Source organism: Paramormyrops kingsleyae, chromosome 7 (assembly GCF_048594095.1).
Source record: "Paramormyrops kingsleyae isolate MSU_618 chromosome 7, PKINGS_0.4, whole genome shotgun sequence".
In the NCBI taxonomy this organism is placed as follows: Eukaryota; Metazoa; Chordata; class Actinopteri; order Osteoglossiformes; family Mormyridae; genus Paramormyrops; species Paramormyrops kingsleyae.
The window spans coordinates 21,993,451-22,281,808 of NC_132803.1; the positions used below are offsets into that span (position 1 = coordinate 21,993,451).

The 288,358-nt window shown below is 41.2% G+C and overlaps 3 protein-coding genes across 6 annotated transcripts; 1 reads left to right on the top strand and 2 right to left on the bottom strand.

Annotated features, from left to right (window-relative positions):
- Nucleotides 1-93,768: 93,768 nt before the first annotated feature.
- Nucleotides 93,769-220,042, top strand: fibcd1b (fibrinogen C domain containing 1b). Of its 3 annotated transcripts, none has more exons than XM_023807853.2 (9): nt 93,769-93,897; nt 102,382-102,479; nt 132,584-132,667; nt 140,312-140,788; nt 150,992-151,151; nt 153,974-154,110; nt 181,810-181,906; nt 203,360-203,539; nt 216,165-220,042. In XM_023807853.2, exons 2-9 carry the CDS (start codon nt 102,408-102,410, stop codon nt 216,425-216,427), a joined length of 1,470 nt encoding a protein of 489 aa, XP_023663621.1. In that variant the 5' UTR covers nt 93,769-93,897; nt 102,382-102,407; the 3' UTR covers nt 216,428-220,042. The 3 variants fall into 3 exon arrangements, with proteins under 3 accessions (XP_023663621.1, XP_072570602.1, XP_023663622.1); XM_072714501.1 differs by lacking the exon at nt 93,769-93,897 and adding an exon at nt 101,485-101,901; XM_023807854.2 differs by lacking the exons at nt 93,769-93,897; nt 132,584-132,667 and having other exon boundaries at nt 101,485-102,479.
- Nucleotides 220,043-230,039: 9,997 nt separating this feature from the next.
- On the bottom strand, nt 230,040-243,153 carry LOC140592043 (uncharacterized). Its single transcript, XM_072713873.1, has 5 exons — nt 242,816-243,153; nt 239,405-239,507; nt 230,828-230,902; nt 230,613-230,754; nt 230,040-230,192 (listed from the first exon to the last, which is right to left on the bottom strand). Exons 1-5 carry the CDS (start codon nt 243,151-243,153, stop codon nt 230,095-230,097), a joined length of 756 nt encoding a protein of 251 aa, XP_072569974.1. The 3' UTR covers nt 230,040-230,094.
- Nucleotides 243,154-278,230: 35,077 nt separating this feature from the next.
- LOC111841872 (protein CutA homolog) lies at nt 278,231-285,250 on the bottom strand. 2 transcript variants are annotated; one of them, XM_072714502.1, is made up of 6 exons: nt 285,179-285,250; nt 284,260-284,408; nt 280,032-280,091; nt 279,791-279,836; nt 279,654-279,703; nt 278,231-279,445 (listed from the first exon to the last, which is right to left on the bottom strand). In XM_072714502.1, the coding sequence occupies exons 2-6, from the start codon at nt 284,391-284,393 to the stop codon at nt 279,343-279,345; spliced, it is 393 nt and encodes a 130-aa protein (XP_072570603.1). In that variant the 5' UTR covers nt 284,394-284,408; nt 285,179-285,250; the 3' UTR covers nt 278,231-279,342. The 2 variants fall into 2 exon arrangements, with proteins under 2 accessions (XP_072570603.1, XP_023663763.1); XM_023807995.2 differs by having other exon boundaries at nt 284,978-285,240.
- Between the last annotated feature and the right edge of the window lie 3,108 nt (nt 285,251-288,358).

A 288,358-nucleotide genomic window follows, 5' to 3' on the forward strand; every position in this document is an offset into this window, starting at 1 on the left:
TGCTTGTAATACTCACCTGCTACTAAATGGGCATTTAGCTTAACGGCATGTTAATATTTTTGACTGTTTTCTCCCACTGGCTGCATTTCAATACTGATTTTATCTATGTAAATATTATAGTTGACTTTGAGCATTTCAACCGTTTAATTTGATACTTGACCAGTAGAATTTACTTTTGAATTGGACATTCTACCAATTAAATTTTGTATCTGGATTCTCAGAGATATTAATGATACATTAAATAACATTAGTTTTATTGGAATGTCATTTCTTCATAAATAAAATCATTTTAAACAATTTATTAATATTAAAAAAGATGTATTTTTTCCGAAATCTCTTACATATCCCAAATTTGTAATTTTACAGTATATAGGAAATGACCAGTGTCCTTTGGCAATTTGGGTGAATGTATAAGAGAAATATTTGTGTATAAAAGCATCAGTTCAGAAAATGATTTAATATTATCCTCAAAGTCTGAGAAGCAACTTATATTCCAATTTAGATTTTTCATTCCTTCTGGTAAAAAAGAATCCATAACATTTAAAATTCTTAAAATTCTCCAGTTTTCTATGAAGATGGTATGTGAGAGATTAATTTTTAAATTTAAGATTTAATTTAAATACTTTTATGTCCATTGATGAATCCACCATTACAAAAAAGATTTTGAACTGCAAGAAATAATGTAAGAAATGCAAAACTTCACTGCATACATAAATCAAAGAATATCCTTGCATTTTCAAGTATGCTAACACTGCAAGAGAAACTTTGCTATTTTATGCGCCATATGCATTCAGAAATCTGTTTCCTGGCTCTGTGTCTGTCTGGTTGATGTATTTCTGTAGGATTTTCTGCCGTCGTTTTCAGTCAGCACATATAACATCCCCTGAAGTGTACCTGTCAGCTGATCCTTAATTACAGCGCAAACGGATAAATATTACAATATGGAGTATGTTTCCCAAATTGCATGGATTAATTGATATGAATGATATTTAAACAAGTGCAAACAATTTGGATAAATCTGGCATAACATTTGTTATAAAAATGCACAATAGAGTTAACAAGCTACATTGCTACATTCTGGTGTTATCAAGATATTACTGGGCTGTTCCATATTTGTTGTCCTAGTGGACTCTGCTGCACCTTCACTTATTACCTACTGCATAAGAGGAAGGAAACTTGGCAGTTATTGGTATATGCTTGCCTTGAAAATGTATATTTTGCTGCATCAACCCATTTTCAGTGCTCCAGTCACTTTACATGTATACAAAAACGTCTAACGCAGTTGATTTACAGGGCATCTTTCTTGACGACTAACAGTTTGTAAGGGTTTCCCTGCTGAATTTTGCCCTTCCTGCTAGTTATAAGAATTCTCATTAAAGCTTATAATGTATATTCAAATAACAACAATGGCGACATGGTCATCATATCTATATCATTATGCTAATAAAAAAAAATGTCAACTATTCTAATAAGAGAAAATACATGATGCATCTTGGAAGCCTGTCATTGGTCTGATCCTGGGAGTGACCACAACAGAGAGGGTTAAAAGACACCATAACATAATAAAGTGCTCACTGAGCACTTTATTAGGAACCCTTTACATCTGCGTATTCATCCAATTATCCAACCAACCAATCACTTGGCAGTGGCGCAATGCATAACGTCATGCAGATACAGGTCAGAAGCTTCAGTTAATGTTTGCATCGAACACCAGAATGGGGAAAGAAATGTGATCTCAGTCATTTTCACCATGACATGATAGTTGGTGCCAGACTGGCTGGTTTGAGTATTTCTGTAACTGCATTTTGGTGTGTATTTTCACACACAACAGTCTTTAGAGTCACTCAGAATGGTGCAAAAAACAGAAAATTGTCCAGGGAGCAGTAGTTATGCGGGTGGTATGGTTTGGTGATGAGAGTGCTTAGATGAGAATAGTCAGACTGGTTTGCGCTGACAGAAAGGCTACAGTAACTCAGAGAACCACTTTATACAACTGTAGTGAGTGGAAGAGCATCTCTGTGTGCAGAACATGGTGAACCTTGAAGCAGATGGGCTCCAGCAGCAGAAGATCACTCACAGCAGATTCCAGTCATATCCTCATGGCCAGAATTTACCCATCTTCTAATAACTACTTCCAGCATGATAGTGAACAATGTCACATAGCAACCATAGTCTCAAACTGGTTTTGTGACCATGACAGTGAGTTCAGTGATCTTCAGTGGCCTTCCCAGTCAATGGATCTGAATCCAATAGAACGCCTTTGTGATGTGGTAGAACAGGAGATTCACAGCATGAATGAGCAGCTGACTAATCAGCAGAAATTGCATGAAGCAATCATGTCAGCATGGACCGGAATCTTAAAGGAACATTCCTGGCATCTTGTGGAATCCAAACCACAAAGAACTGAGGTCATTTTGCGAAGGGAGGCCCTACCCACTATTAGGACATTTTTCCTAGTGAGCAATCAGTGAGGGTACATTCCTGTTTCCATATATATATATATATATATATATATATATATATATATATATATATATATATATATATATATATATATATATATATATATATATATATATATTAAGGGCACCTTCAGTGATGTACTAATTTCTTCAACAGCATTCCGAGCAGTTGCATCAGAATCTGCAGGAAAAATTAAAAAGGAGGATTATTATAGAGTGGTTGAGTGAGACTACTGGGGAATCCTGTGGTATTGTTCCGCTGTTCTTTAATCTACAACTCTAATCAGCTAGAGTACTTGCAGCTGAGGTTGATCAAGACACTTTATACTGCCAGCAACTCCGCTGTACTTTGTACTTTTTATAGCCTTTGTAATTTTGTCCTATCGTGCTTTATTTTCAATATATATGTTATTTCCTTTAAGATACTTTTACATTTATAAATGATATTTGTTTATTATAACTAATAAGCCTTTGAAAGCTGTTTCTAAAAAAATCATATGAGATCTCAACTGCATTTGACAATAGTAATACAGTCACATAACTGAAACCATGACACATCAGATCCTTAAGAAATTTTCCATGTGTTTGTGGAATGGACAGCTGGAATTGAGAATGATTTTTTGTGAAATCTATTTCATATTGCAGCAGTATTAACATGCTGGTCCATTCACAGGTAAGATGGACTTTAATCCTCAATTTAAAAAGTAGCAATTATGAATAATCTCCGGGCCATTTTAAACCAATAGTTCACTTTGAAGTTCTTGAATAAATAACACAATTTAAGTCTGATCAGAAAGTACCCATCTTTAATATATATTTTACCTTTAATGATACTTTTGATCTCTTTCTTGCAGATCGGACAAGCTGCTTGTCACAACCTGATCGTCTGATCCTCTTGTGTGCCACACCTCCTCATTAACCTCGTGTGAAATCCTTATGTTTCCAGCTGTTTTCAATCATGTGTAATTGAATATCTGTATTTAAGTCTGCGTTCCAGTATGTATCCCCAGTCCTGTCATTGAAGTCTCTTATGTTAGCGTCTGTGAGAAGTATTTGAGATGCTCTGTATTCCTCTCCGTTACCCATTAAAATCCCATCCCCTGAGCCTATGTCTCCTGCTCTTGCTTCCTGCGTTCCACACCCGACCTACCCGACATGACACTGCTGAGATTTTATCATTATTGGGGTTTTTTTTGTAAAGCTTTCTGGGACATGTTTCTCCACAGGACCTCGGGACATCAGCAGGCATGTTGATCTACCAATCTATGCAGGATGTCTCCATGCAAGAGGCTTATCTTGGTGTATCCACAGGCCCTGTGGGCAGCATGAGCCCCAAAAAGGAAAAAGGAATGCAAAAAAAAAAGACACGATAAAGAAAGATGTCTGATGTGAGCTGTGATCCTGTGTGTGTGTGTGTGTGTGTGTTTCCCTTCCTTTCATTTGATTGTGAGGAAAGATGTTGAAAACACAGGACTGAGTTCATGACTGAGACAAGCATAGCGATGAATCCAGCGGCAGAGACTTTAAGTTTTATTACTTTGTATTGATGGGTATAGTAAAGTATAAATTTTACAAATTGACTGATGAAAGGATGTAAGTGTTCAAGGCACAGTGATTGGTTTGTTGCTTTAACAATGGCACTGGGTGGTATGTGAATGGGGGTCCATGAAAACTGACTGTTCAGGCAAACACTATGAACTGATATAACTCCATTAATTTTCAATATAGCTTGGATAGAGTATTATCCTGAGTTAAGCATGAGCAATTCAAGATAGTGATATTATTGGACATGAGTATTTCTAAGAACCGTATAATGGAGATTATATGGAACCTCACTTCCCCCCAACAGCATAGCCAAGGAAGCAACCAAACAACCCAGTACAATGCATTCAAAACAAAAATATTAACAACAGAAAAGTATTTGTCATGTTCTAAATGGATACATATATGGCGCTTGAAAAAAATGGATCATGTTTTCAATTAATTTTTTTCCTCAATCTTAATTAAATCCCAGTTAAATTTCAATAATGCAGAGTTTTAAAATGATGTTTGTGATAGTTACATAGACTCTCTGCTTTTAATATGATCTTGTTTTTAGGATATTATCAGGCAAAGGTGGAAAATTTAGGTCCAGAAAATAAAAATCCAGACAACGATTTTGTTTCAACCAACCGGTTGAATATAAAGAATCACAGTCACGGTACAACTAGTTGGTTGAAACAAAATCTTGATCCGGATTTTTACTTTCTGGACCTGGAATATACACCTCTGTTACTAGGCAGATAGTGAATTTCTTATCTGTTTTAAACCTTTCCCCATTTGGGCCAAGAGAGCTACTCTTTGGGTTTTGTTCCTTACTTTCTTCCACTGAGCTTTTGGTGACAATGGTGTTCCAGAGTGTTTCTCTATATGTTTGATAGAGAAATGCCTGAGCAAACTGTGGAAAGATCAGGCTGTTGTCAAATATCTCTAGGGAGCCTGGCTGCAAATATTATAATTTTATGTGAGTGTTACTGATCGGTAAAGCCATCCATCGGGGTGAACTTTTTTCAGACATCACTTCATTCAGTATGTGAATTCACATATTATTAAGCTCCTGCATTAAAGGTACGGTATTGAAGGGGACAGAACAGCTCTGTAATTAGTGACTGTTGTATTTAGCAATAGTGAATTCAGTTTATTACAGAATCTAATGTATTCAATACAGCCATAAGTTATCCATAACAACTTATCCGGTACAGGAATATGTCGAGCCTAGAGCCAGTTCTGGAAAGCAAAGGACAGGCAGTGGATACCGTGAACAGGATGACAATCCATCACTGGCTACACTTACATACTTGAGCAATTTAGAGGCAATTTGCTTAAACCTAGGAAGCCAAAAAGTCACCCAATCATCTTTTTTCTTTTGTTCTCTCTTTAACTGTAACCTTCTGCCAACCGTATAGTACATGTCTAAAAACCATAATGAACCATTGTTGTAAAGGTATGAATGTGTAACATTCAATTTTCCCTAGTTTCAACTAAGAAAATCAAGTCTGGTGAGACATGAGGAGAACCTGAGATGGTGAACCATGTCCTAAAATTAGGTCTGCACCTACAGAAGTAAACCTTGAAGACTAGGATGTTTAATGTTCTTAGCAAAGTCCCTCAGATCACCCTGTAGAGGACAACAAAGGAAGGTTGACTGTCCACTCCTCATGGATCTTTGTACAGGGTCTTGGTGCTGCCACCTTGTGAGCACAGCTGGCATGTCACAGAGACCCACCAGAAAGACAGAATGTACTGTAGTTGTTCCCAACTACTCTATGACTAGCATGATAATGGACCAGAAGGAGAGGTCCTACAAATCAGATTTTGTGAATCAGACTCAAACTTAGGAACAATGATTTTGGGCTACTTTGTTTCCTGACACTGAACAAACCACAGCTTCAACCAAAGGCATTTAGGGCAAGCAAGTACAAGTTCTGGATGTATACATGAAGTGCTGCAGATCAGTCTGGCATGAGCAATGCTACACTGACCAGGTTGTGTAGGATATGATTAAGCCAGTCCCAGTAGCCTAATAGGGAATACAGTTTTGCACATTAACATCTATCTGTGGTAACTGCTGTGAGTAGACCCCATGAAGCCCAGCAACAGAACTGACTTCCCAGGTCATGACGGCACCTCAGGGCACTTGGAGTAGAAATTGTAGAATATAAGGATGTAAAAAAGTGATGAACTTCAGCCCTCTGCAAATACTAAACAGCAGATGCTCCCGTGCAGGTTCAGGCTGACTAGGCAAGGCGTTGAAGGAGCTTGGGCAAGGAAAACCCATCTTCTCTCATAAAAATAATGTCACACCATATCCCACCAGGGATTTGATGTTTTTTTTCAGTCCTTCATCAGCATTTCTTGACCTCAACAATGCCCGAGTGTCCGTCATATGCCATGCTAGATGTGTGCCTGGATACTCTTAAAATCACCGTGCAAAGCCCATTAGCAATACTCATTCTAGCAGGTGAACTCTACTCTGACATGCTAGCAGGGAGCTCATTAGGAGTCTTAGCAGGGCAACTATTTTGAGTATAGGTACAACGTTCGGAGAGCCTAGGGCCCTGTGCTTCTCTGGCCCTAGCTGGAGCTCCTTCAGGGAGGTGGCCATTCACAATGAGGGCAGTATCTTGAGGATTTCAGGTTACTGGAGCACTGGTGAAACTGTCCATCTGAAGAGAAAACACAAAATCTTATTGACAGCAACAAAAATAGGCTTCTAATACCTATTTAACACAGTTGCTACATACAGAAATTTGTAAATCAGAAGGTGCCAGAACATGAAGGGCATAAGAGAGCAGAAGGGTCACGAGGCAGGCACAGGTCACAGAAAGCGAAGGGCACATGAGAGTGGAGGGGTAACGGTGCACGTGCAGGTCCCAGAACACGAAGGGCATATGAGAGTGGAGAGGAAATGATATGGGCACAGGTCCCGTAACGCGAAGGGCACATGACAGTGGAGGGGTAACAATGCAGGAGCAGGTCCCGGAACATGAAGGGTACATGAGAGTGGAGGGGTAACGATGCGGGTGCAGGTCCTGGAACGCGAAGGGCACATGACAGTGGAGGGGTAACAATGCAGGAGCAGGTCCCGGAACATGAAGGGCACATGAGAGAAGAGGGGTAACGATGCAGGCGCAGGTCCCGGAACACGAAGGGCACATGAGAGCGGAGGGGTGCAGGTTCCGGAACGCGAAGGGCATATGAGAGCGGATGGGTAACAAGGCGGGCACAGGTCCCGGAACGCGAAGGGTATATCAGAGCATGTGGTAACGATGCGGGCACAGGTACCGGGAACACGAAGGACACTTGATAGCGGAGGGGTAACGATGCGGGCACAGGTCCCAGAACTCAAAGGGCACATGAGAGCGGAGGGGTAACAATGCAGGCGCAGGTCCCGGAACACGAAGGGCACATGAGAGCGAAGGGGTAACGATGCGGGTGCAGGTCCCGGAACGCGAAGGGCACTTGAGAGCGATGGGGGTGCAGGTTCCGGAACGTGAAGGGTATATCAGAGCAGGGGGTAACGATGCAGGCACAAGTCCCGGAACGCGAAGGGCACATGAGAGCGGAGGGGTAACGATGCGGGTGCAGGTCCCGGAACGCGAAGGGTATATGAGAGCGGAGGGGTAACAAGGCGGGCACAGGTCTGAGAACGCGAGGGGCATATGAGAGCGGAGGGGTAACAACGCAGGCGCAGGTCCCGGAACACGAAGGGTATATCAGAGCATGTGGTAACGATGCGGGCACAGGTACCGGGAACACGAAGGGCACTTGAGAGCAGAGGGGTAACGATGCAGGCGCAGGTCCCGGAACACGAAGGGCCCATGAGAGCGGAGGGGTAACGATGCGGCCGCAGAAAGTGAATGTATATGAGAGTGAAGGTATATGAGAGTGGAGGTGTAACGATGCAGGCGCAGGTCCCGAAACACGAAGGGTATTTCAGAGCAGGGGGTAATAATTCAGTCGCAGGTCCCAGAACGCGAAGGCCATATGAGAGCGGAGGGGAATGCGAATGGCACATGAAAGTGGAGGGGTAACAATGCTGGCACAGGTCCAGGAACACAAAGGGTATATCAGAACAGGGGGTACCAATGCGGGCACAGGTCCCTGAATGCAGACAAAACGCGGAGCAGAAAATGTGCCATGTATTTTTCAAAATAAATCTAGACTGATAAAGGACATTAAATTGCGTGGAAATTGGTCTAAAATTAAAATACATCCTTTTTTTATTTTATGCTGTTGTTTCTGTTTTTTTAACTGGAGAGCTGCTGGATACGCACAAATAGGTGCCAGAACGCAGACATTCAAAAACAGCGAGGTCCCAGAATGTGTTTCAGCAGGATCCAGCACAAATTAAGTACTGGCTATATATAACAAATAGGTACCAGAATGCAGACACTCAAAAACAGAGAGGTCCCAGAACATGTTCCAGCAGGATCCGGCACAAATGAGGTACTGGTTATCTATGACAAGTATAGCTGAATCAATACTACCAGATAATATTAGCAGTAATCAATATACTAGCTTAACAAAATTTGCAACATCAGACAGCCCACAGACAAACAGCCCACGCATAAGTCTGATGCAAGCACAGTATGTGTATTTCTTCAGTGTCTTTGAATTAGTCAACAAACAACTAAAGAAAACTAATAATTAAAAGAAAATCTCCCATCTGTCCATTAGATCCAATCGGTATTCAATTGCTTAAATAATCCGTGGGAGTAATTAGTATGGTAAACACATCCCCATCTTCAGGCAGTCGCACCTGAGTAGTCTCCAGGTAATATAAGAAAACATAATGTTAACTTTCACTCCTCCGCCAATGACACATACATATATATTTCAGTTATACCTAATGACAACTCCTCTATTGTCACTTTAGCTCACTGCTTTAATGAAGTCAAGACTGGAAAGGGTGAAGATTTTCTGTCACTCAGCAGGAAGACGAGGGCCCAGAGAGGGGTGCTGTAATCTTGGCATCATTTTAGAAATAAGCCTCCCATTCAAATCTCATGTTGGTGAAATATTTAATGTCTGCTCACTATACTTACAAAACATTGCCAAGTTAAAGTGTGTCTCACTCTTCAAGATACTGGGAAAATAATAAATGTTTTTGTACACAGCAGGTCTGATTACTGTAAGCCTCTACTGTCGAGGACCATTCAGGGGCCGCATGAAACACCTTTCAGGGTATTCAGAATGCAGCAGCTGGTTGTTACTACAAGCAAAAAGCATGAGCATACAACCCCTGTTCTTCAACCCCTTCGTTGACTTACTGGTAGCTACAGGAAGGACTTTGAAGCCCTATTACTTACATATGAGGTGTCAAAGGTCAAGAACATGCCTGCTTATCTGAACTAATTAATGTTTACAGTCCTAATTGTGCACTTAGGTTGCAGAACATTGGTGTCAGTGCTATTGCAAAAATACAGGAAAGAGCTGTTGCTGGTAAAGCCTTTAGCTAGAGGGCCTCTAAATTACGCAATAATCTGCCAGTTTATGTATGAGATGCCAAGTCAGATTTAGTTTTTAAATGTCAACTGAAGACCTGCTGTTATTTTAGTCTAGCTCAGCACCCTAAAACATTTTATAATGTTAGAGGATTTTTACCTCCTTACCTCGGAGTTTTCCAGTTCCTCTTCTTTGTTGTCTTTAACTTTATTTTATTTTCCTGTATCATGAAGAATTTAGTATCCAGGCATATTGCCATACTGTACCCTCCTCTTAAGTACCTTGATGCAACTGTGTTGTAAAAGTCACTATATAGTATAAACAGAATTCAATTAAATGTCCCGTAATAAAAAAAACGGTGCCATTGTTTGCAGGCCTGGGTGCAGGGTAGAGCCTTAACTTGGTTTACGAAATATTTCTATACTAAGAGGCAAAGACTATGAGCTGTTCCATGGATAGCACAGATCCTGCCATTGCAGCTTAAGTGTCAGAAGGCAAGATGGTGAGGCAATAGCACAGGACAGGGAATGTGCGACTTCCACACGGCATGGCCTAGTAACCTGGACTGAGATGCCTCAATGTTCATCTGGAGCCGACTGAGGCCATCAGACATGAGGAAACCCCACAGGATATCTTGGACATTCTGTGCCCAAATACAATGAGGTCGAGTTAGACGCACGTCCCAGTGATGCCAGTGAAACGAAGACATAGCTGTCTGGAAGTAGCTAGGGGTAGAACTAAGTCCAAAAGGTATTCATGTATACTAGAACACTCCAGCATGGGTAAGAAAAGTTTCACGGTCCTTGCTGTCAGAGCAGAGAGGGACCTGCAAGAATTCCTGACTGAGGTCTAAGACGTTGCAGTTATAGAACTGAGAGCTAAGGTGGGAGTATCATGACAGGGACTCAGAGAGCTCAGTTAAAAAATACATTTATTGGCTTTCACAAGTAGAGTCTTAAAGAGAACACTCCAAACTGGGGCATCCATCCACAAGGCCAGACTTTCTGCCCGCTGGCTCCTGAGATCATCAGACAGAGCAATACAGGAAAGAGGTAAGCAATGAGATTAGAGTGTGCAGGGTAGATGGGAAACTTTGAAGGAGGCGCACAGAAAGCTGACTGAAGCACAGAGGACTGGAGAAGCAGACACTGCCAACAGGAGCCAAGAAGTAGGGCTGAAAGACAAAACACAGAATAACCACAACAAAGCTAAAAGCAAGGCGCCAGACAAACAGAACCATCCAGAACCATGGGTAGCAGTATAGTTCACAGGAGGGCAGAGGGAGGCACTGACACTGCAGAGGCTGAGTGACAGACATTGGTAAAATAGTACCCAAGTCCTAGTTGCATGAGAATGTGTGCCAGTTCCCACAACACTTTCACAGGGGTTTGCATGATGGGCGAGTAGGATGGACATCTGCACTGGCATTGAGGGCAACTGTTTTGTAACCAGTGAAGAAAGACAGTGGGGCAGCTTGTTTAGAAGGAAATTCTACCATGGATTTAGTGTGAAATGCTATTTACATAGTAGCAGAGATATCCCCTCTGTCACTAAATGGATCCCTGATGAAATTTACCTACAAAGCCTAAAATTTCTAAAAGCCTGAGCTGCAAATTATCCATGAATGGTTGTTTTCACTGACCTGATTGCTGAAAATTCAGCAGAGGATGACACTCTGGAGGGTGTGAAATGTAAGCCCAAAAGAGCAATAGTGTCAGCTTACTGTTCTGTGGCTCCAAGCGTTTGAAAAATATGCTTCTCTTCCATCCCCAGGCAATGAACAAGCTCAGCCTTTTGGATGCATCACTCACAGCTTCTAATCCTCAAGCAGCCGGGTCATTTCTGTGGATCTGAGTCAGGGAGTCCAGGGAGGACAAGAGAAGGTGGCCCTGGCGGCAATGAAAGTGCTATCCATGTCACCGAAGTGCCATAGTAAAATACATAAGACAGAGAATCACACTATAAACTTCTTTTTATTCCACTTTGCACCTTAACACATTTCCAGTTTCCCTATAAAAATGAATACCCTGACACTGATGTAAGAGATGGTAGGCATATGTCACACTTGGATATTGATAGTAATAGTATATAAAAAAAAAAAACTGAAAGCATATCAAACATATTCACCAGGAATAAACCAAGTGACAAAAGATAATTTAAGTATCAGTTGGTTGTAACAAACATTTAAGCTCAAAAGATTTTCAATCATAGGTTGTGGCGTGGGGGTAGGGGGGTTATATCAGTCCACTGTAAAAGAAGCAAAGGGGAAATATTCTGCTAATATTATTTTGGCAAATTGTCATAAACCTCACATACTGTTTAAGTCAATTGAGACTATTCTAAAAGCCCCTCGTGCTCCCTGTTTTGAGCCCTCTTTTGAAATATGTGAAAAGTTTTTGCATTTTTTCATAAACAAGGGAGCCTGGACTAGGGCACAGATTATTCTGCCCACATCTGACCCCTCTGCTCCTCCAATTTGCTCGGCTGTTTTCCAACAGTTTGAGAATGTTACCATTGCTCAGCTACAGGAGGTGGTGGGTCACCTAAAGCCTTCAGGTTCACCTTATGACACTGTTCCCCCTCGCTTTTTGAAAGAAGTTCTTTCTACTGTAGGCTCAACAATTTTAACCATTATAAATGGCAGTCTTACCGGGGTGGTTCCTAAAAATTTCAAACATGCAGTTGTGTAGCCACTTCTTAAAAAACCTGGGTTAGATGCAGAATCCCCTGCAAACTTTAGACCAATATCCAAGTTGCCTTTCTTATCTAAAGTTCTGGAAAAAATAATATACAATCAGATAATTTCACACCTGAATGCAAACAACGTCCAGGAGATTTTTCAATCTGGTTTTAAAGCAATGCACAATACTGAATCAGCACTTTTAAGAGTTTTTAATGATATTGTTTTATCATGTGACTCCGGTGACAGTGTGGTTCTTATTTTATTCGATTTAACTGCTGCATTTGATACTGTCGACCATGAGATTTTAATCTCGCGTTTGGAACATTGTGTTGGCATAACAGGTGTGGCTTTGGAATAGTTTAGGTCTTACTTAAAAGATTGAACCTTATCGGTTCATCTAGGTAATTGTGAGTCCTCCTGCGCTCCACTGTCTCATGGAGTCCCACAGGGCTCCATCTTGGGCCCAATTTTGTTCTCTCTTTATCTGCTCCCCCTGGGCTCAATTCTCAGGAGACATGGTGTCTCCTTTCACTGTTACGCAGATGACTGCCAGATCTATGTTCCCCTTAAAAGGAAGGATGGGCTGTCTGTGAACTCTCTGCAAACATGTTTGGAGGACATCAAATCTTGGATGGCGTAAAATTTTCTTTGTTTTAATGATTCGAAAACTGAGGTGATGGTGTTTGGACTTGGTTCTTCTGGTGATACCTCTGTTGATTTGAAAACTCTGAAATCATTCTGCAAACTCTAGATTGTACATTTGGGTTCTAAAATGGATCCTGAATTAAAGCTTGAAAGCCAGATTCGGTCAGTTGTCAGATCTAGCTTCTTTCACCTGAGGCAGCTGGCCAAAATTAAGCACTTTCTTGCAGAACAGCACTTTGAAACAGTAATCCATGCCTTTGTAACCACTCGGCTGGATTACTGCAATGCACTTTATTCTGGGGTGAGTCAGTCCTCTATTTCTTGACTGCAGCTTGTTCAAAATGCTGCTGCACGTCGTTTAACTGGCACTCGCAAATATGAGCATGTCACCCCGGTTCTAATTTCTCTTCACTGGCTCCCTGTGGATTTTAGGATCCATTTTGAATTGCTTTTATTTGTTTATAAGTGTCTGCCTGGTGTTGCCCCTCTGTACCTCTCTGAGCTCCTCCATCCATATACACCTTCTCGGTTCCTCAGGTTGGCTGACCAGCTCCTTCTGAGTGTGCCCAGGACTAGTCGGAAGCTCAGAGGGGATCGGGCTTTTGCGGTGGTAGCACCTAAATTGTGGAATGAGCTGCCTTTATACGTCAGACAAGCATCCTCTATATCTGTCTTTAAATCACTTCTCAAAACACATTTGTTTACTTTCCCCTTTGGTACAGCATGACATGTTGACATTTTTAATTAGTTTTTTTATTTTTTAGTTTATTCTATTTATTTTAATTCTAATGTATTTTAAATTTTAGTTTATTTTTGGCTTTTATTCTTATTCTGATATACTTGTTGCACTTTGGTCAACTTCGTTGTGTGTAAAGTGCGTTATAAATAAAGTTGCCATTGCCATAACTAAAATGGGGCATCTCTAGTTCTGCAAGAAAAGCAGGATGGTCACAAAACATTGCTAAGGCACCATTCACAGATACACAGCCAGAATAACAGTAACTTATGATAGAAAGCCAATTTAAGCGACTTATAGAAGGCTGTGTTGCTATTATGTATCAGAATGTGCGGTATGTCACTAGATTCTCTCAACTTTCTACTGACATATGGATGAGCATTTATTTTGAACTCAATAGGTGTATATGAATTTGTGATATAATTATCTTCTGGTAACAATATATGAACAGAATTCGGTATCCTTTACCCATCCATTTTTTCATTATTTATAAAAATAACTGATAGCTTAGGGGAATATGCATGTATTTCTTCTGATTACCAAATTTGAAGTAATTTTTTATTTATTTTTTTAATAAAGGTCCTGCACTCAATTTTTATGGAAAAGTGAATAGTGAATATATAACATTTTGAAGTTAATAACAATTGAAAAGTTTATAATGTTTAAAACTACCATATTCAAATTAAAAGAGACAGACAGAAATTGAAGAGAGCCCGATTTTGAATCCTTTTTCATTCCCATACTAGACAAAGAGTAACTCCCCAACTTATTAAGTTAGTAAAATGAAATAATATCCAAGACACTGTTGCACTGGCTTCCCCTGTGGCCACAGCACAGTGACAGCTTTCCTCTAACTTATGAATATCTTCTGGCTGCAATTTTATACCTTATTCCTCGTCTAAGCTGTACATGTCGTCATGTGCAATGAATCAGACATGAACTGTCAAATCTGTTGTCTTGTAAATACCTGCTCCTGGGTTTCTTCTATTCACTGCTGGCATGACACGTCATTTCATTTACAATCGAAAACTCTGACTGTAATATCTTTAAAGCATATATTAAGATACCCATAAATAGATAATGGATGCTTTAAAATTAATGAAAGATATCAGAAGCTACATAATTCGTAACATTTACAATAGTTTACTGCTGTACTCTGTTTACAAGTTATCTCTTGGTTTATACAGCATGTAGAATGCAGAGAATTCTAAAGCAGTGCTTCTCAATCCGGCCCTCGAGGACCCCAAGACGGTCCATGGTTTTCCTCCAACTCAGCTCCCAGCCAGATAGTCCAAGTATAGGTCTCTACAGTAGTGGGAGTATTAAGAACATAAGAACTATACAAACGAGAGGAGGCCATTCGGCCCATCGAGCTCGCTTGGGGAGAACTTAACTAATAGCTCAGAGTTGTTAAAATCTTATCTAGCTCTGATTTAAAGGAACCCAAGGATTCAGCTTGCATTACGTTATCAGGAAGACTATTCCATACTCTGACTACACGCTGTGTAAAGAAGTGCTTCCTTAAATCCAGTTTGAAATGTTCTCCCGCTAATTTCCACCTATGGCCACGAGTTCTTGTATTTGAACTAATGCTGAAGTAACTATTTGGTTGAACAGCATCCAAACCTGTTAGAATCTTATAGACCTGGATCATGTCCCCCCTCAGTGTCCTTTGTTTGAGGCTGAACAAATTTAGCTCAACTAACCTTTCCTCGTATGACATTCCTCTAAGACCAGGAATCATTCTTGTGGCCCTATGCTGCACCTTTTCTAAGGCCGCAATGTCCTTTTTAAGATATGGTGACCAAACCTGCACACAATATTCTAGGAGAGATCTCACCAAGGAATTGTATAATCTTAGCATTACCTCCCTTAACTTAAACTCCACACACCTGGAGATATACCCCAACATCCTATTGGCCTTTTTTATTGCTTCCCCGCACTGGCGAGAGTGAGACATGGAAGCATCAACATACACACCAAGGTCTTTCTCATAATCAGCTACCTTTATTTCAGTAGGTCCCATAAAATACCTGTACTTTTTATTTCTGCTCCCTACATGGATTACCTTACATTTGTCTATGTTAAATTTCATCTGCCAGGTATCGGCCCAGTCACTAATTAAATCAAGATCCCGCTGTAACTGCTGAGCCGCTATCTGCTATACCACCCACCTTGGTGTCATCTGCAAATTTCACCAGTTTACTGTATATGTTGGTGTCTATATCATTTATGTAAATTATTGAAATGTTAGTGGGTGTGTTGAATGGTTTGTAGGCGGGTCATACAGTTAGAGTGTATGTGTGTGTCAGAAGGTGGGCGTGTCAACAGAAATAGGGTGTGGCAAAGAGGGTGGAACCACGCACATAACTTCCTTGGCACTTTCTGGAAGTATGGCAGTAAGTTTTAACAAGCATAGGAAATGTCTTAAGCTCTATGAACAAATACGAAGCGGGCATTTAATTATAGATTTCTGTTAGTCATAGCCATTGCCTGACCTACATGTCTGGTAAATGTTTTGTCTCTTTCTGAAATAACATTTCAGAAATGGCAGGCCCACTCTATCACACACGTCACCTTTCAGCACCCGCGCCTTCTGAGCTGGGGGGACATCGAAAACATGGACTGCCTGGGGGTCCCTGGGGGGTCCCTGAGGACCAGGATGGAACACATCACCCTGCCATTAACCATTATAGACATTATTACAGTACTATATACTAATATTAATATACAATTTTTTTTCAGTACATTTAATTAAGAGTAAATTTATGACAAATGGAATGGTAGGAAGAAGGAGCCCCATCACATGTATCACATTCACATTCATGTTCAGATGATAAATGAAATCATCTCAGATCATCTGAACAGCAGTGTGACAAACAGCGAGACCCTCTCTCTTTTATTAGATAGCCCTAGTGAATGACTTCCATTTACCTTTCACAACATCATTTTGGTCTTTCCAAATTATTTTGCCATATGCTGTAACCACTTTGACTGCAATTGAAAATATAGCCAGAAATAATGCAGCAGCAATTCATGAATTGTAGTAATTATTGTATTTATAATTACAAGTAGTATTGCAAGTAAAGCTCTCCTCTCAGTAAAACACAAGTATTACTATGTATGTATTATTTAACGTATTTTTATAGCTTGTCTATTGATTTACCTGTAACCAGGTCTGTTCTTTCTTTAATGTTCATGAGCTGGAACCAGACAGCAATATTTCAGTTTCTGTCTCTATTCCAGCAACCACTATGTGTCTTTGTGTCTTGAGCTAAAACAATGCCTGTGATGTATTCCCCTGTTTCACATTGTGAACACACACTCTCTCTAAGAATTCAGTACTCTTCATGTTACATGTAGACATGTAGAGTTTGTGGGCTGACAATCTAATGACAATATATATATATATATATATATACACACACATACACACATACAATACATATACACTCACACACACACACACATACTATATATAAATTAGATGTAAAAAATACTTGCATTCCTCACCCTCAGGTGAAACCAATGAAATTCTGCAGGTTTCAAAGATTTCAGCCTAGTTTATTGCTGCCTGATGGAGCATCACCCTTCAATTCTGACATTAGGAGCTAGTTCAATAACCAATAGATTCATTGAATCAAGGGTCAGTGGTCTTGGTTAAAATTCCATCTGATATGCTGATCCATTTCTTCTTGGCCTTTTTCTTTTTCAAAATTTCATTTTCTGCAACTCTTGATTTCATTACAGTAAAAAGGATATCAGATTCAGAGATTTACCCACTGGTACCATACACATCAGCACTTATACCCTTAAAGCTTAATGTTTCAGTGTATCTCTTGGATAGATGTCATTTGAAATTGAGTCTGTTTATTAAGGCTATGAAGGTCTTAGCTAATGAAAATAATTGTATTTGGATTTTTTTTTTATCAGAAATGTCAAACCTCTTGATTATATATTATTGATTATATACCCATATAATAATTATTAATCTAACAATTAAACCAGAGAACAAAATCCTTGAGTCATTATGTGTGAGTTGAAGGACTCGAAGGCAGGTGTTTGCCGAATAAAGGGGGATTATTTGGGTTGAAACAGGGACAGTAAAGTACGAAGGACCAAGACGGGTCAAAATGGGAAGACGAGTATTGGGAAGTACACAGGCAACAAGGGAACTGGCTTCGATGGCCGGACTGGGGCTGATGAGACAAACAGGTACTTAAATACAAAGACCTACCAGGGCCAACAATCAACAGGCTGGTCTCCCACGTCAGGGAGGAGACAGGAGGGTCAGGAGGACATGACGGGCAAGACGTACAGTAACACCTTGTAGCATGTAATTTACATACATCAGATCTATTAACAAATCTTGCAGAATTAAAATGGTTTATGTAGAATGTGCAACACCAGAAGGTGAGAAATGACTAGGATTTAAATTGTAATCTGTAGACTTCTTTGAGGTGACATACAAACCCCTCCCTGGAAGATCCGTCGGCTGCCACCTTACATAATGAATGTGACCACAATGGTGACAGATATATCAGCAGTTCAGCCTGTAGGATTGCTGCAAAGCAATAATGAGCACTGTCGCATCCGTCAAGGTCGATGGTTAGAGTCAGCCCGATACTCCATTTCTCAAGAAGAACTATGCTAATTGGTGTTACTTCCGACTGTCAATTTGTATTTGAAATGTAATGTATATGTTTATTTAGGGATTAAAAATTAATTATAAAACTCTTTGTCTTAAATTTACTTACTTTTATCAATTAATGATAAGCTGTTTTACACTAAGAACTATCACCTGGTAACACTTTACTTAAGGGGGCACAAATAACACAGCAGTAAACTCTTACTTAATGTATATGTGTTAATTAACCAGAAACTATGTGTTATGTACTAACCACATGTTTGTTCATCAGTAATGAATCATAGCCTTTCATGTATTTCATACATTTGCTGTATTTGTTCATGATTTGTTCTTGAGTAGTAATTAAGTAACTAGGTTACTTGTGCTACCATATCACGCCTCTTTGCCTTTCAGTAAGGAGAACAGCACATACTAAGTGTTTGTACCTTGTGAAACCCACACACCTTACTGTCATATTAATGACCTTTAGTGGTTCCAGACAATGTAAATGCTTTTGCTAAAGCTCACCTTCGATACAAACACAAGCCTTTGTGAGCCGCTTTCCTTCCCACGGGAAGAATACGATATATAAGGTCTATAGATTTATCCATTCAATTTGCTGCATATTATGCACAGAAAACTGCCGCAAAGATACTTGTTTGTCAAAGGTGCTACTCTCAGTTTTAATACATTGAATTCCCCAGCAAACAGACTTTTGCAAGCAAATCCTATACCATGGTCTCTCTTCATTTTAAAAATTAGCATCGTTATGCATATACATGAATTATGAAAAAGACATATCAACTGTATGAACCAAAGCACACACACGGTAATCAAGAGGTACCTGTATACCTCGCTCAGTCATAACATTAAAAACACTAACATCCATCCATCCATTTTCTGAATCCACCTAATCCCAACTGGGGTTACAGGAACCTATCCCAGGAACAATGGACACAGGCAGGAACCAACCCTGGGCAGTCACCAACACATTGCAGGGCCAATTTAGACTCACCAATCAACCTATCCTGCACGCATTTGGACCGTAGGAGGAAACCAGAGCCCCCGGCGAAAACCCACGTGAACATGGGGAGAGCAAGCAACCTTCACACAGAAAGGAACCAGGACCAAACCCAGGACCCTAGCAGCAGCGCTAACCACTGCGCCACCGCGTCACCCCAACCACAAACATATGAAAGGAAATAATTACAACAGCACCTGTCAAGGGTGTCATTATATATTAGGCAAGTGAACAATTAGATATTGATGTGTTGGAAAAATGGGAAATAGGATCTGAGTAACTCTGTGATGACAGATGACTGAGTCATAACATCTCCAAAATGGCAGGTCTTGTGGGGTGTTCCCAGTATGCAGTGGTCAGTCCCTACCAAAAGTGGTCCAAGGAAGTCCAACCAGTGAACTGGCAACGGGGTCATTGATGCACGTCCGGAGCAAAGGTAGCTTGTCTGGTTTTAATGCTATGGCTGATTGTTGTAAATGATAAAGGTCTGACAACAAATTAAACCAATTACTTTGAAGTTCTCTTCACACCATATGATGTACATCAGTTGTCTCCAACCATTTTTTGGTTTTTATATGTGCTGATCTACCGAATCACAATGGTCCTCCTCGGTGTATTTTGCTGACCAATTTGGGGGGTTGGGGTGTCATCTTGATAATTAGTAATTTCATTGTTTCTGTTCAACCTGCCTCATCTGAAATTGAAACTACATGGCAAGTTTTTGTTTACTGGGCTCAGTTGTATCCAAACCACTGAACAGAATAATCACCCTGTGAAAAGTTAAGTCACTGAACAGCTGTTCATGGAGAGAGTACATGTTAATTTGGGTAGAGAAGAAGGCATAATTTGAACTGTTAAAGGTGATGAGGCAAAACCTATGAAGAAAGTGATCTGAAGGACACAAGTTCTACAATCAAATTGTTGTCTTACTAAACAATTGTTACTAAAAGGCAGAGTTTATTTGTAGGAGGTATAGAAAGATTGAGTCATTAGTAAAGAGCTGAAAGTCCTGGATGTGATTCTCCCTGCTGTGAGCACTTTCCATTTACACGCCACACAATCACAAACAGAGTCAGCAGCGGTGTGTGATTTGGAAAGGTGGCATTTGGCTATCATAGGTACTGAAGGATGCCCCCAAAAACATGAAGGAGGGGGTGGAGTTTAGAAATGGGATCTTCCAGGGGAGGGGGTGTGTTGGAAGAGTGTGGGACAGAAAAAAATCTTGAAGTTGATTGATATCCAGCTGCTTTTAAAGAAATGGCTGTTCCGGAAAGTGTTACTTTTTTACCTGCATTGATCGGGGTCATAGTTAAAGGTCATTAACTTACTTGAGGAAATGAATTACAACTGCTAATGAGATATAAATGAGATAAGTGGAATATGTAAAATGCATCATTTGCCATTATATTTGTAACATTTGATTAAGCCTCTTTTTGGATCAAATCTCTCTTTGATTAGGACTGACCTGATGATACTTATTAAATATTTTAAATTTTGACTTACTCTGTAAGACCGGCTTTCAGTTCTGTTAATACAAAGATGTATAATGTCTAAAGAATAGATTATTATGGTTTCATACAGGTTTCCTCTAACTTTTTATTAGTACTGTATATCAGAAATTGGGCAGTTTACAATACATCCATCCATCCATCCATTTTCTCCCGCTTATCCGAGGTCGGGTCGCGGGGGCAGCAGTCTCAGCAGGGAAACCCAGACTTCCCTCTCCCCGGCCACTTCATCCAGCTCCTCTGGGGGAATCCCGAGGCGTTCCCAGGCCAGTCGAGAGACATAGTCCCTCCAGCGTTTACAATACAGTCATGGGCAAAAGTTTTGAGAATGACACAAGTATTGGTTTTCACAAAGTTTGCTGTTTCAGTGTTTATAGATCTTTTTGTAGATGTATCTATGGTATACTGAAGTATAATAACAAGCATTTCATAAGTGTCAAAGGTTTTTTTTGACAATTACATTAAGTTTATGCAAAGAGTCAATATTTGCAGTGTTGGCCCTTCTTTTTGAAGACTTGCGCAATTCGTTCTGGCATGCTCTCAATCACCTTATGGGCCAAATCCTGACTGATTGCCATCCATTCTTGCATAATTACTGCTTGGAGTTTGTCAGACTTTGTGGGTTTTTATTTGTCCAACATCCACTTGAGTATTGACCACAAGGATTAAGTTCTGGGGAGTTTCCTGGCCATGGACCCAAAATGTTGATGTTTTGTTCCCCAAGCCACTTAGTTATCACTTTTGCCTTATGGCATGGTGCTCCATCATGCTGGAAAAGGAATTTTGTCACCAAACTTCTTGGATGGTTGGTAAAAGTTGCTCTTGGGGGATGTTTTGGTACCATTCATTATTCATGGCTGTGTTCTAAGGCAAAATTGTGAGTGAGCCCACTCCCTTGGCTGAGAAGCAACCCCACACATGAATGGTCTCAGGACGCTTTACTGTTGGCATGACACAGGACTTATGGTAGCGCTCACCTTTTCATCTCCAGACAATCATTTGTCTGGGTGCCCCAAACAATCGAAAAGGGGATTAATCAGGGAAAATGACTTTACCCCAGTCCTCAGCAGTCCAATCCCTGCACCTTTTTCAGAATATCAGTCTGTCCCTGATGTTTCTCTTGAGAGCAAAGTGGCTTCTTTGCTGCACTTGAGCAGGCCACCCGCCAAACGTCTTCACCTCACTGTGCGTGCAGATGCACTCACACCTGCGTGCTGCCATTCCTGAGCAAGCTCTGCACTGGTGGTACTCCAATCCCACAGCTGAATCAACTTTTGGAGATGGTCCTGATGCTTGCTGGACTTTCTGGGGTGCCCTGAAGCCTTCTTCACGACAATTGAACCTCTCTCCTTGAAGTTCTTGATGATCCGATAAATGGTTGATTTAGGTGCAATCTTACTAGCAGCAATATCCTTGCCTGTGAAGCCCTTTTTGTGCAAGGCAGTGATGACTGTACATGTTTCCTTTCAGGTAACCATGGTTAACAGAGGAACAACAATGATTTGAAGCACCACCCTCATTTTAAAGCATTCAGTCTGCTATTCTAACTCAATCAGCATGACAGAGTGATCTCCAGCCTTGTCATCGTCAACACTCTCACCTGTGTTAATGAGAGAATCACTGAAATGATGTCAGTCGGCATCATTTCAGTGATTCTTTTATGGCAGGGCTGGAATGCAATGGAAATGGGTTTTTTGGGATTAAGTTCATTTTCATGGCAAAGAGGGAATTAATTGCAATTCATCTGATCACTCTTCGTAGCATTCTGGAGTCTATGCAAATTGCCATCATAGAAACTGAGGCAGCACACTTTGTGAAAACCAATACTTGTGTCATTCTCAAAACTTTTGGCCACGACTGTATATAACTGCTTTTGCTATAGTGTTCATTGTTGTTTAACTTCTCTTCTAGCCTTCTGGCAAAGAGCAAAAGATATTGTTTTTCAAGTTCAAATTGAATGTATTATATTCTATGTGACAGATAAAAAATACCACATACCTTTCCAAATACCTGAAGATTATTCAATTATGAACTGACTTACATCAGGCTGCTTGTACAGACACATAATACAGAAATGAAAAGCAACAGGTATGCAAGTGTAAATGAACAATATGAGTCATTTACACAGACACACATGCATGTATATATCCATCCATCCATCCTCCCATCCACTTTCTATACCTGTTTGTTGTGATGGTCCAGAAACTGGAGAAACTAGAGAACCAGGAGAACACACACACACACACACACACACACACACAGGTTTGTAATAATATCTTTGTTGGGACTCTCCATTAATTTCTGGGGGAAGACTCTAATCACTACTTGATGACCTTAACCCCTACCCAGCCCTAACCTTATCCATAAGTAAACAAACAAAATATAAGACTTTTGTCATATTTCTTGTAATTGAAATAATAGGTTGGCAGCATAATGGAGTACAAAAGCTCGCAATCTAACCACTTTGGACAGTTAAAATACATTTTTTTATAAATCTGTTAGAGCCCAAAGCACAAGAGTTATTTAGTGGATGTGACATTCTTACCACATTCCATCTTGTTCTCATTCAGCATTTTCTAGATAAACACCCCAAAACCATAAAACATCTGAAAATATTTTAGCAACAGTTGTAAATGAGGTCAGAATCTAAAATACCAAGAGGTCACAAATACCTGTTCACAGGCAAATTCTCTCAAGGATATATTTTATTTTCTCCTCAGTCCTGAGCCGTCCTCTGCACTTTTACTCAAAGTCAGTTTTGATAATGGGTTTGGAAGCAGTGCCTTATAAGTTGAGTCGCTAAAGGGTAAAGCAATATAATATGGAGTGCGCATCTATGTTTAAAAATAGGGAAATAGGAAATAGTTGAATAGGAAAAAAATGTTATAGCATATTTTCACAATTCTTCTGTGTAACAAGCTACCTATTCGGATAAATATGTATTTACGCCATCTTAAAACCATTAAAAATATGTTTTTTTTGTTCATCAGTGAAGGGCAGAATAGTGCCTGCATGTTTTCTCAGAATAATAAGAGATGCATCACAGTAATGTGTACTGCTAAACCTTAATTTAAAGCAACTTGCTATTTTCGCCCATTAAATCAGCGTGCATCATGGGAAGAGGACACTGATGGCTTTTTTGTTTGTTGCTATAATACTGGAAAATGCTGGCAAATTGGTTCTGTTTTCCTCATGACTGTCGTGTGGATGTGCTTGTGTGTTTTGGGGCTCATACATGCAAAGTAACTTTAAAAATCCCACCAAAACTTAGATTAGATGCTATATTGACTTATTTACAAACACTCCCCCGCCTGCCGTATTTATTAAAATAAAATATTTCATGTATAGAACCCATGAAAAATAGAGGCTTCCATCTGAATGGGGCCTTACAGCATCCCAAACCCTGCTGACTTAGACATGCACACGCAGGCATGGAGACACAGAGCACAGTGATACATCCTTTGCTTGCTTCCTTTCCCCGTCCTTCCTTAGGCTGTGCTGCTTCTGGGCAAAGTGACAAGTCTTTGAGTGTGTGAAGTGTTCACGCTGTATGTGATAATCTCTGCCTGCCAGGCCTGGGTGTCTGGAGGAGGACCGTGTTTCATCGTGTGTGAGTGTGTAATATTTTTTATCTATATTTACCTACATTTCCTCCTGCTTGTTCCTTTGTCCAGGAGCCTAAACGCAGGTAAGGACCTGGGTGAAGAAGCACCTCCTGCTGCTTGCTTTACAGGATAATTGATTGGCATTTTAATCACAGTTCATGTTTCTAGAATCCTGGGGGTAGTTTGGCATTGTTTGATGGCTGATAAATTTCTGCTGTTTTTTTTTTTTTTAAATTTCCCTATAATTTATTTCAGTTTTCCTTCATTTCTTTATTAAATATACTTTAAACATTGTTAAGATTAGATGATCCACCCCTGTTATAACTGCTTATCCTGGTCAGGATCGCAGTGGGTTATGTGATGAAATGTTAGACAATGTTGCACCATTTTGGTATCTACTGTAAGTCATACGGTAAAGGAGAAAAAAGATACTTAGTGTTGTCCTAGAACTTACCGGGAAAGCTTATGGTATAGAAGCCAAGCCAATCATGAACCATCAATGCATGATGTCACTGAGTCGAGCGTCCATTTGCAGGGCCTTTACGGGTGGCATAACAATAACCGTGAAGATGGGGATTATTTGAATAAGCAGGGTTTGTTTCCTTACACCCCCGCGTGGAGTCTCACCTCGTGCCCTAAGCGGCGTGGGAACAGCAGATCAAAGATGGATGTTGCAGCACTGCATGTCCTTAGCAATCTCACTGGCCGAAGGTTGGCAAAGGTTTCTCACTGTTTTCTTGTTGCCGTATATACTGTACATAGTATGATGAAATTCATTCCCATGTAAGTCTCACAGACTGTGGGACCTAAATCAAAATAAGTATAGCAGCTGATGATAAATACAGTAAGCAATAAATGGCAGAAAATAACACTATGGGAGACAGACAAACACTTAGCGTTTATACATGCAAGAGGTGATAAAATTTCAATGTTGTGAGTAAAAGTCCACAAAAAAATATGCTAAAAATCAATATCTGGAGTATTTCCACACACCATTCCACCACTCAGAGTGCAAGAAGAGAACGGAAGGGCTTTTCTGTATCGCATGAAACAATGCATTTGAGCTTATTAACAATGAATGAATTTACATCAGCTTGTACCATGGGATATACTTCAAATACAACACTGTAAATGCAGAAATACTTTCTATTTTCCAGGTGGCCCCTTACATTCAGAGAAGAGCTGAACCAAGAACGCAGGGTGCTCCTGATGCGTTGTAAGCTATAAATACTTAACATGCAGTTAGATCGCTTGTCTATAGCCATGCAAGGCAACTGAAGGCTACCATATTCATCAGAGTTACTGAAAAGAAACAGACCTTTTTCGGCTGTGATGATTTGGCTCTGCTCTGCATTTTCCAGACTCACGACAGACAGAACATTGGTTTTCTGTCCAGCTAAATGCTAAATTAATTAGGTTTCACTGAGCTGTTGATTGCATGAATCACATAAAAAGTAAAAATAAATACAACCATGCGAAACCAAATGTGCAAGCGGAAGACCCGCTGTGACTTTGCAGTTGTGCCAAAGTAAATTTTTGCCAAGAATAAGTGTCATGGTGATCTAGACCTGCACAGTGTTAATATCGACATGGTACGTTATGCACATGCATGTCACATCGCAAGCAATGTGATAGTCAGCTGGGTTGATATTAGGCTTGGGCAGTATCTCATTTTCATATTGTCATATCATCCAGACATTATCCACCAGTGTGCGATATTTTGACAGTATTTTCAAAAGCAACACCATTCCCGTATTTTGAAATGGTGATAAAATTTTGCCAAATGGCACATTCTCGAGCACAACGTGCAGAAACACCACCAACTTATTTGACAGGCTTCATTGGTAGCTCACTTTTACTTAATAAATGCTGCAAAATATATCAGAGAAAATTTCTAATATAGTGCTGGTCCATTACTGACCACATCTGGAACCATATTATTGACACAGCAAAATGCCATAGGGGCATTCATTCTCTTCCCTTACTTTCTCCCTTATTATATTTTTTTTAATGCAAAATGGTTGAAAACATTTTTTTTAATAATCAACATACTTTCAAACAAATGATTATTCAATGGCATACGCGTTTGTGAGGACACTTCATTTTTGTTTACGGACCATCTAACGACTGAGTCTGATGTCATACGCATCAGCAAATGAAATCATTGCTGTGAATGCTCTTTTCTGCGCGAGCGATGCATTAGCTGAAAATGATTAAATAACTGATTTGAAGAAGATCCTGCTTTATTGCAAAATTATAAAATTCATTTACAAATCACAATGATTGTTTCCTAATTACAATCCAAACTGCTCCAAAAAGAAAATACTTGGAGCTGCTTCAAAGCTGCTTTAAACTGCAGCTGGCAGAAAAGCAGAGTCAGATTCTAATTCAGTTGTGGATGCCGTTTGGATTCACACCAAATGTTACAATGTATCAATGACTAATAGCAGCACTAAAACTCTACATGCATCCATCCTCCAAGTACTTACCCTGAGCAGGGTCACGGGGCGGCCTGGAGCCCATATAAGGATGCAGAGGGTGTGGCGCTGGGGATGCACCGGATGGATGCCGGTATGTCATGGGGCATGCATTCAGTCACACTATGGTCAATTTACAATTTACAAATTCACTTAACCTGCATGTTTTTGGACTGAGAAACCAGACCAGCCAGAATGAGCCCATGTAAATACTGGGAAAACATCTTTACACACAGGGCTGGTGGCATGAGCTGAATCCCAAATGTGGAGATGTGAGCTTACAGTAGTAGCCACTTAAGTAGCATGTGGCAAGAGAACTGCTACACCTCTGTTCAAAATAACCATAGTTAAATAACACCCATTCATTTTTGTTATAACACAATAAATGAGTTTTATTTTCACTTCAGAGCAAAGGAAAGAAAAGTGTACTGAGCATTTATGATGTAACATCCTGTAATGGCTGAGATTTCGGCAGACTGTTACCTTCAGGACTTACATGCAAAAGACCTGTCAGTGACAAGGAGTAGGAGACAATCAAAAATGTGAACCAGGGAGGGATAACTAGGCTAAGGAACCGCACGATGAATGCGGGAGAGCAGGACAGATATCCAGCCATATTAACAGGAGCTAAGGCAGAGGCTGCATTAATCAGGTCGATCCAGACATTCATAGTCGATTGCAAAAATCAGACCCCCCCCACCCGATTGGTCGGCAAAAACTACCGATTGCTGATCCATAAAATGTGTGGCTCCCCCGATTATTTTTTTTGTAAAAGAAATTTACACTATTAATTTAGTTAGAGTGCACAGCGCTGAGGTATTTAAGGAAGAGGCCGTTGTCAGAGTTGCAGGCTGCAGCTAGGGGCTGCGTCTGTTCCGGGCGTCGGAACGGCCGCAACGGCTAACTGGGAGAATTGTTTGATTCGTGGTAATTAATGTTTTGGCTTGTTGCTTTTTCTTTTCACCTTCCCAACTTCAACACCTTCCAGTTCCCCAGGCATAATACATAAACTGCAAGGAAATTTGGGGAACCTGAGAATAAGGAACACTTTTATTACAGACACAGCACAAGGTCCCCTGGCTGCTTAAATATAGCTTAAAGCTTATAAAACTGCCTCACCTGAAAACTGTTGAACAGGAGTAGCCTTGAGTTTTACTGGCGAACACCATCTCACCGGTTCTTAGCATACCTAGCGTGTAGCAGTCAGCTTGCTGAAACACAGAGCTGCATAAAATCTGGAGGAGTTACATCTGGGGGCAGCATTCTGCTGAAGTAGCTTCTAACTGGAAGAGCCTAACTTTGGAGCATCTTTAATTTAAAGCATGCAGGATTGACAACACATTAATATTTGAGTAAATTCAAGTCAAACCAGACGTCCTAGGAAAAAAAAGATATTTCCATGTTTCGCCATACAGTTTGAGGATTTTTTTTTTCTTTTTCCATTAAACCTGTACAATTCACTTAAGGGGAAGCAGGGCATGTGATGCATTGAGGGAGCCTTGGATTGAATGAGGTACAGGGAGGAAAACCTAGTAAGTGGGACAAAAACTCACAGCTCAGAATGAGAAATTATGCTCATCCCCATTCAGTAGAACATTATTTACAGTGGCCTGTAGAAACAGATTTACTGCATTTCACTTTTCCTCTCTACACGCATTGCACGGAGCAGGGATATGATGGTGACTCTCTCACACATTAGGTATTCTGTTTTCAGGCCTATCATAACACCACCAAACCTGATGTAATAGTGCCATTGGGTGTCCAATACTACTATGTTATGGGAAGCTAAAAGGAATTACATGAAGCCTTATGGCACCGCTACCGCTACCAATACATGGAAGCATGGATCTGATTTTTAACCAATGAGATTATGGGTTACAACTTACTCAGCTTCGCAAAGTTGAGATTGGGCCTCACAGAGGGTGAATACACACACAGAGACACACACAGGCATGAACCCACACTAACCCATTTACACTCTGTTGCTGCAGTTTCTTCCACCCAAACAGCTAGAAATGCATAACCACATGTAGTTCATTCAGTTACTCAGTTCCGAATCAGTTTCGATTATAATAATGATTTTGTGATGGAAGTACTGTGAAATCACTTTACAACAATGAGGCTCCTTGTATGTGAAACAGAAAATTGCATGCTTTTAAGTTAAAATATTGCTCTGTCCTTCCATCCAATAATATCACAACCCATTAGATACAGCTGTCACATCTGGTCCAGAATCACAAGTGTCACATGTTCCCTTCCATGGGCGTGGCCACACCCATCTCCAGATGCTTTAAATCTATAATTACTCATACCTGCAGAAAATCTATTAATCAACCTATGTGATTAATTCTTCTTGCTTAGTCTTTCCCTTTATATACTCAATCTGTTTTCCTGGTCTGGCCTATTTTTGAATCCGTTTTTGATCTCCCCGCTCTCTGTTCTCCATTTTCTGCCTTGGATTTTTTTTCTGTTTCTGGTCTTGCTTAAGGTTATGTTTTCTGGTCACCTGATGTTGCTTAGTTTGTTGCCTATACCTACTTTGACTTGAGGCCCTTGCAGCCTCCTTCACTGCTTAAAGCTGAGGAGGACAGGGATAAAGCCTGTCCGTGCAGATCGATGTATGCAGATATTCTTCAGAACATAGTTATCTGAGAAAGATGTACTTGGTGGGGAATTTAACATGGATTACAGTACGTTGCATGTTTAAAATATCATGCATATTAATGTATTAAATTCTTCCTTTTAATAACAGTTCAATGCTAGTTCTGAGTTCACATTGCTAGAGTTTCATTAATGCTTCACGGATTGCCAGTTTCAAAAGTCAAGGACTGTTCTTTCATTCCAGTCTTTGTTTTTCCGAACCATGTGCATAAATTACAGTAGGACTGTAATAACACGGCTCTTTCTACTGGGAGATTTAGAGCTGCGCATTAAATGTACTCTAGCAATTCAAGTGGATAAATACTATAAAAATTATACTACATGTACTGTATGCCAAAACATCACCTTGAGTGAAGACGGTGAGTTCTATTTTAATTTGACGCTCTTCTATACTTCTTAAGATGTTTCTTTACGTACTGCATGTACTTCCTGTCCTTATAGAGTCACTCGTCCCAGAAATCTCTGTGTGGTTGTGTATCCATTCCTCCCCACCCTGTAATCTCCAGACCTCTGAACCTCCCTCAGTCCTGCCAAATTACTCAGGACTGTACTTTAAATAAAGGTCTTCCACAGGAAAATTGAAAAAGTACCTGAGAAAAAGTTGTGACCTTCCACACTTTGCTTGGTTTCAATATATAAAATATTTGGTTACCTCTTGTAAAATCCAGGGGAGGTATATTTTATACATAGAAAATTAGTTTACAATAACTGAAATATTATGAAAACAATGATCACCTATTATAAAATCCAGGGGAGTATATTTTATACACAGAATATTAGTTTACAATAACTGAAAAATTATAATACAATGGTCACTTATTATAAAATGCAAGGGGGTACATTTTATACCTAGAATATTAGTTTATAATAACTGAAATAGTACAGTGACTTACAGTTTGTGTACTAGATGATTGTTTTCCCAATAGTGAGTACCTATCAGCATTAGGGCGAAGTATTAACTAACTGCATGTCTTTGGACTGCCGAAGGAAACTCAGTCAACAAGAGAGAGCATGCAAACTCCACACACATTGAATAAAAGCCCCCACCAAGTCCCCATGCTATTCAGTGAAATTAATTACTTCCGTGTGTCTGTCTGTATACATTGATTGTATGTAACTTCCTATTGACGCATGACTCCCTGAGCAGTATTCCCCTCTTTCATACAGTAGCAGTCCCCCGGACTGTCCACCTTTTTGCTCCCTCCCAGCTCCTGGTAGGAAAAATGTGGATTGTCTGGAGCTCCCTGACGACCGGGTTTGGAAACACTGGTCTATAGGGTGCACAGTTAAACTCTCCGGGTAAATCCAAATATTATATTAGTGAGCTAAAGTAGCTGGAGGAAATTGTGAGTGATGCAAACTGCAGAGACAGAGACGCTGGGTGTGGAATTGAACCCACAGCCCTGGAAGTGTGAGGCTATAATGATGCCCAGTGAATCACCTAAATCCAAATCTGTTAGCTGTTAAAGTTAAGTAAAATGTGTAATCAGATAGTTTAATGAAGTCTATTTAGCCCTTCTCAGTGAGGAATGGTATGACCTGGCTAGGATTGTAAGAATCCATTATTACGCATTAAAATGGAGTGGGAGCAGGGTCGCCAAAACACTAAGCAGCTGGAAAAATAGTTAGTTAAATGAGTTACCCTTCATCCTGTTCTCAGATATTGTGGCAGGTGCCTGAAATGCATAGGGGCTAGAGTGCAGGGACTCTGGGGTTTCTCCTGTGGTGTGGGGAGCACTGGCACACAGTGTAGATGATCTAAGTGATAATTAAGTGGAACACATGGAGTTTCTCTGTCTCGCCTTCAGTTTGTGCTCCGTATCTCCTGCAGACCCTTAGTTCTGGCTGGCAGAGTTTATTCTGCAGTGTAGTTCCCATCTCCACAGCTGTCAAAAAGCTGACAGATACCAGTGGGCTGAGAAGGAGGATCTTTTCGGTTCCATATTCATGTACTCATATCCAAATCATCAGTTCATTTACTTATTCTGCAACTGTAGGGAGCCCCAGCATATATTCTGTTTTTACATATTACTCACATAAACACATAAACAAAATAGTGCCCAGAGTTCCCATATGGCATCTATACAAAGCCTTTAATTATTTAATTGCTTTAAATAGTTATTTCCTAATTCTCTGATGACCTACAGGATTTACCATTTATAAGCATGTGTTAACACTGTCAGAGCTTTTATAGAAATTAGATTTAGGACAATATCAATATGATTGAAAGCAACAAAACAACCTGGGTTTATTTGCCCGAACGATTGATAGGCACAGAAAAGGCAAGTTAACTTGCTAATAATAAATGTCTTATAGTGTAATGGCAGGCTGGTATGGAATAGCCCAAACTGCAATCATACTCACCCAGCTGAGCCTAAGGATAGCCCAAACTGCAATCATACTCACCCAGCCGAGCCTAAGGATAGCCCAAACTGCAATCATACTCACCCAGCTGAGCCTCAGGATAGCCCAAACTGCAATCATACTCACCCAGCTGAGCCTCAGGATAGCCCAAACTGCAATCATACTCACCCAGCTGAGCCTCAGTAGACAGGATGGCCAACAAGACCGGTCTATTTAACACAGAGTGACAGAAAACCAGGGTGGTGGAACTTGAAGGTGTGACACTTAACAACTGAATCATTCATCATCTCGTCATTCTTTACATAGCCAGTAGGTCTAAATAATCAGGATGAATCACTGTGTCTCAATTGTCAGATGAGCATTGGAGTGTGGGCGAACTATAGACCTGGACCAAGCTTTTCTACAATGTACTATAAGCAAAAGATATTATAAGATCAGTGATATATCACACAATATGAACGAAATATTATGGCCTTGCCAGGTCATTCAACAATTAAACAGAATAAACTTTCACTACACATAAGATTTCCATGACAATGACCGATGATGATAATCCTACTGAGTAATCAGATGGAAAGATAAACAAAGACGTACAGTATCATATGGAACATAAACAGAGGGCATTCATCAAGACATCATGCATACTATTGTTTTAATTGTTAAGATTTTTGTACATTTTGAATCATAGACACAATCTGTTTTTGAGGCGTGCTTTTTGAGAACACCTTCGATATAAACTCAATGTCCAGAAGTTTCAGGAACTCTCTCCTCACATCTCCATCCATTCCCTAACTCCAAACTCTGCCCATTCCCTGTGATCCTTCATTGTAACTAAAATGGGCTATTATGTCAACAAGGCACTGAAGTATGAATTTCAGTATGTAATTTCCTGAGGATAAACAATGTATGACCACTTTTTACTTCTTTGACCATCTAAATGAGATCTACACAGAACCTGTTCTCTGTAGCTTGATTCCATAATTGCCCATCTTGAACATGAATTCATTCTTGCATTTTTCACAATCTATTCTTGATTCTGTCTTTGCTAAGCAGGGGTATCACTTGCTTCTACTGCCTTGTTGCTTGGGTGGGCATTAAACCCAAAATGGCTCCAATGTATTCCCCATAATAGAGTTCTTTTGGCCCTCGGGAAAGAGGGCAGGTCTCACCCGATGAGCAGATATAATGATGCCCTGGAGTGTGGTCCTGTCCTGTATGGTGCTGGACCTGAACAAGGCAGTCAGTGATGATGTGAGGATGATGATGGCTGTGTAGAACTGTACCATCACATTCTGCGGAAGGTTGAATTTCTTCAGTTGCTACACAAAGTACACATTGCATTGTGAGACAATGTTGTTCTTCCATTAAAGGTCTTGAGAGATTATGGTTCCCAGGAATCGGAAGGTATTAACTGCATTAACTTTTACACTGTAGATGGCGGGGTGTGCTTTTCCTAAAGTCAAGGCTTCAGAGAATTAAGCTACAGATTGGTTTAAGTGTCTGGACTCATTATCATCATGTGAGCCCGATTAGCATTGTGTCGTCTGCAAATTTCAGGAGTTTAACGGTTGGGTCGTTGGAGATCATTTGTAAAGAGAGAGTCGAACAGTGGAGAGAATACACAGCCGCTTGGGACTCCAGTGCAAAACAGAGTATCTGATGTATGTTTTCACAGCTTCACATGCTGTCTCCTGCCTGTCAGGAAGTCAGTGATCCATCGACAGATGGAGTCAGGCACAGTAAGCTGAGAGAGCTTTGATTGAAAAAGTTTCGGAATTACTGTATCAAATGCAGGGCTGAAGTCTACAAACAGTAACCATATGTAAGATCATCTAGGTGTGGAAGGATGTAGAGAAGGCTCACATTGATTGCATTGTCTGCTGACCTATTGGCCCTATGTGCAATTGAAGAGGGATCAGCTAGTAGTCTGTTATTGTTTGGAGGCAGGAGAGTACATGATTCTTGAAGATCTTCCTGACCACAGAGGTCAGGGCAACTTGTCTGTAATTATTTAGAACTTTTATTTGTGATTTTGAAGACGATAGTAGTGCAGAATGCAGGCAGGACAGTGCAGAGGTCCAGAGATTGATTAAAATTGTCTGCCTGTCAGTGGTGCCTGTTTATTTGCACAGTGTATCACGGAGGCAACAGAGTCAGAATCAGGACTCAAGATTTCCTTGGGTTTTGTCTTCTGGAGAGTCTATTGACATTCTGTTGGCAGATCATTAGTTCTGGTGGGGGGAGAGGAAGCATGCAGGGTGAAGTGTGAATCATAGGAGGAAGAGGGTCCCAGGTTAACTTTGTCGGTACAGTATAATTTGTTTAGATGGTTAGCCAAAAGATGATCATCCATAGAGTGGGTGGTGCTCTTCTTATTGTATTCTACAGCCTTCCTGCATGCCTTTTCACACTAAAGATGAAGTTTTCAAAGTATGTATGTTTGACAGTTCTGATACTCTTATGCAACCTGTACTTGGCAGTCTTGAAGAGTTTATTATCCCCACTCCTACAGGTTTCTTCCTTTGCCCTATAAAGCTGTCTAGGTTCTGCTGTTAGTGATAGTTTTGCATTGTTGTAAATAACCCCGAACCTTGTAGGGATACATCTGTCCTCACAAACACTGATGTACGATGTCATAGTCATTTGCCGAGGTTCCTGATTGCTACCCTGAAAACATCCCAGTCCATAGAATCAAAACAGCTCTGTAGCTTTTGTTGGTTCACTGGTCCATATTTTCACCTTGGGTACATTGGGCTTGGCTCAGTTTTGTCTTGCCTGTATTTCGCTATAAGGTGGACAATGGTGTAGCTGGAATGCCCCAGAGCCACATGAGGGGATGCCTGGATGCATCTTTGACTGTGCTGTAGGTCAAAAGTTAAGTTCTCTGTCCTTCCCTGATGGCACCTGTCATGTGCTGTCTTTATTTACAGAGATCCTTACTTGGATATGCCCTTTTAAAGTCCCCTATGATGAAAAGCAGGGAATCCGGATTGTTCCGTTCCACCCCAGTTATCTGCTCAGCTTGTGTCTGTTGTTCTTTACATACGCAGGACTGTGATGGAATACATATGCCAACCAGAATAAAAGAGATATATTCCTGGGGAGCAAAACCACCACTTGCTGTGCATTTCAGGTCAGAAGAACCTATTTTCAAAAGCGCTGTAACGTTGTTACTCCAGCCTTCATTAACAAAGAAGCAAATTCCTCTTTCACTTGTATTTCTGGAAAGGAGCAGCTCACAATCTGTTCCGAACAGCTGAGAGCCAAGAAGCTATGGTGCACTTTCCAGATTTGACATGTTTCTGTGAAGCATAGGGCAGATGAGATGGACACATTCTCGTTTGTCCTGGTCAGTAGTTTCGGTTAGTTCAGTTTGTTATAATTACAAAGTGGTCGGATCTGTCTCCTTCTCTGCTTCACACAGGGACAGGACTGCAGCTCCATTGACTGACACATCCAAAAATCAAGTAACAACAATAAATCAATTTACTCAGTGTGACAACCCAAACTAGAAATGATACGTGGGGTGTGTGGCTATGTATTCTTCTGTCTAATATTGCTCATTTTCCCCAGTTATAGCTCTCATCTGTTCCACAATGTGATGGAATTTGCCTAAAACTCTGTATCATCATTATAATTATGATAACTACAATCCTACGCATTTATCAGATGTTCTTCATGTAGTGCAGGGGTGGGCAATCTTGTCCACAAAGGGCCAGTGTGTATGCCGACTTGTGGGATAACCTGTAGGTCAGCTGTTCAAACCCCGGTGTGGGGACTCTTCAGCCAATCAGTCCTCTAATTGGGGAGCTGCAGCAAATACCTGCATACCCAAGGGTCTTTGCTGGGTAAGATTTCCCACCCCCGATTTGGCGTAATAATCCTTAAATCTTATTTCTAGGAATCTGAGAGAAACTCGAGTGGAAAAAAACATACACTGTAATATAGCAAATATGCATATCACATTGTATTTATACACTGTAGTATTTATGCAAGTTGGATAAGCAGTTGTGTAACGCAGTTAATCATTTTTAGAGAATGATAATATAATGAGGGCCACACAGTGACTTGGTGGGTGGTCTCACACCTCTGTGATTGGAGGTTTGAATCGCACCTCCAGTTCTGTGCATACAGAGGCTACATGCTGTCACCATGTTGTTCCGGCTTCCAGAGGGTATTCCAGTGTCTAGCCACAGTTCAAAAAACATAGAAGAGAATCAACCAAACTTAACTGAATAGAGTCAATATCAATATCGACATTAAAATATTATTATGTAATCATTTTAGTCTGCTGTCTTCCTGTTGTGGCAAATATACAATTTATTTGAAGTTAGTAACTTACAAAAACAAACTGGATGTTTGGTCGCTAGTTGTAAATCAAATATATAATAAGTTACTATATCATATCATGTCTGATACAAATATAGCGGAGAAGTTCTGCTACAGAGCTTTGAAAGCTGTCGTATCACAGTCACTGTGCAATACAAACACAAACAGAGTTTCCCTCAGGATCAATAATACATCTTACTTTACCCTATCTGCACTACATTTAACTTGCTTTACATTTGACAAAAGTACAAACATAACATACACTTTACAAAATGTGCATACATTTACTCCAGTGCAAAGCCAGGGCAATTTTTTGTGCATTATATAATATTTTTTTATAAAAATCAAAGTCAAGGTTTTAATTAATTATAATTATAATCCCCTTAACACTGATGTCTGCAGGTTCACTGATAAAAAAAATAGCAAGAGAGAAGCAGAAAATCTGTCATTACGAGTTAAACTTGGGGAATCCGATCTCATCAGTCCAGCACTCCATCTTATTCTGTTGATGCAGGTAGAGAAAGCTTCTTGGTAACTGTCCTTACAAAGCTTGCATATTCAGTGTGCCCTTACCCCGTTTCAGCGCAGCTGTTCACAGCCACTGTCTGACGCGCTGAAAGCCAGCAGGGCATCATTTTGCAGTAAATCACTTTTCTCTTGCCAGCACTGCAGCATCCCTGGACATGAGTAAATAATTTTCTCCCTAGGGAGGTAAGTGCTCAGCTTGGTTAATCACCATTTCCATCTGTCTAGTTGAATTTCTTAGCCACTCCTGTCTGCTCTAAACACATACATTTCAAGTCACAGGTAGGCGTGCTACTGGATAATCCCCATCAGCCTCCAAAATCAATAAGTCCAAAGGTTCTGTGAAGGGGGATTATGAAATAAGGGGAAAGAGTATCTTTTGATGGAACAGAGGACAAAGTATTCATCCTGTATGATGTACATAGGGTCTCCATGGAATTTCATATCAGTCACCATAATTGGCTTTACTGTTGAGTGATTTAAGCCGCATATGTAGCTATATATATAAAGTGAAGCTAGGTGAGCAGTTCACTTTCTTGGCTTAGTTTTTGGAAGGTTGTCTGTTAATAGACAGAGATGTAAGTTGCCAGTCTGTGAAACATTGTAACCTGCTTCCCAATTGCTTCTGCCTTTTCTTACATAGCTTCTCCTTTTCATATAACCTTCTTGCAATCATGAAAGGACAGACAGCTGTGTGATGAGCTCCGTGCCTTCAGCCTTCTCCCCGGCTGTCAGTATTGGGCTGCTCATGCGTAGGCTGGCACCACTGTTTCTTTCCCTTTCTCCTTCTTCTTAGAGGAGCTGGCCTGTGATTGGCTGGCCACCTGACTACTTCGTCACAGAAGGGATCTACCTGAAACTCAAAAGTGTTCTCTAATGTTAGGGAGGCGTTATGAGATACAACAAAACTTGTGTCCGACAGCTACGTGAAATATGATTAAAAAATGATTTCCACCTAGAAAAACTTTTTAATTAACAATATTTTCCAGCCTTCATTCATTACAAATTGCAACATTTATACATTAGACATATTAAATTGCATAATGTTTTTATTATTCTCATTTTATTACAAAAGTTTCTTTTTCAGGACCAGTCCCTGTCCTGCCCTGTCTATCACCAGCAGGTGTGACTGGACCAGCCCATTCTGGTATGATAATGACCCACGCCAGGGTCTTCTTATTCTCAGGCCCAGTGTTTCCTGCCCTTCATGTAGCCCTTATTACAGAATATTATTTTCCATCAGACCTCGTAACTATGACAAATCTGGGAGATTTTAAATGAGAGACACTATAATATATACACTATAATGCCAAAAGTATTAGGACACCCCTCCAAATCATTGAATTCAGGTGATCCAATCACTTCCATAGCCTAGTGCTGTAGTTTTTTGTGGTCTCGGTCTTGTCTTGGTCTCGACTCTAGTCTTGGTCTCGGACATAGCGGTCTCGATGGGATGGGGAAAAAAAGAGAAAACAGCACATCCTCACAGAACAGTATCATTATTTATTACTCGCCTCAATTCAAATGCAACCAGTCAGATACATCTATTTTAAAAACGTTACATTTTATACATTTTCTCAACGGACATTGCCAGTGCTTCACAGTCCACACACATCATACACATCGCATCATGGCGAAGTCGGCAAAGAAATGTCCGAAAATGTCCGCGAAGTCTATAGCATAGTTATAATTCAAATAAATTAGGTATTTTACATTGATTAGAAAGCACGGTCTTGGAGGTGCAAGTCAATCTGGAGGCTCATTCTCTTCTTTTCAAAGCAAAGGATCATTACATAGCTGTATTCATACAGTAGCTTACCTGAGGCCTCTGTCCCTGGTATAAGAGACTTAATATGAACATCTTTCTGGTACATCCCATCTCTTTCCCTTGACGAGGTCTGATAAAATGGTTATAGGAGAGGATTGCTGAGAATATTATTTTCCATCAGACCTCGTAACTATGACAAATCTGGGAGATTTTAAATGAGAGACATATGGACAATATAATTGAAAAGATAACATGAATTTGATTTAACGAGTAATAACACTTTACAGCAATACCTTTTTTCTCTACAGTTGATCTGGGTAATGTGATGTCGATTCTAGCCCTAGTCTGTTTTCGTTCTTGGTCTTGGTCTCGCCTTAGTGTGTCTTGGTCTTGATCTTGGACTTGGTCTTGGTACCCTCAAGTCTCGGCAGTGTCTTGGTCATGATACCCTCCGGTCTCTGCAATGTCTTGGTCTCAGTTTAGGTGGTCTTGACTACAACACCACCATAGCCACAGGTGTATAAATTCAAGCACCCAGGCATGCAGACTGCTTCTAGAAACATTTACGAAAGAATGGGTCGCTCTCAGGAGCTCAGTGAATTCAAACGTGGTACCATGATAGGATGCCACCTGTACAATAAGTCCATTTGTGAAATTTCCTCGCTCCTAAATATTCCATGGTCAACTGCTAGTGGTTGTATAACAAAGTGGAAGCAAATTGGGAACAACAGCAACTCAGCCACGAAGTGGTAGGATGCGTAAAATCTCAGAGTGGGGACAATGCATGCTGAGGCGCAGAGTGTGCAGAAGTTGCCAACTGTCTGTGGAGTCAATAGCTACAAACCTCAAAACTTCATGTGGCCTTCAGATTAGCTCAAGAACAGGGCATACACCACTTCATGGAATGGGTTTCCATGGCCAAGCAGCTGTATCCAGGCCATACATCACCAAGCGCAATGCAAAGCGTCGGATGCAGTGGTGTAAAGCACACCGCCACTGGACTCTAGAGCAGTGGAGGCGTGTTCTCTGGAGTGACGAACCGCGATGGCAATCCGATGGATGGGTTTTGCGGTTGCCAGGAGAACAGTACTTGCCTGACTGCACTGTGCCAAGTTTGGTGGAGGGGAGATTATGGTGTGGGGTTGTTTTTCAGGGGTTGGGCCTGGCCCCTTAGTTCCAGTGAAAGGAACTCTTCATGCTGCAGAATTCAAAGCCATTTTGGACAATTTCAAGCTCCCAACTTTGTGGGAACTGTTTTGGGGATGGCCCCTTCCTGTTCCAACATGACTGCGCACCAGTGCATAAAGCAAGGTCCATAAGGACATGGATGAGTGAGTCTGGTGTGGAGAGACTTGACTGGCCTGCACAGAGCCCTGACCTAAACCTAACAGAACACCTTTGGGATGAATTAGAGCAGAGGCTTCAAGCCCGGCCTTCTCATCCAACATCAGTGCCTGACCTGTAATATACAGTAGCAAATGCTCTCCTGCAAGCTCACCTCAAATATTCCCATAAACACACTCCTAAACCTTGTGGACAGCCTTCCCAGAAGAGCTGAAGCTACAGTATTATAGCTGGACAGGGTTGGCCAACTCCATATTAAAGCCTATGTATTAAGAATGGGATGCCATTAAAGTTCATGTGTGTGTAAAGGCAGGTGTCCCAATACTTTTGGTAATATAGTGTATGTGCTTGCCTTTGCCCTACTCCTTTGTCACCATTGTAGATGTTGGTATTATGTGCTTTTGCTCATGTTCCAGCAGTGTTTCTCCTCACTAGTCTTAGCCCTTGTTAAACCTTGTTTCTCTGCCTGGCTTCGGTTCTGATCTCTCGTTTTTTTCTAGTTGCTTGTGCGATTGAATAAAGTCTCTCTCATTTCATCAAAGCGTCACTGGATCTTCCTTCACGACAATTAAACATTATATAGAATTTAAAAATAATAAATATCAGGATATTCTTCCATTAAAAATCTTGCGATCAACAGTAGACATAGTAAGATAGTGTATTGGGGTAACTCTCCAACCTCATCGCTCTGTGTGGATTTTTAATCTTCTCCTAGTGCTGACATGGGTTTTCTGCAAGTGCTTTCCTACCACAATGTAAAGAAATACTGCTCACATGAACAGCCTTTTAAATTACTTACACATTGGGTAGGTAACAATGCCACTGTTCTAGTTAGTCTACTTTCAAACCTAGCCAACCACCTACCCATAGTATATTTTCATTTGAAGTTTTGTATGAGTTTTCAACAGCTAAATTGTTCAAAACAGTCTAGCGAAGTTTCAAATTATGGAAAAGTTGTGTCGGCTATTCTTTTTAATCACCGTGTGCTGAATATGTTTGATTCTAGCCTTTCTTGGCAGCGTCGGAGTACCTCGCCTTTCCTCCATCAATCACATTTACAGATCCCATTTGTTGTAATGGGCCCTCAAAAACACGCCTGGTCAAATGCTGCTCCACTTGAGTGAGCAGACGCTATCGCTCTGCACTGAGACTGGTAGGCCCTCATTTCAGACAGCAACAGACTGATTGCACAATAAAAATGCAGTGACGTTTATTGGACTTTGGAAGAAAATCAATTTATTTCTGCAAAGTTGAAATCTGAACAAAAAAAGGGAGATGCCTGGCACTATATCAAACTCTCATAGATGAGTAACGTGTGCCCTCATTTGCTAACACCAGTGGCACCCTGGCAGTGTTTTCACCACTCAGAGTATGGGGTAAATTTATTTTTTCTTTTGATAAAATTTCCCTAGATAATTTCCCCCCCCCCCGATATGTATGTATGTGTGTGGGTGAGAATGAAGCAGTAATTACATTTGTGACAAAGTGAAAAAAACAGAAGCACATATGTCACCAGGGAATATGATCAGTTACTGTTCATTTAGGAATTGATAGCCCATACTAATGACTTGAATTAATTAATTTGAGACATTATGTAAAAAGGTCAGTAATTTCAATTCTGGCCGTGATTATTAATTTTCTGTTATTAATGTTTTTTGTGAGATTCTTCGGGAAAAATGATAAATGTTTAGTTCAAAAGTCTCGATTTCTAGCCTTTTTCATCATTTGTAATCAAACACAGAATGAACTCATTACTGCTCAAGTTTTGGTTCCCTGGGAGGTAGATTCAGGATTAGTGTTCTGAAAGCTACAATAAAGCAATGACCATCTGCTTTGATTGCACCATGCAGTAATTTGAGTTGGAGAAGTCGGTCATGGAAGGTTGAGTAGTTCCTTCAAACCGAATCAGACCCTGCATTTACGGGAAAGAAATAGGCTCCAGTTCTGATAAGACCACTAACTCATTTGCTAATAAAATTTGCAGAAAACTTGGCCGGAACATGAAAGCCTGGCAGCACCAAAGCATTTAATGAGTATGATATGCTGGCTGCCATTGCCAAATTATAATCTCATTTTATGCAGTTTAATAAAAATTGCATATTCTTATCAGAAGAAAACAGCGTACACTTTTCGAATTCACTCGGAATTACCAGCAGTCTGACTCACTACATGTATTCCCGTCTGTCCACCACGGACTGATGACGCTTTGCAGTTTCTCACAGATGGCGGCCTTTGTTGCTGCTCTAATTTTTTTGCTGTGCTTGAGCATAGAGAAGCACAGAGAGGTGCAGCTCTCAACCACAGGTGGCAACATACATTATATTGCCATAATTATTCTGGCAAAATTCATGTTCATATGTATCTAGAGAGCCCTCTACCACTTAGGGCATGTAAACACTAGTAGGGCAGAAAATGAAATAATGACTATGGGCTTAATGAAATCACAATTATAGGAACAAGGCATATTGGGGCATAGTTTCATAATAGAACAAAGAATCAAACCACTTCCCTTCTGCTGCTAAAACTCACGCCAAAGAATGCTAACAAACAACCTCAAGGGTTAAGCTGACGGCAGCATATAAAACTTTTCTGACTATGCTGGCAGTTGGCAGATAAATTAAAACCCTTCTGGATAGATAACATATCTGTCATGGCACTTCTTCTTTGCCTTGGTCCTATCATGTTTTATCTTGATTTAACGCTATGCCTTTCAGCCCAGTCACACAAAGTGTTCTGTGCATACAGTTATGTGTCACATACACTTGATAGGTTTACTCTCTGTTGCACCATCTTTGACTCCATCGAATTATGATGCTTAGACACCATAACTTTGGAGGTGTCATCTTACAGCAGTTTTTTGCTGCCTATCGTTACTGTGAACAAACCACATCCATTTCAATGTATATGATCCATCCACCCATTGTCCTGCTGCTTATCCAGGTCAGGGTGCATGTGAGGTGTTCCTATGAAATGATTAAACTTTTCTCTCATGTTTGCATCCATAAATGATCAGTCCGAAAATGGCATGACATCCATATCGCAGTGCCTTCTAGTGGCCTAGCTGTGTTACACAGAACACTGCCTGCACTGTATGGAGAGGTGTCTAGTCAGATCTGCTTCTAAGGAAGGGTGGGCCCAGGGCGAGCCACTGATTTGGGGCCCCAGCTGAGGCCAACATAGACCATGTAATGAGTATCACTGTGTCTGCTATTGCTTGGTCACTGTAATACAGATGCAACTGTAATGAAGACTAACAACTCACCGATCGCTGGAAGTCTACAGTGTGTCCTTTCTGGACTAGCGAGCGCCAAACGGTAGCTTGGCCACACAGGTTACCTTAGCCTAGGCTATGTGATCAGATGGCCACAGTAGGATTTACATTAAGTATATTTCCAGTGTATTTGTAGTAGGGGTGTAATGGTTCATAAAACAAATGGTTCAGTACAGACCTCAGTTTTGGGTTCACAGCTAGTCGGTACAGCATGGAAAAACAAAACTTGCTTCGAAAATATTTATTATTAAAACTGCAAACACACAACACAATTAGAAACAGTTGTAATTCAAAGGCGTTGCGTCTGTTGGCGTACCTGAATGACAAAAACTAAAAGATGCTTATTTGCACATTGTAAAAACAATTATGTGAAATAAACAAATAACATAAAAATATAATATAACAGCAATCATAATAAAATAAATCACCTGCTCTCTGCTATCGAGTATGGCCACATATCTGTAGCAAAATACACCCCTATAGCCTATAGTCTGAAATTCCTGGCAAAAGTGCGACATACTAACTCACAGAGAATGTATTCTGCATTGTGCTGGTCATACACACACTCGGATGTTGTCGTAGCACATGGGGTGTATTTCCAGCAATATATCCAAGGATGACAGAACTAACAGGTGGTCTTGGTCTTATCAGCTATTCTCTCTCTCTGGTGTTGCTTTGCTTTATTGGGAAAATGTTCCCAAACTGGTGATTATGACTGACTTTAACCAGCATTAGCCATAATCACATACTCACAGTCACAATTAGCATGCTTTCCATGTTGAATATCTACTCATGAACTGTAGAATTGTCCATGTCAAAATGATGTATTCAAACTAAATGTGAGTGCATATACTGAAAAAATTTATTGATTGATTGGTTGCTTAATTCATTAATTAATTGATTGATTGATTGATTAATTGACGTATTATTAGTGGTATTATTACCCTCATTAGCCTCTGGGTCCAATGATGTCCTCATAGGATAGGATACACTGAGTCACATAGATAAGAATTGAAAATGTATGGATAAAAGGATTAAAGGATTCCATGTTGAATATCTACTCATGGACTTAGGCTCTGCCCATGTCAAAATGATGTATTCAAACTAAATGTGGGTGCATATACTGAAAAAATTTATTGATTGATTGGTTGCTTAATTCATTGATTAATTGATGTATTATTAGTGGTATTATTACCCTCATTAGCCTCTGGGTCCAATGATGTCCTCATAGGATAGGATACACTGAGTCACATAGATGAGAATAGAAAATGTATGGATAAAAGGAAATTATCACCACAGATGGGAAAACATCAGAATATGCAACATAACCAAAGTGTACCACTTGACTGGGCAGGATGAACATGTGAACAGTGTGACACAGGAATAGGAAGAATTTGGGTTTGGGGAAGGGCTAGTGCAGGCTGTGGGCAGTAACCAGAGCCTAACCTCGATGTTACATGGGGACGGGCTAGTGCAGGCTGTGGGCAGTAACAAGAGCCTAACCTCGATGTTACATGGGGACGTGCTAATGCAGGCTGTGGGCAGTAACAAGAGCCTAACCTCGATGTTACATGGGGAAGGGCTAATGCAGGCTGTGGGCAGTAACCAGAGCCTAACCTCGATGTTACATGGGGAAGGGCTAATGCAGGCTGTGGGCAGTAACAAGGGCCTAACCTCGATGTTACATGGGGAAGGGCTAGTGCAGGCTGTGGGCAGTAACAAGAGCCTAACCTCGATGTTACATGGGGAAGGGCTAATGCAGGCTGTGGGCAGTAACAAGGGCCTAACCTCGATGTTACATGGGGAAGGGCTAATGCAGGCTGTGGGCAGTAACCAGAGCCTAACCTCGATGTTACATGGGGAAGGGCTAGTGCAGGCTGTGGGCAGTAACAAGAGCCTAACCTCGATGTTACATGGGGAAGGGCTAATGCAGGCTGTGGGCAGTAACAAGGGCCTAACCTCGATGTTACATGGGGAAGGGCTAGTGCAGGCTGTGGGCAGTAACAAGGGCCTAACCTCGATGTTACATGGGGAAGGGCTAGTGCAGGCTGTGGGCAGTAACAAGGGCCTAACCTCGATGTTACATGGGGAAGGGCTAGTGCAGGCTGTGGGCAGTAACAAGCGCCTAACCTCGATGTTACATGGGGAAGGGCTAATGCAGGCTGTGGGCAGTAACAAGGGCCTAACCTCGATGTTACATGGGGAAGGGCTAGTGCAGGCTGTGGGCAGTAACAAGGGCCTAACCTCGATGTTACATGGGGAAGGGCTAGTGCAGGCTGTGGGCAGTAACAAGGGCCTAACCTCGATGTTACATGGGGAAGGGCTAGTGCAGGCTGTGGGCAGTAACAAGAGCCTAACCTCGATGTTACATGAGGACGGGCTAATGCAGCCTGTGGGCAGTAACCAGAGCCTAACCTCGATGTTACATGGGGAAGGGCTAGTGCAGGCTGTGGGCAGTAACAAGAGCCTAACCTCGATGTTACATGAGGACGGGCTAATGCAGCCTGTGGGCAGTAACAAGAGCCTAACCTCGATGTTACATGGGGAAGGGCTAGTGCAGGCTGTGGGCAGTAACCAGAGCCTAACCTCGATGTTACATGGGGAAGGGCTAGTGCAGGCTGTGGGCAGTAACCAGAGCCTAACCTCGATGTCACATGGGGACGGGCTAATGCAGGCAGTGTGTCAGGGTCGGCCTTCCGCTGTGGTCCTTCCGTGCCCCTTCCCCGTTTGACCAGCAGGTGGTGCTGGTCATCCCGTCCATACGTCAGTCCTTGTCATCCCGTCCATACGTCAGTCCTTGTTTCTCCCCTGTCTCTTGTCTGGTCTTGTGGCTCAATGTATTAAGCATGTGCTGTCTGTTTGCCCCTCGGTCCTGTGTTCCCTCTTGTTGTGAGTTCGAATCCCGCCTCCTCTGTTTTTGTATTTAGCTCCCTGGTGTTTTCCTTTATGCTTAATTATTCCTGGTGTTTGCTTTGTAATTGGTTTTGGTTTTGTTTCTTGTTCCCCTGCTTATGTTATTGCCTATGTACCTTCCACGTGTTGATATATGCTTCCTTGGTTAGTGTTTAGTTTCCCTGATTGTTAGTGTCTTTGAGTTAATTGGTTTCACCTGTGTCCTGTTTCCCTTGTCTTTGTTAATCAGCCTCACCTGCCCTGTGTTAGTCATTACCCCCGTAGTATATTAGTTCCTGCCTTTGTTCTGTTCCCCGCTGGTTCATCGCGTCGTGTCTCGTGTCTAAACTATTGTCTCTGAGGTCTACGCTCGTCTATGCCCTTGTCTACGCTCGTCTATGCCCTTGTCTACGCTCGTCTATGCCCTTGTCTACGCTCGTCTATGCCCTTGTCAAGGCTTGTGTCTGGTTTTTCCCTTGATTGTAGTTTACCTTAGTGTCGTGCTAGTTAGTTTTCCTTGTGTGTTATTTAGTCTAGTTAATTACTACCTGTTTTAGTTTTGACCGCTCGCGGTCTCTTTGGTTTTCTTGTGTTTTGTTGTCTTTGTTAATAAACCACTATATTGTTCCTGGAGCCGCAAGTGTTTCATCCGCCCCTTATTCGTGCACCATGCCCCGTTCCCGTGCCCGAGATGCCCGCAACCTTGACACAGTGGGCAGTAACCAGAGCCTAACCTCGATGTTACATGGGGAAGGGCTAGTGCAGGCTGTGGGCAGCAACCAGAGCCTAACCTCGATGTTACACGGGGACGGGCTAGTGCAGGCTGTGGGCAGTAACCAGAGCCTAACCACGATGTTACATGGGGAAGGGCTAATGCAGGCTGTGGGCAGTAACCATAGCCTAACCTCGATGCTACATGGGGAAGGGCTAATGCAGGCTGTGGACAGTAACAAGAGCCTAACCTCGATGCTACATGGGGAAGGGCTAATGCAGGCTGTGGACAGTAACAAGAGCCTAACCTCGATGTTGCATGGGGAAGGGCTAATGCAGGCTGTGGGCAGTAACAAGAGCCTAACCTCGATGTTACATGGGGAAGGGCTAGTGCAGCCTGTGGGCAGTAACAAGGGCCTAACCTCAATATTACGTAGCTGGTAATAAGAGAAAATGAAAGTATGCACTTTTCACCTGACATTGTCTTACGCGCCTTATCTTATTAACAATATTTTAGAAGTTTTTAAATTTTATTTTTAATCCGTGCCATTTTGTAAGCCAGCATAATCCATTTCAAACAGATGAGAACAATATATAAGACATATTTACTCAGAAAACACAGAAAAGTTACTGATGTGATACAAAACTGAAAGACGTGCCCACATTATCTGACAGCTTGCCAAACCCCCCCCCCCCCCCCCTTTGTTTTAAACATATTAAATTTTGATTAAATCATTTCAAGCCACCCTTTTTTAACTTCAGAGGATCGATTTTCCCAAAGTATGCATGCATGGAAAACCATAACATAAATATAAATGGGAAAATCCAGGGCTTCAGACAATTTTGTGGTGCAGGGCATGTTATAGGTATGTTTCCGGCGTGGAGTCGGAGCCACATGCATCCAAGCGAACAATAGCGCTACATTGGCGAAGGTGTACATGACTGAGATTACAGACGTCACCCATTTGCCAAGCTCCGTGTCCCACAGGCCTTAGTGAAGCAGAAGTTGAATAGCTGTGCCTTGCCCTAGAGCACTGATTATATAAAGCACTGTCAAGTGGGAACAAATGTGTGTGGAATGCTGCATTTATAGCGCTTCTTAGGAGTTAGAACTGAGAACACCACGTAGACCATATGTAATGTGTGAGAAGACTATGGCTTTTTATTCAATTGTTTATATTATTTTAAATGCATCCATGTGACCTGGCATAAGCACTAAGACCTTAGAATATGGCAGCTCCAGGCATTCTCTCTGCGCCTCTGTAACGCAGCTATCACAGACGCTTAGTGCTTGGAAGGGGGCAGTAGTGCTAGGAAAATATATGGCCCATTTGGGGCAGAAGGAGAAATGCTAAGTACTGTAAGTACCACATGTACAGTCTTTCGAGCGTTTATGTCTGAGTGTTCATGTCTACTCACGCTCATCTATGGCTATTTCACAGAAATAACAAATGCACGAGAAGGTAACATAGCCTTCAGTCAGCAAAAAAATGTCAAACCGACTGCAGATATCGCTTGTGAGCCCTAATGACGCGACGTGAAGCAACACAGCAAACATGTTGTGGACAGTGCCTACAGTAAATAGTATAATTAAATAATTTAAGGACATCCTGCATTTCTTCAGTCATAGCTGTAGCTTTGCCTGTTGCATTTTGACTTTCCATATGGTGTAAAATACAGGCTGTAAGTAACTCCTTCTCTTCCCTTCACTCAATGAAGACTAAGGACCTCTTACTAAATAACTGAAATTTCCTCTGGTGTTTCTTATCTGTAATTATGTAGCTCAAGATAAATACAGGTGTGCAAAACAGAATTCCTTGTAAAAGCCTTGGGGACGGAGGCAGAATTAACCCCATTTGATTGATGGAAGTATGAAATTGTTAATGGAGGCAAACTGGGTAAGAACACAACAAAATGTTACAATCATGACAGGCAACTTATTCAAATTGAAGTGTTATATATTTACCCAAAACATAAAAATGTAAACCAACATGCTCATGTCAGAACAGCAGGGAGGTAAAAAAGCTAAAATGAGTTAGTCATAGAGCAAAAACCGGATTAATGAAGGGCAGGTGGAGTAGGGAAGTTTGAAGTACTGAATGCTTTTGTGTGGTATACAATTCTGAAAGTACTAATGAATATATTCTGTTGAACATACGCCCACTACAGGACCCTTTAATGATAATACTCCACATAGTTCCCCTGACAAGCTCATTAGATATCTTTGTTGAATCACCTGGATAGCTGATACTCAACACTGACATTAACTGAAGCAGCTAAATCCTTTATCGGGTACTTTGCTGGCCTAATGGCCAGGACGGGAATTCCTTTGATCAAGCTGGAGTGGCAGAGGAACAGCAGCCCCTGCACTTGTGCACAGCTCATCCAGTTTCTGATGCATTTTCATCTCACATGACTGAGTGACCCTTTTCTCTTTTAAGGCTATTTTGCACATGGCTTTGCCCATATAGCGGGGTTTCCATAAATTTTTTTAATGCTGTAGGTGATTTCGGGCTCCACTGATACCGTTTAATTGATTTTGCCTTGTAACTTTAACAGACAGCTAAGTTAATCATTCAGTTAAACTGTAAACCTCAGGACTGATATATATGCAAAGTGCAGGGGAACCCCATTTAAATGTCATTGAGTCTTCCACTTTGCTAAAATTATGAGTCACAAGCGAAACTATTTTCATACAAACGATAGTAAATACAACTTATTTAAATTTACATAAACAAGTGAGGCAGTTGTCAAGGACCTAACTTAGGCAGATATGCTGCTGGGCTAAACTTCCAATAATTGATCAGCAACAAAAGTAAGTTAGGAGTGTGTTTATGGGAATTTTTGACCATTCTTCCAGGAGAGCATTTCTGAGATCATGCACTGATGTTAGACAAGAAGGCATGGAAGTAGGGATCATCCTGTGCGAACCTACACTACATGACAAATATTCAATTCAATTTTATTTATATAGCGCATTATCACAACATTACATTGTCTCAATGCGCTTTACATTTCTGCCTCGTAAGGACCCCCCATTGAGTAAGCCAAAGGCAACGGTGGCAAGGAAAAACTCCCTAAGAGGAAGAAACCTTGGGAGGAACCAGACCCAAAGGGGCAACTACCCTCCAACCTGCCTGCCCTTAGCTCAACGCAATGCCTTGCCATCCTTCCCTGCGGCTGTGCCTCTATTAATCCTGCCATCGTGCATCAAGCACCCCGTGCCTGCACCGGTCGGCCGCTGCATTGAGACTGATATTTCAACCCCTGTATTAGCTTAGTCATATCATCTTGTTTGTTTGACTCAACTGCCGGCCCCTGGAGGATGGGCTCCCCCTTTGGGTCTGGTGTCCCGTTACACTGCTCTGGGGAGTAGGGATCATCCTGTGCAAAACTACACTACACAACAAACATATGCCCCATTACACTGCTACCCAGGAAGTAGGGATCATCCAGTGCAAACCTGCACTACATGACAAATATGTGTCCTGTTACAACCCTACCCAGGAAGTAGGGATTATCCTGTACGGACCTGCATTACATGCTGAATATGTGTCCCATTACAACCCTACCCAGGAAGTAGAGATCATCCTGTGCGAACCTACACTACACAACGAAGAGGTGTCACATTACATCCTTACGCGGGAAGTAGGGATCATCCTGTGTGAACCTGCACTGCATGACGAATGCATGTCCCGTGACAGACCTAACTGGGAAGTAGGGATCATCCTGTGTTAACCTGTTCTGCAAAACAAATACGTGTCACGTTACAACCCTACCTGGGAAGTAGTGATCATCCTGTACGGACCTGCATTACACGCTGAATATGAGTCCCATTACAGCCCTATCCAGGGGGTAAGCATCATCCTGTGTGAACCTGTACTGCATGATGAATGCACGTCCCATGACAGACCTAACTGGGAAGTAGAAATACTTCTGTGTGACCCTACACTACACTAGGAATATCTGTTTCATTGCAGCCCAATTTGAAAAGTAGTGATCATCCCGTATGAACCTGCACTACAGAACAAATACATGTCCTGTTACAGCCCAATCCAGGAAGTAGGAATTATCCTGTGTAAATCTGCACAACGCGAGGAATATGTGTTCCATTACAGCCCTATGAGGGAAGTAGGGATCAGCCTGTGTGAACCTGCACTACACAACAAATGTCCCGTTACAGCCCTACTCGGAAAAAAACGATCGTCCTGTGTAAACCTGCACGACAAGATGAATATGTGTGTGAGGGTTTAGGTAGGGAACAAAGAGGACACTGTCGCGGAATCAGGTGCAATGGACTTTAATTAATAAAGAGAAAAAACTGTCCGAAGACCAGAAGGTTTACTGGCGAACGTATCGCTCAGAAAAAACAAAAGGAGCAGGCTGGATCGTAGTCGTGGGACAGGCTGGGGTCGGGCGATGTACGGAGTCGGTCTTGGGGGCTGGGCTGGTTTCATGGTTTGATGCCCGATTCATGTCGGGCATCAAAGGGGCTGGACAGAAACTCGGAGTCAAAACGGCAGAACAAACGGTCAGAAAACACGGAGAGGCAAAAACAGGAAAACGCTCGAACTCAGAAATAATTCTTGAAGATCTCGCATCAGGGCAGGATCAAGGAATCCCCAGCGGCATGATCCTCGTGACGCCAGTCGGGGGATCCCCGGGGTTGATCCGTGACAGTACCCCCCGACGACCCCCACCCGGCGGACGACCAAGCCCCCCTCCGGGATGGTCCCGCCGGAAATCAGCAATGAGGGAGGGGTCCAGTATATGCCGAGCCGGCACCCAAGACCGCTCTTCAGGCCCGTAACCCTCCCAATCCACCAGGTACTGCAGGCCACAGCCTCGGCAACGAGCAGCCAGCGGGCGACGCACCGTAAAAGTCTCCCCCCCACCTATCAGCCTCGGCGGTGGAGGAGGAAGAGCAGGAGAGGCCAGGGGACTGACAGCGTATGGTATCAGCAGGGAGACGTGGAAAGTGGGGTGTATCCTACGCATAGCAGCTGGGAGCCGAAGGCGTATGGCAGAGGGATTAACGATCTTCGCAATAGGAAAAGCTCCCACAAAACGAGGAGCCAACTTCCGTGAAACCACGTGTAAGGGAAGGTCCCTGGCGTTCAACCAGACCCATTGCCCATCCCGCAACGGGGGTGCCCGGGACCGACGTTGGTTAGCGTACCTCTTTATCCGGGCTCTGGAGCGCAGCAAGGAAGTCCTGGCGATCCTCCAGGTGCGATGGCAACGGCGTAAAAACTGGTGCGCGGAAGGGACCGTGACCTCTGTCTCCAAGGATGGGAACAGAGGGGGTTGGTACCCCAGGCAGGAGTGGAAGGGAGAAAGACCCGTAGATGAAACCGGCAACGAGTTATGGGCGTATTCTGCCCAGGTCAGGTAGGAACTCCATGTAGCAGGCGAGTGGGAGGCCAGACAATGTAGCATCCGCTCCAGGTCCTGGTTGAGCCGTTCCGTCTGACCATTAGACTGGGGGTGGAAACCAGAGGACAGACTCACTGTGGCCCCAAGCAGCCTGCAAAACTCCCTCCAAAAACGAGAAACAAATTGTGGGCCTCTGTCGGACACAATATCCACAGGTAACCCATGGAGCCTAAACACGTGCTCGATCAACAGATGCGCTGTCTCCTTAGCAGACGGCAATCTAGGAATGGGTATAAAATGGGCTGCCTTCGAGAACCGGTCCACAACTGTAAGGACCCCAGTATATCCCCGGGAAGGGGGAAGACCGGTCACAAAATCCACCGCCACATGAGAGCAGGGACGTCTAGGGATGGGAAGAGGCAGCAATAACCCAGTTGGAGCTCGTGAGGGGTTCTTATTTCGGGCACAGGTTTCACACGCAGCCACAAAGCTACGAATATCCCGGAGCATGGAAGGCCACCAAAACCTCTGCCCAAGTATAGCCCGAGTGCAGTGAACCCCTAGATGGCAGGCCAGGAGAGAGGAATGTCCCCACTGAAGGACCCGGGAGCGCAAAAAATTTGGTACGAATAAACACTTAGAAGGGCACCCCTCTGGTGATCTGATGAGAGGTTGGACCGCCCGGACAGCCTCCTCAATGCCCCACGTGACAGCTCCAACAAAACATGTGGTTGGTAGAACAAGACTGGTCGTCTCCTCCACCTCACCTGCTTCGTGTTGACGGGACAGGGCGTCTGGCTTGCCGTTTTTGGAGCCGGGCCTGTAGGTGATCATAAAATTGAAACGGTTGAAAAACATGGAAACATTGAAAAAAAAGCACAGGGATGCTGTTTGTTGTCCATCAAGGAGCATTGGGATAGCACTGCCCCAACCCCGGTTCCTGAAGCATCAACCTCCACTAAGAACTGCTGTGATGGGTCGGGCACCTGTAGTACTGGAGCAGAGGTGAAACGGTCAGGAAGGTCAGCAAAAGCCCTCTGGGCCACATCAGTCCACTGAAACAAGACCTTAGAAGAGGTCAAAGCCGTAAGAGGTGCGGCTACAGAGCTATAACCACGGATAAAATGGCGGTAAAAAAAAAAAGAAAATGTTGTAAATTCTTCCGAGACTTTGGCTGTGGCCACTCTGCCACAGTTCTGACCTTCTTTGGATCAATCCGGATGGAACCTTCAGCAAGGATGAATCCCAGGAAAGAAATAGTACGTCTATGGAACTCGCATTTCTCGGCCTTGAGAAATAACCTATGGGACAGCAGGCGCTGAAAAACAGCCCGAACATGCTGAACGTGCTCCTGCTCATTCTGCGAGAATATCAAGATGTCGTCTAGATATACGAAGACAAACTTATTAACTCTCTGGGGTCAAGTATGTCGTCGGCGACATCGCGTACTTTTCGCGTCTATTTCAGTTTATATCTTGCTGAAATCTTAATGTAGAATCATGAAAAAAAACGCTGGATAAATCCGTAATCTGTCTTCTTTTCAAAACGTCCATTGTCGGAAGTATTAAAGTTTTTTTAATTAGGTTAAATCGGCAAAAAAGTAAACCTTGTCATCTTACTTTGTTTTACCTGCATCGGGGGCGTGTATACCGCTCTCACCTGAAGATCGCTATTCACATTCTAAATAGCCGCATTAGCGCGTATTCAAATCGCATTCGCATGGTAATTTAATTAACAGCGCAACGGTGAAACGCGATCCAGATACATCCCCTTCAGCGCCATAAAAGGGGGTTGGGGATGTGGCCAGGTGACAATGGCTCATTCATACACATGAAAGTTGCTACATATTCAATGAAAGGAGCCAGAAATAGTTACATGAGTTAGGTTTTTCTTATTTATTTATCCAAATGAATGTTGCAACTACACCATTTAGTCATCTTCATGTAGCCAAGACTTTGGTGATCAGATATCTGGGATCAAAACAAACTGCCAGCATTGCTTACGATGTACAGTACTTTTATAATGTTTCTGCAAATGTTCCAAACTGCATTTTGCAATGTCTATATTTTGATGTCAAATTTCAAACTTAACAAAAATCTGACATATTTACAATATATATTAAAATAAAGATGAGTGTGATGGCAAAACAAATATATAAGAAATAATTTATTTGTCATGAATTAAGTTTATGATATTTGAAGAAATGTGTGATCATGCCCCAGTCAGTGAGAGTGTGTTTCCTACCCCTAGGCTCCAGAGGGTTAAGCATATCCCGAAGGACATCGTTAATCAAGGCCTGGAACACTGCCGGAGCATTAGTTAGCCCAAAAGGCATCACGAGATACTCGTAGTGACCAGTAGGGGTGTTGAAGGCCGTCTTCCATTCATCTCCCTCCCGGATCCTCACCAAGTGGTACTGTAGGCATTACGGAGATCCAATTTAGTAAAGACCTTGGTTCCCTGGAGAAGGTCTAGGACCGAGGACAGCAAAGGCAGGGGGTAACGATTCCTAATGGTGATCTCATTTAGACCCCTATAATCAATGCATGGACGAAGAGAGCAGTCCTTCTTCCCAACAAAAAAGAAACCAGCCTCAGCCAGGGAGGAAGAAGGACGGATAATGCCTGTAGCCAAAGCACCGTTAATATACTCCTCCGTAGCCCTTCTTTCGGGGCCTGAAAGAGAATAGAGATGGCCCCAGGGGGGGGAGGTTCCAGGTAACAGATCTATCGCACAATCATAAGGCCGATGCAGCGGAAGAGAAGCGGCCTGGGACTTACTGAAAGCATGCTTCAGGTCGTGGTACTCTGCCGGAACACCAGACAAATCCGGGAACTCCTCATCCTGTGTGGGGACCTCTAGAGGTTGACTAGCATGCAGACACTGGGAAAAACAAAACGAACTCCAGGCAATTATTGTGCCCCTCTCCCAGTTGATGTGAGGGTTATGTCGGCCAAGCCACGGATGCCCCAACACCAGGGGTGCCTGGGGTGAGTCGATCAGATAAAAAGAAACGGTTTCAACATGAGCTCCCCCTATCAACAGACTCACCGGAACAGTAACCTGGGAGATAGTTGCCATTCTCCTTCCATCCAGAGCGTAAGCAGTCCGTGTCGCCAGGACGCGGGTGGTGGGAATTCCCCACTGTTGAGCCAGTGTGGAATCGATGAAGCTCTCATCTCCCCCGGAATCAATTAGGACGGCCAGAGACTGCTGGGAGGACCCCCATGTTAATACTGCTGGGAGAAACATCCGCTGCACAGAAGAGGAATTGACCGGAACCACACCCACCAGTACCCTCTTCCCTACTGGTGGGTGTGCCCTTTTACTGGGCACCGGGCAATAAAATGACCAGCCTGTCCACAGTACAAACAAACCCTGGCAGAAAGGCGTTAACAGGGGTTAACAGTGCTGGATAACGAAGTGCGAGGTACCTCCTCCGGTTGGCGTTGCTCTCTGTGACGCTGGCGAATCCGCATGTCTACCCTTAGGGCTACATCAGTCAGTGCAGACAGAGATTCAGGAAGTTCCCGTGCGGTGAGTTCGTCCTTAAATTCCTCTGCCAGCCCGTTATAATAGGCATCAAATAAAGCTTGCGAATCCCAGCCGTAGGACATCGCAAGCGTCTGGAACTGAATAGTATAATCGGACACCATGCGATGACCCTGGCGAAGCTGCATAATTTCGCTTGCTGCCTCTCGTCCATGCTTCGAACGGTCGAAGACGCGCTTCATCTCCTCCTGAAACCGGGCATGAGAGTGACAAAACGAAGCGCCGGCGTCCCAGGGAGCCGTTGCCCACTCTCTCGTAGAGCCGGTCAGAGCCATGATTATGTAAGCCACTTTAGAGCGGTCCAAAGGGAACGTGGAGGGCTGCAACTCGAAGGCGAGGGAGCACTGCGATAAAAATGCTCTACATGAACCCGGTTCCCCATTATAATGACCAGGGGGCTGAATACGGGGCTCGCTAGAAGCGATCGGCGGAGCGATGGGTCGTGTCTCCTGCATGCGCTGTACCTCCGTTGCCAGCGCTGTCAAGCCCGCATGGAGGGAATCCAAGGAGTCCCCCACAGCACCGACCTCTGTCTGCTGACGACTCAAAAGGGACAGCCCTACTGTCCTGCATGCTCGGGCACGGAGTGGGGAAGCAGCACAGGAGCTGGGGGAATCGGATGAATGAGGGATTTTAATTAGAAAACAAGGAACACTACACACTTTAAAAAGGATGGACGACAATGACTGGACTGGGGAAACAAACTTAACGTGGACTTAAACACACATAAATGTATTTTTACTGTCTAAATATATGTATTCAGTTAGTATAAACATGCACGATGCTATCACAGCGAATGCGAGGTTAAGACTGAAGCTTTACCCTTTGTGTCCGCTGAGAGACGTGCTGCGTGACTCATTTCCCCACGCGTACAAGTTATCTTAGGTGGGCGTTAACGGTTTGACTTCTGAGATTCAGATCGAACTCTAGGTAATTTTTTTCCGAACTGGTTGGTTCGACTTCTAAGAAATTAGAGTTCTAATGAGTTCGAGAACCGAGGTACCACTGTATATAGTGGTTCATCAGCCAAGAGAATGCATTTAATTTAAAAAGAGAATTTTTAAGATAAATGATTACCACAAAGTTCTCATTTCTAAGTGTTATTTACATACAATAAAGAATTCAAAGTTTGGGTGATACCGTTATTAACTAAATTAACTACTTTAATTTATGGTTTTTAATATGGCCCTTTCGGTGACTGAGTTTGACACCTCTGCTCTATATGTAAAGTAAGAATCCCTACTAAATTCTATTTGCCCATTTCACTGAAATATGGACACAATGTTACAGTTCTGATGAAAGGGCCCACACATTACTTAATTATGGATGAAGTTTCTCATTTAGTATGTCGATGTCATTTGTGCATCTTGCCAAAGGAGGTAATGAAATAATTAAAAAACTTAGCCCAATAGAAAACTAGACACATTAATTCAGAATCAGAACAAAGAGAAGGACAATAATAAAAAATGTCTATCTTTCTGACCTTTCATACATCTGAAAGCTGGGGATAAATCCTGTCCATACATTAAGAGCCAAGTCTGAAGCCCAGGGGAGGCTTACAGATAATTACAAACCATTCAGGAAATATGAGCAGCCAGCAAATAAAGCGGCTAGTAAGAAAGATGACAATAGTGCCTTCTGCAGCCCTATGTGCGCGTGCCAGCAGGCAGAATACAATAAAAGTGATAATACATAGACAAAAAAAGGAAATCATCATTACTGTGATGTTAATATAATAGCCATATTGTAAAGGAGACTTTGTTACATTACTAATGTAACATCTGGTATGACGTTTACATAAAGTGTATTTCTTTGTCTCAGGGAAGGAGGTAATGCAGTATGTATTGTGAGCGCCATGTAGGTAGAGGGAAGCTTCTTGAAAACATTCATCTGTAATTGTTATAGCCCGCTGGGGGCAGCTGGTGACAATGGGAGGCACAGGTGCCAGTGATAAGCAGGAAATGTGAAAATACAAGGTTTTATTACTGGAATTTGACAGGAGCTCTTCAGAGCTTTTTTATGATGGAAACTGGCAAGATATTTCGTTAAGTTGCTTTCCTTGTCCCATCGGGCTTCTTTATCTGCCATTACTTTGGTCCAGTTGGTTAAATACCCAGCTTGTTAGTCAAGCAAACATAAACCAGCTGGGCCTCATTAAGCAGGATTTCACAAGCTTGGAATCACTCTGTCTAACCACACGCACATTGCAAAGGCCTAAGTAAATATGTATATATACTTTTTGAACTTTATTTATTTATTTACCTGTTTGTTTGTTTGTTTGTTTTGTTTGTTGGTTTGTTTAGCACAGAATGGCACATATTAAAAGTCTGTGGTACCCCAAATATTTACACATTGCAGTCCAGGCCGGTTCTTTCTTTATTAATACGTACGTCACTCACCGTGTGACAGTACTGATGGTTCTGCAATTTTAGAAGACCTATGAGTTCCTATGAGTTATACATATAAAGAAAGACTTTTCCACTGATAACAACGCTAATAATGTTCTAGTGATAATTACCGACGATTCTGTATTTGCTCTTCACACACATTGTGTTAAAATTCCCTGTTTGCTCAGGTATTGTTATACTCCAAGACCCCTTCCCCATTGGTTGAGAACCCTACTTTGTGAGAGTCCAGTAATCATTCAAAATAGTTACAAATCAGACCATATTAAAGATTTGCATTTGATGAAATGAATAATTCAGGCCGAGGTGCAAAAAAATAATGGGTAACACTTTACTTGAGGGGGCACCCTCATGTAAAGTGAAGTGCTCCCAAAAACTCACAGAACATCCAAAGTCACAGAACATTTAAAGTCACAGAACATCCAAGTATCCAGATAATACCAGGTACAGCCAAGAGTGTATAGTTTCATGGATTTGTCACTATATAGGAAGCAAGGTATTTCCTCCCATTTGTCATTTTTCAAGTTGTCCCAAGGAACATTTTCCCAAAATGGGGTTGCAACAGAGAACAGAAGCATGTGACACTGGGATTGGACAGGGAAGAACAGGTTTACTGGAATGCGATTCCCTTTGATACGGAGATTGGGCAGGGTGAAATGGCTTTACTGGGGACACTGTTTCCAGTTCAGGGCTAATGGGATCGTGACTGATGAATGGAATCAAGTCACAGGCAGTACCCACAAAAATGAAAGGGGTCACATTGGCAGGCAAGAACAGCAAAGGGAACAAACTGAAACATATGCATCAGGGATGAAGGAAAGCAAAACAGGACAGCTACAGACTGTACCATTAGTCAAGGTAGGCATCTGCCTACCCCCCCCCCCCCCGAAAACAAGGGGGGTGTGAAGAATTTACAGAAGATGCATTTAAGGGTATAACATAACATGATCTTTTAAAGTTTAACAGCATGTGTGGTATTTGCATTTTTAACTACAGTTTTCAGGATATAAAAAGTTGCCCTCTGTCCCAGCTAAAATGGACTGTTCCACTTTGATACTTTGCTAAAACTGGATTCTACCGCTCATTTCACTGCCCAGCAAACCAGCACGAAGTAACCTAGCAGACGAAGAAATCAGTGCAAAGATGCAAGACTAACATTACATCCCCCATGTCTTTGATACTATCCAGCAAGAGTGCTGGACAATTTGAGAACAGATGTGAAGAGAACACAATTAAAGGAGCGTATGCAAAATAAGGAATGGATCAGCTTCTTAAATTTGCCCGATCGATCCTCCAGCATGATACCCCTCACCCTCCCATTGGCTAATTTTACCGACCACATTCCCGCACCCACCCTGATTGGTAAGTTTTCCCGTTGGCATCCCGACTGAAATATTATTGATGTTCAGTCGGTCTTGGTTCCCTCTTCTTTCGGCTCCAAAGATCAGCTCAAAAGGCCCATTTAGGGGGCCCCTACCCATGTCAGCCTTGGGCCCCTGGAGAAGTGTTCTGCCCCTGGCTATAGATCTTGGCACTGACATCAACACTGAGATCCTGGTTACTGGGTCTGAAACAGAACAGAACTTAGAAAGTTATACGTAATGTTTGGAATAAGGGACAGGTGAAACTCAGCAGAATGCAAAACTCCGATCACTTGTGTCATGCCCCGAGACTGTATATTTTGCCCCACTGTCAAATTTGTAAAAAAAAAAAAAAAAAAAAAATTCAATTAGGAAAATAATTCTTTGACTTTTTAAAAGAAGACAATCAATGTTTTTTGTGGAAATTTACATGTAGAATACATATAAATCACAAATCATAAACAGGACGTGGGAAACGAAAAGAGTAGCTATATGTTTTTTTTACTCTCGTCTGACAGACACTTGAGGCTGGTGATGATGATTTGCTGATTATGTGATCTGGCAGCTGGGAACAGACTGCAAAAATATGGCAGATGCAAATTTTCTATGTCAGTAGACTCTCTAGACACTACTGCACGCATGATGTCCAGGTCCTAATATAGGAACCTAAGAAATGCTCAGAATCCACGTTTATTTCAGTACAGTTCTTTCGCCTTACTACTTACTACTTACATGATAACTCCTTTGCTGTTTCCTCTGGTCACTTACGGGTGAGAGAATCTAGAGATCATTTACAGTATATAGTGTTCTTAATCAGCTCAGTGAACACGGTCTTCTCAATTAAATCCACATTTATTAAACAACAGTAAATACCAATTAATTGACTGGTAGATTACTTCACCTTAACATCAAGCTTTGCAAACGTGAAATAGATTTTCTATGTGTAGTATCTACTGCCTGCTGAAGCTACACCACACTGTTCTTCAGTTTGCAACACTCTTCTTTATTATCACATTCAAACAGATTTTTTTTTTCATTAGCACCTGATAAAATGTAAATAAGGGAGCTTGCATACTATCCAGCTAATATTTTATTAATTATTCCAAGCTCAGGAAAAATGAAAATGTCCACATACGAAATTATCATGATTTGCTAAAAGAGGCACACTCTACTGTCCTCCTGCAAATGAAATTACAGCCCAGACTGGGATTATAGCTTTTGTCTTTTTGCCCAAATCTACAACCCATTCAGGTTTGCACACATTCAGTCGTCTGTCCAAGCAGCTGTACTTTCTACACACTCATCATAAACTTGAGGCGCAGGATGGTTACACAGAGATAACTCAAAGCACTAGCAGCTAGGAGATGTGCATATTTCGCACAGAAGTCACGTGTGCTTGGCAGCATCACATTTCACAAACCTGTTGTGTGGCCTATGTAACCTGGTGTCTCCATTTTTCTGTTTGGATCTTTCCCAAGGCATTCAAATAAAAGAGTTTCCACTGGCAGAAGTACACACTGAGAAAACACAATAAGGAGTCATTTATTCAGATTAAAAAAGCAGGACTAACAGAAGAACAATGGTACTATGTCCATGAGAAACCCAAGGAAAAGTGTGAAGGGTGTATTGTATGTTAGGTGTGGATTACCGTAATTTCCAGGCTATTACATAAATACGCCGCACGTCTATAAGCCACAGGTGCCTACATTGAAACAAATGAACTTTACACAGGCTTTAATGAAAGACAGTGTCTGTAACACGGCTTGTAACAAAACAGTAGCCTACCAAGAAAGTCATTGGTCATTGTCTTCCTCCTCCTGCGCACTGAAACCACTGAAGTCATCTCCTTCGGTGTCGGAGTTGAACAGCTTTATGCCTTGTCCACATGTACACAGATATTTTTTAAAACGGTATTTTTTCTCCTCTGTTTAAAAAAAAAATCCCCGTCCACACGAACATTGTCTTCTAAAAAATTTCTGTCCACATGAAACTGCTAAAATGCACTGTCAAAAGCATGCCAAACCAACAGGCGGCATTATAACTCTAACCGTACTGCCATGTTAGCCAATCAGAAGCCTAATTGCCAGTCCTGTTAAATTGAAAACCATGGCGCACATTCCGATGCCTGTGTTGATCAATATAATGCGAGAGTGACTCAACATTTATCTCTACACATGTAAGAAGTCCTGTCAGCAAGGTTAGCACAAGCACCAAGTCCGCCATTGTTCAAACTCGCCTAATGTACACAGCAAACAGCGCACGCTCTGACGTTAAACACAGTGGAAAACAGCACACAATCTGACGTTTCGAGCCAAAAATTCTATTTTCCCTGTCTACATGTCGACGCTGAAAACGGAATTTCTTAAAATCTTCACCCTGGATGGAGTTTTGCAAAAGCTCCATTTTCAGTGACCTGAGACGCCGTTTACGTGTGGACAAAAGCCCAAGATGTATAGAAAAAGATACATTATAAAATATACCCGTGTACGCGTGGACAAGGCATCAGAATTGCTTCATCCGATGTTTTCTCAGAATCGTTTTCATTGTCGCTCTCGTCATTTTCAGCTGGAGGCAAGTTCCCCGCTGAGCTCGTGCTGCCCTCTTCAACACGCAGCAGTCCAGCCTTTCGAAACCCGTTGATTATAGTGGATTTTTTGACAGTGCTCCACGCTGTCAGGATCCACTGGCAGACTTAACCATAAGAATTTCCGTACCATAAGAATGATTTAGTGGGAGCACGCTTGATTTAATGTAAAGAGATTCATTGGTTCACCTTAACCCGTTCGGCAATTTCATTAGTCTAATGTTACGGGGCTCAGTTTTTTGGCGGCATGAAGCTTTTTGGGAAAAGCGTGGGAAAAAAGTAGCGGCTTATAGTCTGGAAATTACGGTACTAGAAAAAATATGACATTAAACTGAAAAAAATATATAATTAGATATTATAAAAACAGACTATCATTATCAGGAAAAGATGATGACCATTATTATAACAACCAATATTAATTTGGCATTATCTAAGTAAAACAGGAGACTCAAGCAAATAGCTCATTACATTGATTTTTAATGACACTACAGGCTATAACGAAAAGAATGTAAACAGCAGCAAAACAGAACACTACACACAGGGATAAAACAGAGGGAACATACAACATTACACTATAGCCAGCTCCCCTACACTACGATAACGCCACCAACACAACAGAACACCACGCACAGGGATAAAACAGAGGGAACATACAACATTACACTATAGCCAGCTCCCCTACACTACGATAACGCCACCAACACAACAGAACACCACGCACAGGGATAAAACAGAGGGAACATACAACATTACACTATAGCCAGCTCCCCTACACTACGATAACGCCACCAACACAACAGAACACCACGCACAGGGATAAAACAGAGGGAACATACAACATTACACTATAGCCAGCTCCCCTACACTACGATAACGCCACCAACACAACAGAACACCACGCACAGGGATAAAACAGAGGGAACATACATTACACTATAGCCAGCTCCCTTACACTACGATAACTCCACCACCAGCACCACCAAAAAGAACAACACAATGGGTTACTAGATATCCTCATACATCCAGATTTGATTCCCAGCGTTATCTCTGTGAGCATTGAGGTTGCATGTTCTCCCCACATTCCTCTCTCAGCCCAAAGACTTGTGTATTTCTGTCTTTTTGCTTAAGGTGTGTGAAGTGTGTGCTCTGCAATGGGCCAGCATCACAATCCGCTTCCTGAGATCCAAGCTGCAGACTCTGTGAGGCCATGTACTGGGCAGGCACTTACAGTATGGAAGATGGACCCTGTTAGGTTTCATAACTTTTAACTTGCCACGATATTGGTCCAGCTACACAGTATTTTTGGCTTTGTCCCTTCTGCTAAGAAGGTCATAATCTTCTGGAACTGTGGTAAGGAAATCCCCTAACAAGACAGCACATTACTTTGTAAATTTTGTTGAAAGAAAGTACTTTCTGTGTTTTCAAAGAACTTAACCAACTCTGACACATCTTCAATTGAAAGCGTAATATTTGAAAAGCAACTGGCATGTTCAATTGAACTAAAAAGTGAAATATTTGAAAAGTACCTGGCCTGTTGAAATGAAAAAATCTCTGCTAAATTGATTTTCTTCCACTTATCTCTTACTGTTATTTTCTTAAAATGTATATGGTTGAGAGAAGGAGGGTATCAATAGTTTAGAAAATTGAGACAGGGGCACCGGCTCTTGTTTACAATCACTCCAAAGAGTTAACGTCCAAAGTTCCGCTCTGCAGTTCCTTCCTCACCATCTTGTCTGCATATTTAAGACTGTTTGTTTTTTTTAACAGATGCACATCCTGGGAACATCTCCTAATCTACCGGGACAGCCTATTCAATGCAGAGCCTCCTAGGCACAATTCATGTTCACCATCTTACACTCATGCTGTCGTTTGGGTCCGTTATCTGGCTTAGAGAACAAATTCACCTTCCCTCAGGTCTCACGTAAACACATACAGATAAAAAGCTAACGGCAGAATTCTGCACGTTGCTCAAAATGTTCCCGAATACATGTGACATTGTTTTCACTGATTATTACATGATAAAAAGTGTAATGCAATTTTGATGCAAGTCCGATAATGAAGATGTTTATTCATATTTTTAATAATAAAAACACATTTTCTGAGCAGACTATTTAAGTTTACTTTTGAAGGTTTTGGCATGATAATCTAGATTGTTTTATGCAGTTTTGTGTAATTAAACAATGGAGTTTTCCACATTTTCATGTCTGCATATGCTTAACAAATACAGTTCACACATGAGATCATATGTCTCAGTTTGCCATTGTAAGTGAGAATTTTACATCCCAAAGTACTGTCTCACACTATTCTTGTTTGCAATTTTTATCAAAAGATGAATTATAAAGCAAGAAAACTGCTTAACAATACTCACTTTCTTCACACTTCCTCGTACTAATTTCACATAGAATATTCAATGGTCCCACAACGGCTTACATTTTGATTCACAGTATTTGTAAGGTGCAGGAGGTTGTAATTACATTGTGTTTTAAAAATTTTCTTAAACCAAGTGAAAGTAGGCCCCCCTCCCTCTGAGTAATTAAGAAATCAGGACAGCTCTGAACTGTTCCCCTATCTTATATACTGTAATCCATAAACTGGGTGACAGTACTGGAAGGGCACATACCCCAGTATAAAAAGCCCGCTTTAACTATAAAAAAAATCACTGACCCATATTCAGTGGCTGAAACAAACATAACACATAAATAAATCTTTTTGAGACAGGGGGAACAAATGATCCAAAAAAACCCAGTCACCTGACTCTCCGTCCCAAGTCACACCGTTAAATTATGAACACTGTAAACTTAATCTCAGCATATTTATATGCTGTTATACATCTAAAGTGTGGAGTTTAGTCTACAGAATGATGGAGCTGTTTTAGTCTAAATCCACTATGAAGAATTCTGAATTTTAAATTATTTGTCAAGGTTGGTTGGCCTTTTTTTAATTGGGAAAGAAGTTGGACGTTTATTTTCTGAGTTTATTTCTATGCTGAAATGCAGTATCACACTGTAGCCATCATACTACGTAACACTGAATATAAATTGCCAAGTGAATTTTCCTTAAACTCCATACCTTAAGAACCCTGCTGTTTCATCAGTCAGAAAAATGCTTTCTTAGTGCTGGAGCGGCCCTGGTCACAACTGTACACATGTTAAATGCAAATTTTCAATTATGCATATGCAGCTCTAAGGCTCTCCAGATCAGTGAATTCCTCACCCTACAGCTGAAAGTCAAGGAGACAGTCTTGCAGAGAGATGCTGTTTTACTTGCTTCTAAGTGGTACCTTGCCCTTTGTGCCACTACCCAAACCTCCTAATTATAAGTCAGGGGGTATCTTCTATGGGTAGGACCTAAAGTCCTCTTTCACAGAATTCAGTCGCCATCATTCTTAGGAATTCTCCGTTACTGTTTTCAGTGTCCCGGGTCTGTGTAGCCATTTTCCTATCAGACTTACCACCAGATGGAGTTCAGGGACTGGACTTTAGCAATGGAAGCTCTTTCTTTAACATACCTTTGTAATGCATTTATTGTAATCCAGATGATCTGCATATCAGGTATCCCATTTTTTGCAAAGGACTACAAATGCAACAGGTGCATCACCAGCAGCATTAGGCTAATTAATTTGGGAACAGAGCAAGATTTTTTGTGCAGAGTTCGGACAATGTGATGCCAAATTAAAATAGCACTTAGCATTTCTGAATTTTCTGTGATAACAAGAATGTTGATTTGTTATGCAATCAGTGAATATGCTATTGCATTTCAAACAATTATTTTTCAATATAGGCGGTGTCAGCTTCGGAGGTGAACGCGAGCACGGAAGCAGGCGAACGAAGCCAAAAGGTCCGGTGAAGGGTTTATTGAAGGCAAAAGGACAGGTGCAGACAACGACGGACCATACAACGATGACAGATCTGGGGAATACAGACTGAGACTCGGACTATATACACAAGACTAGGTAACAGAGAACGAGCTACAGGTGGGAACAATTAGGGCGAAACAGGAGGTAATGAGGTGGGCGTGGCACACATCGGGAGCGGACGGAGCGGGGCGTGACATAACCCCCCCCCAAAGGCGCGCCCACCGGGAGGAGGCGACGGACGGGACCAAACCGGGGAACAGGACCTGAAAGACAAAACAGAACGTCAACCAAACCCAGGGAACAGGACGGAGACGCAAAACACGAACAGGGACGAAAAGAAGGACAGGACCTGACAGAGAACAGGGAAGGCGGAGAGACAGACCCAGAAGGGAGACACAGGGGGAACACCCACAGGCGACACGAAAGGGCCAGGAGTGCCAAAAGGAGGGACAAAGGGACCAGAGGGAGAGACAGGCGGGACGAACGGAAAGGGAGGAGGAACAAGGGGAGCACGAAAAGGCCCAGGCGGGCGACGGGCAGCGGCCGGAGGGGCCGCAGGGGAGAGGGAGAAGGGAGCAGGAGGGGACCACCCAGGGACCAAGGGGACGGGACGAGGGAGTGACGGAGGGGACCAGGAGGGAGCCGGAGGGAACACCAGGGAAGGCAGGCAGGAGGGGGAAGCCGCGGCAGGCGGAGGCGCAGCCGAAGCCGGCGAAGGCGCCGTCCGACGCCAAGCCGGAGCAGGGGGGCCCGGAGGCGGCCGACCGGGAGCCGGAGGCGGGACCGAGGACCGGCACCCAGGGACCAGGGGGGGACCCGGCGGCGACCGCCGACCCCGAGGCGCAGGACCCGCAGGCAGCCACCGAGCCACAGCTAGGGGCCGAACGGGCGAGCCAGGGGGCATGGCGGGCGGGACCCAGGCCCGACGCCTGTGTCCCCGTCCCTTACGGGACACTGACAGGCGGGGTCCTGGGCGGTGTCGGTCTGGCCGGGGTAAGGGCGAGGGAGTCTCAAGGGAGGTCAGGTCTGGGCAAACAAGTGTTTTGGCCTCCAAAGAGGCAACAGGCGGGGCAGCCGGAGCCTCAGGTGTGGCCGCAGGCAGAGCGGCGGCCTCAGGCGGGGCCGCGGGCAGAGCGGCGGCCTCAGGCGGGGCCACGGGCAGGACTGGAACGGCGGCCTCAGGCGGGGCCGCGGGCAGGACTGGAACGGTGGTCGGCTGGACAGGTGAGCAGGGCTGGGCCGGCTGGACAGGCGAGACGGGCCGGTCAGGTGAGACGGGCTCGGGCGTGCGGCCCGCAGGGGGCGCCTCATTGAGCGCCACCAGCACGCGGGCAGCAGGGGGCGTAACCGTGGCAACCTTAGGCAGTTCAGGTGCCGGTAGGACAGGTAGTTCAGGTGCCGGCAGGACAGGCAGTTCAGGTGCCGGCAGGGCAGGCAGTTCCGGTGCCGGCAGGACAGGCAGCTCAGGTGCCGGCAGGACAAACAGTTCAGGTGCCGGCAGGACAAGCAGTTCAGGTGCCGGCAGGATAGGCGCTGCCATCCCACGGCCAGCAGGGGGCGCCGTCGCGGGGCAGAACCCCCCCCCAAAGGCGCGCACTCCGGGCGCGCCAGAGAGGGACACCCCGGCGGGCGCCGTCTCCACGCGGCCAACAGGGGGCGTCTCGGCGGGCGCAGCCTCCACGCGGCCAGCAGGGGGCGCCTCGGCGGGCGCCACCAGCACGCGGCCAGCAGGGGGCGCCTCGGCGGGCGCAGCCTCCATGCGGCCAGCCACCGGGACTGCAGGCAAGCCAGGCAGGACAGGCGGGTCAGGCAAGACAGGAGGTGCCGCTGACAAGGCGGCGGAAGCTGCAGCAGGCGGTGCCGCAGGCAGAGCAGCGGCAGCTGCAGCAGGGAAGACAGGCAGGACGGGCAGGTCGAGCGGTGCTGCGGGCATCGCGGCGGCTGCAGCAGGCGGGGCTGCAGGCAGCACAGCCGCGGGCAGATCGGCGGCGGCAGCAGGCAGCGCAGCCGCGGGCGGATCGGCGGCGGCAGCAGGCAGCGCAGCCGCGGGCGGATCGGCGGCGGCAGCAGGCAGCGCAGCCGCGGGCGGATCGGCGGAGGCAGCAGGCAGAGCAGCCGCGGGCGGATCGGCGGAGGCAGCAGGCAGCGCAGCCGCAGGCGGATCGGCGGAGGCAGCAGGCCGGAGAGGTTGTGCTGCTGGCCGATCGGCGGAAGCTGCAGCCGGCGGTGCCGCAGGCAGAGCGGCGGCAGCTGCAGCAGGCGACGTCGCTGACAGAGCGGCGACATCAGCAGCCGGCGGTGCCGCGGGCAGAGCGGCGGCATCAACAGCCGGCAGGTCCGGATCGAACCGGTCCGGTGCAGGAAGGAGGGGTGCTGAGCGCGTATGCGCCCTTCCTTTTCGCGCTTTAGGGACCCGGGGACTGGCGTCTCTGACAGCGCTGTTCCATCTCCCAGGACAGCGCTCTGGCCAGGCATCTCCAGTCTCCAAAGGAGGCAGGTCCTCCGCGTCTTGGGGCCCACCTTTCACCCAGGCGTCCTCCAAGGCGGGGAGAAGGGAGCACGCTCCCAAGAAGAGAGTTGGGGCGGTGTCTTCCGCCTTTCCCCTTCGCTTCTTCTTTCTCCCTCCGGATCCGGTAGGCAGCAGCGGGGTCGCATCAGCGGGTGGCGAGCGGTACATCAGCCCGCAGTCAAGTTCCACCTGCCTTTGCATGGCTGCCGCCGCTACCTCCCGAAGCTGTTGGAGGTTTTCACGCACCACGTCCGCTTGGTGCGTGTCGCCGGGTACAGGCATCCCCTCCAGGATATCCCGGCTTTGGTGAGCTAACCGGCGAGCTGCGGGATCCTCCCGGATCTCGGGTTGGGTCAGCCAGTGTAGGACCTCGTCGACCAAGCCGAGGTACTCTTCCTCGGCTAGGGGGGATCCTTTCTTCCGGAGATCTGTCATTCTGTCAGCTTCGGAGGTGAACGCGAGCACGGAAGCAGGCGAACGAAGCCAAAAGGTCCGGTGAAGGGTTTATTGAAGGCAAAAGGACAGGTGCAGACAACGACGGACCATACAACGATGACAGATCTGGGGAATACAGACTGAGACTCGGACTATATACACAAGACTAGGTAACAGAGAACGAGCTACAGGTGGGAACAATTAGGGCGAAACAGGAGGTAATGAGGTGGGCGTGGCACACATCGGGAGCGGACGGAGCGGGGCGTGACAGGCGGTGCTTTCAAAGAAACAAGAAGAACTTCAACACAAAGTGAGCTTCCATCAGAGAGTCCAAGAGCCTATTTCTGCTACAAATTACACACTAGGCCTCAGGTATATATTGGTGAAAATCCAACAGGAGTATGTCATCAGTCAGAGCTGTCAAGTGAAGGCGGTAAATGCTGCAATGTACACACATTGCTGCTACTAAGGAAAAACAACATGTTTTTGAAATTCTGGGAGTTCATCTAAAAGCCAAAATGTAGAAAGTGGATATAAAGGCAGAAATGGTGCTTGAGGAGAAAGAGGTCTGATAATGTCTGATCAAAAGATTACGAAATTATGGTATGACAAAAAGATGGATCCTCACATTGTTGAACATTGGAGTGGTCGTCTGAGACTAAACAGATTTAGGCCATACAAGTCAAATGACTTTTGATGTCACACAGATAAAAAATGTGAAACATTTCTGAAATACTTGGTAGATACTGTACCAATGACTCTCATTACTTCTTGTCAGAGAAAGTACAGTGTTTGATGGTAACCCACTTCATTATGGTTCTTTTATTAGAACATATGAACATGACACTGAGCACCAGAGAGTGATCTTAACAAGTTTTACTTTTCAGAGCACTATACCACCAGCTAGCCCACTAAACTTTTTAAAACTCACAACATATGGACCAGACTGAAGAGTTACAGGCAAGAGGCCTTTGAAATATACTGTGTTGATATTCTCCTGCTATTCTAGTTCTGTTTATATATGTAGTACTGTATATGACAGGGCCGGGTGTGTCCACAAAGGTGAGAGTCCAATCTCCTCTTCAGGCTGAGAAAAATGCAGTAATGCAGTGGATTACATAAAAAAAAATGGATTTGGTCTCAACCCAGTCTTGGCAATAGTTTTGGACTCAGAACCTAGAACCAAAGCCAAAATTCAGGTCAACCAAGACATAGTGTATTTTGCGACCACTATTCAAATTTCTGACTATGTGACTAAAGAACAAGTTGTCTCGAAAAGACTGGTGTTATATTTGCCCACAAAAAGCTCTGTAATTCCTATGTAGGATATGCTAGCAACTGAAAGTAAAGTTTCACCATTCATGCTATTTAAGACTTGGGTTCTGGCGTCCACCCAGGAGGTCACATGATTAAAGATTGCAATAGGCATATTCCTTATTGGCCCTTTAAGCTCAAGCACCTAATATCCTGCACATTGAAACAAAGAATGCAGATAAGGGAATGGAAAGTTCATCCAAGTAAACCTCCGCTAGCAGCACACTGGTTTCCTTATCTTCGGCTTGCTGATGGGTCCTGGCAATGAAGATTGCATACTTACTATTCTGCCCATGCAGGTAAAGTTAACAAAAAGAAGTGAGATCATAAATACATAAAAGCCTTTTTGTGTTCAGACACTCTGTCACCTTTTGTACCTAGAAGCTAATGGAAAAAACATAAATAACACAGCTAAGGTTATCAAACCCAGGAGGGTTATCACCAACCAGTGTAATGTACCCAACCAGTGAAGACTGTCCTTGGATAAGTGATGAATGATGCATTTGGTGGCAGGTGCCTGCAACGTCTCCGATAAGCTTGGTAGGCCTCGACTAACTGCGAACAAAATTTACCAAAGCCGGAACTGAAGTTCTGTTGTTCGGGTAATTCAACCAGGATTTCTCAGAGGATAGCTACGGAGACGTGGTGTGGCATGCAGCAGTTGTGCGAATATTTAGTATGTTTCTATTGGAGGACCAATATTACTGTATGTGCTACTTCCTTGTTGAACACAGAAAATGTCCAATAATTGTCAAGTAGCATGAGAGTTTGCTTAGGACGTTTTGAGACGGTGTAAACAGGATCCTGTATTCCATGACAACAGAATATCAATAAAAGCTATATATACATAAAAGGCTAATAAAATCAACTATAAAAGCTTCTGGAGAAAGGTGATTCAGTTACACTGAAATAATGGTAGAGTCTGGTATATTTAAAACCACGCAGTTTCCTGTAAAAGAAGCCGTATGGACAGTTTTACCACCTATCAGGTTACTTCTTTCAACGATGAATTGTTATAGGGGTCACATCTCACAAATGCATTCATGGATGTTGTGCTGGCGTTGTGACAGGAGCCCAGAATGATTGCAGATACAGAAGAAATGTTCCATGAAGTATGAGTTACTCTTAAAGATGTGGATTTCCTTACATTTCTCTTGTGGCTGTAAGAAGACATCAAAACCGAATGCAGAAATACATGATTACATTTACTCTTTTTGAGCTCTCTTATCTGTGCAAGTTTTGCAATATAAGAGACTTCTGATGACAATGCATGTTTAAAAACATGATTTCTTCAAATAACTTTCTATAGACTCATATTGTAACTTGATGATGTAAGAGACTGCTCCTTTTTTTGCGAAACTCTCAGGCTTATAATCTCTAGTACCTAGTTAATGATATGAGAATATTGCATTCCTTTGTAGCTAACAGGATCTTCACAACAAGGGAAATTACTCAACCTCAGCAGTAGAAATGCAGTCTTCTGCTGGCTTCTCACCCTTTTCTATTCTTTGACCGCAGGCACCTGTAATCAACAATTCTGGAGGATCTCACCTTTCTTCTGCTTTATCACAAAGCCCTCTGGTCTGGAGTTGCTGCTAGACAGCATGATTGCATAATGTCTCAAAGCCCAACCCATCATAGCCCAAGAAAGAGCCACCAGCCCTCCAATAAGAGTCCATGTTCCAGGTGGCCTCAGATGTTCAGATCTATCAATATCCACGTTTATGCACACAATGGGTTTGTACTGGAAGAAGGGCTGCTGTAGGGTCACCATGCTCTCTCAGTCAAACATAGTGTAGACGTCATTTCTCCGAGCAGTACTGTCAGGCCCACCACGTGGCTTTCATCGTGCCTGGGGGCAAGATGGTCTCCAAGCCCCCCCCCCCCCCCGCAGCCATTTTGTTGGTCAAAAATTGACAAATGGCAATAGTAAGACAACTGCAATTGATGATGTTTCCTTTATCTAGTCTTTTAGATACCTTAGAAGTCTGAAGTAGTACCAGAAATGCAACATAAATCCAACAGGGCCGTTATACACAAGCCATACTCGTTACTGAGTCATCTTTTCATACTTCTGCAGCGTGGCAGCGTGGGCAACATCCCCATCCTGAAGTATTATGACAACATCAACTCTAGTTCACACCACACTTGATACAAGTGAGCAATGTAAAACTTATAAGTTTGGATGCATAGAAGTATTTTCTGTCTGGTCACGTACACGGGACTGGTGTATGGGGAATTCTTGGAGAAGATCACGTCCTAAATGTATTGAAGGTGAAAGTTTTATCCTTATCTTATTAATGCTGTGATGTCTAATAACAGACCGCAAAACAATTGTGTGTAAAGCAATTTGGAAATCAGCCTTGGGCTGGGTGATACGGTAAAATATTTAATCTTTTTTTTTCATATCAAATGATATTAAGTATCACGATATAATTTAAGTCATTATTTCTTTACTTCAATGCTCCATTTTTACTTAAAATTCCTTTGGACTTGTCCGTAAACAAGCCCAGAACATGAAAAAAGGCCACAAACTGAAGTGACTGCTAACAGGAATCTAACTTGAATAAATAAATCATGCAAAGAAACCACACATACTGTAAATTATACACATAAATAAAACATAGTGGCGGATATCAGTGGGTTGCCGATTCTCCCTTCTGATCACTGCAATCCACTCACTGCATCTTTCTGGGTCTGCTGGAAATCATTGAAATGTTAAACCAGGTTTATTACCTTTTGGTCTCAGGCATAATTTAAAAAAAATATGCTGGAAAACTAAACATGTTGCTAGTAATTTTTCTATGTTTTATGGCACTACTTTTGGAAAGGCCACTAGTTTGTTTGACCAGCACTAACAGAGCAGACCAAACCATTCTTTATATTATAGGGGGGGAATAAAATTGTTTTCAACCACATCAATGAAAGTTAAGAAGATAGAAAATAAGCTTTTATGTGGTTCACAAATAAAACTATACTATCACTATAAAGTTTGGATCAAAAACTGGTTAACTGACAGGAAGCAGCGAGTAGTTATTATAGGCACAATGTTACAGTGGGCCTGAGTTCATAGTGGGGTACCACAGGGTTCAATTTTAGGACCACTATTGTTCCTAATTTACATTAATGTTATTGACACCAATACATACAGTAAACTGGTTAAATTTGCAGACGACACCAAGGTGGGTGGTGTAGCAGATACTAATCTAGTAGCACAGAGGCTACAACGGGATCTTGATTTAATTAGCGACTGGGCTGATACCTGGCAGAAGAAATTTAACATAGATAAATGTAAGGTAATCCATGCAGGGAGCAGAAATATAAAGTACAGATATTTTATGGGTTCCACTGAAATAAAGGTAGCTGATTATGAGAAAGATCTCAGTGTGTATGTCGATGCTTCCATGTCCTACTCTCGCCAGTGTGGGGAAGCAATAAAAAAGGCCAATTGGATGTTGGGTTATATCTCTAGGTGTGTGAAGTTTAAGTCAAGGGAGGTGATGCTACGATTATATAATTCCTTGGTAAGACCCCACCTAGAATATTGTGTTCAGGTTTGGTCACCATAACTTAAAAAGGACATTGCTGCCTTGGAAAGGGTGCAATGGAGGGCTACGAGAATGATTCCTGGTCTTAGAGGAATGTCTTATGAGGAGAGGTTAGCTGAGCTGAACCTGTTTAGTCTCGAGCAAAGGAGACTAAGCGGTAACATGATCCAGGATTCTAACAGGTCTGGATGCTGTTCAGCCAAATGGATATTTCAATATTAGTTTAAATACTAGAACTCATGGCCATAAGTAGAAATTAGCGGGACAACTGACCCAGTTTCCCTGCCTGTTGGCAGCCCTTGGTACTGTCACATCAAATCTCTTTTCCATCCAAATCCCTTTTCCCTGTAACGTATCGCTCATCTGTTTGGCCGATGGCACTATGGTGTTAATGGATACCCCATTCCCCAATTCACCCTCACCCCTGCAGTAAGCATTCTCATTAATAATTAATGTTTTTTTAAAAGCGTGTTTTTATTAATTATTTTTAAAAACCAAAATGTTTCATTATGGTTTATCTAACATGTTTTATTGGATTATTCATTTCTATTCAGCTTGATAGCGATATGTTTTTTCAGCTAGATTACAACCATGTATTAAGCTGGTTAGGAATTGTTAAACTGACATTCAATTAGATTAATAATGTATATTTAACTGGAAAGCAGTGTGTTTCATTGATTATAACTGCATATTTAGCTCCACAGCAACATGTTTGCTTGAGCAGCGTGATTTTAATAATTATTACCTTGATAAATCAATAATACTACGGATTTTGGATATACCGTTATGCATTTAATTGCAGGTAAGGTGGTAACCAATAAAACATGTCACTATCAAGCAAAATGTACAATATTAATATAATAAAACATGTTAGTGAAACAATTCTTATCAAGCTAAATATACAGTTATAATCGATAAAACATTACAGTTGAGCTGAATATACATTAATAATTTAACAAAATGTCAGTTATATTATCAAGCTAAACAAAAAGAATTATTTAAAATAATTAATAAAAACATTTGTCAACTTATTTTATTGATGGGAACGCTTGCTGCAGTGGTATGAGTGAACTTGAAACTTAACAGGTAACTTGAAACTGCATCAACACAATTGCATCATCGGCCAAACAGCTCGGCGATACATTACAGGGGAACGAATTTGGATGGGGAAAGAGATTTGGCGTGACAGATCCATCATGGTGCGTCCCACCCCCCTCCAGCCAGGTCTTTAGAGCCAAAAAAGCTCCAGAGCAGGTCAGCGGGTGCTGATCCAGTGGGAGCAGGGGAGGTCCCCGGGCACACATGGGTCTTCCCTCCTTGGCTGGTCAAACCCCTGTCATCGACCCCAGGCCTTACCCTTGTGCCTAAGTGCCAGACTGGCAATGATATGCTTGTTGGACTTGGCTGTTCTGTTGCTGCAGCAGGAGAGTAGCTGAACCCCAGCAAGGATCTCAACACTGAGAGCCTCATACTCCTCTCCCACCAACCGGAGAAGGGAGGGGGCTGTGATGCAAGACCAGCATCCATATCATCCATAGGCGTCCATATCATCTTGGTTACCACCAGCTGCAGGGGTGTCTAAGTGTGGCAGAATGGAAATGTGTTGTGTTTTTAGCTGGTCTATTCAGGTGTGTATCTTCAGATCATGTGGTAATCACCAGACAATCAGAAATGCGGCATTCCACATACAGGCCGGTAGCGGATGCCTAGTGGTCCTTTTCCACTGCCATAAAGAACCGAGCAGTACCCTTACCCAATCCGTACCCACGTTCACATGTCCTGATTCCTAGCGGGGCGAAAAGCATGACCAAACTGAGCTGGTTGCATCAACAGCATCTGATTGGTCAAAATGCAGGGAAACAATTCCATGCTTCCAATTTTGTGGGTACAGTTTGGGGATGGTCTTTGTCTTTATATAAGTATTTCTAGCCATTTCTATAATGCTTATGAATGTGCTCATAGATTTTTATTGACATTGCATTGACAGAAAGTTACCATACCTATTAGTCTGAGTGTTTTGGTTGTGTGTAAAAGTGTTATAAGTGGGGGTTATTTTGATGTATTCAGTTTCTACTTTGTAAATTACGTGGTTGACTATTTCACATAATTGATATTGTTTTGTGTACTACCTCTTTTGTTTCTGTCATTTCTTTTCCTTTCCCTGATTTTTTACGCCTCTGCCAGGGAGCGCCGGTTTCCCATAGCTGCTGAAAACCACTGTTTAGTGTTTTAGCATTCAGTCAGTCAGCTGCAGTTAAGGTGTTCTCTCTGTTTGTTGGAGTGTGTGGCCCTTTCCCACTAATTGTGTGTATTCCTTTTCAACCTTTTCCAGAAGCGGAGAACCCAAATCGGGGTGGGAGGGTGGAGGGGCTGATTCCTTCAGGTGGTGGTATTCCCTCTCCTTTGAGCCATCTTCATCCATACATCATTGGTCTGGGCTCTTTGCTGTCGCGTGTGTGAGGATGTGTATGCACATGTGGGTCTGGGCTCTTTGCTGTCGTGTGTGTGAGGATGTGTATGCACGTGTGGGTCTGGGCTCTTTGCTGTCGTGTGTGTGAGGATGTGTACAGGTATGCACGTGTGGGTCTGGGCTCTTTGCTGTCGTGTGTGTGAGGATGTGTATGCACGTGTGGGTCTGGGCTCTTTGCTGTCGTGTGTGTGAGGATGTGTATGCACGTGTGGGTCTGGGCTCTTTGCTGTCGTGTGTGTGAGGATGTGTCTGCACGTGTGGGTCTGGGCTCTTTGCTGTCGTGTGTGTGAGGATGTGTATGCACGTGTGGGTCTGGGCTCTTTGCTGTCGTGTGTGTGAGGATGTGTATGCACGTGTGGGTCTGGGCTCTTTGCTGTCGTGTGTGTGAGGATGTGTATGCACGTGTGGGTCTGGGCTCTTTGCTGTCGTGTGTGTGAGGATGTGTATGCACGTGTGGGTCTGGGCTCTTTGCTGTCGTGTGTGTGAGGATGTGTATGCACGTGTGGGTCTGGGCTCTTTGCTGTCGTGTGTGTGAGGATGTGTATGCACGTGTGGGTCTGGGTTCTTTGCTGTCGTGTGTGTGAGGATGTGTATGCACGTGTGGGTCTGGGCTCTTTGCTGTCGTGTGTGTGAGGATGTGTATGCACGTGTGGGTCTGGGCTCTTTGCTGTCGTGTGTGTGAGGATGTGTATGCACGTGTGGGTCTGGGTTCTTTGCTGTCGTGTGTGTGAGGATGTGTATGCACGTGTGGGTCTGGGCTCTTTGCTGTCGTGTGTGTGAGGATGTGTATGCACGTGTGGGTCTGGGTTCTTTGCTGTCGTGTGTTTGAGGATGTGTATGCACGTGTGGGTCTGGGCTCTTTGCTGTCGTGTGTGTGAGGATGTGTATGCACGTGTGGGTCTGGGCTCTTTGCTGTCGTGTGTGTGAGGATGTGTATGCATGTGTAGGTCTGGGCTCTTTGCTGTCCTGTGTGTGAGGATGTGTATGCACGTGTGATTTCAGGTGCCTCTTTCTTGGGAACAGCTCCATTTTCCTAGCTAGGCCACCTCTACACCAGTAGGCCTCAGCTCTGAACACTTCCCCTGTCCCTCCCGGATTATGTGTATATTGTGTGATTGACATTTCCTTCATTTTATTCTTTGGCTTTTGGCTTTCAATACTAAAAGATTATCAGCAGATGGATCCACATTTCCTGTTTTTCAGTATAACAAACCCAAATGCCATTTGGGTTATTGGCACTGGTCTGGGGTTAATATTTCCTTTGGTGAGGAATAAGTCCCAGGGTGGCACAACTGCTTGTTACACAAGGACGAGGGCTGAGTACAGGGTAGATGCGGGTACCCAGATTCCCCATGTCCAGCCTCTTGGTCCCTAAGGACTTCTTGACCTCAGAGTTACATTGTGGAAAGGGCTCTGTTCCACAATTGGAAAATAACTAATGATTTCAAAATTAAGCAGGAGTATCTAAGTCTACAGGTAGAGTTAAAAAATAATATTAGACTGTCCAAGAGGGATGTAGAAAGAAAAATTGCATTGGAAGCTAAGGATGACAGTAAAAGTTTCTTCCAATATTTTAAGTCCAAAAGACCTCTAAAAGCTGAAATCACTAATTTGCAGGATAGTAAGGGCCTTATAATTGAAAATGAAATTGATATAGTAAATGAGTTTAATGATTATTTTTCACGGGTGTTCACAGTAGAGAACACGAGTAACTTACCACCAACTAGTACGAATACAGCATCGTCTATGACCAATATATGTATAACTGAGGCTGATGTGGTACTAAGCCTAGCTAAACTCAAAATAAATAAATCACAGGGCCCTGATAGCATCTTACCTAAGGTTTTAGAAGAGATGAGGGATATTATTAGCCAACCTTTAATTTTAATATTCCAGAAATCGTTATCTGTGGGTGTGGTACCTTCAGATTGGAAGCATGCTAATATAACACCTATATTCAAAAAAGGGGATAGAAGTAATCCAGCAAAATATAGGCCAATCAGTTTAACTAGCATTACTGGAAAAATAATGGAAGCTATAATCCAAGTGAAAATGGTAGATTACCTGGATGCAAATAACATTCTGAGGGATAGCCAACATGGATTTAGGAGAGGTAGATCCTGTTTAACGAATCTACTTGAGTTCTTTGAGGAAGCTACAAGTGAAATTGATCACAAAAAAAGGCCTTTTAGGAACTGTGGCAGCTTGGATTGAAAACTGGTTAACTGACAGGAAGCAGCGAGTAGTTATTAGAGGCACAATGTCACAGTGGGCCTGCATTCATAGTGGGGTACCGCAGGGTTCAATTTTAGGACCACTATTGTTCCTAATTTATATTAATGATATTGACACAAATACATACAGTAAACTAGTTAAATTTGAAGACGACACCAAGGTGGGTGGTGTAGCAGATACTGATCTAGCAGCAGAGAGGCTACAACGTGATCTGGATTTAATTAGTGACTGGGCTGATACTTGGCAGATGAAATTTAACACAGAGAAATGTAAGGTAATCCATTCAGGGAGCAGAAATATAAAGTATCTAGAATATTGTGTGCAGGTTTGGTCACCATACCTTAAGGAGGACATTGCTGCCTTAGAAAAGGTGCAACGGAGGGCTATGAGAATGATTCCTGGTCTTAGAGGAATGTCTTATGAGGAGAGGTTAGCTGAGCTGAATCTGTTTAGCCTTGAGCAAAGGAGACTAAGGGGGGACATGATCCAGGTCTATAAGATTCTAACGGGTCTGGATGCTGTTCAGCCAAATGGCTATTTCAATATTAGTTTAGAAACAGGAACTCGTGACCATAAGTGGAAATTAGCGGGAGAACATTTTAAAACAAATTTGAGGAAGCACTTCTTTACACAGCGTGTAGTTAGAGTATGGAATAGTCTTCCTGCTAGTGTAGCGGAAGCTAAAACCCTGGGTTCCTTTAAATCAGAGCTAGATAAGATTTTAACAACTCTGAGCTATTAAAGTTCTCCCCAAACGAGCTTGATGGGCCGAATGGCCCTCTCTCGTTTGTAAATTTCTTATGTTCTTATTACTTGGCACAGGTGCTGGATTACCTCCATTAGGCGTCACACCTGAAACATTCCTACAACCTACAGTATTAGATGTAGGTTATGGGGCAGTGTGCATGTTCTCCATGGTGTACTGGTATGCTATGCAAAGGATTCCTGGCCTTGTGCTCTGTGCTTCGAGAAATGTGCTCTAAGCTTAAGATGACACTGCTTGGATAAGTGGAGGTTTCCTGGGATACAACTCAAAACCAGTGATGAAAACTCATTTGACACATTTACACCTATATTATGAAGTCCTGGATTGTTCCTAAAGTGTTGCTCGTCAATAGGATACAACATTTACACATTATTTAAAGCAAAAATTCATTATAACATGCAGAATACAGGTCTTTTTGTCTTAAAAGAAGTTCATGCAATATATTGTATTTTTATTAATTAAACAACCATGTTAGTACTTTCTCTACTTAACTCATTTCCTCAACAGTTTACTTGTAGTGATAAGTCAACATGTACATTTTTTTCTTGAAAATCAGTAGGGGAAAAAAACAGCGCTCTTCCTTCTCTGGTGATTGATACCATTGGTTTATTGACAATGCAATACAATCTGTGCGTGTGATGATAAAGGCTGAAACATTTTTGTTATTCCCATGTGGATCTAAAATATAATAAAACAAATGCAAGCTATCTGAGTTTGGCCCCTGTCGTGGATGGCTGAAGGGCAAAGTAAAAACAGAGACATCCAAGGTTCTGGTGATGCTATAATGAAGATTTATTTCCCCAAAAAATCCAGTGCCAGGTGTAAAAGAGGCAAAGGAAAAATAAAAGAAATTTGCCAAATAGAAAAAAAGAATCAAACAACAAAATATAAACAAATGCAACAACATACAGTTCTCCAACAAAATAAAGTGTTAATAAAGTAAAACAAAATAAAGACCACTTATTGAAAGCAGAGCACAGTCAAGATTACCACACTCTTTTACTGCCAGCCTTCTCCCAAATAACCGATGGCTGTCCAATGCAAAGTGCACAAGCACACACACAGTATGTTGGATTGTGTGTGTATGTGTATGTATATATATATATATATATATATTATTTATATATATTTTTTTTTCTTCAGCTGTTCCAGGCATCCAGCCCCAATATACAAAACATGTTATACTAAAATATAACAGCCTTACTCAGGTCCTGTAGTAGGTCAGCCAGTACCTTTAATTGAGGGAACATGAATAATGTAGTAGTACATGCTTATTTAATGCATTAATTAGCCAGTAATTAAGCGTTTGTTAAGTACTGATCCCATGTTCATTCATCATTAATCAATCACAACAGTTCATATTTAATGAGGAAATCTTTATTATGCCATGATTTGTTCTGGAATAGTAAATAAGTTATTTTTGCCCCCTCAAGTGAAATCTTACCTTTATTAACTAATTAGTTAACTGTTAACTAATGTAGTGCCTGAATATATGATTGAATAATTATGAACAAGCATGGGATCAGTATATAACTAACACTTAGTTACTGGTGGTGCTTTAAGTAAGCATATACTACTACATTATTCATGTCCCCTTGAATAAAGTGTGACCAGTCAGCCATCTTGAGCAGATGGAACGCCAGGTACATTGACTTCCCTGCCACCACAAATGTTTCACATTTAATTATTGCCATTGTTGCTTTAACCCTCAATGGTTCCTTGGGGTGCGATCTGCACCCCCTGCCCATTTCTATGGCTACTACCATGTTGTTATTAAAATTACAGCAGTTATCCTCTAGGATATTGTAAGTGCACCAGTTTTACATACGGTCATGCAGAAAATGATAGAAAAAGTGTTGACGTCAATTATCGCTGGCATACTTTCTTCGGGGGTGCAAAATGCACCCCAAAAAAAACTTAATTTATGACAGATGTCTGTGGAAATTCTCAGCTTTCCAGGTCATGGTTATCCTAAAAAAGGGTTATGCAATAGCAACTGGACTTTGTTTTTCATAGAAGAAGTGTTGCACTCCATCCAGAGTGCTTTCTCAATTCTGACTGACTGGTTGGCATAGCAGGTTGATGAACCCTGTAGAATCCTCAAGTCGTTAGCACTAGATGGTCACCTGTGGGTTGTTGTTGTTCCCCCTGGCTTTCATGTGTTTCACTGATACCACCTGAGGCTGAGCGTGAACGACTGTGGAAGCGTCTGGGCAAAGTTGAAAGAACTGCATTGTAGGTAGGTGATAGACGTCTTAGGCCACCTCCTCTGTTCAATGACGGTCGTTCATTTGAAGCAGTTGTCCTCCCGGTCCACCTACAATGCAGTTCTTTCAACTTTGCCAAGACGCTTCCAAAGTCGTTCACGCTCGGCCTCAGGTGGTATCAGTGAAACACATGAAAGCCAGGAGGAACAACAAAAACCCACAGGTGACCATCTAGTGCTAACAACTTGAGGATTCCACAGGGTTCATCAACCTGCTATGCCAGTCAGTCAGAATTGAGAAAGCACTCTGGATGGAGTGCAAAACGTCTTCTATGAAAAACAAAGTCCAGTTGCTATTACATAACCCTTTTTAGGGTTGATTTATGACATTGATATGATCGACAAATTCAGTTAATTAGTGATAATTGCTACTATAATTTTTTATGTTATTATATTCTAGAACATTTTCGGATATTAAAAAAAGTCAGCCATTTTGTTTTGTTTACATTTCAACTGTTAGAAAAGATATAACACCATGGCTAGGTATTCCACAGCTGAAGCTCTTCGACACATTCTGCAAGAGGATACAGTCGGAATGTGCATTATATGACCAGTCCCCTCTGCTGCCCCCCCCCCACTGCCGCAACCCCTTTAACTGCACTATCTCACTGCGTAAGCTGTGCAAGCATCATTCAGTTAACTAATAAATGTATCTTAACTTTAGTTAATTGAATTTGAGCTTGGTACCATTGAATTATATATGCCAATGGATAGGGGTGCAACTTGAACCCCAAGGACCTGGAACGTAACTTTCTGACAAGGACCCATTGAGGGTTAAATCGGTAATGTTCATTTAAACATCATCTCCACATTCGGTTGACCACCCTGTATGGTACACAATGTTTTATGGCTGTTTTTTGGAGTTTGCAGAGTGCCAAGTACTGAAGCATCCACACCAGTGGCTTATAAAAGGCCATAGCAATCGGGAACAACAAAATGTGTGTGTGTGTTTGTGAGTTCTTAATCCCCTTTAAAAGGTCAATGAAACAGACCCAGTCCTTAGTATCTTTATTAAAATGCATATACCTCACTACTCTGAGAAAGTATTTTGCAGCTATGTATCGGCTTAATTTATGGTATCAAGAGTGTTACTTTTATTATTTATATCCCTTAAACAGATAGGGAACCTGCCTCATCTACTGTAAATTATGCTTGAAGATCCAAACACTATTCTTAGAGATTTAAACACATAACTCTCTGAAATTACAACTAGCATATCACGTTTCAGCCTTTTTGTATTTCAGCACGAATTGTATGTTAAGCCATTACTTAATAATTAGGATTTGCCTGTGTCTTTGTTTCAGATAAAAAATCCAGAACGGAAATATGAGACAAGTGGTAATGTGGTTAGAAACTTGGACAAACTCAACGTACTGTACATTACATTATAAAGTGATTTATTTTCAGCAGTCCGGCCATTATACACATGCAACTCACAAAATAAAGGGAACAGTTGAATAACAGAGGAATACAAAGTACTTTGAAAGCCAGTGTGTTTCCTCAATTACTGAGGCAATTAGCATACTATTGCGATTTGAGTCTCATATAAAAATTGCCCATTATTTTTGGTTACCATCAATAGAATAAGACCTTTCACTGACTCTGACAGTGTAGCTATTGAAGTTGGCTTGGCAGGAACTTTAGTAAGCAAGACTGTTCACTTTGAAGACACCTAAGATGATTTTGGCAGGAAAGTATGAAGGAAAGACATCATCAGCTAAACGCAACCACTGATGAAACGATATTCTTTTCGACCATCAAGTCCATGTATTAATTTTAGATGCAAGGGAAAACAGACAACTCTTAGCAGCATGACTGCAAAGCCTAAGTATATTTTCTCCATATTGTCAAGTTGCAGTGCAGAAACTCTTCATTTCACTTAAAAATATCCTTCTACAAGAATTTTGGTGCAAAAAAGCATGAGCTGATGTCAGTCACATGGTCAGGTGAGTTACCCTACCCCCGAGTCTCACTAAGGCATGCGTGTGGAGTAAACATCAATGTAAAACTGACGCACAAATATAGTAACCTAACCAACTTTTATTTTTGAGGGAGACACTGAGTGAATAGAGCTATACATAGCTATATAGGGAGATGAGGAAGACATAGGGTTGACTACAGCCAAATGTTGCTTTGCTTCTGGCATTTCTCTTGGTTTAGTGTCTTTGTGTTTTCCCTGACATAGGGCTCCAATGGTCCTGTCTGGGTTAGTTAAGGCTTGGGGCTTATTTCTGTAGCTCACAGTATCTCACACATTCTGTTTCTTTTAAACAAAGATGATAAATCTAAATGTAAAAGTTATACAATGTCAGTGTAGGAGCAGCACAAAATGCATGGCACAAAGATTATGAAATCATATCAGGCAGCACCAGACTACAACTAGTAACCAGTAAATAAACAACCCCCAAAATAGCGCTTATAAATAAACAAAAGACTGTTTCCTCAAATGCCACAGGTAAGATAAAAATCCCTCTGCAATTCTACCTTCTGGAAGAACATAACTAGTATTCATCTGAGCTGCCTTTGCCTATGTTTGCTATAACAATAACACACCACTCTATAACTTGGCATTAATTTCTTTTGTGCTTTACAGCCCTGCCCATAATTAGTGAAAAAAGCAACTATGTATCCCTAGGTCAGCTCTTAATCCTGACCTTCTAGGATGATGTTGTGTTAAACACAACAGGCCCGTGGTTTATGTGCCCATATCTTTCTAACTCAACACACATGCTGGATTCCCTGCAATAAAGGTTTACATTGGTTGACCAATTTATGCAGTTCTTAGTATCTTTCATTTTCTCTTGAGCAGTATACAGTCTTTGCCAGCAGTCTAATAATTGTTTTTGTAATGCACTTGCCAGTAATAATGGCTTATCTCCCTGCCTGTAATTACTTTAGGAGAGTCGCAGGATCCTTTGCAGCTCTGTTGCTGTGTTTCTTAGGTTTGTTGCAAATGTTTCCATACAAACGACATCATGCTTCACCAGTTTGGGCTGGGAGGGGGGGAGTCGTTGGTTCACCCTTATTTAGTTCTGGAACCTCAAAGACTTTTTGTGTCCGATAGCAGCATGCCTTCTTAGCAGATCCATGTCACTGTCAGAGCTCACATGCTCCACCAGCTCATTCACAGCTAGGAAGAGTTTTGGGCAAAAAAATTTAGCAATCCACGATCCATTTTTGGCCCATAGCCAAAACTGAATTTTGTGTGGGGGTTCCTCTGGGAGAAGGGTCCGCCTTGGTGGATTTCGCAAGAGGGTGGAAACAAATTTCATTATTAACTGCCTACACACCTGATCAGTACCAAACAAATCTGGGTGGGGTTCCAACCCAACATTTCACCACATGCTGCATATCTGATCCATCCATCCATCCATCCATTTTCTAAAACCGCTTGTCCTATGCAGGGTCGCGGGGGGTCCAGAGCCTATCCTGGAGGCTACAGGCAAAAAGGCAGGGAACAGCCCAGGATGGGGCGCCAACCCAGCACAAGTGCCTGATCCAATTAAACATATATGTCAGACTGTGGGTCTGCACGTTTATAATGTGTACAAAAAGTTTTAGAAGGCTGGTCTAATTTTGGAAGGAACTAGGAGTGTTCAGCATGTTTCATTCTTGAAGAATAAACCTACCTGCTTAGAGATACTTTACTGAAGGAGATGGTCATGAAGGTGAAATACAGGACAAAGCTCTGGTCACTTATTTACACGGTGTGCAAAAAAATCATAAAGTAAGATAAGAAAAAAAAAACTTGGATCCTGGCTGTTCTACTCAACTTGTTGAGGAAGAAAACCCAAGTGCTGCCCTGGTCAATCATCAGGAAGAGTGAGTGTGACTCACCTTCTTGTTACACTTCCTGCCTTTTCTTCTGCTATTTCCCTGCCTATAAAATTATTCAGCAATGCTTTTTCAGAATAAGAACAGGTGCTGAAGGCTGTCCCTGGAGTCAGATGCTGGACTCACATCTGCTATAACAGCCCCTGAATTTGTGTCATATTTTTGCAGGCAAGAAAATATTGATTTCAGTCATTATTCTAATCAGCAATGATTAAGGTGTTCTTTTTACATAGTTGTCAGTTACATAGCTCCCTAAAATGTGTACCTTTGATTTGTATTTATACTATTTATGAAAGATCTTTAAAAATTGTAATCTGAAGAACAGCATAAAATGTTATACCTCATCTTTCATTTTACAACATTTTTATGGTTATCATTTTTAAGAAATTGCCATACTGTATAGCTAGCTACAACGTTAGTAAGCAATTACTAAATGTGTTCCAGTGACTTCAGGTTATATAATTTCTGAGTACAATATTAGTTTTGGATTGCCAAGAAGTGTTATCAGCGCAAAATTACAATCATAGAAGTGACTCTAGCTATTGGTTAATCTGATTCATCAAGCTTTACAACAAAAGCAGAGACAGTAGCAATGCAGTTGTGGAAAAAAGTGCAATGCTGTTCATGCTACAAAACACTTCAAAGTTGAGTCAATGACCCACAACAGCATTTTCAACAGAGGCTGGATGACACAAAATATGAACTCCAATATGGAGTAGAACATGCTGAATTAATAATAATCTTTATCTGTACGGCACTTTTTGCACAACAAGGTAAACAAAGCACTTTACAGGAAATAAAACATTTACAAGTAAAATAAACAAAACAATTGAACAAAAGTATAAGTACAATAACGAAAACAACATCAATTAGAAACTAAGAAAAATTATGTGAACCATTTAAAATTTCTTTTTAAAAGTGGACTGTGAATATATAGCTCTTAAATAGTCTGGGAAGGAGTTTCACAGTGTGGGCCCATACAGTCTGAATCCCCAGATCTTAATCAGTTTACAGGAATGACATGAAGGTGTTATGGACAGGTATGATAAAGGACAGACAATCCAGGTTGTGGCTTGAAAACAGGTCTCAAACTCAAAATGAACACAAGAAACCACAAACACAGGTAAATAACAAAAACTATAGCAGAGAGCAACACAGGAACAACAACAGCAGAACAGCAGTGAACATGGGACAACAAGAGCTACGAACACAGAATGATCAACTGAGAAACAAGGGCAAGGGCGGGCACATATATAAATGTACAGCAAGGGTAAGAACAGGGAAAGCTGTGGGCCAATACAATTACTAGGAACACGCACAGGTGAGGATAAGCAACAGATGGATAAAACACCAGGGGAGACAAGATTACAAGGGTAACTGAACAAAACTACAACCAGCAATCAGGGAGCAGAACCAAGGAACTGTAACAGAAATACGTAACAACATAATTAATCAAGAAAACGCAATGTATCAAATGTTAAATTATAACAAGTTATTACCTAGTTATTAACTACCTTGATGACATAGCCACCTGTCCATTAAGCCATGCGGAGGCCTGGGGAACAGGAGAAACATGAGGAGCTAAGAAATGTCATGGCCAGCAACACCTGCTGGCCAAACGGGGAACTGACATGCAGAAGTGGGCAGGACAGGGACTGATCCTGATAAAAGGTTTTTGTGCAATGACCTTAGCGATCTACATGGGGCATTTCTAATGAATATTCCTAATCTCAACAGAGGAAAGGCACTGAAGACCTTTAAAGACTAACATAAGGATCTTAAAAGCAAATCTGAATGAGACCAGTCCCCAGAACTACAGGCTTTGGGTTGACCTACAGCTGATACAGCTGAAAATGCAAGTTGTCTTGAAGTGATGCGAGAGACAGCTTCACCAAACCCCAGTGACTAGCTCAAATTATTAAATCCCGCTTCCTACAACATTTCACAAGGCAAGGTGAATCCGCCAGTGTTCCTTGAAAATTCCAAGGTTACCTGACTATGCAGCCTCTGTCAGGTTGTGAGATTCTCCCCCAGTGTCAATAACATGCTGAATGACATAGGAAATGCTTGACTGATCATGGCGTGATGGCATTTGATGGCGCATGATCGTGGCAGCTTTTAGAGCGGGTCTTTTCACAGGCTTTTGTGGTGTTCTGGGAAGTCAGGTCCTAATCCCCTGCAGTCCATTGTGTTACCTTTTCACTATGGTTAAGCATAACCACTGACCCCTATAAGGTTACACCTCAAACCCTACCAGGACCATCCCTGCACTTATTCATGGACATTGATCTTTTCCTCAATGATGGCTCAGGACCAATGAGCTAATTAACCAGCTGGCTCTCAAATCATCCACCATCCATTTTCTATACCTGCTTCTCCTACAGAGGGTCACAGGAATCCGGACCTTATCCCAGCAGCTATGTGTGCAAGGCCGGGAATAACTCTGGATGGGTTGCCAGCCCATCGATGGCTCTCAAAACAAAAATCCCTTATTTTTGATTCCAAAAATCTCTGCACTGGCTAAATGAATGGTCATATGTCTGCTTCATCTGCTGTGTGCAGTCTTCCTTCAGCCATATTGGCAAGTAATCGAGGAGGAAATTTTAAATCATTGCCTTTTAATTATTGAATAATCGAGTTCAATCAGGTAACTGTGACACCTCTAGTGTTATGTTTAAAAAAATTAAAATACTATTTAAGCATGGGTTATGTACTAAAAAAAATATTTTTTTAAGTATTATTTTGTATTCCTTTAATGTGATAACATAACATGCCAACAAACACACTGCATCTTTAAGATTGTGATCAGAAATACACATTGTGACTAATAAACTAATACACAGAGCTGCTTCTTCAGGACCACCCCCCCTTTGTCCCTAGCAGGGCTCCCCCCCCTCTCCTGTAGACTCCTTACAGGCAGCTTGATGACCTGTCAGTGGTTATATTCTGTCTATTCAATACTGGCTTGACCCTCAGCTAAGAGAAACATAATATACAGCAGAGTACTCTCTGTTTCCTGGGACGTTTCATTAGTCCTGACAGGATCTATACAGACTCAGAAAAGACAGTGATTCCTGTGCATGGCTGAACAACACGAAAATAGATAAAATGTTTTCAAATCTTTCAACTTTATCGTATGATAAGTTGTATATTTTATGCTAAATATTTTTGTTGGTTTTGTCCTTTTTTTCCCCACCTCTGTGGATTTGATGAAATACTTTATTAAAGAAAGAACGGTAATATAATAAAACTGATTAACTCCCGCAGATAGTAATAGATATTATCAGTAACCGACGATATCATAAAAGTAACCCAGTCAATATCTTACAGTCACTAAACAGCAGCTATCGCAGTTGTCAGGGACATAGGCTTAAGCACACACACAGCAAAAATTTATTTGCTGTTCAGTCTATGTTTCCGAAGCACACACGTCAGTATTACTCCTCGTATGGTACACAAAGTTACCAGTACAGACGCTCCTCTACTTACAAACTTTGAACTTACGAACGTTCAGATATATGAACAGAGAGGACTGTAAGTCCAAATTGTGTTAATTGGGCTCCCGTTTCCTGTTCGCAATATCAATTTATTTTTTCTGCGTGCCAATTCTGTCTAGTACAACTTCTGGCCGCTACTCCCGCCGCGCAGCAGCGTAGCGTGCGTACTCCCAGCATCCTAGTTCTTTGTACTTGCGTATACCCTTTAAATTATGTTGAATAACAACTTACGAACATTTCAAGTTACGAATAGCCGTTCGAAACGTATCTCGTTCGTAAATAGAGGAGCCTCTGGATATGTAAACGTTGCCTATAATGGTGCTACACAGCTAAGGCTTACTGTAAGTTTGTGAACCACTGCTTCAGATATTTTGAGTCAGTCCATTACATGAATTATAATAAAACAGGCCCACCCATCATTTGTTTTCCATAGAGACTAAAAAATTATGATCAGCACCGCTGATCACTCCCCTGATTGGCACATATTAGCACCCGCTATACAGCACATTATCGGTATATGTTTCTTTTTTTATCTGTTTTGACATTTTTGGTCACCTAAAAGAAATTAAGTGCCTCACTTGGTGTGTGTGTGTGTGTGTTTGTTGTCACACACCCCTGCCCAAATACCGACAATTTGAATCAGTTGCCTCCAAATACTGCCCATTAATCACGCTGAATTTAAGTACAACACTAACCGCAGTCCGACGTGAGGTATTGTTTCATGCCTAGGCGATATACTGAGCGTTATTATCCCTGTCTCCTGTACAGCTCTGTTCCTCCCTGCTTGCCCTGTCCAACTCTCCAGCCAGCCATCTCCACTACCCACTTGCCCATCCTCCCCTTGCTCTTCCTCTTCGTGAATTTCTTGTGTTCCCTGTCTACATGCCCGGACGGATTCCTTGATTACCAAACTCCAAGCCTGAAAACCCCGACCTCGAATCCGGATCTCGTTTCGATTCCTTGCTGTGGCTTTCTGACCTCCCGGACTTCAACCCTGCCTGCACGACCTTGTCCCTGTCTGACCCCTATTGCTTACCTCGCATAGCTTAGCCAATAAAGGCTCTGTGATCAGTCCATCTTTGTGTCCGAGAGTGTTTGTTACAGTGTGTTTGTGGTGGGGGGGGGGGGGGGGTTGTTGGATGACTCCATTATTGTTTACCATGATATTTTATAATTAAAATGATGCACTTTTGTAACCCAGCCATAGTGTCTTTAGCTTTTCCTCTCCTCTGGCTTATCCATTCAGTTTGCCCATGATAATCCATGGGAAGCCTCATGAGGGCAATGAAAACCTCACTGATACTGTTGAACAGTGTGTACTGATGCTGATTTGGACACAGGAGTTACACCACCTGTCAGCAATGCAATCTAAAACTTTCCAAACTTTCCAGTTAGCTAAAGTGTACCTCCATAAACAAATGCTGGGAAATGATATGATTGGATCACTCCACAAATCATGGCTATCCTGGTTAGTCTCCCTGTACTTGGTTAGAAATCTTTTTGTTAGTGTTGTTTTCCACATCGCTCAGCGGATGTATCTCATCATATCGAAAGATCGAAAAACAAAGCAGTGCTGAAATGTATGAAGAGAGCTGAAGATCACTTCACCGAAGAAAGTAAGAACATGAGACATGCAGTGAAAACAAAGTATCTTTGTTCTTTGCGTGCACTACATGTCTCGTGTCCTTACAATGTGTATTTTTATTTTTATGCAGCAACAAACCATAAAAAGTCCTTGCAGAAGCAATGCGCTTGGTGAGTGAAGCTGATTCTGGCTTTCAAATTCACTATGCAACTTTATATAAGGTGTGTATATATGTTTATTCCTATACTTTTGATGTAGCCAATTCTAGGTTAATAATGGAATGATATAGATCTGCCGTATGATTTCTTGCATAGTCAATGCATAATCCATATCCAATATTTTGTAATATTGTCATTATAATTTTTTCTAGAAAATAGTATCTTTGGGTAGGTGTGTCAAAACTTTTGACTAGTACTGCCTTGTCATCAGTCAGGATTACAAAAACACCCATATGTTGGCAGACCTAATAGTAGGCGACAGGGTGACAATGCCTAATAACACAAACTAAAACAAATCTTGTATTACCTGGTATCTGGGTTAATGAGAAAACATATACATAAAGGAGAAGTGAGAAGTGAAAATAAAAGTGTTAAAGCCTTTCTCCTCGCTCTCCTTTTCAGGACAGCCAAGGCCCACACCCCAGCTCAATTTTTAATAAGCTATTCCACAATGTGTACGTTCATTTAAAACCTTCTAATGCAATTATTTAGGATTGCAATACAAACTGGTCCTGAAAATACAGTTCAAAAGACTGTGATGCCAGCGGAATTTAAAGAATCATGACACACTTGCTTGATATCATCTATAAAGTCAAAGACGCCTTATATATCGACAGTTGTTTTGCACGTGTCACCCTTAAAACTACACAAAAAATACCCATCCATCAATTTTTGAGTTTATAAAATTTATATTTATACTCAGTAAAGTGTGCTGCTCATAATCAGACGCAAATTCATTCGACGGCAACAATTTTGCATATTCGCAAAAATCACTATTATGGCTATATCCAATGCAGAATGAGAATACAGTACATGTTCTTTCTCTTTAAAAATACAGGCACTTTATTGGCACCATTCATATCTTAGGATTCCTTTACTCTTTTCTGTACTGTAGAATCAATGCAGTCAAGCATGCCAAGTGAAGGTGAATGGAAAAATCTATATCTTCTATATATTGTTTTAAGCATCACCACAAAAGGACTCGCCATTATAATAAAAGGGCTAAAAAGTTTTTTGCATTCCATTTCTGCTTACGGTTTCACACAGTCATTAATTCCTAGAACATAGGCTACTTCACAATGAGATGATAAAGCTGGTTATGCTTAGGGATACTGAACTGAGGTGGAGATAAACTTCATTCTCATAAAGATCATCTCCAAAAATGTATCCAGTGAATTGGATATGGAACAGGCAGGGGCCAGATCAGGGACCAAAAGGACAGCAGGAAAGAACGAAACCGAACAGAACCACACTGACAAAACAGACCAAACATGGGACAAAACCAAGCACCGAAAACACACCAAAGATTGGAAGGCCGAGCATTAAACATCAACAGGGACTAGGGAGCAGAAGAGACAGAGACAGACAGAACATGCCACACCAGAACAGGGCAGATAAACAGGGGAACAACAGAGACAGAAACACTGAATAAGGGACACAGGCCAGAGTAAAACATAAGAACATAAGAAATTTACAAATTAGATAAGGCCCTTTGGCCCATCAAGCTCATTTGGGAGAACTCAATTAATAGCTCAGAAATGTTCAAATCTTATCTAGCTCTGATTTAAAGGAACCCAGGGTTTTAGCTTGCACTACACTAAGGAGAAGACTATTCCATACTCTAACTACACGCTGTGTAAAGAAGTGCTTTCTCAAATCTAGTTTAAAATGTTCTCCCGCTAATTTCCACCTATAGCCACATGTTATTGTATTTGAACTAATATTAACAAGCAAAGGGCACTGGGACAGGGACTGAGGCACGATGAACGAAAATAGGGGGTGTCCAGGGAGTCGTTCAGACCCCAGGGCGCTGGATGATGACCCTTGGATATGAATCCTCCAGGATCCATTCACCAGTGAGGTGGAGCCCATCCGGACCACAGGACCTAAGGGCCTTGGAGGCCCACTGGGGCTAGAGGGTACCAAGGGGCCAGCAGGGCTGAAGGGCGCTGAGGAGACAGCAGGGTCAGAGTAGGAAGATGCCTAGGGGACAACAGGGCCAGAGGAGACAGCGTGGTGGCACTGCACAGGCTCCGGAGAAGTGGTGTGCAGCAGGAGGGCAGTGGGCTCTAGAGAAGCAAGCATGTGGCGGCACTGCAGCAGGCTCTGGAGATCTGCCATGCGGCGGCAGTGCAATAGGCTCTGGCGGACCGGGAATCTTGGGCTGCACAAGATCTGACGGAGTGGGCTCTGGCTGCATGGGATCCGACAAGATTCTACAAATTATTCTATATTATACAACAGTTAGTTCTGACTAAGAAATATGATTGGACAAGAGGCATTCTATGAGTGCGGTGGGACATTTCATGTCAGCTTTATCACTCCACTTTACAGGTGTATCTGAATACTGAAAGATAAGCCCCATTTCCACCAACCCGGAGCCGGTGCTGGGCTGATTCTTGCTCGGTGCCTTTTGAAAACCTCCCTGCGTTTCCACCGGTTTCAAAAATGAACCTAGGTGGAAGTGAGAGTAAAGTAAAGGCTCATACGAATTCTGTTTAGTTGGATTAATTTTGATCTATTTCGGATTTTGTTTTAATAATCTGCCGAACCGAAAAAAAGTTTTCAGAGTATGCCTTGTTGTGAAATGTCTCTACTGCAAAGTTATTCCACTAATAAGCTGGTTAGCTGTCTCACTGCTGGCACTGGCGATATTAGACGAAACTATGTTGGTTATAGACTGAATTTTCCAGGTATGTGGAAGGTTTGGACGTGATAGCCCATCCCACTTTCGCTGACGCATTTTTTTGTTTGTTGAAGAGGTCCGTAAATGTTTAAATAAATAAACGAAATATGCTGTACTTGTAAGCCCAAATATGTTTCTTCTGCAGTTGGCCTGTGGTCTCTTGCCCTCGACCAAATCACAACTGTGATATATTAGAGTACAACTGCACCCCTTCTCGTATGTTATTGCATAAACAGAGGTGCACGTATATCGAGGAGTGTCTTGTGATTCCTGCAGCAAGTTTAAAATTCTAGAATACTTGAACTGGATAATAACAAATAAAAACATAATAGAATAACAGAGTAAAGAGTATATGTATGTGCAACTTTATATGATACAATATTTCAGCAAATATGTAGCTAAGGAGGTCAGTACAGTGTAGAAAGTGCAGTGTGACATCAGGAGACAAGTTAGGAATAGGGAAATTGGTGAGCGCGTTCACAGAAATCAGGAGGTCTGGGCTCTGAGACACCAGAGTCTTGTCGCTGAAGGCAGGGGTACAAAAATCCATTACAGGGGTGTGAGGAGTCTTTGTAGATTCAGTGTCCCCTTTTCAAGCTGCATTTGTAGTCGATGTCCCGCATTACAGGTAGCTGAGTGCTGATGTGCTGAGCAGCCTTGACTTCTCGCTGGAGGGCTTCCCTGTCTGAAACTGCACAGTTGCCACACCACCATGCAGTAATACTGCATGTGAGAATGCACCAATGGTGCTCTGGTAGAAGTTGACCAGAATCTTCTTAGAGAGGTAAGCTTTCTTCATCTTCCTTCTTCACAATGGAAGTTGTGTTGAGTGTTCATTAGAGATCCTCATGTGGACCTCCAGGAACCTGAAGTTAGTAACAGCTATGCAATAGTAGAACAATCTGGTGTAATAGTAAGAGAATAATGAGACTAAAGAAATGTGTTATTGTAGCACAATGTTCGTGTACAAGCATCTATGAACAAAAGGTATAGTAAGGGGCTATGTTGAAAAAGGATTCTGACCTGGGTTTGGGGGGGTGACTCCCCCAACCATAAATTTTGTCAAAATCGTTCGTACGGTTTGGATTAATGTTTTGATCTGGGGTTCGCCAGTTACTGACTACAGGTCAAACCTTAAGTCCTAGTCAAGTACAACATGGAGGAAAATCACCAAATCCAAAACACAATACAAAGATTATGCTTTTATTGTACATCTTATTGCACATTTTGATCATATAAAGTGTCCAGACCATATTACTGCATCACTCTTTCTCTATCTCCTTCTGTATTAGTTCTACTGTATCTCTCCAGAAAAAGTGCTTTCAGAATTATGGTAAAAATTCTATTTTTGTTCAAGGAATAAAAGATAAAATGAATTCCTCTGAATCTGACTTGTAATTTATAGTCACATATTTATAGAATTTAACATTTAACATATTTTTTCTGGGTGGACAATTTGTATAGCTTTGAAAAGGAGGTATCAACTCAGTTTTCTATTTTTAATATAAAGTCAATGAAAATAAGTATAATTAGGGGTTTAATACCATAAAACTTCACATGAATTATACACTAGATAATCGTAAAATACAGCTCTACAATAAAATGCAGAAAGTAAGATTTTAGCAGACCATTAGGGGAGAGGATGGTAGACTAACATTAATTACTTTTTAACTACAGTGAGCTATACACGTTACTAAGAGTGCAAACAAAATATCAAGGAGGAGTTTAAGAATTAAGAAAGAATTAACTGAGTCAAAAGCAATTACACAAATCTGTTCAGCGTATAATTTAGATTCACTTCTCTTAAATGAATTTTAATATTGTATTCCATTCACCCAACATAGTGGCCTCAAAACCAAGGTAGGAAATCTTAAGGTGGGAGAATAGAAAATAGTATTTTGCCGGACATAATTTAGCATTTCTGGCACAGCAAATGTAAATTCTGCACAGTTCCTGCATTATTTGCACAATACGAATGATTTCTTCTTTGATGGCCAGAGTCTGTGTCTCTGTGTCAAACATACCTAAGAAGAGGTATCATTTTATGTCAGGTGCCCTGATATTGTGCCTCACGTTACACCCTGAGGAACTAAGGGCTGATGGCTGACATGTTTCTTCAGCTCCATAGGTTTGTCTCCAGATCCATCGTCGGCCACATGCTAGATTAACAGGCTATGGCTCCAAATATCTGTATAAATGATACATTGTCATAAATGCTAAATCATATTCCTGCCAAAAGCAGACACTGACATTACTCATGTTCTGTAGGCTCCCTACTAATTACCCTTTAAGCTGTGACTTGCCATTGAATGACCAAAATAAAAAACATTAAAACAGATTGTCCTTTGTGTTTTGGCAGTGTGATCTACCCAGATTGAAACTTCCCTTAAATCTGTGTGACTGGTTACGCTCCCCCCCGCTGCCAGTTTATTGCAACTGAGGAAATATCATTATTATTTTTTCCTTCTTGGATTTAACTGTATTTTATCCTTTCGGGGAATTACAGTATTCTAGTCGGTTGCCTACCAGCCTTTCCAAACACAATTACCTTCAATCAAAGGAATAATTTTCTGATTTTTCCGGTGTTGGCCTGGGATTTCAATTCCCTCTGGGAAAAGTGCAAAAAAACTATGTAGAAAAATTGAGCTTTACCAAATACAATTTTAAACTGGCCCCCATAGGTTTTCATAAATATTTTATTTCTTCATTCAGTTAGTCCCCATGCCAATTTCCAATATTAGTAAAGGACATCCAAGCTGTACATAATTGTGCCATACCTGATACATTTAAAAATAAAAGTCTCTCCATACAGGACAGAGTTGGCTCCATTTTTTCTGAACAAGAGCCTAGTTGTAGGGCTGTGAGGAGAGTCAGGGAATAGTCTGCAATGCATTTCTTCTGTCATTATATATTCTTTGACATCATTTGACGTCTCCCGTAGCATACGCTGCCAAAGACCTATAGCTTGTTAGTACCTGATGATCAGTTGTTAGTGCCGTTACAAAGTTACACCAAATGACAAATGAGCACCCTCATGCTGTTCACATTCCTTTAAAACGCCTTCCTCAGCATACCCACTTTGACTGGGCTCTACCATCTGACCACCAGTTACAGGCCAGCCTTCTTATCACTCTGGGCTGTTTTTTTTTTCCTTTGTTCCTAGGTAGTGCAGAATAAAACTTACCTCTCTAGGGTCAAAGCTAGTGAAGCCAGCAGTGCTTGTGTATGCCCACACCATGCCATACTCCCTTAGGTTAGTCAAGGAACGAGGAACAGGTAAGTCTTCAAATCAGGTGAAGAGGAGTGTAATTTAGCTTGGTGTGGCTGCAGGGATTGCTGACTAGAGGCAAACTTTCCACTAGGCACCCTAGAATGACGTCCATGTGGGTGACCATGGGGGCTCTGAGCAGTGTGGTCTGCAAGGAAGCAGTGGAACTCTGCTCTCAGGGAAGAACCCTGGAGGTCACACACTAGAGCCATGTGGAGTTCTAGGTGGTGGGTAGAATAATGTCAGACATTGAAACCAAGTTAGATGGTTCAAGTTACCAGAAACACATTTTTGACTTTGACATTCTTTCGTCAAGAATACAGACCTGTGCAGAATTGAGCTATGTAGCATCAAATTATACTCCAAATTTTGATAGTGAGGACCACAAAAGGGTGAACCGCTCCCTCCAATCAGTACCCTACTAGTATCCTAATAGTACTAATGTTATGGAGGCATTTTGTGTCTTTGGGAAGGGACTGCTGCTACTTCCAACTCAGAGGTACAGTATCCACCACCATGATAAAAGGCCAAGATGGATATTGTGGAACAGAACGGGTTTTTTAAAAGCTGAAAACTAGCATAGACAGGGTCATCCTCCAACAACATATAAATGGTCATATAAATCTGGGCAGTCAGTGGGGAAGCTTAACGTGCCTATAGAAATTAGCGAAGCACAGAAAACACTGCAAACATGCTTGGCACCATCAGTACAATTTATAAGTCATCTATATACACGATTAAAAACTGGTTTACCATGTCCTAAAAAATCACGAATAACTGAAAAACTGAAGGTGTAAGACCATAGGGCATAATCAAATATTCACAATACCCTGAAAGGTAAGGCTACAATCCACTTGTCTCTTTCAGATATATGAAAACGATTAGTTGTACTGCGCAAAGGTCAAATGTAATGAAGACAGTCGCCCGGTAAACTACAGCCAATGAAAGTCAATGAGAGTAGGTATCCTGAATTTGACAGTGATTTTGTTCAAAATTCAAGTCTAGAAGAAACAGATTATTTATTTGTAGTCAGCATTAGATTTACATTTACCTTCACATTCTATTTATGTACCAGATGCTTTTATCCAAAGCAACATTATTTTTTGCGAAAGCAGGGTGAGATGGTCTTGGGAGGAATTGGGGGTTCAGAGCCTTGGTCTGACACCCAATAGTCAAACCACTCTGCCGACCGGGGATCTTACCTGGCGACCCGCTGATCACAGGCACAACATCCTAAGCCATGCACTTGGTGGACTCAGAACCCACCTTCTGACATTTGGTACACATCAACATTGTCATCTGGCCCATCATCTGTTGGAATATGTTTCGGTCCGGTGGGAGCCAGATTGGCAGGTTTGGCTATGGGCTATCTCCATCATTTATGGAGAACATCATAGCAATAACACACGAGACATTCAAACAGCACAATCATGAGATCCAAACCCAGGTGAGATACAACTTCAGTGCACCCTGCATACTTCCACCTGCACTTCAACATTTTCCCTGGCACATGCTTTGAAATTTTATGTGGATTCATTATAGTGGGTTTTTGGGTCAGACTGTGACTTTTGGGTAATTAAAGCAAAGATTTGTACAATGGGCATTCAGATAGTGAGGGATACCAGTAAATTAGTTTCCTCAGTGTTTCACTGAACTGTAGTTTGTCTTATTACATTTACCAGAACTATTTTTCACAAAAATCTGTCTTCTCAAATATGCTTCTTAAATAACATCACATTGATATTCATTTGCTTAGCCAATGCGTTTCTCTAAAGGATCTTGTAATATTTTTACCTAGTTATACAGAAAGATATTTTTACTGAAGTAATACAGGTTATGTACCTTGCTTGAGGATATTAAACATGCTACTTTGCTGTGAGCTGGCAGCCTACATGTTAGCATGTATCTGATCAACTAAATGAAAAAATCGTCTAAAAAAATATCAGGCATTCAGCTCAAACTTGCTTCGTGTCAGTAGCTGTGCAGGAAATATATAACCGTCAAGGTATTTTTGTTGCACATAATGTACAGTTTAGAATTTCAGAAGAGATTCATGAAGCAATGTGCATCTGTGCTACTCTTTCTTTGACTTCATCAGTTTTAAGCATGCCTGAGGGTCATCAGTCATTCAGCTGCCGCAACTGTCGTAATATATCATTTTAGGAAATTGAATTAAAGTTATGCATAATATGTTAGGAGCACGAGAACATTGAAACTGATGTCTGCTGTCACTGCTCCTGTATTTGTACATAAACACGCTATATAATGTAGTAATGAAATATAATTTCCATACGAGAAATTATGCTAAATGTCTATTTTTGAAATCTGCTTAACTCAAACTGCATTTTAAGTGCTGTCTTGTAACATACTATAAGTTTTTCTGCTATCACTCCAAATGCTTTACTTTATTGATGATAGATCGCGCTGCCAGTGCTATAGACCTACTGTGCAAATGCTTAATACTTATCCAAGAGCTGCTAGAGTTTGCTATAATTTTCATGGAGTCTGTCTTGCCAGCACTTACTGCTAAAACATGGTTCACCATACTCTGGTTTTGCTCTCTTAACATATTTCATGTTTGAATGTTGTTTCAGGGCACTCCAGTTCTGTATTGCAGTGGTGTTCAGAGCAATGTCAACCCTACAAACTGTTGTCTTTTAGACAGCACTCTTAGTAGAGTACCAGAATCCCCATTGAGTTTTGTTAGGCTCAGGGGGCTGCATGAAGGGGTCCCCCAGTGTCTGTCTCAGAAGTTTGGATTATCTGGCTTCCTCCCGGAACAATGCTTGGAAACTTACCTTGTGTTTGTAACAAGGTTGTCAATCCACAGGAAAATTATATTCCCATACATTTTGCTATGGCCATTATGAATGCATTACTTACTTCACTGAAAGCTTTGATGAAATATATTTTATTGCTTAAAACAAAGCCAGTAACATTGCTAAAAGTCACTTAAATATGTCACCAAGGAGCTATTGTCAGAGTGTGTATGTGCTGCTCAGATAATCCATAAGTGATGCTCCTTGCAAAACAAGAGTTTTGTTTTGCCCCCTTGCGTTTGTCCATGACATTCATGTTTGGTTATTTTGATTTTGTTTTAATTCAAGTTAACTGACAGGCAAAGTTGACCTGACGTAAGATAACACTTTTATTTCTAACGTATTTGTTATCACTTTTATTTAAAGTGTGTTGGTACTCATCAGTGTCTCAGCTTATTGTAAATGAACTGAACCTGAATTCCATTCTGGTTTCTTCCCCCTGAAAGCTCTTGGCATTTGCCCTGATGTTTTCAGATATTTTCCACCCTTTTCATGCCCTTCTCTATTTCAATATATAGTTTGTCAAATCCATTAATCTTTTATGTTTTAAGATCTTTTTAAACACTTTATTATATAAACATGCTAATATTCTAATAAAATGTTGCCATCAGAGGAATTGTACAGAAATGTCATTATGTTTGTTTACTTTTAATAGCAAGATTTGGTTACTTTGTTATTTGTTTACTTGCTTTTGTGGTGACCTTTGGCTGTGACTGTATATATTTCACTTAAGCCTGTATCCTCTCACATCTAGACAATATCCATTTGCTTCTCACCAGCGTTGCTTCAAATGCCTTGACCCAAAGTATATTCAGTGTGTTGGATCTTACTATCCTCATTTTTCTAACATAACAGCAGACCTCTGTCTATCACTGCACTTTATCCATATATTTATATAGCACATTATTCTATAAAATCAGATTTTAAGCATACCTGCTGGCCTACAGAAATACCAGATGCTTGCCATCTGAAACATTTATGTCACCTCTACATTCCTGTACATAACCTCCAGTCCAGGAATCCTGGCTGTCTGTCTACCCATCATAGCAACCACTCCTCTTTGTGGTTAACCATTTACACCAATTATACCACTGAGGTAGAATAAACATCTGGGCAACATATGAACCTAGGAATAAAAGTTGAATAAAAGGGTTGTGATTCAAACTTTCTAAAACAAAAACGATTTCTGCAGTACCATCATACTCTTTATGGGTTGTTGGACACACTGTGAAAATGAAGTGGCATACTGGTTGGAAATAGTGTTCATAAATCTTGCGAATTATAATAAAAAAAGCATGCAAGAAATGGGAGATTAATAGCATATTTTCTATCCTTCCATCCATCCATGGAAAGTTAGGAGCATACTGCAGGAAGCATAAAGCCTTTCCATCCCATTGAAATATTACAGCCTTACAGTTTTTTACATTTACAAGTTTTATGTATTTCTATTAAGGTTTCTTAATAATCTTTACCCATCTATCTGTCTGACTAACTTTCTGTGTGTCTGTTTGTCATACATGCATACCATACATACTATTTATGAGCAGTTTCCTATTTCCATAATTGCCTGTTCTAAACATCACGACATTGTTTACATTGTGTGTTAATGTTTTTAATGTTAACATGTTTTTCCTTTTTTCTAAGAGCATGTCCTGTCTATCACTGCACTTTATGCATATATAGCACATGCTTCTGTGCCACTATATGCTCTGTACTGAGCATGGTTGGTATGAGAGTAAAGCACCTGACTTGTCTCACTCTGTCTCCACATGTGTCTGTGAGTCAGTGTGCATATGTGGCAGTGCTTCAGTGCTTTGGGATAAGAGTGTCCTCTTCAAGTTCTAACTGTCTTATAATCTGTCACAGGTGTCCCAGCTGGACCAAGACATATGAAACAGATTAGTGTGGCATTAAACAATGATATCGTGGTGCATTTGCCAGAGTTAAAAGGCTTTGGGGACCCTTGCTTTGGTTGTTCAGAATTAAGTCCCACCTATTGCCATTGTTTTCAGTTCTCTGTGGCCATGATGAGTTGTGAATTTATGGTGACATAATTTTGGTCTGATAATATATATATATATATATATAATTTCCCCCCCCCCCCAAAATACGTAAGGAGACGGAGATGCAATAACAGTACCTTAAACTCTAAATCTGCCATGATCCATGTTTAGAATAGGTAATCAGTACAGTTCTTCCAGATCTTAAACTGTAATTATTATCTTCTGAACTCCAGCAAAATTCATTTAGTGGTGGAAGATGAGGGATTTGGGGGAGCTCGTGCTCTAGAACAAAATTGGTATCCCAAGCAATCAGAAGCTGTCTGGCTCGGATCCTCATGCGTTTCCTGGCTACGGCCGCAATGACTGGAAACGAGAAAACGCGATGAAAAAAAAGAAAAGCGGAATCGCTCTGGGACAAAGATTGACAGCTTGGCAGACACTAGGCGAAGTTTGGGACGCGACTGGAGACTGCTAATCTGCTACCGCACTGCTCATGCAAAAGACATAGGCGTGAAAGAAAAGCGCGTATTGCAGATGCCCCTTGCAAAGTAGGACAGCATCCACGGCGTGTCTCTCCCTTCGCCACGTTATTGGATCATTTCAGTCAGTACCTAGAAAAGAAGGACGCTATACTGAAACGAGCTTCGTCCATTTAGTTAGGTTTTTTTAAACAGTTTTTTTTACCTTCTGTAATACAGGTACCGTGCACGTTTACCTTGCCTACCTTAAGGTTTTTTCATGCTTTTATCTTTTTTTTAAAAAAAATTCCAGATGAACCAGATCGTTGGCATTATCTTTAAAAACCGTATGTGCTACGCTGAATTTAGCGTCTTTTAACAGTTTTTTTAATGTGGGTTATTTTCAGTCTTGTATATACAACACAGATGCGTGAATAGAAAATGCCCTTTTAATGAAGTTATGCCCTCCACGGGAAACAAACGACGGGAAATAATGACAGAAAACTGAAATTGAAGTGGCATAAGTGCGTTTCATCGGTGTACTGTGCTGTCTGCCTTTCTGCCGGACCTGCTACATACGGCAGACAGTTATGTGTACAAATAATTTCTGTCTGTGAGATATTTAGCCTGGTATGCAGACGTAAGGAATTATCAAGGAGGGGAAGTTAAAAATAAAAAAAAAAACCGAGAGAGAAGAGACGCTTTCTCCTTCGCCCACAGCAGCGTCGGGCAGATGTTTCTGGAGAATGGTAAATGACCGATGGGGAATCATGAACAGTGTTTCTGAACTCGAAGATGGACAGCGAAATAAAAGCCAGGTAAGCGTTCAGAAGACGGTAAGATCATTAAAAGCTCCAGTGTGGCATTCTGCTAGCCAGCTGCCATCGTTAGTTTATTCTGTGGTCTGTATAACTCCTTGGAAGACTGTAAATACATTTTAATGGTAATATGGATGGTAATATCAACGTGGTAAAGAGTCATTTGGTAAACTTGCTTTGTCAGAGGTGATATATGCATGTGTTCTTAGGTCCGGGTAAATGTTACTTTGTAAAAAAAAAACTGTTAAGTTGCATGTGAACTCTATACAGCGTGTATTTTACTTCTGTGTGTGTGTCTTGTATATATAAATCTCTAAGAGGGCATGTACAGTATATGTATGCAAAGATTGTGAGGCGGTCACACACTGAATGCATTTATTTGTTTAGGTCAGAGGGTAAAGCAAGCTGGCAAATATAGATAGCCTACATTAAAACACACACACACACACACACATAATACAGCATATTTATCAAATGGTAAAACCATATCAAATTAAATAGTAATAATGACTGAGAATTATTCAGCAACAGATAGTCTGTTGTGTTGCTGATAGCCCTTCAGCAAACTGTTTTGCAGCTTCACTTCTTTCCCTTTACCCAGACACACAATCAAAGCACAAAAACACATCACCTCACACATTCCCTTTGTATGAAAAACACTGTGTGGTTTATGCTGTTCAATTAAGTGCAATTCAGAAATGGAAATGAAGGTGAGGTAAAATATTTCTTTGGACGTTACATGACTTGTTTCCATGGACCTGGTGGGCATGAGAGGATCAGAGCTTCCTCGGCCTGTCAGTTGCCTTTACGATGCTTCTTATAAAATAGTATATTTTATTGCTTCCTTCCTTGTTTCAATCTGTTACCCTGAAATCACCTACATATTTTCATTGGCTCGTGAATCCTGCAGAAAAAATGAATCATAAAATGATTAAAAGGTTAATTAGACAGTTTTATAGTTGTTTATTGATGTAATTGTCAGAAGGTTGTGCTATTATGCTTTTGTCTGCATTTTAGAGAATTAGCTGCATATTGTGTGCTCCTCTTGGTAAAATCGGATATGTTTTCTGTCTTTGCTTTTGCATCATTAAATTCCAGTGTGCTGGCGTTACTGTTTGCACTCCCAGTCATTAGTACTGTATGTCTGATTCCTGGTGTTTTCAAACACCAGAGATTGGCACCCATGTCTGTCCTTAAGTGACAGCACTGCAGAACGACACTCCTCCAGAAACTGATCTGATGCCTTTAAACAGATGGTATGAGTTTCAGTCTCACTGATCAGCATCTTCAAGGAGATATTTTAAAAAAAAAATACGTAGCACATGACTGCATTTTAGGAGTTTTTTTTTTTTTTCAATGACAAGATATTCAGAGGGACCTCCCAGAATTACATTTCCTTTTAGTCTGATGTTAATCGATGAAATATTCCCTGACAGAACAGGGAAGACTGTGGATTGCTCAGAAAGCATCCATAACTCATCTGCTGAGATTGCAATAAACATATTATGCACAGGTTCAAAACCCTTTCTTGAGAGTTTGAATTATAAATACCTAATTTATGTCATGTCAGATTATTCTAAAGTGTTCTAGTGTATCAGTTTGAATACTTTTTCAACCATGTTTATGCAAATGAAGGCAACAATGATGTTAATAAAGTAATATGTTTGTGAGAGTGACCCAAGCATTCAGAAATAAGCTTGCTGGAGAAGCACTGCTCACTCACTCACACGGAAGTGATTAATTTTGTCTTTTAAATACTGTATATTTTGTGTGTATTGCATGACATGAAGGTTAAATACGAAGCAAACCAAGTATTGACATTTGACAAATCCTCAGATGCAGAAAGCGTTATAAAGAAACTCCTGCTTTCTCCAAAACAGCTATAGTATGCTGGTTGTGCGCATGGGCGTGTGCACACACACACACGCACGCACATACACACGCATACACACACACACGATCGGCATGACTTCTTATCTACTTTGCTTCCATTCTTGCTGAAATTTTCTAGCAGTGCACTAAAATGACTTCAGCAAAGAGCAGGCAATCAAAGTAAAGGTGATTATATCTTATTATGGTCCAGATGGCCGGCTTGGATTTGTCATATCTCCTGTCATATGTTTGTAGGGACTAAATAGAATCCTTCCTATCATTAGCATCCGGCGTGAGTGGCGCTGCACCAGGGCTCGGCAGGATGCAAACATGCCCCATCACAGCACCCTCCATGTTCCACAATGCTTTGCTGTTTAAGTCCCACTAGCACGCAAATTCCCAAAGGCCCAGTGAAATGTTGTGCTGAGATTACCCAAGATCAGACAGACAAAACAGAAAAGCTGCAGACTAATGTTCCTCCATGATTTGTACTTCTTAAAGAAATTTGGAATTTCTCCTGAAGCCCTTTGAGTGTCTGTGTAAGTGTTTGGGAGTGGCGTTCTGCAGCTCAAAACAGGCATAGTGTGACTCAGTCAAGGGATGATTAATCTCTCGGGAGCTCTACCACTGTCCATCACTAGAGGGCTCACCTATTCTTTTGGCAGACGGAATTCAAGATTAGAGCATTCAGTACTACTGTTGAATCGAGCTGTATTAAAGACTCTGTCACTCTGCCTTTTTCTCTATTAGTCAAACATGCAGTACATACAAAAACACACTAGCTAAATATGGAAATGTGACAAAAATGAACATACATGCAAATTTATGCATAACTATGCATGCTAATAGCTAATGAATGCAGATAAGGAAAAATTTATTATTGCATTGATGAAACTCTCTGTATCTGGTTAGGTCATTAGATATGGTTACGTTATCCCAGGCACAATTAAATGCTAACCATATTACCAAAATTCAGGCTGATACATATTGTCTTTACCACCACAGCAAGAGCATTATGATGACTTTGTGCTGTGATCACAAAATAAAATGCATACCCTATTATAACACCTGTTATACTGATGCTCTTTTTTTATTGTATTAACAAAAGTTCAAAGATGAACTATCACCTAGGTTAGATTAGTAGCATTGCTAGTATTTGGTGGTACACAAGCAAAAGCTGGTTTTAAATATGCAGCTTTTGATTATTGTTAACTTGATTCTTAGTTTATAGAGATACTGAGTACTCTTGAAGATATTTTTCTTGGCCCTACCAATCTACAATGTATTTCTTGACTGCTGGATCCTTTATTGTTGATGTTTCTTCCTTAACTTTTATGTCTTCACCCGGCGGAACTTCATGTATGGGTGGAACATCAGCACATTGAATCAATTGTTCAGTGGGTATTTACATTACAATTACATTTTTGAATGTGTTGCTTGCTATAGCAAGAATATCCAGGGTATCTGTATTACCTTGAGATGTCCTTCCTGCCATGATCTTAATAGGCGGCCCTAAGGAAAACAGGAAATATAGTTCCCTTTAAGTGAAAATGTTAGGATTTATTCCCAGTGTTGCCTGTAGTTTATTCCCATAGAAATGGAAACTTCATGTAACTGAGTACCTTTAGGCTGCCTCTATGGTGCAAGATGAACTGTAATATCCCATCCAATCACGTGTATACATTAGCTGTAATATCCCATCCAATCACGTGTATACATTAGCTGTAATATCCCTTCCAATCATGTGTATACATTAGCTGTAATATCTCGTCCAATCACGTGTATACATTAACTGTAATAACCCATCCAATCACGTGTATACATTAGCTGTAATATCTCGTCCAATTACGTGTATACATTAACTGAAACATCCCTTCCAATCATGTGTATATATTCGCTGTAATATCTTGTCCAATCACGTGATACATTAACTGTAATAACCCGTCCAATCACGTGTACACATTAGCTGTAATATCTCGTCCAATCATGTGTATACATTAACTGTAATAACCCGTCCAATCACGTGTATACATTAGCTGTAATATCCCATCCAATCATGTGTATACATTAACTGTAATATTTCGTCCAATCACGTGTATACATTAACTGTAATAACCCGTCCAATCACATGTATACATTAACTGTAATATCCCGTCCAATCACATGTATACATTGTATTTGTTTAGCGGACATTTTATTTGTTTGAAGCGGTATACTGTATCAGTGAGGGCAGCTAGGGGTCAGAGAGCAGAGCTGACGGCCGTATGATAGAGGTTTGGACTGACAACCTTGCAGAGACAGGCCGAGATCCATAATCCGCTCAGGCACAGCTCATGGCTGATGTTTGGAGGGACATGATTTCAGTCTTTTACATAATGAAAACAGAAGTTCACAAAAAGTATCTGTGCTTCAGACAGATAGAATGATAGATGAGCAGTTACAAAATGGATGGATGGATGGATGGTTTGGGTTTCGGTTGATGATGAATACTGGTTTCCAGTTTTATATATCTATTTACTCTGAATATGGTGTTTGCATGTACAGTATTGTGTTTGTGTCTGACGCAGGTTCATTTTCAGACAATGACTTGTTCTCTTTGAAGTGCTCTTTCTGCGGCACTCTTTGTCCCTTGTTTATACACTCTAACAAAATGATGTCTTTATAGGTGGAATGCAAAAGCATTGCTGTCTGGTACTGTGAGAGCCATTAGTCACATCTCTAAAAACAGTCATATGGCAGTATTTTCGCCTTAGGGTTGTGTGGCATGTTTTTTTCCTTTAAGTTGAACTATTCCATCTCTTTGTGGTCTGCTTTGCTGCTTTGTGTTCTTAAATGCATCTTGAGTTGGTTCTCAAACTGTAGAATGTGTGCGCTGGTTGTATTCAGACTAGCAGCCTGCATTCTGGTAAACTTTGCATAAGTAATGGCTCCGTGCTTCCTCCAAGGCCCACGGCGCAGCGCCGGTGCTGGAGTGTGGGAGCGAGTGCAGTCGCTGCATATTGCGGCATTTGCATAGCGATGCCGACTGAAGCCAATCCACTGCCGGGCGCTCAAGGTTATGACGGCTCTTATTGTCAGCCATCTCATGCAGTGTTTATGTCAGCCAGTGATTCAGCCTAGCTCACGGTCAGCTCTCGGCAATTCCTGAACTGCAGTTAGCCAAAATGCAGCTTACAGGTAAATACCTTTCAAGTGCCTGCCTCTCTGCTGCGTGTCAGCCATATTCCTCCTTGGCACATGACCTCGCTGGAGCCTTTTAGCATGGATAGCATGGACCATTTGTATGGGTGATGTATCTTAAGCAGAGTTCCAAGATCGAAAATAACCAGGGGTGAGAGTGATTTATCGACGCTACACTTTGATCTATGGAATTTAGCTTGTAATTAGTTTGCGGCCGCACTCACTATCCTCTGCCCTTAGGGGTGTTTGGTTTTGTACGACAACAAGAGAACAAGAAACATAAAGTATATGGTTCATTTCTTTGCCCAAGCAAATACAACACATTGATCTTACAACACTGTAACTAGTAAAATGCAAACATACATTATAAAACTGCTCTTTTCTTGTTCCATGATAAGAAAAATACATTTCAAATGATAATACAAAAGAGAGTGTTTTCTATTCTTTAGAAGATATTATTCTATTTTTATTAAATTCACAAGCTCGCTTTAATCGGTGTGTAGGAAGTGAGGTCCAGCTTCTGTTCCCTCCAGTTCCCTCCATTTCGCTCCATTTCGTATTTCGCTCCAAGTTCAATCTCCATCACATTTACTGCACTTCTTACCTCAGTAATATCTCATAGATACTTTGACGAAGACAGAATTTTCATACATACGGTGAATTCTTTTCCTTTACTGTTTCAATGCATAAAATGTTGTTCCAGCAGAGGAAAGTGATACTTCAGTATTCATACTATATTTCAGGATTCCAATGTCAGTTTGTCACAAATCAAATTTTCTCAAATTAAAACACGTAACTAATTCATCCACTGTGTTCACTCTCAGCCGGCAGCGTCTTTTGGACTCTGTGGGCTGTAAGTTTCACCGACAAACATGAAGTAGCGGAGGAGAGCCGCGTTCGTTCTGTTCCTCCCTGCAGCTGTACAGGCGTGCAGTCAGCAGCCATCTCCTGTGCGCAGCTGGGGAAGGATCCCTGGCGTCTCTCTCGCAGGCTGATTTATCATTCTGTTGGCTTGCTCAGCACATACAGCTAATTCTGCACAGTTTGTGTATTAATGACATAATTGCACTTGTTTGTGGCCAGCTGCTGTTCATAAAATGAAACCAATTAAAGCAAAAATTCATATTAACATAACCAATTACAGAAACACACGGTTTATTTACTTTTGTTTTAAGTTTTATTTTCTTTTTTTTGGAACAGTAACCCCATCTTGGCATTATCTTTAATTTAAGTTTTAGTATGGTAACTCAGGAACGTTAAAAAACTACCTGTGTTTAACTCACAGAGCCAGGATAAATTAACTAAAATTTAACAAGTTTATCTACTACTACATCTAAGTAAAAACCATGCCATGCAGCGTTCTTCCTTTACATAAAATATTTAATACAAAACCACGCATGTTGTCTGTTTTGATAATCCATTTAAATTTTTCTGTTGATACTGATGGCAGAGTCAACAAGTGACCCTCTGTCCATTGGCATTCTCTTTTAAAAGCCATATTAAGCTTTATTTGCATTTCTTCCATATTTATTTTGATTAGTAAAGAAAATAGGATAATAATCTCATTATTAAGTGCATGCATCCAGGTGTTTCATGGTTAATTACTCTGTACATTTTAACTTGATGACTTTTATTAATGGCATTAAAGGGCTTCTTTATTCTGAGTTGTAGCATCATGTGTGGAAAACAATTAGTAGCTTCACACAAATAAATTCATGGAAAAACAAATGCACACACAATTTATCAGCAACCTCATTTGCATGAGCATTCCATTAAAAATAGCAAGCAGTATCAAATAATCTGCACCAGCGTATGCATTAATGGAAGACCCCCAATGACACGCTTTTAACTTCGCTCCCGAGTAAGCCTTGCTCTTTAGGGAAGCGAGTTTGTTGGAGCAAGGTGACTTCATGTTGTGAATCCACTGAAAGGCAAAGTTTGCTCCATTTAACAGACATTGTTTTCAAGGAGACTGCCTCTTAGAAACATTTGCATCTGACATGATTTTTCCCCCCTAGTATTTGTTTGTGGTTCTGATTTGCTGTGTGACAGGTAGTCTCATGAAATGATACTTTTCTAGCAGGATTGGCCACGTTAAAAGACTTGTGGTTAAATGAATGACCAAGAAGTGATTGTTGTAGCTGCAATGGGGTGTGGAATCACATTCCTGTGTTAAACGTGGACGAATGACCTTGTGCTTATTCTCTGACTTCACGTGAATAGATGATAGCAAAAGACTGCATGGTGCTTTGAGGATCTGACATCCCAACAGACAGACTAGGCAGTGGGAAGAGATAGATTATACTCATAGGTGAACAGTTATACATGGATCTGCCATAACATTAAAATCACTGACAGGTGACGTGAATAGCATTTATTATCTTGTTACAATGGCACCTGTCAAGGGTACCATTATATATTAGGCAAGTGAACAGTCAGTGCTTGAAGTTGACATGTTGGAAACTGGAAAAATGGGCAAGTGTAAGGATCTGAGTGACTTTGACAAGAGCCAAATTGTGATGGCTAGATGACTGGGTCAGAGCATCTACTAAACGGCAGGTCTTGTGGGGTGTTCCTGGTATGCAGTGATCAGTACCTACCGAAAGTGGTCCAAGGAAGCCCAACCGGTGAACTGGAGACAGGGTCATGGGCATCTAAGGCTCATCGATGCTTGTGGGGAGTGAAGGGAAGCCTGTCTGGTCTGGTCCGACAGTAGCTACAGAGCATAAATTGCTGAAAATGTTAATACTGGCTGTGATAGAAAGGTGTCAGAACACACAGTGCATCACAGTTTGCTGCGCATGGGGCTGCGTAGCCACAGACCAGTCAGGGTGCCCATGCTGACCCCTGTCCACCACAGAAAGTGCCTACAATGGGCACGTGAGCATCAGAACTGGAGCATGGATCAATGGAAGAAGGTGGCCTGGTGATTCACTTGTTATGTTACATTAGGTGGAAGGCTAGGTGCGAGCACCTCAGTTACTTGGGTAGAGATGGCGCCAGGATGCATTATGGGAAAAAGGCAAGCCGATGGAGGCAGTGTGATGCTCTGGGCAATGTTCTGCCTGGAAACCTTGGGTCCTGGCATTCATGCAGATGTTACTTTGACACGTACCATCTACTTAAACATTTTTGGAGACCAAGTATACCCCTCCCTGGCAATGGTATTTCCTGATGCTAGTGGCCTCTTTCAGCAGGGAAATACGCCCTGTCACACTGCAGAAATTGTTCCGGAATGGTTTGAAGAACATGAAAAAGTGTTCAAGGAATTGACTTGACCTCTAGATTCCCCAGATCTCAATCTGATCGAGCATCTGTGAGTGAACAAAAAGTCTGATCCATGGAGGCTTCACCTCGCAACGTACAGGATGTCTTGGTGTCAGATACCACAAGACACCTTCAGAGGTTTTGTGGAGTCTGTATCTTGACGGGTCAGCGCTGTTTTGGTGGCACGAGGGGGACCTACACAATATTAGACAGGTGATTTTAATGTTGTGGCTGAATGATGTATGCTATGCATGGTAAGATGGGAGTATGTGAACGTCTCCTAAACTTCTTCATGGAAGAAGCAGTAAACTTAACATAAGTGGGTTCATGTATAAAACAGAGATCCAGGGGAGCCACTAGTGCTTTTGGGCCCCATGAGAGCATATCTGCCAGATCATATCTGGCTCTCAACCCAGACCAACCCAGTTATGTTCCAAATTGTTTAAGGCCATTTGGAATTATCCTAACCCCCCCTCCCCCCCTCCCTTTACTTTAATGGCACCCCTGCAGAGATACTGTATACTGCGATGCAAAATGAATTAATAAACTGGGAGTTCACAATAGCTGTCATAGGTTGGTTATTGCAGACAGTAATAACACTACATTGAAAGGTGTTTTATTTCCAAACTGTGTTGTAATTGGTTCCTCACTTTTAAAATTAACGGGGGGGAATTCTCCCAAAGTGAAGGCTTCCTTTCTGCTATTTATTTGTCAATGAGGAGAGCAACAGGCCATTAACCAGCAGACAATAACCTTGCCCACAAATAACGAAGGAGACATGTTACGGATGTGGAGAATGAAACATACTCATTGATGCATCTTCTCAGACAAATGCCCCTCTCAGGCAGCCGGACTCGATTACTGGGCAGAACAAGTGCACCACTATCCCCATACATCAGCGCTGCCTGAGCTCGTGTTGGTGTGCTTTGTCCTTTGTTACCCTGTGTAGGAATGAGCCCGAATATAAATGGCGCGTGGAAAGACGACGGCCTCAGCCTCCTTATCGGTCACTGTGCCTCGTGTGACACCAAGGTAATTGTGTGTCAGGAGAACTGGTCAGTTTCCTAAGCCAAACCCCTCTTGGTGGAACAGGAATTGGTTAGATGTTCAGTAAATATTGCCGGCGGAGATAAAAAAAAAATTATTAAATATATATATGGATCTGCATTTAGTCTTATCTTTCCTGGTTTTGTTGTGCTGTTGCCTATTCCTTTGAATTTCAGTACACTTAGAAAGTAAGGAAGAGAATAATACATGTGATCGTAAATGACATACAGCTGCCTTTTTATGCTTTGTAACATGTTAAATTCCTCGTAAGTGATTGGTTTGGCAGTCTTGTCAGCAGTTGATCCCAGTTTTTGCTCCATCCACAGGCTGTACTGCTTTTTCTTCTGTTTGCCAGTAGCATATTGGGTATTGCAAGTGAAAAGGCATCATCAGCCTTTGATTCGAAGCAGGAAAAGCATTAAGCACGCTTTCTGTTACCTTTGCAAGCTTCATGTTACCTTTGCACACTTACTGTTACCTTTGCACGCTTCCTGTTACCGTCACACACTTACTGTTACCTTTGCAAGCTTAATGTTACACCTCAGCATAGACCTCGAATGCATAAACCGGCGATGTATAATCACTCCTCCAGAATAATCACTTTGAATGCTTAATTAAATCTTAGGTTTAAATTCATTGTTATTAGCATTTCTCTTCCTAGTGTCCTACATGTTTGACTAGTTTTTACAATTGCAAGCCTTTATCTAAATTTGCATTAAAGTGTAGTATAATGGTATGACACTGTAAACGGCATGGAATGGCTACATTTTCAAACACACCATAGCATGTGAATGAATATGAAGAACACAGAATTTAAAATGCCTGGGTAAATCCATCTGCATATGGAAAAAAAGCAGAACCAACCATACAAATGCTGGTGGACCCGCAGATGTTAAGCTAGTGGAAGTCGATCTGTCTTAGTCACAGGGGGTCTGGAGCCGATCTTAGGCAGCAATGGGCATAAGATGGGGATGGGATGCCAGTCAATTACAGGGCACATGCACACACAATGGTTAATTTAGATATGGTAATTCACCTTACTGCACACCTCTGGTCTGTGTGAGGTCCCCGGAGAACTTGAAGGAGACCCACACAGCACAGCACAGCGCATGCAGACACCACACATCCAGAGGAGGTGGGATCTGAACCCCATCCATGGACATGTGAAACAACAGCACTATCATGCTACCGCTGCTAATGGAAATCTTGTTAAAAGCAGTTATATAAGCCTGTCACCGTGCTTCTTAATAACAAGGTGCTGTAGGAGTTTTGCTGCCATGCCAGAAATCTCCAGGTGCTTAATGAGAACATTTATAAAACACGAAAGCTCTCTCTTTCCAGATGGAGAATGTGTCTTGATGAGAGGGTAGCAGAGATCTCCACTGTGATCCTCCTCATTTACAGCAGTGGCTCCTTGGCCTCTCTTGTTTGGAAAGAAATATGCATTCAGTGATTTTAATGACATTGTTGTAAAGTTTTAATGTCCCAAACTGCTCTCAGTATTCATTTTATGACTGTATAATTTACTTGACACACATTCTTATATAAAACGACATGCAAAGCCAGAAAGGTGAAATGAAATGCATCCAATGCCAGCTGGATCACGCTCGTCTAGCCAACTCAAGAATGTAATATGTTTGTAGTTAATAATTTTTTTTTAGCATCCTCAAAGAAAATATTTAAAGCTATTTATCTGGGTAGTGTGTGACACCGGGAGAGCAAACAAGAGGCAGACCCCATAGTGTAGGAGACAGGTAATTTACTTCTATAACCAGGTACAACCAATGCCTATTCCACAAGCCAAAATCGTAGTTGGGTCAGATGCAGGGAGGCGAAAGTTGGAAGGGTCAGTCCCACGAGCCGGCACAGGACAAGACGACAAGAGGGGAGGACGAGCAGTGGAGACGGATAGGGATTGCAGGAGAAGGCAGGCTGGCAGGGCAGGCGGGAGCAGGCAGGCAGGTAAGGCAGACAGGGCAGGCAGAACGCAGGAGGTAGGGATAACGGGGAAGACAATGAACAAAGAAACACTCAGTAAGGCACATAACTATGGCAACAATACGTCAATTGCTTGTGATCCACTTAAGTAGCGGAGGCAATCAGAGGTGATTCCTGTTGTTGGTATGTCTCGCCCCTGTGGGCGTGACAGAACCCCCCCCCCCCGACGGTCACCTCCTGGGGGCCGAACCAGATGGCGCGGACGACCTCGAGGCCATGGAGCGGGTTTGGAAGGGTGAGCACGGTGGAACTCAGCAATCATTGTAGGATCCAGGACGTCTTTTCCTGGAACCCAGGAGCGCTGCTCTGGACCGAACCCCTCCCAGTCCACCAAGTATTGCCGCGTCCCTTCTCGGTGGCGGGAGTCCAGGATGGCACTGATTTGAAAAACCTCTGAGCCATCTAGCAAGGTCCGAGGGGGTGGAACAGCGCCGTTGGTCGACGGGTGAACCGGGTGGTACCGCACGGGTGTCAATAGGGACACATGAAATGTAGGACAGATATGGTAGATTGCAGGGAGCTGTAGACAAAAAGAGGTTGGTCCCACCTGCCAGATTTTAAAGGGTCTGATGAAGTGGGCTGACACCTTCCAACAGGATGGGAGTTTGAGGTTACAGGTAGACAGCCATACTCGTTGGCCCATTCAGAAAGGAGGAGCCGAACATCGATGGCGGTCTGCATGGGATTTTTGTCTTTGACCTTGATGAATTTGGGCGAGCTGAGCCCGATGCCAGACCTCCTTACAAGACTTGTACCAGTTGTCCATTTGCGGCACTGGTGGGAGCAGCCCATGGGAAGAGAGGGTGCTGATACCCTAGGACACACTGATAAGGATAGAGATTTGTGGCGGGGTTAAGACGGGTGTTAAGGGAGTGAGTGGACCAGTCGGATGCCTTGTCCCGACACAGCAGTCGTAACGCCTTAGATACCTCCTGATTAGTTCGCTCTGCCATCCCATTAGCCTGGGGGTGTTATGCAGATGTTAAAAAACGGTGTTATCTTGGGATATGGGGAGGTCCGTGAGGAAGTCCAGTGCTAGGGGCAAGATGGGACAGGTAAGGGTTGAAGCAGTCCAGCGGGCGGATGATGGGAGGATTTAAGCTGGGCACATTTGGGACAAGAAGCTACATACTGTTCCACCTCCCTCCTCCATCCGGGTCACCAGTAGCATCGGGCTACTAATTGTAACGTTGCGGAGACCCCCGGATGTCCTGAACTCCAGGAGGTGTGGACCCAACGCATTACGGCAGAGCGGTGCGGGTTGGGTGCATACAACCATCCGGGGGGGGGGGGGGGGGGGGGGGGGCATCCGGCCAGAGGAGAATGGTGCTTATTGGCCGCCCAGAGGGTTCTCTCGAGAGACCAGGTGATTGTGGCAGTGAAACAAGTAGGGGCCAGGATAGGTGCAGTTCTGTCCTCGGCCTTGGGGGAATCAAACTGGCGTAAATACATGACCTTGAAGTTGAACCGCATGAAAAACAAGGACCAGCAGGCTTGGCGGGGGTTCAACCTCTTCCTGCAGGTATTCCAGGTTGCGATGGTCGGTAAAGACTTGGAACGGGAAGCCTGCCCCCTCTAGCCAGTGTCTCCACTCATCCAGGGCTAACTTCATGGCCAGGAATTCTCAATCTCCCACATTGTAATTGCGCTCAGTTGGGGTGAGTTTTCTAGAAAAATAAGCACATGGATTACGGCGAGCGGTAACCGGGTGCCTTTGGATCAGAACTGCTCCCACTCCAGCCTCCGAAGCATTGACCTCCACCTCATAGGGGAGATGGGGACGTGGTTGTTGGAGGACAGGAGCGGAGCAGGAGGCGCGTTTCAAATTATTGAAGGCAGTGGTTGCCTTTGAAGTCCACTGTAGACGGGTTGCGGCACCTCACGTCAGAGAGGTGAGTGGAGCTGCCACCTGACTGAAATTTCTAATGAACCGGCGGTAGAAGTTTGCAAATCCCAGGAACCATTGGAGTTCTTTATTGGTTCAGGGCTGCTGCCACTCCTTTATGGTGGTGATCTTCCTCTCATCCATCGCAACTGCACCTGGTTAGATGAGATAGCCCAAAAATTTTACCTGGTTCTGGTGGAACTTGCACTTCCCTCCCTTCACGAACTGGTGATGTTCCCTTAGCCATTGCAAAACTTGATGAACGTGTTGGACGTGCTGCAAAAAGGTAGGTGAATAGATCAGGATGTCATCAATATAGACAATTACATACCGGTTGACTATGTCTTTGAAGACAGTATTCATGGAAGCTTGGAAAATGGAGGGGTATTAGCTAGACCATAAGGCATCACGAGATATTCGTACTGTCTTCCACTCATCCCCTCTGCGAATGCGGATCAAGTTATATGCGCTATGCAGGTCTAATTTGGTGAACACAGTAGCCCCTCGGAGTTCAGCGCAGTGGGTATGAGTGGCAAGGGTTCTCGGCGTTTCACAATGATTGCGTCGATCGATGCAAGGGCAAAGATCTCCATCTTTCTTCTTAACGAAGAAGAAGCCAACTGTAACGGGGGAAGTAGATGGACGGATGATACCTTGTTTAAGGCACTCTTGGATATACGCGCCCATAGCCTCCTCTTCATGCAAGGACAGACGGTAGAGGCGCCCCTTTGGGAGTGGCACCCCCTCCAGGAGATCTATGGCGCAATCGCATTCCCTGTGAGGGGGTAACTGAGAAGAGAGTGATTTACTGAAAACATTGGTGAAGTCCTTGTAATGCTCTGAGATGATGGACAGGTCCTCCAGATCCGGGCTCTCCACCAAGGGTCATTGCAAGAGAGAGAGAGACACCGAGAGAAACAAGTGGGAGACTAAGCCGCAAGCTCACTTGTGTTCCAATCAATATGTAGATTATGCTCCTGTAACCAGGGATAGCCAAGGATTAAAGGGTCCCTAGTCCCTAGTAGGTACGGTGAACTGACTTTGGGACATGCCCACGAAAGCCAATAAGCTTAACTTGATGGCGTCTTCCGGGTGCAGGGGTCGCATGGGGCAAGCCCACAGGAGGTGTCCTGGTTCCTCGTAATACAGGCAGAGACCATTCGATAAGCGCCTGCGTCGCTCCGCGGTGGTAAGCGGGGAATGTCCCAGCTGCATGGGCTCCGGGTGATTGGACGCGGCAGCACGGGCGGCGGACACAACCTCCGTACAGGTGCGTCGTCGAAGGCGCTCCCTCACCGCGTTATCCAAAGTTACAGACAACCACACATAATCTTCAAAGGATAGTGTCCCTCCGCGGGAGGCCAGTTCATCCTGGATCTTGGGGTTTAATGCGCGGCGATACATGATTCAGAGACAATCTTCCGGCCAGCGTAGCCCAGCAGCAATCATACGGAATTCAAAGGAAAATTCCGCCACTGATTGGGAGCCTTGTTTTAAGTCAAACAACCACTCACCCAGACTACGTCCCACTGCCGGATGATTGAAGATTTCCGTGAAGGCGTTTTGGAACTCCCATGCTGTGTTTAGGAGAGGGCATTCATCGGTCCGTGAAGCCGTGACCCAATCGCGTGCTCTCCCATTTAGCAGCGAGATGACAAAGCGCACACAAGTGGGATCATCAACAAAGCGCTCTGGATGTTCATAAATATACAGCCCGCACTGCATAAGAAACGCCTGGCATTGGTCAGGATTTCCATCATACTTTTCGGGCATCACTACTGGTACCAGTACAGAAGACCGTGGAAGCAAAGCAGGCAGCTTGACCCGGGAAGCTTGAGTCTCCATCATCTGGGTAACCAGGGCAGTGAGTTGCTCTACCTGTTGCTGGAGCTGGTGAGTCTCCGCGGGGTCCATCTTTACTCGGCGAAGTATTCTGTGACGCTGGGAGAGCAAACAAGAGGCAGACCCCATAGTGCAGGAGACAGGTAGTTTACTTCTATAACCAGGTACAACTAATGCCAAGTCCACAAGCCAAAATCGTAGTCGGGTCGGATGCAGGGAGTCGAAAGTTGGAAGGGTCAGTCCCATGAGCAGGCACAGGACAAGACGACAAGAGGGGAGGACGAGCAGTGGAGACGGGTCGGGATGGCAGGAGAATGCAGGCAGGCGGGAGCAGGCAGGCAGGCAGGAAAGGCAGGCAGGGCAGACAGAACAAGCAGGCAGGAGGTAGAGATAACAGGGAAGACAATGAACAAAGAAACGCTCAGTAAGGCACATAACTATGGCAACAATACTTCACAACGTCAGTTGCTTGTGATCCACTTAAGTAGCGGAGGCAATCAGAGGTGATCCTTGCTGTTGGTACGTCCCGCCCCTGTGGGCGTGACATAGTGAGTATATATTTGCTCAGTAAAAAAACACAATTTAATATTAGAATTTATGCAAATGATGAGTAAGAAAATAAAACAGTAATAAGAATTTCTCCTTCTCTTCAAAACCTTAATGATACCTTGTTGGATGGGTAGATGAACACCACTTCAGTTCCCAAACCACAGACATTCCATGTATCTCTTAAATTTAATCAAATGAATTAGATAATGTAAAGCGCTATCAATTATTTAAGTGCACCTTCATAATGCATTCGTTATGCATTCATAGAACATTCAGTGCACCTTCATAATGCATTCATGAACATTCATAAGCAGCATGCAAGTACACCTTAACATTCTAAAATCCCTTAACAGTTTTATTACACATTAATAATAAACATTACATGATTATACAATGATAATGTTTGTTATTATTATATAATGTTTGTTATTAATGTATATTATAGCTGTTAAGGGATGAGATTAATTAGCCAAACATGGTATGCTAGCAGTCGAGTCAACAGATACGTGGGTATATTAGATGGCTTCTGCAAATGCTGGAGTGACTTTTGGACAGATGTTGAAATGGCTAAGATACCTCACATTGATTAACTTAATACAATAGTTTTACACCAACATAAGATCATTAAACTTAATTTTTTGAGTGCCCAAGGCTTTTACACGATGCTGTACATATTGTTGGCATCTTCTCAGAAGCTTGATCACACATTGTTCTCCATCACATAATAATAATAATAATACATTTTATTTATAGTGCCCTTTACATCACAGCATCTCATAGGGCTACTGTACAAGTTAAAAAGAGACAAAGCAAACAATTTAAAAGAACACAAATTTAAAACCTCTAAGTGGGGGAACCAAAGGTTTTGTTAAAAAGAAATGTCTTAGGACGCTTTTTAAAACAGTCAGTGGGTTGTGGTGCCCTCAGGAAGTCAGGGAGGGCATTCCACAGGCGTGGAGCAGCAACACAGAAAACCCCATCTCCCATAGTCTTCAGATTGGTTCTGGGTATGTGGAGGAGGTTTGAATGCATAGAACGGAGGGAACGTGATGTGCAATGTGGGTTGATAAGTTCTTTGGGGTGGGGGGGAGGCATGGCCATGGATGCATCGATGTGTAAGAAGGGAAACCTTATATTCAATCCTGGCGGAGACAGGAAGCCAGTGAAGTGAGTGGAGGATGGGAGTGATGTGCTCATGTTTTCGCACTCTCATCAGGATCCTAGCTGCAGAGTTTTGTATGTATTGGAGCCTCTGCAGGCTCTTGCCCAAAGAGAAATGCATTACAGTAGTTCAGTCTAGAGGAGATAAAGGCATGGACCAGCTTTCCAGCATCTGATAGGGAAAGAATGGGGCGGAGTTTGGAAATGTTCCGGAGGTGGTAGAAGGAGGTCTTACAGAGGTGGTTGATATGGGATTCAAAGGTGAGTTGGGGATCCATGTTCACACTCACACACCAGTCACTCACACATGCAAGGCAATGAACATCCCAGGATGGGCCACCAACCCATCACAGGGCACACTCACACACTATTCAGTCACACCTATGGGCAATCTGGCAACTCCAATTAACCTCAGCATATTTTTGGACTGTGGAGGGAAACCGGAGTACCTGGAGGAAACCCCACGATGACACGGAAAGAACATGCAGACTTCATACACATGGAGCCAAAGCAGACTCGAACCCAGGTCCCAGAGGGGTAAAGCAACAGTGCTAACCACCACATCACTGTGCTGCCCTTTTTGATAACAGCACATTATATAAAAATATATAATATACTCACAGTAGGTACACAATAAATGGCTGTACTGCCTTCATAATAGAATATGATACTGGTATATTTGTATAAGAAGGTTACTTCACTCTGAAGTCACTCACACACCTTGATTTTAGCATCATTGTACCCTTTAGCCTCATTTCACACAAATATAAAATTAAAGAAAATATAGTAATTTACAACTGTTGTTGCTTAAGAAAATGGAAATGTATTATAAAAACAACACAAGACTACAAGATTCTATGCAATTTAATGTAAAATAATAGTGTAGCAAAGCATTGTTACACTATGTTCTGTCAAGCCTTTCCTGAGTCCCAAAAACTCTTTTAACTCTTCTTTTAATTGAGTTATTACTATTTCTCAGTGTCCATAATTCTGTGGTGAGTTGCCACCCCGCCCTGGGCTATTCCCTGCCTTCCGGGACAGGCTCCGGACCCCTGCTACCCCACATAGGACACATGGGCATGGAACCGGGTTGGATGGAAGCTATGCTGTCATCTGCAATTTCAAGCTAAACATTAAACATTAATCTCTTGATTTTACAATAAGTAATAACATTTAACCCCACAAAGGTTAAAATATCCCAAAAAAGCAAACATCCAACTGTCATCTACTGAGCAAAGTTTTCAGCTGTCTTTCAGAATGGTAGCCAGTGAATGTGAACACGGCTGTACCTTAACATCTGATTAGCTTGAGATTGCAGATGACATGTAATAAGCCATTAATGTATTGGTTTATATATCAAATAACAAACAAGGTGTTTTTATTTTCTTTATGCTATTTGAGAACAAAGATGTCAGCGTACAGAAAAGGTTTGTGAGCTCGATGGATACGCTATATTGGGACACCCCTCCATATCATTGAATTCAGGTGTTCCAATCACTTCCATAGCCACAGGTGTATAAAATCAAGCACCTAGGCATGCAGACTGCTTCTACAAACATTTGTGAAAGAATGGGTCACTCTCAGGAGCTCAGTGAATTCAAGTGTGGTACCGTGATAGGATGCCACCTGTGTAATAAGTCCATTCGTGAAATTTCCTCGTTACTAAATATTCCATGGTCAACTGTTAGTGGTATTATAATAAAGTGGAAGCAATTGGGAACAACAGCAATTCAGCCACCTAAGTGGTAGCACATGTAAAACATCACATCAAATCACAGAGTGGGGACAACGCATGCTGAGGTGCACAGTGCGCAGAAGTTGCTAACTGTCTGTAGAGTCAATAGCTACAGACCTCCAAACTTCATGTGGCCTTGAGATTAGCTCAAGAACAGAGAACTTCATGGAATGGGTTTCCATGGCCGAGCAGCTGGATCCAAGCCTTACATCACCAAGTGCAGTGCAAAGAGTCAGATGCAGTGGTGTAAAGCACGCTGCCACTGGACTCTAGAGCAGTGGAGGCGTGTTCTCTGGAGTGATGAATCACATTTCTCTGTCTGACAATCTGATGGGCGATTGTGGACAGCCTTCTCAGAAGAGCTGAAGCTGTTATAGCTGCAAAGGGTGGGGCAACTCCATATTAAAGCCTATGTATTAAGAATGGGATGCCATTAAAGTTCATGTGTGTGTAAGGGCAGGTGTCCCAATACGTTTGGCAATATAGTGTGTTTACCCCAGAAAATGGAAATTACTGTGCAGCAACAGGAAATAGTTTTAGTGAAAAAATACTTGTCATTTTTTTTTCAGACAGCTTTGTTAATTTAAGTATGTTTATATTGTAAACAAGAATGGAACAGCTTGATGAGTCATAATTTACATTGATGTGAAATACATTGTAGCAAGTTTCGCCCAGCACCTATGAGCGGTAAACTCACAGAAAGTCATGCAGTTCAAGGAAATGTGAAACGTGCAGTGTAAGTAAAAGAGAGAAATTGTTGGAGGAGAATGGCGAAGTGCGGCAAGTGTATAAATTTTAAAGAAAGTACACTACAGAGTGAAATAAGTTACAGTACAGATGGGGTTAAAGCAGGAACCATAAAGGCCAAACACAGGGAAGTATGCTGAGAGCATTCTAAGGAGGAGGGGGAAACTGTCCTGATAAGGGGCATAAAAATCATCAGGAAAGATTATTATCACTGACAAAAGGATGCCACACATTTGTATTCCATATTATATACATACTATATATAATTAGGGAGTTTACAAATAAGGGAGTGAACTACACTGACAGGTTTCTAAAAACTCAATACTGATACATCAACAAAATATACCCAAGTGTTTTCTGGGGTGGGGTTTATAAAGCCGAATTCAAATCTTTAGGCAGCACATAGGAACAGAGGGAATGAAAGCATCATATTTTACTGCATTGATCCAGGAGAACACAAACCAGTTTAATTTAACATCGCATGTATCACATAACAACATGTATTAATGTCTATCTTGACAAATTTGAAAATAATACTCTAGGACTGCTTAATACTGATATTGTTTTATGAGATCTGTGGTCATTTTTGAAGAAGGTGCTTGAAAAGTCGATTGCTAATTTTGTGCAAACCTATTAAAATAGATTTAATAGTTTGGTTAAGGAGGACCAAACTGGTGACTGTGAGGATGAAAACAAATTGTATATAATTGTAACACTCAACTACTATAACCTAAAAAATGTTAGTATTTTGTAGGACCAGAAATACTATAAGACTGTAGCCGGAAGAGTGAATAGGGCATGTCTTTGTGTAGCATGGAGTATCATGCTTTAACAAATTGGGGTAAGATGAAAGTTACAACATCTGCACTGCAGTTCTGTGCTGTTCATCTCAAGGAAGATATGTAATCCACAGAAGAAATCTATCAAAACATATTAACTGCTGAATGTCAAATCACATGATTGCTTTCACTTTGGAATAAGAGGTTTTTTTATTTGTCGAGTTTTCTGAATTTACCAAGGATCAATAAAAGATCAGAAAGAAACATTAGATTCTGAAAAGAACAATTGGGCGCTAGTGATATAGATGTGGTAAGGAAAGGATAAAGTATCAGTTAGCTTCCACAAAAATTTTCATAATGCATGTATTTCTCCTATTTACTGATCCAGTCAGGGTGAAAAAGATGACTGCTACTGATGTTGCATAATAACTGTGAGTGAAGGTCTGTTATGCAGAGGTGTGACGGCCCAGGAATTATCAAAAGCCAAAGTTATTGGTGCACTGAAAATGGGAATTTTAACCAGTACTAATAACCAGTATATACTTGTCTAATATCGCCAATGCCAGTAACCTCTGAATCACTAGCTGGCCGAGAGGGGATCCTGGTGAAAACTTGTCAAGGTTGCCGAGGCTGAGTAGCGAAATGATGTTACACTGTTTCATGTTCAGTGGAAACAAGAGATCGATCTGCAGGCCAGATTTAATAATGAATTATAAACATTTCCAGGATACTTTGGGGTCCTTTGTAAGTGGTATATGAGTGACGAAATCTCTGTGGAAAATGGCTGATTGTTCAAAGCGATCATCTCCATTATTTTAGTAGTTATGTTTATAGCTTTGGTGCTACTGAGTTTGTAAAAGTTTAAATATTGGCGAGCAATATCGACCAAACCTGACACATCAGACCATAAGATGTCTTGATTTTAATATCAGCTGATATCAATATGATAAGCAATACCCATACATCTCTAACCAAAGTACAACTCAACCTTGAAAACCTATCTTGAATAGGTATGAACCTTACAACAGTGTGGCTGTAAGGTTATAGACGTCAGCTGTCAGATTTCTAATAGCTGAAATAAACTGATTATGGAGGTACATTTCTAGTTAAATATATTAATTTTTAAAAATATGACAACTGAAAATGTAAAAAACTGGGTGCCACTTTACAATAAGGCTACCCATATAAAGGGTTTATGAATGGTTTATAATCTGGTTATTAATTAGGTTGTAACACTTTGTAAATTATTAATAGACAATTAAGAAAGTTGTAACACAGTTTTCTTTTTATTAATGAGTTACTACCATTTACAAGTGGCAAAGGGAGCCTTATTTTAAAGTGGTACCAAAAACTGTTCTCAATATTTTTGATATCAAAATAAGTTTGCTGTCATTCTGCTGAGTAAACATATCAGAATTGTACTGTATTCACTTATACTGCTTAGCACTGCTTGTGATGAATTTGAGGCAAATGTATCATCTGCCGGCTACTCATGGAAAACAATTAAGAGACGAGTTAAACTGTATGTGAAATACTTTGAATGCATGTTCTTATTTTTATGAAGGTCTGTTAAATTGAATTCAACTAATTTAGGCCAATCTTAATATGTGGTTATCAGAAGTATATGTATAATTTAAAAATGTAGAGTTTAATTTGAGTGTAGACTTTCAGGCAAAGCTAAACAAGGATGCTTGCCTTGTGTCCTGATTTCACTGCAGTTCTTGTCGCAGCTCCTTTAAGGTAGTTGGTTACATTGTTAGATACATAAAAATACACATTTAACAATATATAAACTTAATTCAGTGTTAATAAGTGGGTTTTGCATTATTAATGGAAATAAATGTATTATAAATCTCAAGTAAATGCACCAATTAATCTCTGTAATGTAATGTGTGTTGTATATTCTATTAGGATATGACTGGTAATGGAAGAATGATGTAATTACATATGTTTTTAATATAATTTTGCAATGTAATACAACAGCAGCCAACATGTAAATATAGATGGCACTGAATTTCACTCTAGGTGGTGTGTTGGCGTGGAGGGTGCTGCTGTTGTGTCCCAAGTTGTGGGTTTGAATCCTGGCCCCGTGTGTGGACTTTGCCTGGTTCATGCCGTCTGTCTTTCCTCTTGCCGCTCCAGTTTCCCTTTGCGGCTGGCCTGATTGGTGGCTCTGAACTGAGTGAATGTGTTCATGTGCTCTGTCATGAGCTAGTGTCACGTTTGGGGTGCGTCACAGCGAGGAATAGGCTCCAGGCCTACACTCCGGCAGTGGGATTAGATGGTGAATGCATGTGTGAAAACACCCCACTAAAACCTATTCTTGACAGTACTGGCAAACAGACAATGTGATAACCAGTTTTGAACTGGCAGAAAACAGAATCTGTCACATACTGCCACGTTACTAGATTTTCCAGCCAGATTAGGTGAATAAACTGCTAAATAAACTAAACTGAAATTTCAACTCATGCTTATCTATACAATATTTCGATTAATCTATAAAAGCAAAACATGCAGTCCATAGGAACAGAGCAGCAGCCCATAGGAACAGAGCAGCAGCCCATAGGAACAGAGCAGCAGCCCATTGGTACAGAGCAGCAGTCCATAGGTACAGAGCAGCAGTCCATAGGCACAGAGCAGCAGCCCATAGGTACAGAGCAGCAGCCCATAGGCACAGAGCAGCAGCCCATTGGTACAGAGCAGCAGTCCATAGGTACAGAGCAGCAGTCCATAGGCACAGAGCAGCAGCCCATAGGCACAGAGCAGCAGTCCATAGGAACTAAGCAGCAGCCCATAGGAACAGAGCAGCAGCCCATAGGAACAGAGCAGCAGCCCATAGGTACAGAGCAGCAGTCCATAGGCACAGAGCAGCAGTCCATAGGAACTAAGCAGCAGCCCATAGGAACAGAGCAGCAGTCCATAGGCACAGAGCAACAGCCCATAGGAACAGAGCAGCAGTCCATAGGCACAGAGCAGCAGCCCATAGGAACAGAGCAGCAGCCCATAGGCACAGAGCAGCAGCCCATAGGCACAGAGCAGCATTCCTGACAGCTCACTCAGTTTTGATTTTTGTATAGTTTTTGTGTTGCTGCCTTTTCGTTTACTTTTTCGTGGGTTATATTATTAAAAATCTCTCATCTTTTATCTCAGAACAAGGAATTCCTGCTGGGACTTTGATTGTTTTTTTGACCTTGTTCACACGGGCCACACGTAAAACCTCTTTGGAAAGGTGTAAAGAGTTCTGACCCAGTTTGAGAGACGGATCAATCTAGGTCAAAGTGCTGAGATCCATCTTCTTTATTGTTTTTGCTAGACTTGCACAGGATAAACCAGAAAAAAAGGTATTTTTGTTGTGGTGCAGTTTTATTTTTATATATTTCTGTTGATGCCATGAGCCAGTAATAGGAACTTAATCTTATTAATGTTGCAAAGTTTCCTTTGAATTTTAGGATGGATGGATTAAAGAGATAAAACTGCACTATAATACAAGATGTCACCCCCTCCCAAACTATCGCGACAGACAAGCCGTTGATGAATTTTTTTCTATGCAGTGCAATTGTAAGATGGCACATTTTTAGACGATAAACGTTCAGAATATGCAATCAGTCTAATTTGGCTTTGGACACTGACACACCGATATTCATTATAGCCAGCGACTGGAATGCCTGGCTTCACTTTGAAAGAACACGGCTCTTGTGGCATTTGAACATGATAATTATACAATTGCTCATTTACAAAGCTCCAATCAATAGCTTCTCCCTTCACTCAAACTTCTGAGCTCCTGTGCATTTAAAATGAAGCAGTACAAGGAATTACACTGAAAATAAATCTCTTGGGGGAAAAAGTTGTTTAAAAAATATCTCTCTGAATGAATCATATCATAACAGCAATCTACAATTGACAAAATATGCAATATAGCATAATGTAGCATTAAAAGTCTCCTGTCTTTTTTCCATTGCAAGAATTCTACATTATGTAGGGTAAACACTTGCTGATTAGTCATGTTTAGCTATCTAAATATCCTTCTACATGCAGGTATAGCTACACATAAAAGCAAAGAAGCTGCAAAACAGACATTTACAAATTGTAAAATAATAGTAATTTAATTTCATTTTAAATCACCCAAATATAGTAACTTGTTTGAAGAAAAGTTATAGGAATTAATGCGGAAACAACTTTAAAGAAAAAAAAATTTGGTTGCTTGTTTTGCTTCATTGGATGCTGAGAAACATGATTAGATCAAATTCTTGTAATGAACAAGGCTTTTATCTGAACAACTTTCACAGAATGTATATACCCTTAACGCTTCACATTGTTTTTATGCTTTTTCCAATTTTTAAAATGTTAAATTAATTTATATTATTTTTTTCGACCATTGCTCATTATTAAATATTCAATGTTATCATTTCTCTTATGAAAAAATAGTTCTAACAATAGTCTTAACTACTGAATACAAATTGTATTATTTTTTATTTTTTTAGCTTTTGGTGATTTGCATTCAGTTCTTTACACCCATACAGTCTAACATGTCATTTTGCTATGCATAATATTAAAAAAATAATTCTACATATTACCAAAGTGTTTATCAAGAGTCAATGACCAAAGATTTTTTTGTATATTTATTTGATGCAGTTTTGCAGTTTGTTGTGCACAGAACAATGAGCCATTTCCATAATATACTCTTTTACAAATTGCATTGTCTGAGCCATTAAATTATCTAGTGCCCATCTAATGGGATTAAACATTAAGAATGCTGATCCTTAATAGTCTTAAGCTGGAAAGCAGTAGGAATCTTCTCCAACTCGTTTCTAATTCAAAATACAGAGACCTACTCTGAAGTAGAACCCTATTGCTTGTGATACATGACCTTCCCTACCGCCTCTCTGACACTGCTTGAAGAACCGCACAAGCTGAGGGCAACTAGACGTAAGTGGAACAAAAGAATTTTCTTTTTTTTCTTTTCTATTTTTGCATGTTCTTCATTTTACAGTTTTAGTTCTAGGATAATTAAATCCTGCCAGTGTTATAGTTTGCCTAAAAAGAGGATTGAATTTAGAGCTTAGAATAAGTACTAGAATTTATTTAATTTTAGTAGAAATACCATGCAGGACTTATCCCTGCATAGTAGGCAAAAACTAGGCAAAGGTTAGAAATAGCTCACAGCTGGAGCCTTATCCCTCCAGGTGTCCAATGACAACCCCGCAATGATGGATGGTCTGCATGATTATGCCACATTTGACCCTCTGTAAACCTGAAAGACCATGGGCGCAGTTTCTCCTACAACAGATCACTCTACACTTTGTTCCATTGTTCTAAAGCACTTAACACTCAATACCTGTTTCCATGCCAGTGTATTCATGTCACGGCTTGAACCTGTCCAAGGAAGTGCTTGGACACTGTAACACACTGTAACTCAAATGCCATTTAAACAGATTATAAGCTCAGTTCAGGTGTCAGTGCGCACAAACACTGTCAACCTCAACCATCTGAAATAGTGTTTAACTCTCACTATTACAAAGGTTTTGCAGCCTCTATAAACATCATTAATCAAGACAAGACTCAAAGATAAAATGCAAAGCTTTACTTTTTCAAATCATGAATTTTAATATTATTTATATTTACTTAAATGTACGACTTTTACTATCAATTACATTAACAATTGAGTAATCAACTGATTAATTTGAATTAAGTAACTGTGTGTGTGTGTGTGTGTCAATTGATCACCTACTTACACATACTGTCCATGTAGGCACTACAGTTCACTTAAGTTACATGTTTTATTTTGGACAGTGGGAGGAAACCAGATGTTCAACCATAAGCCTATGCACACACAGGGAGAACATGCAAACTTTCGCACAGAAAGTGGTTCTGTGCAGTGATAGTGCCACTCTGCTGCTCTCAGTGCTATACCTCCATGCTGAGTGACTTCACATCACAAGGACTGCAATAGTTAGCTAGGTTGATACCGTAAGTTACACTAAAACACTTTTGCTCAGCATAGCATAAGACAAATATTAATCAAAGCTTTTTTTAAATCAAGTTAATTGAGTTTAATCAAGTATTCGTGGCAGCTCTACTTGAATGCTACTGAATGACGGTATCAACCCCATACCTGAATATATATGGCTTGTGGACTGGTCCACTGCCGCAGATACTTTCTCATTAACGCTGCAACTCAAAAGTACTTGACAGATATCTTTCAAACTTTGCAGATACATTGTCTGGGTGATGAACTGGAACTGATTGAATTTGCTCCAGTACTGATCCAGCACCCCATAGTGGTGGCAACGAAAAGGGCGGTTTCCAACACATGATGCTGTTAATGTGATAACTCAAAATGTATTTCACGGATCTTTCAAAAACTTTATAGAAACTTTGTAGTTTTCATGTTTTGTAAGAGTTTGAAGTAAATAAATTATTTTATAGACCTAATCTTAATGTATGAAAACTGGCGTCTTCACAAAATTTGATTATTAGTCAGGGTGATATATTACAAGAACCTTTTTTAACTTTTGAAAACCTCTTCAATATGTATGAGTTGAACCTCCTCAAGCATGTCTCCTCCTACCATAACCCCACGTACTGTGGTGTAGTGAGATGCAGATGATTTGAATCATATGGTGAGCTTTCCTTCCTTTCATAGTGCCATGCTGTGATTTAATTAAAATTGTATTCATTTAATTTAATGTAATTAGAATATTAATTAATCTATGTTCTTGTTTAGGAGGTTTATATATTGTTTATTGCTCGGTGAAAATTATTCTTAATCGGAATGAAACCAGTCAGGATCAGATGTTTGTTTGTTTTGATGTTCTTTTCAAATAGCATGCACAATACTGTGGTTTAATCAGGAATGCATTGTGCATCATCGCAGAATGTCCCTTGAAAAGTCCAAGATTGCAGTGAATGTGGAATTACGGTTTAAACATAGCCTTGTAGTCTCCAATTGCATGTGTGGATGTGGTGTGCATTGTGCAGACTGGGACAAGAACTGTTTCCATCTCTTTTGAAGAGCCCTCAAGGAAAAAAATACAATTTTATTGCTGAAGGACTGCAGCTATTTGCCTTTTATTGCAGCACTTAATTTGACAGTGCCATAATATAACATGGGGGTGGTATTTACCAAGCACAGCTCCACTGTTATTCTTGATGTTTTTTTCCCCCAGTTCAGATACAGGAAGGGAATATTTTATTCAGGCACTCGATCACTGAAGTATATTGACAGTTTTCTTATTTCTGTGAACAGGAGATGGGGAAGCTTGTTGCCGTCACAAACACATAAGAATGTGTAAAAAGAGAAACACAGTTATATTCCATTAACCAATTCATTCCCAGTGTTGTACCCTTTTAATTACAAATTTTCACATTTTTGGTTTTGACTTTTGTCATATATTACTGAGTGCATATTCATTTGCAGTTATTTAAAATATATATTATTTCTGCCATATTTACAGTAGTAATCCAAACAAAGATTTTGAGTTCCACTTTAATGACATATTGAACTGAACTACTTCCAGTAATTATTAATAAATACACCTGTGATTCATATTTTTCCGTCCTTTTAGTTAGTTTCAGGGAAGATTTTCACATGATTTCATTTAGGAAACTGAAAAATAGGTCAGCACTGAAACAGAACCGAAACTGAAATCTCTCCCTCACCCTCGGCACCACGAGGAACTGAAGCGGCCATCTGAACTTCCTGATGATGTGAAAAATCATGCAGTTTAATTCTTTGTATGTTTATGCAAACATCAACTGAATATGGACATAGAGAGGTAAGCTTAATCACAAACCTCTCCAGAACTCAAAGATTTACTTTGGATTGGCATCTCTCATGTTCACTGTTTTTATCATCATCTATTCAGTTCCTCGCTGCACTTACTTCATCCAGCAGGTCCATGTGTGCAGGTGCCTGTCTATTACTTTTGAAAGGTCAGACTGACAGTTAATGTACATGTGCATTGCTGGCCTCAGTTTGCATGAAAAGAATGAATAGCAGTAACAGTCCCCGCCACCATCAACTCGCAGTCATGATGCGAAAAGGGCAGCAATGTGTGTCTCAGGCTGGGTCTCAGCTCTAAGATCATTTAGATAAATTTAATATAGTTCAACCAGCCCTGTCAGACTTTAGTCAAACCCAGCAAGACGAATATGTTTGAACACCTGGTTCACACAAGGAACCCCCTGGTGTCAGACAGATTCTTCTGCACACACTAATAGCCTCTTACATAAGTCTTAGTTGGCTTCACAGATTTATCATCTGCTTTTTGTAAGAACAACAGAAGTATGAAGAAGAATTGGTCATTATGGAGGAGTTATTTACAGTCTACAGCACCGTGCAGCTGACACATTTGTCTTTGTTATTTATTTACGTATTTAGTTCCGAGGATATAGTGTCTTTGTGCCATTTATACTTATTTACTAAAGGGAACAGATTCTTACAGTACATGTTAATAATCGTAATTTACTAAAATGCATCAAAGAGAAAATGAACTGAATTATGGGATCAAAAATATTAACCCATCCTTATAGATCGCCTGTGTGTGTGCGTCTGTGCATGTGCGTGTGTCTGTGCGCGTGTGTGTGTGTGCACGTGTGCGTGCGTGTGTCTGTGCGCATGTGTGTGAGATAAAAACCTGTCATTTTAACGCTGATCCCCACAAAGATCTGTGAATGCAATAAAAAAAAACGAAATATGCCAAAAGTCTCGTATTTTTTTTGGTTACTTACGGTTAAGGTTAGGGCTGGGTGGGGGTTAAGGTCGTCATGTTGGGATTAGAGTTTTCCCCATAGAAATGGAGAGTCCCCACAAAGATATAATTACAAATAAGTATATTATATTGAACAGTTTATTTAGCCTGTGTGTTATAGGAGTTTTACTGGAATCCACAGATGGACTTACATTTACATTTGCTGTGTCTAGCTGTGATTGGAGGGGCGGGAGGAAGGCATGGGGAGAAGCCTGATTGGCCTGCCAGTGATGACAGGCAGCATTCTCAGCCACCAAATGTTTAAGTTGTACAAAGGGCACTACTTGACTCCTCTCTCCTCCTGCGACTTCTTAATGGGGGGGCAGGGAGCATGTTAATTAAAAACAGGCAAAGTTGAAAGTATTTTATGTTTTTACAGAACATTGTACAGTCATGTGCTGCACAGTGACATTTTGGTCAACAAAGGACCACACATACAACGTGCATATGAGATTATAATGGAGCTGAAAAATTCCTGGTGATGCTGGTGTAAACAAACCTACTATACTGCTAGTCATATAAAAGTACAGCACACACAATTATGTGCGGCACATAATACTTGATAGCGATAATAGACACCAATGTTACTGGTTTATGTATTTACTGTACTTGTTATCATTATTTTAGAGTGTACTCTTTCTATTTATAAAAGGAAACAGGCTATACCACATAGGTTTGTGTACACTCTATGATGTTTGCTCAGCCACAAAATCATCTAATGATGCATTTCTCAGAGGGTAACCCCGTCTTTAAGCAATGCATGACTGCATATGAATAAAAAATAATAATAAAATGCACAAATCCCTGAAAAATTATGTTAATGCATGTAAAGTGATGTATTTTTAAGTTGATGTGCTGCCATCGTGTCCAGGCGATACCTGAACGTGAACCATATGCCTTACAAAAACAATGCAGAAAAACATCACTGTAATGGCAAGTGGATAAGCAACTGAGGAAAACTGATAAATGGCTGAATGTAATTGTACATTCATGCAGTTCAAATAGTAATATGCTGGTAGTGAGTTTCAACCAACTTAACACTGTTCCTGGCAGTAGCTCATGTTCCTGCCCCCTCATATCACTGTCCCCAAATATTCCAGCTAATGCGTTTCTGTCTTCTAGGATTAAACTTTAATGTTCTCTTTGGCATCACTAATACGAATATTTCAAACTTTGTGATGGATGGATGTCAAGAATTCAACCTAAATTGAGCCATTTGGCACTCCTGACACTGTCCAGCACTTCGTTCTGCTCACTGAAGAATGACAACCTTTTTCAACCTCCCCATGCAGAAATTCGGGGATTGCGTGCCTAACTCTGGCAGGCTGAAGCACCGCTGGTCAGAGTCTGACACAGTCAAGCAGACGGCTCCGGAGGTAAGGCTTACGCAGTACCTCCTGATTCCTTGGTGGCTCTGTATTCACAGCTCTACGGCAAGCAACTATTTTACAGTGGGGGACTCATGTTGTGGTGAGAGCAGAATAAAAGCGTCGATGATATCCATTTTAACCATGTTGCTTTAAATTACCTGAAGGGTTTAATTCAAACTAATCCCTGGGTGATAAAACATAATACTGATGGATCTATTAATGATTACATCTCTCACTGTAATTGATATCACTTCATCTACATTGCAGAGAAAAGCAATTAAGAATAGACCAATTTCATTCTAAAGTTCTGTAAATGGTCATATGGGGTATGAAAAATATTAATTTTTCAGTGAAACTGAGTGTAAATGGAATAGGGAAAATGAATTTCTTATGCAGTCCAGTTAAATTGTACAGATATTTAATTTCTTTTTTTTCTTTACTGTTCAGTGGAGGTCAATATGTAATAAACAAACCATTAATAATATCTTTGACAATACTGAACTAAAAAGAAAGTAAATAATTATAGTAACCGTTTTAATTGGAAAAAGTTTTAATTTTAATTTCATTTAAAAAATATCTCCAGCTCAGCAATATTTTATTTTTGTTTCGTTTTGGAGTAGGGGATGGATATTTGGGATGTACTGCATTTGTGAATATGCTTCGGTAATTGATTAATAAGGAATTGCCCAACAGGAACTGTGGGGAAAAAATGGTAAAAACCAACTTGTACTGGTAGCGGGTTTTAGCGGGTCTAAGATGGTCTTAGATAGTCTTCGGTGGTCATATTCCAGCTCTTGCTGCTCTTTGATAGTTCAGCTGGGTGGGACACCAGCCGGTCATGCTGGTGTGACTAGATAAAGCAGCTAGAATGACCATCTGGTTTGACCAGCTAATCCATCAAACCATCATGCGAAAACATACCTTAAGCTGGTCAACTGTCATAAGTTGGCCATCCAACTTAACCGGCTTAAGTTGATCAGGCTGGCTTTTTCATGTACAACAAATCTGATAAGGACGTGTGAGACTAAAGCACCATTTAGTCTTGTAGACATCTTACACCAGACGCATATAAGCTGGTTATGTGTTAAATTAAAACTTACCTTTTATCTCCTTATCTAGGTCAGGGTGAAAGGGGGCATGGAGACTATCCCAGGCAGCGTAGGGCCTGGATGCCAGTCCAGGGGTGTCACTGGGGTTGTCACTGGGGGTGTGGCGGGGGGGTTCCCCACCCTCTAGGAGGCCTCATGCAAAAGGGAAATTATAGGCTGAATCATAATAAGTTATACATTTTTTTCAATGTCAGCGATCACATTTCATCTGAATATGTAATTTTGCTTATAAATCAGGGCTGTGATGGCAGCTGTATTACTCGTGTACATTTGATGCATCATTTTCGGTCCTGTACGCACAATGAAACCAATGCATACATTTATTGACAAGACAGGACCTAAATTCACAGGTAGATGTGCACCATGGGAAGCATATTATAGTGGCTGTGAGTTGGTTACGGCTAATGCTGCTTAGAGTCAGTCATAATCAGCAGATTGGGAACATTTTCCCGATAAAGTACAGCAACACCGGAGAGAGAATAGCTGGTAAGGCTAAGATTGTCGGCTGTGTTACACCGAACTCGAATCTGCTACTGGAAACACATCCAAGGTGCTAACTCACTCGAGATGACATCATCCAAATGCGTGTACGGCCGGAAGAAGGCAGGAACAGCCTCTGCAAGTTTCCCCATGGCATTTAAGGTGCTTTTGCCAGGAAATTCAGACTGGTAACCAAAGGCTATCACTATATATAAGCGGCAATACTCAGTAGTAGGGAACATACAATTTGTGATGTGTTTGAACTGCGAAGTCAGAATATTCGAGTTCCTAATCAGAAATTTCAACTGGAATTAAGTTGGAGTTCCGACTCAGAAAGCTGAAGGAACCTCTGCAGCCCCATCTCAGAATTCAAGATGGCTGCACCATGTATTAACAGAAGAGAAAACTATAGTAATTTACTGTTTATTAGTACCGATTAGTACTAAGTAAATATGTCGTACTCACCATACTGTCCAATCTCTATCTTTGGACATGTTGCTTTGGTGTTTGTATGTGAAAAATATCACGTAATGTGTTACATGGTATTGCTAACATTAGCTAACAATGAATCTGGCTATAACTGGTATTGCTAACTTTAGCTAACAATGAATCTGGCTATAACTGGTATTGCTAACTTTAGCTAACAATGAATCTGGCTATAACTGGTATTGCTAACTTTAGCTAACAATGAATCTGGCTATAACTGGTATTGCTAACTTTAGCTAACAATGAATCTGGCTATAACTGGTATTGCTAACTTTAGCTAACAATGAATCTGGCTATAACTGGTATTGCTAACTTTAGCTAACAATGAATCTGGCTATACCTGGTATTGCTACATTAGCTAACAATGAATCTGGCTATAACTGGTATTGCTAACTTTAGCTAACAATGAATCTGGCTATAACTGGTATTGCTAACTTTAGCTAACAATGAATCTGGCTATACCTGGTATTGCTACATTAGCTAACAATGAATCTGGCTATAACTGGTATTGCTAACTTTAGCTAACAATGAATCTGGCTATACCTGGTATTGCTACATTAGCTAACAATGAATCTGGCTATAACTGGTATTGCTAACTTTAGCTAACAATGAATCTGGCTATACCTGGTATTGCTAAATTGCTTTGCGACTTACTGTACTGGAATGCAGTTAACTCAGGTGTGACATCATTACCAGCCCAGACTTCCGAGGTAAATGGAACACAGCATTATTTTATTATGATTGTTATGATATTTATGAGGAGAAAAGATAATGATAGTATAGGAAATTTTCTGTGTCCTACATCTTTGTATAATGGCCAAATGATAGCTTTAATTACAGTTTTATTATAGGTATTTTAAATTTGACACTTACAATTTTATTTTACTTTAATAAGTAGATCCAATTTATACTGACTTTTAATGCCATGATTCAATAATGTCAGGAATCAATAAAATGTTATTTTATACGACTTGCCAAAAAATCAGTGAAGCAAAATAAAAACTATTATAAATGATTTCATTATCATGAGAAATGAGACAATTATCTTGTTATCTCGGGATAACAAGAAAAAAATAACTGCAAGCACCGCCATTCCGTAGATATATTTTTTCTTTTTTAATTTATTTTATGTAATTGCTTTTACAATGTGCAAATAAGTGTCTCTTAGGTTTTGTAATTCAGATATGTCAACAGACACATTGCCTTCGGATTGGAACTGTCCCTAATCGTGTTTTGTGTTTTAATAATCAATAATATCAAAACAAATTCTGTTTGTTGCCGTATGGTAGTTGCACTGAAACGTGAACCAAAATCGGACTGATGTTTGTACCTCATGAGTTTTGCGTACTGTTACTCCCCTACTAAATATACACTGGAAATACACTTAATGTAAATCCTACTGTGGCCATCTGATCACATAGCCTAGGCTAAGTTAACCTGTGTGGCCAAGCTACCGTTTGGCGCTCGCTAGTCCAGAAAGGACACACTGTAGACTGCCAGCGATCGGTGAGTTGTTAGTCTTCATTATCTGTATTACAGTAACAAAGCAAGAGCAGGCATAGTGATACTCATTACATGGTCTATGTTGGCCTCACCTGTGGCCGGAGTATGTTGGCCCGCCCTGGGCCCTGCTCCTCCTCAGAGACAAGCCTGTGCCAGTTCATCACAGGGCAGATACTCACTCTCTGCAAGCAACTCAGACACCAATTAGCTTAACCACATGTGTTTGGACTATGGGAGGAAACCTGTGTGACACAAAACAGGCAAAACAGATAAACTTCACACATACAACGGAAGTGGGATTCAAGGGTCCAACACTGAAGATGTGAAGCAACAGTGCTACCCACCGACCTACTGTGCTATTCTCTATGAATCAGCAAAACCCAAATTCTTTGAAAAGGTATAAAAGTTTATTACAGTTATATGTTACTTTTATCAGTTGGGGAAATGAAAATATAAGCTATTGTAGCGATGGTTCTGGTTGGGATGAAGGAGTAGCACATGTACTCTCAATGTTTTTTTATTTTATTTTTGCTTTTGATACGTAGAAAGTGCTTGAAATTCCTGTTAGTTCAGCTGGATTACTTTCAGCTGTGGTCTGGATTACTGTCAGCTATGGTCTGGATTACTTTCAGCTGTGGTCTGCACCTGAGCCCAATCTGCACCTTAAATATGTCAGATCAGGAGAGGAAGAACTGGAGGGGGATGTGAACCCCCCAATTTGACTTAATACCCCCCCCCCCAAACAGACCTCTTCATTTAAATTATGAAGCTGTGTCCCCCAATATCTTAATTCCTACACACTTGTATCAGATATTACACCTCAAATCTGGGGGCTACCTAAATACTAGCCACTTAATCACGTTTCACTCTCCATATATATTCTCAAGCCGAGGGCATAAATATTCAGCATGCAAGTTTACTTATTTATTATTATTCCTCCCGTCCATTTTCTGTACCTGTGTGTCCAATTCAAGTCACAGGGGGCCTGGAGTCAATGGGCACAAGGCAGGGAACAAGAAAGGATGCGGGGACGGGCCATCACAGGGCACACTGTCACACACCATTGGGCAATGTGATGACTCCAAATTGTGGGCTGTAGGGGGGCACCGGAGTACCCAGAGGAATTGTTTTTATTATTTAATATCCATATAACAACAGGATTCATTTGTCTCACTGTCTAGAATGTATGTGTTTTGCACTCCAGACTTACCAGAGTGAACTCAGTGTAAGTTTTAATACAGCAAAGTTCTGCAGGATGTGATTCTGAAGGTGGTCATTACTGTGCGTCTCTGTGCGATTCACCACTGTCCTATGAGCTTCTGTTTGGTCTCCATCCCCTTATCGTACTCCTGTGTCTCAGCCAAGTGCTGCCCTCGTGGATTGCAGTCAGGACAAAGCCAGATCACTGCGAATCAATACTTTGTTTAATTTTCAAATGTCATGAGGAGGAAACTCGAGGAGGGAGAAATGAGATCCATTCCCTGTATGTCGGTGAGCACAGCATGCGAGCGTCGGTCGTCCTGGTATTCAGTCAGAAGTGAAATAGACCCTATTAATTCTACTGTGCTGGAGATGTAGCCGTTTTATTGTAACAAATTGGTATTGGGCTGCTTCTGCTTGGCTGGCTTTTAAACATAATCTGGAGTCGTTGTGTATATTAATTATTTTTTAATAAATGTGAGAGTGGCTGCAGAGCCACCCAGAGGAACAGTGAGAAGTGTGTTCTAGACGTGTGTCATGGTGGCGGAGGGGCTCGATCACAGGTTAAATGACAGACGTACACTCCCCACCAATGTTTGTTCCCCACGGTGCCCTGTTTACTGTACCCTTTTCTTCCTTGAACAGACTTGTCACAATGGCTCGAGAACATTAAAAAGCAACCGCACACTCGCAAAATGCCTGAGGCAGTGAAGCACATTTGAAAGGCGGCTTGTGTGTTTGTGTCTGTCTGTGGGATTTCTTATTCAGAAAATTCAGCTGGATTATACACTGATGCATGTAATTGAGAATGACGAAGCTTCAGAGCATTGCGCAGGGGCGGGAGTGTGGAAAGTGGCAATCAGATTTCCCCCCACGGTTACCTGGAGGCAGTTGGCACTTTGTAAACAGGAGTGAGGAACACTGGTAGATAAACAGCCACTCAAATCTGTCACTCCACTCCGAGCAACTTCAGAATGCATCAAACCACGCCTGCAATATTCAGTGTAAGGCAGTTCTATACAGGACAATGGCAAGCTCATAGTTACTGAATGTCAAGGTTAATCCTCAGAGGTTTCTTTTTAATGTGAGCATTTGCACGTATCTGGAGGTTAATATCTTACTCTATCACAAAATCGTTTTGCATGTCTTTCGTCTGTTAAATTAGGGACAGATGGAGCTAGAATTCCTCACTCACACGCTAGCTGACATTTAAATAAATGTAAATCCTGTCAACAAATGATTCGCCCTCCGTATTCTCTCCTATAAATAATTAAGGAGGATTATTTGTGAACATTTGCAGTGATATTTGATGCAGCTTTGATAACAATGATTAGCCTCTGTGTGTCTGATGCAGTTTGTTATATTACTGATGATTAACGTGATACATGGTACTTGTACTGGCTGAACCGAAAAAAATATATATTGTAGGAAAACATACTGACTCCTGCATGACGACTCCTTTATCTTGCTGAGCCATTTTCCTCTGGAGTACTGAAGCTCTAATTAATTCTGTGTTTATTTGTTAGCTGCTACCCTGTCTGGCATGGAGGGGAGTTTTGGCTGGAACATGCTCCTTGTTCCCATGTTGAGCTGTAAATCACACGCTGCAGGGCTGGGCAGCTCTTCACCTGCCTATCTATGGGCGGCTGCTAATTTTAGTTGTTATAGTGGCTCTCGAACAAAGCAGTGAATTCGATGTGTAAATCTGAACTGTAACCTTCAGTGTAGGACTGACTCTCTGCACTCAGTCAGAGGGAACATGATCCCCTCAAACAAAACTAAAAGCAGATAACAGGCAACCAGCTGTGTGATTCTAATACAATACCACTAATTCCTCATAAGGTGAGAATAATTGGGGTTCACATCCATTTGAATTAGCATTTATGGTACAGCTGTCACATAGTTATTTAAAAAGCGTTTGTCTGTGCTCATCAGCAACCAAGGGGTTTCCCATAAATTCTGAATGGGTACATCTACCCATCACTGTTATTTTAGTGTAAGCACTTTTTACAGGTTTCTATATATAAAATAAATGTAAGGAATTTTATGCATTGTCCATTATGATCGGGTGTTCACTTTGTTACTTATGTCTCCACAAGTGGCATCCTGTTTTATGTGATCTGCACATGCTCTGCAGGAGGTCTGTTCTTTGGAGAACTGTACTGATGCATAAAATGATTTTCCCTGTGCAGCACGTATCAAGTCATGTGTTTGAAAATCATATAGAATAAAAGAGCTTTCACAATGGAAAACAATAATAAATGAGGAATCTAGATGCAATCAATTGATATTATATTATCTACCTGTCCATCGTTGCACCAATGTCTTGTCCACTGCAGGGTAATAGGATAAAGCATTAATAACGTATCTTTAAACATTTATGATGAGAAAAGGACGTCTATGCTTCCTGCATTATAATTTGTCCTGGATTATTAGCAAGCTTGGCCAAAGAGATGTTAATGGTCGACAGTGAGTGGAAAAATTGTATTATAAATTTGTTATTATCTGAGAGTTGAACATTGTGATATGATATTTATTCATTTTAATGTTTGGTTATAAGGTGGCATGTTTTATATTTATATAAATTTGACTGTGAGTTTTTACTGCTTATTTGAGTTTCAGGGATTCAAATAATCATATAAGACAGTAAAGCACGGTTTAACTGATAAATTTTTGATCATATTAATATTGCTTATTCTAATTTTCCATTCCTTAAAATCTGTAAAAAGTATGACTAGTTCTTCATAGTACTATGAAAACTGAGTTGACTAGTAATAGTGTTGTGATTGTTTTGGCCTAATCATGCATCTCCCAGTGGCAAATCTGCATTTCCTCTGAAATACTCTCTTTTTTTCCCTCCTGCTCATTCCAGCGGTCAGGTTGCAGTTACCTCTTGTGCACCATCTTGCTCTTTGTGGCCGTGCTCCTGGCAGTCACAGTCACCGGCACCATCCTCCTCATGAACCATTACCACAACCCGCCTGCAGCTGACAGCCCCCATGTCAGCACCAATCAGAACGAAGGCAACGCCCTGGTGACGGTTGACCGAGGCGACGGTTCGCGCATCAACATCTTCATAGACCCAAACTGCCCGGACTACAACAGTAATTTCTTGCGCCTGGAAGGTGTGCAGACCTCACTGTTGCATTCGCTCACTGACCACGACTCGGACCTCAAGTCGGTCAAGGGTCAGGACCATGCCCTGCTGGTTAATCTGGCTGAGGAGGTGGCCAAACTCTCTGCCCATGCAGGCCAGTTAAAGATGGACTATGAGTCACTGCGGCGTGGCCAGGGAAACCTGGGACAGGAGCTTAATACCCTGCAGACAGAGCAGGGCCGACTCATCCAGGTGAGTGCCCCCGATTGACCACATAATCACTTTAACATCCGTGGTGATTGTGTGTGACTGTCGATGATGTAGCTTGTGTCATTTTAAGGTAATTTTCAAAGTTTATTTCAACCATGAAGACTATACTGAGCTTTTTCACGCTTAACAGTGTTTTGCAAAATTGAGCATCTTGTGATGGCTGGGGGCAGCGTGTGTCTATGGGGGCAGCGTGTGTCTATGGGGGCGACACGTGGCTCTGGGGGCAGCGTGTGTCTATGGGGGCAGCGTGTGTCTATGGGGGCGACACGTGGCTCTGGGGGCAGCGTGTGTCTATGGGGGCAGGGTGTGATTTATGGGGGCGACACGTGGCTCTGGGGGCAGCGTGTGTCTGTGGGGGCAGGGTGTGTCTATGGGGGCGACACGTGGCTCTGGGGGCAGCGTGTGTCTATGGGGGCAGGGTGTGTCTATGGGGGCGACACGTGGCTCTGGGGGCAGCGTGTGTCTATGGGGGCAGGGTGTGTCTGTGGGGGCAGGGTGTGTCTATGGGGGCGACACGTGGCTCTGGGGGCAGCGTGTGTCTATGGGGGCAGGGTGTGTCTATGGGGGCGACACGTGGCTCTGGGGGCAGCGTGTGTCTATGGGGGCAGGGTGTGATTTATGGGGGCGACACGTGGCTCTGGGGGCAGCGTGTGTCTGTGGGGGCAGGGTGTGACTTATGGGGGCGACACGTGGCTCTGGGGGCAGCGTGTGTCTGTGGGGGCAGGGTGTGACTTATGGGGGCGACACGTGGCTCTGGGGGCAGCATGTGTCTATGGGGGCAGGGTGTGTCTGTGGGGGCAGGGTGTGGCTTATGGGGGCGGGACGTGGCTCTGGGGGCAGCGTGTGTCTGTGGGGGCAGCGTGTGTCTGTGGGGCAGGGTGTGATTTATGGGGGCGACACGTGGCTCTGGGGGCAGCATGTGTCTATGGGGGCAGGGTGTGACTTATGGGGGCGACACGTGGCTCTGGGGGCAGCGTGTGTCTATGGGGGCAGGGTGTGTCTGTGGGGGCGACACGTGGCTCTGGGGGCAGCGTGTGTCTATGGGGGCAGGGTGTGTCTATGGGGACAGGGTGTGACTTATGGGGGCGGGACGTGGCTCTGGGGGCAGCGTGTGTCTATGGGGGCAGCATGTGTCTATGGGGGCAGGGTGTGACTTATGGGGGCAGCGTGTGTCTATGGGGGCAGCATGTGTCTATGGGGGCAGGGTGTGACTTATGGGGGCGGGACGTGGCTCTGGGGGCAGCGTGTGTCTGTGGGGGCAGGGTGTGATTTATGGGGGTGGGACGTGGCTCTGGGGGCAGCATGTGTCTATGGGGGCAGGGTGTGACTTATGGGGGCGGGACGTGGCTCTGGGGGCAGCGTGTGTCTATGGGAACAGGGTGTGACTTATGGGGGCAGGATGTGGCTCTGGGGGCAGCGTGTGTCTATGGGAACAGGGTGTGACTTATGGGGGCGACACGTGGCTCTGGGGGCAGCGTGTGTCTATGGGGGCAGGGTATGACATGGGGGGCAGCGTGCGGCTGGGGAGGCATGAAAAGAATTTCCCCCTGGGGATCAATAAAAATTATGAATTGTTAGCTTCCAATCAACAATCTCAGCAACCTGGCCCAAGCAGATCATGCCTTGTCTCACCTGAATACTAGAGACACCTGCAATGCTTTTCTTAATCTAAGGAAGATAATATGGGATCTACCTGAACTAGAACCATGGTGAGATACTGAGTTTGCTCCTTGTTGAACCATATTTGCCTTTCTGATTGATGACACCTGGTTTGCCAAATCTTGCCTGTCTGGGGACTCTGCTTACGGACAGTGATAAGGATTTCGGATGCGTATTACTCTGAAATGCCTGCTCAACTCCGACTGCCCCTTGATATTTCTCTCTTTGGTAAATCTTCACTTTTATGGATGTTACTAGGTCGTATTTGCAGGCACTTGCATTACAATCGGAGAATCAGATTTAATTCCAACCCTATGCAATTATTTTACCCTGTCTGTAAGAAAAAAATATATAAAGATCAGGTTCTAATTTTAAAATAGCACACTTTGACAGGTCATCAGATTCTTATTCCTGTCAACTTGTCTGAATGTTTTTTATCACGTTTAAAGCTGATTTCGCACTGTCACACATACACCATGTCATTATTGCCTGTCCCTATGTCAACAAAAAAAACAGATCCCCAGAGTCATCCCTAGCCTCCCAGAGTAAAAATGCATACAGCTGTTGGAGAGAGTTAGGCTGGAGGACAGCGCCACATGACAGAGGGAATGCAGAGTAGCAGATCCAGTTTTATGATTCTTTCTCTTTTCAGAGCAGGGGCTTGGATTATACAGCTACACATACATGAAGAATTCAAAACAAATAGTAACACTTTACTTAAGGCAATGTTTTCAGTAATTGATAAAAACATCCATGATGTATAACACATTCATAAATCATTATAAAAATGGCTATAAATACTTATGAAAAGCCATAACACATTATAGCCATGTGTATTATGAATTATGAGTGCCTTATGAAGCTCTCATCTATAATGCAGTATAGAAACATTTATAATGCAGTACAGCGCATCCTTCATTCATATATCGCCATTAGTCAAGTCAAGTAAGTCAGGGTGGTTATACCTGTGCCACCATTATAATGCATCATAAAGGTATATATCATGCATTATAGATGAGAGCTTCATAAAGCATTCATAATGCACAATACTCATGGCTACAATGTGTTATGCCTCTTGATAAATATGTATAGGCATGTTTATAATGCTTTATGAATGGATTATCATTTGTTATGAATGTGTTCGTAATTTACTAAAATCATGGCTTTAAGTAAAGTGTTACCAAACAAACTACAAAATGCCTATTTCAGTATGTAAGGAATAAAACAGCTTGGCATAGGGGCTACCCGGCTTGCCACACTTCAGGTTCAGGCTTACTGCAGGTGAAGGTGACAAATGTGTTGATCTTCATTCTTTAAAACAGCTGACTAGCTCCAAGATAATGACTGAAGTATATCTGGCTGTAGGATATCAGATCCACTTTACAATAAGGCTACCCTTATAAAGGTTTTATGAATGGCTTATAATCAAGGTGTCAATTAGGTCATAGCACTTTGCAAATCATTAATAGATTATTATAAACAAGTTATAATATTTTTTATTGATAAGTTGCTACTATTTATAAGAAGAAAAAGGAAGACTTACCTTAAAGTTGTACTAGTATATTTATTGGCTGTACGAACTGGGAGCTGGAATGCAGAAGACAGCAAAGCATTATATTTGGTGAGAAGTGTAACTCTGTTCACCATAAATAATGGAATTTTACCGTTTGCCTTGACTTCTGATGGCATTGTCTTAATTTATCCTGCATGTGAGGAAGCCACCTATGGGAGGTCATATCTCCAGAGTTTGTTTTCACCCGGTAAGAGTCCTCTTATCACCATGTTAAAGGTTCCCGCAGAGAGCACTAATGACTTCATTGCTTTTCCCAGGAGCTGCTGCGGCGTTTCCTCATTCAGCGTCACATCATCGTTAGGAAGCCGTGAGATAGTCTTGTTTTCTTGGCCGAGAGCTTTTACACAACATGAGTGTCCCTGAAGTGTCAGGCAGAGCTTGAGAAATTTAAGGAATGAAGCGAAAATAGAAATGCATCAAACATGCAAACTTCTTCCTTAAAACTGCATGTCAAATTCAGACCTAAGCATAAATGTGTCTGATTGACAGAGCTGAAAAATCAAACATTATGTTAGAAATGTACATCCTTGTGTGTGTGTGTGTGTGTGTGTGTGTATATATGTGTGTGTATATATATGTATTACATACATACATAGATACACACACACACACACACACACATAAATTATTTGAGTAATTTGATTTTCTCCTTTTTAGCTGTGAGGTACATTTATGCTTTAGATGTTATTCTAGTCATTGCAATTTATTATTTTTTCTTTTTTGTCCAAAGCAATTATTTTTAACTGCAGCACTGTTAGACAATACAAGGTACCAGCCCAGAGGCACCAGTTACGCACATTGTCTCATCAATATCTGCTACAGAAATACGGCCAGCTCAGAATTCCACAGTGGGTGTACAGTTTCATTGTCAGGAGGATTTTTTTTTATTATTATTATTGATGTCAGAGTAGAATATGCCCTTTGTCTGTTTTAGTTTCTGCTATTTTTATTGTCACAATATACGACTACCAGTGTTTTATTAAATACATTCTCTGAAAGTTGTAAAAGGCATTGTTTATACTTTTAAGGGCATTCTGTGTTCTGTGTTCTAGGAATGGTCCTGTTGTGGGACCCTCGACCAAGGTATTTAACCAGAATAAAATATGCAGTTAAATAAGTGGTTCGTTAAGCATCTGCACCTGAACGCGCTCAGCTCTGCAGCATTACCTCCTTCTTAAATAGAAAGCTGGGGGTGAGGATTTGTGTGTCATAGATACACAAAGCTGTGAAATATACACCTTTCGCCTCACATGTTTCTACCTCAGCAGCTTTTCAGCTGGAAATGTCACTGCAGCCAAGAGGATGGTGTGCTTGCATTGCCTCCCAAGTGACGTTAAGACTCCCCGATACTCATTCCCCGTCTCTCCTGCAGACAGCCACAGTGACACAGACATCCCCTTCCAGCCTGGATAGCGCTGTGAAATGTGGTACCTTAGAAGACCTTAGAAGGTCCCGTACGCTGCAGATCAGGTCAAAAGTCGAATGAATTTTGCTCCTTGGCAAAATTAAAGCTGCATTTCCATGTATGTGAAATGTGTGTGTGTGTGTGTGTGTGTGTGTGTGTGTGTGTTGGAGGGGGGAGGGGGGGGGGGGGCATGTGATTTAGGGAGCTTCGGAACACACTGGAATTTTATTAGGGTATTGCCTTGTCTAGCTGGGAGGTGGGTGAGCAGACCATGTGACTTAGGGAGCTTCAGAAAACACCAGAATTTTATTAGGGTATTGTCTTGTCTAGTTGGATATTTTAGAAAATGGGGTAACAGTGACTGTGATGGGCTGGCCCCCCATCCAGGGTTGTTCCCTGCCTCGTGCCCGTTGCTTCCGGGATAGGCTCCGGACCCCCCACGATCCAGTAGGATAAGCGGGTTGGACAATGGATGGATGGATGGGTAACAGTGACTCTTCTTATTGAACATAGCTTATGTTAAATTTGTATCTTGGGAATGAACACGTTGGACAGATGCATTTGCATAATTAATCATGCCAGTTTACAAAGGGTGGTAAGTTCTAACAGAACATGTGACAATTTCCAGTTGAAAACTACAGAATATATAAAGAAACAAGAAAGTAGTAACTTCTGTTATTGCTAGCAAGGTACAGTATGCAATGTGAGCAACATGATCTGTGTCTGTAATACAGAAATGTGTTCCCACCAGAAGACGACTTCTTATAAATTATGATTGTCTAATTCAATGAATAGATTAGCATGTACTCATGTTAAGGCAGAGACATGTTGGAACTCTCCACCTTTAAAACCAGCGAATGCAACTCACACAAAAAGACAAAACTAGACATGAGAAACCTCTGACTGCTTTTTGGTGAGATAAGACAGGACAACGAGAGACCTGCCCAATGCTGCAGCATAATGAGCAGAAACGTAAGGAGAAACAAATGGGTTTGATCTACTTTACTGTTAAATTTCCCTGTCCTTTTGCTAGAGCATTACTCGCTGTGCCTTATTTACGGTGATGCCATGACACTCTTCAGATACAAATGCACTTATTTTATAAACCTTATCCTGTGGTCCAAAAATTCCAAACTTATTTAGGTTGTTTACTGCATTCCATTGCATATTTCACATCATGATGCATTTGTGTGTTACAGGGCCTGTTTATAACTACTGGCTGGAAATAGACACACAGAACTCCGATCCCAGCTCCCACTCATGTAGTTCCCTGTCTCCTCAGTCCAGGAGAAAGCAGCTCATCCACATTACTCTGTGACATTAACAATTTATTTCAACCTTTTAACAGTCTTACAAAGGAGTCTTTTCCCCTGCCTGAGAATGTTAGGCTAGCACATTTAAATTTTCTGCCATCATTTTGGTGAATTTTATTTGCACTAATGCATCTGTCGTGTCTCACATTTTTGAATTTTTTTCCGAAGCAAGATTTTCTCAACAAGACTGAAAAGGTCCATAGCTGGGAGCTAAATGATAATTCAGGTGGTGACCTGCCAGTAGACACTTGGTGTGTAAAAAAACAGGTTTAGGTTCCAAGAACACATTTCTGATCATTTGGTTTTAAAGATTTCCACTAACCAAAAAGAGCTTCCGGCTTTCCCAAAAATTTCTTGATTGACTACACCCCCATGTTAAGCAATTAGAAGTTGAATGTAATTTTATGCCTTTTTTAAACGCATGAAATGTTGTTCTTTAGCACAGAAGTAATTGTGGATTCTGCCATGTTTGTCCTGGGCAACAAGAATGACCCAGTAATGTTCCTGGCAAAGATAAGGCATTTAACAAGGTCTGCACTATAAATTCAACTCCTTTGTCTAAACCAGGTCACTAAAATGGATTTTGTTCCAGTCTTCCATTCTGACAATGGTTAGATGTGCATTGTACATGCACTGTGTAGTGTACTATGTATAACTTTCTCAGTGTAAGGCCTGAAGAATGTTCATGTAGAGATTAAAGTCCAGTGCTATGAATTAGCAGCTATTAAGGAAGGTGCCATCTTTTGGGATCTAAAGTCTAAACCCTTAAACGTCTTAGTGTCAGTCTTGCAGTCCTTGGACCATATGCTGTTGACTTAAGCCATCTGCAATCTTACTGTACGATTTTCTGATGAATAATAACTAAAATCAGCATAAATTAAGAGGAATTTCTTAAACTTTACATAATTTCTATCAGAATGGTGGCACAGAAGCACCTACTTGTATTTCTAATAAAATTTAAATGCTGCTTTATATTCCATTTTCACAAGAACAGGTACATTGAAATGCGTATTTTCACATATCCCATCATGCTCTCCTACGCACATATCCCATCATGCTCTCCTACGCACATATCCCATCATGCTCTCCTACGCACATATCCCATCATGCTCTCCTACACACATATCCCATCAAGCTCTTTTCACATATCCCATCATGCTCTCCTTTGCACATATCCCATCATGCTCTCCTACACACATATCCCATCATGCTCTCCTACGCACATATCCCATCATGCTCTCCTACGCACATATCCCATCATGCTCTCCTACGCACATATCCCATCATGCTCTCCTACGCACATATCCCATCATGCTCTCCTACACACATATCCCATCAAGCTCTTTTCACATATCCCATCATGCTCTCCTTTGCACATATCCCATCATGCTCTCCTTTTGAGACATACAAGGGAGAGTGAAACTTGGGGTCCAGGCACAGGGTCAGCTGTTTTTCCAGTGTCCCTGGAGCAATTGAAGGTCAAGGGCCCAGTTTTGTGGGTCCCCTGATTCAAACCAGCGACCTTCTGATGATGGGCACAGAGCGCTGGCCTGCAGAGCAGCTCTCCTCCCCCTCTTATCCTGAGCAGAACTTAAGGCCAAACATAAACACACCCTGCTGTTATATATTATCAATCCTTTTGTTGTGTCCCTGGCTTTTTAGTGTGTTAAAAAACATGTCATTTCTTCAGTATGTTGTCTTCACTTTCCTTGCAATATCTGTGTTTCAGCTTGTCTTGATGATAATGGAGGCCACCATGTTACCTACATCCCAATGTGTGATTCCCAGTGATCCCCCTCACAATGTAGACCTCCCCCACCTAGCCTGTCACTTGCACGTTAGCTGTGAAACAGACCTTATGTTGCTAATTTATACTCCCCAAGTATTTCACTCTGTCAACATGCAAATAAGTTTACAGTTTTGTTTCTGATCGAAGATGGTGCTCATGCAGTAGTTCACTAATGGCTTTGCCAGGTTTCAGTTATGCTATATTCTCCCATTTTGCTACAGAATACATGCCTGTGCCCTGAGAAGGTTTGGAGTTTTGCCATTTTTTCCCAAACCTTTTGACTCCTAAAAACTCCTGACAACTTTGGGTGTTCTGCAAGCACTGACTAGTGATGTGATTTGCTGCTCATGGCTCAAAGTGCCCTTTTATTCCTACAATTAACGTGGATCTATAGTGAGAGAACTGGAATTCCATTACTAGTGAATGACTTTTGTTTTTCTGCCAGCTAACAGCCATGACACTACTCCTTGACCCGCGGACGGCTTTTCTCTAGCGGATCCAGTGCTTCACACTAAATCCGTGGTGTTTTTCTTAAATTATCTGGACGGTGTTCAAGATTGTCATGTCTGTGTGCTTCACTGTGTGAAATGAGTTCCAGCAGCATGTGACCAGCTTGATAATGATGGAAACCAAGCCCCATGGCTTAAATATAAGTAATTCTGAGAATGTGTGTATGATGGATTGATAAGGGTATAAAGAGTATCATTCGGCCCAGAATTAACACCTGTTCATTTCTGTGCGGTTTTATTTATCAGTCTAAGAAACTGTAACATTTTGATTATGTGGACATGATTCATTAGAATATCTATGTAATAAACTTATTTAAACATATAAAAGTGTGGCAGAGTGACCTCGCTCCTGCAGGGCTGTGGGTTCACTTCCCAATCCTGGCGCTATCTGCGTGGAGATCACATGTTTGAGGTCCATCTCTGGGTTTCTTCCACATTCTCTCTTCCCATTGTCACATGTTTGAGGTCCATCTCTGGGTTTCTTCCACATTCTCTCTTCCCATTTTCACATGTTTGAGGTCCATCTCTGGGTTTCTTCCACATTCTCTCTTCCCATTGTCACATGTTTGAGGTCCATCTCTGGGTTTCTTCCACATTCTCTCTTCCCATTGTCACATGTTTGAGGTCCATCTCTGGGTTTCTTCCACATTCTCTCTTCCCATTGTCACATGTTTGAGGTCCATCTCTGGGTTTCTTCCACATTCTCCCTTTCCATTATCACGTTTGAGGTCCATCTCTGGATTTCTTCCACATTCTCTCTTCCCATTGTCACATGTTTGGGTTTCTTCCACATTCTCTCTTTCCATTATCACATGTTTGAGGTCCATCTCTGGGTTTCTTCCACATTCTCTCTTCCCATTGTCTTCCCAAGACATCTGGTCCAATTACACTGAATTGCCCGTTTTACTTTGTTTTGTTTACATGCCCTGTGCTTCCTGCAACAGGCCCCAACCACACTGACACCATATAATTGGTTATGGAAAGTGGATGAATGGATATATAAATTAGAAAATTACTGTGATCTTTAACTTTATCGGTCATCACTATTTATTGTTCATAAAATTCCTAAACCGACCAGCATTCCTTTCAAAGGTCTTTCCGAGAATATAATTTTCCCAGTCGGAACACAGCCTCACAAACAGATGGTTTGACAGCTGAAAAATAGACGATTAAGAAGAACCGGAACAGAAACATAATTGCTTGTTATAATTAAGAGACATGCAGAAAATGATGGATAGTGAAATCACAATTTCTGAGGTACTTTGTCATGCACTAAACTCTCAGCCACTTAATTCAGCTGTTTTTTACACTTGCACAGTGTGTCCAGTGAGTTTGCTTTCGTCTGCTTGCCCACTGCCACAGTCAGTGAGATGCCAGTATCGATGTATAGCAGACAGGAGCTGATATCCAGCTTGACCTAAGCACTGATTTCATGGCTTGATGGACAGGAGAATCTGAATTCTGTTAACTCTCTAAATGGGTTATGGGTATAAGAACATTTAATTCTGGGTCTGAGTGTAGAATATGTAGGAGACTAGTGCTGGAATGAGGTTTCACAATGCTTTGCTTTTTTTTTTTTTGCTTTTTTTAAGCAAAATTTCATTTAGACTTCTAATTACATTTTTGTCAATTTATTGACTTGCCAGGATCTTTTATTCAGAGCAATGTACATGGCTACTGCAGTGAAAATACAATACAGTACATGATTCCTGCTTTCCTAAATGGACTCATTCCTGTGAATATGTTTCTCAAGTAGTGCCATTCCAGTGATGTACAGTTCTGGACAAATTCATTCCTGTTCCATTCCCAGTGTTAAGATTCAAATACACGTGTCTCCGTGGAATGTACAGTAGTTATCACTAATGGCAGCTAAATATTTAAGCAGCAAGGAGCCCTGAAAGGACGCGCCTTAGCTCTGCCTGTGTTTATGTTGGCAGCTGCTTTCCGAGAGCCAGATCAACATGGTGAAGGTGGTGAATTCTGTGAGCGACGCTCTCAGCTCCATGCAGAAGGAGACGGGCGTCATCAAGACGCGGCTGAAGGCGGATCTGCAGAGGGCCCCAGTGCGTGGAGCCCGCCTCAAAGGCTGTGCCAATGGTAAGAGGCTCGCCATCAAAAGGTCTCCAACTGCAAACATGGGCTGGGCAGACTGGTCACCATAGGGCCCTTGAACGAGGCCTATAAGCCCGTCTGCTACGGGGGCTGGCTGCCCTTTTTGTCCTGATTATACATCACGCTGAATAAAGGCGTCTGCTACATAAATAAATGTAGATGCAAGCTTGTCCATAAACAGTATCATCGCTTTGTGTAACACTTCATTGTGCATCTTGTCACTCTTTAAATGTAGGGAGATTAACTCCAGTATGAATGTTTAAATGCAGCACACTGCCTAGACATAAATAGGAAGATTAAATTATGTTTATCACTATTTTTTTTTATTAATAACTTGAATTAGAAATTAAGTTCAATCTCTTTTGAGAGCACTCTATATAAATAGTTAATAAATGCATGTAAAATACATCCACACTTAACTCTGAAGATGCATGATGTAAGTCTTTATAGTGAAAGAATCAGTAACCAGAATCAGTTCTTAGCTTTGCAGTTGACACCTGACTTTAATTTGGCTAGTAAAAATACACAGAAACACCGTCACAGTCATTAATTTTTCAGGTAGCAGTCAGGCAGCCACGCATGTTGTCGATCAGAGTTTATCAAGGTCTTCGCATCAATGATCTCATCTCTGGTGGTGACCCATATGATATAGCGGCTTCTTTAATGTGACAGGAAAGATTTGGGGAAATGCTACAGTTGTATCCCATGTGGGCTGAAAAACATCGCAACTGAGCACAATATGAACCGATGTGTGAACCAGCCAGAGTCACTCATAAATATTTTATTGAAAAATGCCGTGGACTATCTGTTTCGCTTTTAATCTGTGGCTAGGCGTGCGTGTCGAGTGTCAGCCTACTGACCTACGACAGCATACGTATGGTATAGGCATTGACACAGAAATTAAGTGGTGCTGTCTTTTTAAATTATCTTCTAGAACACTTAATGAAAACATTGAACTGACATGAGGTGTGGGGTGTAGCTAGGCTGGAATGGTACAGTGATAAATTCAGGCAGGCAGTTATTTATGGTGGTCTGCAGTTGCCTTTGGGATTAATGAAGTATCCATCTGTCTGCCTTTCTGTCTATCTGTCCGTCTGTCTATTTTATTTAACACATAATTTTGAACACACGGTTCCTGCTGTCAGTACTGTCACGATAATGAAGCCGTGATTTAAACTACAGCTACCAGTCAGTGAGCTTTTCCTGCACATCATTCTGCCACAGACCTTCCGATTACTGGTGATCTCTGGTATCTCCACCGTAGTTCTGATAATTTATCTTCTCAAAATTGGGAAATAATTCACTCAGCGCCAAAAAACCCTCACCACCTTAACAATTAGCAGAATAGCACTAAATATTTTGTTAGGAAAATCATGTTCCCCACAAGTTATATCATGTGAGACAATAAAATGTCTGTTGTTAAATTTGACTTTATAGCTTACAGAGGCAGCCTAATTTATTTGGTTTGGTGCATAAGTGAACTTCGAAATGAGTTATAATTATATCTGCAAAATAAAGGAGGGCTTTCTGTCACAGATTGCTAACTTAAAAAATCCAACTGATGCAAATTCATCAGTTTATGTCACGCTAGAGGACAACAGTAGTATGAATACCACACCTAGACCCAAGTGAGTATGCACAGCGTTCTTAATCTGCCATCAGCAGCTATTATCCTGCAATAGTCATTTCAGGGGGTAAGCTGGCAGCTTTCTGGGGCAGTTGTGTTAAAGGGATTGTTATTGAGAGGGAGGTAACATAGTGGTATCAAAGGGATTGTTATTGAGAGGGAGGTAACATAGTGGCAGCGAAAGAGAAAGGAAGGACGGATAGCGGCAGAATTCTATGGGGATCAGCCCTGAAGTGTTTAAAAGAACATCTACATTTAAATCTATAATCGGAGTGCCCAGTGATCTGTGTCTCAGATCTTGCAGTAACCTGCTGAACACATTATCAGCAAATCAATAGGGAAAGAGCTTTGGTCTCTTGGCCTCTAACTGTCTAAACTGTACCTGTGTTAGATATACATCTCCTATAAATAAAGTAATAAAGTATAAAGGTGCAGTTCTTCCATGGGATCCATTTATCTTACAAGAGAGAGAGATGAATATTTTTATTACCAGTCCCGACTGACACACTGCCAGAAGCAGAAGTTTTGTAGAAGCCAAATTTTATAACAGTAATTTCAGTAACTGCCAAAAGACATAATTTATCAGAACTATTCCAAAAATTAAGAATGTACAGTACTGTGCAAAAAGTCTTAGGCCACCAAATGAAGTAATGTTTAAATTTTCTTAATGTTTGTGTAATACAACCATTTTATGTCTGTCAAGGTGTGTCAGCTTAGGCAAAACCTCTGTAATGTTACTCCAATACGCCCAAATATTTACAAAACTTGACCACAAGCAGACATTGTTTGGCTATTCAATACCTTACGATGTTAATTAAGCAAACTGCTGGTGAAACGTATCAAACACATGGAATGGTTGAGGTGCACCTGTCGAGAGGTACAGTATGGTCAGTAACTTTTTGAAGAACAGAATAAATACTTGTTTTTGTTACATACAATTAGCTACTTTTTTAGCACTACATAATTTTAAAGTATATAATACTGGTAAAAACAAACATTTACGTCAACCAAATCATTACAAAAAACATAAAGACAGTGTAGTTTTCTTCTCCCATTGTTCTCTGAATGATACTGTAGTAAGATGCAGATATTGTTGCATCCTGTAGAACATTTAAATTCCTAATTTTTATGAGTTTGTGACACCCCAGGGACACAGCTAATTTCATTCTGCCCCTCTTAGGCTCCAGGCCCCGAGACTGCAGTGATATCTACGCGAGCGGACAGAGAGAGGATGGCATTTACTCGGTGTTTCCCACACATTTACCCTCTGGCTTCCAGGTCTACTGTGACATGACCACAGCCGGGGGAGGCTGGACGGTGAGTTTGTGAGTTCTACTCACACACGCTCAGACTTATGTCCTTCCTACTCACACACGCTCAGACTTATGTCCTTCCTACTCACACACGCTCAGACTTATGTCCTTCCTACTCACACATGCTCAGACTTATGTCCTTCCTACTCACACACGCTCAGACTTATGTCCATCCTACTCAGACATGCTCAGACTTATGTCCTCCCTACTCACACACGCTTAGACTTATGTCCATCTTACTCACACACACTCAAATTTATGTCCATCCTACTCACACATGCTCAGACTTATGTCTTTCCTACTCAAACACGCTCAGACTTATGTCCTTCCTACTCACACACGCTCAGACTTATGTCCTTCCTAGTCACACACGCTGACTTATATCCATCCTACTCACACACGCTCAGACTTATGTCCGTCCCACTCACACACGCTCAGACTTATGTCCTTCCTGCTCACACACGTTCGGAATTACGTCCTTTTTATGGAAGTACACATCCTGACAGATATACTCACAGACACACACAGGATGGCATGCAAAGATGCATTTACAGATACATTATCCTGTATTTATTAATAAGACAGCTGATTCTCAACAAATCGACCATGACCATATATAATTATACCATGATTAAACATTACTGCATAACTGATACAGTGTTGGAGTTTGAGTATATTATGTAACTTACTTGTGGATGCAAATGAGGATCTTCCCTTTCAGATTCTCACATTGTATGTGAAAGAGATTTCACTACAGTAAACATGGTAGATAGCATGCTGATGAACATTCCCTTTATACACCAATTGGCTGCTTGTAATTCCTTCAGTCATCTCTCCCCGCAGCCGTGCCAAAGTGGACCATGACCCTGGACCTCACCTGAACTGTAGACATGCTGAATGCACACTCATTGATGATAGATTAACCTATGGCAGATATAAGGTCTTTCTCCAAATGTGGCTCTTTGTGAGACAGTGCTGAAATCCTGACTTTCTATGCTTCTCATTTACTTCTACTGGTTTCAGTACTTGCTGTTTCCTGACCCTGTTTGCTGCATGTGATTCAGAATTGGTGTTTGCATTGCCCTGGATTACTTTCTGAATTTAGCCTGTCTTTTGACCCTGATTTGCTGCTTGTCATTCCTCTATATGAATCATTAAATATGCCTGTTCTGCTCCTGGATGTTGGAATTCCTTCATCATACTATTCTTGGATGCATATATGCCATATGCAATGTCTGGAAAAATGTATTAAGATTATGAAAAATCTTGTGATGCTTTAGAGACTACTGCTGTTTTCTTAAGTAACTTGATTTGTGGAATTAAAAAGTTAATTTTGTGCTGCCAGGCTGTTGCTATTTTTAGTGCATGTGTCTGTTTATTTTCAGTGTTATTGGTGAGTTTCGGTCAGCATTAATTAAGTAAACAACATCCCCTGTGTTTAGCAGTTTTAAATATAGACTTTACACACAGGGACGGTTTAAGTCGACTGTGAAAGTAGGTTAGATACAGCATGTTGTGGATATGTGATGGTAATGCTGTTTAAGTTGTCTTTGTGTTGATCGACTTAGTTATATTTCCTGCTATGAGGAAGCGTAATGGTACAGAATTAGTCTACACATCTGCATCTCCCCCACCAATTACAACAGCTCTTTTATTCTTAATGAGAATAAGTGGATAAAATTGTAATCTGATTGAATTCACGTAACTGGAGAACAGAACTGGTCCCAGTCGATGTTGCTCCGTAGGAGGACATCACCGCCTCCCCCCTCCTTGTCCGAGGCAAAGTGCAATTAAAACTAGGTGCCCTAGGGTCATTCAAATCATAGTCCTCAAGGTTCGTGCGTTGCTGATTTTCCAGCCTTCCTTTATTCGTGAGTGAGGTGGGAAGCCTTTGTGGCCAATCAGAATCAGAAAGTATTAAACTAACTACCGGGGAGAACTGAAAACACAGCCTGGATTGGAAATAGATGTCCAGACTTGAAGAGCCCTGACCTATAGGGTTGACTGGCCCTGCTGGAGAAGATCTGAGAACAATCTTGTTTAGTGGCAGGTGCAAGACAGGGAACAACCCAGGGCAGACATGCACACAATTTGGTAACTGCAGTTAGACAGATTTGGTCTTTGACTTGAGAGATCCTGAGGAGAACATGCAAACTCCAGACACACTGAGCTGGGGCAGAGACTCAAACTTCAGAGGTGCAAGGCCTCAGCACTCAGCACCACGACACCCCTACTTACCGTGTTAATTTTATAAATCAATTATTTAGGTTTCAAATGTCATTGTAGGCAGAGGTTGAGATTTCAGGTACGGAGAGTACAAATCCAGACCAAGATTTTGTTTCAACCAACCAGATGAGTATAAAGAGTCACAGTCACAGAGTACTCAACTGGTTGGTTGAAACAAAATCTTGGTCTGGATTTGTACTCTCTGGACTGCCTCTGATTGTTGGTTTCAGTGGAAAATCTTGATTACATATAGAATTATAAATAAATTCAACTGGTCATTCTTTTAACATCAAAAAAATTAATGACACTCTGTGAATTTTTTTTGTGAAATGTAAATATGTGAGAAACTCTGTCCACACGAGGTTTTTGTAGGCTTCACTGTATCATTTCTCGTAACACCAGGCAGACATTTGCAGTGGGGACTACCACTTTAGCAGAATAAACTATAAAGACATGGACATGTGCTTTGAATTTCACAAAGTAATCAGATGGCTGTTCCAGTGAGAAAAGGCACTGGATTCCTGATAAAATAGGTGCTTGGCTTTAACCAGGTGTAACTTAAATTTTTTTAATCCTCATTCTTGTGCTGATTGCATGTTTTAATATTTTGACTGCTTGATTGGACCTATATCTAATTATTCCAGATAACAGCACTCACTTTCTCCAATGCAGACATTGAATTCTGTTCTTGCGGTCTATTATTTTTTGTCCACCGAGCGTATCCCAATGCTCGACGTCCCATGAGAGGTGAAGTACAGCTTTTATAGCCGACCAATAGTTTTTATGTGGTTTATACATCATCTTTTGCCTCCTGCACTTTGCTCTTGGAGATATAGACTTCTGCTATTGGGACCGAAGACCTTCTGGGTCTCCTGAGCTATTCATCTACTTGAATATTAAATCCACCTCAATTTAAAACAATAAACGTTCAAACAACCACAAGATCCCCCCCCTCCTCAAAAAGCAGACACACATACAACCACGGAATGATTGGATTACCATGAGGCTGTGATTAGCATAACAGTCAGAAAGGTGGAAACTCCGTCACTCTGCCCCCACTCACTCCTGCTGACATTCCCGCCCCCCCCCCCGCCCAGGATAGATCAGAGAGAGGAATAAAGGAGATGGGGAGGCTGTAGCACACATCACCTAGAGGAGGGTCACACTGCATCTCCCTGTGTCCAGGATGAGCACAAACACTGTTTGGCAGCCTGGGAGGAACAGGCACCTCTCAGATATTAAATACTTTATTTCCTCAAACCTTAATCTTTTTTGTCTTCAAACATAATTCATAATTAATGTAATTCAGGAAATTTCATTTTAGACCTATCGGTGTTTCTGATATTGGGGAACCTTTAGTAATGTGCTAAGAACCACTTGGCTTTGCTGCTGTGCAATGCAACACATTTTACTCATATTCTTTGTTGGCAAATAGCTGTTGAGAACATTAAAGGGTGTTTTTTTTTTGGAATAATCTAATCCAACAAAATCCAGGTTCTGAGCAGGCTGCTGAGAAATTGTAAACATACTACAGAGTAAAAAGCTCTAGATTTATCCCAGATAGCATTCTGCTGCAAATAAGTGTTAAGGGTTTAACTAAGGAAAACATTTATTTTATTGAACAAAGCAATTCATAGCAGACTAACAGTATCATTAAAAGATGATTAAATATGTTGGCAGGTTATTTATACTTATAGGATTCAAGGTCACATGTTAATTATCCTGCTTATTCTGCTACTACCCAGCTTTTACATTTTCTAATACCATCCATCCATCCATCTGAACACATAAACCAGGTCAAGATCATGTAATCTTGAAGACAAATTCTTATATCCGTTGTTTCAGTTGTTTTGGGAATTTATTTTTTATGATACTGTATATCCAGTAAGTTTGTGGAAGGACATATTTTGGGATTTCAGGACATGTAGGGTGCAAAGACACACTGATTTAAATATTGTCAGTATTCGGTAACATCACAAAAGAAAGTGACCTTAGCAACTGTTTAGAATGCAAAAGTCTGTCAAGCCTCTTATAGAAACCTGAACATTTCATCTTAAGAATTTTCTTTGCCTTTTGGATGAAATATGCCAAGCCAGCAAGCTACAGCATATTGTAGCAAACTCATGATTCTCAGAACAATCGCAGCTCTCCCAGTCATCCCTTAGATGAACATCCTCGGAAGTAAAAAGGTTTTAATTCACTGCTTCCAGTGTGTTTCTCTCTGTGTTTTTATGCTGTTTTCTTTATAGACCTCTATGTTATGGTTTGCTTTCACTCTTAGTATTTTCTTCAAAAACCTTTTTTTTCTATTTTGGACAATGCCACATACCATATTTGGTCCTTTTTTTTTTTTTAAGCAATAAACTTTTCTCCACATCTAGAGTGAATGAAAATGCCATTGGAAGGGTAAAAATGTGTGCTTACAGGAATGCTGAAAGTCAACTACATGGGTATTTTTAGGGAATGTCAAATGTCAAAATATTGCTATGATTATCATTATTTTTCTGTACTTTTCTGCTTGAATTTCTCTGACCTATGGTACATACTGTAGAAATAAATGTAAGTTAATGTTATAGTTAATGTTATGAATTATGAAGTTTTCAGTGAGTTACCTGGTGAAGTATGAAGAGGAACTTTGAGATGTCCATCCATCCATCCATCCTTCCATCCATCCATCCATCCATCCATCCATTTCGCATAAATGCTTATCTGTTACATTGTTGCTGTTAGCCTAGAACATATCCCAGTAAACACAGGGTACAAGACCAACATGTAAATGACTACTTGGGTATCATTAACACAGAACAGGCTCAACAACACTTTATTCATAACAGGCTTTTCAGAGCCCAGTATTTTTATTAGGGGTCAAAGCATTAATGTTACTGGATCCCAATTGTTTTTTTTAAATTGGGTTTTAAATCTGGAGTTTATGACTGTAATTCAAAAGACAGCAAGTACACATTATCCCAAATCACATACAAAATGTAGTTTATTCTTTAAACATCACCTGAACAAATGAAACTGCAAATGCTATTTTAGTATTTTATATTTCTTTTGAAAGAACGCCCCAGTGTAATGTATTGAAGCTATGGTTGCCTTGCATATTTTTATTTGTCATAGCCCTACTTTGGATATGCAGCTCTGGGTAAATAAATGGATAAAATGGATAGGTGTACTGTATAGCTCAGAGTCTAGTGGGGAATCCTTCATAACGTGAGTATTATGCCAGCCCACGCAGCCGCCGCAGTAACCTTAGTAAACATGCACAAACTTGTTCTTTGCACATATACTATTATGCAGTAGCAATAATGATTTTCAAATTCAGAATACTTTCATTACCCCGGAGGAAATCACCACAGACTCATAGGAAAAACACAGCATGGTGTTGCAGACCCAGAAGGAGCTGAGCCCTTCCTGTACAGGGCAGTGCAGTACTTTGACTAGTTAAGCTCGCTGTCCTGGTGGATACCCAGACACCTATAATCCTGTACAGTCTCCACCTCCTTTTCCCGAGTGGATGGGGGGGTTTCTGGAGACCGTAGTCTTATCAGCTCCTCTACCAGTTCCTTCATCTTACCTTATAAATTTGCAGATGAATCCGGTCGCTCATCATGTGTTCATCTCTGGTGGCAGGACTCCGGGTTGTGCTGGAAGTCAGTGGAGTACAGGGTGGAAAGAAAGGGAGAGAGGCCCAGCCCCCTGCAGCCCCAGTGCTGCTCAGCACTTTCTTAAACACGCCATCTTTAGCTGATACAACATGCTGGTAAAAGAATGTATTATTTATTCTGTTACTATATTACACCTTCATTGTAGGATTTCATGGTAATTAGAATGTTGATATAATGCGCTGAATCAATGCAAGGTCTTTCCCAGGATTTTGTAGTGTGGGATTTACTACTGGAATTTTGATAATCTTAAATTGATACCGGCATGCAGCACAATTCTTTACTGATGCTTTAAAGATTCCCCAAGGTATTAAAAACACGAGTCGTTTATATGCATGCTTTTCTGAATGGGTCTGTTGTCTGTGGTCTGTGGTCTGTGTCAGTATGATTGTGTGACTCATAGAGGTCTGAAGCCAGAAATTTGGGTAGCTTAATGCATAATGAGAGAAAGCAGTGAGGCACAAGAAATTCTTTTCATCTGAGAAACTCAACCTATTTTCAAATACTCTGCAGGAATAATTTGATGGATTTGTACAGAGCCCCTTAGGTGTCATGGTAGAGAAAATTATTATCTCATAGTAATTAATGCTCTTGAGTTAGTAATTTGTGCGCTCAAGTTACTACAGTAATTCCCGCTCTCCAGTTACTAATTAGTGCTCTCCAGTTACTAATTTGTGCTCTCTAGTTACTAATGTGTGTTCTCCAGTTACTAATGCGTGCAGTCAAGTTAGTAATTTGTTCCCTCAAATTAATCAGCAGTCGGAGAGCACAAATTACTAACTTGAGTGCCCTAATTAATAATTCAAGAGCAAGAATTAGTAACTCGAGAGCAGGAATTATTAACTCAAGAGTATGAATTAGTAACTCAAGCACACAAATTAGTAACTTTATTAACTCGAGAGCACGAATTGGTAACTCAAGCGGACAAATTACTACAATATAATATTTTTTTTTCTACCATGACACCTAAGGGGCTCCGTAGATTTGAACAAAGAAGTATCACACAAGAAGTTGTAAGAATGGAAGTGTCATCCATAGTCTGGGGAATGGACACTTGTTTGACAGTCTGTCAGTTTGAATCAGATCGATCTTTTCCATGCTGGTTCCTGGTGTGGTCTTGAAATGCCTCAGCTTGAAAAGTGCTTATGCCATAGCCTAGTCTTATCAAATGTTCTTCAATGTCTCTCTAAATCTCAGTTTTCTTAGTTGTCCAACTCCAGAACACTGAACACGTCATGTGTGTCTGGCTTCTATATTTAAACTTTGGTTTGCATCATGATGTTTGGCTTAAGACAAATTTCAATAATATAACTTCATCAGTTTCACAATCATAAAAAACAATAAAGCTACAGTTTTAACATTTATTTGCACCTGCACAAACCAATAGCTGCAATGACCAGAGTCCCCTCTTATTTTTCTGAGCTGATGTTTGTCTAGGAGTCGGTTGTCATTTGAGTGCTTTTCTGCAGTTATGTGTATCTTCCTTCCACACAACATCCGACTGTATATATGTCCAACTCCCATAAGATTAAAATAGAGTTGGAAAATCCTGATCGGCAAATAGGATACAGCAGACATAAGCGGCCTTAGGGTACCACGTGTAGCTAGTGTAAACAAAGTCACTGCACTGCCAGCCGTATAATGGTACAGTGCATATCTAACTTATAACACCCTTAATACATGACAGAAATTATAAACGTCTATGTAACACATTTATGTATTTTCCTTACTATACTTCTGTCATTATTTTCATCTCTCATATACTCTAAAGTATCTTGGCTATTTAAGCAATACAGGAACAGTATAGGTGTAGTATACTGTATAGGGTTGTATACAGTCAGGTCAGTCAGTCAGGTCAGGTTTGGGAGCATGCAGTGCTCCCCAACCTGCTCCCCAACAATGCAGGCAATGTGTCTCATTCGGGACTCCTCTAGCAACCACTCTTTTGGCACAAAGTACCAAAGGATTCTCCAAAGAGACACGCTCACTGGAGAGCGTCCGTGTCACAGCCATACAGCAAGACAGGGAGCCCCAGGACTCTAAAGACTCAGACCTTCATCCTCTTGCAAAGATATCAGGAACGCCACACACCCCTTTCCAGCGACCTCATGACCCCCCTTGCTCTCCCAATCCATCTGCTAACTTCATAGGAAGAGTCTCAAGAGACATGAATGTCGCTACCGAAGTAAGTCTCTCGACAAGATCGACATTCTCCACGCAGACAGACACACTACTGATGGCTGTGCCTAAGAAGTCATTAAACCTTAGTCTTTATCCAGGACACCCGCAATCCCAGGCACTCAGACTCCTCACTCTGTCTCTCAAGAGCCCCGATCAGAGCCTCCATTGACTCCACTAAGATCACAGCATCATCGGCAAAGTCAAGATCAGTAAATCTTTCTTCAACAACGAATGCCTCACAGCTGCTGGACTTCACAACCCTGCCCTACACCCAGTCCATACAAGCAATGAACAGAGTAGGAGCAACAACACGCCCCCGGCGAACCCCAGAATCAACTGGGAAGAACACAAAGGTTTGCCCTCCACTCTGCACAGCACTCACTGTGCCAGTGTACAGGCTGGCCATGATGTTCAGCAACTTCGGGGGGATCCTGCAAAGTCTCAGGATGTCCCACATGGCAACTCAAACAACTGAGTCAAACGCTTTACGCAAAGAACCTCTGCTGATATTCGTGCTTGATGAGAATCCTCAATGCCAGGATATGGTTGATGGTAGACTTCTTAGGCGTAAAACCAGACTGTTCTGATCGCTGACAGGCGAGCAAGTGATCACGGATCCTGTTAAGGATGACCCTAGAAAAGGACCTTACCCGGCGCTGAGACCATGCAGTCTTATCCCCCTCTAGTTGCCGCAATCCAGGCGATTACCGTTCCCTTTCCAGATAGGGGCTACAGGTCCAATTTTCCAGTCAGTAGGGATGACATCTGACTCCCAAATGGAAGCAAAGATTGCCTGCATTGCCAGGAGGACAGCCTCACCACCAGCCTTGAGAAGTTCACCCTGGATACCAGAGATCCCTGCAACCTTCCCTACCCCCAGCTGATTCGCCACCCGTGCAATCTCAGTGAGATCGGGTGGTTCACAGCTTATTGGAGGATCAGCTTTGGGAACCATGGACCCAGAGATGTCCAACGTCCTAGCTGGAGGGCCAGCTTTAAACAGCTGCTCAAAGTAGCCGGCCGAGTGGGTCAGATGACACTGCAGTGTCATCCATAAGGAACGTTCCATCACCCACCCTGACTGCAAGTCTCCAAGGAACAGATTCAAATGTGCGTAATGCTTTGATTCTGTAAACAGGACGTGGGTCACTATACCACAGATGGTGTGTCACTTGCCCACAGATTCGTCTGAGAAACACCTCCTTATCTGCCCTCTGAACCCTCACAGCCATTCTCCTCAGTTCCCGATACAGACTGGAGTTGCCACTAAGTTGTGTTCTGCGACTCCTCTCAATAATATCCAGGGTTCCCTGTGAGATGAACCATCTCCTTCTGGTAACACTGGCAACAGCAGCACAACCCTCAGCAACCTTCAGGGTCTTATCATGGCAGGTGTTCCACATCATATTAGAGTCAGCAGTAGCACTCAAATCTGCAAGTACCTCACACAAACTGCGTGCAAACTTGAAGTTTGGCCAAGTCCAGCCTCATTCTCCTAGTAAGCGGTGGCCTACTGGTTCTAAGCTGAATCTTCAGAGTAGCAACAACAAGTCTGTGGTCAGAATTCATAAACTAAGCACTTCTGTAGACCCTGAAATTCTGTAGGGGCCTCCAGCGTCTGCCCATGAAGATGTGATCAATCTCCTTTGCCACACCACCAATATTGGAGTACCAAGTCCAACGATGTGGCTCAGGGTGTTGGAACCAGGATCCAGCGACCTGCAGCCCCTAACCTTTTGCAAAGTCAATGAACATGGAGCCATTTTCACCCCAGTCTCCAGACCGATGGGGACCGACACAATCCTCATAGGCAGCCCTGTCAGTGCCAGTGGTCACATTGAAGACACCCATGACCAGAGGAGTGTCACCTTGTGGGTACCCATCAACCACGGAGCGAAGTTAAGAGTAAAATGTCTCCCTCAACGGGACATCACTCACCCCGGTCGGAGCATACACTGAGACCACAGACAAGACACCCAAGGAGTGCCTTAGCCTGAGTCCCATAACACGGCATTGAAAGGAGTGACATCAGCCACCTTTAGGAGGAGCCGATCCGCTACAGCAACAGCTACGCCCTTAGTATGGCAGCCATCAGACCAATCAGACCAAAAGTAGGTATACCCACCTACAGTGATCTGGCCACTCTGCGTACATCAGAGAGTGCCACCACTGAAATGCGGAGTTTACGAAGCTCCACCGACAGCAGAGAAAGATGGTCATCTTGCAGGAGAGACAAGACGTTCCACGCACCTACCCAAATGGGCTGCCTCAAACTGGGATCCAGCAGGCAACGCCTCAGCACCACCCCAGGCCCGATCCCCAACAGGCCTGACCCTATTAGCTCTCCAACGGTATACAGTGTTTTGCTATTTGCATAGTGTCCAAGTCGCCTCACATCCTGTTGGACAGAACGTAACCTGGAAGTTAAGTTAGCCTGTAAATTCCTTTCTCTTCACTGATTGATCCTAATTTCTAACTCTTCATATCCCTTTTTTTTCAATAATTGCGTTATTTTTATTAGATACATGCCACATTTCAGTGTTCTTAGTATTTAGTGGAAATGCTAATAGGTAATATGGATTTTTATTAACATTACAGACTTTTTTTTACAGACTATGCATATAAATGGATGTTTCTTTTTTGGTTTCCGTTTTGCTTTTAGCAAGGTCCCATGAATTTATTTATATGTAAAATTTGCCTCCAGTATTAATGCAGGCTGAGAGGCAGCACACCACAAGTACCTTTCTCATCTATTTTCTTTACTGTTTTTATTACTGTGACACATTTTAGCATCGCCATTTAGTACAATGGAACATGACAAGGGAGACGACTGTTTTAGTCCATCAAGAATAGAGAGTTTAAGTGCCCAGTTTGACACTTTAGTTTTATTTCAGCTCATTTCGGCTCTTGCTGATACACTGAGCTGTCTGTGGATGATCAGATTTCCAAATAAGTGCAGTATTTTCTGTTTTTTTTTTTCCGGCACCATAACTGAGTGCATGGGGGTAACATTAAGTTATATAGGATGTCAGTCTTAAAATCACAGTGACATATCAAAGTAACATTAATGCCATGAAAAATCCCACATTTGTATCAAAATTCACTCAGTATAATGCTTTTCTAACCCTACTATTAAGGGTCTGGAGGTCAGTAATTTCTGTTCCCTTTTTACAAAAAAATTAGAATTCACCTTTAAGTAGGAAGAGGAAAGTTGTCGTTCAGGGAGTCTGTCTTTGGAAGCACAGGGCACAAGGGAAGGAATGGTAGACCTTTTCACTGAGCACACAAATGTCCCCACGATGTGATAAAAACTGTTATTTCTCCACATGAAACTCAATTTTATAAAAACCTGTGACTGCACTTAAAAAACTAAAAATGCCACAAGTCTTGTATTTTGTTTGTTTACCTTGGTTAATGTTAGGGCTGGGTAGGAGTTAAGGTTTTCATGGTTATGCCCATAGAAATGAATGGAGATTCCCCACAAAGATATAGATAGCTAATCTGCATTTGGGTGTCTGTGTTTGTGGGTATATGTTGCATATATGGAATTTTCATGGTTTGTAATTGTAATTTTAAATTTTTCTTGAATAAAAAATTTGGTAATATTATTATTAGAGACATCTGCATCTTAGGACTCAATGAATGTCATTTCTCCAAGACAATGTTACCATTATGTTACCAATTCACTGTTTATAAAAGGCACACAACAGAGACAAGTAATTACAGAGTATACTTGCATGATCAATATACTATGACTTTTGAATAGGGGAGGATTAGTATTTTAATTTCCTTATTTTTTTGTTACCTGATTCCCAAACCTTCTCTTTACCGTGAACAGGATATCATGTGAGTGACAGTATAGCTGTGATCCATAGCCCTCCCCCCCCCCTGCTGAGAGGAGTGTTTGAAGATGGAAGAGATTTGTCCTACTGTGCTCAATTAAGGTTCTAAAGACTTTTATCACATCTGGAGGAGATTTAGGAGAAAACTGGAGCATTTCAGAAGAAAGAGGATTTGGCTCAATAAGGCTTAGAGGTGAAAGAATTCAGTGTCTATGTTCTCTGCACAGCACCAGTATAGAGTAAATAAACATAGCAAGTTGATAGTGGAAAACAAGTTAAAGAAAGATTTTAAAACTGCTAAAGCAACACTTTATCACTTTATTTTGCTGAAATTTGCTGAAAGTGACTTATACCAATTTTTCATGGTCTCTGGAAGCCCACACTGACCAGTGTCAGCACTGGGGAAGGATGAAAAGGCCGACACACTGGCAGAGCGAGGCTGGTTTATGGAAAAGGCTCACCAGTGTCTGCTATGATTCCAGGCTGCAAGGCTTCTCCACTGAGATTATGCAGCGACAGCTTCTCTAACTGAAACAGCTAATGCAAATTCACCTAAAAATGATTAACATTTGGAACTATGCTATTGCGGAGATGGGTATTTCAGGCATGTTTTATTTCCTTACTCTGATGAATGAAGATCTTAACATCTTACTGATCATTTTCAGGCTGACACAGTAATGCCCATTATTGAGCCAAGGCTAAAAATCATTTGGATTTTGATCCTTCAATCTGACTGATTGTTTAAATTTCCCAGTTTATTTCTCCTTGTCAATGTAAAGTTGATGAAACAGTTATGTACATATGATCAGTCACATTAAATTAATTACCGGTAGAAGTCGGCATTAAATTATGAGAGCGCCTCGGATATATATTTTTTGGCAATTAGGTGTATTACTGATCTATATTAAACCACTCCGTACAATAAACTAAAATCTAACATTTAAAAAAATTGTAATTGTCAATTAAATTATAGATAGCATACTTCTTTGACTGCCCAGCAATTATATTGATCATTGTCATTGATAGCATAAAGTTTATTCTATCCAAAGCTGTGAACATTTCTGTGCGAGGTTCTCAGCTCAGCGTCTTACGCGTATTCCTTTATGTCTTTATGGAGCTTTAAATACATTGATGTAGCCTTGCAGCTAGTAAACTTGTAGGGTATAAATAATCAATGAGTATTGAGAATTTTACTATCACTATAGTACTGTATGTAGTATAGTTTTTAGCTGGTAGCTACAGAGATTTCACTGAATTTATCATGTGCTTACTAACCCATAGGTGTATATTTGCTGTTTTGAAGCTATTCTTGTCTGGATAATTGTTATTCTGGGCCAACAAGCAATCAGAACTGAAGATATACAGTAAATAAACGTATCTCCATCTGCCCTCTACTTACAGGTTAGGAGGAGTAAGTGAAACACAGATTTTTCTTGTTGCTCCAAGTGTTGGATTGTTAGATATAGTGCATAATGTGAATACAGTGACCTGGACATGGGACAGTATCTGCCTACAGACTAGAGACTGAAGAAATTGTCACCAGCCTCTTGTGGGTCAGACTCACTATTCCTATTTTGGCGTCCTTCAGTTGACATGTTATACATACAAATAGCCTTTGACTGAATATAGAATATTTAGCAGTCTCTCTCTGGAGGAACACAGCCTCACTTCCTGTTGTCCCTTTACAGCCATTTAATAGTCATAACGTGTTTGAATCTGATATATTCCGTTTCGTTCAGTTCGATGTTGCACCTTTGCTCAGTCATCCAGAACAGAGTAGCCAGCTGTGAATTATTTTTTTAATGTGAAATGTGTCTGGTCCGTGGTTCTGTCATGGCTGACTCTTTCCATGTGTAGCCAAATTATGTTTCTCGCTTTTTTGCATTGTTCAGTTAATTGGCTTTTAGACTGGATTGGATGATTCAGGGGTTCCTTAATTACTGGGCAGATTAGATTTGCGTTATAATTAGGTGGGTGACGGCTTCCTCGAGATGGGTTCCTATCATTTCTGATCCTCCAAGGGAATCCGACTCCCGTTTTGATGGCGTGGGATGTAGTTTGGCTGGCTCGTCAAGGCACTGTGACATGTGTGTGAAGTTTCTTTTCACAAACTTTAGCGAAGTTTAGAGAAGTACTAATGTGTCGAACCGCTGTTTAATGCAGTTTTGCCCTCGCTGGTTTTATGTTGCCAATCTGTCTGTTGTGTTTACTATCTTAAATCTGTCTTGGTTTGTTAATAGTGATTTGAGCCGCGGCCTTTGCCGCTCCATCTCTCTTTCACTGCTTGGGCGGTTGTGCTTCCGCTCGTCGACGTCAAGAGGCCAGGCAGTGCACAACAGCGGGTGGCCACTCTCAAGTTCACAGCCTCCATCCCCTGACAAAGCTGCTGTTGTTTTGCTGACATTTTTCTTTTCTTTTTCTTTCTTATTTGTTATGGTTAAGGGTGCAGGGGTTATCTTGGTTTTCATTTCTAATTGCTTATTGGGTTTGTTTTTTGTTTAGTTTAAAGATTTGTTTGCCCTGCCAGTGTTTTATTGTTTTGTAATTCTGTTTGTTTGGAGTATTGTTTCTTTTGCATGGTTAGAAATATTGGGTATTGAGTGCTATGTGATGGATTGTGAATTCGTTGCTGTATCCTGCATGCATGTTAATGCTGTTGTTTGTGGTTACTGAGTTGTGGTGATTAAAGTGTACACTAACCTCATAGGGTACAGTATTTGTTGCCAGATGTAATATTAGGTCATTCCCCTCCAAATTTTAATCTTATTGTGCTAGTTTATCCAAATTGTTAATTTGTATGTTTTGGGAATCATGTCTCTGGCCCTTAAAGTGTGTTAGAACCTGAGTGCCCTCCTTTTGTCACCAACCTGGTTGAATTGCTCATTTCCTCTGGGTAAAATTCCCAAGGCGGCGTAGTCAATGTTGTTGAAATAAACTCCAGACCGCTCCCTGCCACATGTGATAACATACTACTAAAATCACAGGCAGTATGTCAGGGCCGCCATTCCTTCTGGATGTATATCTGCATAGCAGAGCTTTGTCATTTGTTTGTCTTACATGACATTTTTTTATACTTATAAATACTTATAAAGCCATATCACCTTGGAAGAAATAATGAGGTATTCATGGAAACGACACAGATTTAAAGTAACTTCTAGATGGGATACAGGCTGTAGCTGGAAAGCATCCTGTGGCAGCCCTACTGCGGGCCACTGGCTTAGGGCTTTGTTGTCTGCTAACCATAGCGTTACATTCTATCGACAAACATTTCAAGCTCTATGAGATGATGACTGCATTGAAAACCACTGCATTAATGTCCTGGCATTTCTCACAGCAAGGCACACCATCCCTCCACGTACTTCTGCTTAAAGCTATCCAATATTCTGCAATAACCCAGTTTTTCACTATGAAATTTAATTCTTTGAACTTGTGCCCTAGACCTCAAATGAGAAATACGGGTGTCAATCTTCCAGCCATTCATCCATCCATCCATTTTCTGTACCCATTTGTCCATTTCAGGGTCGTGGGGGGTCCGGTCCAGAACCTATCTCAGAGGCTATAGATGCATGGGTGTCAATCTTGTCATAGCAATTCAATTTCAGTCATGATTTGTAGGTGATGTTCTGATTCCAGACTGACTTTGGGTTATGAAGGATGACTTTATTGAATTCAATGGACTGCAGCTCAGTTCTGAAATTTATTCACAGTAAAACACATACATCTATTCAGTTTCAATAGATGTTTATCCAAGCAAGAAACTGGGTTGGAGAATATACAGCTTCTCTTCTGCATCGAATCAATGTCATGGGCACGGCATAGCTGTGTACCCTATACCAGCCATTCTCAAGCCATGGGTTGGGACCCAAATTTGGTTGGCTGAAAGGGTTGTGAGACAGAGATGGAAAGCATGGTAAGCATTTTAAAACCAGCAGGCTCCTATGCTGATCCACGATCAGGTTTCCCAGCCACAATCCTAGAATTAACCTATAGAAACGGGCCTTGGGTCTTCAAATGCTTAGCGCAAAACTAGTGAACACTCAACCAATCCAAGAAGCCAAACCACACATGATTAATGTAAAATCCACTGGCACATCCAATCAGATTTGTGCAACAGGCATTGATTGGCGTAAATTGTAGAGTTCACTGTGCTTGATCATAGCGTTAATTTAAGCTTATACTTGATACAGGGTTGTGACTGAGCTGACATGGTAAAAATTGGCTCTTGGTGAAAAAAAATTGAGAACCACTGCCTTACACCGTAGCCTGACATACACCTCTCCAGAAATTAAGCTACACATCACGGCGACGCAGACCACAAGAATTGATTGGGCTACTTGCTTTTGACACTGACACATTAGTGATCAAGGTTCATGATCTGCACTGGATACAATTTGGGATGAATTCAAGATGTATCATTTCTAACGTCTTTGCATTGGTGAAATCAAATTTATTAATATAAAATTCTAATATTATATTTATAATACAGTAGGACTTTGGAACTCGATCACCTCTCAACTCGGACATCAAACAGGTCTGTTGAATTTGTTTTTACTTGTACCTTGACCATTCCTGCTAAAATTTTTATGGGTTGAGATGCGTTCAACCAATTCAGACCTCGATCTTTTTGCTCAAGAAAAATCTAGTCGCAGCTTGATCGAAAACTCAGAACACAACAAAACAAAACAGACCTGCTAACACTTGTATGGATCGAGACGCGTCTCTGATGAGCTGACACACAGGCAAATGGACCTACTAGAATGCTGATGCTTATGAATTGCTCTCAGTCTCGCGGTACCTCTCGTCTGAGTTCGATATATGAAAGTTGTGTACCTATGTGTTCGGTGTGATTTTTTTAATGCTTTATCTGTGGTACATTTAGTGATACAGTAATCATGGCCCCTACGAAAGTGAGCAGTGAAAGCAGCAAACCAAAGCGGAAAGTAGTGAGACTAACTGTAGAACTGTAGAAAAAAGGCAATTATAGCGAGACTTGAAGGTGGTGCACGTGTGTCCGCTCTTGCTCGGGAGTATGGGATTGTCATTTATTTCATGTTTAGTGCTTTTTTTTGTGTGCTTTTTCATGTGTGTATTAGTTTCACATTGATTGTTTATCATTAGTTAGGTATGTAGATAAGTTTAAATAGGTAAACGTTTGGGGATCTGCAATGGATTAAGTTCATTTATATTATTTCTTATGGGGGAATTCGATTTGGCCCTCGATCAAATCGCAACTCGACCAGCCTTCTGGAACAAATCAAGTTTGCGTATATAAACGAGATGCTTACTAGATTGCAGTACTAAAAATGTGTGACTAAAGAATGGCACTTTCTTAGGTTATTTATTATATGTTGTCTGCTTAAGAAGAACCAAAGAAATATAAATCAATTATATGTACCATATTGGACAGGATAGCATCATCTTGCGTAGCATATGGCGTAAAGTCTGTGTAGGCTTGATGCAGAAGTAGAAATAAGCCTTCAGTGTTTAGGATAGCACCAGGATTGCACACCTCCTCACGTTCACAGAGGCACACTAATAGCCGTTTAATGTCATTGTTTTACCTGAACCTGTCTTTAGACTAAAGCAGAGAAAGGAAAATGTATTCATGCAGAGGAAGGAACTATATTCAAACCTGCAGCACTTGACAGTGTCACTCGCTGAGCCATCATATCGCTATGGGAAAACTGACCACGGTTGATAGCTGATGAATAAGATTTCAGGGACTAAGTTCTCCGGGGAGAAATGTGAAGAGACATGGAGAAGGCTTCACCTTTAATGAGAAATGTTGTGTTTCAACACTATTTTTCTCTGAGGAAAGAGGTCAAATATCTGGTATTTTAGTTATTATTTTCAAAATAATGCATAAATATTCCATCAATTTTCTGAACTCACTTTCCCAGTCACTTTGACCCTGAAGCATAACCGTGGAAGAAAAGATGCATGATGGACAGGATGCCAGTTCAAAACAGGCCACACCCACAGCTACATGTCATATGGCACCAGTTCTTTGTCTCGTCTTTGGGCTATGGCAGGGAGTGAGAATACATGGAGGAAACCCACACGAGAGTGAAAAGGGGCTTAAACACAAAGAGCCATGGAAAGCAGTCAGAGTTATAACCCTGTGGGTAGGAGGCTAGAGCGCTAAGCGCTGATGCACATCGGCAGCCTGCATTCGTACTCTGAAAGAGACCTCTCTTTGCCTCCACTACTCTATTTATCAGGTGTTTGGAGAGATGATTTATTTGAGCTGGGGGTATAAAATTGCTTGAGCTATAAGGACAAATGCAAATCCTCTATTGATATGTTTTATCTTATTCTGCTTCATTTCCTTACCAACATTGAATTATTCTAACTACAGTTATAAATCAGTATGACATGGTTATCAATGGTCCTCCGAAATCATCAAGATGAATTATTGCTGCAAACCTTGGAACAATATTGACAGTTTGTCAACAGAAAATATGTATGTGTTCAATGCAGAACTAGACCTGGTTTTAAAGGAGAAGCTGAATGGCTTGTTTCCTGCTGCTCATTTTGTCTTGGTCCTCTATCTGCTTCTTACAACCTCTCATTGCCTCCAGATACTCATCCCAAGTAGCTGTTAGGTGCAGTAGCAGCTGTGAGGTGCAGTGGCCACTGTTAGGTGCAGTAGCAGCTGTTAGGTGCAGTGGCCACCATTAGGTGCAGTAGCAGCTGTTAGGTGCAGTGGCCGCTGTTAGGTGCAGTGGCCACTGTTAGGTGCAGTAGTCGCTGTTAGGTGCAGTAGCTACTGTTAGGTGCAGTAGCCACTATTAGGTGCAGTAGCAGCTGTTAGGTGCAGTGGCTATGTGGATCGTTCTCAGACTCTTACAGAAGTCATGGCAAGAGTAACAGGTAGAAAAATTGTTGTAACCTACAAACAAAATGAAAGTGGTTTGAGTGACCTGGTGTTGCTACTTTTGGACGAGGCTCTTAACCTAAATTACCCTGGTGATTTACTCTAGAATGACCAAACTCAGAAACAAGTGGAAGTACTAGGATGTACTCGTGAAACTTAATTTATATCTTCATTTTTTAATTCCTTTTATGCATATAAATTTGTGTTATGCTCAGTTTCATTGCCTCTGAGGTCTTTATATATAATAATTGTCATTGAAGATACACATTATATGGTCCCTGGAAACAACAACTAAAATCTTATGGACTCCTTTGAAATAACATATTGTGTGATTCTCAGGGTAAACATAACAGAATGTGTGACAGAGAAATGATGGGGAATGGCTTTTTTTTGGTGTATCGACCCTTTCTGGTCTTTGATAAAAGGGGTGTGAACACGAACAACAGGCTTATACTGTATGAACAGAGAGAAAACAAATAATGGCAGTTTTGGAGCAAAAGAAGGAAGCAAGATAAAGTCATGTGGGGCACTGGGACTGGGAGGGCAGGTTATGTGCGGCAGGGCTGCTTTGGGATCAGTTTGTCAGCCACTTGCAAAAAAGTCAGGCAAAAATGTTTAAGGAATCACAAAAGACTGGATTAAATCACAATACGTGGACTGAGTATAACATACCTGGTCACCTGACTTCCCATTCTGAGACAAACTCACCATCACTCCTTCTACTCTTTTGAGAAACACATACATTTGCATGTGTGTGTGTGTGTGTGTGTGTGTATGTGGATTATGTTTATATTACATTGTGGGGACCAAATGTCCCCCACAATGTGATAAAAACCTGTTATTTTATTATTATGGGAACCATTTTTCAGGTCCCCACAAAGATCTGTGAATGCAATCAAAAAACTAAAAAAGTCTCATATTTTGTTTGGTTACTTATGGTTAAGGTATTGTTGGATAGGAGTCAAGGGTGTCATGTTGGGATTAGACTTTTCTCCATTTCCCCATAGAAATGAATGGAGAGTTCCCACAAAGATATAATTACAAACCTGTGTGTGGGGGGGGGGGTTTGCATAGATCATATTTGAGGACCAAATTCTCCCCAAAGTGTAGTAAAACCTGAAATTTCCCTACTTTTGGGGACATCTTTTAAGGTCCCCATTTGGATAACCTCAGTTTCATAAAAATATGTGAATGCAAAGTAAAAAAAATGTCTTGTATTTGGGTTGGTTACTTAGGTTGGTTAAGGTTAGGGATGGGTAGGGGTTAAGGGTGTCGTGATTGGGATTAGGGTTTTTCCCATAGAAATGAATGGACGGTCCCCATTTTGATAGGAAGACCAACTTGTGTGTGTGTGTGTGTGTGTGTCTGTGTGTGATGAGCCAAAACATTATGAGCAGAAGGGCTTCTCTGGCACAAATGGCAGATGATTTTGATGATGAACAAAGGAGTAATATGTCCCAATGCAGTTGGTGAACCTCTGCTGTGCATGTGGCTTCATAGCTGTGGATCAGACTTGTCGGTCCAAAACATCCCACAGATGCTCAACACATACTGTAACTGGCAATACTGTACATTTGATGCAACAGAAAATGTAACTCCTCAGACCAGCCCGCCCTCTGCCATTGGTCCGAGGTCCAGTTCCAACGCTCATGTGCCCGTTTTAGGCACTGAAGGGGTCAGCGTGGGCTCTCTGACTTGCCTATTTTATTCACATCAGTGTACATATAGGCACTGAAGGGGTCAGCGTGGGCTCTCTGACTTGCCTATTTTATTCACATCAGTGTACATATAGGCACTGAAGGGGTCAGCGTGGGCTCTCTGACTTGCCTATTTTATTCACATCAGTGTACATATAGGCACAGAAGGGGTCAGCGTGGGCTCTCTGACTTCCCTATTTTATTCACATCAGTGTACATACAGGCACTGAAGGGGTCAGCGTGGACTCTCTGAGTTGCCTATTTTATTCACATCAGTGTACATATAGGCACTGAAGGGGTCAGCGTGGGCTCTCTGACGTACCCATTTTATTCACATCAGTGTACATATAAGGACTGAAGGGGTCAGCGTGGGCTCTCTGACTTGCCTATTTTATTCACATCAGTGTACATATAGGCACTGAAGGGGTCAGCATGGACTCTCTGAGTTGCCTATTTTATTCACATCAGTGTACATATAGGCACTGAAGGGGTCAGCATGGACTCTCTGAGTTGCCTATTTTATTCACATCAGTGTACATATAGGCACTGAAGGGGTCAGCGTGGGCTCTCTGACGTACCCATTTTATTCACATCAGTGTACATATAGGGACTGAAGGGGTCAGCGTGGGCTCTCTGACGTACCCATTTTATTCACATCAGTGTACATATAGGCACAGAAGGGGTCAGCGTGGGCTCTCTGACTTGCCTATTTTATTCACATCAGTGTACAAATAGGCACAGAAGGGGTCAGCATGGACTCTCTGACTTGCCTATTTTATTCACATCAGTGTACATACAGGCACTGAAGGGGTCAGCGTGGGCTCTCTGACTTGCCTATTTTATTCACATCAGTGTACATATAGGCACTGAAGGGGTCAGCGTGGGCTCTCTGACTTGCCTATTTTATTCACATCAGTGTACAAATAGGCACAGAAGGGGTCAGCATGGACTCTCTGACTTGCCTATTTTATTCACATCAGTGTACATATAGGCACTGAAGGGGTCAGCGTGGGCTCTCTGACTTGCCTATTTTATTCACATCAGTGTACAAATAGGCACAGAAGGGGTCAGCATGGACTCTCTGACTTGCCTATTTTATTCACATCAGTGTACATACAGGCACTGAAGGGGTCAGCATGGACTCTCTGAGTTGCCTATTTTATTCACATCAGTGTACATATAGGCACTGAAGGGGTCAGCGTGGGCTCTCTGATGTACCCATTTTATTCACATCAGTGTACATATAGGGACTGAAGGGGTCAGCGTGGGCTCTCTGACGTACCCATTTTATTCACATCAGTGTACATATAGGCACAGAAGGGGTCAGCGTGGGCTCTCTGACTTGCCTATTTTATTCACATCAGTGTACAAATAGGCACAGAAGGGGTCAGCATGGACTCTCTGACTTGCCTATTTTATTCACATCAGTGTACATACAGGCACTGAAGGGGTCAGCGTGGGCTCTCTGACTTGCCTATTTTATTCACATCAGTGTACAAATAGGCACAGAAGGGGTCAGCATGGACTCTCTGACTTGCCTATTTTATTCACATCAGTGTACATATAGGCACTGAAGGGGTCAGCGTGGGCTCTCTGACTTGCCTATTTTATTCACATCAGTGTACAAATAGGCACAGAAGGGGTCAGCGTGGACTCTCTGACTTGCCTATTTTATTCACATCAGTGTACATACAGGCACTGAAGGGGTCAGCGTGGGCTCTCTGACTTGCCTATTTTATTCACATCAGTGTACATATAGGCACTGAAGGGGTCAACATGGGCCCTCTGACTTGCCTATTTTATTCACATCAGTGTACATATAGGCACTGAAGGGGTCAGCATGGGCCCTCTGACTAACCTATTTTATTCACATCAGTGTACATATAAAATAGTAGTTGCCCAAGTAGAGATTATTGCGAGTAAACTTTTTACTTCTCAAATACTCTTTATGCTAAGACAATACTTACAGTAATATACTATTGATAATAAACCTTATTCGCTAAATAATTGATAGGAGAAAGGGTAGCTCTTTGACATTACCAGTTTAGAGCCCATTTTATTTTATTTTTTTATTATTAATTATTAGTATAAATAGCAGTGTAATAATATTAAAGGAATTATTCCAATCCTGACTAAAGTATGTCTTTTATTATTTTGTTGTAGGTAATCCTTTTTCAGAGGCTGCATTTGGCCTTTTTTGTAGTGTGACTGTAAACATATTGCTGTTAAAGTTTTAAGCAATCCATTCAGCCAAATTGGTACCACAGCATTTTTTAATTGGTTTTCTCCCATGCTCAATATGCAAAACAATGGATCATTCATTAGGAAATCTAAAACAGGTCTGTATGTGATGTCAAGATTGGTTTGGAACATTCAAACTAATGATCCAGTTAATTAGCAGGCACATGATTATGCGTACTGCTCAAGTACTGAGAGCTAATTTGACCCCAAGCATAGTTATTTGACAGTCAATTTTAAAAAGACCAGAGCCACAGGCTCTTGTCCAGTGCTGGCTGGAAAGGAGACAGCACCGGGCAGATGTCACAGACCCGTTCTCAGCAAGACATAAGTGATGACCCAGCAGCCTCACAGAAAGCGCGCCCCTTTAAAAATCTTTCAGTTTTATGTCCATCGGCAATAACTGACCCCTCTGGGACTAGACAAGCCAAGCAAGAGTGAAGGGGGCTGGGGAAGGAGCTGGTCAATGCCACTGATTGACAGAGACCTCTGGTGTTCTGCTGTCAGGCCTCATGCACCCCTTGCTGTTCTGCTCCAAGCTTTATGATTTCTGTCAGAGTCGGGGGGGGGGGGGCGGTTTCTGGCAAGTTTGGTGTCAGCTTCTCCATCTGAGCAAACATATGCCCATTTACCTCCGTCTTTATTGTCTGCAATACAACACCAGCAACCCCTGAATAGGAACCACACCGCTGAAGCTGACTCAAGGAATAAATTCTAATTTTTTTCATAGAGAAATATTTAATGACTCAGTGAGCCAAAGACTTTGGCTGCAAGGGTCAATAGGCAATTAAAGTTGAGAAGATTGATCGATGTTCCTTCAAGCTGCACTGTGCTCTCCTAGCATTCTCCCTCGGTGCGTGTTATTCTGTTAAAAGTTTGTGTGATCGATGATTCGGCAGCTCATTGAAGGGCTGTGGTTGTGGTACTGTAGTTCAAGTTGTGGTCCTAAAATAGCCATAGTCCTCAAAAGTGTGGTATGAATAAAAGGATATTATAATATCTTGGGAAATTCTTAAGCAAGTAATGTGAGACTAGTGTGTACAGAATGCATCAGCCTGCATAACAGATCCATAAATATACAGTAAATCCTGGAAACCTTATAACAGTTTAAAACACTAGTGGATAACCACGAGGGTTATTTAATTCTTGATTAAGTTCAAATCGCCACAATGCTAACCTTAAGCATTACATAATTTGAATAAACTCCCTCTTAAGTTTGCTGATGTTGTTTCCAGTGCTTCAGAAATTGTGAATTGTTATCTTACTTATATTTAGATTATTTTGGTTATACTTACACTAGGTGCTCTCAGATTATGCCACATTTCAGAAGGTCACATAATATTGTCTTAAATCCAAAATGACTTACTCATTCACACAGATGGATATACACTATATGGACAAAAGTATTGGGACACACCTCTCAATCACTTAATTCAGGTGTTTCATTCTGACCCATTGCCACAGGTGTATAAAATCAAGCACATAGCCATGCAGTCACGGTTTACAAACATTTGTGAAAGAATGGGTCGTTCTGAAGAGCTCAGTACATTCAAACATGGTAGTCATAGATGCCATATCTAAGGGGGGATATGATTCAGGTCTATAAGATTCTAACGGGTCTGGATGCTGTTCAGCCAAATGACTATTTCAATATGAGTCTAAATACTAGAACTCGTGGCCATAAGTGGAAATTAGCGGGAGAACATTTTAAAACAAATTTGAGGAAGCACTTCTTTAAACAGCGTGTAGTTAGAGTATGGAATAGTCTTCCTGCTAGTGTAGTGGAAGCTAAAACCATGGGTTCCTTTAAATCAGAGCTAGATAAGATTTTAACAACTCTGAGCTATTAGCTAAGTTCTCCCCAAACGAGCTTGATGGGCCGAATGGCCTCCTCTTGTTTGTAAATTTCTTATGTTCTTATGTTCTTATTTGCAATAAGTCAGTTCATGAAATATCTTCCTTGCTAGATAATCCATACTGTAAAAAGCTGTATTGCAAAAAGTAACAGAGATGCCAAATGGAGAGGCGCAAACTGTGTAAAAGTCACCAAATCTCTGCTGACTCAATAACTACAGAGTTCCAGGCTAGCTTCCTCTGGCATTAACCCCAGCATAGAAACTGTACACTGGGAGCTTCATGGCCAAACAGCCTCAAGCCTCACATCACCAAGAGCAATGCCAAGTGTCAGATGCAGTGGTGTAAAGCACATCGCCACTGGACTCTGGAGCAGTGAAAACACGTTCTGTGGAGTGATGAATCATGCTTCTCTGTCTGGTAGTCTGATGGATGAGTCTGGATTTGGCAGATGCCGGGAGAATGTTACCTCCCTGCTTGCATTGTGCCAGATACTGTATAAAGTTCGGTGGAGGAGGGATAATGGTATGGGGTTGTTTTTCAGGGGTTGGGCTAGGCCTCGTAGTTTTAGTGAAGGGAATTTTTAATGTTTCAGCATACCAAGACATTTAGACAATATTATGCTTCCAACTTTGTGGGAACAGTTTGGGGAAGGCCCTTTTCTGTTCTAGCATGACTGTGCTCCAGTGCACAAAGCAAGGTGCATAAAGACATGGTTTGTTGTGGAAGAACTTGACTGGCCTGCACAGCGCCCTGGTCTCAACCCCATCAAACATCTTTGGGATGAGCTACAACAGAGATTGCAAGCCAGGCCTTCACATCCCACACTAGTGCCTGGCCTCAGAAATGCTCTTCTGGATGAATGGGCAAAAATTCCCAATTAATGGGACGTCATAAAAGTTCCTGTGGATGTAATGGCCAGGTGTCCCAATACTAAATAAGAAAGTGTATTATTTAAAATGACCATACCAGTACTTGAAGTGGCAATTATCTGGGTATAACAAGGAAACAATATAATACCCACTATTTGTGATTTATTTTTTTATTCACAGAATTGTGAAAACAATATTTACCCAAGAGTGTTTAACAGTAGTTTTGGTAATATAGCCATAGTTTATTCAAAACACACGTATTACATTACTGAATATACAGTAACCATCATTTAATGTCAGGGTCAGCGCCTGTCTGACCCTACCCTTCCTGTCTCTACCCTGTTTGGCCAGCAGGTGTCACTGGCCATTCCATCTTTTCACTCCCTATCTAACCCCTATGTGTTCCCCTACTCCTTGGACTGCCACATGGCTCAGGGGGTTGAGTGTGTGGCACAGAGGCTATCATCCTACAGGCATGGGTTCAAAGCCATTCTCACCTGTTTTGTTTGTTGATTTTTTCCCCCTAGTGTTTGTAGTTATTTTGCTTCTCTGTGGTTTGCCCTGTTTGTGTCCTGTGTGATTTTCATTTTTGTCTAGCGTGTTCAGCCTTCCCAGTTATGCCTCCTAAGGTTTAAGGTTCCTTAGTTTCATGCTCGTTTAAGTGCATCTGCCCCACCGGTTCCTTGTTGTCCCAAGTCCTTTTTGATTGGTTAATGATTTATTAGTGGCACCCGTTCCTTGTTTGCCCCGGTGTTCCTGTGTATGTAAGTGCTTGCCTTTGCTTTGCTCCTGAGTCTGCCATTGTGAGAAGTTACTCTGTGTGCTTCTGTGTTCATGTTCTCTGCTTGGTTTTCCAGTCCTGCTCCTTATCTAGTCCAATTACTTTGTTGTGTTAATTAGTGGTTTCTTTAGCTTAATCTTATTTTCCCCAGTTTGTTTTTGACTCCTCGTATTGTGAAATGTATATCTCAGAACTTTTAACAGTATTTTTTGTTTGAATTATTTATGCTTGTGTACCCAACGTTATGCAGTTGAGGGTTATCAGTTCTTACAAGGGCTCTATTACGCATGGCACATCGGCATATAATTTTTGAATTTGAAAATTTTTTTGTCCTGTGGACCTGTTTCTGTGCCCCCGCTTGAATTTAAGGTGTTTTAAGCACTGGAGCCTGGTCAGTGAAAGAATCACGGAAAACAAGAACGTGTTTCTTTTTTCAATGACTGTGTTAATACAGCAAGCACGCACTGTTACTGCCATCTAACACGGGCACCAAGCAGTAACGGTCAGGATAAAAACAAAAGCGAAAAGCGGCCTGCTTGTGCTGAGCATTTGGGAGGGATAGGTAGTGAGAGTAATTAATCTAAATGAATTCTGGCTTGTTTTATTGAGGGAGGAGGGGATTTTTATGACTACAGGTTTGTAAGGTAAGATATGGAATAAATGAGGTTTGTCTGCCTCTACAGTGATCCATCCAGTTTTACTTTTAATAGTTCTGGTTCATTTTGTTTCAGTCCATTTGCAGAATAATCCTGGGTCAGCCTGTTTGTAATTTTTGAGTAACTTTAACTTTCTATCAGGACAACTTTGTTAGTCTCACAGAATACCAAGCGATGGGACTGGGTAATTCACACAGCTAATTTAAATGGACGGCACCTTCTATATTTTGCAGTATTTTCAGCAGCCATTGGCCGACGGCACACTGATTAATCTCCTGTGATGAAACTGAGACTCAGTTAGCATCTGGAATTCTCTTCCCACAAACCCCTACATGGCCAGAACATCATAAAGGAAAAGACATTGATGTTTGCTATTCTGTCATTGCTAAATGCGAAACCTCCACCCTCATATTTGTATAAATATAGCAAAAGAGTATTAAAAATTGTGCAAGTGCAAACATGCATAAATAAATACAGGACATTACAATTACCGGTACTTGGGCAATCAGGTTCCTCAGTTGTGATTAGCTGGTTTGTATTTTTTCATTTGCAAAGGGCTTAATAACAAAGAAAATAACAACAAATGACTCTCTGGAGACATCAATAATTCGTGCAATTCATTTAAAGAAGAAATATTTTCCTGTAGTATCAAAGTTTGTATGAGCTAATTTTAAAAGCCCCTGTGTCATTCTTCATATTTCAAAGACCTTCCCAGGAGGGGGTGAGGGTGGGGGTGGGGGGAGTATCAAGATTCATATCAGATATATGCGCTCAGTCTTGAAATGACATTATTTTCCTTTCTGTTTGTTATCAGGTTATTCAGCGCAGGGAAGATGGATCAGTGGACTTCTTTCGGGGATGGGATGCCTACCGCGAAGGCTTTGGGAAGATCACGGGAGAACACTGGCTAGGTAAGAGTGAAACATGGTAATGCTCAGGATAACAGAGCCTCAAAATCTCATCGCTGGACCAAAAATCAAGTATTACAGTGAGAGGACGCAAAAAGGAAGGATTAAACAAAGCGAGAATGACTTATTAAAGATCAGTGATGTTCAGATTAATAGAAAGAATTTGACTGCTTTCGGAAACAGTCCAACTGCAGAGTAAAATAATGTGTGAAAAGCAGGAGACGCAAATGAAACGGCATTACATATGAAAACGGCTGATGGACCATTTCAATCCTGTAGGGAGGTTTAAAGCATAATGCCATGTGCCACAGGCATGTGTCAGTCAGCAGTGGAATTATTTTTGTCATTCTTGTTAGTCTTTTCGCGTCTCAGAAAGGGAAAACAAATTGAATCGTCCCACTGCATTTTTTTCCAATCAGGAGCAAAAACAAAAAACTGTAGCAATATTGGATGCTTATTAAGCTGGATAACTACAATAGCCAGTGTCATTGTTTAATGGTATCTGGTTATGGATTATGGGCACAGTGTGAAGTCACTGCATGATTCCTGACACTGCATGATTCCACTTATATCACTATTGCATACAGCCAATTTATTGTGTAACATTTGTTTAGCTCAAATATTAGTGGGAGCAGTATTCGTATAATGAGTTACATAAATTTAAGTAGAGGAGCTATGCATCTTTGGTAAACTTGAATAAACTCTACTACACATCTGTCACTAATTATATGGTAACATTTAGCCCAATATGCTTGTCTGTGAATGGCTGTGATTCCTGGTTTGTTGCCGTTATAAATGGTTACTCTGAATCTACCAGGAGGTGCAGTAAATACTACATACTGTGGTACTGTAGTGCAGGTCTGTGTGTGATTGTGAAAGAGTTTATTTGGACATGATATTTTCTGTGACTGAATAGAGTTGCTGAAAAATAAAAACCTATCCTGAGCAAAACTAAAAATAACATTGGATTGAATATTCAGCCCCACTTTAACTCTGACAGATTCTAAACTGCTAGATGTAGCAGTAAGAATTCGGCCCCCCAGGGGCACTTCCCAGCCCCCAGGGGCCTGATATTCTGCTCATAGCAGTTGAGGTACAAAGTCGGTTAGACCCTGAGTTTCCCGCTACTAGCAGGACTTGAGCTGCAAGTGATCAAACAGTCACCTTGAGGAAAAACATGGAGATGGACTGAAGAGCAGTAAACATGGGGGGCAGGCAGAAGGAATGCTATGGAAAGCAAGGTTCGGGGTCCAGGAGGACATGCTCAAAAGGCTGCCTGATGCAATAGGCCGGGGAAGCATAAAATGGTGCTCAAACAGGAGTGGCCTAGGAAAAGATAAAAAAGACATTGGTGTACTACCATCTAGTGGCCAGGAGGACCTCCTAAATCAGGGGTGGCCAATCTTATCCACAAAGGGCCGGTGTGTATGCGAGTTTTCGCGGCAACTCCCTAATTACTAATTAGAGGACTGATTGGCTGAAGAGTCCTCACACCTGGGTTTGAACAGCTGACCTACATGTTATCCCAAAAACCTGCATACACACCGGCCCTTTGCGGATAAGATTGGCCACCCCTGTCCTAAATGATAACTCCAGTTGTAAAATGTCACAGAACTTAGAAGACTATGAAAAACTATCCATCCATCCATTTTCTGTAACTACTTGTCGCTTTCAGGGTCACAGTTTCTTCACCATATGATCGCATATCACATATGAACTGGGAGCCTGTGTCATCATTGGATACAGATTTAAAAAAGAAAAACACAGTATCTACACTGACAACGGAACTGAAAAAATGGCGTATATGTTTTCTGACTGTCACCTGTTACGTTCGGCGGACGGGCGAACGAGGAAGTAGGCGAGAGAGCCGTAACTTCAGAAATACGGGGTTTAATCGGGGCAGACAGGCGACGAATATTAAACAATACAATGACTAATCTGGCAAGACTAACTCAGACGCGGACTAAATACACAGGACAAGCCAAGAGGAACAGGAAACAGGTGATGACAATCGGGAATTAACACGAGGCAATGAGGGGGGCGTGGCACACACGAGGATCGTACGAGCCGGACGTGACATCACCCATATGTGAAGCAGATAGGTTATCTTAGTGTTTTCTTCAAAAACAAGCTAGATATTTTGTCACGGTATAAAACATAGCCTAAGAGATCGTGACTCATAGTATGCAGTTACAGTGTTTTGCCTTTGTATGGCAGTGTGACCTCAAGTCATTAAGCTTCAGTGTTATTCTTTGGAGGGAAGGTGTTGTGCTGTTAAATGGGCTTTTCAACTGCTCATGTAGAAGAAGATTCCTTGTTTATTCATTTCATGGTTACTCAGATTTAGACTAGCAAAGGATTACTCACCGTAATTTGAGAAGAAAATTCCAGGGGAACTTTTTGTTAAGATTATAAATTATCTGATTAGGATTTTTTAACATAAATTTATAAAGAATTGGAATGTATGATGTAATGTAGTGGAAATATACATTTTTTAATCAGTAAACAAGTTTATAAATATAACACTTACTCAAAGAATGACAGTTAATAAATTGGATTTTGCAGTAGAGGGTTTTAACAGAAAACAATATTTTAAAAATCATCATTAACTTGGCACATATTTGATATAGCTAAATAGCGAAACAAATTAGCTTTATTGTAATTTTCTGCCTATTAGTATTAGTGGTAGTCAGATAGTTAAGGTTTAATTCCAAGCCCCGTTCCCATGGAGTTTACCCGTTCTTTGAGCTTACTTCCACAGTCCAAAAACACACAGTTTAGGAGAATTAGTGTCTCCAAACATTTCCATGATGGGCAGTCGTCTGTGTGTGTGTACTATAATGGTTAGGCATCCCATCCAGGGCACCCCCTGCCTCATGTCCTGAGTTTCCCAGTATAAATCCCAAGCTGGCCATGGCCCTGCATTGCACATGCCGTTATGGAAGATGGATGGATGGTAGGTAGCTGCTGCAGGCATCATTGTATCTATTACCTTTCATGTAGCTTTCATGTAGCTTTCATGTAGCTTTCTTGTAGCTATCTTTAATTTCAATATCAATCCAATGTCATGTTTATTCTGTTACATATGTGAATGTTCTATTGGAATTCCTTGTTTTCCTGTGCATATTTCAAGGTACTGACAGAATAAAATAATTATCTTTGATACAGAGATATGAGAACTCTCTGAAAGAGAGATATGAAACTCTCACTCTTTGTAAGCTTCCAGTATAATAAAATAACTAAATATATCTCTGGGTGAATTTGTGATGATTATTATATATGATTATTATAACATTATTATTATTATTATTATTATTATTATTAAGCAGAATAATTTATAATTAATTATTACCCTAGTAATGGACAACAGTGTGTGAAAACAGCATTTGCTTCTTGTATAAATGATATTTGTACAATTAAGTATTACTTTAGTTAAAAAACACATTGCCAGAGATTCTAACATACAATGAATTTATTTTTTAAAATGTAAATATAAGTTAAAAACTAGAAACTTTGTAGATTTTTTTGTACTGTATTATAAAATCATAAAGCTTTTCACCTTCACACTTCTCTGGTCAAGCTTTGCTTAACACATAATTTCCATATAATTTAATCACTTACGACTGAATCACTAAATGTGGGTTTTAATGTCTCCTCATCAGCCAGAATGTTTCGGACGGAGCTTGCGGAGTAAAAGCAGCGGTATACTAAGAAAGCTAGCTAATAATTGTGATATTTTATGTTAACCCTGCCTGAACAAATGAAAATACCCTTCAAAAATTATGTTATGACATTAATTAGATTTTGACCTGTCAGGAGACATCTTGGTTGATCTCCAACCAAGATATTATGGGTGACTCATAAATAATTTGAGGGAAACTGAAAGATGTACACATGACTAGAAGACAGGATTCCCCTTGTAAACCAACTGCGTTCTTCATTAATATCATGTGGAAAGTTCTACCATCAACAAAAAAGTATATGATAAATGTCAACACACCATCAGGATGAAAGAGACGAGTCTCACTCAAATTTAGTTTTATTTCCATTTCATATTATGGCTGACTAACAGAGTATTAGCCCAATGCCATTACAGCACTGTTTCATTTTTCCTGAGCTATATTGAAGGTGTTAATGATTCTTTGAACTGTGCTTGATGCTCAGGTACAGAGTGAAGGAATTGTGAAGGATTTTAGTGTTGAATGCCTTGGTAATATTTCTTGCCTTCATGACACTGACTGATCACCTTTTCTTACATACAGTGCCTATAAAAAGTATTCACCCCCTTGGATGTTTTACCCTTTTATAAATCAATCATGAGCAACGTAATTTGTCTTTTTTGACAAAAAAAAATTCCAAAAAACCCCTTTAATGTCAAAGTGAAAACTGATTTCTACAAAATAATGACAATTAGATAAAAATCTGTAACATAAAATAAGTAATTGCATAAATATTCACCCCATTCAAGTCAGTATTTAGTAGATGCACCTTTGTCTGCAATCACAGCACGGAGTCTGTGTGGATAGGTCTCAGTCCGGCTTGCACATCTGGACACTGCAATTTTACTCCATTCTTCCTTGCAAAACTCTTCAAGCTCTGTCAGGTTGCGTGGGGATCGGGTGTGAACAGCCCTTTTCAAGTCCAGCCACAAATTCTCTATCGGATTGAGGTCTGGGCTTTGACTCAGCCACTCCAGAACATCCACCTTGTTGTCTTCAAACCATTTCTGTGTAGCTTTAGCTGTATGTTTTGGATCATTGTCTTGCTGGAAAATAAATCTTCTCCCAAGCTGTAGTTCTCTTACAGATGGAATCGAATTGTCCTCCAGGATTTCCCTATATTTTGCTGCATTCATTTTACCTTCTTCCTTTACAAGCCTTGGTCCATGGCCTGCTACTGAGAAGCATCCCCACATCACGATCCTGCCACCACCATGATTCACAGTGGGGATGGTGTGTTTGTGGTGATGTGCAGTGTTTGATGTCCGCCAAACATAGCGTCTTGTCTGATAGCCAAAAAGCTCCATTTTGGTCTCATCAGACCAAAGAAATTTCTTCCACTTGACCATGGAGTCTCCAACGTGCCTTTTGGCAAACTCTAGTCGAGACTTAATGAGTTTTTTTTCCACAGTGGCTTTCTCATCGCCACTCTCCCATAAAGCTTTGACTGGTGAAGAACCCGGGCAAAAGTTGCTGTATGCAGAGTCTCTCCCACCTCAGCTGCTGAAGCTTGTAACTCCTTCAGAGTAGCCATAGGTGTCCTGGAGGCCTCTCTCACTAGTCTCCTTCTTGCACGGTCACTCAGTTTGTGAGGACGGCCTGATCTAGGCAGATTTACACATGTGCCATATTCCTTCCATTTCTTGATAATGGATTTAACTGAACTCCAGGGGATGTTCAGTGCCTTAGATTTTTCTTTGTATCCATCCCCTGACTTATACTTTTCAATAACATTTTCTATGATTTGCTTGGAATGTTCTTTTGTCTTCATGCTGTAATGGTAGCCAGGAATACTGAATATCCAGTGACTGGACCTTCCAGACACAGGTGCCTTTATACTACAATCATTTGAGACAGTCGCTGCACTCAGGTGATCTGCTGGACCTCTGTTGAATTTGGTCAGTTTAAAGGGAGTGAATATTTATGCAATCACTTATTTTATGTTACATATTTTTATTTAATTGTCATTATTTTTCTTCACTAGTTTTCACTTTGACATTAAAGCGTTTTTTTTTGTTTTTTCTTTTTTTTTTGTCAAGAAAGCCAAATTATGTTGATTATGATTGATTTATAAAAGCAATAAAAGGCTGAAACATCCAAGGGGGTGAATACTTTTTATAAGCACTGTAAAGGAACAGGAGTAGATGTCAGAGGCACATTAGAAAAAAGCAGATGAATATGTAAGGTCATTGCTATGTATTTTTTTTTAACTGAAAGATGAAAGGAAATGGATAGTTTGACAGGCAACATCCTGGATAGAGGCCAGATATGTAAGGGTTCATGCACGACAAGCTGTGCATTAGACGGAGTGTTTAAGAACATATAATAGACGACTAGGAAGGCATTAACCCCGTTTATATCATGGTTACTATATATTTGCATTACGCCTTTGTACCTAAAGACCTAATTTTCATGTTTATGAGACAAAAATGCATTTTATAGTAAACCTACTTTCTTTTGCCAATGATTAAACATTTCTGTTCTATAGTTTCCATAAATTTTAAATTGTGTTCTATGTCTGGAATTTCAAATGACATTAGTTACAATTAAACATGAAAAAGTGCATTAATCTACTACTGTCATTTACCTGGTCACCACTATGTGTCAGTTCATGGAAAATGAATCCACACTCTTCTGCCCAATCAAAACTGAGAATTCCACAGTGCCATGGTATAAAGACAAATTATAGCACACTAAGAAGCCAGTAGCGTTATACTTTCTTATATACCACCTTCCTTTCTCATTTTATCTTTGTCTTTTGGTTTTACATTCAAATTTCAAGCTCCATCACTTTCCGCAAGCTTAGATAAGCAATTTCCCTCTTGATGTATTCCACACAAAGACTGTTTGCCTATTTGAATTTAAAAAAGACTTATAATAATTTGAAGCTTCTTCTGGGCTGTACTTCTGTGGAGATTGATAAGACTGAAATGTTCTCAAAATCCGGATATAGGATGACCTTTCCTTTCTTGAATCATTGGCTTTTTGCTTACTTTTCTGAAGCACTCAAGCTTCCAGTTTTGAACCCATGTGAAGCTTATTTTGTGTTAAGTATATTCCCGTGTGGTGACAAAATAAATCTTTCAGTTTGAACTCACAAATAGTGTGTGGTTAATAGAATGTTAACATTGAAAAATGATCTTTACAAGTTCTGTATATCAGTTGTTAGAATATGTAATACAATCAAGCCCTAAAATTACACTTAAATACTGTGATCTTGGTCAAGGAAGCTGCGACAGGTAAATTTCGTTTGGCTTGTGAAAATCACACATGAAACTCTTAAGTGAACCATATTTCAGCAGAACTGCTGTTCGCAATTTAATAATAATGCAAGGAAGGATTAAAAATGAAAGTTATCAGTAAGTGCATGTATTTATTTACTTAAAACTGAATAATGCAGAAAAGAGCATTTATTTTGCAAGTCTGAACAAACTCTCCATTTTCTTTGTCAATACTGTCACACAACAAAATAACACAGTTCAGCTATTGCAATATTGGACATCTCACGAAATACCAGATATATATTTCTATCATTCTAGTTGGCCCCAAATATAAATAGTAATGATTTACTGCAAAAGTTTTTGTGTGAGCAAAAAAGAACCTTGCAGAAATACATGCATAAGGAAATATGGAACATAAATAAATGAAGTCCTGATACATGTCTGTTGCCTGACATCTCCAGGATGGAGTGTTTGAATCCTTCATCTGATCTGTCGGTGGAGTCGTTTCTCTCCACATGTTATGTGTGTTTTCATTGGGTTCTGTGGTGTCTTGCTGCTGCCCAAATACATGCATTATGCTAATCGGTGCCTTTACACTGTGCATACTGTACAGTATGACTGTGCTCTACAATGGGCGGGGTATGGGCTAAGCGGTGCCTCTACACTGTGCATGGCATATGACCACTGTGCTCTACGACAGGGGGGTCTCCATGCTATTTGGTGCCTCTGCACTGGGCAAAGTGTATGACTGTGTGCTTTATGCTGTTTGGTGCCTCTACACTGTGCATAGCTTATTTGTCTTTAGTGTCCTTGAATCATTATCTTGTTCAATTCTGCAATAAATTGTGGTCTATTCATTATTTTGATGTTCCATAGAAAAGATACTGAGACGGAAAAGCAGAAATAAATACGAATTACAATATAGGAATCTGATATTTAAAGAGATCTCTAGTCTTGTCAGCTAGGGATGCCAAAGCCACATTGAGTACCCAAAAAAAGGACTTCAGCGTCAGGCAAAGCAAAATTTTGATATGTACAAGAAATGGCTAAATTTGCTGATAAGTACTGAATTGATGTGGAATTGATTCATTTTATTTGCATGCTGTGTGACACATGTTGTGTGTATTATTATATGAAAGTAATTTACCCCAGTATACCTAATTTAGTGCCAATAAAATTAGATACCATATTTTCTTTAGCTCAATGATATATGCAGTTTTGAATGAAAAAGAAATTTTAAATGGATTATTTTTCAGGACTTACTGAAACTGTCAACCATTGTCTGAATCCCAATATCCAAAAAATGTTCTACTTTTCAGATGTTCTACTTTTATTTAAATGGAAATTTGAATTGGCTACAAGGTGAAAGCCCAGTGTTACCACAAGGTAACTTGGACAGGTGTGGTAGACCTCCTTGGCCCCGCCCACCTCCCGATTGGTTACATTTTTAATCAATCCTCATCCTGTTTCTCCCTCTGACTGATGTTGCTTCCTTGGTCACTTGGCCCGACTGTTTGGTTTCTGACTGTCTCTGGTCTTTCAGTTCTCTGATTGGTTATGTATTTAGTACTTCTTTGGTTTTCTGTTTGGTTTTGACTGAGCATAATGGATCCTGTCCACTGCCCACCATGATTATATGCAGCCTTGTCTTTGGAGATAGTGGAGATAGCCACTGCAGGGTTCAGTGCCGCTTGTTCGCCTCAGCCATGTACCTCGCAGTACTGAGTATAGCCACTGCAGGGTTCAGTGCCGCTTGTTCGCCTCAGCCATGTACCTCGCAGTACTGAGTATAGCCACTGCAGGGTTCAGTGCCGCTTGTTCGCCTCAGCCATGTACCTCGCAGTACTGAATACTCCCAGGCTCATTTGCCATTAAAAGAAAGATTAACAGATGGAAGACCTGGCCACATACATTTGGGGCATAACGTTCTGTCAGTGTGAGTATACCTTGCTAATAAAGTAACTTATTCCTCAGCTCTCTCTTGACACTTGGAATCCACAGCAGACTGTACTAACAGTTCAACATCCACCTAAATAATGACAAGCAATTGGCCTATTTTTGGAGCGGGAATAAGAATGTACTTTGCAAAATAAACAGGAAGAATGTGAGTCAGTTCACTCAAAGGTCTTCATCTAACTCTAGTCCAGTGGTTTTTAACCTTTTTTGCACCGTGACCCAATTTTTACTATGCCAGCTCAGTTGCAACCCTGCATCAAGTATAGGTTTAAATTAATGCTATGATCAAGAGTGCAGTGCACTCTGCAATTTATGCAAATTAATGCCTATGAAACAAATCTGATTGGATGTGCCAGTGAATTTTAAATTAAGCATCTGTGGTTTGACTTCTTGGATTAGTTGAGTGTTCACTTGTTTTGCGCTAAGCATTTGCAGACCCAAGACCCGTTTATATAGGTTAAACCTAGGATTGGGCCTGGGAAATCTGATCGTGAATCAGCATAAGAGCTCGCTAATTTTAAAAATGCTTACATTTCCAACTCTGCCTCACGACCATTTCAGAACTTACTGTGAGCCAAATTTGGGTTGCTGCCCTAGTCTTTAAAAATGCATCTTAAACAATGTAGTTCAAAAACTCAGAGAGCAACAGCATCTATCTGTACTGTACATCCATATGGTCAGTATCACAAAGAACACAGTAGCAAAGAGGGCATTTTTGAATGAATTCATGTTTTCTAGTATTTTTTTTTTACAAATATTATATATTATAAATACAATAGGCAGGAAGTCTAAATCATAGATATGTAAAGGAGTAAATGCTGTATAGCTAGTATAACACAAAGACTAAGATTTTTTTTATTCCTATTGATGAGATTTCATCATTGCAAACAACATGGATTACATTTACATTTATTTGCATTTCTTAATTTTGCAGACATCTTTGTCTAAAGCGAGGCAGAAGCCTATAGCTGCCAATCTGGCTTAAATGCAGCTAGACTGAGCTTCTGATGAATGGCCAGTAGCAAGTGTAAGCAGCGTCAGACCAAGATATATAACACATATAAAACTATGTAAATATATATATACACACACACATATATATATGTATGTATGTATGTGTGTAATTACATATGGATCCAAGTACGCTTGCAATGCTATGTTTTGTGGATACTTGACTGAGCAGGAATTCTCGCTGCTCAGCGCTGCTTGTACCAGGCACTGGCACATTTGTAAATCTTGCCTGTGGCTCTGCGTAATCTGTATTTTTCCCACGGCGTTTACTATAGTGTATTTTGGCGGGGTAGGGTTATTATAAGGATCAGGACCTTCTCATGTACTGCAGAATAGTTATTACGTAAACCTTTCTGTGATCTTTTTTTTTTTTTTGTTTGGTTTCTTTGTTTTTGAAAAATGAAAACGGATTAAACACCAATGCACCCACAGTCAGAGTTCAGAATCAAATAATTAATCTCAGCTCAGACTGTCTTTGGCAGTGAACTGTCATTAATCTTAGATATTCTGTACCCATTCCCTATGTCTTTATTTATAGTAGTTAAATCACATAGACTTTTTCTCCCCAGTTACACGCATATCTGCTGTATTTTATATATATATTGTCAGACGCGCATCATTTACCAGGGACGGAGTTCTGCTGGCTTTCCGTATTCCTGAAGACGATGCTAAGGTGTTTTCAGTGTTTTCTGGGTCACAATATATTGTATAACTACAAACAAGTGTAATATACAAACAGTAATATACACTTAATTTTTCACTTGCGTGAGCACAAAATGCATTTAACTTGACCTATGTGCTATGCTATTGCAGACAAGTGGCCAGCATTGCTTATTTACTGAAGAGTATGTCACACGGTCTTTCAATGGAAGGGTGAAAATAAACAAGAGCTAAATAAATAGGTGTATAAATGTTAGCTTGCAACCCTAAAACTTCTCTTTACTTTTGTTATCAAGTGCATTTTTCTGTATTTAGTGCAATAGAAGTTTGGTTAACATAACTAACAGCATAAATGTAGCAGGCCTCCGTAACGGTTTTAGTATCTCCGGCTATTTTTTTCCGTCACGAGACGGTCAGGATTAAATATGCATGAATATGCATAGCGAGCAAACGATACGCGGTCTGTTGCCGCTTCTTACCAGGAAACGTCACTGCTTATGAACGCGTGCATTTGCATACTCATTAGCGGTGCTGCGCAGCCAAAACCTCTGAAAAATGATCACATTTGGGCCAGAATTTGGGGCTGAGTTTAGAGCCCCTAATAGTTCTATTTTCTGCCATCATTTGCATTGTAAGACACCTCACCTGGTGCTATGGCTGCCAGTCAGGCTAATTAAAATGTCTTATAAAACTTGCAGAACTTTGGCCCTTGAGGATGAGAACACTTGATCTAGTATTAGGCAAATCAGCTTGCAAGTATTGCATATGATGAAAAGTAATTATTGCCACCTGAGAGTACCATTACACTACTCAATTGGGATGCATGCATACCTTACAAATGCAAAGTAAAACTAAATTGGTACACCCTCTAAAATTAATTGTAAATCTCTCTATTAATGTCTGTTTCTTGTCTTTAGTTTTCACATTATCTTCCAAATGTAATAATTCAGTCACTACAGCAACACAGTCATATTTTATGATAACTGGGGTTGAATAGAAATGTATTGTTGCTCATTTTATGGTAATGAGGTGTATATTATGATAACCATCTAGAACTGTAAATATATGTATGCTGAAGAAAAAAAAACAGAATTCAAAATCTTTTCTTTTTATTTATTTATTGGTAATATAATCCCTGGCTAATATTCTGTGAAATCTCTGACTGGAATGTCAGAAACAAGATTTTTTATTAAATGTCATTGGAAGTTATGTTTGATTTTTTGCCATTGAGCCTTTAATAAATAAAAAAACTGAGGTAGATCGTGAAAGATCAATACCGTTGTGTTGCTTGTTTGGTTGCTTTTTGGAGGTGTGACACATTTGACTAATATTATAGTTATATTGCTCATATAGATTTAGTGTAATGTTGGTCAAATTTTACTGTATAAATGCAGCCTGGTACTGATAACTAAAGATGTTACTTTGTCTACGGCAATGGAAACTAGCAGTTGAAAGGCAATGTTTCTTAAATTGTTAATTAATGAAATTAACTTTATCCATCCATCCATCCATCCATTTTACATGAGCCTTCCTATCCTGGAAGCTACAAGCACAAGGCTGGGAATAACATGATACAGGGTGGCACCTCCTCGCAGGGCACACTCACCGCTCACACCTACAGACAATGCCAGTTCACCATAGAATGTTTCTAGACTGTGTGGGAGGACTGGAGTACCCAGAAGAAACCCCACGAAGACACTTGGAAAACACGGCACTGCCGTGCTGCCCCTAAATGAACTTTATCACGTAGCACAATCAGCCAGAAGGTGTTTATGAAAGTCACCTTTCAGCAACTACATTAAACGGCATCATACAAATCACGCTCATGCCTCTGCTTGGGTTCACATGTGGAGTATGTGCAGCTGCACAATGTCATTTACGAGTTCTGCCTCTGTAGCATTTCTCTCACACACCGTGGCAGAAGGTAACTCATTGTCACATGAGATAAGCCATTGGCATGGACTTAATCAGTGTGTCACCGCTTCCATGTCAGCAGGGACTGGCAGGCAGATATTGGGATGTTGGGAAGATATGTGTGAGATGGAGGCAGGGGGGTATCTCCAGGGACTGGGGGAAGTCAGCTGACAAGCTCCTCACCAGCCCTGGAGATGGTGAAGGACTGCTAATGTCTGGCGTGGAGGTAAGGGGGAGTTTCTTCATTAACTCTGGCAGACCACAAGCCCTGTTTGTGTTATCTCTCTCTGAGCCCAAAGTCAGCCATGTTCTCTAGGTGCCCCCTAGTGTTTGTGTCTGTTGTCTTCCATCGATGCTATGGAACTTATTACCCTAATTAAAAAGTCTCTTTCTCTCCTCCATTCCATTGACTGACTTTGTCTTCCATCCTTGCCGTGACAATACGTGTAACTTCATAGATGCAAACAGTGTTTCTTTGCTAGAGCATAAGAAGAGCAAATAAACATCACAGCAGACAAACAGGGGTTTCCAATGACCCCCGCACTCAAAAAACCTGATATTCTGCTGTAAGTTTTTGACCTTCCCACAACTGCACTTCAGCAGAGTTCAGGTTGTGTGTTTTTTCTGGTTAGGTGGACATTGAATTCTCATCGATCCTCCTAATCTCCTAATGAAATTTTAATGTCGGTCGTATATTGCGCAGTACACACAGTGTCACATATAATGTTACATATCAACTTCCTAGAAATGCCATTTTACTATATATTACTACCATGCTATCAATTCGACATCAAGCTGGTAAAACAGAATTATTGCTCATTTTATACAAAAACTAGAAATGCACGGTGCATTAATATGTGATGACATATCCCGATCATATTGCAAGTTAACAGATGCTGTGATTTCTATCTGTCCATTCTCTGGCCAATGATCCTGGCGCCTACCGACCCAGATGAGAAGCAGGTCCATCATCGGGCACAGAGCAGCACAGACTCCAGTTACTGTAAATGCGTGTCTTTGCAGTGTGGGAGGAAGCCTACTATGTATGGGCAGAAATGCAAACTCCACACATAGAGAGCAGAGAGGGGCTTCCAGTCGCCAAATCTGCAGATGGGAAGCAGGAGAGCTACCCACTGAGCCTCTGCACCCCCTACTGCGCTGCCCTCACTGGCAAAAATGAAATCTCTTTTCAAAAAATATCAGACACGTCAAATTTATTTCTAGTAGACATACCAGCAGATATTTCAAGAGATCTAGATTTAAGTTTTTTAAAAACAGATGGAGAAAAGGAGAAAGAGTGACTCAATGATAGATGCACATGCTTATCAATTGCAAATGTGAAATGCAAAAGAACGTGGAATACAGCTTCCTGAATATTCCTATATTGTCGTATATTTATTTCGGGCTGCTGTCAGTGAATGTACCCTTACTCGTGCGGTTGGGATCTTTTCTCCATGTTATCACTAGCATATTTGTCTTCTGCTAAATTCCTCTTCCATTGGTAGTTAAATCAGTACTCAGACTTGTTTTCAATAGGATTGAGCAGATAAACACTGTATCTGTATAACATCACATCTCACACCTTTTTAAGGTGTTCATAATGTTTAATCAAGCCACTAGTAGTGTTATAATCCTGCTGCCAGTGTTTCATCATTTCTTAGCTAGCAACCTTAATAAAATTTCCTTTTGTATTCCATAGTAATGCGGTATGAACCTTCAGTCAATCACTTAAAACAATCACTGCACTCACTTTTTTGATTGCTTAGATGTGTTTGAAATTTTAACTTTCATCCATCCGATGCTTTTATCCAAAGCGACGTGCAATAGAGGGAAGACTTGCAATTTTATGCTTGCACCCTTGGATTTGAATCCACACCCATTACTTTGTTAGTGAATTATTGCATTATCTACTTTTTGAACTACAGGAGTCACATTATTAATGTGTGTGGATTTTCTTTGCTGGGTTGTAATTAATTTTTAATATTATAGGGAATGTAAATTAAATAAACTATGGCATATTCTATTGTGTGAAACGACGATGTCACTAATATCCAGTTGAACATAAAACGGGAAAAAGCTACAACAGAGAGGTTGGGAGGAAAAAGAAACGGTTATTATAATGTAGCTATGTCGACGAGTTGAGGCGTGTGACCTGTAACCTGATTACAACAGGCAATGGGTCAAATGTGTTTATTATTATCTCTGCCGATTACTCAGATACTGGTAGAAAAGAGGGAAGCAATTAAAAATATCAACCAAGATAAGACATTATTGTGTCCTTTCAATCTCTTAGCCACTGTCAGAATATTTTTTTTTCACATAAATCCATTGAACCATGCAATCTGAAGTGCTTGAGGAGAAATGTATTTTATTGTTGTTCATCAGCTTTTTCATCAGAGGCTCTAGTATTCTCTTTGCATGTTTTAATTGGAATTAATTTAATTTAATTATTTTGCTATGTGCAAAAGATGGGCCCCAAGGTTGACTAATGAGAGATTTGAGGCAAAAGTTAACTAAACAGCTCCTGGCATCTGTTTCAATTCCAGGAGTGTTACCATGACTGAGAAAACAGCACAAATTAAATATTTCTTAGTAAATTCAACATTTTCTGATTTAATTTCTTCCTAAAGACACTGGATGACAGCTTTGTCAGAAGTCAGATTAAAGTATGTATCAGTACTGTAGCTTTGCAAAAAAATTTTATTTCCAGATGGTATGTAGACAGATCTTCCATCCTTTTGATAGAGCTTCCGGAGGAACCCATCCTTGTGATAGAGCTTCCAGAGTAATCCATCCTGGTGTTAGAGCTTCCAGAATAACCCATCCTGGTGATAGAGCTTCCAGAATAACCCATCCTGGTGATAGAACTTCCAGAGTAACCCATCCTGGTGATAGAGCTTCCAGAGTAATCCATCCTGGTGATAGAGCTTCCAGAGTAACCCATCCTTGTGATAGAGCTTCCAGAGTTACCCATCCTAGTGATAGAGCTTCCAGAGTAACCCATCTTTGTGATATAGCTTCCAGAGTAACCCATCCTGGTGATAGAGTTTCCAGAGGAACCCATCCTGGTGATAGAGCTTCCAGAGGAACCCATCTTTGTGATAGAGCTTCCAGAGGAACCCATCCTGGTGATAAAGCTTCCAGAGCAACCCATCCTGGTGATAAAGCTTCCAGAGCAACCCATCCTGGTGATAAAGCTTCCAGAGCCTCCAAATTATGGCTAATTAGCACTTATTTCGTGTCCATCTTCAGTGATGCGGTGGATTATTAAGACTCCTGTTGTCGTCCTCTTATGCAGCCACAGACGTATGTGTGACTGTTACCTGGGACACACATCACCAGCATGGACAGTCCGCCATCCTTTTCATTTCCCTTTCTGCTGTTTCCCTCCAAAGCACTCCAGAGAAGCACAGCCAGCATGGTTACCAAGAAAGACCGCAGACAAGCAAAGCCCTCCAGCAACGCAAAGGAAAAGAAAAGCACGATCAATTATTAATTCTGAGAAATGTCAGAAGTGAGAAAAAGGAGTAACATAATGTCTGTTCCAGACTTAGGAGTCTGTCTTTCCATCCCCTGTCTGCCCAAAGGCATAATGCAAAACACAAGGGACTGGATCAGCACTTAAAGACATCAAATGGATTTCCTCGCCCACTTACAGAATCAAAGCAAACAAAGCATTAATATTTGAACCTTTCAGTTATGCTTACGATCCCCTGCTTAATTTTTAATCACAGACACAACGATGCCAGTCCTGTTATTAGTTGGTAAATCAAATCTGAAGAATACAACTAAAATCATTTAATCAATATTAACTGCGAACGTTAAATGTTGAACAATAATTCAACCTTGAATATTCAACTCTAACAAACTAGAAACTCACAGGTTAATAATATTCTAGCCTTAAAGGAACATGATTGTGATGCCAACTCGTACAATTATCTTCTGTTCTATTATGCCAAAACTGCATTGTTCTAGCACATAGATCAGGCCTTGAGCTTACATATTTAATAGTTTTAAATAAAACATTTCATAGTGCCCCCCTCCCCCGTTTTGGGCCCGAGCCCACATCCCTCTATGATTCATGGATTATTGGATTAAAATATAAAATCTCTTGCATTAAACTACATTTACCCACCCTGTTGGACAGAACATAAGAACTCTAAGAATCCATCTAGGAGTGTTTACTGACTCCTTAATGCCGCAGAAGAGCTGATCACCCTGGTCAGCTTCTTTAGCTTCATTAGCTTGTAAGAGAGATGGATTTTGTTTAGTAAGGCAACTTATTACATGAGGACAGCCCTTCTGTAGTGACTGTAGAAACAGAAAAATTGTCCAGGAAGCAAAAAATAATAGTAATAAAATGCCTCATCATAATGTGCAGTTTGTCGGCGTTACAGGGAGGGAGTGAAAGTGCCCCCTTGCACCAGGCCGCATGTATTTTGTCACATCAGAATACATGCGAGCAGGTATCTCCGGAACACCACTGAAGCCAGCTGTTATGAAAACCGCTACCCGCACTGCCTGCTAGGAACTGACTGACACACTTGTCGGGGAGCGTCTGTGTTCAGGGTACGTGATAGCAGGCTTGACATGAAGAGATGGTGAGATGGAGGATGGTTCCTCCCCTGGAGGGCTTGCCATTGGCTAACAAAAGATGGTTGACAAGGTCGTTGTATCTGGAACAGAGGTTTCCAGCCAGGAAAGGGAACACGGGTCAGATATCAACACAGGGTAGAGCAACGCTGTCTTAGCATTTCGTATTTTTATCAAAAATAAAAGGAGACCCCAGCCCTTCTCTGACAGCTGCTCGGTCATATGTGGCGCGAACAGGGAACAACAACAGCAACAAACAGGCTGGGTTGAAATGGAACAAAAGCTCAGGGATGCAAAGGGTTGAAGTCGAAGAGAACTTATAATTAACAAAAACACGAGGGGCTGTGGGCGAGTACTGAATGTGAAATCAAATCAAACCAAATTAAATGTCAGCATGGAGCCGCTTCCTCATGCCGAACGACATGTTCCGTCATTTCTCAGAAAAAATGGACACTAATTCAGTTGAACCACAATAAGAATGTCATTAAATGGGTTAGGGTTAGGTTTTAACCAAATCATTACTTCAGCTAGGATGGCAGCATGACTCAGTGGGTAGGACTGTCGCCTCGGACCTCCAGGACTGGAAGCTGGATTTCTGCCTCTGCAGCCCAAACACATTATTGTTACAAAGGTCCCCACAAAGTGATAAAAACCTTTTATTTCAACTTTGTGGTGACATGTTTCCAATCTCAACATGGGAAAGTCAATTATTAAAAAATGTAGCACTGCAACCAAAAAACTAAAAAAAAGTCTTGTATTTTTTTCCTACTTATGGTTAAGATTAGGGCTGGGTAGGGGTTATGGTCATCATGTTGGGATTAGAGTTTTCCCCATAGAAATGAATGGACAGTCCCCACAAAGATAAAATTCCAAACCTGTGTGTGTGTGTCTGTGTGTGTCTGTGTTTATGTGCATGCCTGCCTGTGTGAATGTGTATACCTATCCGGGGTGTGCCCCATGCAGGGGGGGCGGGTGTGTCCTATCCGGGGTGTGCGGGTGTGCCCCAATCGGGGTGTGCGGGTATGCCCTATCGGGGGTGTGCTTTATCCGAGGTGTGCTCTATCCGGGGTGTGCCCTATCCGGGGTGTGCCCTATCCAGGGTGTGCTCTATCCGGGGTGTGCGGGTGTGCCCCATCCGGGGTGTGCTCTATCTGGGGTGTGCTCTATCCGGGGTGTGTGGGTGTGCCCCATCCGGGGTGTGCGGGTGTGCCCCAATCGGGGTGTGCTTTATCCGGGGTGTGCTCTATCCGGGGTGTGTGGGTGTGCCCTATCTAGGGTGTGCTCTATCCGGGGTGTGCCCCATCCTTGACGTAATTGCTTACTGACATCATAATTATCAACTCAGTGTGAGCTGCCTTAAACATAAATTAAATACAAACTACTACTACAATAATTAAATACAATAAAATACTAACTACAATGTACATTAAAGGTAGAAGAGAATGACTGGATGCTATAAACTGATGCAACATTACAGCAGTTTCTAGCGCTGCAGTAATGTAACTGAGGTAGCCTACTGACCAAGTCGACCGAGCAACTGTTAGTTATTACTGCATTTGAAATCATTATAAACTGCATAACATGCCTTTCCAGATGTCAAATAAGATTATACTTTCTTGTTCTTGTACTCTCTTGTGCAAGGGAACACCAAGCTAAACTACAGAGCACTGCCAGCCACCACCATGTAATCGGAAGTTTCTGAAAAGCTTTTACTCATTGTTTATTTTTTTATTATGCATAATGTCAAGTTAATAACACCAGGTGTGAAACAAGCTCCATTCCCACCAGCAATTTAATTTGTATTTAGATTTAAGTCAAATATGAGCAACAGTAATGCCCCCCTTTACCTAAAAGAACTACTTGCAAATGGTCTCCTACTTCCCAGGACCAAACTCAGCACCATGGCTGATCGGGCCTCCTGTTCTGCCGTCCCGCGACTATGGAACACCCTCCCAGACCATTTGAGGGCCCCACAGACTATTGAAAATTTCAAAAAAGGACTTAAGACATTTCTTTTTAATAGAACTTATGGATTTTAATTAATTTTGCAGGCTACAGGTTTCTTAATTATTGATTTACTTGCTTGTTTTAATTGATGTTTTAATAAGTGCTTTTCACTTTTTTAGGATGACTTATTTTGTGGCACTTTGAGATTTATTTTAAATGTAAGTGCGTTACAAATAAAATCTATTATGATTATTATTATTATTATTATTAACAAACTGCATCTGGCTTGCTGAAGAGCAGGCCGTCTGTATGCCCTATCTGTGATCACTATTGTGGATCTGGCCCTACACAAACAAATGGGTATCTGTAAATGTATAGATTTTTTCCATTATGAAATTGAAGACTTCTTTAAAATCAAGAGTTTTATCATCTGACATTTCTCAACCCCATATATTAATAAAATGTGAAATAGGTGTTTTGTCTTGGAGTAAATGCCAGCCACCCATGTAATGACTCAAATTAAATTACAAATTCTGAGTATACCAGTACAATATCATGCCGTAATGGAAATTCAGAAATGGAACTGAAAATGTATTAAAATACACCGTTGGTTTAAAATGGTGTAATTTTGTTATAGCTTGTTCCTTTTAACGGGCGTCATTTTTCTTTGGCTGTTATTTATTGTAGCTTGAGTCATCGCTGTGTATTTTCCCTGTGGCAGCGTGAAGTGTTCATTTTAGAGATGAATTTTAAATTGGAATACACTATTGTATGTTACGATGTTTGCATGATGCTTTAAGTTATTTATTTTTCTTAATCACCATCTTTCTCATATTGTGACTGTCACATTCTGTTAGGATAATTCCATTTACTGTTCACTTTCAATATCTTATTTGTTTTCCTTTTTGGTAATTCTAAGCTGTAAATGATAATGTGTCAGTATTTATGCGATCTCAATTACCTCTCTCTGGTTTTCTCTGCAAAGGGCAATTTCATTGTCAAGAATGCTAAAATAAATCAAGTTTGAAAGGCTGGTGGATTTCAATGGTTTAACACGGCAAACAAAAAAAAATATCATAGCAGTGGCAGTCACAGAAACGAGGATTTTCTTTGAATTCCCAGTCAATTAGGGAGAGTACTATTGGAACCATGCCTGTTTTTTTCTGAAAATAAGATGTCCACCACTGTATCAGCAGTACTAATTTGCTGCACAATGGGTTTCCGCTTACTGTGAACCTTTCCTACTCGCCACTTGTGATAAATCAGTGTAAACGCTCCCATGTCTTGCCAACATTGCATTTTAAATTCAAACTTGCAAATGCAGACCCTTTGTGCATATTTGGTCCTTAAACATACAGACTTTTTGGAGTCCCAAAATGAAACGAAAAGTCCACTATGCTTTGAGCGCTGAAATGATGAATAACAGCACACAAGCAGGCCTGAAATTAGGCCACCTTAGTTAGCGGCATGTGCATCGTCGTATATTTAAAAAAAATATTTTATAAAACAGACCTTCATCTGTCTGCTTGTACATATTTTCTGCACCCTAAATTGCAGACAGGACTCTCATAATACAAGAGACGCATATGGCCAATATGGCTACTATTTTTAGTGCTAGGCAGTGCTTTCAGTGAGATGTTTCTTGGTTGGCTAAGTATGGGGGGGGGGGGGGGTTCTGGCATCTGATAGGTCAGGTTGGTGCACCTGAGCAGAGCTCAGCTAATGCGACTCCACCCAAGGACAGCTCCTATGATCCTGCCTCCAGCTTGTTTCAGAATGATATAGAATAGAGACAGACATCCCAAAAATATAGCTACAGAGTGGTATCTGAAAAGGATGCAGTTTTCTAAATGTGCATGTTATGTTACTAGATATTTTTCACTATGTTAGTCTCCAGGAGGATTGTTCATCTACTTAATGTACCTGATGTGCTTTTTCAAAATAATAAATAAGAGCATAAGGTTTGCCTGAATCTCTGTAGGAGAGCATCCTGGGGTTCTTAGACAGCTGTAAGATGTATGATTCTATTTAGAAAGTACTTTTCATAATGTACTGGTTCAAATATTATTTAAATGTATAGTTGCAAACACAAGTAATGTCATATAAAGCAAAAACATTATGTTAACATATTTCGAACATACGTAATCCTTTGTGATTCTCTTTTTCATTTGTTGAATACCTATTGTCACAGCACCTCAGACCACCCACCAGCAAGGCCTTTTTAGCACATCTATTTAACTTGGCGAGGTAAAGGTAGGAAAAATTCCAAAGAGGGTGCCCTGAATCACAGCCATGCATAAAATCCTACCTTGCACGTGGAATCCTTAGTAATTCCCAAAGAAATCATTTTTGCATAAACTGAAAGACACTATTTATTTGCTCACGTCTCTGATAATTGTTTTCTAATCAGTTGTCTTACTCGTTGTCTGTTTCAGGTATGAAGCAGATCCATGCTTTAAGTATCCAGGCCAACTACGAGCTGCGCATTGACCTGGAGGACTTTGAGAACAGTACCGCCTATGCACATTATGGCACCTTTGGAGTGGGCCTGTTCTCAGTGGATCCAGATGATGATGGATATCCACTCACAGTTGCTGACTACTCTGGCACTGCAGGTCTAGTATACCGATCTAATATTTAATTTAAATTTTTAATCTTGTACAATTTATCATATAGTGACCAGGATCATACCGTAAGCTATTTTACATGTCCATTGAGGGTTTTTTTATATGTAAAACATAGACATTGTAGCAATGGGTAATCAATGACAAAAATTTGTTATTTTTAATTTTATGCAATTCTGTGTCAAAACACAAAGATTAGGATTTCCTGGATTAATTCCAGGATGAAGATTCACTGGAAAAGGTTGTTTAAATCAATCATGAAATAATCATTAACCAACTGAAGGAAAATGATTATCTCTTTATTCTTTTTGTTCACGACTTGTTTTGCCCAGATGGTTATTTTCATCATAGTAGTGTTTTGTTCATGTGAATAATATTAGATTGAATATACATTTTAATCACCTCTTGGTAGCTTTAGTCCATTAAATGTAAAATATGACTTCAGAATTTGAGGTTTTTGTGTAAAGCTGCAGCTCAGAGACGCATTAAGATGGTGAGGAGCCTCTGGGCTGGCAGCGCTGCCTGAGGCCTGCCCACCGCTTCCCGTCACGGTGCAGCAACGGTAACACTAGTAGGAAACAAAAATGGAGCAGATGAAATATTTAGCAAATTGCACATTTTTGGTTTGTAGATGGTATGTTGCCAGGTGATTGTTTGTTATAAAACCTGTGAGAGAGCTGTTCCCTGTATCTATTATTTAAGAACCCAAAATAAGGCAGGGAGAAAAAAAATGTCAAAAAATTAAGCTGGAAACAGACCCAAACAAAGGACGACAAACAAAGCTTCTCCCAGCGTTTATACCTGCATTTAAACAAACAGTACTTATACAAACAGGCAGTAATGACTTTTAACTCCCACACAAATTAATTGCTGGTGGACTTTTAGCAATGAAATTGATTATAGTCGGTTATATAATACACTGAATTATAAGAGTTAAAGCCCACTCCAAGTATTAGTTCTGATTAAAACTTCTATTTGCTTATATAAAGGGTAATTCTTTATAGAACCAAGCAATAAATAAGTATTTAAAGTAGCTGTATGTAAATGCTGAATTTCATAGACTTTTTCCTAGTTTTACAATAGCAATGTAATCTTTGCAACAAAGCAGTAATACAAGCTTTTTTGCTGTAATTACGTAGATCGTCAGTGTGAAAGATCAATCTTGTCTGGTTTTCTAAGATTACTAGGACATTGGCAGTGTACAGGAACACCTGCTCTGATTATTTAAATGTTCTAGCTAATTACTCTTTTGTCCTGAAAAAAACTGAAAAACAAGTATTGTAGGCTGAGTAAGGAAGATAGAGGTTTGTGAGTTAGTGTGATAAGGCAGACAGCATGCACTGAGGTCATAAAGTCAGTAGCATGTCCTCAGAGCGCACTGCGTCTCTGCACACTGCGTCTCTGTCATCATGTTGACTGGCAGGGCAGCTTCTCTTTTGGCCAGGGTCACCCTCTGACATTACTGCTGTTATTGCTTTGTACTGCGTAAGCACCACATGTTGATAGAAAAGCTTTTATTTTCCGCTGACTAATATTAAATTGTATTCCTAAATTTACCACCGATATGACACGACTTTTGATTTAAACAAGGTTGAAGTACTGAGAGCTGTCCAGACGATGTTTATTTCACCGCGTGGCCTTAGAGAGTCTATATACCTTAAAGGTCACAGCTGCAAAGTGGGACACAGCCGCTTATTAACAGCCGTGACGCCTTGGTGTCGCTGCTGCTTCCTGTCTGCTGGAAGAGTTCAGTCCCCTGATTTCACATCAAAGGTTTGGAATCACGAAAATGTTAGCTTCTGTTCAAGAATTACATCTAAACACCGTAAAATTGCTGCTTTTAAACTGTTCAAGTTTTGAGACTGAACTGCAGGTTTCTTCCATTAAAAGTGAACGGGCTTTACCTGAATTTAATTTGGAAGTACAGCAACAGAGGAAGGACAAAATGACAGAAACATCCCAAAACTCGCAGGCCAAAAGTAGCCATAGCAGTAACAAACCACCAAATTTTTCTGTAATAACCTCCGTTTGGGCTGATTGTTTTTTTAATTGGCAACAGTAAATTCTTCCTGTAAGTCTGCATGGCAGGGTGTACAGCTTTGAAATGCTAATCTGATGTTTATCTTAATATTCGACACTACTTTTTATTTATTTACTCACTCAGCCTTTCACACTTTAAATGAGATCATTTGTGTCGCTTAGCAAGGTGTACAGTAGTAATATTGGCTCAACATATGTTATGGGTGAGTGATTTAGCAGCAACGTAAAGAAGCAGCTTCACATTTGGTTTTGAATATATCTCATTGTATTCAATAGCATGATAACCTTTTAGCACATCATTTATATTGTTCAGCGCCTTGTGAGCACTGTCTGTGAAAGGTACTCTATAAATAAATTTTACTTGCTTACTTACAGTAATGGGAAGCAGTAGTAATTGTCATAGACGCGTAACGGAATTCTGAAAAAGCAACATGATGGCTGTGATTGTGAGAATTCTATTACAATTAAAATGAATGAAAATTAAGTGGAAATGTGCTCTTGTACAGCATAGAACAAAAATAAACAATCATAAAATAATAGATTATATACAGTACGATGGAACAGAGCCTTCACCATTATTAACAGAAGAAACAAAGCTTTCATACAAAGTATGTGTGTTGTTTAATGAGGGAATTAGTTATTGTAGCTGTTAGTTGTCTATTTATAAACATTATATATAATATTATATATACTTCCATATAGAAGAGTTTTTCTCAAACATTAAGGAGAAGCCAAGAAGGGCCTATAGTACCACAGAAAACTCACTGCTGACATTGTGTTACTCCAGAGCAGCCAGGTGGGATGAATGTTTTACCTAAAGCTCCAGGACAATTCACTATAAACTGCTGTACACCAAGTTAAGAGTAATAGCTCTTGAAATATTTCTTCATTCCTGATAGTGACGACCATAAGCTATTGCCACTTAGTCATTCTTTAAAGTGAAGGAGTCTAATTGCACATGGCATAGTAGGTAATACGAAGGACTTTAAAACAAGAAGGCTACAGGATCATGAGGTATCCTGCAATTTTACCCCAGAAGCACAGCGGGGGAGACCATGCAGAGCGGACAGATGCGTCAGTCAGACCAAACGCACCATTTCTATCCACACTAAATTGCATACCATAGGTAAATCTCACTGAATCAAGACATGAGTCATACAAATAATATCAAAAAATCTCCTAGGGTTATAGTAATGAATCAGTAAGCATCAGTTATACAATCAGTATTTACAGTCTTTTCTCTTCTGCAAATCCTTAGTGAGCATGGATATCTTAACTGTAAAGCAGATTCTGGTAGTCATCTTCCCAGCTCATTCCAGTATAACTACTTAGTACTGAATCTATTTTCACATAGCTCATACAGCTGCATTTTGTATTGTATAATCATTGTATTCCCCAGATAGGGAATAAATATGGTTTTGGATGCAGTCCACCACAGCTGGAACCAGCCCACCAACACTTTCTCTTTAGCACGATAACTCAGTTAAAAGTGTTCAATGTATGTTTTTAATATTACAGACACATTGTATGGATGAAGATCTGGAACTGATTAAATTTAGTTAAAAGTCAGTTTTAAACTCAGTTAAAAGTGTTCAATGTATGTTTTTAATATTACAGACACATTGTATGGATGAAGATCTGGAACTGATTGAATTTAGGGACCGATCACACCAAAACTGAAACAGTGTCACGTAGTGATAGCAAAAAGGGGGGCAATTTCAGATACTTGATCCTATTAGCACATCAACTCCAAATATTTGACAGATCTTTTTAAAACTTTGAAGAAGTATTGTATGGGTGACAAACTGGTACTGATCAAATCTTAAAACAAATTGTGTGAAAAATGAAGGAACACTGTTTAGTGATGCAAAGGGAAAAGTAAAAGCAGAAGACATCTGGTGAACGTGATAACTCACAAAGTATTTGATGCATTTATTGTCTTCAGCAAATTTTATTGGCTTATCTTGGTGGTGTTAAAGTGATATTTTTGTTATACAATAGGGGTTGGTTCCTGCCTCAAGCCATTTGCAATGTTTATATTATATTATATTATATTATATATAAACGATTACTCGATCAATCATCAGAATAATCTGTAGATCACTCGATTATTGATATAATAATTGATAGTGACAGTCCTACATAACATGAAAATCAAATTTAAATATGCATCAAAACACCATATCACTACAAGCCATATTCTTGCTTATTTATACATAATGTCCATGTGAAAATACATAAAAATACCAAATCAAATGATTTGCATATGATTTAAAGTGCAGTGTGCCTTGTTGCAGTGACATAAGTATAAATATATGTGGTGGGCGGATATGTAATTTACAGATTGTTAAAATAGCAGGTTGGTGACAGGGAGGAAGAGTTTTACATGAGCTGTGTATATTAAGGATGTAGTGGTGGCTGTAGTGATTAAGGAGTCTTACGGCGTGAGGATAGAAGCTCCTCCTGAGTCTCTCTGTTTTTGCCGTAATACTCCTAAAGCGCTTGCCTGATTTCAGCAGCTCAAACAGACAGTTACTGGGATGAGACAAGTCTCTGATCATCCTGGTTGCTCTGCTCCAGCATCTTCTGGTATAAATGTCCTGCAGAGACAGTAGAGAAGATCTAGTACAGCGCTCTGCTACTCGAATCACTCTCTGTAGTCCCTTAATGTCCTGTACACAGCTGTTTCCATGCCAGGATGTGATGTTCTGGGTCAAGACATTTTCCACAGCGCCGGAGTAAAAAGTCCTAAGAACTGCTGGAGAAATCCAAAACTTCCTCAGCTGTCTTAGGTGGTAAAGATGCTGCCTCGCCTTGCTGGACAGGGCTTGGATGTGTACTGTCCATGTCAGATCCTCAGTGATACGTACGCCTAGTTATTTGAAGCTGCTTGCTGTAGAGGGTGGAGTAGGAGCGCTCCTTATTTCTCCTGATCTCCACTACCAGCTCCTTGGTCTTGCTGACGTTAAGTTGGAGACAGTTCTCCTGGCACCACGATGTCAGGTTATGCACCTCCGCTTTGTAGGCAGTCTAGTCGTCGTCGGGAATGAGAACCAGCACTACGGTCTCATCAGCGAACTTGATGATGGATTTGGAGTGTTGAGTGTGTAGAGGAGAGGGCTGAGCATGCATGTAATGGCATCAGTATGGTAAGTGAAACAAGTCAAAAAAACAAAAACCCGCGATAAAAATTACAGCATCATGTAGGAATATCTCATTCACTCAAGAAATTCATGTTTGGTCATCCAATTGACCTCACTTTCGGTCATAATTGTTTTTACTGAAAGGCAGAATTTTGCCCAGTGGAAAAAGAACATTTATGTTATTTCAAGCCTGTGTTTGAAATGCCTCTACCTTTCAATTGAAATAGAGATATACATATGCAATAATTTGTAATTATTTGGATGGAATTATTTTAGTTTTACTATCACTGAAAAGTGCAAATTTGACTATTGGGAAAAAGAATAAACGATGGACCTCATTTTGAAGTTGTCCTTGATAGTCATGCTACTAAACATTTATATCTTTTTATTACTTTTATAAATTATTAGATTTTTAGGTCAGTGGTCTGTTAATGAAGTCATTTTTTCACTCATGCTCTACCTTTTCAAATATAAATAGCCTACAAATAGCTTGTGTGTGACTTGTCTGGTGCAATTACTACTCATGAACTCAGATGGAATTTTATGACGGACAATGCTTATCAAAACTGGACATATACAGTATAAGGTGATTAGATATAAAGTATTTTTGACTAAAATTAATACATTTAATTATCAAAGAAGTCAATATTGCATTGGGTATATCTTAACCTAAATATTAAGCATTTATTTAAAGTTAAAAACGGTGCATCTATTAAAATTGCAGATGTTTAAACATTTTGTTAATTCAAACTTTCAACTTTAAGAAAAATTGCTTAGTTGAATTATGCAAATTAAACCTGGCACAGGACACATCCAGTTTGTTGAGCGGAGTGTAGCTACCAGATGGTACTGCAAAGTACATTTTACATGTATGGTTGATAAAAGCATAAAAATCATTATTGCAAAACATTTGTAAAGTAGTCGCTGTAGTAATCATTTTTTTTAGTAATTGCTCACCATTCTTAAAGGATATGGGGTTCTTAATATATATATATATATATATATATATATATTTTTTTTTTTTTTTTTTTTTTTTTTTTTTTTTTTTTTGAATTAACATTATACCATATGCGAGGGGATTTGGAGGGAGCTGAATGGGCAACATCCTTAGCGGAGTGATTTTTCAGAAGATGGATGACTCAACCACCATCAGTTAAATTGGATGTATTCTGTCCTATCAGACACAGTGGAACATGTAGGCATGGAGATATTTTGTGCTTGCCTACCTTTGGTATCAATAGTACCAGGGTTGTCAACTTTGTGCAGTTGGCTGGTGTGAGATTTTCAATTTGAGACAAGTCTGCACACGCGCGCACTCGCATTTACATGTATGTAACAGTTTTATTACCTTGTCAATAGTCTGTAGGGCTTGCAAACTACCCCAATGCTATTGATGTAGCTAATTTGAAGTTTAGAGTGGAATAATATTTGGCGTAAGATTTCTTGCATGAGCGTGACAGTCTGAAAGCGTGAGTGATACACCAGATGCGTGTGAGTTGGCAAACATGTTTCATTGTTGGTGACATTTTAATAATCAGGCACAATTCTGGTGTTATGCAGTTATACTCCTCCTTTAGATCTTTACTGATCTTTATTTCTAAATAAATCAGTCTTGCTCTGGCTCTGATTCTTCTTACAGAAAAATTCCGGCGCTCTTATATTAGTTGAGGCCAGGGCTGTGTGTTGGACCACAACATGCCAATGTTATTGTTTACATAGATGTTGTAGCCACATCCAGTTCTGCATTATTGGAGGGGAGTCTTCACAGATAATGTATATTAGGACTGTCTGATATCACTCAGTTTTTTGCTACATGTTTTATGGCACCCAGGTGTTTGCATTTTTCCCCTCTACCAATCTCAGCTGTCAGAAACACCTTATCACACCTTCAAACTGTCATACAACGATCAGCCATGTCATTAAAACCACCTGCCTAATATTGTGTAGGTCTCCCTTGTGCCACCAAAACAGCTCTGACTCATTGAGGCATGGACTCCACAAGAGCTCTGAAAGTGTCCTGTGGTATCTGGCACCAAGACATTAGTAGCTGGTCCTTTAAGCTGTGTAAGTTACGAGGTTGGGGCCACCATGAATTGCGCTAGTTTGTCCAGCAGATCTTGGGAATTTGGAGGCCAAGTGAACACCTTGAACTCTTTCCATGTTCCTCAAACCTTTACTGAACAATTTCTGCAGTGTGGCAGGGCGCATTATCCTGCTGAAAGAGGCCACTGCCATCGGGGAATAGCCTTGCCGTAAAGGGGTGTACTTGGTCTTCAGCATTTTAGTTGCTTGTATGTGTCAAACTAACATCCACATGAATGTGAGGACACAAGGTTTCCCAGCAGATCATTGCCCAGAGCATCACACTGCCCCTGCCAGCTTGCTTTCCTTCCATGGTGCATCCTGGTACCATCTCTACCCCAGGTAAATGACACACTCGCACCCAACCATCCACATGATGTGACAGAAAACGTGACTCATCAGACCAAGCCGCCTTCTTCCATTGCTCCATGGTCAAGTTTTGACTCTCATGCCCATTGAAGGTGCTTTCAGCAGTGGACAGTCATCATGGGCACTCTGACCGGTCTGCAGCTGCACAGCCCCATACACAGAAAGCTGTGATGCAGTATGTGTTCTGTCAGCTTTCTATCAATGCCTTTTTTCTGCAGTTTGTGCTATAGTAGTGCCCCTGTGTGATCGGGCCAGACGGGCTATCCTTCCCTCCTTATGCGCATCAATGAGCCTTGGTTGCCCATGACCCCGTCGTCAATTCACCTCCTTACGCTAGCCCATTTTTCCTGCTTCCAGCACAACTTCAAGACCTGACTGATCACTTTACTAATATATAATGGCGCCCTTGTCAGGTGCCACTGTACCGATGTAATCATGTTATTCACTACACCTGTCAGTGGTTTTAATGTTATGGCTGATTGGTGTATATACTGTATACTAATCAGCTAACATGAATGGACATTTGTTTGTAACACTCATAATTATAGGAGAATTTTCTAGTTTTGTTAAAGGGTTTTTAAATTATTAATAAAATGTATTACTTACGCAGACAAAGAGAATACTTTATTAATTTATTAATATTATTATATATTCCGGTTTAATGGATGCAATGTTTTATGTGCTTTACAAACAAATTTAATTCTGTGACAATGTAGAAAAGCTCCCCAACAGTCATTTAATGACAAATTTTGTCGTCCTTTATATATTAAATCCCAGCTTCATTAATGTTTTAGCACATATCCGCTTCATATTGCTTTATTAATACATAATGAATTTTTGTGAATTTCAATTGCGAATAAATAAAACAAATCACATTAGTAAGGAATTACATAACAACATAAATGTTGAATCTTTATTAAGAAAAGTTTGGAGAGATTTAGTAGCAAAGTTAATTAATGCAGATTCAGATCCATAAAGCTTTTTGGAGATGTATCAAATGGTTTAAATGCAGTTTCCTTTTTAAGCTTTTCAATCATATACTGTAACCATTCTGTCACACACTGATCAACCATAAGATTAAAACCATTGACAGGTGTAGTGAATGACATTGATTATTCTCTTTACGATGCCACCAGTCAAGGGTAGCATTATATATTAGGCAAGTGAAAAGTCAGTTCTTGAAGTTGACGTGTTGGAAGCAGGAAAAATGTACAAGTGTAAGAACCTGAGCGACTTTGACATGGGCCAAATTGTGATGGCTAGACGACTGGGTCAGAGCATCTCCTAAACGGCAGGTCTTGAGAGGTGTTCCCAGTCTGCAACTGGTGAACTGGAAATGGGGTAGCCTGTCTGGTCTGATCACACAGGAGAGATACTGTAGCATGAAATGCTAAAAAAGTTACCGCTGGCTATGATAGAAAGGTGTCAGAACACGCAGTGCATTGCAGCTTGCCGCGAATGGGGCTGCGAAGCTGCAGACCGGCCCCCCACTGCCACCAAAAGCACCTTCAATGGGCATGTGAGCGTCAGATCACGGAGCACTGAAAGAAGGTGGCCTGGTCCATTTAGTCACGTTGTCTGTTACAACATGTGGACGGCTGGGTGCAAGTGCGTCGTTTACCTGGGGTAGAAGAGAAGGCAAACTGGTAGAGGCAGTGTGAGTCTCTGAGCAATGTTCTACTGGGAAACCTTGGGTCCAGGCATTAATGCAGAAGCTACTTTGACACGTATCACCTTCTTAAACATTGTTGCTGAACAAGTTACACCTCTTCATAGCAACAGTACTCCCCGACACAACGGCCTTTTCAGCACAATAATGCGGCCTGCTACTCTGCAGAAATTATTCACGAATGGTTTGAGGAACATGAAAAAGAGTTCGAGGTGTTGACTTGGCCCCCAAATTCCCAAGATCTCAATCCAATGAAGCATCTGTGGGATGTGCTGGAAAAACAAGTCCGATCCATGGAGGCTCCACCTCATATCTTACAGGACCTGTGGAGTCTATACCTCAGTGGGACAAGCAGGTGGATTTAATGTTACGGCTGATTAGTGTACTTAATAACTAGTTGGTGGTAGTATTGGGACAGTGAATTGAGTACTGAGAGAATCCTTTACAACAACAAGGCTGGTAAAATGACAGATCTAACCACTCATCAGGACAACTGCATACCACAAATATCTTACTGCCAGCTAAAATATTGTGCTCAACAGCCCCTAGTTTCCTAAAACAGAACAACAGAAAACAAAACAAAAAAGCAGAATAAGATGTCGCTCTGCGGGGCTCTCTAAGGATCGAGAATGGTGTTTAATAAAGGCGGAAACCAAAATGGAAAATGTCTCCTCAGCAGGACAGAAACAGCAAGGATGCTCACGGGGCCTGCCGCTCTCCTCCAGCGTAGCCGGTGAGAGAACGAGAGGCACGCAGAAGGTCAAAGCCCTTCTCAGTCTCTCCAGACTCAAAGCCATCAAGGCCTCTGTGTTTTTTTTCTTTTAGAAACCAGCCGCACATACTTTCAAAGAAATGTGGACATTAGGTCACTTCAAAAGTGACATCAGCAGCAGTAACAATGTATCATTCCCAAATGGGCACAAGTTTAAGAAAAGCCGGTCTTGTTGCCACGCAGCTCAAGTTGTTACTCTGAAGATGATAAACTTACTGTAAATAAGCCATTACGGGTAAAATCACTTAGAAGGGACTCAGATTTCTCACAAACTGCATACAGGCCATTAATATCAAATGGTCAATATTTAGCTATTTTATACTGTATAAGTTACTGAAGATGAAAGGAGTTGGGATTAAGACTGATAATGGTTATATCTTTCTGATATAACATGCCACACTTTAACACTATACGTCATATTCATTGCTCCCCCAGTGGAGTTACTGATAATCTCTTATGATGTCTGTCCACGATACCCCCTGCTAAAAGGTATTAAAGACAGCTACTGCATGCTTTTGTTGTCCGCTGTTAGCTGGTGTACATACTGCTTATCACATAGGAAATACTGTTCTGTTCTTCATTCCTGGTTACAAATAGGTAAGAATCCAAACCAGAATCTGGTATGTATGTTTGACAGCGGGCTTCAGTTTTCTATAGACATAACCATAACTATTAGGTTAACATGGGAGTAAACTGAGTACAATTCCTTACAGCATTACAGTGCTATTTTAAGGTAAACAATAGACACTTTCTATGTGCACGCTTTCAATTCCACCATACAAATTTTAATCCCTGTCAATGTATCTTAAACAATAAAAAGGTCATAGAGTGACAGGCAGTCTCTCTCTCTCTCTCTCTCTCTGCTAGGTTAATTGTCGTCTCTTAATTGCCCATAGCATATGAATGTATGTGCCTTGCAATGGCTTGGTATCTTATCCAGGATGTACACTGGTCATCTGCCATGTACATCCAGGGATCTGGGGTGTAGCAGGGAATTCTGGGCCCTCTGACAGAATGTCACCTTGGGCCCCCTGAGTACATTCAGCTGAATGGGGGTTCCCCCCCCTCTTGGGCCCCTTCCAGGCCATGGCCCTACCTGGGATTGGCTCCAGGCTCCCCCTGACCTGGAAAAGTACTTTGAAGTTGGATTGATGGATGGTTTTTCTCTTGTGGTTTGTTGAATCAGCACAGACTAAGCAATTAAAAATGAACTGAAGAACCCTTGAGCTCTAGGGTGGGAAACACCAATATATTCTGGCCTCTGAAGAACTCGTACTCTCAGAGCATATCTCTGTGGCAAAGAAATATGACTAAATCAGCAACATTATGTCTATGGAACATACATCACTGGAACTAATAAGGGTGCATTAGATACAAGCCTGGCCTCCCCCATGGATATTGCCCCCTCCCCCTCGCCACCCTCCACACAGGCCTCCTGGCTTTGCTCTCACACTGTCTCTAGGCTCTCCCCCTCTCTGCCAGCATCGCTTCATTTCAAAGTGAAACATAATGTAATAAATCACTCTCCTCCTACTCCTCTTTTTCGCTCTTCCTGACACTTCTGTGGCTGCAGTAGTATTTTTCCGTCATAGAATGTAGCCAGTTGGCCAACAGTATCTGCTGTCCGAGTCCTTCTCCCAGTCAGCTAACAGTATCTGCTGTCCACGTCCACCTCCCAGTTGGCTGACAGCATTTGCTGTCCATGTCATCCTCCCAGTCTGCTGACGCCATCTGCTGTCCGAGTCCTCCTCCCAAGCCGTCGACAGTGTCTGCTATTCAAGATCCACTCCCAGTATGCCGACAGCGTCCGTTGTCCGAGTCCTTCTCCCAGTTAGTTAACAGTGTCTGCTGCCTGAATCCTCCTCCCAGTCTACCGACAGCGTTTGCTGTCTGAGTCCTCCTCATTGTCGGTCGACAGCGTCTGCAGTCCAAGTCCTTCCCCCAGTTGGCTAACAGTGCCTGCTGCCTTAGTCCCCCTCCCAGTCTGCCGACAGTGTCCGCTGTCCTCCTCTTCCTCCCAGTCTACCGACAGCGTTTGCTATCCTCCTCTTCCTCCCAGTCTACCGACAGCGTTTGCTATCCTCCTCTTCCTCCCAGTCTACCGACAGCGTTTGCTGTCTAAGTCCTCCTCGCAGTCGGCTAACAACGTTTGCAGTCCAAATCCTACTCCCAGTCTGCTTGTTGAGGAGGTGTCAGAACAGTTTGTGATGTTCAAAGAAGAATGGAGCACAGACGTGTGACTTATGAATGAATGGTTTGGAAAGGAAGCTGGTAGTCAAGATCTGACACTTCCTTGGTTAAAAATAAGGTTAACCAAAATAGAACTTACTGTATGTATGTTTGTGTACATGTGTGTATGTATATACGTGTGTGTGTGTAAAAATAGTTACATGACTCAATACATTCTCCAGAACAGCACTTGCTCAGTGAACTCTCTGCAAAGCCTTTTTTATCTGTACTGCTTTCTAGTGAAGTTTGCTCCTTGTTAATGTTCTTTGTCTCTCTCTTTCTCTCTCTCAATATGTATGTGTAACTGTGCAGGTGATTCTTTGCTGAAGCACAATGGAATGAAGTTTACCACCAAAGACCAGGATAACGACCACTCTGATAATAACTGTGCCTCATTCTACCGTGGCGCCTGGTGGTATCGCAACTGCCACACGTCTAACCTGAACGGGCAGTACCTGAAGGGCCAGCACACGTCGTACGCCGATGGCATCGAGTGGTCCTCTTGGACCGGTTGGCAGTACTCGCTCAAGTTTACTGAGATGAAGATCCGTCCCACCAGAGAGGAGAACAAATGACAGAGTAGAGGAAAAATACAGAATGGGAAAAGAAACTGACTACTAGGTCATAGATATTTAAGAGCTTTTTTTTCTCCAGTGACAAGAACTAATTGGTTTAGTATTCTTCTCTCTAATTCCTGTGGAACTAACACATTATTCAAACCATTCTCTTTTAATAGCTGTACGGTAATCCTTTCCAATGCCATGAACCATCTTTAGTGTTGCACTGATTTGATTGAAGCCCACAGGGCTGTACAGAGATTTGTGTCTCTCTCCTGACTGGGTTTTCAGATGCCATCACTTACTGGAGTTATGTGATTATTTCTGAGATTCCTGAAATTGCAAAACAGAAAAAAAAAAATCTGGTAATCAATTAAACAAATAGGTTGCGTGAAGCATTCTAATTGAGTTATTAATAATTAACGAATAGCTGGAAGAGCTTAGATTACACATCAAGTTAAGAGTGTTATCTGTAAGCTGAGAAGAATCCCTTGACTCCAGACACGGAAGGTATCCAGATAAGATAACATGTTAAATTCAGCTTCTGATGCATGTCTTTTGGAATGGAGCATAGTTCCTGGTGGGCTGTGGGTTCCTGTCCCATCTTTGCAGCACCCCCACAAATGGCGATTATGGATATGAAGTAACATGGTACCAAACATCATCCATCGAAGCACTCCCATCACAGTGGTTTCACAGGGGCTATTAACAAGCATATTGGACAATTTTGTTTCCCAGCACTTTTGGCATTTGACTACAAGCTAAACACTTTGGCAGCTGGTGACGGTAGAGCTAAACTGTTTTAACCCTTCCCTCTAACCTTGAAGGAAGCAGAAGCAAAGACAGTTAGTCACACTATGTTCCTGGCCTCATTTACAAGATAGGATAAATTCAATTATACTCTAAGCTGCTCTGCTCAAAGGCTGAAAAGCAAAAGTTTTCCTACACAATAAGGAACAGTCTCACAACAATTTACACTTGTAGGAAATGGGCTAGTAATAATAGTGAAGGCTTTTAAGTTTTGCCCATCTGAGTAGTTCTTTTAATAGGTAATTGGTTCCAGTTTTGAGCTGGAAATATACACTACAGTACACAAATAAAGGGGCTGCACACCTCATTTAGGTACTTAAAGCAGGGAGCCCGAGCCATCAGGGCATTTAAGCGGCTAGGTAGCCCCTAGTATCCATTTGCTATCTGTATAGTGAATCTACTGCAAGCACAGAACTTTCTGCTTCAATTCAATGAGCCAAAGTGTACAGTGTTTCATTAAGTACTGCTCAACATTATTAAAATCCATGGTAGCACATGGTTGTGTTATGGTCGAGGGCACGGAACAGGGAAAACAGGAGCAGGAGTCACAAAATTGGGCAAACAAGGGGTTCAAATCAAGAAAACACATTTAGGAACACATCACAACGTCAATGACCGGACTGGGGAAACATACTTGAACATGGACTTAAATACACAGGACTGGTTAACAACAACGAGCAACAGCTGGTAACACAGGGATTCCACATGAGGTAGCAAGTGGGCATGGCACACGGGAGGAACAGACGAGCAGGGCATGACAGGTTGTATTCCCAATCTACACAGAAGAGTTGGGAAATAGGTAACCTGAACACGAAGAGTACATCTATCGTGTTTTCATTTGCTTTTGCTTAGTGTCGCTGCATTGTTTTTGCAGGAAGCAGCATACCCCTGATTTTACCTGCAGTTTTTGCAGCGGTTTTGTATCAGTCTTCATTGCACACATCTCCGTGCCTACCAGGAAGCCAGAGGTTCCTTTTTTATTGTTAATCATATGTTTGCTTGTTCAGCCACCACCCGGCAAACCCTGGCTAATTTAAGCCCTCCTTCCTTTAGCTGAATGGTGCCAATTTGTTCCACTGCTGCCAGACCCATAGTAACACATAGCAAAATGACAGAATCTCAAACTTTTGAAGGTTGTTAAGATCATACAGTATGTAGCAATTATTTCAGATTTTTTATGACAAAAACAATAAGCGTCAATAAGGCCTAATGGCCCAAGACATAAGGAGCAAAATACCATCCCTTTGAGAAGGAATACAATGGTGTCTTTCTATTTCCACTGAATTTGCAGATAGCTTACATCGCTGATTTTAATTCTATTGTTTTAGCTGGAGTTATTTTGAAAATTCCATGATGGTCAAAGGACTGACATCAAAGCCCTTTTTGTTTTATGAAAAGGAATTCATAAATATGTTGCCAGGCAGTTAGAGGAAAAAAGTTTCTGTACAGTATAAAAAAAAAATTAAATAGACATTTCAGTAACTTACTGTAAAAATGTGCAATTGTTTTTTTTTCTGTATAAATTGAATTGTTTACTTTTTGATGTACTAAAAGCTTTAAAATAACTGTACATTTATTGTAGAGTGTATGTTTTAGAGACTATTGGAGCATGTATATTATGTCATAAAATAGCACAACTGGAATTCAAGACCATTTCTGAAAAACCCATTTAAAAGATGAATTATTCATTATGCCCTTGAATATATTTTTTAAGTATTTAATTCATTACTAGACAGAGGTTCAATTTGTCTCTCTTCAAGAACAAATTTAAGTTTGTTACTGGAATTACAGTTTGTGTAACAGAAAGTATCTGAAAACTAATGTGAAAAAATATATTTCTAGTCTGACTTTGTGAAACAACTATGAAACAGTTATACATTTTGTAATCACAAGAAATTACCAAGAATAGTTCACCTAAGGATACATTAGGTATGAAACTGAAAATCTCCCTATGCAGCTAGGGCTGCCTTGCATGGTTCGTGGGACCAGGACAAAAACCAGGCCCCATAACGTCCCACTCCTAACCCACTGCGAGCTCCTAAAGCCTATAAATGAAAAATACATTGAAGTTTTGGAAATACAATGAATATTTTATTTCAATTCAAGCACAGAAGCTTGCTTGACTCTGTATAGCTGCATTCCTATACACATGAAATCATTTCTTTTAGGAATTCTTGAAAAAATACTTATACAAAAAAGAAGTGAATTGCAGAACTTAATTCTGCATCCTTGCAGTGAGAGCAGCTTTCTATGCCGAATGACTGTAGCTTTCCAATGATGTTTTATTGTCTTACAAAAAAAATTCAGTAATTCAGTACTGCAGCATGGATAGACTGTCGATGGGTTGAACCGCTAAACACAAAGTTTTGCGTTTAGTTGAATGTTTGTTTAAGATATGCTGGGAGTATGAATTTGCTGTCAGGAAGAAGAAAATGAAAAATAATTGTGAAAAACAATTCTTATATTTGGAACCACAAAGAGAGAGAAAGATTATAAAGAATAGAGCCTCCCCTACTGGCAGTCTCATGAAATTTAGGATATATCCAGTCACTTTTACCTTTAAGATTTTGAATGTTCTTCAGTAGAAGCATTCTGGGACTAACAAAAAAGACCTTCATATGCCTTCATTTTAATGTTTTTTTTTTTTCAATTTTATAAGGAAAAACTAAACTGTTGGCAACAAAGTGTGCATATTGGTGAATTATTTCCCTGATTTCCTACAATATGCTCTCAGTGAAGTCATATAGATTGTTTTGCTGAATCTTGATACTGTGTTTTAATGTTCTTGTTGGCATTTAATAAATATTCACGTTTTATAAGTGAGTCCTTTTCATGGCAGAGTCCTTTATGTGTGATTTCTCAAATGTGTGTTCCTGCATGGTAATGCATGGTAATTACCCCACCAGCCTGGGAATGGGTGGCGGTGTCACATTACACATTTGCCAGGTAAATGAACAGATGAGCCAGAGAAATACAACACGCTTCGGTTTTTTGGGTAGAACCTGAGTGCATATTTAAACTGCTGGCTTCCAGGATTTCCTTTAGTGTTCAGAGCCAATAAAATGCTAGGCATTTGGAAATAATTCTGAAGGGTCAGATTTGATGCTCAGTTAATTGATTTCTATTGCAGGAGTTTATAAAATCAGTTAATTCCACTTGACCAGATCGCTAAAGTAGTTTTTACAGAAAGGTTACATTTTGACTTTCAACACAACTAGACTTATAGTCCTTATAGTATTTAAGGGCTGTGAGAGTCTGCTGTCAATTGGATCATTGTCTGATCTGTCATGTCAGTGGACAACATTTGAGGCCCAAGAGGAAAGTGAAGATCTCACACACAGACAAGTCACATAGGCATCATGCAAAAATATTGAACCATATACGATGCCTCAACATCACTGAAGATTAAAAAATAATAAATTCATCTGAGTCCCAACACGCCTCCCTGACAACTGTCTGCAAACAGCAAGGAGCCTATTGTCTCACTGCAAACCTTATTATAGCTAAAATGTTAGTTTATAAATATAAACTAAACACAGTTATACTTATCTGTCCAGCATCCACAGGGAATTGTGCTGTATGGCATATATCATTTACATGCTTTAGAAATAAGAAATTAGATTAAATTCCATTTTAAACCCAGATCCTTGTATTTAAAAAAACATCACATTAAAGCAGCTGGTTTCCAAAATCAGTGAAAGCCATCAGAGCAGCCACAGGATGCCCGGCTTGGCAGCTGTAACAGCAGAGCAGCAAGGACTTCATCATCTCTACAGAAACAGTTACTAGTGGGTTTCTGCCAGGCCAACACTGATAGAATATGCAAGTAAAAAGAACAAGCAGAAATTATAGTGAATTCTGTCTTGTAAAATGCAGAATATACAACCTTTTGCTTTACTTCAGAGGGACCCCTGTGACCATGAATGGCACAAGTGGGTACAGAAAATGGATAGATGAAAGGATGGATGATGGATGGAAGAATGGATGGGTGGATTAATTTGTATTTGTGTATTTTATTTCTAAAATTGTTTAGCACTGTAATGCACAAATGCTAGCTGTGACACAAGAAACAAGGGATTCTTATACTGCAATAGGGTGACCACCTAATCCATGTCAGGAGGGACACTATGAGCTACAACAGGATTTGTAAACTTTCAATTAAAAGGACCAGGATTTCACTGAAGCACTGGGTTCTTGCCGTATGTTGATTGGTCAGTCTCCTATAATCATGCATACAGTATGTGTCAGTAATGTTAATGTGAAACAGCTGGATGAGTCTTTCAATCTAGGAACTAACCAAACATTTTAGCAGAGCACAGAACCCTTTCAGCTTTAAAGTAGTTCGTAAAAGCTGAAGTAGCTCATAGTGTCCCTCCTGATATGGATTAGGTGGTCACCCTATACTGCAATGAGATCAAGGGGAATGCCATCAGCCCAGCTTTTTTGGAATTTAAAACGTTAAGAACGTCCATGGCATGGACCGGACTAATAGATGGATGAAAGGATGGATGGTTTATTAAACAGTTCCAGTCACACCTAGTGTTTGACTTAAACACTTTGCTATGGCCCACAACAGCGGACCCCATACTCCTCCCACAGACCCCCCCGAGCAACAAGATTGTATACCTTTCCAAGTTCACAAAAGACATATAGACTGGTTGGGAAAACTCCCATGAACCCTCCAGTATCCTTGGGGGTGAAGAGTTGGTCCAGTGCTCCGCGACCAGGACGGATTGTGCATTGTTCCTCCTGGCTCTGAGGTTTAACCAACGGAGGGATCCTCCTTTCTAGTATCCCAGCATTGACCAGGGAGGCTGAGGAGTGTGAGCCCCCTGAAGTTGGAACAGACCCTCTGGTCCCCTTTCTTAAAGATTGGGAGCACTACCCCATTCTGCCTATTCAAGGGTACTGTTCCTAAACTCCATGCAATGCTGTCAGCTAAGACAGCCCAACAACATCAAGAACTTTCAAGAACTCGGGGCAAATCTCATTCACCCCTGGAACCTTACCACCAAAGAGTTTTTGACTACTTCAGTGACCTCAGCCCCCATGATGGGTAAGTCCCCATCTGACTCTTCCAGCTCAACTTCCTCCAAAGAAGGCGCATCAGTGGGATTCAGGAGGTCTTCGAAATATTCTTTCCCCCACCTGGCTAATCCCCATTTGAGGTCAACAGTTTTCCCTCCCTGCTGTAAACAACATGAGTAAAGCATTGCTTCCCCCTCCTGAGTCGCCTGACAGTTTGCCAGAATCTTTTGGAGGCTCACTGAAAGTCATTTCCCATGGCGTCACCAAATTGCCAAAGCCACTTTCCACTTTGCCTACTGATACCTGTCAACTGCTTCAGGAGTCCCACAAGCTAACCAAACTTGAAAGGCCTCCTTCCTCAGCCTGACAGCTTCCTTTACCACTGGTGTCTACCACCGGGTTCAGGGATTGCCCCCACGACAGGTACTATCAACCTTATGGCCACAGCTCCACACAGCTGCTTCTGCAATGGTGTCCTGGAACATGGCCCATTCAGGCTCAATGTCCCCTGATTCTATTGGGATGCAGGAGATGTTTTGCCAGAGGTGCAAGTTGAAGATCTCCCAGACAGGGCCCTGTGCCAGACGCTCCCATCACACCCACACTACACATTTGGGTCTACCAGGTCTATCCAGCATCTTCCCCTACCATAGGATGCAACTCAACACCAGGTGGTGATCAATTGACAGCTCAGCTTCTCTCTTCACCTGAATGTCCAAAGCATATGGGTGCAGGTTCAACGATATGATTACAAAATCGATGATTGAACTACAGCTTAGGGTGCTCTGGTGCCAGGTGCACTTATGACCATCCTTATGTTTGAACATGGTGTTCATTATGGACAAACTGTGGTTACCGCAGAAGTCCAATAACTGATCACCACTCGTATTCGTTTGGGCAGACCATTCCTCCCAATCACACCCTTCCAGGTTTCACTGTCCCCCAGCAGAATAATGGAGTCCCCAGAGGGGGTACCTTCAAGCACCCCATCCAAGGTCTCCAAGAAGGCTAGATACTCTAAGCTGGTGTTTGGTGCATATGCACAGACAACAGTCAGAGCCCATCTCCGACTCAGAGTTGAAGGGAGGCGACCCTCTCATTAACTGGGGTAAACTCAAACATACTGGTGGTGAACTGGGGATAAGTAGCCTCACACCTACTTGGCATCTCTCACCATGAGCAACTCCAGAGTGGAATAGAGTCCAGACCAGGGGTTTGGAGACTTCTCCAGGAGTTCGGTTCCAGGGCCAGAGCCGTGTATTGAGGTGAGCCCAACCTTATGTAGTCAGTATCTCTCTACCTCAATCACCAGCTTAGGCTCCTTTTGCACCAGGGGGGATAGGTTCCATGTGGCTTTAGCCAGTTTGTTCTCCGACAATTGTTCTGCCAAGGCCCCTGCCTTCGATAGCCATCCAAAGTACTCTGCACCCAACCCCCACGGCTCCCCCTGTAGGTGGTGAGCCCACAGGAGGGTGAACCCATGTCACCCATTTGGGCTATGCCTGTCCAGGCCCCATGGGTGGAGGCCTGGCCACCAGGTGTTCGCCCATGAGCACCCTCCCCACACTTAGCTAAAGGTCAGGCTCCAGTCTCCCCAGTTCAGGCAGGGTCACATCTTCATGTATGGTAACTATCATGGAGGTCTATCTGAATGACTTTTAGTCTGGCCCGTCACCTAGGACCAATTACCCTACCAGGGGCAATTGCCCCCTGACTACATAGCTCCTAGGAACACAAAGGCACAAAATCCCTCCACAGAGAAGGGATTTCTTACATGGGGTTTCATATTTTTTTCTATTAATGTAAAGTATGTTTTGATCACATCCTCATATGCAGTGCCTTTCTCAGTCACCTGACACATTCTCACTAAGTAGGCTCAACCCCTTTCAGACTCTGGCCACACATCAATGAAGAGTAGTGTTTACGAGCCACTTTGCTTTCATTCAAGCTTTCATCACTAGCAGTATAGCCATTCTACGGAAAAAAAGTTACTGTATCACAAAAACATTCTGCCCAAGATCCCTGTTATCATGATAACGGGAACAGGAATAATACAAAAAAGCTGAAGGGGAATTCAATTCCTGATAGGTCTCAGATTCTCTCAGCCTGCACAGATTATCAGTAGGGATTGATTCATATTATTATATTATTAGTTCCTGTTTACTAAATGGGGGCTCTGACATCCAGCAATGTCAAAATCAAAAAAGTGGAGTATAGAGCTGAGTGGTTCTTTTCAAACAAAACCCTGGGAATTTCACAAAATGAGGATACAATAAATGCAGCAAAATAGAATCCCCGAAAACTGAAAAATTAACTGGTAACACTACTGGAGGGGCAAAAATAATGCAGTTATTATATGAATTCATGTATTTCATGCAGTTACTATATTTGTTCATGTTGTTTCAAGTTTAGGTACCGTATTATGTATAGTGTTACTGAAATGTCTAACAGGTGGAAGGTTGTACACCCCATTCCCTACAGGCACTCATCTACTTCAACGCAGCTCAGCACAGGATAAATTGTATCGGTTTATGATCCACTGGATACTCCATCGTGACAGAGTTGATTGACAGTTGTGGGTCTTCACGTTGATGAAACTAGATCCTTTTTAATCTGGGTTAGGCTGTCAGTCCAGACATCTCAGGATCTGATGTTAGCAGGTTTAGCTTCTGAGCACGGATAGGCAGTCTCTTGGTTATTTCTTAGGGTGGTGCTAGAGTAGATGTATCAGCAACAGAAGCTACTTACCCACCTGGCACAAGGCGGCACTAGGTAATCTTCTCTGTCTCCAGCTCGTCCTCATTGGGGGCCTTACCTCTAAAGCCCCTAATTAATCACAGAACTCAGAGCTGCAGATTCACTCACATTACAGGTTCCTTTAGGTACTGTACACATGGCTGAGCCTAACAGACATTTTTACATGAGGTTTATAGCTAGGGTTATGGTTGCAATCAGGGTTATAGATATGGTTAGGAGTAGGATTAGGGTTGCTTTTAGGGGTGTGGCAGCTACTTCATTTGACTCTTACTTTCACTTGACTCTAACATTACAAAATGATTAGATGTTATTATGGATTCACACCTCCAGGGTTGCAGTTTGTACCCTGACTCATTACATGTGGCATTGATGTATCTTCATAATCAGATCGGTTTGATGGATCTTGATGGATCCTTGACAGAATCCAATAGTGTTTCAATTAGGGGAACCAAAGTATGAGGTGAGACATGAAACCTGCTCCACACTGACATTCAGATCCTTGCTGGCTTTTAAAATAAGATTACCTTTTTTACTTAGAAATAATGAAGTTCTCCTTTCTTCCCCATCACATTTTCCTCTCGATCTTACCTTTTGGATAATGATGGGGAATCCTGTTCTGCTAGTTGTTTCATTATTTTCATCTCCAGACTGTGTCAAGCAAAAAATCAGCAGGCTTATAGTGTTTTTTTTAAAAAAAAAAAAAAAAAACATGGGCATAATGAAAAATGCATGAACCTGGAGCAACTCTGAAAAGTCTGATAAAATTATACAGTACCTACAGTGCTTCAAACAAGTTTTCCTGGGTGACTAATAGATACAAATGTGCAAGAGGATTTGTATGCTACAATTCAACGAGCAAACAGAGTGTAAAATTAATTCAGAAATGTTCCATAACCCGATGCATTGCTTCCTTGTAGGTTCTTCCACTATCCATCTCTCTGCATAACAGTGGTGTTTCGAATTAAATTGATTAAAGCCAATTTAATATTCTTAATAGTGTAGAAGCAAGATGAATGCTTCGATTATCAAAAATCTTGTATTTACTTATTAAATAGCACATCATTAATGGAAAAAGGATCCATGCCTCTTTCAGCTTTTGCCTGTTCCTACTGATGTATGCTTTACACTACCAGACTATACCAGAGAGAACCTGATGGTACAATTCCCTGCTTGTTTTACTGAATTTCCCTGTGAATATATAAAGATATAGTCATGTCCTGCCCGTCATGTCTGTCTGGCCCTCCCATCTCTTCTCCAGCATGACTCAAACGAGCCATGCCTGTTTCTCGTTAGGTCCTCGTTAGTCTGTGTATAAAACACCCCCTTGTCTTTTGCTCCCTAGTCTGGTGATTGTGGTCCTCTGTGCTATAGATCCCGATCCTGATCCTGATCCTGATCCTGATCCCGATCCCGATCCCCCTTCTGTTTGACCCCTCAAGATCTTTTTGTTTTGGTTCTTTAGTTTCTGTTTGGAATAGACCTCCTGTAACCCCACCTCCGGCTCTGTCTGGGTCCTCCCTCCTTCATATTTGTGACAGATATCAGCCTTGCTGAGTGTCAGGAACAGGACCAGGAACAGATTCCATCTTCAGCGACTGTTTGGTATTGACTTCATTGATATTCAGTCTTTTAAAGAATGTTTGCACCATGCTGTTTACACATTTCTAAACAGAAAATATAATATCAAAACCAAATAATAGTCCTGCATTATATATGTTTTTAAAGGCACAGCTGTGGAGGTGAAAAATGGCACCATGCTACCCTGATTCACCTGGCCAGCCAACCTTTGCAGTCAGAGGAAATTAATCAACACCCTTTGGGTTCCTGAATTCAACCATGCCGTGGCATAAATGCCGTGATTATTCTATATATTATACCATAGCAGGCTGTATAATTTGTGAAATTAATATAATCATTGGTTAAAATCCAGAAAGCAGTGCGGGCATAGCAGTTTTGTCACAGCTGGCCCTGATTTACTGATCCGGTAATTTGGTCTGGTCTGGTCTGTGATGGTGGCAATTAGAGCCCAACCTTATTTAAGCAGAGCAGTGAATAATTCTCACGGCTCGGTCATCATCACTGCTCTTAACACATAGGGCTCAGCTGGCTCTCAGTCAAAGGTCAGTTTTCTGGGGCTAGATGGAGTAAGTCTGTTTCCTCTGTACCTGTCAGTAGCCAGCAGGTACTGACTTGGTGATTTGGGGGGTTGGGGGTCATCATTCTTCTTGACTGATATCTTGTTTTCGGTTTCTGGTTAGCTGGTTTGTGGTTTTGGGATTCATGGTCCCAAGTGGCTAGCATTCCATAGCTGATGTGCTGTGCCACTGGTGTCCTGTCTTAGGGGTTTCCTACCCGTGTGTCCTGGATGTTTCTTTTAGGCTCCCTGGTTCATGGTCTGGGTTCTTCAGTCCTCTGCATCCCAGACCTGTCCATCCAGTCAGCAGCCCATGTCCTCCTGGTTCCCTGTTTCCAGCAGTATTGGGACTGTTGGTCTCAGGGGGCAGGAGACCTGACATGATGCATTGATGGCCCAAGTCAATGTGTTTTGTTGCAGACTTAATCTAGGAAGGCCAATAAAAGGTTTTAATTAGTAAGCACTGAGTCTGAGTAAAGCTGGCTAATATGTTAATAGGAAACATGTACTGTACCTGCATTTGTCCATTATCTTGTAATAACATTTTTTATACCTGTTCTGTATGTAGTTTGGATATCATACCTTAAAATAATAGTAAATAAGTATTACTGCTAGGATATTTCTATAGTCCTTGCTTCCTCATGACCCATATCACTCTGATGGTGAAGCAAAGGCTTCATCTGACTTTCTGCTTATCCAATATTCCTTATATCACTCATAAATAAGCACAAAATTCATTACAATCATATCTATGTTCAACGATCTTATAAATCATGTTCTTTTGAGACCCAGTGGGTTCCTCCTTTGTGTCCTGTTACATATATCTCTCTTTGGTGGTTTCCTTAAAGCGGACTCATGAAAACTGATATTTTGGCTACTTCATTTTTGTTAGGTCACCCAGCAGTTCTGATCCCATTGATCTCTTTTGATCAGATGATGATTCATTCACAAACACCTGTAAAGTACAGAATACAGTGTGAATTTTTCAAACAGAGGGATGGATCCCCTTAAGCTCAAATCTGATTGGCATCACATTTAATTAAACACCTGACTTAAATGATCCTTTATTGGATATTATTATCCAACTGGTTCACATTATTTCTGCAGATCTGCTGGATGATGTTATTAATAATCTCGTTATTTTTTAGCTTTTAATATCAGATCACATAATTCCTTTTTTATCATTTAATATCAGAGCACATGTATTAATATAGATAATTCTTAAGCTTTCACAAGCTGTCTCTTACCACCTATGAATGACAAACATTTTCACTTATGTCATTTGTGGGATTGTGGCATTTATTGATATTTTTATGCTACATAATATGATGTGTGAGAAAGTGGACTTTTATATTTCTTGCACATGCCTGAAAACAGACAGCCAGTCTGCCTTTTAAATGTCACCACAAACTCCTGGGAAGACCCTCATCACTCCAGCTGGCAGAAAAAAAATGTAATGATATCATCTTCTCAAATGACACAAATGCAATGAGGGTGTGATAATGTACGTCATACTGCCATTATCGTTGAGTCATTTCCTAGGACATGGTCTTTCCTGCAACACTCGCTGAACGAGAGGAGTCACATGACCTTAAGCCACTTCTTAGTGGCAAGGAAAGACCTGCAAATATCACCAAGAACATCAAGGGCACCTCATAAGTCAAAGGATGTGCATTAGCTAAATACGAAATAAACTCCTCAGGGACATGTAGCTAAAACAGATACTACATGAAAGGCTTAAGAAGCAGATAACGTCTTCAGTGCAAAGGAACCTTCAGATTCTATTCATTTGTCTTTTGTCCATCTGTCTGGTTCATGAATCCTTTTTTATTTATTTTCTCTGGTACACAATCATCCACTCTTCTTTTCCCTTTTTTCCTTTCTGTTTATGTCTTTTAGATGCTGTGTAATTTATAATACTACAATATGCTTTAGAAGTTTTAGTTGAAACAGAAAGTGCCAAATTATTGCTTTTATTTTAATAGTAAACTTCTTATCACCTTAATGAACAATAAAAAATCCCATCTTTAAAATCAGTTTAAATAGCTTGTTGATATTACGTTAAACTGATGGTGCTATAATGCAATATATCATTTACATCAAGATCTAGATGTTGCTCTTATTTAAATGAGAATATATGCATGTCAAAGTCTGATTGATTTTTTTTCTCCATCCAGAGAGAAAATGTAATTGTTCTGTAAGACGTTTATATGTGCAAATTCTCACTCTTCACAATTTGTGCTGGCAGTCTTTTAATCACAATGTTTTTTTTTCAAAGTTAAATCCTTGTTAATTGACAAGGATATGGTGGTTTACCTTGAAATGATTTTCCATACAATGTAGCAACAATCGTACTATAATATAAAAGTAAACATTTGACTAATAGATTATAGATCTACTAATTTTAATTTCTCTAATTTAGAGAACAATGTTCTAATTCTATAAACTGCTCAGCCATCAGCCATAACATTAAAACCACTGATAGGTGAAGTGAACATCCAGAGGTGGAAAGCTCGAGGTCCAGAGAGTACAAATCCAGACAAAGATTTGGTTTCCACCAATCAGTTGAGTACTCTGTCACTCTTTATAATCAGCTGGTTGGTTGAAACAAAATCTTAGTCTGGATTTGTACTTTCTGGGCCTGAACTTTCCACCTCAATGAATAACATTGATTTTTTTTTCATTACAATGACACTTGTCAAGGGTGCTGTTATGTATTAAGCAAGTGAACAGTCAGTTCTTGAAATTGACGTGTCGGAAGCAGGAAAAGTAGACAAGCATAAGGATCTGAGAGACTTTGGCAAGGGCGAAATTGTACTGGCTAGGTGACGTGGTCAGAGCATCTCCAAAATGGCAGGTCTTGTGGGGGGTTCCCAGTATGCAGTGGTCACCTACCAAATGTGGTCCAAGGAAGGACAGCCGGTGAACCGGAGACAGGGTGATGAGCGCTGAAGGCTCATTCATGCACGTGGGGAGCGAAGGCTGGCCTGTCTGACCTGATTTCGGTAGCCCATCTGGTCCAGTCCCACAGAAGAGCTACTGTAGCACAAATTGCTGAAAAAGTTAATGCTGGCTATCAGGGGCATCGGGACCAGGGGGGGGGACACACCCCCCCCCCCCTTCTCTTTCCAAACAATAAATAAATAAATAAATAAATAGTGCATTCTTTACCTTTCATTATGAATCCACACATTACTGAGGCCAATTCACTGGGCATGCATGAGGAGGAAACATATCCCTAACAAAGACTGTATCCCTAACAAAGACTGTATCCCTAACAATGATTGTAGTCCTGTATCTGACGAACATCATATGGATCAGTTAATTTTTTTTGGTTATGTCTAATTGTGAAACTGCAGCCTAAACAGTGTTTTTATTTTATACAGTATATCTTTCTTATATTGCATTCTTTCACAGTGACTATTGTACGTGTTCCCATTGTAATGTCACTATATACACCCCGCCGACACCCACCGGCAGGGAATTTCCAGTCCCTCCCAATGCCAAACTCCTTTCGATGCAGGAACACACAGTGCCTCGGAGCTTGATGCGTATATGGCTGTGTAGCCGCGGACCGGTCAGAGTGTCCATGCTGACTGTCCACTGTCGAAAGCTCCTACAATGGGCACGTCAATGTCAGAACTGAACCATGGAGCAATAGAAGTAGGTGGTCAGGTCTGATGAGTCACCTTTTCTGTCACATCATGTGGATGGTTGGGTGCGAGTGCGTCGTTTAACTGGGGTAGAGATGGTACCAGGATGCACTATGGGAAGAAGGCAGTGTGATGTGCAGGTGTAACTCAACATACAGTCATGTGAAAAAATTAGGACACCCATTAAATATTTAGTACTTTATTAAGAATTATCAATATTAAATCTTGTTTCAAATTATATTTGTAGATAAAGGTGATGTAATTGCATCACCTATGCAAAAACAAGAAACAAAGTCACTTTTTTAACAAAAGAAATTAACTAAGATGCCAATTCCTACTGAGGAAAAAGTTAGGGCACCCTGTGCCCTAATAGCTAGTATGTCCCCCCTTGCCTGAAATAACCTCGGTGAGACGCTTCCTATAACCATCTATCAATCTCTGAAATTGCTGGCAGAAAGTATCCCCCACTCTCCAATGTAGAATTCCTTAAGCTGTGTGATGTTTGAAGGGTGTCTTGCATGCACTTCCACTTCAAATCACCCCACAGCATCTCAATAGGTTTCAGATCGGGGCTTTGACTTGGCCATTCTAGAACTCCATTTCTTTCTTCCAAGCCATTCCTTGGTAAATTTACTGGAATATTTTGGGTCATTGTCATGTTGCATGGTCCACCCCCACTTCAGCTTCTGGACAAATGATCTCACATTGTCATCAAGCACCCTCTGATATGATGAAGAATTCATAGTGAATTATATGATGGTGAGCTGGCCAGGTCTTGCTGCAGCAAAGCAGCCTCAATCCATGACATTTCCACCTCAATGCTTCACTGCTGCTATGAGGTTCTTTTGCTCAAAATCTGTTTTAGGTTTACTCCAAACATGTCCACTGTTACAGTGTCCAAATAATTCAATTTTAGAATCATCTGTCCAAAGCACATTGTTCCAAAAGTTCTGGTCCTTGTCTAGATGGTCTCTGGCAAACTACAGTCTTGCCCTGATATATATATTTTTTTGACAGCAAGGGTTTCTTCCTTGTACACCTCCCATGTAAATTATACTTGTGCGGATCTTTCTGATGGTAGATGCGCATGCCTTGACATCAACTGTGGCAAGAGCTTCCTGTATGTTCCATGATGACATTTTAGGATTTTAGGAGACTTCTTTCAGCATCTTGCGTTCTGCTCTTGGGCTGATCTTGCTAGGACAACCTGTCCTGACCATGTTGGCAATTGTTTTAAATGTTCTCCACTTGTAAATTATTTTCCAGACAGTGGTAGTGGCTGATTCCAAACTCTCTTGAGATCTTTTTATATCATTTCCCAGACTGATATGCATCTACAATCTTCTTTCTTCAAATTTTGATTTGATGTCCTAGTATATCATGGAGTCTATAGCGATACTGTATGTACCCTAACGAGGTTTCCAGGGCCTTTTGAGAAAAAAGAGCCCCACAACATCACAAAACCTCCACCATATTTTACAGTTGGGATAAGGTTCTTTTCATTATAGCCATCCTTCATTTTATGCCAAACCCACCTTGAATGTTTGTTGCCAAAAAGTTCCATTTTTGTTTCATCAGACTAATTTGGTTCCAGTCAAAGTTGTAGTAGTGTTTCACAAACCCCAGGTGCTACGTTTGTGGTTGTGACATAAAAATGTCTTTCTGGCATGCCTTCCAAATAATCTGTTAGCTTGAAGGTGGCGTCTGATGTTTTTTCTGGATTTTACTTGGTCTTCTAATTCACCAACAGTGAAACTTTGGGATTTTTTTTGCCCTTCTTACAATCTTCCTCACTCTACGTGAGGGCAAAATAAACTTGGGTCATTTTCCAGGCTGGTTTGTAACAGTTCCAGCTGATGTCCACTTTTTTATTATTGCCACAACAGTAGAAATGGGCATTTTCAGGTGAGTAGCTATTTTTTAAAACGAATTCCCTAACTTACAGTATGAAGGTCAACACACTTCTCCCTCATTTACCTTTCCCATGTCGATGGATGAATAAGGGAATTTGGCCGCTGTGTCACCTGATGTTTGTACCCCAGTTAATCAGGAAGTCATGGATTACAGCTTGAAGGTTCTTATTCACTCCAATCAACTCAAAGATGTACAGTTTACAAGGGAAACATAATTTCCAGGGGTGCCAATAATTGTGACCCGTGTGTTTTTGCTAAAAAATAATTATTTCTTGATGAAGGATTTGTTATTCTTTGAATAAATTTATTTCAATGAAAGGCTGGATTTTCGCATTTTTTTCAGTGTGAGATGAAGCTACTTCACCAAAAGGTGGATTTTTTTTACAAATCTCTACAAGGGGTACCAGTAACTGCGGAAGGCACTGTACTGTATATGCAAATACTGCACCATCTCATATGAGGGACTTGAGCATCCTCAGATTTTGGTATTTGTGGGGATCCTGGAGCTGGATACAGGGGGCCAACTGTAATGATGAATAGGTTCCTGTATTTCCTCTTCTGTCCTTGGTTACCATGCAGTAAGTAGTTGAAATTGCCAAAAATGTATCACACCTAGTTCTGGCTGAACTTTTTACAATTAGGAGCTTATGAATATCCAGTATGCATACTGTTTGTACATTTTTGATTTGGGATTTCATTGGTTAGCCCTGTATCCTCACGTATAATGGGTTGGTGGGTCAATTTGCATGTTCTGCCTCAGTTTCCTCCCACAATGACATGCAGGTAAGTAAATTGTTGTCTTTAAATTACCTTTAGTGTATGAGTGTGTATGCCCTGTAACAGTCTGGAATCCTACCCAGGGTGTCCCCTGCCCTGTGCCCTGTAACAGACTGGCATCCTGCCCAGGGTGTCCCCTTCCCTGTGCCCTGTAACAGACTGGCATCCTGTCCAGGGTGTCCCCTTCCCTGTGCCCTGTAACAGACTGGCATCCTGCCCAGGGTGTCCCCTTCCCTGTGCCCTGTAACAGACTGGCATCCTGCCCAGGGTGTCCCCTTCCCTGTGCCCTGTAACAGACTGGCATCCTGCCCAGGGTGTCCCCATCCCTGTGCCCTGTAACAGACTGGCATCCTGTCCAGAGTGTCCCCTGCCCTGTGCCCTGTAACAGACTGGCATCCTGTCCAGAGTGTCCCCTGCCCTGTGCCCTGTAACAGACTGGCATTCTGTCCAGAGTGTCCCCTGCCCTGAGTCCTGTGACGGACTGGAATCTCGTCCACAGTGTCCACTGCCTTGTGATTCTCCACAAACACTAGGACTCTGTACAGGGCTGGTACAGATTTTTCGGATGTCAAGTAAAAACACAAACTGTTTAATGATTTTTTTTAAGCCATCATGATTGATGTGGTTTTGGCTCTGTCCTTATATCAAATGGCAAAATGCATGCATGTCCAGAGAGATATATGTGTTATATATAATTAAAAATTAGCGTCTTTTTGTGTGAAACATTTAGTATTCAGTGCAGCAGACTCATGTCTGGTAGCCCTGCTTCTGGCTATCTGTGACAGTTATTCATACTTAAAGCTAAGGGCAGAGGAGCCTTTAGTTCTTCCTTATCAGAGAAGGAGGGTTCTAACATGCCTGGGGCAACAGAGGGCGCTCTATTGAATCACAATCAGTATATGAGAATAAATGATAGGAAGTATAAATTACATGATACATAAAAACATACCTGCTTATGGAGTTAATTTGGCAAATAATTAATTGTCCATTAATGTAAAAGAGTATAAATAATTTATTTCAGAGAATTACTGTGCAGACCATGGCACTATTCGCATCTATAAGTAGTTAACCTTGTTAAAGGAAAATGTTTTTGTTCGGGTTCTATTCTTCAACAATTTTCTGTGAGTGCTTCAAGTACTAAATAAGCCCTAGAGGTGGCCTGGGGTACTGCAGTGCCTTACATTGTCATGGGACTGGCTGCGGCACTGAAATCCCCCTGAAGACACATAATCATTCTTTTCAACAACTGCCAAAATTCTGCCCTCTCAGCTCTGCCCTAAATGTCTCGTTCTTCACTTTGCTCTCAACTTTTGAGCTCAGATAGCAGGACTCAGTCTTTTAGCAGTTTTTTTCACTCTTCTATGATAATATAAAGAGTAGAAAGGACCCAGTTCTCAGCACTGGCAGTTCAAATCGTGTGTTAGAACCCAAAGCATTATTGTACTGCGTTATCAGTACATCTGATGTTAAAAGTTCCATCATCTCAAAATTCATAAATGCCTCTTTAGCACTGGAACCTAACTTACGGAAAAAAAAATTTCAGTGGACTTCTGGAGAATGAACAGGAGGATTTCATCTGAGAACTCGAATGAAACTGTAGTTTGAACTCTTGCTATAAACAAATGCCTTAATGCATCTATTTGTTTTCCAGCCTTTTCCAGCCAGTGGTGCTGCGATATGGAGAGAAACATTCTCCACTGTAAATCTCCAAAAGTTTAAAACAAGTCAGCTTGACATAGAATATCTTAGTGACTCCTAAAGGTCAGAAACATTGTAATTCATTGTAACTGAAAATCAAGCAGATTTAAATGAAATGTAATATTGCAAAAATAATAAATAAATAAATTAATATGATCGCCATTTCCTTGCTGTTGTTCCAGAAGCTCAAAAAGTTTGGGCTATTTGCAACCTCAGACTTCGATGTTTCTACGTTCCTCCAGCAGATTTCAGAAATATTTTCTTATTAGGTGCACAACACAGATTTGGAAATGGCAAGACCATGACAGCGCTGTAAGGTTAATTAGCCAAATATTTCCAGCAGCATTACCTAAGACTTGTGAAATGTCAGTTGATATTCTGCAGTCTAAGACATGTGTTTCAAACAATCAGTCAGTGTTCAAACAATCAGTTCAATGTGATTTCATGTATAGAATGTCCATGTAAAGAGAGAAAACAACACAACCTCTTAAAACAGGTTTTCCATCCAAATCCTTAGCTGGTTTGACTGGTTTACAGTGAGACACCGCAATTTATCTCACAAAATCAAGTTGTTTGAATGAATTTGGAGTTCTGCTTTCAATCAATTATTTAAATTTTTTTGTTTGTTTGTAGTATCGATTACATATTTGTTTACATATTTGTTTAGCTAACCAAAAGCAGGCTATGGGAGGTACAGAAGTCCCTTGTCAGTGTCAGTATGACAGACTTCATAATGTTGTTTACTAGTCCCCAGCTAAACTGTGAACCATGGTTCCGGCTATGTAAGGTGCTAACGGAAGCTTCCGGAAAGGGCACCCCTGACTTAGCTGTTAGAGATGAACATCAGCCATGCCTGGTGACAGTTTGGTTCCTTGGGAAGAGTAAGTGCCGACATCCCCGTCACAGCGTCCAATGACACACTATTGCAAACAGCCTGCTATTTTCACTGTTGTCCTCCACTTCGTTCTTCACAATACCTGCAGAACTGTTGAAGTCCAGATGCGCATGCCCATTGAGTTTGAAAGCAGGCTCGCGTATGTCACGTTTGGGGGAGTGGTTAACACTGTTACGTAACAGTCTAGGAATTTCAAAACAGCCCATTTCACGTCCTTCTTTTACATATTCAGGAATTATATTTCAAAGAGGGAAAAACAGTGTTTGAGATTCATGGTATGTTATTTCCCTGTACTGAACTCTACTTTTTCAAGTATGACGAGGTAAAGTCAGATTTTTATTCTATGGCACCTTTACATTTACGACTTTTGCATTTTGAAAAGCAGCTGAGGGGCTTCAATAGGCCACATTTGGGAGAGAAAAAAAAGTATGTTAGATAGCGGCCATTTTCTGGACAACAGGTCCTGTGGTGATAACGGGCTGAGGACTGAGCTATTTCCCTTAATGTAACCTGTAAATACCTGACAGCCATGGAAATGTGAATGGCCTGGGGAAGGAGGCTCTTCCTGAATCAGGTCGTCGATGTTCTGATGGTGTGAAACCTGCTGCTAGACTGGGTGTGTGTGTGAGGTGGGGGGGGGGGGGGGGTTTGTGGGGCTGAAGCTAATGTTGAAGTATTGAAATTAGTGACCTATTAGTGAATATTTGTGTGACTAACAAATTTAGTGGCACTTACTTACAAACAAAGGAGGTTTAACAGTTATGTATCATCTTAGTAATGCCTTGGTGTTTATCTGTGACTCTATTTACACTGATCAGCCATAACATTAAAACCACCCGGCTAATATTGTGTAGGTCCCCCTCGTGCCACTAAAACACCTCTGACCCATCGAGGTATGGACTCCAAAAGGCCTCGGAATGTGTCCTGTGGTATCTGGCACCAAGACGTTAGCAGCAGTCCTGTGGGGCCTCTCTGGATCGGACTTGTTTGTCCAGCACATCCCACAGTTCCTCAGTTCGATTGAGATCTGGGGAATTTGGGGGCCATGTCAACACCTTGAGCTCTTTTTCATGTTCCTCAAACCATTCCTGACATAATTTCTGCAGTGTGACAGGATGCATTATCCTGCTGAAAGAGGCCACTGCTGTCAGGGAATACCTTTGCCATTTATTACCAATTTCTAAACAAACAGTAACTCACTCACAGACTTTCCATTATGAAGCATATTTAATGATTCCACCTTTTGTGCCAGAATCATCACAGTCTTCCTTTTAGGAACACTTTCAGAAGCACTGGGAGCACTATGTTTTGGACCCATTATTAAAAATGCAAAATTAACGGCACTTCAAAGTTTAAAACTTACTGCGAGACTCCTGTGAGATTCCACGGTCACACAGACAGCTCACACATGAGTGAGGCTGTTTCCTGAGATCAAGATACTCAGTGTACCCAAGCCAAGATGTGTAGATCTCACAGTTAATTTTTTTTTTATCAAAAAAGATACAGTATGTACTTGGCACTTACAATAAGATATTAAATAACACTATTATATATGTATTATCTGACTTCCTGCGATCCAAATAATTTTCAATATTGTTTACATACTTATGGCTTATGCATCGTCTGCGATTTTTTTGGCAAGCTCTATAAACATTCCCATTTAATTGTTCACAGCCAACTCCAGAATAACTGGAATCTGCAGTTGAACCTAGAGGGACTACCATACTTGGTCTACAGCAATGTTGAGGTAGGTGGTAAGTGCAAAGTCACATCAACCTGAATGGCAAGCCGCAAGGTTTCCAGGCAGATCATCGCCCAGAGCATCACACTGCCTGCACCGGCCTTTTTCCCCTAGTGCATCTTGGTCCCATCTCTTCCACATGTAAACGACGCGCTCGTACCCGGCCGTTCACATGATGTAATTGAGAATGACTAATCACGCCCAGCCACCTTCATCCATTGATCCATGCTCCAGTTCTGATGCCCACGTGCCCATTGTAGGCACTTTCTGTGGTGGACAGGGGTCAGCATGGGCACCCTGACTGGTCTGCGGCTATGCAGCCCCATGCGCAGCAAGCTTTCTGTCATAGCCAGCATCAACTTTTTTAGACATCTGTACTACAGCACCTCTGTACCTACTGTGGGATTCGACCAGACGGCTAGCCTTTGCTCCCCACGCGCATCAGGGACCCTGGGGTACCTATGACCCCGACATCAGCTCACCGGTTTGCCTTCCTTGGACCACTATTGGTAGGTACTGACCACTGCACACTGGGAACACTTCAGGCCTGCCATTTTGGAGATAAACTAGTTCTCTAACCATCACAATCAGAGTAGCTCAGATCCTTACATCTGCCCATGTTTCCTGCTTCCAACACATCTACTTCAAGAACTGACTGTTCACTTGCCTAATATATAATGGCAGCCTTGACAGGTGGCATCGTAAGGAGATGATCAATGTTATTCCCGTCACCTGTCAGTGGCTTTAATGTTGCAGCTGATTGGTGTGTGCTGTGAGAGTCGGGGGACCGCGTAGCATGCGGCCAAGCATACTCCCAATAGAGGGAAGATTAAAGTAAGGAAACTGGGCTATGATGATTCTTTTATAGCTCTGATTTCCATAAGACTGTGGGTGGTGGTGATGGAGGAGAGGATTTGCGCTGATTTCTAGAGTCTAATTTTCGTCTGGAGCCATACAGTCCGCAAGGAGCTTCAGTTTGCATATCTGATGATTTACTTAACATTGTGTACTCCTTAATGCAGTAATGCATATGTTACCACTGTCATATGCATAGATGGCTTTGTTTATTTATATGTTTTTATTTGCCGCATTCCTTTTTTTCTGCTGTTGTAGGTCTGTGGGTAAATACTCTGTGTTGCTTTCTGCTGTGAGACTGGTGTCCATTGTCTGGACGGACAATGCCATATGCGACCTTTGTCCAAGTCCTTCTCAAACAATACAGTCATAACCTGACGAAATGTGGCCGGTGGACATGCTAATCCACAGACCCTAGCAGCCGATGAAATTCAAATAGCAGTATCCACCCGTTTTCTATATCCGCTTGTCCTGTTCTGAATTATGGGGGTCAGGGGTCAATTCTGGAGGCTACGGGCACAAGGCAGGGAACAACCCAGGATGGGGCGCCAACTCATCACAGGGCACAAGGCAGGGAACAACCCAGGATGGGGCGCCAACCCATCACAGGGCACAAGGCAGGGAACAATCCAGGATGGGGTGCCAGCCCATCGCAGGACAAACACCATTCACACACACATGCACACCTATAGGCAATTTAGTAACTTTGGATTGTGGAGGGGGAGGCAGGGTACCTGGGGAAGCCCCATGGCGACGTGGGGAGAGCACACTCTGGGGGCCAGGGCGGAGATTTGGCCACAGAGGCGTGAGGCAACAGCACTAAGCACCACAGCGTTTCTGAGGAGGAAGAGGAAAACCGAACAGGATGAGATTACAATTCACAAAATAATGTCTTGTCATAGCGGCACGCTACATAGCTTTTAACAATCTGTTAATGTTATCACCTAATTTAATAATAAGCAGAGGAACTGTGAAGGGAGGATGCAGTGAAGGAAAGAGCAGCAGCGCAAAGTACAAGCCGTGCTTTTCAAACTCCCTGAAAATGAACTTTGCAATGGCTCAGAAAATACAGCAACCTAAGTGTTTCTTTTTTTCTACTTGAGTGTTTGGGGAAAGTACATAAAGAATGAATACGAGTGACTGACTGGATATTAAGGAGTGTGGCTCCTTCCTTTAGTAAAGTGCATGCCGGCCTCTGTGACATAGCAGCTCTTTCTTCTGGTTTACTTGACTGATGCTTAAAGTGCTGGTATTGTGCTCAGTAATGAACATGGCAGTCTGTAGGTGAACTACTGTATAAGGCACTGCAACCATTGCAGTCTAATGAAAGCAGTGAGTTTCATTTAGATATGTATTATTGTACATATTTTGCAGGGAGGAAGAGGTTATGAAAGGCTTTGAATGTATAGGGTTTACATTCTGCTAGAATCATCACGTCTTCTGTTTCCATCTTTACACACAGTTAAATGGCTGCAATCTCTCTTTTTTTAGGAAAAATAAGACGCACAAATAAAGTCTTAGAAATATGAACGCCAGTCACCTATTACAGCGTCAAAATCGGGCCTGTGTACACTTACTGCTCAAGCTCTGTAACCTGTAAAGATTTATATTATTCCCAAATCATACCTAAAGGGATTATTTTAGAAAGGCCACTGAGCAGTCAGTATATTGATTTCACCTCCATGAAGAAAAATTGCATTGCAATTTTACTAGGAGCAACTGATATGTCATATATTGAATAGCTGCAGCCGTTTGTATAGCCTGCTGTGTTTACTGCAGGTGATTGTTAGTATTTAAATTATTAATTAAGCAGTAAAATTTTGCAAACATATAAAAAAAAGTATATATAAAAAAAATCCACCAGACAGAATGCCGTTTGTCAGCTGAGGGCATAGGTCTCTCCTGTTTCTGAGAAACATTACTTTACTGTCAAATTAAAACAGAATTAAATCTGACTGCAGATTATTTTCATTTAGTTTATTTGTTTTTAGGGTTGATCACTATGTTATATGATCATTGAGAAATTTTACTAACTAGACTAAACTAGACGATTCCAGACCGTGATGTTGCACACGATTCACTTTTGGCTGATTAAGCAACATCCACAGATAGAATACGAAGCCAGTATGTTCTGGGTTTGATCTTGGTTCTGAGACTGCAGGGCAGCTACAGACTGGCACAATGTCAGCATGTCAGGCCAGTTCAGCTCAGGGACTGGTAGTCAGTCAGTGTGTCTGATTGATTCAGCCCAGTAGCTGAAAGCTTCTTGTCAGCGTGTCTGAGCAGCTCGGCTCAGGGACTGCCATATCTCACTGTGTCTGAGTGATTCAACTCAGAGGATGCAAAGGGACTTGTCAGCATGTTTGATCAATTCGGCTCAGGGACTGGCATGATTCACTATGTCTGATTGACTCTAAGACTGCAAGTCAGTTTACAGTATCTAGCCACTTGCCTCCAGTTCACCTAATTTGAGTGATTAATTAGAAAGCTAGAGTTACCAGACTGTACAGCTCTTACAATAGTCCTCGAGCATGCATTAAGCCTGGCTGAGAAACACGGTAACACCCCTACCTAAGAATCTGCTAAAGACAGATATTGCAGGAAAACAAGAAGTAATAAAATCAATCTATTTGCAGAATTATCACACCTCAGTTACAATCTGAGGATGACTTTATTAAAAGGAATTTCACTTCTATTCACATGCACAGAAAGGTTTCATGTTGAGGCAATGCAAGTTAAACAGCTTTTTCCAGGTGTATTAGGATGAATTCGCAGACGATTACGTCACCCACGTGGCATGGAATTAATCCTTTTCCTATAATATTCTGGGAAGTTGTAATTGTGGATTAATTCCGATCGCGTTTGGACTGATCATACTGAAATTCAGATCAATCGTCCATGATTCACCCCGAATGTTACTAGACTGCACGAACACGTTATTTACCGATCCCCTGTAAAACCTACGGTAATTTTGCCATAAATAACTTGGGCTCATAAAAAGAAGCCAGGATGCTAATCTGGGCCGTTAGATCGGCAAGCAGAATGCTTATCTTGGTTTTGGGAAATGGGGGGGTCGGTATACAGCACCCTATATTGCTTTAGGGGGGAACATGGAGGCGTTGCGCAAAGACACCTGGCGCTAGGATGACTATCTTAGTGTATTATCACAAGCAGCATCACTCGGACAAAAGGGGGAATTTGGTAACATATTGCCTGGGGGGAAGGGGTGAGCCTGGCCAGCTTACCCCCTGCCCGCACGCAGCGCTAAATTTACTATAAAGGAAGGGGGAGATCCCAGTACTGACCGGAGCTCAGCCGTGGGATATAGCCAGGACTGAAAAGGGCTCCCCAGTCCGTGTGTGAAGGTGGGTGATGATGGCACGTCCGAGTGTAAATAGTTTTGCAGCTGCTTTGTACGTTTAATTGATTATGGGGATTTATTATCAACGCTTGTGATAATAATTAGCATTTTCTATATTTTATTATTTCTTTTCTATATACTTTAGTTCGTATGATATATGCTATTCTATATCCCTTGTGGTACAAGGTTATTTTGCATTGCTTTTAATTGATATATTGATATTGGTTTTAATGCGAAGTTATCTTGTATTACTTGTATTAAAGTGTTTTTGAGTGAACCTAAGCGTGCCTGTTTGTTCCTTCGAGAGCCCTATATCCCTCTCTCATCCAATTTTAATACACCAGGCTTGAAGGTTTTACACCGGCAAGGCTGTTGCTGGATATGAATGTTTAAATGGTGGGGGGGGGGGAGAGTTTCGAGTAAGCTGGACAGCAAAATATTCAAAGCAAAGCAGGGCCACCTGCCCAAACTGGCTACTTCATTATATAACCTAACCAGGCATGTAAAAGGATGCAAAGAGCACAGTAATTCATGCTCGGTAGGTGATACGCACAGTAAAGTGTGAGAGAGCTCTGAGTGCAAGTGCTGAACTGCAGAATAGCACGCGGGACCTGTGCAGACACAGTGACTCTCTGGCTATGCTGTGGGCCCCCTTAGCGAAACAACCAAGCGAATGAGTCTCATTTAGAAAAGCGTATTTCCAGAAGGTCTAACAACGGAACCAGTCATGTACCAGTCAAACTGAGACTATTCATATGAGACCAAACAGAAAGGTGTGCAGCACCTGCAGTCACATAAATCAGCCTTTCTCACATCTAAGTGCGCCGCATGGACTTGCTGTGGCCCAGCTCCAGGAGAAAAGGTCACGAAGGAAGCCTGTGAGGGTGGCTTTGTAGGCCAGCGCTCGCTCGCAGAGCTGTGGTGGCTCTGATATATTCCTGAGTAATTCCGTGAGTCCAGGCTGCTTTGTGCCAATTTGGCTGTTCTCCTTGGGGTGAGACACGATGCAGGCCTGAAGGGAGGCGGGTCACAGCTTCCAGTCAGGGACAGATACCTTACAGCATGTAATGAGAGGGCATTAACCACATATTTATCAACCAGGCCACTCTTGGTCAATAACATAAAACAAAATAAAATATCCAGAAGAGGCTGAAGGACTTCAGCCAAAGGTTGAAGATGTATCAGCTGTAAATAACATGCACAAATAAAGCGAAACTGAAGTGGAAGAGCGGCTAGGAATAGTTAGGGAAGAGTTATGAAAAAGTTAGGGAAGAGTTCATTAAGGAAGGGTTAGGGAAGGGTTAACATGGAAAATGACAAGACTTGCTTGCAACATTGCCCTGTTGTATATCAACCACAGGCAAGACAGGAAATCTAAATTGAAACTCATAAAGTCAAAGCTAATGTTAGTGTATTTTTTTAATTGCACCATTCTCCGTCAACTCTGAAGACTTTAGTGCATCCAAACCCCTGAGGAATAACTGCTTCTCAGATGCTCAAATCACCACATGGTTACCATGCTTAAGATCGCTAAGATCACAGATCTGTTCTAATGCTGAGCTGCTGTTGCGTCCCATAGGGCGGCGCCAACCACTTAGCTGCAATGAGTGTCTTCACCTGCCCTGCGCCCTGTATAAATAAGCCCCTCTGCCCTCATACTCACTGCCAGCTATTGTTTGCCTTCTCATGAGCCTTACGGAGCCTTTCAGCCCTGTCCTGTGGCTGTTCCAGTTCCTGCCAGCGTGTGACTCAGTGGGCTGTGCCTGTGATTGGAAGGTTGCCAGTTCAAGCGCAGCCTCTGCAAAATAGTCACATCTGTGTGCCCTTGAGCAAGGCCCTTAACCCCCAGCTCCATGGGCGCCTCTGCAGGAGGCTGCCCTTCGCTGCCAAGTTTGTGTGTGTGTGTGTGTGTGTGTGTGTGTCATGGAGAGCAAGATGAGGCAGAAACGGGATTTTCCCGTGGGGATCAATTAAGTATAACGTATCATCATTAGCAGCACTGCCTGTGTCTGTCCGTCCTCATTCCCGTCTCCTTCACACCTGCTGCCTGAGTTTGTCCACCGATCTCTGTAGCACTGATCTCCCTGGCGTTCAGCCTTTCTGCACCTGTGACCATGACCCTGAGATTAGCCCGAACATCCCAGTTCTATTGGCTAGATACTTTCAGTAAAACCCTGGTTCTCCAATTTTCTGGGTCTCCGAGTTTCTGTCCCCACCAGACCTGACAATTGCAAAGTAATGGAGGCTCTTGAACTCTCAACATACTGTGTATGTTCAGTTGCAGCCAGCTGAATGTCTGTTTGCAGGAACAGCCGGTCTTCATCAACAGGCAGTGTAAGCCTTATAAAGTGGCCACTGAGAGTTAACAGATAAATCAACCGGTGGCAGGAATGTCGTTCATTTTATCACAAATCATAGAACTCATATCTATATGCCATTATATGCAACACTTCTGTAAGATAAAACTTCTAAAAGGCTATGACAGGAAAGTGTACATATTTAATACCCATTCTAATCCACCTCTGACAAGGTACCTTGCTTAAATATCCAGACCATATCTACAAGCAGCAGTTTGCAGATTCTGAAGGCATTGGTATCTGATAATGGACCAATTTATGCTTAGGCTAAATTTCAACTGGGAAATATCCCCAGTCCAATAGAAAACTGGAAATTCTTCAAGATGATTAAGAGCCCAGTCCCTTTACTGATAAGCAGAAAGCAGCCAACCACAACGTGTCCTACTGGATGGTATGTGCTCAGCACAGAATTTAATGAATCTCCGAATTAAGCAAATGTTGCAGGAAATGTAACCCACGAAAGAGGTAGAATATCAACTAAATGAAACAGGGAAAACGCCTCAGCGATCAGTGACCTAGAGCTGAAGGAAGTCGCTCTACTTCTCCTGCTTTAAGAAAAAGTCCAGACTAAGAGAGACGATGAAGTTGTTTGTTAGCCAGACCACAAAGAGGAATAAAAAATAAATAATAATAAAATAGTAAAAAGGAATAATAAAGTTTTGCTTTGAGGATGGATGGGTGTGCTGATGTTCGCTTTATTATCAGGCACACTGAACAACTTGGGTAACTTTAGCTCAGTCTTTATCAGGATTAAACAAATGCCTGTTTAGTAGTAGATTCATTTCATTGCTCGTTAGTTTTGACAGTTTTCATTTAAACATTCAAAAACGAATATGTATACTATGACATTTTCTTCTCTATTTACTTGCATGTTTGATGCTGTGGTGTGTCTGCAAGCAGCTTGATAGAGGGGATGATGGAGCTTTAACATTTTTAACTACAAACATCTTCCAGAAGTAAATGATGCAAAGGGAAACTACTCAAAGCAACAAGCAAAAATCAGCATAACATATTGCACATTACTTTGTTTTTGACCAGCATTTATTCATGATCAGCCTACAACTAAATGATCCTTTTTTTGTATTTTCTCAAGGACACTGGAATGTGTCTGACCCCCCCATCTTGCTCACCATGAGACACATATGAAGGTGAGAGCCAGCTTGGGCTAATAACACAGGATCAGCCAGAGTGCGACACCCCCACACCTGGGGGTTCAGGACCTCTGCTCAGGGGCCCATGGACATGTGACCATTCCGCCAAGCCCAGGTCTCAAGCTGGTCTTCCGATTACGGGCATCATACAGTACATACACACATAAGGACTCAAAATAAGTGGAAGGCAGGGCTTCATGTTTCACTTTCTGCATTTCTATAGAAAAGTTAATGTCAGCACTTTTAAAACACTGACATTTCGCTGTCCAGCTACACAGAACTCCCCCTGCCATTTAAACATAAATATCCAGCAACAGAAAAGCCTTCAAGCCATGCACATGTTATGTGATTTACATTGTTTCAACGGAAAACTTAGCTGTGTATGTGAATAAAGTGAAATCCCTTTTAATAAAATTCTTTGAATTCCAGTGGCATAAATTCCAGTGCAATTTATGCCACACTCTTGATAAAGAGCATTGTAACAAAGCACTTTACACAGGATAAAGGTTCCAAGAAATTAAGCCTGAGGCAATAGTGGCATGGAAAAAGTCCCTCGGAGAGATGAAGAAACCTTGGGAGGACCCGGACTAAAGGGGAAAGCCCACCTCCTCAGGTCAACATTAGGCAGTACAAGCATACATAATGCAGTGCAAGGTAAATTAAGGCAAATGGTAGGACCACATAGGCAGGCAGATGCATTGTGGGGAGAGCAAGCAGTAAGGCAGACATATGGGCTGCTGAGGTGACAGCAAGCAGGCGGGGGGATTAAGAAAAGTGAATCAGCAAATGCATAACGGGAGCGTGACAATGCAGGACAGCAGGGAAGTGAATCAGCAAATGCATAACGGGAGCGTGACAATGCAGGACAGCAGGGAAGTGAATCAGCAAATGCATAACGGGAGCGTGACAATGCAGGACAGCAGGGAAGTGAATCAGCAAATGCATAACGGGAGCGTGACAATGCAGGACAGCAGGGAAGTGAATCAGCAAATGCATAACGGGAGCGTGACAATGCAGGACAGCAGGGAAGTGAATCAGCAAATGCATAATGGGAGCGTGACAATGCAGGACAGCAGGGAAGTGAAATAAAGATTCAAGAGTTTGTTGTCATAAATACGGTAAACAGTCAGTTACATTATACATTGGAAATGTTACTCTGTATATTCTACTGGCCATCATTAAACACAAATACAAATTAAGGTGCTTCACTAAGACAATGACAGCGATGGCTTGGCACTCCATATTGGGTTATTCCTGCCTTGTGCCTGTTGTTTCCAGGATAGACTCCAAACCCCTGCAGCGCTGTAGAAGACAAGCAGAAGCAAGAATTAATGAATGAATAAGACAACAAATACAAATAAAAAAGTATGACTTGAGTATAAATATGTAAAGATGGTGCAATGTGGCATAGAGTGCAATTTAAACACATAATATGGATATTGAGAGTATTGTGACAGTTGTGAGTATTGCAAAGAAGCTTTAGCAAGTCTGGCAGCATGACTAGGAGGGAAAGGCCCCAGGAATCCCCAAACACCCGCAAGGGTATCAGCACTGACGGTACAGCACCTCCAAGATCAATGGAACTGACCTCCACCCAACTCTACGCCTCACTCAGTCCATAACCTCAGCCACGGATACTACCTAGATCTAGCGTTCCTGTAAGCTAAACTAAACAAGTGTGTTTGTAGTCTGCACATCAAGATTCCAGGCAGGTAAGTTATTTTTGTTTACTATAAGTGGAAAATAATGATGAACCTTAGAAGTGTAGGACGTGCTCCCAGTTGCCATGTCTGATGCAGCCATTACTAAGCAGACCTCCAGCATGTCCACTAATTACCCTGCGAATCTGTGAATTGTTGAGCCTGCTCAATGCTGAACTGGTGACTTTCACTGGTTTCTGAATTCTCCCCAGTTCTCTTATTCCCTGAATGCGGTTTTCCGTAGTGCTCCGGACAGCTTTCTTCTCTTGGCTTGTGTTTCGACCCTGATTCTTGGATTATTGTTTGGTGCTTATACCATTCCTGGCTGTGAATTATACAATCTGCTTTCTCTGCGCTTGGCTCTCAGAAGTCCTTACAGCTCATTACGCCAGTTATATTCTGTCAGTTTACATACCATTGTCAATGGCAGCTTTTTTTTAAAAAAATATGAGAATCATATGCCGTACAACAATTGATACAAAACAATAGGTTAAAACATTTGTAATTAGGGTGTTGTGCAAACCAAATGTGTGGGTAGGTGCCATTTCAAAACCACACACAAGACATAAAAAATACACATATACAGATATTTTTGTTTACTGACGCTGAGATATTAGTCGTGAATGTCACAAGGTGACGATTCATTGATGATGTGTAGAGATGTCAGTAGAGGACGGGAATGATGAGGGATGGGGGAGGGTGCTAAGAGGTCTGATGTGATCTGATGCAGGAAGCTCGCTCATTGGCTAGATTACCCTGCCTGCAAGTTTACTGCATGTTTAACCATGTGACATCCACAGTCAATGTAGCCACGTTATTGGTTGGCTGAATAGTTCATTTATATGTTACATTTTTACAAAATGTTGGGTAGCACATGCATACCTAAATTGATGGGCGCAATACCACTGCATTTGTTAAACATTATTTCCACCCGAAATGATTTTGATATTGGTGGCACGGTGTCTCAGTGCTGCCTCACACCTTTAGAATTAGGAATTCATTGTGTGTGTGTGTGTGTGTGTGTATGTGTGTGTGAGATCCACTCATTTTCAAAATCCTCTCCAGAAGATGGGCATTGATCATATTACTTTTTAGCACTTAATTTAATGTATGGGTTTGTGTGTATCACTGACCTTTCTACAAACATATTCACAACAGGGAATTACTTAAACTGATACTGATTTTTACAAATATACAGAAATATGCAAGTCTAACGAAATACAAGGGGAAAAAGAGCAAGTGAAATTCATTACTTAATCTGTGCAGCATGTGGCTGGACTGAAGGCGGATTTAAAGTCCCTTTGAAGAAATCCATCCTTCTATCATGGAGGCTACTTGCGAATTCTGCACACATACACAGAGCAGAACCAGGTTTTAGGTCTTAAGACCTAACGGTGTGAAGCAGCTTCAATTTAGTTTGAGCCACATTCATACATACTAAATCTGTAATACATTAACCAGGTATAAGAGCTCTTCCCGTTTGAAGGAGATTATTACCAGCTGTTTGTGAGTACAGATGTGTGGTACGCAGGTATGTCCAGCATGCAGAACACAAAGATTGTAGTCATGGGCGATTGTCAGTACAGATTATTAAACAAGATGCTAATTGATGTAAAGTCCTGTTCTGTAATGCTGTTTTCAGTTCTCTCCATTTGTCCTCAAACGATAATAGCTCTGGAAAGATCATTGCCTTTGATGGCTACCTTTACGCCTGCATTCTTGCTGCGATTTCTAATATTTGCAGAAGCGAGACTCGGTAATCCTCAGTTCAGGGCTGCTGTCTCACAGCGCTTTTAAAATTGCAGGTAAACAATTGCAGAGAACAGAAAGACACTTTTATCAGGGTTTCTCTGCACATTTCTGCTTCATTCACACAGATCCTCAACATTTTACTCCAGACACAAGCCAGAGGTTCTTCCATGTTGACAAAAAAATTATAATAAGATAGCATGACCAGATAATCTATGTCAGGGACGACTATAAGTTACAACTGTGCAAACTATATTAAGGTTAATTTTTCAGCTTTATAAAGCACTTGTCACAGACATGTAGCCACAAAGCGCTGCACAACAAAATAAAATAAAAAATAAATGAAGTAAACAAAAACATTAAAACAAACAACATATAATTATAACACAATTAATATAAATAAAAATCTAAACAAAAGCCTGAGTAAACAAGAAAGGTTTTTTCAAGGAATCCATGGAATCTGCCAAACGTAATTCTAGCGGGAGATTAAGCCTCAGAGCCGTGGACTGAAAGGCAATATCCCCCCCAGTCTTTAATCCCCTATGGGGAACAACTAACAAATTATGAACCTGAGATCGAAGAGTACAAGAAACCTTATGCTTGAGAAAAAGACTAGATAAGTAGACTGGAGCTTGACCATTTAGTGCTCCACATGTAACTACCAGAATTTTAAAACGAATCCTAAAATCCACTGGGAGTCAGTGTAAGAAATATGGAATAGGGGTAATATGAGTGTGCGTCCTGGGATGCATTAGCAACCTGGCTGCTGCATTAACTGTATAGCTTGTAAATGCAAATGAGATTACTTAAGCCAGTAAACAAGGCATTATAATAATCTAAACACAATGAAACAAATGCATGAACATTTTTTTCTAGTTCAGCTGATGAAACAATAGCTCACAATTTTGAAATGTTCCTTAAGTAAAAGAAAAAATGAGAACATGAGATTGATTTTACATGCAACTCAAAACTGAACGATTCCTGTGCTCAGATGAATAGTTCAGTTCTTCTTGTGCTTTTACTGATTTGTCTGCTTGATTGAAAGACTCATCCAGCTTTTTCACATTAACATTAGTGACTCATGCATGCTTAAAACAGACTGACCAGTCAGCACACAGCAAGAACTCAGTGCTTACGTGAAATCTAGGGCCTTTTAATTGAAGTGGTAGTTTACAAATCCTGTCCTAACTCAAAGTGTCCACCTTTACATGGATTATCTGGTCACCCTACAATAAGACCAGCTCTGCCTGTTTCGGAATGTATAACATTTTAGTAATATGTAGATTTAACTGGTATTCTCTACTAATGTAAATGTAAATGTATAAACTGTAGACCATAGTGTTAATCCACAGCAGGAATGTACAGTATCAACGATGCCCCATTTAGAAAATAATGCAGCAGAGTCATTTTTGGCCGGATGTCTCATGACTGTTTCTGAATAATAATCTCACATAAACAATATCCAATTAAACATGTCCTCTCCTTCACTTTTCCATTCGATCCATTCAATATCAAGTTGAGTGTCTCTGCTCTCACTAACCTCTAATCCTGCTGTTTTGTCACTTAGCAGCGCTAGACATCAGTAAGTCAAGCCTGAAAGTTTATTGTCAAGCCGAGAGAATGATACAAAGCACAGAATCATTTGTGAAAAGAGAAAAAAAAGACTGACAAGTGGTGTAGTGTGCAAACCGTTAAGGGGCTCGCTTCTGCCAGGGGATGTTGAGGGTGGTGTAGTGGTTCTGTATGGAGCATCGTAGCTACACCTACATGACTATAAGTTTCAGTCCTGCCTCCATTCCTTGTGCATGGAGTTTGCATAAATCTTCCATTTGTGGAGGTTTTCTCCAATTCACCCCTCAGTCCAAAAGCAGGCACTTGAGCTGATTGGTCTCTCTAAAATGCCCGTGTTGTGTCTGAGTGTGTATGTGCCCTGTGACGCACCGGCATCCCCTCTAAGTTGTCTCGCTGCCTTGGGCCCTGTGTTGCCTGGGATTAGCTCCAGGAAAAAAAGTTATGTCTATTACCCATTATCAACCACTGCTTCTGCTGATTGGTTATTCAGCATGTTCTGCCTGTGTGTAGCCTACTGCTGTTGAAAGAGGTAACTCACCGTCACTAGTCCTGATGAATCTTTGTAAGCATGTTTGTCATGATGAAATTTGACCAAAAAAGAGAAAATCTCAAAGAGCTAAAACTGGGATTTCTTTGGGGAATGAGAAGCTTGTAAGTGGGGGCGAGGTGAAATTCGTGTTGAAGCATTTCCTTGTTTTTCTTGCCACTATAAAGGTTGGTTTGTTTCTTTTGTTTTGTTTTTCACCACTGCATCGCACTAACCCATCATTTATGGGAAAAATCACTTTTCTCCTTACCCCTCAATAGGAGGTGATCAAAGATAACGTCTGTTGACAAATTATGGAAGAGTAAGCAAAAGAATAGATTTTAATAATGCACGCACATCGGTTTGATTTCAACATCAGCTGGGACCAAATCAGGTCCAAACCTGCGCTCCCCCTAAACACACACAGTACTCCCACAGTATTGGTAGGGACATGTCTAGTGTTGTGGTATTGGAGTCCAGTCTTTCATTTTCTCAGTCTTGTCTCAGAACTGAAAGCATTTGTACTCGGTCTTGAATCGGTCTTGGACTAGATCATCTTTGGTTTGGCTTGCAATTTTAGATTGAGATGCAAGACCGCTTATTTTTCCACTACAATAATAAACTTTCTCATTTCTCCTAGTCCTCTCAAAACAACGATACAGATTAATAAAATAAAATGCATTAATTAAAAATAAAATGAATCTATTAGCCCTGCGATGGGCTGGCCCCCTGTCCAGGGTTGTTACTTGCATCGTGCCCATTGCTTCCGGGATAGGCTCCGGACCCCCCGCGACCCAGTAGGATAAGCAGGTTGGATAATGGATGGATGGATGGATTAATCTATTATTCACCTTAATTGTATTGACTGTATACTGATGCTACTTTATTTATTTATTTTTGAAAAGATAGTCCCAGAGTGCAACACTACCTTGGAAGTCCCTTCCGAACAGAAAAGATAGTTTCATCCATTTTTCGATTTGGCTCAATCACAAAACTTATGTTCTCCGATGCAAGCACACTTTACTATTGGCCAAGATGTAAACTGCTCAGTCCAATGGTAGTTGTTAGAACCGGAATGGCCGTGGTCACCATTCGGGTTTTATGCCATGCCGATGTCCTTGTTGATTGGTTTGCCTCATCATTACATCATCAGCTTTACATGTATCAGGTCCTGCTAGTATAAAAGAAACAGCAGGAATACTCAGACATACCACAAATCATTTCTCTTTCTTTATTTTTCATCCTGAATGGTCTAAAACATAATAGAAAAAAACTGTTCTGTTCTGAAAGAGCAGCGACCATTACTGTATATTACAGGATGGTTCCATATTGAAAAATAAAAAGCTGTGTCCCTTTTTGGGCTAATATGGATGCGATTTTTTCCATATTCTTGGAACACATGATTGCACCCCCACCCCACCCCACCCCCCGACCCCCTGCTTGGCAAATTTTATTGTTGAAACCCCCCCGCCGCCCCCAAACACCATGGGATGCTAAGTACAGTGTGTGCTAGTTATGTCGTCTTACATTCCTAATAAACAATCAGTATAGCCAATGAAAATTCACTGTAGTACAACATTTACATACAGCGTTGTACACATCTCTCACCATGGGTAGATCACATGAAGATTCGATTAGGTTAGCAGTGCTACAGTATTGGGTTTAAGTGATTAAATGCTAATGCTTGGGATAAAAGGGTTCTCATACTTAAATAATACAATTTTACTTTTAAGTATTACCAGGAGCGATGGTTATAGTAAATAAGTGTAATGAAAACGATGGTCTGTTAAATGGAATTTTTTGGGGTTTTTGGGTTTTAGTCTCAACCCCCTCAAAACATCGGTCTTGACTCATTCTTGACCCCCACAAAGTCTCAGTTTTGACCCCCGTTTGACTCTATCATTCAGTGTCTTAGTCTTGAATCGGACCAGATATAGGTGGTGTAGACCTCATCACTAAACATGTCCCTGCCATACATACTCTCATCTACGCTCTTGTAATAATGGAAGCTGGGATGAATGATCAATGTATTGTAATAAAGTTTTTGGTGGCAGGGATCTGAAAGTGGATTGACATAGACATCAGCATCAATGCATTGAATTATGGAACCATGTGTATTCAATCTCTCGACACTGCTGACAGCTGCCTGGAGGCAATTGATGACCTATTAGTTGAAGACCAGATAAAGTGATTGCTTGTACAGAAATTAATTACGGTAAGATTAGTCTTGAGAGTTACGCAACTACGAGGGAAGTCTGACAATAGTAGATGCAAATCAAGAAATGAAGCAGTTAAATAAGGACAAATGCTGCCATTGCTGGGAGACAGTAATGAGCGCTTAGCTTACAGAGAAGCCTGTGGTCAGGACTGACCTTCAGCATCTCTAACTATAAAACAAACGCATGCCGTGGTGTTTTAATATGAACTTCATTACTGAGAAGTATCTCAAGAAGCATTTAAATGCTAGAATTGAGGAGGCAATTATTGGCAACACTTTACTTGAAGCAGTCTACATAAGGGTGACATGAAACCGTCATAAGAATGACATGACACATGTCATGCACATTAATGACACATTATTGATGTTTATGACTGATGTCGGTTTTTGGAACTGAATAACACATTATGACACACACACACACACACACTATTTGTGTGTGTGTGTGTGTAGGTGTGTGTGTGTAGACTTTTTTTTGACATTTCATTATATATTGAAACTGTAATGGACTGACAGATAAAACACAAACCATGAAATTACCTTTCCACTGAGACTAACAAGATTTTCTAGTCTGCCCAAGAGAATATGATGTATGGTGTCAAACATAGACATTTAAGTCCAAAAGCACAAGAACAGAGACATTATCACAGTCCAAAGTGAGAAGATTCATTCATTACTCTGACATGCACTCTTCTGTGCTATGGTGTCTGAGCCAGTAGTGAAACATGTAATGGACATTATTGGATTGTAAGCTGTTAGAAATTGGTGGTTAAAACATAATTCTAAAATATTAAATCAAAATTCAGGTAAAGGCTCATTATTAGTTAAATAAGAGGGATCCCGGTTGATTATCTATATCAGTTAACTAACAAGAGATTTGTGTTGACCTAGTTAGAGTGCACAACAAAGAATTATTTTCTATAGTTACTTTTCTGTCATTAGTAGGACATTAGTAAAAAAAATAGTTTTTTTTCAGTCAGTTAGTACATCCAGTCACAAGCATTCTATCAGATGGCATACATTTTACAGTATTCTTGTTTAAGAATATCACCATATTCATACTAAGGAACACATAAGCAAACACTGGCAAAACTCACCCATATTTCCCGTAAAAGACAGAGCCTCCACGGAGTGTGAGAATGATAATGAGTGAAGTGTGTTACACTTGAACAAAATCTCAAAATATGCCAGGAAATCGACTATGGCGCAAATCAATAAGCTGTGAGGCACTGAAATGGCCATAAAGAGGACCTGAGGGGCAGCACAGTATTTACTATCACAGGGCTGGGCTATCGACAAGACAACTTCTTATGACATGTCAGACATGTGTAATAAATTACAGAAAACTCAATCTGTCATCTCTAGTCTTGGTTAAGTGGTAACTGGATAAACAGGATTAAATTAGGATACTCAGAATGTTCCCAATGTAATCGGTAATTAGTATATTTATGAGAGTTGGTTCAGTTGGTAATTGACCTTAAATGCAGAGAAGAAAAATTCACAGTAAATGTGCTAATTGTAGTGCTGGTTGGAAATCATATTTATGTATACAGTAGCAGAAATCATATACAATATGTGTAAACTGGCTAGTTTATGTGCTGGATGGAAAACAATGTAATGTGAAATGGTTTAGTGCAGCTGACAGAGATCTTCGGAGAACAGCACACTGGCTGCCTGGCCTCGTCGATCTATCATGGGTTAGAATTCACTGACAAAGACGCACCACATCATATCATCTCTGCTGCACAGTATCAGAGTATTCCAGTTATCTTTGAAATGAATGTTATTTATTTATAAAAAATAATGGCTTACTGATAAGTCTACACAGCAGATTCTGTCATTCTTTTGAGTGAGGAGGGAACCAGGATATCTTTTTGACTTTTTTACAACTCTGACCCAAAATTTACTTTTTGTAACATCTGAACATCCTCGGTACCTATGTGGTTAATATTTTTATAAGATTTACACGTACCCTTAGCCAGAAAAATTCACTCACTTACTCTGGAATGCAGGAGCCCTATCGCTGCAGGTTGTTCCTCCCCTACATTGGTAAGTACAGAGTAAGAAATTTTAAGGGCATCTGTGTCTCAGTGGGAAATTGTGAACAGAGGGAGGAAATGTGAACTGAGTGGATTTCTTCAATTTATGCTTCTCAGAGACCGTAACGTAAAGGAAAACCTCCCACTGTCCTAGAATGTTTTGTGGAGGCGATCAACCTGCCCAGAAATCTCACGGACATTTTAAAAACCTGGGCTTTTTCTCGTTAGCTGAACGACCCGAGGAACAGCAGCATTTTGAGAATGCCATATGCTGAACAGTCTTTTATCCATAAAACAGTCATGAACTCGTTTTATTCTTGTTCATTCGGAAGTAGGAACTGAAATAAGTTACGCAATGTATATACTGTATACACCGGAGCTGAGGGCACGTCTGGCATTTAGTCAGTGAGGTGGGCAATGGTGCAGGTAAACAGCCCTTAAATGGGGGGGGTCAAGGGATTTGTCACATACAAGGTATATACAGTCAGACTAGAACCTGCCGTGAAATGCCGGCTGGTCAACTCTGCCATAATATAAAGAGTGTAAGCTCTTAGTAGCTATATAATGAGTAAGTAATAAATACGGAACAGAAAGTTATACAAAAAAAAGCCCGAAGATGTGCCACACAGTAAAAATAAAGTATGAGGTGCACAAATAAGGAGCAAATGTAAAATTATAACTGTCAGTTATCACAACAGATTATTATGGTTGTGTATCTGAGTCTGCCAGCTGTCAGCTTACCTTAATTCTTAGTAATAGGCTGCCTGATGGGAAGGTCTATCCATGCCAGAGGTGGTTGAAAGCCAATGTGCTTTTGCCAAGTGCCAATAGCTTTGAAAATATTAGCTGGAAGCTTTCTACCCCTGCTGTTACATATGCTCAGGCAAAGTGAATGGATGCAGAGGAGGTCTTATCTAACATTATTTGGACGATTATTAGATGTTATACCCGGCTCACTTCCCTCTTGACATCAAATTACCAAGAAATGGGAAGGGGAAACTGAAGAGTGGAGTCTAAACCTTCGACATGTGGGGTGTTTCTCAATACAAAGAAAGCAAAGACCGTAGTCAGGGTCTCGGCAAGAGCAGCCTTGCTATCATGTCTCCCAAGAATGAACTTGGGGCGCAGTGAATCATGGGATTGTTCTCATTTGGTAAGGACACAACACGCTTGATATTTGGGGCAAAAACGACATCCGGGGATTTTTACCGTCTTCTGTACTCCTGTTCTTAGTATTGGAACTGGTCTTCAGCAATGGAAAATGATGTAAAATGGGTACACAGGAACACAAGTACGGTCAAGTAGGCATATTGGGAAGCACCTCTGGTCTGTGGACAAGCTTATTGTTGAACTGTGGAGACAAACATGCAGCTCTTTTTTTACCTTTTCAGAAAAATGTGGTAGTAGAGGAAACTGCTTATTCATTTATTGGTAACAATAAAGTAATGCATTACCTGAAACTGATTTGTGACTGAAAATATGCAATTTTATCTCAGAATCAGCATTAGGTGAGTATTGGTGGACATCGCAAAACCTATAATTTGTGTAAAACACTGGAAAAGAACAGTCTCCGATGTATCCCATCACTAAGTGCGTCAGAGTGCATTATCACTAACTGGGTTGTTTCCTTGCCAAGAACCAAAGCTGGACTTCAGTACCTTCTGAAACAATGTGTTTCAACTATGGCAAAAGGTTTAGTGACAGCCTTGCAGGAATTCTTAGCTGTGTATTATTTTTCATCTAAAATCAGGTGATTTCATCAGCTGCCTTTTCAGGTGACGTATATTGTGTCCAGGTCATGTTCTTTCCAAAGGCACTTAGGGATACTTTCAGACTTTGAAGACCATGCTATCTTCTTAACATTTTAAATTCCAAAAAGACTTGATCTCACTAAAGTTTAAGAATCTCTTGTTTTTAGTATCTCCGAATTAGCGTTTAACGTGCCAAGAAAACATCCCCCCCACCATTACACCACCAGCAGCAGCCTGTCGATACAAAGCAGGATGTATCCATGCTTTCATGTTATTTACGCTAAATTCTGACACTACCATCTGAATGTAGGAGCAGAAATCAAGGTTCATCTGACCAGGCAATGTTTTTCCGATCTTCAGTATTGGTGAGCCTGTGTCCGCTGTAGCCCTGGGTTCCTGTTCTTAGCTGACAGGAGTGACACCCGCTGTGCTCTTCTGTTGTAGCTCATCTGCCTCAAAGTTCGACACGTTGTGCATTCAGAGATGCTCTTCTACTGTTGCCTGCCTTTCAACTTGAACCAGGCTATTCTTCCCTGACCTCTGCCGTCAACAAGGTATTTTCTCCCAGAGAACGGCTGGTCCCTGGATGTTTATTTTTCAGCCCATTCTCTGTAAACCCTAGAGATGGTTGTGCATGAAAATCCCAGTAGATCAGCAGTTTCTGAAATACTTACACCAGTGTGTCTGGCACCAACAACCAGGCCACGTTCAAAGGTGGGGAGGGTACTGACAGCTGCGGGGAAGAAACTACTCCAGGGTCAGGCAGAATTGGCTTAAATACTGTACATTGCAAGTAGATGCTAAAGGTGATTTCTCATACCCTGGTTGGGTACAGATAAAGCCAGCTGTGAGCATGAAGAGAACAGATGTGTTAGTGCCAGAATCAACTGTAAGTGAATCTGGAAAGGACGCGTCTTTACTGTCCCATCCATTCCAGCTTGATAATACTAATGTTACAATAGGGATGTAGAACTCCCAGTGCCTGTATGATGGATAGCTTTCTGTGTTGTGCCACCATTTTGCTCATTTCCTGCACGTATGCTCTTTAATTAAACTGCGAGCAGGAAGTGACTGTGATATCATTAATAGTCAGTTCCGTGTCTGGCCATCTGAGTGACCCCCACTCAAGACCTGAGAGAGAAATAAAACGTTATGTGCTTCACAGTTCGTCTCCCTTGTCATTTTCCCCTGTTTGTTCTCATTTTAATTAAGGAGCTGTGACGCAACGGTCCACCAGGAATCCGCCGCACAGCAGCAGGAGCAATCAGCACTGCACAGCCCGATGGTAACCACAGTTACGTCACAGTTGGCCACAAGGTGCCAACATGATGCCACTGGTGGCTGATAATTGCCCTAACCAGCAGGGGGAGCAGTCTTTCCGAACAAGGATTAAAGGCCATGCTGGGAAGAAGATCGGGAAAAACAGATGAGTCAGCAAGGGGTTGCCTTCCCTGGGCCCTGTGAACAGGCAGCTCGGAGGACACCTGCCAAAGCATAGCACCTTCGTCGCCACAACCCCTAGTATATTCTCCATTATTCCCAACATAAGGCCTATGCCCTTGTCTCCTGCGTCTCCTTGCCCACCACAGCAGACATTGTTCGGAAAGTTCAGGTGTTGTTCTCTACAGATTTACAGGAGTTTGGAGTGGAAAGGTAAAAACATTTACGCACTTATGTGTATTTAAACACAAGCACACCATCCTCCAACAAGGTACTGCATTACCAACAAACAAATAAAATTTAGGTGAAAAATGTAAAAAAAAAATAGCTCTTAAAATCTGTCATTTTGTTATTAATATGCTTTCAAGAAACTTTTTGTATGCCTGATACTGTATGTGCTCATGCAATATAAAAAAAATTAAAGCACACTTTTTCAGAATCACGCTTCTCTGTCTGGCAGTCTGATGGATGAGTCCGGATTTAACGGATGCCAGGAGAACATTACCTGCATGACTGTGCCAACTGTAAGGTTTGCTGGAGGAGGGATAATGGTAAGGGGTTAATTTTCAGGGGGTTGGGCAGGGCCCCTTAGTTCCAGTGAAGGGAACTTTTAATGCTTCAGCATACCAAGACATTTTGGACAATTCCATGCTTCCAACTTTGTGGGAACATTTCTGCACTATGACTGCTCCAGTGCCCAAAGCAAGGTCCATAAAGACATGATTGGGTGACTTTGGTGTGGAAGAACCTGACTGGCCCACACAGAGCCCTGACCACAATCCCATCGAGCACCTTTGGGATGAACTAGAACGAAGACTGCGAGCCAGGCCCACAGACGCACTCCAAAATGTTGTGGAAAGTCTTCCCAGAAGAGTGGCAGCTGTTACAGCTGCAGAGGGAGGGACCAACTCCATATTGATGCCTATGGATTTAGAATGGGGCGTCATAAAAGTTCCTGTAGGTGTAACAGCCAGGTGTCCCAATACGTTTGTTCCAGAGCATGTGAGCGGAGCGGAGTGGCGAGAATTTCCGCTCCTCGTTCACGAGGCTGTTGGCTCCGCCCGCTCCTCCGCTCTAATTCGCACTAAGCCGCTCCGCTCAACACCGCTCCTCGCTCCACTAAAATGTCCTCCTGCTCCAGTCAAATCGCTCCACGCTCGCTCCAATTTAAAAGAGGAACAAATAATCTGCATGCCTAACAAATGTCACCTTAAACCGAAGCCTTATGTCATAAAGAAATATGAGCAACGGCAACATTGCCAGTCAGAACAGAAAATATTTATTTTTAAGCAACCTATCGGCAACAACGGACAGGTTTGGAAATGGCATTCCACACAAAAATAAGCTTAAAAATAAAGGAATCAGTGGGTTTAATAGCCTAAAGAATATACAGACACGTTTTAAATTCCTCAATTTTTTTCTGTTGATGCAGCACGTCTCTAAAATAAAATTTTACGTTACGTGAAATTTTAAAAAAATCTTATTAGACCTATTTTGAATGACAAAACGAATTTATTTGATTACCAATATTTACTTTATAGGCTTTTATACTTTAATTTACTTTATAGACTTGATATGCTACAACCACATAAAACTTGCACGCGTTTTGCTCTGGCTTCCGCTTGTTCGCGTAGCACACTCATGTTTCTGAGAAAAGTGATTCCAAAGTGAATCTCTACTCACTGAAACAGTTTCACCACATTGTTGTTCTTGCTGTACATTCTTGTCATCTATACGTTTGATAAGAATAGTACACTTGTATGATTTATCAGTTTCCTTTGTGAAATACTTTGCGAATTCCATCTCGGCCAATTTGTGTAACAGTCTTGATAATTGTACAGATGAATTCTGGGTAGATTTGGGCACGCCTCAGAATTGTAGTGTGAGCGGTATCGGAGCGAGACAAAGCGACCGCTCCAGCCTTAATTAGAAAACCCGGTCCGCGCTCTGACCAAATTCCGCCCGCTCCGCTCACATGCTCTGGTTTGTTCATATACTGTAGTGTAATTAAGAAAGGGAGGCAAAAAATAGTTGTGCTGAAATCAAGGCTTTGAACTTTAAGTTAAATGCTGCATATTGTTATGAAATCATTACGTTTCCTTGAGTTTTTAAAACCATTTTTACTTATGTTGAGATTTATTTTCGGTTTATAGGCTAAATATCCAAAGGTGATTCTAACTATACAGATCTGCCCCAGGCAAAAGATGGCCTTCTGACCAATGTAACCTGAAAGCTACCCAGACGTGTCATTAAATAATCACAAATCAACCAGAAACATTTAGAAGAATTTAAACTCTTTATTTCCACAGCTTCATGTTAACAAAAAAATGTAACAGTGTGTACAGACACTCCTCTACTTACGAACAAGATTCATTGCGAACAGCCATTCGTAACTTGAAATGTTCGTAAGTCGTTATTCAACATCATTTAAAGGGTATACGCAAGTACAAAGTACTAGGATGCTGGGAGTACGCACGCTACGCTGCGGGAGTAGCGGCCAGAAGTTGTACTAGGCAGAATTGGCACGCAGGAAGTCCTGCGTTCGTATGTCTGATAGTTCGTAAGTTGAAAGTTCGTAAATAGAGGAGCGTCTGTACTAAGCAAATCCACAACTCTGTTCTTGTCTGGACATGTGGATATTTGTGTATTGGACTGCACAAGTATAAGGCTTTTAAAGCTTTCTCAAAGTAGAAAGTAAATAGCACAAGAGGAAACTCAAAGCTGTATGGTCTGCTCTCTGTTTGATGGTGGCTGAACCTTAATATTGTGCCATGTTATTGTTAGTACTAACCAATGAGATAGTAGGTGTGTTCTTCTCTCTCTCTCCTTCTTGCTCACAAAGTTGCAGAGCATCCCATGCTAATCAGGGAAATCCAAGAACGGTAAAAAAATGCAGGAGGGGAAAATTCCAGAGAAGCATTTTCCAAAGTTGAAAGGTTTAATTTTTTTCTCTGACTTTCCTCAGTACAGTATATCACTGGATTAGGTGCATTAACAATTCTGTTATAGAATAGAGATGCTTTATTCATCTGCATGGGAATTGAGTTTCTTGGGCCTATTCCATCAAGTTATCCATGAGACAGACCGTATGTGACACTGGAGCAAAGGGGGGGGGGGGTTATATTGAGGGGCCCAGTGGTAGCATCATTTTGCCAGCTGTTGGATTTGAACTGGCGACTTTCCAGTCACATGGCTGGAGGCTTAACCCACTGAGCCACACACTGCAAGCAGGTACGTGTCTCCCTATTGTTTCAGGTGAGCGTCCTGTGAAGGCTGCACCAACGCGGCCTTCAAACCGGCCCAATGGTGAAAGAGCTCAGCATGAGTCCAGTTCTGGCATGTTATTGGCACTCTGGCACTTTTACAACTCACTTTGTCAACTCACAGATTATCTAAGTTGAAATTGACTAAATTGACAGCTAATTGTCATGACCTGCTTGTACGATCCTTTTGGTGCCACGTCCCCCTCATTACCTTATGTGAATTCCTGATTGTTCTCAGCTTTTCTGCATTTCTGCAATTGACATGCACTATTATTCTCCATATTTCAAGGCACACGTTCAAGACACCCAGTGCAAGTGATGGCACAGACACCCCAGGATTCTTCACCAAAAGCAAAAAGTCCTCTTAAAGAATCGCCAAACAGGGAGGTTCAGTGACGTCTTTGCCATTACTTGCACTGTGTGTCTTGAATGTGTGCCTTGAAATATGGAGAATAATAGTGCATGTCAACTCAAAAACAGAAGAATGGGTCTCTGTCAAAGGTCACGGGTCTTCCAACAATGACTACCAATCAAAATCCTATTGAAAAGATTTCAAAACAACAGTTGTTGGGAGGTTCCCTTCACAAACAGAATGAGAGCAGTTTGGACAGCTAGACTGGGTGTTCCAGCAAAGGACCATGCCAATTATTGTGTCAGTTGTACACTGCCCATCCAAAAAAAAAGTCGCCATTTGGAATTTTTTGTTGGGCTGCCTTTAGCTTTGATTATGGCGCATATTTGTCATGGCATTGTTTCCACCGGCTTAAGCAACATCTCACCCTTTATTTTCATCCAGATTTGCATTCATTTCTCACCAAGATCCTGTATTGACAAGTGAGTTGAACCTCCATAAAGCCTCCTTCATCACATCCCAAAGACCTTCAATGGGGTTAAGGTCACAACTCTGTGGTGACCAAGTCACGCGTGAAAATGATTCCTCATGCTCCCTGAACCACTCTTTGACAATTTGAACCCATTGAATCTTGGCATTCTTGTCCTGGAATATGCCCATGCCAACAGGGAAGAAAAAATCCATTTATGATGGATGCATAACGTTGCAGGATTGTAATAATTATCTAGTCATTGGCTTTTAAGTATTTGCTGATACAAATTCAAATGGCGACTTTTTTTTTGGACGGGCAGTGTATTTATTCCTATTTAAACGGAAAAAGAAATTTTGGAAACCAAATACTATAGTCAATTGTGCATTACCTGAATGAAAATAGAAATAGAAAGAAATATGTGTTATCATCTTTCTACAAGATATATAAGTAAAGGGATAACATGCAGCCATTTGGTCATTATCGAAACATCAAGCCTCTGTAAATTGTTCTGCTCTGTTCTCCTTCTCTCATAATTAATTGTGCACATGACCAGGCTGGGTTGCCTGAAGGAGGGCGTCTGATGTTGTGAGACCCGAAACACCCGAGTATATCAGGAAACATCACTGATGGAGTGTCCCAGCGCATCCGCAGATGTATCTACTCACCTCATCATCATCATCTCATAATTAGTTGCGCACATGACCCATCCATTGGTTTTAATTGATGAAAAATAAACTGTTACTATGTTTAAACATTACTAGCCTACACTACAGACTAGTACTGGGATCCTCTATAGTGATTAATAAGTACCAGCTGGTGTCTGACTCATTGAGTTAGGAGGCTACGGCTCTGCTCAGAAGGTCATCAGTTTGAATCTGGGGGTTGGTGCATTGAATTTAGCATTAGGCAATGAACCCCGCAGGGACTGGATCCTGCCTTCTCAACTCTATGTTGCTTGGGCTAAATAAATATAGAGCACTTGTTTACTGGTAATTGTCTCAATGTATACATTTTACAGTAACATTTTGATAGGTATTACTGCAGTAAAAGCATAAGATTTTTGTTTTTTTGTATAATAATTCTACAGTATTGTTATATTTTTTCTTAAGGGGAAACTAGAAGCATGTTCAGAAGAAGGCAAAGGGACAGTATAAAAGGAGAAATTCGGAAGGCAATACCACCACCTAGTGTCTGATAGAGTATTTCTGATACAGGATGTTCCGGAGCTAGTTCCTCACATTCAACCACTCATCTATTCTTAGTGTTTTGCCCTGAACAGTATTTCCACGAGTCATTAAAAAGTGAAAACTTAAGGCCTTAAATAGCATTTTAAAGTATTTAATAAAATTCACATAAGTGTGAAATATTTTCTTTATCATTTTTGCAATTTAATCAAAGTGTGTGTTCGATGATGTGAAATCTTATAATGAATGTAACGCACAATGTCGCTTCGAGCCGCACTGGCTGTAGGCTGCAGTGAGAGAGAGATGGGGAAATGTCAGTTCTGACCAAAGTTGCTTGAAAATCAGTAATTCCAGACATGGTTGCAACCAGTAACTAAAACGATCAAGAAACCTGTTGCGCTGCCTGCAAGAGGTCAATCAAGCTCGGCCCGATTGGCGTTAATGCCACGGAGCCCCACATGCAATCGGCCAGCCTCAAGGTGGCTAAGAAGAATCGCCAGCGGTGTCTTTCTCCAGCATTGCCAACACATAAGCGGCTACAGCAATGCCTACTACAGCCACCATGGCAGAACAACATTCAGATCGACTGCAGCAACCCAGGCTGAGGTTTTGTGGTCACTCAGTACTGCTTTAATGCATGCAGGGGTGGGGGGAGGGGCACCTAATCCATGTCAGGGGGACACTATGAGCTTCTTCAGGTTGTACAAACTGCTTTATATCTGTAAGTCTCCTGTGATTTGCTAATTAGTTCAGATCCTCTTGTGCTTTGGCTCATTTGTTTCATTGGTTGAAAGACTCATCCAGCTGTTTCACATTAACATTAGTGACACATGAGTGATTGAAGAAGACCAGTCAGCACACAGCAAGACCTCGGCGCTTAAGTGAAATTCAGGTCTTTTTAATTGAAATGGCAGTCCAAACCCTGTCCTAGCTAACAGTGCCCCCTGACATGGATTAGGTCGACGCCCAATTCATGCACCATTCATAACAGTGTTTATCAGCAGTTCCAAGTTATGTCCCAGGATTCAGTGATAGCGAAGAACTTTTCCTGCAGCAAGAACCAAATGGGTTATTTGCCCAAATTTGTCCCATATTTCAAAAAAGAACTGATATCCCATGTTTTAATGACTCATGAAAGCATCAACCAGTCCACAAGGAAAAATCAACAACGGGGCCATCCTGGCACACAAAAGTCAAGGAACTGCTGCATCATTATAAAGTAAGTGCCTCTGTAATTTCCACTGATTGATAAGTGGCATGCAAACTCATCAGGCCTCTAAATGAACTTTTCTTTTGAATTGTCATTTTGGCATGTATTAAGTACACAATTTCATTTATGATTCAGTGTAGACATTCTTGGAGTAAATTTAAAAAGTCTTCATTCACATTAATTCATCTTAAAGTACACTGTCCGAAAAGAGTACAGCCCTGGAACAGTTTTGTTTCCCAAGGTACAAATAACATTAATGTACCCTCAATGGTACAAATTGGTACTGTTGCTGGCAGTGTAATCAACTATGACAAAAGTTTAGAAATGCATTTAGTTGTTTGGTAGTGGGTTTATTGCAAATTGTGAATGGCTCACTTCAATCAGGAGTTTTTCCATAAATGATAAACATGGTTATTAACCCCCTCCTGTAAAACAGAAAAGAAATCCTTCCATGTAAAATAAATTCTGACCTATCAATAATATTGAGAAAATCATCTTCAGTCAGCTAAGCAAATTTTTAAACACGGATAGCTATCTGAAAATATTTCAGCCTGGCTTTTGACTACATCGCAGTATTGAGACAGTACTAAATGACACCTGAATACTGAGGAACGTAAAATTACAGTCCTTGTATTTTTGGACCTTTGATATCAATATGTGCAGCCTTTGATACTGTCGACCATAAAATACTTCCAGACAGGTTAGAAAACGGGGATGGTCCTTTTGTGGTTCAGGCAGGGTTTATTCTATCACTGCTGGCAATTATGAATATGAGTGAACTATTATAACATCTGGAGTTCCCCAGGGATCAGTGTTTGGTCCTGTTTTTATTCAAACTTTATACGTGAAATTCTGAAATGGCGATAACACCCATATCTACTTAGCTCTTTCACCTAATCCCATTATAAATCCATAGGCATCAATATGGAGTTGGTCCTTCTTTGCAGCTGTAACAGCTGCCAATCTTCTGGGGAGGTTTTCCACAAGATTTTGGAGTGTGTCTGTGGGAACTTTTGCCCATTCATCCAGAAGAGTATCTGTGAGAACAGGCACTGATGTCTGACATGAAGGCCTAGTTCAGTCTCTGTTCTACTTCATCCCAAGGGTGTTAGATGGGATTGAGGTCAGGGCTCTGTGTGGCCAGTCAAGTTCTTCCACACCAAACTCACCCAGCCATGTCTTTATGGACCTTGTTTTGTGCACTGGGACACAGTCATGCTGCAGATAAGGGCCTTCCCCAAACTGTTCCTACAAAGTTAGGAGCATAGAATTCTCTATAATGTCTTTATATGCTGAAGCATTAAGAGTTCTCTTCACTGAAACTAAGGGGCCTGGCCCAACCCCTAAAAAACAGCCCCATACCATTATCTCTCCTCCACCAAACTTTACAGTTGGCACAATGCAGTCATGCAGATAACGTTCTACTGCCATCTGCCAAACCCAGACTCGCCCATCAGACATTCAAGTGAAGTGTGATTCATCACTCCACAGAACACGTTTCCACTGCTCCAGAGACTAGTAGTGGCATGCTTTATACCACTGCATCTGTCATGGTGAGGCTTGCATGCAGCTGCTTGGACATGGAAGCCCATTCCATGAAGCTTCCGGCGCAGTTTTTGTGCTGCAGTTAATGCCAGATGAAGTTTGCCATTCTGCAGTAATTGAGTCAACAGAACACTTTTGACTTTTCCACACTACGCTCCTCAACACTCAGCGACCCCCCCACTCTGTTACTTTCCGTGGTCTGCCTCTTTGTGGCTAAGTTTCTGTTGTTTCTAAAGACTTCCACTTTGCAATAATACCACTTACACATGACCATGCAATATTTAGCAGAGAAAAAAATTCACAAACTGACTTATTGCAGGGGTGGTGCAGTGGTTAGCACTGTTACGTCACACCTCTGGGACTTGAGTTTGAGTTTCCACCAGCGTTCCATGTGTGTGCAGTTTGCATGTTCTCCCTGTGGGCTTTCCTCCAGGTCCTCCTGTTTCCCCCACAGTCCAAAAACATGCTGCGGCTAATTGTAGTTGCCAAATTGCCCATAGGTATGAGTGTGTAAGTGAGTGGTGTGTGAGTGTGCCCTGCGATGGATTGGCATCCCATCCTGGGTTGTTCCCTGCACCCATAGGTGGATGGATGGCCTTATTGCAAAGGTGGCATCCTATGACAGCGCCACGCTTAAATTCACTGAGCTCTTCAGAACGACCCATTCTTTCACAGATGTTTGTAAACCTGACTGCATGGCTAGGTGCTTGATTTTATACACCTCTGGCAATGGGTCTGAATGAAACACCTGAATTCAGTGACTAAGAGGTGTGTCCCAATACTTTTGTCCATGTAGTGTATGTATCTTAGATCCTTAGGAACTGCTTATAGTGTCTAAAGTTAAAACTGAAAATGGTGAAATGCCTTTTAGCCATTCTTTGTCCCACAGTTGGTGCCAGCTCTCCAAAGACATGTGACCCTAACCTTAGTCTTTTTTTTTTTTTTTGCCATGTTCCTGTTTATTCAACCATGTGCTTAATGTTAAGTGCATTGTCTAGGGTACAACAGAAATTCCCCATGTGGCACTTAAACCAAGAAGATTCTGAGCAATCTGCACCTCAACTGCTATACCAACACCGCAGAGTGGATCTGACCTGTACTATCAGAGATTAACACTCAGAGGAGGTCTTATAAAGCATCAATTTAAAAAGTGTAACATTCAGCAAACTACATACATGAGGGGGGACAGTCCCAAGGTCAGAGGCCATTTGATTAAAAATAGTAATAATTCAACCATTTTGCCTATTGAGGTGCTTTAGAGTGTGACTGTGCCACCTGTCTGCACTGGAATTACACTGAAGCAGATCAGGGAAATAAAAGTGAAGTCAGGTAAGATTTTATGTGGTGTGTGGGGGAGGCAAAGGGTGGGACCTTAGCCAACCTATCTAACCTTAGTCAATTTTCTGCTGCTTTCATTTAATTTCATTATGCTTGTATTTACTTTATACACTTTTACATTATTCCATTTCTGTTTTAATAGTTCCCCTTATTTCTTATTTTCAGTCTTTTTTGTAAAGCATTTAGATGTTCATGTATGAAAATATGCTGTATAAGTAAACTTGCCTTGCCTTACAAATTATGTTTCTAGAATGAAATTATTTTGCAGAGAGCCTTTCCTTTCTAATATAGCTAATCTCATGATTTGCTTTTAGAGATTTTTCTTAGCTCATGATTTAAATTATGCTAGTACATTTAAATTGAAGTGCATCAAGAATCTGAGAGTGTGCACTGTACTGAATATAGGTTTTATCTCTGCTAAATTGCTGAATAGTGTGAGTCAGACATTGTTTATTGTTAAAGAGAAACATTGTTTAGTGCAAAATTCTGTATTCATATAAAATAAATAGTAGCATTGTGAAGCTAAGCCTGGGACTGTTTTGGTGTCTTAATAATGCTCTTTTATAAAATAACACTGTTTTATGACCTATAGTTTCACAATAGATTACAGTTGATGTTCAGCAATTGTTGGTAATGCAGCAAAACTTCCTGGTTATAATATGATATAATCAGTAAAGGCTGTATTTATAAATTTACAAAAGAGGAAAGAAAGAAACACAAACCAGAAAATGCAGTGGCATGGTTTCTGGACATTAATGTGTAGTTGAATGGCTGCAAAATGTGCCTGAGCAAGTAAAAGAAGCTGAACTGTTTCTTGATTATTCCATTTACCAAACAGTTCTAAGCACTGTGTAATACTATTTAGTGGTTTATCCATAATTTATTAATACTACTTAGTGGTTTATCCATAAGCCAGTAATGGTTAGTTAGTAGTCCTCTGTCTATAATATTTTCTGTCATGTTTAGTACACATGACAATTTTAAATGAGAAGAAAAGATTACACATTATAAATGCTAAATTGAAACTGAATATATATTCTTTTTCATATTCAGTTTTATTTGTGTTTTTCTGTTTATTACTTTTACGATAGAAGAAGAAAAAGGTCTATTGGGGGATGGTGGGGCAAGACTGGGTGATTCACGTGCCTCATGTGTCCCACGCTTAGTGCCAGACCTTATTCTCTGATCTCAGGTCTGTCCATTCCCCAGACTCAGCCATTTAGTTTTACATCCCCTGTCATGAAGCCCAAACAGCCGTCATTTCTTCTCATTCCTCTCCTCTATTTTGTACCGTACCTACAAGTCCTAGTTATGTCGTCCCACCCTTATATCACAGGGATCTAAGAATATAAATTAAAACATATTGTTTAGCTATTTCAGCTAGGAAATCAATAGTAAAACTATGACTCTTCCTTTAAGTAAAAAAAGACGCGTGGACAGTGTTAGATTCCTTTCTAATGCTTTTAACTGGCCAAGGACGGTGTTTGTCTTTTCCTGTGGCAAAATGGGGTGGAGAGCACAAAGTTTTAAAAAAAAAAAAAAAAACCTTTCTACAGCAACTGGAAAAAAGAAAAAAAAACATCCAGATGAACTGAGAGCAAGATGTACTGTAATGCTGCATTGCTGTGTGTTTCACCTTCTTCTTTGTTTAGGTTATTAGACCTAAAAATACTCTTAGTATGCAAACAGGGTAAGTGTAAGTGACTCTGGTCTTCCTGCACAAACAAAGTTGAGTAGAGCATATGTTCTAACCTGCCCTTTACTGTCATTCCTAGCTAATAGCGTTTTAGGAACAGTCAGTATTGACATTGCTGACATTGCCCTAACTGACACATAGCTGTCAAGTCTCCCGTTTTGGCCGGGAAACTACCGTATTTTACTCCTCTTTCCCGCCGTCCTCCCGTATTAGTATTTTTCCGTAAATCTCCCGTATTATAATATCAAAAAAATCCTCTGCCTCTCCAAACTGAACTGTCAGTAGCCTCGCGAGAACTGCCACCTGCAGTAGCCTGCAGGTCATTTACAACATTAACCAGGTCATAAATGCGGAGGTTAAAATGGCAACGCTGTGTGCCAAAAACAACGTTACTTTCACCTTCTGTGACGACTTCAACAAGGATACAAAGTCTGCAACAAATCTGTATAATAAGTCATTAGTGAATGCCAGAGAGCATGAGAAATTAAAAGAAAATGTGTAATGAAAATAAAATGTAAATGACAAGTGGTTATTTTAGATTTCTTGTACACCTGTCTTAAAATGTAAGGGATACTGGAGCTTGGGTGGGGTGGTGGGGTGGCTCGCGGTGGGTGCCGGAAAATTTCCCTTATTTTCAAATCCTTAGCTTATGACATTATCCTTTGGTAAATTAAACATGCCACATCAAGTCTCTCTCAAGGTAATTTTACTGGGTGTTTTCAAATGTTCAACACACAGCTTTTATTATTGGTGGACAATATTAGATTGACACATGACTTGATGAATGTAACTTTTGATCCGGGGTAGATAAGTGATAGCACTAGATAGAAATAAGAAAAAATAAACTTTGGTCTGACTAAATATTGATTTCCTTCCAAATGAACATATTTTTTGCACTATATATACAGAGGTTGATAATGAAACTGAAACACTGGCCAAAATACCTGCCTGTATACGCGTGGCCTGGTGGCCAATCATCACAGACTGCATGTTCCATCAGTAAGAGCAAGAGTGTGAAGGTAGAACACACAGCTATACATAAAATATTGCAAACCACACAACATAATGGGAGACATGTCAGAGGTTAAAAGAGGCAAATTGTTGGTGCGCGTCTTGCCTTTACATCTGTGACCAGGACAACAAGTCTTTGTGGTGTACTGAGAGCCACAGTATCCAGGGTAGTGTTGGAATACCACCACAAAGGATAGACCACATCCAACAGGAGTAACTATGGATGCAATAGGAAGCTGTCTGAAAATCATGTCTAGCTAGCCAAATTGTATCCACTAGCCCAGATTGTATCCAAAAATCATAAAACCATAGCTGCCCAATTCACTGCAGAATTAAACGCACACTTCAATTCTACTGTTTCCACCAAAACTGTTAGTCAGGAGCTTCACAGGGTTAATATTCATGGTTGGACTGCTATAGCCAAACCTTTGGTCACTCGTGCCAAACGTCGCCTTCAATGCTACCAGCAGCACAACTCTTGGGCTATGGACAATGTGAAACATGCATTGTTCTCTGATGAGTTCACCTTCACTGTCTCTCCCACATCTGAGAGAGTTACGGTGTGGAGAAGCCACAAAGAGGCTTACAGGCATGTTGTTTACCCAGAGTGCAGGATGGGATTGATCAGTCTTGGTTTGGGCAGCAATATCATGGCTTTCCCAAGACCTACTACTTGTTCTTAATGGACGTGTCACTACCAAGGACTACCAAATCATTTTGGAAGACAATGTTCATCCAGTGGTTCAAACAATGTATCCTGAAGGTGGTGCCGCGTATCAAGATGATAATGCACCAATACACACAGCAAGACTGTGACGGTGTGGCTTAATAAACATGAAAGTGAAGCTGAACATCTCCCATGGCCAGCAGTCACCAGATATGAATATTATTGAGCCACTCTGGGGTGTTTTGGAGGAGCGAGTCTGGAAACGTTTTCCTCCACCAGCATCACGTAGTGACCTGGCCATTGTTCTGTAAGAGGAGCTCAGAATCCCTCTGGCCACCGTGCAGGACTGATGCTGTATTGGCCACAAAGGAGACCCTACACCATACCAATAAACTAATCAAACTAAAGCTGGGTGTTCCGCTTCATTCTCCAACCCCCGTATTTATATTTACGTACAGTGTTCACAGATAGTCTGCACTTGCTTAATTCTGTAAAAATGTACTGGTTTCATAACAGGTCTTTTGACAAGCAATGTTTAAGGTATCTGCACATATCTTCTGCACAGACATTTTCTTTTTATTAAGTATCATAATTTTTTTGACTAACTCAGTTCTGTTCTTGCCATTTTGCCATTAAATGCAGACGTAGTCACTGGCTCCCAAAGGGGTACTAACCACTAATTTTGGCATTTTATGTTATTACTGATTTAAAAAGCACCCAATGAGACTGCTTGTCAACAAACCTTTTAACCCAGAACCACTCTTTTAGAACTATAATTTGGATTTCATTATATTAGTACATGAAATGAACGTTTTACTTAAAATTACTGGTTGTTTATAATGTGATACATATTTTTTGTAAATAAATGAATATAGTAATGATTTTTCATATAAACCAATGCATTTGCAATATTTTTACTGAACTAAGCTTGTGTCCCAGAACTTTCTGTGAGCACAGTGTATGCTTTATACTTTTCATGACAACCCACTGCAGCAGCTGGCACAGAGATTAACGAGAAACTGCTCCAGTTCTAGAGTAGCTTCCTTCCCCACTGACTCTATGCTCAGTGCTACTCCAACAGTCCAGTCTCAGTGCACCCAGAGAACAGCAAGTTCTAGCTCATTTTTGTTGCTTCTAGGGAAATTCCTCACTGATCTTAAACACTTACTGGTGAACTTTCACAGCTGGCTCCTAGTTTCGCATACTGACATCCTGAGACATGCCTCAATTGAAGTTCCTACACAGTGCATTTCCCCTGAACACCAGACATTTGATAATTGTGACCAATCAAGTGAATGATCCAGTTGACTAAAATTTACTAGAAGTCCTTTCTGCAACATCTGGATTATGTTGGATATACTAGATTCATGAGATCTGGTTTTGCTGCTGTTCCGAAAGTGGGTAAATTGTCTGTAGTAATCATTACGGCACCTTCTCTTATATCACACCTCATGCACAAATCTACATTTCTGTTCCTGCTTGCAATGTTGAAAATGCTGTACAGTTCACTGTACAGTGTTTGTAATGCATTAATATACAACCATGCTGTTTAAAACTGTGAATTGTTAATCATTAATGCAGACCTATGAATACAGACGTCCTTGCAGAGACCGCCTGCCCCCTGCTCCCCCACGGCTGGCCTCCATTGCCTTCAGTCCACCATTAGCGACACAGAATCCAGTGCTTAACAGTGAGGCGCTGACTGTCAGCTGCTACTCCTGTGTTGAGCTAGGTCTTCCCTGAATGCCTCCCAATTTACTACATACAGTATATCCATAGCATTTTTAGCGTTCATGCATTTAATTTTGAAACTGAAACTGGCCAAACTAAATATATAGATTACTCGTGTTCATGAACATTTAGTCTAAAACCCATGTTTTATTGCACTTACAAAGAGAAAAATATAGAATGGCAATTCATCAAAGACAAATATTACACATATTCCAACCAGGGTGTAACTTTGCCTTGTTCCCTATGTTTTCTGGGATAAACTACAGAGAACATAAAAGGTCAAAAGATGGAATTGATCTTACAAGTTAGAAGATAAAAAACATATTTCAATTAATATATTATAATGTGATGTGTTGCTGTTCCTTTTAAGCTAAGATGACCTCCCAGTTAAGAGTTGCTTATGGGAGGACTGGCATACATTGCGTTGAACAAAACTCTCCCACTTGTGTGAGCACTTTCCCATTCCATGGTCACTGGGAGGTCCTCGTGGAAGGAGGACAGGCTGGTACTGACACTGCTTCCGTGCTGGACCAGCCATCTTTCCAGTGCAAACAAAGTGGCTCACTCAGCTAGACCAGCAGTGTATAAGTTCTTTGTATCAGTACAGGGACAGGCTTTTTCCCAGCTAGCCTAAATAAAGACAAAACTGATGTTATTTTATTATGAAAGCAATAATGTTTGATGTGTTTGTTCTTCTAAGGAGTGAGGTCTCCCTGAAGGATTTTCAGTAACATTTTATTTGAGGGGGCACAAGTACTTAGTAGTAACTCATCATGAACAAATCATGAATAAATATAGTCGCTACTTCAGATAAAGTGTCACAATACATTAATGATGAACAAACATGAGATCGATATGTAAGACTTGTGTGTGGTTCTTCGTACCCCTGAAGTAAAGTGTTACCAGATTTTCATACTCATGTAAAATTCTATGTAAATGACTCATTGTTTTAAGATTACCCAAATCCATCCATCTATCCATTTTCCAACCCGCTTATCCTTCTGGGTTGCGGGGGGTCCGGAGCCCATCCCAGATGCTACGGGCACGAGGCAGGGAACAACCCAGGACGGGGGGCCAGCCCATCGCAGGGCAATCACCCAAATCATTTAATGGATTTGTTTTGTCTTTTTGAATTAGCTGTAGGATAATACCATTTAAATTCACTTCAGTTGATTATTGATCTGTCTATAGGGAAAACCAACCTGACTGTTTGCCGTCTTTGTGGTTAAGTCGGTCTTTTGAGTTTCACACACTTTCTCGGGTTTCACAGCACTTTCACATTCATGTATAACTAGAAGATCAGAGGACCAAACATAAGCGGAATGTTAGTTATGCTATAGAAATCGCAGCAGCCTTGGTAGTTAGGGTGTCTGCTGAAGGGTGAGGGACTGCTATTCAAAACGTAAGGAGGGGAACCCCCACTGGCTTTGTGTGGTTGAGAAAATTTGGACCTTTGTAGAAAAATTTATTAAATAGCCCAGCCCTATAAATTTTAAGTAAAGTGTTACCATTACATAAAACATTTCAGTTATTGGTCTCTCCAGTTAAATGTGATTGGTTAAAGTACTACGCCCTCCCGGAAGTCTCACCCTACAGTGCTCCCAAGAATCGGGTCATGAACTGCAAATATTTACCCTGCAGCAGATAAATGGATCACATTTCAGGACCTTTGTGTTTTTAGGTACTAACAGGAATGACTTTAGGTACTCCTGAGTCCTAACAGGTATGACTTTAGGTACTCCTGAGTCCTAACAGGTATGACTTTAGGTACTCCTGAGTCCTGACAGGTATGACTTTAGGTACTCCTGAGTCCTGACAGGTATGACTTTAGGTACTCCTGAGTCCTGACAGGTATGACTTTAGGTACTCCTGAGTCCTGACAGGTATGACTTTAGGTACTCCTGAGTCCTGACAGGTATGACTTTACAGTAGGTACTCCTGAGTCCTGACAGGTATGAATTTAGGTACTCCTGAGTCCTAACAGGTATGACTTTAGGTACTCCTGAATCCTAACAGGTATGACTTAATTCTTCTACAGCAAAGTCCAAGCAGAGCACTCAGTGTAAACACTGCAGCCATCTGGGAACAGAGAGCGACAAATCACCCCATCTGCTCAGACATCCCAGTACAGCAGCACTAAATCTTCAAATTTTATATGATCTAGTATACAGTACTTCTATAAAAAAATCCCAACCTTGAGAAACCATTTTGTCATACTCAGACATTTTTTGTAAAACTTTAATGAGGAAAAACTTTTCCAGTTTTTCATTGTGTTCATATATATTTCATATAAATAAGAGCTAAAACATCAAATATACACAATAATATAAAAGCAACTCTGAACAGAAAATGTATTGTGTTATATTGTCAAAAACTCATTCAGTGTCTCGCCACTTCTCAGTCACCAGACATTGTACACAATTTAGAACATTTCATATAAAGGATTCCTACAGGAATTACATTTCGAATGTAAATGAACACCAAGGGCAATATTTTAAGGCCACATTCCTTGTTTTATATTTCTTAATTAATATATTATGGCTCAGCATATCTGTTTTTAACCTGATTTATATTTTAGTAAATAACTAAAAATGTGTGATGTACACTCAATGGCCATTGTATTTGATATAACTGCTCATTAACACAAACTGAAAATAAATAAACACAGCATGCAGACAGGGTCAGGAAGTTCAGTTACTGCATGTACTGAGTGCCAAGCATTAGAATGGCTATTAGGTGTCACCTAAGTGTTTCTGAATGTGATTTTATTGTTGCTGGTGGTTCCAGTATCTGAGAAACAGCCACCCCAGGGAATTTTCACATAGTATGGTGTCTAAAGTTTGAGTATGGTTTGATAATCCAGCTACTGACAGTTTTGTTTTTAATAAGAAAGAGAACCAAACTTGTAGCTTACAAGAAGGCCACAAATGCAAAAGTCAAATATCAGTGCAACAGTAGTGTGCAGAATGTCTTCTCTGAATGGACAACCCTTGGTCTACTCTTGAAGTGGTTCTGGAAGAAAATGTATAGCCTGTACTAGCTAGATTTACCTACTAAATTGGCCACGGAGTAATTATTACTTATGAAACACATATATAAAAAGCCTTAGAATTACAGTTATCCTTAAACAGTGGTAGGCAGGGTTCCACAAATCTGCTAATCAGCGAGGTTAACCTTTTCGCTAACAGATTAGCATTTTCTCTAACTCTGAAAACCGTAAATGGACCAATTAGCTTCCAACAAAATTTGGTTCTGCTAACTTTAAATCCACTATCATTTATTTGCAGTGAATGAGTGAATGAAGTGAAAAAAGGTTAACGGTTAAAAATATTTGTTGACCCTAAAATTATACATATTTGTTCCTATCTGTTGTGGGCATGTCTGCAGTCTCCTATCTGGCACGCTGCTGGCTGACTACGTGTAAAAACAAGACATGATTGGTCGATAACATGTCGAATTTAAGGTAGTCTGGGCTAAATGTACAGTAAGTGAACGAGTCCATTTAAACTGGGGTACCCGGAACTAAGCGGAGAACAAGGGCCTGTAATTCAAAAAGCTGAATTTCTTGCTTAGCCAGATAACTTGTTGGATTTAAGGCACCCTATCTTAAATGGACTTTAAATTTGTTCACTTGGGGTAAATCCTAAACATCCCCTGGTAATCACTCTAGTCCAACAGATGGGACTTCAGTGTTAAACAGGTTAAAATTTAAACTCTCTAGGTACAGTGGGTAAAATAAGTATTGAACACGTCACCATTTTTCTCAGTAAATATATTTCTAAAGGTGCTACTGACATGAAATTTTCACCAGATGTCGGTAACGACCCATGCAACCCACACATGCAAAGAAATCAAACCTTAGATGTCCATAAATTATGTGTAATAAAATGGAATGACACAGGGAAAAAGTATTGAACACATGAAGAAATGGAGGTGCAAAAAGGCACCAAAAGCCAAGACACCAGCTGAAAGAACTCTCTCAAGACCTTCGCAACCTTATTGTTGCAAAACATACTGATGGCATTGGTTACAGAAGGATTTCTAAACTTCTGAATGTTCCAGTGAGCACTGTTGGGGCCATAATCCGGAAGTGGAAACATCATCATTTCACCATAAACCGGCCACGACCAGGTGCTCCTCACAAGATTTCAGACAGAGGACTCAAAAGAATTATCAGAAGAGTTGTCCAAGAGCCAAGGACCACTTGTGGAGAGCTTCAGAAAGACCTGGAATTAGCAGGTACAATTGTTCCAAAGAAAACAATAGGTAACGCATTCAACAGCCATGGCCTGTATGCACGCTGACTACGCAAGACTCCATTGCTGTCACCATACCAACAGTGAAGTTTGGAGGTGGGAACATCATGGTGTGGGGTTGTTTTTCAGCATATAGCACTGGCAAATGTCATGTAATTGAAGGAAGGATGAATGGAAAAATGTACCAAGACATTCTTGATAAAAATCTGCTGCCATCTACCAGGATGTAGAGGTGGGCGATAAATCGATTTTATCGATTAATTCGAATTTACAATTCAGGACGATGTGTTTTTATGAAAATCGATTTTATTAGGCTACTTATTTTACACGCGAGCGCCAAAAGCGGAACTAATGCGACGCACCGTTCTTCACGGGTACATTAGCGCACCGCACCCAAACACTCTAGCGGTCCGTAGCGGATTCACAAACAACATGGCAACGACAGGGGAAAAGTTGGAGCTTGTGTCCAAGAAAGGTGTTGCTACATCTGTAACATGGAATTGGTTCGGTTTTGCGCCGTCGGACACAGACCAAACAAGTCCTCGTTGCAAAGTCTGTTTAAAAACTGTTGCAACCAAAGGAAGCAGCACGACAAATTTATTCCAGCACCTAAAGCAGAGGCACGCAGCGGAGTGGGAGAAGTGCAGCTCCCAGCGAAATGAAAATAGCTGCAGCACCAGCACAACATCCAAAGCTAAGCAAGCAACCATCCCTGATACATTTTCAAACTGTGTGCCATATGATAAGAATGGGGCACGGTGGAAGGCGATAAGAAATGCTGTTGCGATGTATATTATCCCATACATACTGTGGAAAAGCCGGGATTCATTAACATGCTAAAAGTTTTTACAAGTTTCTAAAAGTGTTTACAATGACGTGGTCTACCATCTCACTTACAAGCATCTTTTTTGGCTTGTCAGATTGCACTTTAACTCTAAAGTAAAAAAAAATAAAAATAATAAAGTTAAAACTTGTTTTGAACCATTTATTTGTCATCAGTAGTTTGATTTTGAGTAGTGGAGGGGAAAATCGATTGAAATCGAAAATCGAATTTATTGTAAAAAAAATCGGAGATTTTATTTTTAGGCCATATCGCCCAGCTCTACCAGGATGATGAAGATGAAATGAGGGTGGACATTTCAGCAGGACAATGATCCCAAACACGCAGCCAAGGAAACTCTCAATCCGTTTCAGAGAAAGAAAATAAATAAAGCTGCTAGAATGGCCCAGCCAATCACCTGACTTGAATCCAATAGAAAATCTATGGAAAGAACTAAAGATCAGAGTTCACAGGAGAGGCCCCCGGAACCTTCAAGATTTGAAGACTGTTTGTGTGGAAGAATGGGCCAAAATCACACATGAGCAATGCATGCAATTAGTTTCTCCATACAGGAGGCGTCTTGAAGCTGTTATTACCAACAAATGTTTTTGTACGAAATATTAAATAAATTTAAATAAGTGTGTTCAATACTTTTTCCCTGTGTCATTCCATTTTATTACACATAATTTATGGACATCTGATTTCTTTGCATGTGTGGGTTGCATGGGTTGTTATCGACATCTGGTGAAAATTTCATGTCAGTAACACCTTTAGAAACATATTTACTGAGAAAAATGGTGACGTGTTCAATACTTATTTTACCCGCTGTACGTTTTTAAGAATTTCAGACCCAAAAACTGAACCGAAGCTAAATTCATATAATAAAAGTTAGCGGTTATCGTTAGCTTCTGCTAAATCTTTTAGTAGTTAACTTTGGAATTAGCAGTGTAGTGGTCATCAAAGCTAACTTTTCAGTTAGCTGTGCCCACCACTGTCCTTAAAACAAATAAAGAAAATTGTATTTGCTGCTTAAAAACAGCACTTTCCTTCCATTAAGACCCTTTATATATCCATATCAATGGATATAAGGTTACTATGGTAACAATGACCCAGCCATAAAATTGTATCAAAAATCTATTTAATCATCTTTACTCATAATTGGAATTGTAACTGGTCAATCTACCTTCCTATGAAAGCCTTCCCGTAAGTGTTCCCTTCATCTTGCACACTGACAAAATTGGAGCCCTAAAGTATATTATGAAATTAGTCCGCAGGAACAGCTTCATCGATCCATTTCAGGTATGGCAGACTCCCATATTCCACTGGGAAGCTCAGGATCTCAGGAATATCATATGGGTGAACTGATCTGGGGGGAAAAGCCACACAAATACAATTCATTCAGGCAAAAATGTGTTAGAAAGGCTTGTTGGAACATCAGTTAAACAGGTTAGTATGCTTAGGTTTACACTGGCACCAGTTTGTGGTTTAAAAAATTATCTGGGATTCCTTATGTGCCAAATACACCTGGAACTGGGAATGATGGGAAATGAGATTAAGCTGGAAGAATAACTTACTTAACTTTCTCTATAAGCTTCTGGACCTTGGAAGTGCGAGTCTGTGCGAACTGTAAGACAAGGGAAAAAGATCCAGTTTGTCTCTAAATTTATGTTAACAGCAACAAAAATAGGACTGGTGTGTATAACTAACTCACCAAAATGATTTCTGTGGCATCTTGGATTTCACCTTTCCAGTAGTACCTAATTTTAGGGTCACATGGTTACATTCATGAGAAATCAATTAGTAAGTTTAAAAATGCGTATCCAAAACGTGCAACAGTGGAAAAAGACATCAGTTGCCCAGGTAATTAGGTGTCCTCAAGAACACTTTGCTAAACATTGGTGATCTCTGTTACTGATTTACAGACGTCCCAACAGGAGTCAGTGCAGACTTACATGATGGAGCTTTCAGGCAAAATGTTGATCGAGGCAGCCAGTTTCCCCTCCATTAAGATCCTACAATAATAAATCGCTGCTGCATTACGTAAATAATAAAATCAGAAAGAATTAGGCAGTACTGGCCTAATTTCTTATGCTTCCCATTGATGGTGTGACCGTTCTGAAAATGAAACCAAAACCGCCATACAAACGCTCATGAACTCGCATTTCCTGTTGCAGTTCTGTCTTTCACACCTAAAAGACCACTACCACCCCCCCCACGCCCACCCATCACTGCAAGTCTGTTCAGCTCTCATTACATTACTAATATTACAAAACACATTTTCCATTTCAGTTGACACTGTAACACACATAAATTATGAAATTATTATTATTATTATTATTATTATTATATCAGGGCAAGCTGTATATTTTGTAAATATTGCATATTATTATTATTTTTATTATTATTGGGTGTCACATGACTATTTTGGTCCAATCATGATTGAGTGATCACACCTGCTTTAAAAGCTTAGCTAGTTTCATTAGCTCATCGATGGATAATAACCCTCTTTACTGTTACAAATTTTTGGTGATTAGTAAAATCCAGAATTTTTTCTTATTCCCCAAACACCACCAACACCCCTCCACCCAAGAGAAAAAACACTGATATAGGAAATGACCCGTGGTTCAAGAACCAATGTCTGAACCGAACCATGCATTTGGAGAATCGTTATACCGCTACTTCCCATAAGTACTGTACACCACTTAGTGAGTAAAAAAACAACTGAATTACTTAATAAGAAACTAAAGTTAATGATCTTTCATTACTTAATTGTACACATATTTTTTAGTTTGACTAAGGAAATCTTATGTGTCACTACTAATTAAAAACTTTGCTACATAAACTACCTGTTTAGATGTAAAAGAAGAAAATGTGTGTAAACAACATTTTATTAACCAATTACATGCAGTATTTCATCTAAAAGTAAATGTAGGACTGATTCCTGGTAACAGAGCAAATAGACTAATCAATAAAAGGTTAAGTGGGCAGCTTGTGTGGAGGAGGGCAGCTATAAGACAGTAAGACTCAAAGGTCTTTAATTAGAGAGGAATTAAAAAAGAAAAAATGAAAATAAGCAATAGCAAGGAAATGATTTCAATCAGGACCCAATGGGTAATGTTTACAGATGCCTACTGCTAATCAGCCATTCAAAAGTTTGGGATGACTTAGACATTTCATTGCTTTTTTGTCTATTAAAATAACATCTGATTGATCAGAAATACTGCTTAGACATTGTTAATGTTGTAAATGACTATCATAGATGGAAACGGCTGTTTTTTCATGGAATATCTACATAGGTGTACAGAGGCCCATTATCAGCAACAATTAATCCTGTGTTCCAGTGGACTGTTGTGTTTGTTAATGCAAGTTTATCATGTTAAAAGGTTCATTGATCATTAGAAAACCCTTTTGCAATTATGTTACTACAGATGAAAATTGCCCTGCTGATTAAAGAAGCAATAAAACTGGCCTTCTTTGAACTAGTTGAGTATCTGGAGCATCAGCAATTGTGGGTCCGATTACAAGATCAAAAAAACTCTCTTCTTAATCAGTCTATTCTTGTTCTGAGAAATGAAATTGCCAGGAAACTGAAGGTCTCACACAATGCAGTGCACTCTTCCCTTCACAGAGTAGCCCAAACTGGCTCTAACCACAATAGAAAGCGGAGAGGGAGGCCCCAGTGCACAACTGAGCAAGAGGATAAATATATTAGAGTGTCTAGTTTGAGAAACAGACGTCTCATAGGTCTTTAACTGGCAGCTTCATTAAATAGTAAAGACCAGTCTGAACATCAACTATGAAGAGGAAACTCTGGGGTGCTGGCCTTCTAGGCAGAATTGCAAAGAAAAAGCCGTATCTAGGAATGGCCAATAAAAAGAAAAGACTGAGATGGGCAAATGAACACAGACATTGGACAATGGAAGATTGGAAAAAAGTGCTATGGATAGATTAATCTAAGTTTGTGGTGATCGGATCACAAAGAAGGAATTCTGTGAGACGCAGATCAAATGAAAAGATGCTGGAGGAATGGTTGAGGACATGTGTCAAGCATGGTAGAGGCAATGTGGTGGTCTGGAGCTGCTTTGGTGATGGTAAAGTGAGAGATTTATACAGGGTAAAAGGGATCTTGAAGAAGGAAGGCTATCACTCCATTTTGCAATGCCAGTGATGTACCCTGTGGATGGTGCTTAGAGCCAGTTTCGTCCTACTGTACGACAGGACAATAACCCAAACACAGCTACAAACTACGCAAGGACTATTTAGGGAAGAAGCAGCCAGCTGGTATTCTGTGTATAATGGAGTGGCAGCACAGTCACTGGATCTCAGCTCTACTGAGCTGTTATGGGAGCAGCTTCACCGCATGATACGTAAGAAGTGCCTATCAAGCCAATTCAACTTGTGGTAGATGCTTCAGTAAGCAGTGGGTGAAATCTCATCAGATTACCTTAACAAACTGACATCTACAATGCCCAAGGCCTACAAGGCTGTAATTGTGCAAATGGAGGACTCTTTGATGAAAGCAAAATTTGAAGAACACAATTATTTTAATTTCAAAATGATTATTTCTAACTTTGTCAATGACTATTTCCTATTTATTTACAGTAGATAATTCCTATTCAAACTCAGTTCATGTGTGTTTTCATGGAAAACAAGGAAGTATTTGTCTACACACACACACATTATCACAACATTACATCGTCTCAAAGCGCTTTACAGCATCCCCACGCAAAGCCCCCAGTGAGTAGGCGACAGTGGCAAGGAAAAACTCCCTAGAAGGAAGAAACCTTGGGAGGGACCAGACTCAAAGGGGGAGCCCATCCTCCAGGGGCCGGCAGGGAGAGTCAAATACAGTAAAATTTGAGACACAAACGGAGAGCAGGGGGGAGATGACAAGCCGGTGCCAACGCTCCCTCGAATCGCCAGGCAACCAGAAGGCAGGGAGCGGGTCATACAAGGAAGATGACACAGGCAGAACGGCAAGCTGGATGTCCTGTTCAATTTTTCCTCCTCATCTTACCTCAGTCAGTGGACCGTGTACCTGATAGTAGTGACTACTTGGTAAGGAGGGTGATTGGCAGAAGACGTATGAATTGTGCCATGTCAATCTTAAGTGTTTCTTCTTATACTAAAAAGTAAATTCTAAGGGGAGGGTGTTATAGCAGTAATATGTGAAGCGTGGCAGCACTTGTTAATACTGTGAGGGGTTGGACTAGAGGAGGTTAATTCAGTTGGTGCCTATGCTTTTGCTATGAGTTAAGGGAGCTAGAAGAGTTAAAGGTGTGTGGATTATTAGCAAAGCTGATATTGAAGTGCAGATCCATTTTGTTAAAAATAAAGCGTATACTCAGTGGCTACTTGTAGGTACAGCTGCCTTTTAATATAGCCTGCACCCCCACACGGTGAATAATGTTGCTGTGAAAGTCAAACAGACAGGGCCAAGAAGTTCACTTCCTGTGTGACTATGCATTAAAATGGCCAAGACGTGTGATTTCAAACATTAAATGTGGTTTGATTGCTGATGCCAGGCATGGTGGTTCTGCAGTCACAGAAATGGTTTCCCTTCTGGGATCTTCATGTACAGGGATGTCTAGAATTTACAGAGAATGGTGTAATTTAAAAAGAAAAATGAGCGAGGTCGGGGATAATTGTCAGGCTCGCTAAAACGATTCTGTATGAAACACACTAGGGCTGGGAAACGTGCAGTGATAATATCGACATTGCATGTTAGGCATACTGCACATACCATGACGGTCACCTGGGCTGACATTACGCCTGGGTGGCATCTAATTTCAAGATAAAATCATGCTAAAGTTTGGCATGAGCTCTGCATGCTCACTCCGAATCAATCAAAATCATTGTTGTCCTTGCTGTCAGGCTCACTCATGGACAATGGTGACGTTTGGGAGAAATTCAACAAAAAATGAGACTGAGAAAAGCAAAGAAGAACTGGTCACGAGAAAACATTAAGCTGTTTTTATCGCGTCTGTTTTTAGAGTGTAGCAATCATGGCACAAGTGCAGAAAATAACAGCTCAGTTCAGAGGTGTACAGAAAGACATCTGTGAATGTACAACTCATCCACCCCTAAAGGGGTTCTGGAGAAAGATAGGGTAGGTAATGAAGCGGTCACTGGGTGTATAAGGGTGACCTGAAGTACGTCATCATTATCATTTGCTATTACCTGCCAATGCCTCTGGCGATTTGCTTGTTGGGACAATTGATAAGTATAATGGAGTGATGGCCTGGTATATAACTGCCTGTCAGTGCTGAGTGCAACTGAAATCCCAGAGTCCTCAGGGCAGGGTACATCACCATGGTAAATACCACCACCTACAAAGGGTAAATACCAAAGTAATAAGAATACGACAATTCATTATTAGCAATAGTAATACTGATAATAATGTACTGACACCAATATGTAAAGCTTACATGTATGCATGAAAAACGTACATGATGGTTACAGTAACACAAATATTAAAAATACAGAATGTCATGTTTTGATTTCGTAGTAAGAAAAGCAATATTGAGTCGTGCTGTCTTGTACACAACGTTTACAAAGACCCTCGATCAGGCCTGATTAGGTGTATAAGAAACTGGATCAGAAGTTCCATTACAAAATCTCTTACTACGGACAATTGTACTATTTAAGACACTGCGATGGGAATGATTCAATGTTTGCAGAGGGTGTCAAAACCATAACCAGAAAAACAGGTCGAATAAGAACTTTCTCATCATTTTATAACGAATGCCTACCACAACCGGTAAATACAGGTTAGGGGACATCGTTCAAATTTCATCCGTTAAGAACTTAAGTTAACAGAGAGAACTTGCAGTATACAGTGCATAATAGTACAAAAGAGATTTCTTTACATAAAATAAGAGATAAACAATCCTCTTACCAAGCAAATTACTAATAATCCTGGACGGAAGAACGGCTGACTAATAGATTCTCTGTGATAACGCTCCATTTTTGCACCCCCGACAAATGCCATTTGTAGTCCTACACAACACTCAGACACATCGGAGTAGTGCTTCAGCCGGAGCGTAACATGAGCTGTACCAGTGGTGGGCAAATACAGCCCAGCTAAACTTACACTTACGCGAAAATACTCCAACCTGCCCGCATCTTCCGGGACCTTTCCTTCTTAAGTCTTTTCCCGGGCCGACAGGCCACGCCCCTTTGCTTTGCCCAGTCACGCCCCTTTCACCTTGCCCAGCCACACCCCTTTGCTTCGCTTCCGTGTGTAAGTGAAATTTCGTTTGTTTACTGTTGGGTTTCCCTATTCTAATTTGCCGTTTTACTTGGTTAATGTCTTCCATCCATCCATCCATTTTCCATCGTATTATCCTATGCAAGAGTCCGGAGCCTAGTGTAAATTTTGTCAAGTATCTAAAGTAATAATCAATAGCAATACATGAATAATAATACATTAAACTTTGGTTTTGTCCACTTGTAAATCCGAAAGCGATAATATATTGTACCAGTTTATTTATTTTTAACTTCTATTTATTTGTAATTTAGAACAAACTTTACTACTACAAACAAAGAATCTGCCCTGACATTTTATTCCTGACCTGAAAGTCTTGCTTATTCAATGATTATACTCCTATATGTGAATTATATTCATATAACACTTTTATATGCTATATGCTGTGGGTGACATTGTGCTTTGGTCAAGGACAACAATCTTCTTGTCTCCACATAAATGCTTTTCTGACCTTTACATACGCTGTTTGGTAGTTGGCATTGGTGCCTCACACCTCCAGGGTTGGGTGTGTGTGTGTGTGTATGTGTGTGTGTGTGTGTGTGTGCGTGTGTATGTGTGTGTGTGTGTGTGTGTATATGTGTCTGTGTGTGTGTGTATATGTGTGTGTGTGCTCTATGCTTCTCTTGTATTGCACAGGTTTCCTCCCACAGTTCAAAGACATACAATAGTTCAATTAGTGTCTCCAATTTGACTATTCTTTGTGTATACAACCTATGATGGACTGGAATCCCATCTATACAGTGCCTCTGTGACAATGTACTGGATAGAGAAGCTGGGACTGAATATGCAGACTCAATGGTGTGGAGTTACAACCCTTTGTCATAATCGATGTGCATCCCTTTAATTCTCATTTGTGATTTTCCACAAAACATTGCTTGGGAGATTCACTGGTGGAGTAAATACCATTTCTTTTTCTTTTTGCTGACAGTCCATAAAAGAATGGATTTATGTCTTTTTCACTATCCACAACACTTGAAAATGGATTGAAGACTTTCAACTTCTCACCGTGTCCTTACCAAACGAACGTATTTGTGGCAGGGCTCGTCTGTTTTCTTTTGATGGAGAAAACAAAATTATGTAGGCTATACATTTAAATATCATTTACGTATTTTAAAAAATATTTTTTTTCAAAATGTCTGTCAGGAGTTACCATAGTGTTGACTCCAGGTTCGGTAATGAAACCTGGAAAGAGACGATGTAACAATTCCAATTCACCGCTAGATGGCAGCGTATAACAGGGCAGCTTGTAAGGATTTCCTACAGTTGTTACCTTACTACCGCAGGGCTGCCAGTTCTCCCGCATCCGGCGTGACCCTCACGCCATAGGACTCTCACACTGATGCAAGAAATCTTCCGGCAAATCTGTATTATTCCATTATAAGCATAAAATTACCTACATCAAAATCGTTGGGGCAGTTTGCAAATCCTACAGACTGTTAACAGGGTAATGAAACTGTTACATTCATGTGAATGAGTGTGCAGGTTGGCGTCGGACCGAAAATCTCATGCCGGCCAGCTGACCGAAGTAGGCAACACTGTACTCACTCGCTTTTGTTGCAAACCAGCCTTCTGCGCTTCCATCAGTATTGCACATTCCATAATAAACGTCTTCACCCATATCGATTAAGTCCACTTGCTCTTGGTTTCCGGATTCCAAGATAAAGTACAGTATAACATAAAGGACCAAATGCCTGTTATTATGAGATGTATAACTCGTATTATCATGCACAAACGGTACAAGCTTATTATGTGGATTGTAGTGTTGATAAAACTATCGGCCTCCTTGAAAGACCTTTAATCAGCAACAATACATATGTTGTATTGCTTGCATATTTTAAATATGAAATTTGTAATATTGAGTACGAATTGTGCTATGTCCTGTTCTGAAAATGCCTTAGGAGTGCATTTATGGTTCAGTGAAGCCACATATAACTGTAAAGTATAAATGATATGACCTAAGGGCAGCCATTAAGAGTAGCCAGTATGTCTAATGCTGCCCTTTATGGAGCTGTTTATTACGTAATGTATTAGACTTGATCATGTACTTGTCATGCTATGAAAACAGTGTTTTCTAAATTTGGCTCACAGTTGATACAATTTATGAGATATATCGGTATTAAATATATATTTGCTTTGTCTGGTTCATTTTTTAGCCAGCAGATGTGGTTCAGGCATCTGTCTAGGATGCCTTCTGGACGGCTCCTTGGGGAGGGGTTTCGGGCATGTCCACCCAGGAGGAGACCCCGGGGCAGACCCAGGACATGCCAGAGAGATTATCTGTCTCCCCTGACCTGGGAACGCCTTGGGATTCCCCCGGAGGAGCTGGAGGAGGTGGCTGGTGAGAAGGAGGTCTGGACATCTCTGCTCAGACTGCTGCCCCTCTGACCCAACCCTGGATAAGCTGTGGAAAATGGATGGATGGATGCATGCATGCAGGGCAGGAGGTCTGGGCATCTGTATCCAGACCGCCGCCCCTGCTTCAGAGTTGCCAACTTTGGTCAGCTTGCTAGCATGAAATTTTCAATTCTAGACAAGGCATGCACACTCATTTAGATATACATAACAGTTTTATTACCTTGTAAATCATCTGTAGGGTTTGCAAACTACCCCAATGCTTATGTAGCTAATTTTAGGTTTATAATGAAATAATATAGATTTGCGGTAAGATTCTTGCATGACCGTGAGAGTCAGAAAGTGTAAGAGTCACACCAGATGCATGAGAGTTGGCAGCCCAGCCACATTCAGACCCCGATGAGCAGTGATGGATGGATGGATGGATGGATGGGGAGCAGGAGGTCTGGGCATCTCTGCTCATACTGCTGCCCACGCATCCTGACCCCGATGAGCACTGTGTCAGTGTCAGCACCCTTCTGATCCTGCCCTTCCTGCCTCTTCCCCGTTTGGCCAGCAGGTGTCGCTGGCCATCCCGTCTTATCAGTCCTTATCTGATTATCCTTGTGTGTTTTACTTGCTCTCTAACTGCCACAGCTCACTGGGTTGAGTGCGTAGCTC

Excerpts from the sequence above, each read along its gene's own strand:
- fibcd1b (XM_023807853.2), top strand. The coding sequence starts at position 102,408 with ATGGTAAATGACCGATGGGGAATCATGAACAGTGTTTCTGAACTCGAA. Across the intron at positions 140,789-150,991 it reads AGCAGGGCCGACTCATCCAG|CTGCTTTCCGAGAGCCAGAT; the intron begins GTGAGTGCCCCC and ends TTATGTTGGCAG. Across the intron at positions 181,907-203,359 it reads CACGGGAGAACACTGGCTAG|GTATGAAGCAGATCCATGCT; the intron begins GTAAGAGTGAAA and ends TGTCTGTTTCAG.
- LOC140592043 (XM_072713873.1), bottom strand. The coding sequence starts at position 243,153 with ATGTTATTGACCAAGAGTGGCCTGGTTGATAAATATGTGGTTAATGCC. Across the intron at positions 239,508-242,815 it reads GCTGATTTATGTGACTGCAG|AAACGCTGTGGTGCTTAGTG; the intron begins GTGCTGCACACC and ends CTTCCTCCTCAG. Across the intron at positions 230,755-230,827 it reads CACATGATGTGACAGAAAAG|GAGCTTTCGACAGTGGACAG; the intron begins GTGACTCATCAG and ends TGCCCATTGTAG.
- LOC111841872 (XM_023807995.2), bottom strand. The coding sequence starts at position 285,070 with ATGGCATTTGTCGGGGGTGCAAAAATGGAGCGTTATCACAGAGAATCT. Across the intron at positions 284,409-284,977 it reads GATTATTAGTAATTTGCTTG|GTGGTGGTATTTACCATGGT; the intron begins GTAAGAGGATTG and ends TACCCTTTGTAG. Across the intron at positions 279,446-279,653 it reads AAGCTTATAGAGAAAGTTAA|ATCAGTTCACCCATATGATA; the intron begins GTAAGTTATTCT and ends TTTTCCCCCCAG.